Genomic DNA, 288358 nt, shown 5'->3' with positions numbered 1-288358 from the left:
CATGGTGGTTTGAATACTTTCAATAGCAGAAGAAAGCACATGTGTCAATTTACTTCATATGTTTTTGTGGACTTCTGTGAAAAATTTCACTGAGATTGGAGAAAATCTGCATTCATTAGAGCATTTTGAATGTTACAAAATGTTGAAAATTGGAAAATCGAGAAAACCGAGTATCAAAGTACAGCATATATTATATGATATATACTATCGACATCTTTCCTTCCTATACAAGTCTACCACACACATTATTCTCCGACATAAAAGCGCGAAATATGAATTGAATGAAAAGTAAAATTGGTTAGAATGAAGAATAAAGTCTGTCAGAATCTATAGATTTTATATATTTTGTGAAGCTTTCAGATACTGGTACTTTTTGTGTGAACTAATGAAATGGTGAAGGCCAGGTCTGACCTGTGCGCATTACATCAGCTCGTAGAATTCTTCTTTCATTTTCTAGTTGGGAACATTTTAATAAACTTATTATGTGGTTGATTGACTCTTCTTCTTGTAGTCTTCAAGGGCACGTTGGAGCTGGACTAATCTTGAATCTTGGAGGTACGACCTGGTCAAACCTTGACCTGTCACGATACAAGTAAATTCGGCTCCGACATGTAACTTTAATCTTATTCTGTTTGGAATAATGATTGGTTATTGCTCCTTTTGTTGAGTCAGTCCACTGTTCTTACCATTTTATTAAGCTTATTCTTTCTCTTCTGTTAGTATTGTATCTCTCGGTATTTCATAATAAACTATTTCCCCTTCATCTTCTGTGGCGGCTTGTTTAGCAAGATGGTCAAGCATTTCATTTTCCTGTATTTCGACATACTGTGTATGTGTATGACGTGTGTATACGTACGTATGTATGTATGTATGTATGTATGTATGTATGTATGTATGTATGTATATATGTATGTAGGTATGTATGTATGTGTGTACGTATATATGTATGTATGTATGTATGTATGTATGTACGTACAGACCGATTATTTAGTCCTGACAGCTCAGCGACGCGAAAGAGGGGAAATAATAGGAGGAGTGGGTAGAGTTACGGAGTAGAGATAAGGGCGAGCGGTCGGAAATAATAACCCAAACACCCCTTGGCGTAACTAAATGGACTCGCCTGTCCCAGGCGCACATCTCCGGCGACTCTCAGGACTAAATAATCGTACTGTATGTATGTATGTATGTATGTATGTATGTATGTATGTATGTATGTATGTATGTATGTATGTATGTATGTATGTATGTATGTACGTATGTACGTATGTATGGTCAACAGTCCGAATACTGGTTGGAATTTCGTGACACTAAGTAATAAGACATCACTCTTAAGGCAACTAAGCCATGAGATCAAGAATAGGTTGGTCAGTTACGTTTACCCTCCATTACACACATCTATCGAAGTACCACATTTCACTAATCAGACGTGAGATGTATGCAACAATATTGTTCTCTCTCTGACACATATAATCAAGTCAGATATACTGTTTGGTGACAGATGTATCTCAGTCAAAACCTCAATCAGAGGTATTCTATAACCTCCTGAGTCCTGAGAGTATAGTATACTACACCATATTTCATACATGATTATGATATAAGATGCATGTGCAGAGACCCGAAGTATAGTATAATATACCTGCAGGTTTGTCCTAACTGTAACCTGCAGAATTTCTTCAGCATTTTTCCTCATTTCAGTGACTTTCTTTTAAGTGTAGAATATTATATTGAACTTCAAAATAATACAAGAAATGTCTCAGAACTCAGAAGGATATTATATTATATAATCTAAAAGTTTTGTCTGCGGAAGTTTTTATTTGTTACAACCGGATCACTAACAAGAGACACCTACTTCCCAACAATTCACGACAGACTCAAAGGTCATCACTTCAAACCTACTTTCGTAACAACGCAGCTTCTTTCTGGACATAGGAAATTTGGAACTTACTTCGACAGATTCAACATTCCAGCAGACATCGAATCTACTTGTTTCTGCCGTGAAGACCTTCACAGTGTGAAACACCTTCTGTTTGACTACCCCATTATTGAAGTAAAGATATTTCAACTAAAGACACATCTCCTGGACTGTAACACCGAGTACAGGACTCCACTATGTGAAGTGATCAAAAAACCGTGTTGCTACAGAGAATTTATAGATTTGTTAAACTTTATCTTTAAAAGACTATAGAGCTATCTTTCACCATTATCTGTGTACATAAAATATGTAGTAGATATGCGTAGTGTACCGTATAACCAACTAAAGCCCTAGCATACCGCTTGGTAAATTAGGGTTCTTTTCAGTGGCGGATCGTGAACTTGTGGATTGAGAGAGCTGCATTAGATTTTGGTACATACAAATTTCACTTCTTGATACCATTACTAATAAGTATAGGACAAAAATAAATGCACTATATATCGAAAACCAAAACTTTCTGACTTAGTTGGGAGATGTCTGTGACATCATTTGGTAATCGCTAAAAAAAAAACTAATACCATCGATTTCAGTCTGAATTTCAGTTCTGCAGACACTCAACTTGCAATCTACCAGATCATTCTGAATTGTCTTAGAATAACCTTAAACAGTGACATATTCCAAATGATTTTTGAGAGGCTCGTTTAGATTACTCGCGAACTGTAGCAACCCACGAAATACACCAGGGTTCTTCGAATCGTTTTTTCATCATGTCCCCTAAGGAGAAGTTCATATTGGCCACAAAATTTGATACAATCAATATTTTTTTTTAATAATTTCACGATTTTTTCTCACTTCTTGATTATGTTTGAGAATTTTTGTTCTGTTCGTTTCACTTAATTGCATAGTAATATTAGTTTTGCCTAACATAGCCAATGAAACATATTTCAGGTAAGACTGCGAAGATTCGTGCATTTTGCTTTTTAGGGGCAAATGTCCTAAATGTGTCACACCACTCCTACTGCATGCAGCATCACCACCGAAGAGGAGGCAAGGAAAACAAAATACAGATTTTTTTTTTTTTGTATACATCCACGTAATCACAAATGCTTAGCGTAAATTTCATTGTTATACTTCCTTACATATTGCACTATTTCGGCTGGATGCAGCTTGAGTAAGATTTAAGTCGGGTAACGGACGACCCTGTAATTTCACTTCATTACATCAATCTTCTTCGCAAGGGAAAGTTGAGAAAAATAAAATAAATATTCTGTAATTCACACACACTCATGCTAGCAAATTTGCACTGGTTAAGTTACGGTACTAAGACGTCACACCAAAGCAACACTCAGATATAATGATGGTCAACAATTTTCTAAAACTGGAAAAGAAGTCTCTTTCGTATTTTACGTCCTATATCAAAAGGATTCTACTCGTGCAATCATTTTGAATTAAGGCAAATATTAGGTTCTGCTGGAGGCTGGTTATATACGTAATAATAAGGCAAAAGAGAATATTAATTTCATTATATTAACTCGATAAGATTCTACAATAATAAGTATGTGAAAAGAAAATAAAAATTTTGTCATTAAGTTTCAAGGGAACAGAGAATCCATTTGACGCAGCATTACAATAGTGGTGTGGGATGGGAGGAAAGGTCTTCCCTTGTAGCCTGGCTCTGCAAGACACTGCAGCGAAATATGGGTTTTAAACAGCGGCAGTTTCCCTCTGCTTCCCTTCACCTCTCTACCCCCTGACCCTCAAGACACACTCTCTTACGAGCTGTCCCACCCTGCAGATCCCAGGACGACTTTGAATGCAGTGTCAATTCCAATACAGTCGACGCGCAAAAAGATTATGCATAAGATAATAGTGCATATTCCCGGCCAGATGAAATATAAAGCAATTTACCAATAAAAGCTGTAACAATTCCTCTACAAATTAAAACAAATATTATTTTTATTTTCCTGTCAAAGCAGGGAGTGCTGCAGCTCCGCAACTCTTATGGACGAGCCGCCCCTGGTTCTTTTGCATGGATATTTAATAATACATAAATAATTAATTTTTCCGTGAGGTAGAATTTTGAAAATTACTGTAACATTTCACTTATCACTTTATATCATTCAAGAAACAACTTTTTGAAAAGCGCTGTCAAACCGATTTTGAATAAATCGCCATTGTTATTTTTCCAAATAAATATTTATCATTTTTATTTACTAAAATAATTATATTTCATGTTCCACATTCGCGATTAAATTAACTCTTAGATAATGACTGAATGTGAACAAAATCTGTCTTTGTCTAACACGGATTCCACGTGGACTTTATAGGATTTGCACCCAGGTGTGGAAAGACGACACTCGAGTCGTTTGTTTCAATGAAGCCAGTCAAGCATAAAAGGGGAAAACCTGACGTATACATACGCCTTTATTGTCTGCCACAGTGATTCATAATGAATACACATATAAATATACAATTCATTTCATAGAGATAATAAAGCTGTCAATATTACAGCCGCCACAAGAAAACGGAAGTCGATACAACTCACAGATTATAAAATAAATGCACATAAATCAATTAATGCTATAACAGAGATATGTACAATAAATCACGCTCCTTAACAAGCCGCAATTACAAGAATACTACAGTTCTATTGTGTTATTAAAGTGTACACTAGACAAATATGAAGGTGTAATTTAGTAATGTGAAATTATTTTTTTACAACTTGCAGTACTGTAGTCGCTAAAAGTTGGTAGGCGGTACGACGTAAACGGTATTGCATGAGCATTACAGTACGGTAACAGAATTCCTGTTTCTAAAACATCAACTTCAGATGAGAAAAAAATCGCGTGTTTTTAATTGAGTCTAGTAGTATTTTTTTCAATATATAATTTTTGCAATAGGCCTACAGATCAATATGAATTCTGGTAATGATCTGATGATATTAATAAAGTGAGGCACATCCTACCGTTAACTCAGCGCTACAACGCTGACTTATGATTCTGCGAGGTCGAGTTCGATCCCCGGCGTAGACTACGGTGATACCTATGATGCATAAAATAAAAGGATGAGATTTTTTCTAGGATTCTTCTCTCAATATAAATTTCATTCCATCAGCAATCTTCAATTCATCCCGCTCTTCCCACTAATTCATGTCATTTTCATGTCATCAATATAGGTCTGCAGTATGTGGTTTCGGGGTAAAGTGTACCAGCTTCGATAACGTCGAATGGAGATGACCAGACTACTACTACTTCTGTATAAAACGCTCACGATTGTACACTGATAGAATTTATACATTATCTACCAAAAAGTAATTGGGCACTGTTTTTGCCCTTTTAGAACCTCGTGGTACCACCTCTTGTTGCTATAACAGCAGCCACCCTGTCAGGCATGTTCTCCACTAGTTTGTATAGGATATCTACTGGAATGCGTCGCCATTCCTCCTGCAATATGGCTCTCAGTTGGACAATGGAAGTTGGCCGCATTTCCCGAAACCTCAATCGCCGGTCCAATACGTCTCAAAGGGCTCAATGTGATTGATATCAGGACTCTGTGCAGGCCAGTCCAACCGGTGAACATTATTGTCTGCATACCATTGCATAGTAGCCGCCGAAACATGGCATCTAGCACGTAAAATCCTGGGTGCCCAATTACTTTTTGGTAGATAGTGTAGTACCCAGCGATCGTTATGCATGTTGATTTTCAGTTGAGGACGGTGATTTTTCTATTCTTATCTTTAGTGTTACGTTTATTTTCATGCTTAGACCTACTACTCTACATATGCAGGGTTCTAGGACCGTCAAAATAAATTTCATAAATATTAATTTAAAAGAGCATTCAATAACACAAAGTATTCATATTGTCATACGTAACATTCCATAGAAATTCCAAGGTATATAAAAATTAATGCATGATGTAATTTTAAAAATACGTCTTTATCCTATGCTCTGTGCTTTAACGATTTTCTTAAACACCGGCATAACACTACTTGATTTACTTTCAATAACTTTTGTATATAATATGTTAAGGCAAAACTAAAACTTTCCATACTTTTTCTACACTTTTATACCCACACTTGTGTTCCAAACGTTTACATAGAGAGGGGTGACTAGAATGTGTAGTGAATTCTGTTTCTCACTACTTCCCACTCTCATTCAGTCTCAAACATTCACAATCCCTCTGTCTCTCCATCTTTCTTTTCTCGCTCTCTTTTTTGTTCTTTCGCCCCTTCTCTCTTCCTCGATCACTGTCTTTTTTCCTTAGTCTGTTATTAAACGACCCTTATCAACTACGAAGTTATTTAGCGTCGATGAAATTTTTATTTATTTTTTTTATTTTATTTACTCTGGTGGAGTTAAGGCCACCAGGCTTTCTCTTCCACGCCACCAGAAATGCAATACAATTACAGTACGATTATTTAGTCCTGACAGTCGCCGGCGATCTGCTCCTGGGTCAGGCGAGTCCATTTAGTTACGCCAAGGGATGTTTGGGTTATTCACTCGCTTGCCTTCGAAGCGATCGGATGTCATGCGTGCGGTAGAGCGGTAAGCTGTACCTCATTCCTTTACCGACCGCTCGCCCTTATCTCTACTCCGGAACTCTCCCCACTCTTATTACTTCCCCTCTTTCGCGTCGATGAGTTGTCAGGACTAAATAATCGGTCTGTACAAGAAATTGATGAAAGCGAGATGATATTTGGAGCAATGAGGCTGAGGACTTACCAGGGATAACCTGACATTCGTCCTATAGTTGGAGAAAACCTCGAAAAAGCCAAACCAAATAATCACCCCAAGCGAGAAGCGAACCCACGCCCGACAACAGCCTGAATCAGCAAACAAACACGCTACGATTGATCTTTCTTTCTTTCTCTTCCTTTCCTCCTTCCTTCTTTTCTCTTTCTCCCTTCTTTTCTCCCTTCGTTTATTTCTTCCTTCCTCGCCTCCTTCATTCCTTGCTTTCTTCCCTCCTTTCTTTCTTTCCCTACCTATCTCCCTCTATCTCTATCTTGCTCTCTTTCTGTTTTAGAACCAAAAAGTAATATTACTTTTTAATCTTGCATAGTTTCAACAGTACTCGTACATTTAACGACATGAGTTTCTTAAAATATATTTACCAACATTGAACACTCTACTGGAACTATTATTTTATTACTCGCAGCTCGAGCAGTAATTCCTGAAATTTCATTATCGAAATATAATGAACTGGTAAAACTAGCGCAATAAATGTTAAGCACGAATTAGTGCTGTAAAATTAAGTCTCACTAGTTTCACGTTCAAGTCGCTGTGATTGATCTTCTGACCTCCTGTACTTGTGAGACAATCCGACACAATTCTACAGCCCACATTGTTTTTCACTAAGAATCATCAAACATCTGCAATTGTACTAAATTCAAGAATACTAAATTTAAAAAATAAGAAGATTTATTGAAAAATTATCTCTCCCTGACCACACCTCCGAGAACCCTCGTAACCACAATTCCTGCTCTTTAAGTTAGCAGCATTAAATTGAGATTTATTTACGTACTTATATAATACATCCTTTTTCATACAATTTGAGTTAGCTTACAAAAGATAGCGAATGACCTGTTTGCCGCCCATTAAAGCACTTCCCACTCCACCTGCCGTAATGGCCAAAGAAGTATCCGACTTGGAGCAGTTCCACCTTCTACTCCTCCGTGTGATCATCTCACGTACAGGGAGATAGCTTACAGAATGGACCGTAATTCCCGCCAGCTTTATTTCCGTCTTTCAGATGTACAGTACCAGGTGTTTCTAGGAGAAATATGAAGCATTTCTAAGCATGACATCAGCGTTGTTCTTTACATCTACAGAAGAGCGGAGGCCGGAAGATCTCGGTTACCACATCTGGGAGCAGTTCTAACTACGAAACAACGTAGCTGGATAATTCTAATATATTATTTTATTTAATTCCTCCTTTTGCTTTTAAATACTCAGTTACTCAAAGATTATTATTATTATTATTATTATTATTATTATTATTATTATTATTATTATTATTATTATTATTATTATTATCACCATCATCATCATTTAACAACTTGTTCAATTTCAAAGTTTATTTACAGATTTGTGAGATTTTTTTAAGTAAATGTGTCTCAGTGAAACATACAGCAGAGTCCGTATAGGCCAGTTTCTATCTGATACTTTTCCAATTCACTGCGGGCTAAAGCAAGGAGATGCACTACCACCTTTACTTTTTAACGCTCTAGAACATGTCATTAGGAAAGTTCAGGATAACAGACAGGGTTTGGAATTGAACGGGTTACATCAGCTTCTTGTCTATGCGGATGATGTGAATATGTTAGGAGAAAATCCACAAACGATTAGGGAAAACACGGAAATTTTACTTGAAGCAAATAAAGCGATAAGTTTGGAAGTAAATCCCGAAAAGACAAAGTATATGTTTATGTCTTGTAACCAGAATATTGTACGAAATGGAAACATAAAAAATGGAAATTTATCCTTCGAAGAAGTGGAAAAATTCAAATATCTTGGAGCAACAGTAACAAATATAAATGACAGTCGGGAGGAAATTAAACGCAGAATAAATATGGGAAATGTCTTATTATTCGGTTGAAAAACTTTTGTCATCTAGTCTGCTGTCAAAAAATCTGAAAGTTAGAATTTACGCGTATAAAACAGTTATATTACCGGTTGTTCTGTAACGTTGTGAAACTTGGACTCTCGCTTTGAGAGAGGAACATAGGTTAACTGTGTTTGAGAATAAGGTTCTTAGGAAAATATTTGGGGCTAAAAGGGATGAAGTTACAGAAGAATGGAGAAAGTTACATAACGCAGAACTGCATGCATTGTATTCTTCACCTGATGTAATTAGGAACATTAAATTCAGACGTTTGAGATGGGCAGGGTATGTAGCACGTATGGGCGAATTCAGAAATGCATATAGAGTGTTAGTTGGGAGACTGGAGGGAAAAAGACCTTTGGGGATGCCGAGATTTAGATGGGAAGATAATATTAAAATGGATTTGAGGGAGGTGGGATATGATGATAGAGACTGGATTAATCTTGCACAAGATAGGGACCGATGGCGGGCTTATGTGAGGGCGGCTTAAAGTAAGTGAGTAAGGTTAATTTACGACGCTTTATCAACATCTTAGGTTATTTAGCGTCTGAATGAGATGAAGGTGATAATGCCGGTGAAATGAGTCCGGGGTCCAGCATCGAAAGTTACCCAGCATTTGCTCATATTGGGTTGAGGGAAAACCCCGAGAAAAACCTCAACCAGGTAACTTTCCCCGACCGGGAACCGAATTCTGGCCACCTGGTTTCGCGGCCAGACGCGCTAACGTTACTCCACAGGTGTGTACAAAAAATGTAAAGTATGCAAAGTACAATATGCCATTTTAAGAGTGTTTACCGCCAATCTTAGTGCATAACAGGCAGATTTCAATTTAAAGATAATATATTCTACTTCCATGTTTTTGCCCCATAAAATGCCACACTCCGCACAAAGCACTTCACTAATCTTTACTTTAGTTCTTTTTCCAGAGGTTCACAGAAGATGAAGAATGGAGCCTGTGAAATGGACAGACAGAATAAGAAATGAAGCTGTGTTGGAGAGAGTGGGTGAAGAAAGATTGATGCTGAAACCGATCAGGAAGAGAAAAAGGATTGGTTGAGTCACTGGCTGAGAGGAAATTGCCTACTGAAGGATGCACTGCAAGGAATGGTGAACGGGAGAAGAGTTCGGGCCAGAAGATATCAGATTATAGTCAACATTAAGATATATGGACCATATGAGGAGAAAAAAAGGAAAGCAGAAAATAGGGAAGTTTGGAGAATGCTGGGTTTGCAGTGCATGATCTACTTGTGGGTAAAACATTATGAATTGATATATTTTGTACGTATATTTTGTAATTAAATTAATTATCCAATTCCAAATTAAGAAACTTTTTACTTATTCATTCCTTCCTTTTACTCTAATGTTGAAAGAAAACTGAGCACTATTTTTTTTTTGTTAAGTTTATTTATACACACTTTAACATCTGTGGTCATATCGCATGTTAGGATCTGTGGATATACAGTAGGCCGTTGTTATTATTGTCGAGTTCCCGTTTTTATTGTGTGTTGTAGATGGCTTGTGTTAATGTAACTGATTTTAGATTTTTATTAACGTTTATGATATTGGTGATTGACTTGGTGATGAATCATGGTATGTAAATTTCCAATCTGGAATTTGCCTTTATGACTGAGGGAAAACGTGAAAAACCCCATTCAGATTGTTCGGCCACGGGGTTTGAACCCTGGACCTCCCGAATACTAGTCTCAAACGCTACCGGTGTGAGCCAACTCGCTCGGTAAGAGCACTATTATGTGTACTAAATTTGATTACACTCGTTTCATCAATATTCAGTGATAATTTATTTATGCTCGACCATGCCGAAATGTAGTAATTATACACCTGGTAGCAATCCTTTAATGCATGTCATTAAAGTACACCTATTCATTAAAGTTCAGGTTTTCGATTATTCTCGGATATGCCATCGAAAGACAACTAAGGAAACGTCACGGATGCTGGAAATCCAATACTGTCGCAGAAGGTTATGTTCTGTTACTATAATAATTAGCGTTAATTGTAAATAATATTCAAATAAATTCAATTTGTCATCTCGTTTTTCAATGTCGAATTCAATTTCAAGGTTATATCAAGATTAATTTTTATCTTACTCTCTAGATTATGTCAAGGTCGTCGACATTAGTTTCCCGGAAAAAAGCAATACTTTCGCGTCTGCGCACATCTCACAATTTATGAGGTAGGCTATTGCACTCACTCACATAACAATAACATGAATACTTATGAATAATTTCAAGTTAGAAATATGGTCGAACATAAAAAGTCGTATGAAACTTGCCTATAATGGTAATTAAGACGCTCGAACATCCTCGCGTCTTAATTACTACCATTATAGGCACGTTGCATAATGTACTATTGTATTAAATCAATATTATAGGTCTATGGAATAAATAGTTGAAATAAAATCGTATTAAAAGTATGACAAATTACAATTTCTTGTAAATAAGTCTTCACTCTATTTATGGACATTACACAAGTAGAAATTTATAAGCGAACAAGATCCGGAAATGCAGGAAACAGTCCACCTTTGCTGTGAACTCGCTGTATACCAATGCGATGTGGTGTGTTCTTTATTCTGCATTTCTACCTGTCATGAGGCAGTTTGACCTTTGGCATGTTCTGGGTCATTGCGCGCATCCCTCAAGAAGCACGCAACTTAACCAGAGGTCAGCTATATATTTTTTCTTTCTCTTTTATTTCCCCTCAAAATGCTTTGGCGCTTTATACGCAAAAACACCTCCCGAGAGAGTCAATAGCCTATATCCACACTATAATGCATCGAACCATAACTTTATGTCTATTATATGAACGGCCTTTATCACGTATCACACGGCATTTCACGACTGCCCTCCAGGGCGCATAGACGTAATAACCAAGTTAGAGCTTTTTTCCTTGTTATGACGCCTTTATGCGTGCCGACACTTGGAAGCGCAATGCTTATTTTGGGGTGAGAAACCCGATTATTATAACAAGGTCATGGGCTACACCTTCTTCATCTTCTCTGCTTTTAGAGGCTGCAATTTACACCTGCAGAGCATCGCTGAAACTAAAACTAACAGTTGGAGGCAGAGTTTACCATTCCCTCTCTCGTATTCATACACCTGTCACTACTTTGTTCGTGAGAAATTAGATAGATACAAAGTAGGTGGGCGTATTCAGACGTTTCAAAGATTTCCGCCCCTAAAATTGAGTATAATTAAATAATATGAATGGTAACTTACGTCATAAATCTACATGTTGCAGAAATATGCATTTCACTAAAATCTAAAATATGTAACAACAGCATCATAATCATCGTTGCCACCAACATCACCACACTTCAAAAACAACTTTTCCTATCTTGTATTGGCTCTTGTACAATATTGATATGGGATGGATTTTGGGTTGAAGGTAGGACAAACCCACTCGCTCGCAGGTAACTATATAACCTCCAAATTTTTACGTGAACTGGCCTGCAAATTTTGTCTGGAGCCCTCCATCGAGAACAGGATTCTTTTACGGTCCGTGAATTTACATGGGACTGCCGCCTTCACTTTCCAAGGTAAGAATTTTTATAGTCGACAAAATCCCATCGCCTTCGGCAAGGTTTGAACCCTCGAAGCCCGAATCGAAAGAGAGGCACAGTAGGTACTAAGCCCAAAGAGAATGATCTCTCTTGTATACAATTATACATACACAAACAGAGGAATTATTCTCTGACCGTCTGGTAAGCGTGGTACAAGGCAGAGCTTAAAACAACACAAAACAAGGACTATGAAAAAGAGACATATTCAGTTTCTAACAGAAAGATATGATATCCACTTTCCTAACTGAATCGGACTGTAGTCCTCTGTAGAAGTGCTACAACTTGAACCACATTGTAGGACATTATATCTAACTTATCAACTGAATTAAACATTTTACAAATACGTAATTGAGAGCTTTAAGGTGTTAGGTACAGCTTACAGCAATGAAATTTTTGGAAATATTCAACATTTTTTTCCTCCATTACTGTATCTTGTACAATAATGAAAATTGGTATGTAAAAACACTGTCCTTCTGTTATATGACAAAAATATTTTTACGATTTTAAAAAAATTACTGAGATATATATATATATATATATATATATATATATATATTTTTTTTTTTTTTTTTTTTTTTTTTTTTTTTTTCAGAATTCAAAATGTTGTCAGTCCACTGTGCAGTGATGAAGCTTTTTCCTCATAACTCTAAAACTTGCTAACTTTTTCATGTTCTCTCTCTTTTATTTTATTGCTGAAACTCATGTTTACAATATAATGATGTTTCAACTACATTCCTTAATAAATAATATTTTTTTTTATTTTGTGTAATAGAAAATACTGATATTTGACCATTTCTTTCAAATGAATTTATTTTTTGTCAAACAATCTATCAAAGGTAGAGAAGTGATCTTGCATCATACTGTAGATATGACGTGCATAAATACACACAAAAAATTTCATCACAGAATGTTGGATAGTTTGAGTTAAGTGGGAAACGCATCATCATTGCACAGTGAACTAAATTTAAAAAAAAAAAATGTAAATAATTTTTTTAAATCGTAAAAATATTTTTTCCATATAGCAGAAGGGTAGTGTTTTACACATACTAATTTTCATTATTATACAAGATACAGTAATGGAGGGAAAAAAATGTTGAATATTTCCAAAATTTTATTGTTGTAAGCTGTACCTAATCCCTTACAGAAAATAGTCGATGTGAAGGTAAAGTTGCGAAACAATTCCTGTAGTCCTACATATTTTTAATTTCTAAGTTTTCGTCTAAAGTTTTCGAATGGATGTATAATTTTGCAAACAATTTGTCCAGCATCATGAAATTTAGGAAAATATTGCCGATACCATTTCATTGGTCTCTTTACCGTCGTAAGACACACATGGAAAGAAAATTTTCAGATTTGACTTCCAGGCAATCGTCATTCTCCATTATATTTCAAATAATGAATCGCCTATTTAATTATAGTAACAATTATTATATGACTACTACATGTACAACTAATGACTCTTACAAACTGAACATGAACCAAAACTGTCCTACAATTCAGGAGAAATCGCTGTACATAGATCGCATTGTAGAACTACGCTTTCCCTATGAGCGCTGCTGAAAACGTCTATTTCCGTAAAAATCTCGAAGTCAACTTCCAGCATCACAATAATTTCTCTTTATAAGTCTTATAATAAGGAAATAAATTAGTACTAGCAAGAAAACTGTTCATGAGCTTATATCGAAATTTCCCCTTAACTGCATAGACCTATTATTAGATTCCCATATCAGACAGACAAATACAAAAAATTGCTGTCCATACTAAGTGTTAAGGTTCCAAAATTAAAGCTGAAAATGAAAGATTATCGAAAAACTGAGTAGCCCCTAACTTAATAGATAGAGCTTAATCAGCTCGCACAGCACTTTGAATGCACGAGCATGTCTCGCATGTCACGAAACTGAAAGGGTATTGACTAAGATGACAACTCAACTACTCTCTCCAAATACGCACTGTTGCAAGACCGTGTAACATTCAAAGTAAGTTTTCACACCCTTAGTTAGAAATAAGCAGCTAATTTCGACATATGACGTCTATATTCGACCAATTAATAAAAAGTGACAGAATTTGGTGGAATATTTTGTTACGCTGTCGTCATTCGACTTCGGTCGCCTTGGAAATGCTTACGTCATATATGATAAAGCCATTCCTATATGCAAGGGAATGCCTACTTGGAAGAAATTATTATAATCCAAGTGGGTTGCAAAATTACAACAACAAAAATGTTATTCAGCTGTACTTTCAAATGGGCGCGAAGCAAACGCGTGCACAATCCATGAGTAACTATAGAAAGCGTAAAAGAGATAGAATAACGTGAAAATGAAGTTGTATAGACAAGACGAGTTGCAAAAACTAGTAACGGAGACAATTATACAGACGTCAAAAAAGTACACTTCTAAAGGTAAAACATAAACGAGTACGGTACCAAAAGCAATAAATATCTTATAAAATTGTGCAGGTAAAGTAAATTACAACGCAAAGGCTTACAAACTATAAGCGATAATAGTGCGTATACATGAAATATAACTCAACATAGAAACAATAGTGAAGTACGAGAAAATATTATAGGCGTAAGAAACAGAGCATGTTATAATACAGCTTTTGATTATTTTCTTACACAATTTATTTGCAATAAATTTGGTTTTGTGTGCAACGTATGTGGCAGGTTAAGATATGAACAGGATTAAGGCCCACATTAAGTCTGTACATAACATTGTTAAGGAATGAATTTGTAGACAAACTTAAATCTTACAGCAAATTGTATTTTTTTATCCCAATCCCTGTATAAGAATAAAGAAATGTATATAGTATTTATGGACCTAGAAAAGGCGTTTGACAGAGCGGATTGGAATAAACTGGTGGGAATCTTGAAGAAAATTAGTGTGGATTGGAAAGAGAGGACGCTGTTCAGTAATCTTTATACGAAATAACGAGTCAAATTCAGGATAGGAGAATAAATGTTTGGAGGAAGTGAGATAGAGAGAAGAGTACGACAAGAATGTTCTTTATCATCTACCCTGTTCAACATCTACTTGGAGGATTTAGTAGAGAACTGCTTTCAGAACATGGGAGGGGTGATAGTAGGAGAAAAAAGAATAAAGTTCATAAGATTTGCTGTTGATACGACGATACTAAGGGATATGCTAGTGGAGCTAAATGACAGCTGTGAGCAGTACGCGATGAAGATAAATGCAAACAAGACGAAGACCATGGTTGCTGCAAGAAAAGTAAAGAAGGTAAACGTGCGAATACTAAATGAGGCAGTAGGACAAGTGGACAGTTTAAAATACTGGGGGTGTACTACAAGCAGTAACACGAAATGCTGCCAGGAGGATAGCAATGGCAAAGGGAGCTTTTAATAGGAAAAGGAGCATCTTCTGCGGACCTCTGGAAAAAGAACTAAAGAGAAAACTAGTGAAGTGCTTTATGTGGAGTGTGGAATTGTATGGAGCAGAAACATAAACATTTCGACAAAGTGAAGAGAAGCAGTTGGAAACATTTGAACTGTGGATATGGAGAAAGATGAAGCGTGTGAAACGGACAGACAGAATAAGAAATGAAGCTGTGTTGGAAAGAGTGAGTGAAGAAAGAATGATGTTAAAACAGATCAGGAAGAGAAAAAGGAATTGGTTGGGTCACTGGATGAGAAGAAACTGCATACTGAAGGATGCACGAGAAGGAATGGTGAACGGGAGAAGAGTTCGGGGCAGAAGAAGGTATCAGATGACAGACGACATTAAGATATAGGCCTATAGATCATATGAGACCAAGACGAAGACAGAAACAGGAAATATTGTAGAATGCTGGATTTGCAGTGAGAGACCTGCCCTTGGGCAGAACACTATGTACGTATATAGGCCTATATGTAATTTCTGTACAGACATTACACGCAATTGTACGCATTTTCTCAAATCTCTCGTATATTTGTGTAAACTTATCCGCTGTGAAGATTTGTGTGCGCGGTTTCGATATGAGTTAATTAACTGTTCCCTTGCCAGTCGCTTTCGAAGGTAATATTCAGCAGGAACTTGGTTATTTCCACATCATCTCTCTCTAGTGCCGGGTTAAATAAAGTATGGGAGGTCCACCTCTTCCTGAGTGCCTCAATGTCGTGAATGCGAGACTGCTCATCTTATTACCTAACAAAACTTCCACTTACAGAATCCTACAGTAGAATAACACAGAACAACTGCCTAGCAGTTTAGCAGGCACGGCCCTATATTTTCGATTCTTCTTTTCCAACATATACTTTATTCTTTGCAGTGAGTTCCTGAGGCCTGTTGAATTGAATGGTTAATTTTAATAGCTAAATGGCCCAAAATCACGCAATGTAAACTATTGTTTAGCCACAAACATCATTCTATTCAAATGTGGGTGTATGCCTTGAGAAATAAACTGGCACAAAGGCATTAAATCCACAACACATACACACACCTCCTCTAATGTTACAGAAAGAAAGAAACATGCGGATATCGACGAAAGCATAACGCCCTCTTTGCGTGTATAATCGATTTCTCCAAGTTCAGCATTTACATTGCAACAAGTGGATTTTACCATAGGTTACTCAAGATGAAATGCTTCTTCGACCACCATAAGCGTGTTAAATCGATGATCGCGCTGGTCGGAACGTGATTGCAATCGACTGCAATCATCTCGATTTGTTCCGACACGTAATGGCCGGGTGTGGATTGGACTGCCCTTTGCAGAAGGTGAGTTACTGGAACATCACAGTAGCTCATGCACTCTCTCTTATTGCTTGCTCTGTTTAACAGAGCTATATCAACTGCGTATGTCAGTATTACATTCTGGGTTCTGTTTTATTTCTTTCTTTGAGTATCTGTACATTACAGATAGAGTATTGTGATATATGTACTAAAATAGATTTATAAATTCTGTATCAGTGGTTCTCATTACACAACCCGCGAGCTGCATGAGGCTCTCAAAGACGTTTATTGCGGCTTTGAACTAATATTACTATTACTATTCTTTTTCTGAAGATTATTTTTTAATTTCCGTAATAATGTGCAACTGGAGAAAACTTCGGATACCATGCGTTTTTATTTATTCACTTATTTATTTATTTATTTATTTATTTATTTATTTATTTATTCACTTATTTATGTATTTATTCACTTATTTATTTATGTATTTATTCGCTTATTTATTCGCATATTTATTTATTTTTTCACTTATTTATTTATTCACTTATTTATTTATTCACTTATTTATTTATTTATACACTTATTTATTTATTTATTTATTCACTTATTTATTCATTTATTTATTTATTCACTTATTTATTTATTCACTTATTTATTTATTTATTTATTTATTCACTTATTTATTTATTCACTTATTTATTTATTTATTTATTTATTCACTTATTTATTTATTCACTTATTTATTTATTCATTTATTTATTTACTCACTTAATTATTTACTTATTTATTTACTAACTTATTTATTTATTTACTCGTTTATTTATTTATTTACTCATTTATTCATTTTTTTATTTATTCATTTTTTTAATTATTCATTTATTTATTTATTTATTTATTTATTTATTTATTTATTTATTTATTTATTTATTTATTCTAGTAAAGGCCATGAGGCCTTCTTTTCCACACTAACAGAAGTGAAATTACATTCAAACAATAGCAATAACGAAAGTAGTAAAATTAATGGCAAGACTTAAATATAAAATCGTTATAATGCATATTAAGGAGCTTACATATAATGACATATTGACTAAACATGATACATAATTAAGTAATTACAATTTACATCCTAATTCTACTTTAAAATAGGCCTAAATGACAATTTATACAAACACCTATAAAAATCAGCTAACACTCACGAATCAATTCCATGTAAAAGTAAGTAATTCGTAATTTTCAATTTAAATTGATTAACTGTTCGGCAATCCCTGACATGACGAGGTTCCACAGGCGACAAACTGACACTGTGACATTACTGACAATGAAGATGTTTAACGACACGTATTTGTTTTCTTTAAAAAAATGTAGTGTGACGTCTCATGTGCTTATTGTTTGTTGTTTAGTCAACTGTCCGAAGACAGGTCTGAACCTTACAAGTGATACCAATAAGGCACCACTTATGAGGCAACTAGGCCAGGAGATAATGGGATAGGGTGGCCAGTTCCTTTCCCTCTCCATTGCATACATCGCCAACTAGCTACATATTACACTAGTCAGATTTCATATGCATACAAACAATATTGTTCTTCCTCTGACACATATCAAGTGAGATGTACTGCCTGATAATAGATGTACTGTATATATCAGCCAGAATCTCAATCAGAGGGTGATGTGCTTATTATGTTTTGATATAATAATAGATTACAAACGCTTCTATCTTAATAGATATTACAATAGACGGTTAGCACGTCTAGCTGCGAAACCAGGTGGCTCTGGTTCGATTCCCAGTAGGGGCAAGTACCTGGTTGAGGTTTTTTCCAGGGTTTTCCCTCAACCCAATATGAGCAAATGCTGGTTAACTTTCGGTGTTGGACTCCGGACTCATTTCACCGGCATCATCACCTTCATCTCATTCGGACGCTAAATAACCTAAGCTGTTCATAAAGCGTCGTAAAATAACATAATAAAATAAAATAAAAAAATATTACAATAACGCGCATTCAAATTTTGATAACAAGTATTCAAAACATTCTCAATCAAGAATAGAAGAAACTGAAAATGTTAAAATGTCCGTAATATCTCAATATAAAGTAATTTAATCTACTGTACATAAAAAAAAAACTAATTGACAACAGAAGCAAGGAGCTAGATAGCTGAAATTAATCCATTCACAGATGCGGCTCACATGTGTTTGTGGATCTAATACTAAAGAATAAAATTATATAAATTATTTAAAATTGCTTCTGAAATGGTAACTCAAGACCTTATCACCTCTGCTTCCTCACGATGTGAATCCATTTGTTACGTGAAGGACATGTGAGCCGGAATTTGTTACCCACATGATGTAATCGTAGGTGAAGATAAATTACAGATTAATTCTGACACAGTAAAGCCCCCTGAAACGGCTATTTGCACTCAACTGTCACTTAATAAACATGATAACATTTCTGCTAATTCTATGAACTTTGTTACAAAAAATGTATAAATATGAACTAGACTACGAAAGGATATTTTTCTACATACAGTAAATTAAGAGTATTCTCATTTTTTGCTTAAAATCTGAATACATTAATATGCGGTACAGACACATCACGATAGAGTTAATTATGCTATTAAAATACCTGTTTCCACATTAATGTTTGCTCACCATCATTTATCGGCCACCTGTATTAACGGCCATTTCTCATGAGAATGTCTGGTGGCCGCTTAATACAGGTTTCACTGCACTGCAATATTATATCAGAGTAAAATACATACAACTCCTACCATGTACACATTTAAAATCTGATTTCCACTGAAGTCAGTGTTTCTCTCGGAAACAGGTGGTAAATCTCTATCATTTATATGAAGATATTTTGCAGCCAGCTGTAAGCAACTTGAGAACTGTGGTCCATAAAGGGGTCACTAACCACTCGATGTTTTCTTCGTGATGGGATTTATCGTGTGACGTCATCGCGGGCATTATTCTTCCGACACACTGCAGATTCACTGATAGAGTGAGATTCGTAGCCGACGCGCACAGATTCAAATAATTTGCTGGTCGAGATAAAATTGAAGGCATACCAGAGGACGAATCGGCATTTCCGAGTTTCCCACAGACGTTCTTCTAAAGTGGATCACTTCGGCAATGTCAGTCGTAGCCGCTAGACTTCGTTAGTTCTCTCGAGCCAGCAGTAACATCTTAAAAAAGGAACCGCGGATCGACTACGGACAGGTCTTGTCAGATTGATGGTGGACAAAACGGCAAGGGCAGGTCTTCTGCGTCGACTTCCCCACTCACTGCTTCTCCAATATCATGAATCAATTAACGGATACTTAACAAGTAATTGCACAAATGAATAAATAAGTGAAGGAATATATTTATGAATGAATGGATTGATGTATCAGTAAATATGTGAATAAGAGAATTGAAGAGGTCAGAAGCAAAGGGTTATAAATGCACTTAAGTTATTTTTTTAGAAAATGTGATTGAAAGTACTTTAGCTTTCGTAAATTCCGTGAATTTTTTTATTTCAATTTTAGTGCGTAAAAGATATATTCCTCTGCTACTAAACTTTTAGGGCCATATTCATAGACATTCTTAGCGCGGGCTTCCGGTGGATTATCAGCGAACTAACGTTTTTCGTATTCATAAACCAGTGTTAGCGATATGATATGATATGATATGATATGATATGATATGATATGATATGATGTGATGTGATGTGATGTGATGTGATGTGATGTGATGTGATGTGATGTGATGTGATGTGATGTGATATGATATATGATATGATATGATATGATATGATATGATATGATATGATATGATATATGATATGATATGATATGATATGATATGATATGATATGATATGATATGATATGATATGATATATGATATGATATGATATGATATGATATGATATGATATGATATGATGTGATATGATGTGATATGATGTGATATGATGTGATATGTGATATGATATGTGATATGAGATATGATATGATATGATATGATATGATATGATATGATATGATATGATATGATATATGATATGATATGATATGATATGATATGATATGATATGATATGATATATGATATGATATATGATATGATATGATATATGATATATGATATATGATATATGATATATGATATGATATATGATATGATATGATATGATATATGATATGATATGATATGATATGATATGATATGATATATGATATGATATGATATGATATGATATGATATGATATGATATGATATGATATGATATGATATGATATGATATGATATGATATGATATGATATGATATGATATGATATGATATGATATGATATGATATGATATGATATGATATGATATGATATGATATGATATGATTTGATATGATATGATATGATATGATATGATATGATATGATATGATATGATATGATATGATATGATATGATATGATATGATATATGATATATGATATGATATGATATGATATGATATGATATGATATGATATGATATGATATGATATGATATGATATATGATATGATATGATATATTTTATTGGGTTATTTTACGACGCTGTATCAACTTGATATGATATGATATGGTATGATATGATATATGATATGATATGATATGATATGATATGATATGATATGATATGATATGATATGATATGATATGATATGATATGATATGATATGACATGATATATGATATGACATGATATGATATGATATGATATGATATGATATGATATGATATATGATATGATATGATATGATATGATATGATATGATATGATATGATGTGATATGATGTGATATGATGTGATATGATGTGATATGTGATATGATATGTGATATGAGATATGATATGATATGATATGATATGATATGATATGATATGATATGATATGATATATGATATGATATGATATGATATGATATGATATGATATGATATGATATGATATATGATATGATATATGATATGATATGATATATGATATATGATATATGATATATGATATGATATGATATGATATATGATATGATATGATATGATATGATATGATATGATATGATATGATATATGATATGATATGATATGATATGATATGATATGATATGATATGATATGATATGATATGATATGATATGATATGATATGATATGATATGATATGATATGATATGATATGATATGATATGATATGATATGATATGATATGATATGATTTGATATGATATGATATGATATGATATGATATGATATGATATGATATGATATGATATGATATGATATGATATGATATATGATATATGATATGATATGATATGATATGATATGATATGATATGATATGATATGATATGATATGATATGATATGATATGATATGATATGATATGATATATGATATGATATGATATATTTTATTGGGTTATTTTACGACGCTGTATCAACTTGATATGATATGATATGGTATGATATGATATATGATATGATATGATATGATATGATATGATATGATATGATATGATATGATATGATATGATATGATATGATATGATATGACATGATATATGATATGACATGATATGATATATGATATGACATGATATATGATATGATATGATATGATATGATATGATATGATATGATATGATATGATATGATATGATATGATATGATATATTTGATATGACTCCTGTACAAGTAATCAGTCGATAGTTTAGCACGCTCGTAGTGCGGGCTAGCGAAATATCTATGAATAGCACACTTAGATGCTTTAGCTTGTCCTGGATTCACTTAACTTATATTCTTAGAAATATCACTTGTATCCATTTGCTTCTGACCCACTCAATTGAGAACGTGGGTTTTGTGACTACTCCATGAATTACAGATTCTTTTTCACCACCATCATCTACAATTACATGCTTTAATTATTCCTTGTCCCCTCTTTTAAGAAATAATACATTCGACTTGAGTTAAAATTACAATTACTGCCTTGCAGAGGTCGAATTCACATCTGCACAGAGCCGTAAAGAAATATCTTGCTCACTTTCGAATCCTTGCCCCATAACAATAAAATTATTCGTAATTTTTAATGTAAGCGCAGTCAAGGCTTTATAAGTTTAAGTTAAATTTTAACTAAGCATATGGAGCTCATTTCATAAAGATGGAGCTATGCGATCACTGTAGACCTCGGATTTTTATGTCCATAAAAACCAACTTTTAGGCACCTAAAATAGGCTTCAAAATTATCCAAATAGACACTAAAATACAGCTTTAGACGCCTAAAAATATAATTTCAGGCCGCTAAAAATACGATTTTATGCAACTACAATAGCTTTACTAAAGTAATTAATAAGTGAATATTATTAAGCATTACGGTATACAGTGACGAAAACTGTAAAAAAAAAGTGTAGTTAGGGACATTATTATTTTTGTTATAAATTATAAATAATTATTAACGACTTCATCGACCTCACTGATATTTGGCTGCTGATATGATTCATAAGTATTAATACCACAATTAAATTAATTTACCAATGAATTTACAATTAAAAATTATTCATAACTGCCATTTCAGTATATAAAAAGATTTTTCTCTAAATTTTCTGCTGTGAAGCTTTGCCTCTTCTTAGACAGAACCATTTTATGAGCGGAAAAATATATTTCCAATGATATCGAAGCAATTGGTGCATATTTAAACCTAGCAGCATTTACCATGTTGATTTCTTTAGTTAGAAGGACATCCTCCCCATTCATCACCTTCCTACTGTATGCTTAAGTGCTCAACAAAACCAGTCACTTTCCAGTCACTCCTACAACCAAATTATTAAAGAAGTCTTTGAACCAAACCCACCCTATAATATTCAAAACTTTCTCTTTTATTGCTACACGAAAAAATTAAAAACACATTAACAAAACAGAAATAGACATTTTTAAACTTTGAAACCTTAAAATAGGGTACACTGGACAAAAAGACATTTTAGGCACCGTAAAACAGTTTCCAAATGTTCATATTTTAAACAAAACGTGAAGTTATTTAATTAGTTTAGTTTATCCCTATAAAAAGAAATAGTCATTTAGCCTAAAATCCGAGGTTTAGACCAGTGGTCGTCAGCACTAGCTGAAAAGGTAACGGGTAAGAAGTATATCGCAATATGCACCGTCGTGCAGAAGGGAGAAAGGGGAAGCATACCCGCCAGCAGCCACGGATGCACGCCAGTGCAATGTCTTATCCGTGGGTAAGAGACGCTGGCCCGAGGGTGCACTGTGTTGATGACCACTGGTGTAGACAGATCAGTGAACAGGGAAAATAAGTTAAAATGTCTATTTTATTGTAGTCAGAAAAGTTGACTAGAAATTGTCGTATTTTATGAAAAAAATGTTTGTAGTATAATGGCATATCGTTTATTGGATGAAAGTATCGCACAAAATGATAATTTATCGTACGACGTGTCAATCCTGGTTCACATGGCAACAAACAAAAGAGATAATTCTGAGAGCTCAAGATTATTACCCGACCATTCTGTTTGTGGAACGGCAGTTGCTTATACTAATACACAGCGCGCCGCTGTTACGTCACCTGTTCAGTATGGTCTCTCTCTTATTCTAGTCATAAACTGTGCCTTTCTCTTCCCAACAGAGTAACAACATAAGATCGCAGCGCCGTTTTTTACGTTCCACATACAAAATGGTCACCTAGTACGTGTGTTTACTGTACGTCATTTTATATTATCGTTAATCAATGATTTATCTAATTTTATGCTCGACCATGCCGAAATGTAGTAATTATACACCTGGTAGCAGTCCTTCAATGCATCTCATTAAAGTACACCTATTCATTAAAGTTCAGGTTTTCGATTATTCTCGGATATGCAATCGAAAGACAACGAGGGAAACGTCACGGAGGCTGGAAATCCAATACTGTCGCAGAAGGTTATGTTCTGTTACTATAATAATTAGCGTTAATTGTAAATAATATTCAAATAAATTCAATTTGTCATCTCGTTTTTCAATTCTAAATCAATTTCCAGGTTATACCAAAATTAGTTCATGTTACATTACATCAAGGTCAATGACATTATTGTTCCTCGGAAAAAATCAATATTTTCGCGTCTGCGCACATCTAACAATTTAAGAGCTATGAACAAGGTCACTTACGATCTTCTGTCAGATATAAATAAAAAGTCGTATGAAACTTGCCTATAACGGTAATTAAGACGCTCGTATGAAAATTATGAAACTCGCTTGCGCTCGTTTCATAAACAAACATACTCGCGTCTTAATTACTATCATTATAGGCTCGTTGCATAATGTACTATTACAATCAAGTTTACATAATGTTTCAGACGTTTCGGAACTGTCTACTACCTTGAAGAATGGAATCTTAGTTAATTCGTAGCATCGGTGAAATAAATTGTTTGATATTCGGTTAGAACTCCAATTATAGTGAACACCTGAAATCTTAATATTAATTTATTAATCTGAAATCGTGTAACGTCTGAAGAGATAAAATCGTTAATTTACCAAACTTGACGATGGAAAGAGTCTAGCCAAATATATGTTGAAAAAATAGTAGCAGTGGGTGTGTCCAGTCAACTCTGACGTGAATGGTGGTGACACACCATTAATTACTGTGGTCGTTTTCAATAAAACCAACACCCGCTAGCTCCGGTGTGATTGGAGTTCCATCATACTGACGGCCAACTAACTAACGTCTTTCATTTTGTTTCTTGTTGGACGTGGCTCCTGCTAATAAAATAGGCGGTTGTCTTCTCAATTAAGCTCTCTTAACGCTCAACACTCTTACATAAATTCGTAATGAGCACTACAGGCCTCCACCTTTAATACATCACTAAGCAACGAAGAGGCAGGACATAGTGGAAAATACCTGTAACACAGTTGTCAAAGATGGGCGAGGCACAACTTTAAAAGGTAATTTGAGTATATTTACGAGTAACAATAATAATGACTATACACAAAAGAGAACAGCACATACAGACTTTATCTTCTGCCTAAAGTGGATTCTTTTAATGAAAAAAATTATATAATTTCACAATATTTTTCTCCTTCCTGATTAAAACTCATATACGACCAGTCTACTAACCGAAAAAAAAAATAAAATAAAAATCAGCTTTAGCCTTTACACATAGTAGAACTAAAATTTCTTAATCTGTGATAATCTTCATAAATATTCATGCAATCAGAGACGATAAATCAGGATTAAATTTAGCACTTTTACCTCAATACTCTTCAGAATTTCAAAATGAAACAATTGGTTTATAATAGCTAAAATAATATATTATTACGATGTACCGGAATACATATGATATTTCCGTGCAGGAATTCTGCGTTATCATAAGATGAAGGATGAGTGGAGCGGAGAAAAATTCTCTCCTGCACCGGGACTCGAACCCGGGTTTTCAGCTCTATGTGCTGACTCCTTGTCCACTAAACCACACCGGATTCCAGTTCCGATGCTGGACTGAATCCCTCTCAATTCAAGTTCCTTCTCTCAGTTTCCCTTTTGTGGCCAACCCTCAGTCACTGTGTCATAGATGTGTGACAGTGGCACAATGACCAACACACTATGTGCAGAGGTGTACTCATTACGAGTGACTAAGTGGCCGGGATCCGACGGAGGGTTGGCCACAAAAAAGAAACAAAGCTGGAACTTAAACTGAAAGGGATTCAGTCCTGCATCGGAACTGGAGTCCGATCTTTCTTAGTGGATAAAGCGTCAGTACGTAGAGCTGAAAACCAAGGTTCGAGTCCCGGTGCCGGATAGAATTTTTCTCCGCTCCAGCCATCCATCATCATAAAATAATATAGCTATAAAAAGTGAAATGCATAAAGCCAAATTGACTGTTTATACATTGCTTTTCAAATATAGGCCTATGACGAGTACTTTTATTTGACTAAAGTATATATGTTGAAATATGATTTAATTCTAAAAGACTAACATCAGTTGGATCAGGCATTGCATTCGATTGTTGGCGATGTATGAACATTCGCTAAGTCGTTGACAATTTGTAACTAAACTGCATAAGAGAGAGCCTGCATTCTCGAATTCGTACCAGTCTACTCTTTTTCGTTTCTGGCTCAATTTTCGGCGGTGTTTTGCACTTTTTCTTTCACCCCAAGCTCTCGTTCATCCAGCCACTGATTTCGGTATATTTTCTAGCAAAAAGCTTCTCAGCAATGCAATTTCACCCATTTCTACTGTAAAATGTCACAACACTGCACAGAAGACGCACTGGCTGACGTCAGCTCCAATCCCACTAATGTATGCATTAATTTCTGTAAATTAACATACCAACGTACACAATCCCACAGCAAAACACGCAGCGTTCAACTTGCACCATTCCTAAAGAAGTTTCACTTCAATAGAATATCAGAAGAGTCGAAAATTCAATAAAATTGATGTAACATCGCCGCATACGAAATCACAACGATTTTATTGTCCTATAAACAATTCTAGACGGTTGTGTAGTTATCATTCTAGCAGTTAAATCGGAGGTTCGCATGTTCGAAACCGGACGAGAGTGATGGATTTGAAAGGAAATAATAGGTATTTAGTATGGCTTTCTCCGCAAGATAACTAAAACCAGGAGACCCGTTTCATATATTTGCGGCATATTAAGGGGACACTCAACTTAAAAATTGCAGAAAAAGTGTCATAGAAATGAAAAATTAAATTTCTACGCTAATTTACGTGACAGAACTAAATCAATAAGCAGAATTCATCCCCTATTCATTGAGAAGTCACAGTCAATTGCACAAAGCCAAAAAATAAAAAATGATAATTAAAAGTGATATTTCAATTAATAATTGATTAAAAATTGAAATATTTTTTATTTTGAAAAGTATTGGATCAAATGAGCTGAGATTTTGCATGTTACTTTCCATATGTATATTAAACTTTTTCTCTAAATTTGAAAAAGATTGGTAAAATAGGAAAAAAGTTCCAAAATATAGTTGAGTGTCCCCTTAAGTAATTCTATCCCTTTTAGAGATCTTCAGGTAGAATTTGTCGGTCATTTCTAACCCACATTAAATTTCGATACTAATTAGAGCTTATTTAACTTTAATTGTTACTTAAGTCTTTAGAAGAAATATTTTTCATCTGTCAGAAGATTTTAACTCCAATAAAACTGTCAACTTGTCGCAAGAGGGCAACATGCTGACAGGGAGTGGTTTCCGAAACAACAAACTGTAGGACGTCCCTTCGGTTATAAAGTCCCCTGCATGCCAACGATTACACACGAACACCTCTGTAGCTGGACAACCCTGAGTGCTGGCTGGACTTCACTACCTACTGGACTACTCTCGTTGTTAGTTTATTAATTTTTATGGATTTAAAGTTCCCCAGTTTAAACCCGGTCGACGATGGCTAGATTTTAAGAGCCGGTAAATTCCGCCTCGGTAGTTTAGCTGGCAGAGCTGTGGCTTACGATGGGAGCGGGTCTGGGTTCAAATTCCGGCGATGGCGAAGTCATATTTAGGTGGATAAACTCAAGGTTCTTGCGGGATGGCTATGAAGGAAATGGATTTTCATGCTCATATTACATCCTAAATTTCACATAGCGACCAACATATTTTCTACAATGTTTTTGAAATCTAGATGTTTCCTATTCCCCAAGAAATTGTCTACCACATTCTTAAAGCCAGTCGTTCTTCATCGGTCATTAAATTTTCAAAGTATTCATATTTCATCAAACTTCTTATGTTGGGCCCCACAAATATTCCTTCTTTAAGTTTGGCCTCAGAGAGAAACGAAAATTTAGAAATTATATACTGTATTTAAAACAATCATCATCTCTATGCAATATTTTCACAAACTGATGAAGTCGCCATCGTTAGACCAATTTGAAGTAGGCTAACCTGATAACGTTTACACACATAAATCCCACTTCAAAATTATTATCATATGACTGTAATGCTTCTGTGTACTTCTAGACAACTCGAAAAGTATCGATTGCAGTATAAGATTACTAGCGAAATTTAAATATAGCGCAAGGAATTATGTAAAAACTGTGGGTGTTTGACGAAAACGGATTTCACTTTTGCAGAGAGCATGAAAAAGTAATTCAAAATTACCCTTCGCCATGTAAAGCGCCAAAACATGGCAACCCTGTGTTATTAATGTTGATTACAACTACAACTAATTAATTTCATAATTTCAACTGCCTATAGCACTTAAGCATCTTTACTTTTTTACTTCGCTCTAGAATATGCCATTAGGAAAGTTCAGGATAACAGACAGGGTTTGGAATTGAACGGGTTACATCACCTTCTTGTCTATGCGGATGACGTGAATATGTTAGGAGAAAATCTATAAACTACTAGGGAAAACGCAGAAATTCTAGTTGAAGCAAGTAAAGAGCTGGGTTTGAAAGTAAACCCCGAAAAGACGAAGTATATGGTTATGTCTCGTGACCAGAATATTGTACGAAATGGAAATATAAAAATTGGGGATTTATCCTTCGAAGAGGTGGAAAAATTCTTGGAGCAACAGTAACAAATATAAATGACACTCGGGAGGAAATTAAACGCAGAATAAATGTGGGAAATGCCTGTTATTAATTTGTTGAGAAGCTTTTGTCATCTAGTCTGCTATCAAAAAATCTGAAAGTTAGAATTTATAAAACAGTTATATTACCGGTTGTTCTGTATGGTTGTAAACTTGGAATCTCACTTTGAGAGAGGAACAGAGATTAAGGGTGTTTGAGAATAAGGTTCTTAGGAAAATATCTGGGGCTAAGAGGGATGAAGTTACAGGAGAATGAAGAAAGTTACACAACGGAGAACTTCACACATTGTATTCTTCACCCGACATCCTTAGGAATATCAAATCCAGACGTTTGAGATGGGCAGGGCATGTAACACGTATGGGCGAATCCAGAAATGCATATAGAATGTTAGTTTGGAGACCGGAGGGAAATAGACCTTTGGGGAAGCCGAGACGTAGATGGGAAGATATTAAAATGGATTTGAGGGAAGTGGGATATGATGATAGAGACTGAATTAATCTTGCACAGGATAGGGACCAATGGCGGGATTATGTGAGGGCGGCAATGAACCTTCGGGTTCCTTAAAAGCCACTTGTAAGTAAGTATAGCACTTAAGGAGTCCTTCGAGATTTTACCGACTTTTTTATTTTTTCTGGCATGTAAAAGCTCAGTTTATTTTCAGCTGACTGCACAACCTATTCTAATTTCATCAAAAATTGAGATTGATTGTTCTAATATTAAGCCACAGATTTATAGATTAGTAGATGAAATAGGAGTGCATCGAGAAAACTTGTTCTGTACACAACTTTATTTAGCAAAAATCCACCTGAACTCGCCAGAAAGTGAACACGTGTCCTTAAAGGTGCGCCCATCATGACGACTCTGGATCGCAACCGCTCGCTTTTATCTCAAGCAATGCATCTAAAGAACGGAGCTATTTTATTCTTGACCTGGCCACAAAATTACCTCCGAGAAGGTTATATCACAGTGAAACAAAAGGGTTAAACGGCCGTACACGCTACAGAGGTGAGGGTCAGCAGGGCGCAACGATCTGTAAAGTGCAGTAAAACGATAAGGAGGAAGCAGCCACGCATTGAAAATTTCAGGTGTCTCCTGCAGTGGACGCACAGTAGCCAAGTCTGCTGTCTCTCCCCATTGTTTCGAGTGGGCCGCAATGAAACGTAGGAGACGCCTTGCTGGTCGGAAGCTAACGCTACTGCATTCAGGGCGTAGACAGTGTTGGGAAGGTGGCTGGAGTCTTAATGGCAGATGGAAACAAGATTTGATATTACCATTGTGTCCGCTTCACTGGGCTCTCTTCTCTTTGTCTCTATATAAATGGCTTTTTGTTTGAGCTCTGTATATGGGATAATTGCGCTTTCCGGTCAGTAACCCATATAGTCCGGGGTTACTTAACTTTATGCAAGCTCTCCCTCATGACGAAATCCACGAATTATGTTACATGCCTCAATTAAGTCTATCGGTGACGTATTTATTCTCCAATTACTAGGTTTAAGTAATCCTTTCGAATTTTTTCTTATGTTTTTATCAATCTACAGGGTGTTGCACAAAGTTTCACCAGCAATAAGGGTCTTATTCTGAGGTAATTTTTAGTATACAATTTCTTGTGATTACGGGTCCAATTTCGAATAATTACGCAATCGTTTCTCGTTAGAAATTCGTCACTCTGAACCAGACTTCCATAAGTCTTATCAAATGTTGGTTGCGAATGAAAGGAATACGAGTCTTTGTTATAGTTGTAATTACTCCCACATACATAATTAGGGCCCAAAGCTTGATACCTTACGAACGTACTAAATACACAGTTACCAACATGAAAGTTTAAAAGTACCGTCAACGGGGGTAATATTAGCCCATTAAAGGTAACTTTGGCCGAACAAAGAATATATATTTTAATTGTTATTTTTTAGTTGGTTATTTAACGACGCTGTATCAACTACGAGGTTATATAGCGTCGATGAGATTGGTGATAGCGAGATGATATTTGGCGAGATGAGGCCGAGTATTCGCCATAGATTACCTGGCATTCACCTTACGGTTGGGGAAAACCTCAGAAAAAAACCCAACCAGGTAATCAGCCCAAGCGGGGATCGAACCCGCGCCCGAGCGCAACTTCAGATAGGCAGGCAAGCGCCTTAACCGATTGCGCCATTCTGGTGGCTTTTAATTGTTATATCTTCACAAAATGTGGTATATATAGTAGCCTCAACTGTACTGTATAGATGGCAGCTCCTGCCAGTATTTTGTGAGAGATATAACAATTCAAATATGCAATTTCTGTTCGGCCAAAGTTATCCTTAATGGGCTAATGTTACGGTATGTCAAATGTGGAATAATAAATCAACAAAACTGCGTTTCTCGGAAAAGTATAAATGCTATTTTTATTGCTTAGAAACTGAAGCAACAGTACTATTCACCGCCTAAAATAAGTGATAATTTACGATTCATAACCAACATTTACTGACGTCTTGACTTTGCAAATCTCATTCGTTGCTTCTCACTACGGTTTCGTATCATCACCCATGTTATTGAGATGTATATAAATGACTAACAGTACCACTGAGAGAGAGGGGGGGAGGAAGGGGGGAGGAGGAGAGAGAGCGTGAAAAACAGAAAGTTATTAACATTTTTCTTATTTTAAAAATATGTACAACTCCCTGTCATTTCATATTTGCTCTGCAAGCCTGATTCGGATCCTCGCAGGATGAGGGTGAAGGTGGTTGTCGAGTCCAGACGGGGATCGAACCTGAGTTGCCATGTGAAAAACAGAGAGAGACTAATTACTCGATCACGAGCAGTTAGAAAGTTATTTTGTATAATGAAAGATTTTACTTTGAGAAATGCTCGAATTTTTTTAATTTGTTTGCATCAAAATTTCTGTTTTAGTTAGTATTTGGAGAACATTAACCAGTCTGTCAATTTAAAACAATGGTGAGTTCCCGATTCGGTGGAAAGAATGGCGAATCTTTCACCCAATCTTACACGTGGCTTTCGAATGTTGGCTGGTTTCGTAATCAACACCGAGATTCATACATGCCATTTTCCCTTCAGTTAATTACTTTTGTTTGTCCATGTAATGGTGAACTGCATTTAGATCGTTAATATAAAGCAAAAAATATAGCTGCTGCTTAATGTCTTATACTGATGTTAACAAACTGAAAATATGCATTTATAATAAATTCGAAAATATGCAGTTATACACTACTTAAGGGAGTAGACGAATGACATTTTGATCATTTTCAACAAAAAAATCGCATTTTCTCTTTCCTTTGTGAAAAATTAATCAAGAAGCTCTTATTTATATGTTGAGCAAATTCAGTGCTCTGAGGCATTCGGAATCATAAAAATTACGACAATTGCTGCACCCTTGAATTTAAATTACATGTAGACATTAAAAGCTGATTTCTTACACTTCTTTTCCTTTTTAAAGTATAAAGGCTGTCGTAATGTTGAAGCTAAAAACATGAAGTTTTTTCATGTTCAATATACTTTGGTTTACATAACAGAGTAGCATTTTTTATAAACTCAATACTTTCGAAATTAAAAAATAAAACAATTAGAGCACACTAAAAAATTAAAATTTGAAGTTGCATATAGGCTACTTTTAATTTTTTTCTCTCTATTTGTAGAGGTAAATTTAAAATTCTGGATACTTAGTTCTCTTCTAATCATATCATAGGTGTTCTAAAAAAAAAGTCATGCAAGAGGAACCATCACCACACGTTTCCTTTCTTTTTCTAGTTATTTTGAAATGCCAACTATCTTCGCTTTTGAAGACGCTATTGAATTCTAGAAGATATCGATTTGCATTCTACACTATCTTTATTCCACTTTCTAAGCTACTTTTCCAAATACCATTTCTTTAATTTATTTATTTCTTACAACTATTACAATGCTACCCAGATATTGTTATTCTTTAATTCACAGTTTATTTTTGTTATACAGTACATTGACTAATTTTATTTCATTATTCTTTGTCGGAAGGCAACCTCAAAAGTTGGAGAATTCTGTTAAACAAAAATACACACTCTAAGCGTTTCTTCTGATATTTTGTATTTCTTATTCCCTAGTAAGGCCTATATACAATAATTACTTATTTTCTTAAGATCCAGATTATATCACATTAATTATTGAAAATTGCGCCGATATTTACATGGGCATTTTTATACTCAAAAATGGACTATAGAATAAGCTTCTTATATGGTGATCAATATTCGTGAATCATCCTGTATATTTAAGATTTAACTTGCAGATAGGGAAGGGCGTGTCTGTCGAACAAAAATTAATGGGCCAGTTCTTAATAAGTTTACAGAGAAATGCGTGCAAAAATTTGCTACCTTTTTACCCAATGAGATGGAACCAAATAGAAGCAAGATTTTTCTTTTTTACGTTCCGGTATTCTGTCTCTTGCACTTCTGCGCTAGGAGCTGTCAAAAGAATTATCGCTTTCAGTGTGATCTAGTTATTACATCTTTCGTAATTGCAACGAAATGCGGAAGATCTAAAAAAATCAAAACAATGAATCAATCCATAATAAAACAACGTGTAACCCAGCTACACCTAGCAAGTAACTTGAAATATTTGTGTAAACAAGATTTTCATTTGAAAATAATGAGAAATTCTTCCTGAACGAAGAAGTTTCTTGCCTAGCTACAAACGGATCAGTGAAGCGTGTTGACATTATTGCATTTAATGCTGATGGTCATGGGATTATTATTGACCCAACAATCTTGTTCGAGTTGGAATGTCTTCAAGCTCGCGAAGTCTACGAAGAAAAGCAGAACATCTGTAAGCGTACAATACACTATTTTAAATCTAAATACAACGTGAACCATATTGTGTTTGGCTTGCTAATAGGTTCTCGAGGAGCTATTTCAAAATTCTTCGAGGATTTTACAAAGACGTTCGGCTTAGGGATAATTTTGCTGTAGATGTTGTCAAAAAATCTTTTCAAATTTTAATAAATCATTTTTTTTTTAATTATCTTTTGTTTCTTTGCATATTTATATTACTGTATCACTAGCTTTGTTATTATTTTTCTGCTCCAAAATTAATTGTGAGTATACTGAGTCTTAGGGCTACCTTCAATGGAAGGCAGTTTGGCAATAAATTAAATTTTTCTAATACAGAAATTTTGAGCCCTTTTAACCAAGACCCACTGAATATGGTGCTAATGTTATCAAAGATAGCCGTAAGTTTCTTAAGAAGGCCTACACATTTTATGGTTAAGAGATAAGTGTTGACAGTGGATCTTAAAGTGCAATTGTTAAACTTCTTATTGTGTAAATCATAAAGAGCTGATAAAAAAAAACAAAGTCGGTGAAGGATAGAATTCGAATTTCTTTGACAGTCAAGTTGACGGCTAAAACTCAGTTCTGATGATTATGTAACATGGTAACACAAGTAATTTAAATGTGAAACTCCAGCTATAAGCCTGTACGAAGCCGTTTCTCAACCTTGCTTTGGTGTTGACTGTGACTAGAGAGGTTGAGTGACAGTGAAACTTGTATAACCACACACCTCTCTTCATATTTATTTAAAAACGGTTCCTAAAAATCTCCCATTTCAAATTTTATAATCTTCATGTAATTAGAATAAATGGTAGGTAGCATTATTATCTATGTGAAATTGAAAAGATTTCGTATTACTTTTGTCGACACATGTTACTAGTTTAAGAAAACTAACTTCTTATGAACTGTTGTTATTCTCGTCGAAAATAGGCTATGTCACATTTTCAAAATATATCTGTGTAGATTTTTTTCTCAATTTATCCTTGCATTAGTTTTAACCTTCTCCCAAAGCGAGGCGGTATATCCTCAGTCCATTCGCGGCGTACGATTGAAAATCGCCAGTCTAATTTGTGAATTAGCCTATATTTTAGTCTGTCCTTTATTTATATCAATTCAGTTAACTGAAATTCCAGTTACGTACCAAAAGAAACTGTTACTCTTGTTGTCTAGTGGTTGTCACACTAACCGACAGATCTGACGTCGGTAAAGCTGTGGTTCCCGTCTCGTATATTTATGGCACTTCAGCGAATTCTTTCCCTCATACGTGATTGCGAGGAAAATTTGTCGTCCAAGAGCCACATATCTTGTCCCTGTAGAAGGGAGGTAAATCTCCACATCTCTATTGGGAATCGAACCGAAGTCCGCTAGATATCAAGTCAGCAACGCTATCAATTAAGTCACAATGAAGGACATAATAAAATCAATATTATGTTCAGTTTTCAATAAATCTGTAGCAAAATACATGCAAACATTTTCTAATTTTACTCATTGGGATGGAAACGGAAGGGAAAATAAAGTTATTTTTTGTTTATCTCGGCTTATGTTAAGATATTATGCTTTTTGTTTTTTGCAATTTTACGATAGTATCTGTAGAAGAATTATTACTTGCAATATGATCTAGCGGTTAGATCTCTCATAACCGTAACACAATGCGGAAGATCTGAAGATCAAATCAAGCCAACGTGATACAACAGGAAATGCAAGTGAACTTTACAAATAGCGTAAAGAAATGGTGTAAACAAGTTTTCACACAATAATGTTACGAATACTCCTCGAGGACTTAACCCCTATGTAATTCCAATTAAAGTTCCTCCGTATGTGTATAATTATGTATGTATGTATGTATGTATGTATGTATGTATGTATGTATGTATGTATGTACAGTGGACTCTCGTAAGTTCGACTGAACAGAATTGAAAGTTCAGTCCAATAAGGGTAGCGGGTGTGGCAGGTGAAATGAATACAAATTCTTATTGGTTATCCATCAACGAATACAGTACTGTACTTGCATTTCCTGCCCGCCCCGAGACTTGTATATGCGCTTCTAGTACCACAGTGAGTTTCGATAGTTCCGTCTCACAGACGGCACAATTCTCAAATAGAAAAAGAAGAGTTAATTAATTTAAAATCAGTGATTAAATATGGATGTCATAATCAATAAAATGTTCTGTTTTCCTTTAACAAAAGTATCACTACAAGACACAGAACCAATTCCCATTCAAATAGCAAACCCATTTCTTAGTGCCCGTATAGGGGCGTGTCTAATTCTCCTACGTAAGCAGTCGAACTATAGGCTGTCGAACTTGTTTTCTGTCGAACGTAAGAGCTCCCACTGTATGTAGAATCTTTCAAACCCTTTCGGAGCGACACTTAACTTACATTCTGAGTTTTCTAAATTCGACATCAGATAAATGGCGGGATTTCCGTGACATATGGTCAACATGGCGCAGAATATTCCCCTAAGACAATACAGCACTTCACGTTTTTTTTACTTGATTATTTAACGACGCTGTATCAACTACGAGGTTATTTAGCGTCAATGAGATTGGTGATAGCGAGATGATATTTGGCGAAATGAGACAGAGGATTCGCCATAGATTATCCCACATTTTTCTTACAGTTGGGGAAAACCTCGGAAAAACCCAACCAGGTAATCAGCCTAAGCGGGAATCCAACCCGCTCCCGAGCGCCACTCCGGATCGGTAGGCAAGCGCCTTAGCCGACTGAGCTACGTCGGTGGCTAGTACTTTATGTTAACAATGGACAAACATTCATGTCTCAGTTGTCTTCGAATTATAGATCATGGCGAAACGCAACGCTGAAACTAAGCACTGCCTATATCGCGGTCAGGAACCCGAAAATATATTAATTCATCACAACACCTACAGAGACATTTTAAGATACGGAACTCTTTGCAAGTTGACCATGTACGGGAAACGAACATAGAGCTCTATCAATCGCAAAGCATGGTGTTATAGGTCTTGTCAAAAAAGAATAAAAGGTTAGAAGATATTTATTAACACATGAAAGCGGTATTCACGTATTTCATTAGCAATTGCTTGCGTAATTGGAACATAGTTAAATCGTTATTTACTTCAAGGAGTTCTTGCGAGTTTACGAGTGAAACTTCTCTTCTAATATTGTCCTTCAGTTTTTCTATAATTTAGAAGTTGTATTTACACTTTTTAGTACAACACATGGCGAAGAGATCTAGAAAGACATTTCCAGTTTTATCTGCTGTATTTTTTTCATAATGCACTTCTATTAGAACACGGTTTACAGTTTTCATTTTATTGAAGAAATAGATCCGCTACTTTTTCATGTATGATTTCATAGGTATCATGGTCCTTTCGGGAACTGCGATAACAGATAATATGTTGCAAAAATTACCCTACTTTCTCCAGTGTCTCAACTTCTGCACATAGTCTATTCTGAAACAATCATTTTAATGTGTAGCCTTACTCTCGGCATTATGACACAATTTTCGCACTGCAGTGACAAAAAATTTATTTATTTATTTATTTATTTATTTATTTATTTATTTATTTATTTATTTATTTATTTATTTATTTATTTATTTATTTATTTATTTATTTATTTATTTATTTATTTATTTATTTATTTATTTATTTATTTATTTATTTATTTATTTATTTATTTATTTATTTATTTATTTATTTATTTATTTATTTATTTATTTGTTTATTTGTTTGTTTGTTTGTTTGTTTGTTTGTTTGTTTGTTTGTTTGTTTGTTTGTTTGTTTGTTTGCTTGCTTGCTTGCTTGCTTGCTTGCTTGCTTGCTTGCTTGCTTGCTTGCTTGCTTACTTATTTATTTATTTAATTTATTTATTTATTTATTTATTCATTCAAACATTTTTCTATTTGCGAAAATAGCCAATTAATCGTGATATTAATATTAGAATATATTAAAGGCTAGACCTTCCTTCAGTGTTCGATTCGTCCATAACAAATTTGTTTACAATCAGAGATGATACCTCAACAGTGAGAGCGTCTTTCTCTATCAATTATATGTTGTCTTGATTTTGAGGGTTTATAACATTCGTAAAGGCAAGTAGAAATAATTCTGCATGTAACAATTAATTTTTCAAAATACCTGTCTCATTTTATTTCCATTTTCATCTTACGTGGGAAACAATATTTTTAAAAAATCTTTAAACTCGATTTCGAACAACTTGCTATTGTGTGTTTTTGTTTTCAAATAGAAAACTCTTCATTTAAAAAAATCATTATATTTTCATATAAACTGACTCATAGATACTGAACGTGGAAGAACTTCTTCACTTTTTTGTTATTAGTAATGATGAAAGTTTTCATTTCTGTAACAATCTCGAAATCTATATTTTTCAGAATCACAATATTTTCTTTTTCATACTTCGCATAATGAGAAAGTAACGAAAGGTCAAGTTTTTTTAAGTTACAATTTGACCTGAATTCCTTAGGCCTGTGACTAAGAAGCGGCCTCTTTTGTTCTGTAATGTTATTGTGAGGTACAGATTCGTCTTCGAAAGTGACTATAAAAGTTAGTGAAAATCGCATTCCATAAATTATAACACAAAGACCTCACTGACATTAATTATTGGATATTAAAATGTCACCACATGTAGTCAAACGCAACGCAAGTTATGCAATACTTGGAAACTTTATTACACTTCACTACCAACAGTTTATATCATAAATAAAACGGTCATTGTACACTCCACTTTCTTCTTCATCATCATCATCATCATCATCATCATCAATCAATCAATCAATCAAATTGAACCAAGACCTTTCCTGAGTTCATATAGAAATTATGGCAGTCCTACGTCTATATTTGTTCCATGGGCATATTTAGCCCATACATTAACGAGCTGCTATACAAGTATCCATTCTTAAAAAGGGAATGTCACGAGCGAGAAGCAAGATATTTTACTGATGCTCGTACTAAGTGGTAAGGTTTGAAGAATACATTCCAACACATCTAGGTTATCGGCGTAGAAGTGCAACCATTTATCCGAAACAATTACATTTTATAAGAGTGTTGTCGTTAGGTTTCTTGGATTAATCAGTTGGCCTCCTAGAGATTAAGGGAACTTATGTTAATAAGAGAATCTTAACATTCAGTGATAGTCAGCCAGCACTTAACGCTATCAACTAATTTCGCATTACATCAAAGCTACTAAGGAAACGTGTAAAATTACTTCTTGAACTGGCATATCGGAATGCTGTTGAATCATTTAGATTTCAGGACACAGAGAAGTTTAAGGAAATGTAAATGCTGAACGAGTTCCGCGCCGTGGCGTCGTGGTCTAAGGCATCCTGCCTAGGACTCGCGTTACGGAATGCGCGATGTTTCAAGTCCTCATGGGGAAGAAATTTTCTCATGAAATTTCGGCGAGTATATGGGACCGGTGCCCACCCAGCATCGTGATGCACTTGGAGAACTACGATAGGTAGCTAAATCCGGTTGCGAATGCCAGCTATAACGGCTGGGGGGATCATCGTGGTAACCACACGATACCTCCATTCTGGTTGGATGATCATCTACCTCAGCTTCGACATGTGGGCGTGAGGCCAGCAGCCGGCTGGTCGGTCTAAGCTCTTCACGGGCTGTAGCGCCACGGATAAAAAAAATGCTGAACGATTAACTAAATTAGGAGCTTCCAAACCATTTTTAGACCATAACCATTTTAGAACTAATCAGAAAACCACGAAAGGGGCAGTTCATGTACTATGTATCAAAATTAAGACAATTGAAGCTTGGGAATTCATTGATGGCTTGAACTATCAGAACATCATGATTCCAAGCCCTCTGAACAAACTGACGTCTGATTTGCTTAGTCTACCAAGAAATCAGTTGAAGATCAAGCGGGAAAAACACTCCATGTCCACTTTCGGTGCAAAAGTCTGATGTTGCCACCTAGTGGCTTAGCATGAACACTATCACGTACCTAAAGCAGGAAACAGAAGAACGATCCGAGTAGTACGATAGTTTAAAGTTGGCCGACAATCGGAAGAATGCTTCATGTCCACGTAATCATGGGGTTATCTCAACACCACATACAAACGACATGAAATGTTCTTCCCTCTTGACAGTGTAGGCTGCTTTAACTATTTTGAGGATCACGTAAGAGTAATTCCTAAAAGACTAATTTGGCCGTCTCTTCAGTGTTGCCAACTAATACTAGATATCACCAAAAGAGGATAAAATCACACAATGCCATGTACTATAATAATAATAATAATAATAATAATAATAATAATAATAATAATAATAATAATAATAATAATAATAGTAATAATAATAATAAGTAATAATAATATAGTATTAACAATAACCATGTCTTGCTTATTTACAACATCTCACCTTTATGTTGGGCAGGTGTTTTCTAAAAGATTCAATAATTTGTGAAAGAGTATATTTTTCTTCTGGACCTTTCACACATTATGTTAGTAGTTAGTAAATTAGTGTATGATCTAATATTAAATTATATTTTGTCTGACAACATGAAATTCATTGCTTTGATTGAACAGTTTACGATTCACGAGACCTAACCTAAAAATGTATTTTGTTTAATCACGTGAAATGATTAGTATGAATTCCGAAAATGAATGCCACTTTGAAATGTAGCCTATGCTTTAGAATATTTACTCCATTATTGTAATAAAAGTCTAAACACGAAAGAAATTAATTAAAATGTGAAATAGTATTTGTGCGAGATCGTGCGTATTTGCTTGGTTTCCGCACAAAACCAATCCGCGGAAAGTCTAATATTCTACATTCAGTATTCCCAACCGAACGCACATAACAATTTCCCTCTTCTTACAGCTTAAGTGACATATTGATTTTACTGCTTTAGGCTTTTAACATATTATTTTTAGAGACATTCAATATAGTAATAATTATAAATTGGAAACTTACCACTGCAATTTCACCTAAATTGCACTGTTAATTATTGTTTTTAAATATTTGCAAAAATTAAGTAAACTCTACAACTCCACTAAAGTTACTGCATTCGTGATGCAAGTAACATTAAGGAAGCAATGAAAAAATCAACAAGATTCCACACTCATCATAAACTGGGGGGGGGGGGGAAGACAGACGTATATCACGGCCTGCTGGAGTATAGTAAACACAGAAAATATTTTAAAGCAACAATGTTGAAGATAGATATTTTTGTTTTCCAAAATTGCCGTCATTGAACAGAAACGAAGATGGAGATTTCATTGCAACTAATTAGAAATTCCTCTTTCAGGTATGTAATAAACGATCTTCGCACAAAATAATGTACGATACACGAGCGGTATGTTTTCTTTCAATTCTCGGAAATTAAAAAAGCTCAACTACGTTTCGCTTTTTCAAACTTTTCCTCGAACATGAAAACTTCAACATACCGCTCTTGTAACGCATATTACTATTCTATCGATTACCCAAGGACATGTATCACACGAAATATGTTATATTTATTTACACTTAGTCTACCTACTCTAATCTTGAAATTGTAACCACTACACAAAGCAACACATACGATAACTATTATGTATTAATATTAATACTGATATAAATTAATTATTAGCATGTTCAAATTTCACTAGCTTCTAGTAATGGCCTCAGAAATCTAGAACAATTTGAATTTTCAGAATTTAAACTACCGACTTGTGTCACTGCTGCCAACATAACAGTTATAAAATCACTACCAGTTGTACCGAAATTCGAAACGAAGTTGGCAAAAGAAAATTCAACCTGCAAACTACAAAATCACCATAATCCACTAGCTTATGTAGTAATGGGGGGAAAATGATTAGGTTTCGTCCTAAGGATATCCGCCCTAAGCTGACCCGGACTAAGCTGCTATTTCCGGAATATTTGAATAAGCTAGGAATCTGTAGATAAGAATCAGTCTGCAGAAAATATGAAAGAAAGAAACGGCTCATTAATTTTTATGCAAGATTCTCACACTACTCTTTGCTCTATTCTCCTAGATACGACCAGGGAAAAATCCCATGACGTCTCTGTTAGGCCTGATAAGAAAAGCAGAAATATTTTATGGAATTTATAAAATTGGAATTTCCATAATATACCAGTGCAGGCAGACATCCACGCAAGATCAGACATAGTAGATTAACTCCAAAGAAAAAAAAGGAGAGAAAGAAAAATTCACTAGTTGCAGACTTTGATCCAACAGCAGAACCATAGATATTGAATATGAACAAAATCTGCACAATAGTTTAAGAGAAATCGTTATATACAGATGATATGTTGAGAAAAATAAAAAGTACAGATCCGTAAGAACTTTGTAAATCAATGTATGCAGTGTTACAAAACTTTCTCTATAAATCTCGTGTAGTGTGTAAATAAGAACGCAAATGTTATATTAATTATAATCGTATATTTCCTGCATTCAGACTCACGATCAGGATTCAGAAACAGAATAATATAATTTTCAAATACTCAACTAAAGCCCGGGAAATCGTTTTATGAAATTTTAAACAGTTATACAGTCAACAATTGTGAACCTATAATATCACTTCATTCAAATGTATAGTAAAAGAAATGGGCATACCTTTAATCGAATTTTCAGGTCAGATATCAGAGCTCAAGTCCCGATATACTCAGCAATATGTTTCTAAATTTTCGAGCCACATGCAACGATGAAGATGGTTGCGATCAAGTGATCAAGAGTCAAATTACTCGTTATTTTGCGAAAAAAAAAAAATAACAAAAGGAAATTTAAAAACTTGAACTACATATTTTTATTGTGCCAGCATTTATATGTGAAGAGTCCACTGCAAGAATGATGGTTGTCATTTGGAATACATTTTGCAGGAGAAGGAATTGAAAGTTTGAAATGCTTAGCGCTCAAAGCTTAACTGTGATTTTCCGATCATTACTGGACAATGACTATCAGTGTTAATGTCATATAACTTTGTATGTAACTTACATTCTATAATAAGTCTTAAGCTATGCATTGACAGTGTTGGTTCATTTTCGACAAGAAAGTGACATCCATCATTCTTGCAGTGGACTTTTTATATGATTGTAATCCGTGAAAAAGGATACATGAAACAATGAGGATATGATATAAGGAAGTCTCGACTCCGTCAAGCTCACTGAAGCAATAAGTTTTACAAAGAAAACAACCCTTCACTGTCAAAATTTCATCATGACCTAGGACGCAGAAAGAGTTGGCCAGTGGGACGACCTTGATTACAAAAAGAAACAAGTCCACCAAGTCTCCCTCCCACGCATTCAATTACAGAACGCAATTGTATGGGAGCACACCTTCATTTTAATATGATAGATAGTTTGTCAAGTTGACTTGAATTGAACCCAGAGACTTTCGCATCACTCATCTAACCATCTTCATACATGCAATTGACCTCGGCTGACCTGACAGGTGTGGTCTATGTAATGACGGAAGAGAAGACGGGGGAAAGGGAGAAGACGTCGATGGGGGGACGACGACTATGGTTAATGGGAGGCGGAACGGAATGGGCACAAATCAGGTGAATGATCCTCTCCGCCCAATCCGTCGCAATGCATCCATCACCCGGCGCGGAACCTTGTAATTTATAAACAATCCTACACTCCGCGGCCATCATTTCCTGCCTGATTAAAGTCTATCTGTAGATTTTTATTGTTATTATTATTATTATTTTTGTCCGGTACAAGACAGACCGATACTCGTGGGTGGACTGTAACTCCGGGCCATGTAATTAGAACAGGTGAATTCAAATTGAAATGCGAAGCATGGAAAGAATTCAAACTGAAGCCGTCGCACCAATAAACCTGACGGATTTTTATATATGCGCTCGTAAAACAAGGAACGTCTGATGTTCCTTTAGGAAACGAAATGTTATGCTGTAACTAAGACACACAGTCAAATGCATTATTTTTGCAACAATGATATACTGTGGGCAGCAGTTTTATTGCTGATGATATCAGACACCTCCAAGAGAAGGTAATTTTAGTCATTTATCCATTCATTTACACGTTTACTTATTATTACAATGTATTATTTATTTGCTTACATAATTACTTATTTATCATATAATTAGATTTATTTATTTATTTATTTATTTATTTATTTATTTATTTACTTACTTAGTTACTTATTTACTTATTTATTCGTTCATTCATTCATTCTATTTATTTATTTATTTACTTAGTTACTTATTTACTTATTTATTCGTTCATTCATTCATTCTATGTATTTATTTATTTATTTATTTATTTATTTATTTATTTATTTATTTATTTATTTATTTATTTATTTATTTATTTATTTATTTATTTATTTATTTACTTAGTTACTTATTTACTTATTTATTCGTTCTTTCATTCATTCTATTTATTTATTTATTTATTTATTTATTCATTCATTCATTCATTCATTCATTCAGTCATTCATTTATTTATTTATTTATTTATTTATTTATTTATTTATTTATTTATTTGCCTACTTTTCCTCTAATCTGTGGTATTTTATACTTAGAGAATACTAGAGAAGATATAATGAAAATTAAGTATAAATTTTACAGTAATTTATAGATTATAAGTCTTTACCAAGAGCAAATTAAATCTATACATTGAAAAGATCGAATTCGCAGCAATGCATGTTGGCATATTTAATGCATCTGAAGACTACTGAAAGAAATTTTGAATTTCTGTTATAGAAACGTTTGTGAGCTCTCATATCTTTTGTTGGAATACGTAAGCTAATATTATATAAGGAGGAGTCACAGGATATATCACCTTTGAGAACCCTACGAAAGAACAGCTAATCGAGTTCATGGCGTGTAGCATAGAGTCTTCGACAATTAAAGTACATAGTACAAAGTACGTATTCGCATTTTCTCTCATAAACACCGGTATAGGCCTACCCGGAATTAATGGGCAGAAATCTGAATGAACATAAGGATACAAATTTTCTTTGTGTATGTTCTAATTTAGCCGAATCAGTAGTTGTAATTGAGTTCCAAATTATAGATGCATATTCGAGTTTCGATCGCACCAACGCATAGTAGAGCATAAAAAGAGAATCAGGCGTGAAAAAAAAGACTCAAATTAGATGTTATAAATTGATGAAAGTACCGGTATTAACATATGAAGAGTCCACTGCAAGAATGATGGATGTCACTTTCTTGTCGAAAATGAACCAAGACTGTCAGTGCATAGCTTAAGACTTATAGAATGTACATACAGAGTTATATGGCATTAACACTGATAGTCATTGTCCAGTAATGATCGGAAAATCACAGTTAATCTTTGAGCGCTAAGCATTTCAAACTTTCAATTGCTTCTCCTGCAAAATGTATTCCAAATGACATCCATCATTCTTGCAGTGGCTGGCCTTCTATGCCCAAGGTTACGGGTTCGATCCCGGGCCAGGTCGATGGCATTTAAGTGTGCTTAAATGCGACAGGCTCATGTCAGTAGATTTACTGGCATGTAAAAGAACTCCTGCGGGACAAAATTCCGGCACATCCGGCGACGCTGATATAACCTCTGCAGTTGCGAGCGTCGTTAAATAAAACATAACATTTCTTGCAGTGGAATCTTCATATGGTTCTGAAAACTGAGCAATTAATAGGACAGACGGGAATAAAATAAGGACAACAGAGATGAAATTGATGGTGTTCGGGTAAAGGGAGTTAAATCACTTTTTGTGCAAATGGAGTTTTGTTCCCCAGGTGAATACACAAGTTAAATTCTACAAGTGGATGTGTAAAAAACAAAAAGAATATTAGCACTTTATGGTTTTTATTTATGTAGAAAATTATTTGCAATAAGGGTCCGAAGTTTAATTTTCACTTATCTCAAAACTCATTTTTATGACTTATCTCCCTTTACCCTAACACCATCAAAATTCTTACGCTCGGTAGCAGGTATAGGCTAACTCTCCTAGATAAACGACGTAGTTAAAATATCATGACAGAACTGAATGTATATAATCTCATAGATGTGATAAACCAAATGAAACAAAATTGGTACGTATAACCACACCCAAAGTATTCAAGAGGAAAGAATCCCGAATATGATAAATGCAACCCGCAAAGACGAAGATATATTCACCGCCCATTGACAAGATGACATGATTCCTCTCTTGATATGGAAACAAGCGATAATGAAAGACGACGACGACGATGACGATGACGATGACGATGACGATGACGATGACGATGACGATGACGATGACGTGAGCTCATGAAAAAAACTTCGTAAATGTTATTGTCATTTATTAATTTGCATGTTAGTAATGTCCCGCTTGTATTAACCTCCTATAGTTACGCATGTATTATGTACGCGTCTGTGTTGCGTCCATGTTTAAAAACTAAGCAACATTATTTTTTAAAATATACTGCAACTCACCAAGCATTATCATAAACTCCTCCAAGAGGCTGATGTAATGTATTATGCGAACTCCCCTTGTGTAAGAATTCGACTCGTTCACATTGTCACTTTATCACAGCTCGCTATACATGTATAGCGGACTGTACATTTTATCTCGTGGCTAACGAGAAAGACAGGCTTCGGCACGAATCGGAGTCACGTGGTTATCATGGTCTAGTCTTGGCCATCTTGATAATCGTCTAATGTAAATACATGTTCAAAGTTCTAAAAAAACAAAAGAATGTCTATATTAAACTCATATTAAAAGTGCATTTATATATAAACTTGTTCAGTCTATGTTTATTGTATATTGTTTATTGTTAATAAAATAACATTGACAGAAATACAATCTTAGTTCTTCCCTGAAGGAGTAAAAAGCTCGTGCTCAGGGAGATATCTAAACACAAAGATAATCACAAAGATAATTTTTTGATACAAACTGGGTCAAGAAAAAAAATTTACAGGAATAAATTAAATTTAAAAATACAATTTCAATTTTAACAATTTAAGTCACAAATACATATACATATTAAACCAATATATATTCTTTAAAAATTAAATTCATAACGCTATTTTTGAAATTCCTGATACTAAAATTTTCCAAATTTGGGTATTTATCAATTATTTTATTCTATATAACCTTGGACCAAAGTAGGTACCATGGTTCAATGTTGGCCATATTATTATGACTAAAAATGTGACGTCGTGCCATAGCCTGTCTTTCTTGTTAGCCATGATTTTATCTTAAGTTATATGACGTAAGCATTTCCATGGCAACCGGGATAGATTTCCGTTCTACAAAATCCTTTCAGTTTTTTCTTGAAAAAAAAAAGTAATAAATAGGTAATAAACATGTAATAAACATTTAAAAATGAAAAATACAGTTCTGCCAAAACAACAAACAAAAACAAAATTAGTCAATATCACATTTCAGCGTGTTTCATAATTTGTGCGTACCATCGAGTCCGGAGGCCAACCAGCAATAAACATAACGCCTTTAAGAAAAGTTGCAACCATACTTTTAAACCACTGCTGAAGAAGATAATTTCATCTCGTTCTGCCAGCAACATGTGGCGACGTTGACTTCTTCCATCAGGGATCTACCTGACTCTAGCGTCAATTTATAAAAGCCGCGTCATTTTGTTTATTAAACCTTCGAGTTAATTTCATGTTGTATCAGCAGGAGGAGGAAAATATACCAAGATTTAGTGGAAAGAGATTTTTCATTTGCCAGTAATAGAATAACACAATAATCAGAAGAAACAAATTAGATTCATTATCAAACTCTGTGGCGCCTAAGTAGAATAGAATGTTGTGTAATGAAATTAGGGCTTTACATAATTATTATCCAGTTCATCAGTAACTAGAGCGGTGTCAACAGCTAATTGCGTTTACTTGTAACTGACAAGTCGGCAACGATAAATATATTAAGAAAACGATCTAGCTTTCAGTTCTCCTTGTGACTCAGATGCTGACGTAAAAATACAGTGGGAACGGGTTCGATTCTCCGCAAGGAACTGTAAACATCTTTCCCATATGGGATAGCGTATATGTTCCTTGTCTTTGGTTTGTAATATGTTATCTCAAGCGCTGTTGTTTCATCATACTAATTACTTACCGGAGAATCTTTTTTCTAGGAAACCAGTAAAACCTCTCCAATTCGAATCCCAGCAGTCTGAAATTTCGGTTAATCCGGACGGAGAAAAAAAGAGAATCTTTACGAAAATTTTAGCCAAACTCACCAGATTCCGATAATTGTTTCAAAGTTAATGAAAACGTTAAAATCAATGCTGCTGTTTAAATGACAATAGTTCTGATGATGGCTATGTCTATTATCCATAGGTGCTAGATATTGATATTTTTTTTTATTTTGTTGTTGGGCACATTCGGCTAGTCGCACCACAATTTCTACTACTCAATATCCCTAATTGTTTATTGAGATTGATTATGTCGGGAGACCAGAGCGATATGTGATAATTTCTATCTCAATACAAATTACATGATCCTTCATGCACTAGACAACATTGTCTCTACCAATCTATATGTCCTGTTCATGCCAGCGTTTTCTGGGTCGACCATATCTCTTCTATCTACTGGTTTGTAACTTTATAAATAGAATGACGGCCTGAATGGTTTCTTTGAAAATGTTATCCACTTTGTTCTATTTTCTATAATTCTATCATTCAGGTCGCGTATTACAAAGAAATAGCAGAAATATCAAAAAAGGTTAACCGATTTTTGATAAGAGATCAGCAGTTGAGTTAATATTTCAAAGCAAAATAAATGAATGAATTTTATGCAATAAACGAATTTTTCCTTATAAATAGCAGCAAAATTCAGATATCGCATTCTTGATTTTTTTTCCGAGTTAAATTAGCATGCCATCAACAGTTTTGTGCAAATATCTCTTTTTTTTTCTTTTTCTCAAATTGTCGGTTGGTCTATTATTGCGTGACTCCGTCCAATTATTCCGTGGTGTCTTCACTTCTTTTATGGCCAGGTTTCTTACATCCAGTTCTCCCTCTTAAAAACTTAATTTCCTTTATCTGAATCCCATTTTTATCTCTCTCTGTCATTGTCTATGTTCCAATTCTACATTAATTTTGGCACTGACATTACTTTATAAAATTTTAGTATTGTATTTTCTCTTGCTTTATTGAGATTTCCTTATTATTCCATATAAATAACTAAATATTTGTTTCTTGCTTGATCAATTTTCACTTTATATGAAATGTTACATCCTAAATATTTAAATGTATGAACTTGCTCAACAATATTATTTGCTATTACAAGTATTCTTGACCTAATATTTTATTTGCCTTTGAATGCCACAACTTCAATTTTATTTGGACTTAACATGTTATATTCTGTTGTAATTTTATGTATCGATTTCTACAAATTGGAAATAATTTGATCGTCAGCAAAGTGTCATTATGAAATGTTTAAATTAAAATCAGTAACATGGAACCCTAGATCATATATACACAGATTGCTCTGCGTTATAGGCTTTGACGGTAACAACTTTTGTCAGGTTTACTATGCTGCCATCTAGTTACTACATAAGGAGTCACGTCATAACTCCCATTTTAATTACATTAGCGACTGTACTGCCATCTCGTGTTCGTTTACGGCTGGTGGCGATCCTGGCGGTTATTCTCTTCAAAGTGCAACCAATTTTAACATAGGAATGAGCAATCTATATGTGATCTGGAATGGAATCGTTCACACTGTAGGCCTACCTACACAATTCCAAGTCTCTTACAAACAGATAAGATCTAGTAACATGTCAACATGTCCCTTTTCTTTCTCTGTCTCTCTTTTGCTCAATGACAATTTCTGCGTTTGTCGTTAGGGATGTTTTCTTGCAAGACGTGTTTGATTTTATCCTTAATTTTTGTTACACGATCCTGCACACTTTATCATTATTATTATTATTATTATTATTATTATTATTATTATTATTATTATTATTATCATCATCATCATCATCAATCATCATCGTCATCATTACCACCACCACCACCACCACCACCATCACCATCACCACCACCTATTTTAATAAATGTCAGTTCATCATGTTCCAGAAACATTGAATGACGTCAAATAAAATTATATTGCATCTGCTCTCAAGACTCTGAACCCTTGTCTAGGTGATCATACAAGCTTTCATCTCTGTGACAGGCGGCAGGATTCCTTACATGGACGGTGAGGCCATCGCAACACAGGAAGCAGGTATACATCCCCGCCTGTGGCGGTATTCGAATCCATGACCCCCAGAGTGAACTCGCCTACGACCACCCGCGCCTCTGAGAGTGTGGCCACCGGGCTAGGCCGGCCAACATCTCTATTAATCATACATATAATAAGGGGATTAATAATTTTTCAGGTGTTTGAACAGGATTTTCTGTCACAAGGACATGCTATGCTATCACTGTAACTTTTACCGACCCAGTTGTTCTCTTCGTCGTCACGACAGCTTATTGGCTTCAACATAAACAAAGCGTGATATTAAACACTTTTTATCTAGAAACTTGCAGACAGACACAAGTTTGTCATTAATGGGGACATAAAAGTAGCATGCTGATAAAATCGACGCTAGACGGGTTACGGTCCGGCGCCCAGCGTGCAGCTAACAATCTGTCTGCCCCATAACTTGCCTTCTTTAAGGATGTAAAAATGATGCGAGTACTAACAATGAGGAAACTAATTCAAATATATGTTTTTAATTTATTATTATTGTTATTATTATTATTATTTTATTATTATTATTATTATTATTATTATTATTATTATTATTATTATTATTATTATTATTATTATTATATCAGCCAATAATTGCATACAAATATTAGTAGGACGTGTTTAATATCAGATATTGAAATTTCAATATGCATACATACAGAGTGATTCACGAGGATTTACCGTCCTTTACGGAACTTATTTCCGAAGACTTCTGAGCAAAAAATGTCATATAAACATTTGTCCCTGTCTCAATATTTTCAGAGTTACACTAATTTTAAATTGTTTGCAAAATACCATTATTGCTTAGTTTTAAGGGTAAAAGAATATTACAGACAAAGAATGAACTATTCATAAGTATCATTTCTTTAATTAGTTAGTATTCTGAAGCTAGAAATGTGTTGTGAATTCCATAGTTGCTTCGTACAGAATTTTTTTTTCAATTTTTAACTACAAAATTACATTTTCTTACGCGTTTGCTACAACAATTGTTACAAAACACGCCAATCTTGTAAATTCTCCAAGACTGTACATTACGATGCATAATTAAACTATAGAATCAAATTCCTAAAGTAGTATGATTTGTAAAAATTTTTGTGATAAGTGCGTAAGAATGATGTCATTTTTAGTTAAAAATTGAAAAACAAAATCTTACGAAGCAACTAACAACACATTTTATATATTACAATATATATATTATAATCTGATGACTGAAACACAACCCATTTGGAACTCTGAATAATATACCAATAATTGCAAATCCGCTTCGAAAGTATCTGAAATATGTTCTGGGAAACACAGAGTTAAAAGAACTGAAAAAACAGCCCTCCTAGAATCGTACACTGCATTATACAGGATGGAAGTGAAATAACCCCGCGGATTTTCAGTGCGAATAGCTCATGTGGTGTATAATAAAAAATTATAATAGTATATTGGTGGAAAGCCCATAATTTTCTAAAAAAAAAATGTTTCTTCCCAAATGTTTAACACCCTCTTATTCGGTAACTATTGCGAGTAGGATCATGATTTTTGTTCAAATCGATAGAAAATCTAATAAATAATAATTTATCCTCCTGGCGTATTTCACTTTCTTACACGGTTTTCGTATAAATTTAATTTAAAACCCACTAATCTGAAGCCAGAAAGGGAGATGGCAAGTAGTTCGTTAAGGCAGACAGACCTGAGTTCGTTGATCTCTTACATCTGAATTACGAGAAGAAAGAGTAGTGTGTTAGCAGCGATGTTGTCAGAATGCTGAAACTCCCAACACAATTTTCTAATTAACCGTGCATTTAATCTCAAAACGTAATATAGGTTTTCTATTCATTTGAGTGTACCTTATCGCCCCTTTCAATCTGCAGGATTATTTCAGTTCAATCCTGTAATGCTAAAAAAAAGTCCAATAAAAAAACATAATATTATTTATTTATGTTTTCGTAAGCATAATTAGGCCTAGGGTGTATATATATATATATATATATATATATATATATATATATATTTAGAACATAAAATGTTTATGATGCTTAACTTTCTGTAGCTAGAATAAATAATGATAATAATAATAATAATAATAATAATAATAATAATGATAATGATAATAATAATAATACAAAAAATTGTTGTAATGACAACTGCCACAACATTACAAGAAAAATTTTAAGGCTTCAAAATATTACATATATCTTCCAAATTCTAACCATCTTGTAAATAGTTCTAGGTGCCTTAAGAGGTTAGGTATAGCTTACAGCAGTAAAATTTTGAAAATATTCAACATTTTTTCTTCCATTACTGTATCTTGTACAATAATGAAAATTAGTACGTGTAAAATACTATCTTTCTGCTATAAGAAAAAATATTTTTACGATTTAAAAAAGTATTTACATTTTTTTAATTCATTTTACTGTGCAGCGATGAAGCATTTCCCACATTAACTAAAAAATTATTCAACATTCTGTGATGAAATTTTTGTGTGTACTTATGCATTTCATATCTACAATATGATGCAAGATCATTTCTCTACCTTTTATAGATTGTCTGATAAAAAATAAATTCTTTAAAAAAATTGTCAAATATCAGTATTTTCTTCTAACACAAAATAAAAAAAATATTAGTTATTAAGGAATATAGTTGAATGAGCAAGATATTGTAAACATGAGTTTCAGCAATAAAATAAAAGAGAGCAAACATGAGTTATGTGGAAAACGCTTCATCACTGCACAGTGAACTACCACCATTAAGAATTTTGAAAAAAAAAAATATATATATATATAAATAATTTTTTAATCATAAAATATTTTTTTCATATAGCAGGGGGGCAGTGTTTTACACATACCAATTTCCATTATTGTACAAGATACAGTAATGGAGGAAAAAAATGTTGAATATTTTCAAAAATGTTACTGCTATAAGCTGTACCTAACCCCTTAAGGCAACTTGTACATTTTAGCAATTCTGACAATAACGAGGATGAAGCTCAGTAGTGGAGCCGTGATATTTTTAATTACAGAAGCGGAATTCAGAACTTATTTACAGCGAAAACCCCTCTTTCCTATCCCATTTCACTGAAAATGGTACTATAGTAGATTATTACCAGTCGAGGCAAATATTTGTAATAGTTTATCATGATACTGATTAGTAAAAATTAATTTCCCATCGACATGCCTCCTAGATGAGAAATGAAGTAATCCCAGTTCTAATTTAGAAAAGATATATCAAATTAAAAATTTAAGATTGTTAGCTTATGCACAGCAGTAAGAGAAACTTGAAAACATTTCTTAGAAAAAGGTCGAGCTACGTGTAATAGTAATTAAATCAAGTAATAAGTTGTGTTGATAGTGCTTGAAATAAATTTCAGTTGCAGCTTTTGAACTGCAGAGGGGTCTGAAGGGTGAATATGGATCATCTGTGTATGCCCTAAAGTAACCACCGAGACCCCTCTGCTGGCGTCTTCCCTAACAAAAAGGGGTACATAAGTCTGTGTTTTTTAGTTGGTTATTTAACGGCACTGTATCAACTAATGGGTTATTTAGCGTCGATGGGATTGGTGATAGCCAAATTGTATTTGGCGAGATGAGGCCGAGGATTCGCCATAGATTATTTGACATCCGCCTTACGGTTGAGAAAACCTCGGAAAAAACACAACCAGGTAATCAGCTCAAGCACCCGAGTGCAACTTCGGATCGGCAGGCAAGTGCCTCAGCAGACCGACCTACGCCGGTGGCTCAAAAGTCTGTTCTTTGAAAATGGATAATTGCGACAAAAAATAATTAATGAGAAAGTAAATCCTGCACGAAAGAAAGCCTTAGACATATGTGCTGTACACTGAAGTGAGTATGACATGTGAAATACGGAAACCAGGCAGAGTCTGAACTGTTTTGAATAAATCCGTAATGTTCGGAATGTTCCATAATTGCTGACCTCGAGACGGAATCGAGAATAAGATCGAGTTATCGAGACACGACCGTGCATTTAATTTGAGGCTATCTCGCTCCATTCATTCGGTCCTGCGACCCAGAGCGAGCATAAAGCACCAGACGGTTTATAAAAACTTCACCTGCATTCCTCCACTCTCTTGTATTCTGTATATTCAATGCGCACTGTGTATTTAATGTTTTTTTTCTGTTCTTTTAATCCTTGGGAACCATATCAAGATATTCACATATAAAAAACTTCACATTCCATCATCGTCAACACCACTTAGCTGAACAAATGTAGCTAGCGTGTTAAAGGTTCTGAAAAATAAATATGAATACAAATAATACGTATTTTTCAGAGTTAATCGCTCTAAATAATTAGCACTGCTAAATACCTGCATTAGATGGGGGAAAGTAGATGTACTGTACAAATCAGCCAGAACCTCAATCAGAGGTAAGTTGAACTTACACAGTTTTAAATGAAAATTGTTAATACAAAAATATTATAAAAATAATTCCGTGCACCTAATTCAACTGTGGAAACGAAATTACATTACTCATTTTAACCATATTTCGTACGATGGATGACATGATGGGCCCAGAAGTGTATGCATCATATATTTGCATACTTTTTCCTAGAGGATATAAACTATATGCTTACATATTTCTATATGAATTATCAATTTTCGACTTTATTAAGCATGGTTTTATGTTGCATAAAAGAGTATATTTTCGTAATTTTTATAAATGCATAATATTTTCAATATTTAATACCTATACGGCATATTTATTAGATTTACAAGATCCTTTCCCTCGCAAACATAAAAACCAGGGAGTTTCGTGGGAGATAGAATGTGTGAATGACCATGATGTAATACGAACTGGCTGGATCCGGCCTTATATTATGCTCAGCATCTACAAGCAGTTAAAGAGTTGGTTAATTTGTTCCACTCTAGTGATACTGCATCTATGAGGTAGCTCAAAATATACTGGCAAACAAATGAGTAGGAAGGGAATCTTATATTTAAGAAACTTATAGCTGTTTATTATTCTGGTTTACCAAAGATAATCACGTCACAGGACACTGTTGGCACTCGCTTACATGTGTCACTAGCCGCTTTTTTTAAAACTAAATCTAATCTGAGTTCTGTTCTTGACAGTGTAGGGCAAAAAGTTAAGGAAAAGTGACCAACATTATTTTTTTTAAAATCCTGGATTCCAACAGTTAAGCGATATTCGAGACCCGGTACCCAATTGAAAACCTCAGCCACCAATTGGTCATGGACTGCAAGTCTTCGCTAATTTTTGACAACGGAATCACATTTGCTTCAAATTCTAAGGAATAATGTAAGTTCAAACTCATTAGCATCCATACTGTTACAGGGAACGTAATTTTTCTTCATTCATTAGTGCATATTTATTGGCTATTTTGCACTTTTTAAGGGAGTATTTTCATACATGCTTAGTAGCTTTAGGGCAGCGTTGTCAGACAGAGCCTAAACGGAGCGGAGCGCTCCACTATAACTCGTTGCGTGCTCCGGTGCTTCAGCAGATATAAGCAAGTTCACGCTCCGACTGGACGTCTCCAGCTCCACAACCTGTTTCGGAGCTTACAACTCTGACACTACTGCTTTAGGGTATGAAGTTCCAAGCCCTGCTTATATTGTACCGGTATACTATTTTTTTTTATTATTTATTGTAGCCTATTTTGTTTTATTTTGTCCTTACTCTGCACAGAAGCCGCGTCCATAATCTTCAGCCTTCACTCTCCTCAGCCTTCTCTATCGGATCAAAAAGTTAACTATTTTCTTCAATTCTTCTATTACCATTACCACTATCAATCTACAAGAGATACAATCCAGCTTCACTCTCAAATTATTCAACTTCCTCTTCTTCTTTTATTAAAAAATTAACTACATATAATAACTAAGAGCACTATGTTATTACATTATTTGTCGATTTCTTTTAGCCTCCTCTCTGAAGTGGAATTGAGGTGGCCAAGTATGCAACTTAATCCGACGAGGTGGGCGCCGACAACAACAACGTGGACCCAAAGATGGGAAAGAGGAATATCGGCAGACCGCGCGCGGGTGCGCAGACCTCTTCAGGAAGGAGGCAGAAGGATAGTGGACCGGAGCGGCTGAATGTAGGACATCCTGGAAAGAAATGGAACAAAGTTGGACAAGTTAAAATGTTAAGGATAGGAACAATAAGGAGAGGACTTACAGACTTAGTTAAAGTAAAAGTGAATAGGCTTAATCCTTGCAAGCAGTAGCTTCCCTGGCAAGTAACAAAGAAAGCTAGCCCTGACATGAAGGAGACCCTTGGGGTCCAATGGGATTCTATGGACGCATCTTTATTTTATCTTTATCTATACTCTGCAGATCGTCTTCGTTAACTATCCTGGATATTTCGTTACTCTATTTTCACTTATTATTTGTACGTTTTTGCAATAAATTATTAGGCAATTTATAAAAGTGCTGCATCTTAAATTTCTCTGCCTAGCGTTATTTTTATATGATATTTTTCACTTTTAGTTGGTTATTTAACGATACTGTATCAACTACTAGAATATTTTAGCGTACATTGAATTAGTGATAGCGAGATGGTATTTGACGAAATTAGGCAGAAGATTCGCCATATATTACCTAACATTCGCCTTACTCTCAGGAAAAACCTCGGAAAAAACCAAATTAGGTAATCAGCCCAAGTTGGAAACGAACTCACGCCCGAGCGTAACTCCGAATCAGCAAACGTGTATCGTCATTATCAGATTCATAACCATATTACTTATAAGATTATCCGTTCTATCTTCAGTATTTTACGCCTCATTTTATCTTGTTCTCGGCGGTCCTGTCTCCCTTTATATAATAACTAGCCGTACCCGTGCGCTCCGCTGCACCCGTTAGAAATAAATATAAAGTAATTACATAATTAAAATAGGACATTTGATCCAGGGAATAGTCATGTTTGATAGAAGGATAAATCGTTTAATATGTTACTTAATTAAAATTATATTTAAATAATTGAAATGGAATCATTTTGGTCCAGAGAGCACTCATTTGGTGCAATGACAATTCCTTTAACATGTTTCTTAATTTTTATTACATGCATCCATAGTTCAATAAACATTGACATCATTTATATTTAATGTGTATACTTTATTTTACTTGTTATATGTTTCCATAGAATTATGGTAATAACTTAATTTTAACTCTTGTTTTCTACGTATTCAGTAAATGGCGCTTGGCCCATTATGGTTCTGAACCCTTCAAATATTATATTATATTATATTATATTATATTATATTATATTATATTATATTATATTATATTATATTATATTATATTATATTATATTATATTATATTATATTATATTATATTATATTATATAAAAAGTGTGTTGATAACGGATATACCCCGATAAGTAAGTTTTCAATTTGTTATGGGGGCTCTTGAATCTCAGGAAGAACAAATTTTATTTTACCACAGGGCAACATAATCTGCTTGGCTCATTACCAAAATTTTTGCATTGCATTTAATGCATATATATTTTATGTATTTTAACTCGATTCAATTGAGCATAGTTAAAATTTGGATTATAAAATAATGAAATGCTAAGCTATCATATTATTACTGCATACTAAATCAATACACTCTCGTTGTTCGTTAATTCTCTGAGATAAACATTATTTTAAGAAATACAGGAAACGAATACACAGAATAGCCTATCAAGTGTTCTGTGCATAAGAAGCTATTTTAATCTTACCTGTCCTCAATTCACTCAGAAGTTACTGTAATAACATTATAGCATTATGTCCATACAGAGAAACTACACTTTCCAATGGTGAAATAATAATTAATTATACAAATCGGTTAATTTAGCTTCCGATATTGCTTCATACAAACATAGAAACATTTTCTGTAGGCTATGATTCATAGCTTTCGATTGTTGTTGACCAAGGCCCCTTATAGACGAAGTCATTTATTTATTTCATTACACGGCCTTAGATGGCAGTTATTTTAATTTTAAAACTCATTTATCTCATTAAATATCAGTCATATCAAAATTTTTCAAAGAATAAAACTTATCGGAAATGATTTTTAAAGAAATGTTTGTTATGTAACATTTTTCACAAAAATCAATAATAAGCGAGATATTTCGATTTATTTAATTCAGGCCCCCTTATAACCCCCCTTTTAAATAATGTATTTTGAATGCCATATAGCCTACAATCTAAGTTACAACGAACTTAATTTATATTCCAATTTTCATCAAAATCCGTTCAGCCATTATCGCGTGAAAAGGTAACAAACATACAGACAGACAGACATACAAACAAAAATTTCAAAAAAGCGATTTTCGGTTTCAGTGTGGTTAATTATATATGTTAGGACCAATTATTTTTGTAAAATCGAAAATTACCAGAAAAATTTCGGCTACAGATTTATTATTAGTATAGATATACGAAAGCGGCGCGGTGTCAAGAACTTCTTCCTATTCCTCATCACAGAACTTTTTATACTCATTCTCCTACACTAAACAAATATCTCGTCTCTGGAATTCTTTATCTAACGACATCAGGGATTGCCGGACATTATCAAATTCAAAATTAAATTGGAACTTTTTGTTTTATTTCATGATTTTTAAATATTGGTAAATATGTTTATTTGCGTTTCTTCTCTAGAGTTAAAATGACAAGTTTTTTTGTTTATGTCCATTAGTATCTGAACTTCTTAATTAACTAGGATACATTTATGATACTTAATCTTAAGTTTAGCTTCACCCACTTAAAATCTGTGTGACTGTAGCCTGTATACTTTTTCTTGTGGTTTTATTTTATGTCCAAAGTTTGATTTTTTTCTGTTACTGTATAAGTAGAACTTATTTCTGGTGGTGTAGAAGAGTAGACCTGATACTTTAGAATAAATAAATAAATAATAGGATAAATACATAATTATTTATTTACTTATCTTTTATTTTTATTTACCTACTTATTCATTTAATTATATATTTATTTAATTGTATACTTATTTTATTTACAAGTTTATAATGAAACGTGGGCATTTTCAATTGCCTGTATTATTGTCCATATGAGTCTGTGCAATGAACATTACGACTTGGGAATAATTTTAATGTTTAACTCTCAACCCATATTCCTATTTCTCATTTAATTCATCTTTATGTATCAATTGATTATCTGTATATAATTATATTTTTTGCTCCTTTCATTTTTTTAGTCTTTGGTATCCGTGTCTCACATATGTTTTTTAATGTAATTAAGGTTTTTCATTCGGATTCACCATAAAAAATTGATTAGATACCACCACTAATCTTACATTCATATACACAATTAAGTGAAAAAATATTATAAATTAAGCGCACGTAACAAGCCATGATCACCTAACTTTAACAACATTTCAGTTCAGGTTGCAAACTCTTCACTTTTATATAGTGACTTCAATGGTTATTATATTTTTAGGCTTTCAAATTGCATGAATTGACCAGCGTATACCTATTATCTCAATATTTATCTTATTTCTTACAAGAAATTTGTCTTTAATTCCAACAAACAAAAGACCCGTTATAAACATTTTTTTTTATATAATCTGGTAGACTCTGCGGGAGAAACTGACTGTAAGAAAGAACGTCACCTGAGCTTGCGTCCAATTTCTCCATGGAGCCAGTTAATAACAAGCAAGACCCCTAGCCTCTTGTCTCCAATTGTAGGTAGCGTCTGCGTACTATATCTTTCTTTACTACATCATGAGACATTAATAAACAGAAAGAAAAAATGTTTTAAAAATTCCAACATGTCTCTCAAGGAAATGTAACCAGAGATTGAGGTAAGAAGATAGCGTTGACAAATGACTGAAGACACATCGAGAATTGAATATAAGGTGGAAAGGGGGACGGAAATGTAATAAGCTCTCTGGGATCGCATCAGAGATTGTAGTAAAACCTCGGGGGTCAATCTCAGGAGCGATTCTCCCATGAATCGTTCGCGGACTGAAAGGCTGAACACAACTGACGACATCTTGTCTAGATCCTTTAAAGAGTTGCTTTATACAGCATAATATCCTGGCTAAAGAATTTCGGGTGGTCGCGAGAATATAAAGGAAGAATGCTTGGTGTGAGAGGGCGCAAGGTGAAGGGATCAAGACTCAGTATTCTTCTTTTTTTTAAACGCGAGTTGAAAATCGAATATTTTGTTTGCTTAATAAAAGACATACAGAAGCGACCAAGTTATTAGAATCACATGTATTTTTTATATCAAATAATGCACTAAAATAATAATAATTATTATTGTTATTATTATTATTATTATTATTATTATTATTATTATTATTATTATTATTATTATCCTAAACATGCATATGTATATGTGTATATATATATATATATATATATATATATATATATATATAAAACGCAAAGATTTGTACAGAACCCAACTTACAGAAAAACTTTACTACGAGTTCGCGCAGTCGTGAAAAGCACAAATATAAAATTAGGCCGAGGCCTGTGGACTGTGGACTGTGGACAAGGACTGTGGAATCGATAAATATTAGTATGTACGCGTTACATTATCATCATGGTGAAAGGTATACAAGACCACAAAGGTCTCAAGTCAAAATGCTTTCATTAATACATTGCTCTTGAAAATTGTAGAGAGATTTAATTTAACAATTTATGTCCTAAAAATCCGAATTTAATTTTATTTCTTCCATTTTTATTATTTATAACCCGAAAAAAGAGTCTGGAAAATAATTTGTTGAATTTGCAGTAAAATATGTATATAGTATTAATCGATAAGTATTTTGGCATTGTATAATATAGAGCCAGTCAAACCTAGGTTACCGTCATTCTTACAATGTCATAAAGTTGCTTTTTGACGTGCACCGCGTTGGGTTTCTCCAGTTACTCGCTTTCTCGAGTCCCAATGGAGGATACAAAACGTGAGTTTACCTTGTTAATCGTTAGTAAGTTGTCTGGACTGTACTGAGAGGGAAGTATTTACAGCAATAGTTACACAGCACAATAAAGCATCTTCCTCATTGAAAAGTATTCGCTGAAGAATGAGATATAGGAGTTGTGTTTACACTTTCGACAACTTTTTTTTTATCGAGAACGAAACCTGTTTCTCGACATTTATTCCTCTTCAACAATAGTGTTGTCAGCCAGTGTGGGTTTGCGAAGCGCCTAGTTTGAGGATTAGAGCAATACAATACTGGGTGTTCAGTTCAAAGTGTGTCATGGCTCGCTGTATGCCATCATGTGGCTAGTCGATGAGCCTAGAGAATTCAATCTTCCTACACTTCCGCAGAGGTGTATTACCTATCTGCCAGAGAAGTTGCCTAACAAGTACGGCGTTCATTCTGAAGAGTACTTACCGGTGACGCCGGTAGTGGCAGGAGTGTGAACTGTTTCGAAACATGTACTGAGGTGAGTTTTTTTTCTTACTGTTGAGATATGGGGAGAGGGTTAAGACGATTACTTACGTATTTGTTGACATTAATTTCGAAGGTCAACATGGACAGGGAGCATTTGATTTGTGTTGTGGAATGTTGTCGTACGCAAACGATGATGACAAATACCCTGCGTACGACTTGGCCTCGCAAAACAGTTCGAAAGAGGTTATGGTAGCACACAGACCGTACAGACCGCCGTCTGTTGCTACGACGTTCAAGTTATACCGTACACGTTCTCAAGTTCAGATTGAACGCCTTGATTAATAGGCAACTTCTCTGACATAAAAGCTGAGACTCGCTTCAAATCGCTGACTCATCAACAGTGACGTCATGACACACTTTGAAATGAACACCCAGTAGATAATTTAGATCGCAGAGTCCCCCTTCCGAAATTCAGTTCAAATGCTACCTTTGCACAGTCCCTCCTATTGGTAGTGGTGCATACATAAATGTTCTGCCCATGGAGAGGTCTTTCACTGTAAACCCAGCATTCTTCAATTTTTCCTATTTTCTGCCTTCCTCTTAGTCTCCGCATATGATCCACATATCTTAATGTCGTCTATCATCTGATATCTTTTTCTGCCCCGAACTCTTCTCCCGTAGTGGTGGTGAGAAGAAGAAATTACTTTTTTACATCGAAAGTTTCTAAGTCTGAACAAATACAGGTAATACCAAGTACGACAAAAATTATGTTGTATGATATTAACGTGTCTAATAACTTGGCCACTTCTGTAGCTCTTCGAGACGACATTTTCTAAGCAAGATCTTCCATCATTATATGTCAAATAATAGTTTTCAGTGATTTATCCCATACCATTCAACAGGGAGATGATTCCTCGGGTTATGGAGAACAGGTCAGAGCCGACAAGCCACAAACTCGATGACCCCAAGGCCAGTACCCGCGTGTCAGGATGACTGATGCTGAGGTGTGTCATCAAGATGATAACTTCTGATGCGAGACGCGACACCGTGGTTAAATGAAATTTATTAGGTAGTCACGTTTAGTGTTGAATTGAAGATATTTTGTTAAAAATATATCCTACTGTCTCCGTTAAACTATATATTTATTTTGTAAAACATCTGATTAAATGATTAGCCAAGGTCGACTGAATATTCGTGAAAAGAGGAGTCTACATAAATATATTTTAATACAAACTTAAATATTTTTCCTTTTTATTAAGCCAAACCATCACTTCTTAGTATTCAATAAAAACCTAAGTTTCATTTCTACCTCGGGGGCAAGTCTCAAGTCACGGGAGTCATTTCCGCACATGTCATGTTCACCAATGAACAGCATTCACAAAAATCTTGTTGTTGCTATTTTCTAATGCCAGGCGTTTGACAATAAAGTCATTTGGCCTTTTGCACTCCAATATTTTTCAAAGATATTATCATGGTCAGCCACTGAAACACAAATTTTGAGGTGTGCCGAATCCATTTCTTGGTTTGAGTTGCACAATGGGCAGTTAGGGGACTGATATATTCCAATTCTATGCAGGTGTTTGGCCAAACAGTCATGGCCTGTTGCCAATCTAAATGCAGCTACAGACGATTTTCGTGGTAAATCAGGAATTAACTGTGGATTATGACGCAGAGAGTTCCATTTTTTCCCTTGAAATTGTGTTATCAAATTTTGCTTGTTGAAGTGTAAGTATGCAGATTTAATTAATCTTTTCACAGAGTAATACATAGATTTAGTAACAGGTCTGTAAGTAGCAGTGCTTCCCTTCTTTGCTAAATCATCCGCATTCTCGTTTCCCAGGATTCCACAATGGGATGGTATCCATTGGAATACAATTCTTTTATTGAGTGTTATTAATTGGCAGAGCATTTTAGTTCATAAAAATGTTGATGTAATTCAAATTAAAAACATAACTAATATCAACCTTCCATCTATCTCCCGGCTCATATTTACAATTAACTAAACTGCTAGACTGTCGATATCTCATGCTGAACACTCAGATTGAAATACCAAATCAAAAACCCAAAGAACCTACAGTTCACTTAATAACCATTCCCTGGTGTTAGGTTTCCATCCCTCAATCTATAAGTAATTGAAACCCGCCAGAAGACGGGCTTCCGTTTCTCAGATCTCCAATTCATGTAGAACTGCAACCACTGAATATGCCACGAAGACAGCAGGAGCATGAGCCGACACCAAACAACGCACAAAGTAAGATGCAGTATTTTCTGACTGGAGATGAATTTGGGAAGGAGAATTGTGGATAGGTCGATGGAATGATGACAGGCGGAAAACCCCGAGAAAAATCCTCACAAGCTTGACTTTATCCACCACAAGTACGCTGGAGTCAGGGATTGAGCTCGGGCTTGCTCGAATAATGTTTCAACGACTGGCCTGGAGCCATCAAAGCAGCCTTGCGCGAGTCTATAGAATTGCTCCCATAATTTCCTCCACAAACGTATAGGAATAAAAAGTTTTTTGTAACAGCTTCACATTATAAAAATAAACAGAATTGATTATTCAAGAAGAATCCATGCCGATCCTATTCATGTGGTAATGATGATGAGAATATCGACCGACATGATGTAGTCCCTTTTTTGAATGAAGTTGTCATAAGTGTAACTGTGCATGGTAAATTATCGCATTGCGCATTCCAAAATCTTTAATCTTCCATCGTGTTAGTTTTTAATATTGTATATAAAAATTATGTATACTGGTAATCGAATACAGGCAGTAAAATGGTCAAGTAGCTAGCATCGCCTGAACCACGTCCAATTACAAAGTTTTTATTTGGTCATTCAGCCTTCCACTCACAGAATTTAACGTATGCTATAGCGTTACATTGTCCCACGCCGTGGCGTCGTGGTCCAACGTATTTTGGCTAGGACTCGCATTACCAAATGCGCGCTAGTTCGAGTCCTCATGGGGGAAGAAATTTTGTCATGAAATTTCGGCCAGTGTATGGGACCGGTGCTCTCACAGCATCGTGATGCACTTGGGGAGCTACGATAGATAGCGAAATCAGTTTACGAAAGCCAGCTATAATTGGCTGGGGGATCATCGTGCTAACCACACAATATCTCCATTCTGGTTGGATGATCGTCCACTTCTGCTTTGGCATGTGGACGTAAGGCCAGCGATCGGCTGGTCGGTCTGGGCCCTTAAGGATTATTATTATTATTATTATTATTATTATTATTATTATTATTATTATTATTATTATTATTATGTTGTATTTGTTTTCGTATGCCTCAAAACAGAGAAGTGAAGAGCACTGTTGTTTCCAATACAGATCTATTTTGATTAAAGCATCTATTTCTCTTCTAATCAAAAGTCGTATCTGTTCCAAAAATAACAAATATATAATGCATGTTCCATTTATTCCAGTATTCACAATGGAAAGAAAGAGAATAGTAAACACACTTCCAACATGTCCAATGGAATCGAGCAAATTTTGTGAATATTGGCGACAGTAAGTTTCAAAGAAAGATTCAGCTTTTTAAACGTTTTACTTGAAGAGATGGACAGCTGCACAACTTTTGTAGAGCCATCTATTGAGTTACGACGCAAGCACGCAGTTCATACAGTGCTGGCAGGTTGGATAGCAATTGCAGTGCTATCTATTGAGACAATGCGGATGTAACTTGCAACTCTATCACTCTTTGAGTATATCAGGGAAGTATAAATTCCTGAAGATCTGAAGTTACCTTTGAATAACAGAATAGGGAAATACGTCAAGGATTTCTATTACAATGTATGAGAGTGTTAATGTTTTTATTCAAGGATTAGGACTAAATTATATTCACATAGAGGTAAACTCAAAGCAAAAAACATATAGTCCGTCCGAATTATTACGTCACAGGGTCGTGGAAAAGGGGTAAATCACGTGACAGTTACTTACTTACCCGAGCCCTTTTCTTTAAAATATATTAAACAGTTATATGTTTTCAGAACACGGAGGAGTGATAGTAGAAGGAAGAAGAATAAAGTGTATAAGATATGATGATATAGCGTTGTTAGCAGAAGAGGAGATGATACTAAGGGATATGCTACTGGAGCTAAATGACAGCTGTGAGCAGTATGGAATGAAGATAAATGCCAACAAGACGAAGACCAAGGTCATAGGAAGAAAAGTAAAGAAGGTAAACTTGCGAATTCTAAATGAGGCAGTAGAGCAAGTGGACAGCTTCAAATACTTGGGGTGTATTATAAGCAGTAACATGAGCTGCTGCCAAGAAGTCAAAAGAAGAATAGCAATGGCAAAGGAAGCTTTTAGTAGAAAAAGGAGCATCTTCTGCGGACCTCTGGAGAAAGAACCAAGGAAGAGACTAGTGAAATGCTTCGTGTGAAATGTGGCATTATATGGGGCAAAAACATGGACATTATGACGAAGTGAAGAGAAGCGACTAGAAGCATTTGAAATGTGGATATGGAGGAGAATGGAACGTGTGAAGTGGACAGACAGAATAAGAAACATAGCTGTGTTGGAAAGAATGAAGAAAGAATGATGCTGGAACTGATCAGAAAGAGGAAAAAGAATTGGCTGGGTCACTGGTTGAGAAGAAACCGCCTTTTGAAGGATGTACTGGAAGGAATGGTGAACGGGAGAAAAGTTCGGGGCAGAAGAAGATATCAGATGATAGACGACATTAAGATATATGGATCATATGAGAAGACAAAGAGGAAGGCAGAAAATAGAAAAGAATGGAGAATTCTGGTTTTGCAGTGAAAGACCTGCACTTAGGCAGAATACTGTGAATGAATGAATATAAAATTACTTAGACTTCCAAATCCGTACAGCAAATATTTTCAGGAAAGAGTCTAACAGCCCTACCACTATCCTTTACAGAGAACCAGCAGAAACGGTTGGGGGGAAACCGGGATACGACATAACCACTCGGACGGACAGTAGGTTACATTCACGAAATAATTTAATGTAATTATGTGTTGAACCTGAAAACGAGGTAGCAACTCAGATATTCAATACGCAGTATGTACCAGCTAAAACAAACACATAATTCATGCTTTCAAAATTGATCAATATTGTGCAGAAATTAAAAAAAAAGACTCGTGAAATAAAAATGTATGAAAAATCACACAATATACTGTACCTAAAAACAGAAAAACTCAAGTTCATTGAAAGCCGAATTACGCATTTGAGATATAAAGAGATGCACACAGTAAAACGTGAAAACACAAAATTACACAGAAATTCACGGACCAATGGGAAAATACGTACGCCTAACTATTTAACTTGTAACAGAGTTTCGCCCATTTAAATAACCTTGAGAACATTTGTGATGTTGAACTGAATTTCGAAAGGAAATCACTACGACCCAACATTGCGATCTTGCAAGATTTCTTGCGCTAAACCTCGAACTAGGCGCATTCTCAAACCCACGTCGGCTGACTACACTAAGGTCGCTATATGCTCAGGTTTCGAGCAAGCAAACCCACTCGTCCCTAGGTCAGCTCCCTCTGTGCGTCATCTGACGGCGTTAGAGGAATCTATGCAATGGTGACGGAATGGTGTAGATACCTAATATGTAGATATGGGAGAACTCCGACAAAAGTGTCACTATGGGCAATCTGAAGGTCTGGCCACTTGGCCACCGTGGGGGACATTTGTGATGTTAGTCTATACGTCTACAGGGACGACGCCAGGATTTTTAATCTGGGGGGAGGCAGAGGTGGGGTGGGGGGGCTAAGTTAAAATATTGTGAAGTGTTAATGTTGTAATAGTGCAACTATTCTTGTTTGGAAAATGTCCATGCATTTAAATATGTGCCTAATTAATAATTTTTATAAATTAACATATAGGCTATTATATAGAGGGATTACAACTTATCATATTTATTAATTTTATGTCAGCAATGAAAAAATTATAACTTCAATGCAGACCATTCCATGATAGGCCTATGAATCCCCATCTCATTCTGGAACTGTTGCACACATTTAGCCACATGCTGGCGTAAGATGTCATGCATCAGCAGAAAACAATCACCAATAAATGGAGCAGAATATGCTTCCGACGGATTTGCTGCACGTACCGATGTGCTGTAAAGTTCCCATTCTTAATTAAGACCAGCTTTGTCTTTGCCGTCAAACTTATTCCAGCCCACACCATCACAAAACCACCATGGAAAGCGACCATGGGCGAAAATGTGCAGGGGGAATGTGAAGGAGGTCTTGTGATAGTTATAATTGAGTAGATTATTATTATTATTATTATTATTATTATTATTATTATTATTATTATTATTATTATTATTATTATTATGTTACACTAATATGAATATTTTAGTTAGAAGCGTTCGTTGTTTCTAGTCTGTTCACAATAGAACAACGCAAATCCCGGTGATGCCATACTCGAAATATCATCGCATAAAACAACACAGTCGAATGAAGGAGCGTCGTGAAAGTTGCAGTTGAAGTGGTAAACAAACTTATGTGACCAATAAAGAGCAATATTATTGCATTGATCGACTCATCTTCATTCTTTCTTAAGCATCCCATATGATTCATTAGATGCATACTTATTTTACACAGTCATATGCACTTAAAATCAATTAAAGTAAACATATTTAGTCAACTATGCAAACCGTTTATGAACTGATGAGCTGTATGTAAGCTATAACAAAATCGGAGGTCATTCATATGCGATTTCTTTGATATCCCTGTTACAGATCATACTTTTGTACATATTGGTCGATAATCGCTTACGCACCTTCTCGGTCAACCAAGTACTGTAGTTAGTAAAAAATACAGTGTTAAAAAAACGTTTTCCTTATTTGAGAGAAGCTAGTATGCACCAAAACAAGAAAAAAAGTCTAATAAAGATGGGTGCTAAAAGTCATACCTTAAGAGCTATGAGCACTTGTTCAACATCGCTATAGGAGATGCTCAATTTGTTGTCCATGCATAGTATTGCATCCTGTATATATGTATGTATATATGTATATATATGTATATATATGAATATATATATGAGAGGTCCGTAATTAGCTACTAACCTATCTCCTCATCAAACCTTAACTAACCTTGCCACTGACAGTGGAATCCTATTTTGTCACTAACCTATTTTCTTATAAAATCCTACCTTTCCCTGTCCTTGACAGTGCAGTCAATTGATGACAAATGGAGCAGGAAATCAGTAAAAGCGCAAAATAAAACTGTAACAATGGAATTAATAAGAATAATACAATAAAACTAAAACTAACCTAACGAAACAAACAAATGTATGCAAGCCAAAACTTATAGAAACTTAAACCAACCTGAGAAACTCAAACCTAACCTAAACAAATTCAACCTAACCTAACCTAAACAAATTCAACCTAACCTAAAAAAGAACAAATCTAATTTAAATACATAAAAATAATCCGAACGTCCAAAATTAACCTAAAGAAACTAAAATTAGACGAAGAAATCCAAATCTAATCCAACATAATGTAGGTAGGCTAACCCAACTAAAACTAGTCTAAGAAAACCAAGCATAATATAAATACTTACTGGCTTTTAAGGAACCCGGAGGTTCATTGCCGCCCTCACATAAGCCCGCCATTGGTCCCTATCCTGAGCAAGATTAATCCAGTCCCTACCATCATATCTCACCTCCCTCAAATCCATTTTAATATTATCTTCCCATCTACGTCTCGGCCTTCCCAAAGGTCTTTTCCCCTCTGGCCTCCCAACTAACACTCTATATGCATTTCTGGATTCGCCCATACGTGTTACATGCCCAGCCCATCTCAAACGTCTGGATTTAATGTTCCTAATTACGTCAGGTGAAGGATAAAATGCGTGCAGCTCTGAGTTGTGTAACTTTCTCCATTCTCCTGTAACTTCATCCCTCTTAGCCCGAAATATTTTCCTAAGCACCTTATTCTCAAACATCCTTAACCTATGTTCCTCTCTCAAAGTGAGAGTCCAAGTTTCACAACCATAAAGAACAACCGGTAATATAACCGTTTTATAAATTCTTTCAGATTTTTTGACAGCAGACTAGACGACAAAAGCTTCTCAACCGAATAATAACAGGCATTTCCCATATTTATTCTGCGTTTAATTTCCTCCCGAGTGTCATTTACATTTGTTACTGTTGCTCCAAGATATTTGAATTTTTCCAAGCATAATATAGAGAGCAAAAAATGATATAAACGAAATAAAACTACCGGTAAGTAAACCAAAACTAGTCTCACTCTGAGAGAGGAACATAGGTTAAGGGTGTTTGAGAATAAGGTGCTTATGAAAATATTTGGGGCTAAGCGGGATGAATCTACAGGAGAATGGAGAAAGTTACACAACACAGAACTGCACGCATTGTATTCTTCACCTAACATAATTAGGAACTTAAAATCCAGACGTTTGAGATGGGCAGGGCATGTAGCACGTATGGGCAAATCCAGAAATGCATATAGAGTGTTAGTTGGGAGACCGGAGGGAAAAAGACCTTTAGGGAGGCCGAGACGTAGATGGGAGGATGATATTAAAATGGATTTGAGGGAGGTGGGGTGTGATGATAGAGACTGGATTAATCTTGCACAGGATAGGGACCGATGGCGGGCTTATGTGAGGGCGGCAATGAACCTTCGGGTTCCTTAAAAGCCATTTGTAAGTAAGTAAGTAAGTAAACCAAAACTAGACTAAACAAACCGATAACAACCTAAACAATAACTCCCATATGTTAATATCACTATAGAATTCTATACCCTTGGAAATGATAAAATTATCAACCTTCACACGAACTGCAGATACGTTAAGTCCAAGAAATGGAGTAAAGATAGTCATAATTACGATAATTTTAGATTTTACTTTGTTTTACTCGGAATTCATAAATAAATGAAAAGATGAAACTAGTGCATAGCTAGTTCTGGTGATTTCGGAAGTGAAAATCCGCCATTACACAACGATAAAACGTCACGTCCCTTGGCTTACGAAGGGAGCGTAATAATGAGTTCAATAACATCCCTACAACTGACGCAAACGTAACGTTCAGTATCGGGGGCGAAAATCCGCTGTCAGCTTATCATGGATCAGTACTAACAACATCACAATAAGCCTTTTAGGCCTTTAAGGCTCCTTAAAGAAGTCTAAACTAACAAAATCACAAAACAAAAAATCACCAGCTTTCGCACAGTGCTTGAAAATCCTATACTGATGTGTATCTGTAAGGCATAACAAAACTCTAACCTAACCTGTCACAGATTCGTATATGCAAGACATAGCGTGAGTGTACACTTGCGTGAAACTTTCGTAATGCCACAAAAGTTTTGTTGGTATGACTGAGGAAAGAGCTCAAAACACTTTAAGGTGAACAAGCGGAGTACGTCAGTACGAAGGGAACTAACTCAGCGCTAGTTAGGCAATAAGAAGGTAAACTATATACACTTACTACCCGGAAAATGGTACCTTTTTAAAATAGCATTACCAAAGAAAGGTGGACAGCAATAAAGAGCTCATCCTTAGACAATGGTAAGTACATATAAGGCATACCAAAAGCCTAACCTAACCTGTCACAGATTCCCGCACCTCTCAGCCGGCGTCCACTTTTACAGCAACTTTCAACCCTTATTTTCGATTTGAAATTGGCGTCGGCATTTTTTATGATACATATGACTCGACTAGAAGTCCCAAGGATGCAAATACATTTGTACCTTAATGTGGTAATCCTGTCCTATAGTCAAATAGACCCTGTAAACCAACCTATGACACTCCTTCATACATTGGCATAATGTAGGTTAATGGATCAAGAAGATGATGGTTAACGGAAGAAGGGTCATCAATTGATATTAAAAACTAATCTCACTCAACAGTCTGAGAATACAGAATGAAGTTTTCTACGTACCAACATTCCTCAGCACTGCTTTCTGCCTGCTGCCATTCCCGTACAAAAACGTTTGTTCCGACGCCATCACTGTAATTCACATTCTACAATGCAGCCATTGCTCCATGATTCCATAATTTATAAGTTATGTGAAACACTATGCACTTCATCACCAAACCTAACTTCTCAAACGAATACAATAAATCAACTGTGCAAATATTACAGAACGATAAAATATAATTACATAATATAAATTATTTTCAGCTTTCTCAATCCATTTCGATTCAAACCACACCAAAAAAACATTCACAAACCATCAACTACAGAATAAAAATAGGTTAATCGGAAAGATATCACTCTCACCACTATAAGGGGGTCACAAATTGTGTCACGACCCTTTGCTCAATTCTCATACAGCATCGATGATTTGTTATTCTTCTGTTTTTATTTTTACTTTACGTCCATTTCTGTTCTATTTTGGACTTCAAGCTATATCATGGCGTTCCCATGACTACGCGATATTGACATGATACTAGTTTGTAAGAAGACAAGATACATCACACAATGGAAAAACTCCAGTGCTTTAGATAGGATTCGAACTCACGCTCACATGCAAAATAAAAATATATGTCAATCGTATCGTATACAATGGTCAGCCAAAATGAGTAAAAATATATGTAATAAGATAAGTAGCATTCGTGAACACCACCTGTGTCCCTCATGGGGAAATACAAGTACATGCCAGAATGCCACCATTGGCTTTTCACAATAACAAACATAAAGGCACCGGTGACCCGTATATTTAAGAGTAAAACATGTAAATGAGAAATCATGGATACACATAATAAAATTGTCATGACCATCTGTTTGCCACAAAGCTAGGCTTAACATTAGATAATACCGAACTTATAAGTATTTTCGAAACTTCAACGGCTTTGAACGTCCGTAATGTTCATTTTTAATTTATCCGTACTAAAATCTGAATTCTCGAACACAACTCTAGCTTAAAGCATCAAAATCAAATTTCAATTTTTAACACAGACCTATAATAGCAAGTATTGATACTAATAATTCGTATAATTTTAAACATTGTGCCTTTAATTTTTAATAACTAATAAAAAAGTTTAATGATAATTTTGTATTTATTACTTTGGCGGCACTAACTGTAGTCAGATGGGGAGAGACAGCAGCGACATCTATGACTAACTTTGTCACAGTCTATGGTCTCCAAACAGTTATCCCCTCATCTAACCCACTCTAACCTTGTTATATTCCTTGGCCTCATGTCACTTAACATTCCCTCATCTAACCCTGTCCAACCGTTACACTTCGTTTTCTTACACCGCAACTAACGAAGCCAATATCCAAGTATAGAATGCATGTAAGAGGTTACTTGGATTGTCTTGAAATAGATCATTCCTCTAGCAATGTGTATGACCCGCCTATCCGATCCAAATAATACAGTTCTTTTTATTGAATAACTATAAGCAAACTAGGACAAGCATCCATTATGATTGGTTGGGAAGTCATCGGTCTGTCTCCGTGAAGTGCAGGCGTGTTCACTGTCATCGTTTATCATCCACAACTCATTCATGTTTTTTTTAAAATAGTTAGTCACCGGTCGGTGCGGTACTTCGGTGCTATTTATTCAGTACATAAGAGAATACAATTTTACATTAGAGAATTTAGCTGGCTACATGGGATCATTGAATTGAACCCGAGGCCAAGAAAGAGAACGAAGAAGAAGAAAAATTGGTTGCTTGAGACGTACTCTATTAGAAAGGTCTCTAGCAGAAGTCGTAGAAGCAACATTGCTAACGTTTGAGAAGTTGTTGCATTGTTAATAAAGGGAAATCTCTTCTCCTATCACTTAGCTATACTCTCATCTAACCCAAGCTAATCTTGTTACAGTCCTCGCCTCCTGTTCTTTTGGTCCAGGGAAAATACTTGTCTTTATTTACACGAATCTTCATTATACTTTTGATACAGAGAAAATATTCGTTTTTATTTACTGTGTGTATGGTAAATATCACCAGCTCTGCAGTACTCCCTTCACATTTGATACGCTAACAGACAACTTCTTCGTGCATCGCAGCTTTCATGGTCGTAGAGTACAAAAAAACGAAGAATAATGACCTTGTCACATTCATCAGTCTCATGTCATTTACCTATCCCCTCCTCTAACCTTGTCACAATCTCCTGTCACTTAGTTATCTCCTCCTCTAACCTTGTCACAGACCTCGGTCTCCTGTCACTTAGTTATCCCCTCACCTAGCCCACTCTAACCTTATCACAGCCCTCGGCTGCCTGCCACTTAGTTATCCCTCATCTAACCCACTCTAACCTTGTCAGTCCTCGGTCTCCTCTCACTCAGTTATCCCCTCACGTAACCACTATAACCTTGTCACAGTCCTCTGTCTCATGTCACTTAACTATCTCCTCATCTAAACTAACTTAATCTTCAACTCGTAAAACGGAAAAACACGCCGGAGGAGAGTAAAATGCATTGCAACACATACCAACGATCAGACACTACCACTAATGTGCCCTTGAAGTAAATTATTATAGGGATATTTTCGGAAAATTTTAACTAAATACAAATCCTTTCGTTGTCTACTTATTTGTTCCTATAATTATTAATTTATTCATTCACTGATTTATTTATTCATTAATTCATTCATTCATCGTTTATTTATTTATTCATGGATTTATTCAGTAATTTATTTATTTACTTATTTATTCATTCACTCATTTATTTATTTATTCATGAATTTATTTATTCATAGATTTATTTACTCGTGGATTTATTCTTTCACGCGTGGATTTATTCACTCATTTATTTATTAACTCATTTATTCATCGATTTATTTATTTACTCATTTATTCATCGATTTATTTATTTACTCATTTATTCATCGATTTATTTATTTACTCATTTATTCATCGATTTATTTATTCATTAATTTCTTCGATTTATTTAAAATTACTCATTCATTCATCGATTTATTTATTCATCGATTTATTCATCTATTTATTTATTTATTTATTCACTCATTTGTTTATTAATGTTATTAATTTATTTATTCATTCATGGATTGATTGATTGATTCATTCATTCATTCATTCATTCATTCACGTTCGCCGTCTTGGCTATATGCTTCCCATCCAAGCTGTCCGTGATTCAATTACCAGCTTTGACAATGGCAAAGATTTTCTACCCTCCACGGGACTGGATGTTTATCCCTTGTCACGTGTTGACCTGTGTTGTCTCAAGTAGCCCTGTCCCGTGCTGACCACACGATCAGGTAAGCCCTTAATGTGTGCCTGCCTTTACACCGTACTTGTTTGTAATTCGGTACAAAAAGAGGAGTTAAAACATGACGGAATAGAAAATTTATTTGCACTCTAAGATGCTGTTGCTTTCTATGCTCCGTCTATCATTCAATATGTAACTCTGAGTGCCTAAACGTACCAGTAGCAAAGCAAAATGATTTTGAATTAGTACTTACATGCTGTATTAAGAATTCTATAGTAAAGCAATAACCCACTACATTTCCATAATATACAGTAGATTTTATTCTATGTTTTATTGTAGCTGACAGATGAAAACAAAGTCCTCGAATTGGAAAATTTATGTTTACTTAAGCCCCGAACTTCAAAAGGAATTTTTGCCCAATATCTACAACTGATGGAGATTTCAATACTAATATAAGTTAATCTGCAGCCATAATATACAAGAAACAAAAACTTACATTCTTGCTACAAGCAATATTAATATGTACAGCTATGAAAATATGACAATATAATATTTATCACTACTACATAACACTACATTTTGTATCTACTTACAAATATTTTATGACTGAAGTATGTTTCAGAAATCAGATCAGTAACAAAATACTACAATGGTAGAAACAGACGGGAAATAAAGCTTAAAAGTATATAGTGGAAATAACTTTATTTCATACTATTGTATTGAAGGTATTAAAACTTATATTAAAAGTACCTTATTTATTTAATATCTGTAGCTCATAAGCTTATTACTTTTGTACACACCTGGCAGTGAAATCACATCAAATTCTTACTTATACAAAAATACATTATAAATTTCTGCTCAGTGATTGAAATGCAATATAGTGAATAAGAAGATACCCATCTGACCCCTACGTGAGAATATCACAAATAATGTTTTGTTGTCCATCACTTTCTTGCCATGCATGTGCTTCAGTTCGCTGTAGCATGGAGCACTGATGCTATGAATATTCATTCTCTCGCTGCAAATAGCTGATTTCTGAAGATTTGAAGAACAAAATTAAAAATCTGTAAAAAAAAAAAATAAAAAGAATAGTTATCAAGGAATGAAACATAATAAGCTGTAAATCGCTGGTAAATTGTACCAGGAATCTTCTTATTCAGGAACATGATTATTTTAGCTGCTTAAATGTAGATGTGTATGTACTGTATGTATGTATGTATAACGGTTATTTGAGTATCTATTACTTATTTACTCATTACCAAACATAGGCCTATAGTAGTTTAGTGAATCCATGACACATTTTTCCAGGAGCCTTCCCTTTTAGGGATATTATTCTTTTAAATATCGTAGATATATGACTGATTTGCCAATACATAACACGAGAAATGGCTCGTAAATTTTTCACGCAGCATCCTCATATAAACATGTGTCCTAATCTCAATATTTTCTGAGTTACACTAATTTGAAGTTGTTAGTAAAATACCTTTTTTTCTTTAGTTTTAAGGGTAGAATAATATTACAAATAGATAATGAAAAATTCAGAAGTATCATTTCTTTAATTGCCTAGTGTTCTGAAGCTAAAAATGTGTTGTGAATTGCTTTGTACAGATTTTGTTTTTCAATTTTTAACTAAAAATTACATCATTCTTACGCACTTACCGCAACAATAGTTACAAATCATACGAGTTTAGGAATTTGATTCTTTACAGTTTAATTATGTATCCTAATATACACTCTTAAAGAATTTACAAAAGTGGCGTGATTTGTAACAATTTTTGTGATAAATGCATAAGAAAAATGTAATTTTGTAATTAAAAATGGAAAAAAAAAAACTGTACGAAGCAACTATGGAATTCGCAACACATTTCAGATTCAGAATACTAGCTAATTAAAGAAATGATACTTCTGAATAGTTCATTCTTTATCTGTAATATTCTTTTACTCTTAGAACTAAAGAATAATGGTATTTTACAAAGAACTTCAAATTAGTGTAACTCTGAAAATATTGAGATTAGGACACATGTTTACATTATATTTTTTGCTCAGAATGTCTTCGGAAATAAGTTTCGTAAGTGGCGGTAAATCCTAGTGAATCACCCTGTATGTGTAACTAGTTTGTACAGCTACAACACGGAAAATGGCTGCTAAATGTTCCCAAGAGCCTTTTTATTTAGGTACATTGTTCTTCTAGCTGTCCTAGATGTATGACTGGTTTGTAAATATATGACAGTAGAAATGGCTAGTAAATTTTGCCAGGAACATTGTTATTTGGGGATAAGCTACAACATTGGGAATGGCTGAAAATTTTTGACAGAATCTTATTTCGTATTTTTTTTTCTGTTTATTTCTATTATTGTATTTGTATTCCTGGTGTTGTGGAAGAGAAGGCCTGGTGGCCTTAACTACATCAAAACAAACAAACAAACAAATAAATAAATAAATATATTGGTTTGTAGCTAATAGAGGAGCTGAAATGGTAGATGATGTGGTTACATTGTTTCTACATATTGTTTTAGTCTATTTCTATATTGTTGTGTAATCTCAATAAAGCAATTTAGTTATTTAGGGGCATGATTTTAACTGTCGTAAATGTGTGACTAGTTTGTAAAGCTACGACACGGGAAACGGCTGATAAATTTTTCCAGGAGTCTTCTGATTAAGGGACATTATTAATTTTAACTGCCGTAAATGTGCCACTGATTTGTAAAGATGTGATACGGGAAATGGCTGAATAATTTTGCCAGGAGTCTTCTTATTTAGGAACATGATTTTAACTATCGAAATTTTAGGAATGCTTTGTAAAACTACGACACGGAAAATAGATGGTAAATTTGCCAGAAGGAACACAGTTATTTTAGTTGTTGCAAAATTTATTTGTAAATATCTGACATGTTGTGTCCTTGCAACAGATGAAATTTCGTAAGAGAATTTCTTTGCCCAAGAGAAGTGGAACCAGCGTCCATTCCGTACGACTAGCCCAAGATATGATGCCTTAGGTCACGTAGCTACGGATCGGGGCCAAACCTGGTAATTGCTAACGAACATTTGTGAACTAAATGTAACAATAATGATTACAGTAGATTTGCTATGTTAATTGTTTCAGAAATTATATGAAAGAAGCTTCAGTTATGATTTCAATATATTCGCGTGGAGTGAGGAGAGGACAAAAAGGTGGACTAGCAATAACATTAGGTAGGCACTAGCCCATCGGAGCTCCCCTCCTAATGCTGCCCTGTGAGTAACAAGAAAGTGAACTGAGGAATGATTATACTGTATAAGGCATCAATCTGAAATTTGGAAGAAAAAAATACATGATTATATAAATTGCAGGTGGGATCATGTAGTGCATATGGCTCAAACGAAATTTCGACTAAGACTCTTACAATACCAATCAGTAGAAAGAAGTAGTATTGCAAAAAATCACTGGACGCAACATATTAATATAATAAAGAATCTAATAAAGAACGGAGTGTTCGGTATAATGCTTTAATGAAAAGGAAGAAGTATTGCTCACCACAAGGTTTTATTTGGCACTTTTTCCTTCGAACCAGGCGTCTTGGACAAGGTCGACCTCCATTTTGAGGCGTCACCTGTAAATTAAAAAATCATCATAATGAAACTTATCACCTAAGAAAAACGAAATAGAAAGTACAGATACTATCTAGTTTGTAAAGTCGGTTTTGGAGCAAAATTTTAGTTGGAATGTGTTATGACAAGAAATTAATCCAATCTTCAAAGTAGAGGCCATTTTTTTTTCTCTTGTACGGAAGAGAGACCCGTAGGCTTACACTGTAGCTCGAGTCTTATTGTGCTTACCACCCTAATCTGTGAATGATTGGATAGCCGAACGGCCGCACTCTTGTACAAGTACAGCACGTCGCACCGTGAACTTAACCCTGGCTATGGTATGGATGATGATATGTGAATTAATGATGGCGAAATGAGTCCGAGGTCCAACACCGAAAGTTACCATTAGATTCTATAATCTTGAGCCACATTTCAGTTAGGTTTGTTATCCCGCGACGATACCAGTTTCTGGTTTTTTATGCAAAAAAAATTCAGTGGCCCATTTCAATAGCTTCCAAGTTTTGGAAATGTTTTCAATGCTGGAAGATGGTAATCTGAAGGCGCAAGGTCAGAGCTGTATGCCGGGTGTGGTAGCACTTCGATTCCTCTCAATTCCTGATTTTTTCCATGGTTGTTCGAGCGATGTGGGGTCTCAAATTGTCCTGCTGCGAGAGAATTCTATTTCGATTAACTAATGCCGGGTACCTCTCTCCCAAAACTTCATGAACTCGTTCTAACTGTTGAATATAAAGATCCGCATCGACTGTACACCCATTCGGAACAAACTCCCAGTGAGTAAGCTTTCTCCAAATTTATCTCTTCTCGCGGGTTCTAGTTAGGCTTAAATGCTCCGACGTGATTTTATGAAGGAAAACGTTGCAAATTGCTCCATGTCGATTGTACAGGCTTTTACCATCTATACCGAGCAGGCATCATCAAAGGTGCGTACACACGTAGCGAATGAACGAACGACAAACGAAATGCATTCGCTGATTGAAATCGGAACGTGTGGACGACAACGCAGCAAAGGTAAACAGATCGTTTGGTTTGCCTTCGGTAGTGATCCGTCGCTTGTCGATACATCAAAGGAAATTGGTATTCGTTGTGGACGGGATTTCTTACTTGTTTGCAGTTCGTAGCAGAATGCAGCGGTTAGTTTAATTTCACCAATAGGATGTCGAAACTGGAGCGGGCTGAAGAAGCTGGTATCAAACTTATTGATGTATATAGTGACCAGGAAATTTTATGGCCCTATTTTTCACTGTAATATTTCGAAGTCTGTTTCTGAAATGGACAACAATTGTGAAACTGTTCCGATTCAATTCGACATGAGCAAGTCAGTACCTCTATATCGATTGCGACTGCCTATAATAACAACGGTTACACTTGCTATAATTATATCTTCGTCTGCCATTACTGCGAATAATCAGCAAACGCGAATGTTCTCTGACCATTTGCTGACGATTTGTACGTTGTTCCGATCAGCGAACGAACAATGATGTTTTGCTTCATCATTCGTTCGTTGTTCGTTTGCTACGTCTGTACGCACCTCAACTGGATGTGGTCGGCTTGATGTAACTTACATCTTACTCGTATTGAATAGTAAAATTAATATAAAAGGAAAAATATCCGTCATTTATTATAATTTGTCTATGATATTAATTTAGCTGGAATAAATACTGCAATATTGTATTCTGGTAAAATATTATCCATGAAAATCCGCCGCTGGTTGCTAAGATTTCTTTTACCTTAATCATGCGGAAACGCTCCTTGATGCCCACACCACATGGAACGCTGCATTCAGTCCACACACTCCAGTCACTCACTACGCAGTCCACTGGAGGCGGTCCTGCTGGCTCGTCTATGTCCTGCGGTGCCAGCAGATTTCCTGACTGTTGCGCCACCAGAGGAGCTGACTGCTGCAGAAACTGGTCTGTAACAGAGTGCAGTGTTGAGTTCAGAGAATTTTCTTCGGGAGGAAAACAGACGGAATTGACCATGGGTTATGAAGCAAAATCACCAGTCAACCGGCAACCGGCAACGACCGAAGTGGGCGGTGGATACTCTACATTGACCTTATCTTAAAGTTTTTAAGAACCAATGGAAAAAGTTCAGAAAACAATTTAAAAAATTTCTCCATACTTACACCTGCTCAATTTATTGATGAATCGTTTATGCTTGTAAATTAAATTGACTTGCTTACAATGCATTTTATATTTTTGTACAAGTTTTTACTTGTTTCATTATATCAAAGCTATAATGCTCATGTAAGATCTATTAAATACAATAAATTAAATGTAAATAAAAATGAAAAATCGCTCAATTACAGAGGGGAAACTCATACCAAGTTACAAACAAATCATAAGTTCTTTAACATTGCTCATCCTTACCTCTAACTACTCCACAGGCATCATTGCATTCCTTAGCTGTGAGGAAATTATTACGGTTACCACGGCAACCACCATAAGCAAAGGGAACACACATTCCCTTTCTGGCATCAAAATACCAGCGTTCAAAATAACCTCGACATGGACCCGTTTCCTGCTCCATCATGCATACCTCTGGAATAAAAAAGAATTTGATCGTTTTAACGTAATTCATTCTACTGTTGATGACTTTAACATATATCTATAATATTCAATGTTATTATTCAAATGGCATGAACATAACAAAATTGTCATACATTAATTATATTTCTAGCTTCCCAGTATCTACTGGTTAGTGTCTTTTTTGTTAAAGCAGAAGCAATACTCAATGTTCTTCTCTTACAGTTTAATACTAGATGTTGTAGTATTAAATTGTTTACTTTAATTTAAATATATTTTTTTATATGACTGGTTGGATCACTGGCTGAGAAGAAACTGCCTACTGAAGGATGCACTGGAAGGAATGGTGAACGGTAGAAGAGTTCGGGGCAGAAGAAGATATCAGATATTAGACGATATTAAGATATAAGGATCATGTACGGAGACTAAGAGGAAGGCAGAAAATAGGAAAGATTGGAGAATGCTGGGTTTGCAGCGAAAGACCAGCCCATGGGCACAACATTTATGTATATATAGTGTATTGTTGAAGTAATGCAGATAATTATATTAGTAAAAGGTAAAGGTATCCCCTTTACATGCCATGAAGGCACTTAAAAGGCATGAAGGTAGAGCCCTATGCTCTCTAGACCTCGGCACTAGAATGAGGTGGTGTGGTCGGCACCACGCTCCGATCGCCTTTTACCCCCGTAAAAAGACTCGGTACTTAATTTTATAGTAGGCTGAGTAAACCTCGGTGCCGTTCTGGAAGTTTAGCAACGAGAAAATCTCGTCACCACCAGGATCGAACCCCGGACTTTCCAGTCTGTAGCCAGCTGAGCTACCCTGCCGCCAATTATATTAGTAGTACTCGTTAATTTCATATAACCAAAATAAATAATAAAACTACCTTTTCTTCAGTCAGTTATTTAATGACGCTGTATCAACTACTGTGTTATTTAGTGTCAATGAAAATATGATAGCGAGATGATATTAGGAGAGGAGAGGAGAGGAGAGGAGAGGAGAGGAGAGGAGAGGAGAGGAGAGGAGAGGAGAGGAGAGGAGAGGAGAGGAGAGGAGAGGAGAGGAGAGGAGAGGAGAGGCTGCAACATAATAAAGAGAATAAAAATACAAAATATGTGCATACGTTTAGCAACGGACATGTCGAAAGTGCACTCTTCCTGGATTACGCAGTGTCTCTGTTGAACCAGCTCAATACGGCCGCTGCACTTTTCCTGCAGCTCGGGTGCAACCAGCAGCAGACGTGTGCGCAGCTTCACACCCTTCCCACAGGATGCACTGCAAGGACTCCAGTCACTCCAGTCTGTTGCGGGACACATGGGGTCCGGCTGTAGTGTATCAAGATAAAACAATATGTAATCTTCATCTTACGATGTTGGATGACGTATTTACGTCCGTTGATGTGACATATTAATGAGCGCCTGACCGGAGTACAGGAAGTCGCAGGTTCGAATCCCGCTCGAGGTTGTGAAATTTTTCTTTCATACCATGGCATGATTGTGACTATATAAGTATTTAAATTCAATAAAACAATATGTAACACTAAATATTAGACATCACTCGTCAATTATCATGAAAGTAAAGGTCTTCAGTATGAGGTTAAATCAAATACGGGTACATTCCACTTGCTGATTAATGCTATAGATATCTCACGGGTTTGTTATATGCATTTTGTTTCAAAACTACTAATCTTGAAACATACAGCTATTTAACCGAACATTTTATTATGATCTGATTTACATTCACACTTCATGGTGTTATTAACTACTTCTCAAACTATTTTTGTCGTATAAAAATAAGAATTTATTGCTATGATGTCATCGAATAAAACAATGTACCAGACATCCTTAACAAATTGAAAATAAAAACTGTTTTTATGAGGCCAGAATCGGTGTGAATTATTTTGAGTATAATATAATAACAAAACAGATTATTATTATTATTATTATTATTATTATTATTATTATTATTATTATTATTATTATTATTATTATTATTATTATTATTATTATTATTTTATTTTATTTTATTTTATTTTATTTTGTTCTTTTTCGTTTATTGTATCTTGTTTGTTCCACTGTATTATGAATTCATTGTATGTGCCTACAAGTGTATAATAATTGTGTTGTTGGAACCTAGCTCTGTTGTAGCGCATATTTATAATTTTTTCCCTTATCCGTTTAACTTTCTCCTTTCTGGGTCTTACAAGCCAATTCACGTAGCGGAGAGATAATTCCTTGGATTACAAAGGAGGCATTGGCAATCTAGGGACTCCCTCTGGTGAGGGTTCAGCTCGAAGCAGGAAAAATAAAATAAATTATAATTATCATCGTCACTGTTATTAACACATTTTTCTGTAGAAAGGATTAGGCTTCCTGGATCACTTCAGAGATTCAAATTTGGTCTGACCACCGCTTCTTTGGCCTTCTTATTCCTCTCCACATCTTGATTTATGAAAAGAACGTTCTTTTTGGAAAGACTTGCATAATTAGTTTTCCAGGTTGATTTAACCTACACTGTTTTACATAATTTATTATGCACTTTACCCAGTCCTTGGGTAGCTATTAGAGATGGGTAAAAAAAGCTGGAACAGTTTATTTGAAACTGTTTCACAATTGAAACTGTTTCGTATCGAAACAGTTCCGTAATATAACCTGTTCCAACTGTTCCAAAGAGTGTTACACTGCTCCAGTGATATCAACGTTCCACATGGTTCCAAGAGATAAACAGTTCAGTTTCTAAACAGTTTTCCTCTTCTTTGCTGTTTGCAAAGGCCACATGTAGCACTATCATTGACCTCCAATCGAAAGTAGATAATATAATATCCATGTTCCACACGGCCTTCGTGCAACAGTAGCCTATGTAGGATCGCGCAATTTAATTGTACGAATCAAATTCCCTAATAAATCTCCTAATTATTAGCTGTCCATTGATGGAGAATATGTTCAGGGTGCCGTGACATAGTGTTAATTATTAATATACCGCGAAAAATATCATCGGCTAATGTCATCGTTATTAAACTCTCCTAGGGTTATATGCGTTATTTTTACTAAAATCGATTTATTTTGAATTGTAGTTATTTACTGTACCCTTAATAGTAACCTACGACAACTATCTTTCGTTGTCATAATACACTGAACAGGTGATTTAAAGACGATTCAAGGGCCTTGAAACATGTTCCCGAAGCAGATGAGAGGTTCAAACAGTTGGAACAGTTGGCACTGATGTTGTAAACATATTCTTATGAAACTGTTATCTTTGAAACTGTTATTTTGGAACAGCTTCGTTCATGAAACAGTTACAGTCGAAACTGTTTCTTAAAAAGAACAGTTTATCCCATCTCTAGTAGCTGTAGTCTCGCATATGACTAAAAGCAGCAACTTTATTATTATTATTATTATTATTATTATTATTATTATTATTATTAGCTTTGTCATATTATCATATTATTATTATTTTCCTTGTATTATTATTATTATTATTATTATTATTATTATTATTTTCCTTGCCATATTATCATATTATTATTATTATTATTATTATTATTATTATTATTATTATCATCATTATTTTCCTTGTCATATTATTATTATTATTATTATTATTATTATTATTATTTTCCTTGCCATATTATCATATTATTATTATTATTATTATTATTATTATTATTATTTTCCTTGCCATATTATCATATTATTATTATTATTATTATTATTATTATTATTATTTTCCTTGCCATATTATCATATTATTATTATTATTATTATTATTATCATTATTATTATTTTCCTTGCCATATTATCATATTATTATTATTATTATTATTATTATTATTATTATCATCATTATTATTTTCCTTGTCATATTATTATTATTATTATTATTATTATTATTAATTTCCTTGCCATATTATCATATTATTATTATTATTATTATTATTATTATTTTCCTTGCCATATTATCATATTATTATTATTATTATTATTATTATTATTATTATTATTTTCCTTGCCATATTATCATATTATTATTATTATTATTATTATTATTATTATTATTATTATTATTATTATTATTTTCCTTGCCATATTATCATATTATTATTATTATTATTATTATTATTATTATTATTATTTTCCTTGCCATATTATCATATTATTATTATTATTATTATTATTATTATTATTATTATTATTTTCCTTGCCATATTATCATATTATTATTATTATTATTATTATTATTATTATTATTATTATTATTTTCCTTGCCATATTATCATATTATTATTATTATTATTATTTTCCTTGCCATATTATCATATTATTATTATTATTATTATTATTATTATTATTATTATTATTTTCCTTGCCATATTATCATATTATTATTATTATTATTATTATTATTATTATTTTCCTTGCCATATTATCATATTATTATTATTATTATTATTATTATTATTATTATTATTATTATTATTATTATTATTATTATTATTTTCCTTGCCATATTATCATATTATTATTATTATTATTATTATTATTTTCCTTGCCATATTATCATATTATTATTATTATTATTATTATTATTATTATTATTTTCCTTGCCATATTATCATATTATTATTATTATTATTATTATTATTATTTTCCTTGCCATATTATCATATTATTATTATTATTATTATTATTATTATTATTATTATTATTATTATTTTCCTTGCCATATTATCATATTATTATTATTATTATTATTATTATTATTATTATTATTATTTTCCTTGCCATATTATCATATTATTATTATTATTATTATTATTATTATTATTATTATTATTTTCCTTGCCATATTATCATATTATTATTATTATTATTATTATTATTATTATTATTATTATTATTATTTTCCTTGCCATATTATCATATTATTATTATTATTATTATTATTATTTTCCTTGCCATATTATCATATTATTATTATTATTATTATTATTATTATTATTATTATTATTATTATATTTATGAAACATCATGCATTAAATTCTCATGTGTACTTACAATATCCTGCCTGTCCTCGTTCGTGCACTGTGGCTGCATACATTTCTCACGTTCAATCATTGATACATGTGGACATTTTTTGCGACCAAATCTGTCCACAAATCGTCTGCTACGACTAATGGTGCCCACTCCACAGGTTACAGAGCACTCTGACCACGGGCCCCAAGGAGTTGTGTTACAAATGCCTTCATTCTCTTCCAACGGTTGATCGTCTTCTGCTGCCACTGCAGGACTGCCCCTGTATAAAATTTAACATTAATTCTGCACGATCAAAAAACGTATATACATTTATTCGAGTTCATTCGGAATAAGATTAAATGAATTTGAGGAAATTTATAGTTACCGACTACTTTATAAGGGGCTCGAACCTAACATGTAAAGCCATGTTTATAACTGGGAAGCTCTATATAGAAATTTATCAGTTGATTCTAACATTAAAATTAAATAGTAACTGGTATCCTATTTTAATAATACATCAAAACAACGAAAAACCAACTAATGCTAAAAATGTTAATTCATTCATCCATCTATCCATCCAACCATCCACCCATCCATCCATTCATAGTGTTCTGACCAAGGGCAGGTCTTTCACTGCAAACCCAGCATTCTCCAGTCTTTCCTATTTTCTGCCTTCCTCTTAGTCTCCACATATGATTCATATATCTTAATGTCGTCTATCATCTGATATCTTCTTCTGCTCCGAACTCTTCTCCCGTTCATCATTCCTTTCAGTGCTAATATGAAATGTTATTGTGGCCTATTAATACGTAGGCCTACTAAATTTAGTTGAACTCAGTTCAAAAATACAGAAATTAACAAGGAAAAAGTCGCAAAAAAAAAGTACGAATGGATATCATAGTACGCAGATCTATTTATAATTTGAGAACAGCTACAGGGCTCATCGATGCGATAGGTTATCGAAACTGAAGTCACCTCCATTCGCACGAGCTGAGTCACCATTAATCCGAAGATCGCTTGATGGCACAGTAGTGTTCATCATTCTAACACAGTGGTTCTTTACAGCATTAGGCAGAGAGTTTTTGGAAAACAAGGGGTCTGTAAACATGTTAAAAAGTGTATCCATATGTTTTTGTCGTTAATATCCGGATTCTCTCAATCTCAAATTATAAATGAATTTCTCTGCATAATGCTCGGCTTTTTTAAAAGCAGCCTAAAAAACATCAAGTGCCACAAACAACAAAACTCTGTTATACTCACTGGCATTCTGGTATGTCAGCAACACACATCTCCTTGGATACCAGCTGACGATCACAGCCCAGCATCAGAGCCTTATCCTGGTTCCTGTAGAAGCGCTGGCGCATTCTCAGACCTTTGCCACACGTCACAGAGCACTCACTCCAATCGGAATAGTCAGTTACAGCACACTCCGCTATAGACGCAGAATAATAGAGTTGCTATTAAGGATCCAGATTGACACTAAAAAATTCCATTCTTTGACAGTTGAAGGACTTGGTGCAAGATGAAGGTAACTCCAAAAATTTATAAAATTTCATTTCTTCTGTCTATATATAGGGAAAAAATAGTGGCATGTTTGGTATAAGAACGAGGTAGATCAGCCGGAAATTGAGTGTGTCGCAAGATATTGAAACTTATCCCGCTTATGTGTTTGGCGCAAGTGGGAGGCATTTAATTTATAGTCTCTCCTGAGAAATGTGGTAAAATGAAGTACCCTCCTCTTGCACCAGACCATTCACTTATGCATTAACTGACAATTCTACATTCATTTTATTATGCATGTGAGTACCGATTATTCTTCTTCTTCCACCATCAAGGATTTGAAAGACTTTTTTCCTGTTCCGTTCTCAAGATATCATCTTTTTACCGTTTTAGTCCTACCAATTTATTTGTATTGTTTAAGCTGACTATTACACTCTTACTACGTCATACTACTTTTGACCAATAAAACGGTACGAAAGGGCGTATTTCAACCAATCATGGCTGCTTATCGCACAATTTTATCGCGTCCCTAGCATTTGTTTAATTTTATCGCGTCCCTAGCATTGGTTTCTTTGTTTGCCAACATTTGAAACTGCGCTGGTCTGGACGTCAAAAAAAAAATATATAGGCCTATATATATAATTACAAACCACTCCAGTCGATGCACAGCAGTTTCAAATATGACTCGCATTGGCATTCAAGAACAAGAATTAATCAAAATCACTGATCATACCTATGCATCTTCTGAAATCCGATTTACAAATAAATGAAGAGCACCATTCGGAAATCCTCAATAAGTTGAATACACCATGTAGGCCTAAATCAACGAGTTCCACTTCTATTACGCACACGTCCAATATAACATCAATTGAACCACCAACCACATTCAAATTTTAAAATTGTACATTCAATAATTATTCCTTTTAAAATTATTCATTCGGAAATCCTGAATAAGTTGAATACACCATGTAGGTCTAAATCAACGAGTTCCACTTCTATTATGCACACGTCCAATATAACATCAATTGAACCACCGACCACATTCAAATTTGAAAATTGTACATTCAATAATTATTCCTTTTAAAATTATTCATGTTTATTTTTTATGTCATCGTCGTTAATTAAAACTTTTCTAATATTTGTGTATATTAGTTAGGTTATGTTATAGCTTCTGCTATATGATATTATGGATAGTCACGTATCAGAGATTGTTTAATATTAAGATTTATTGAAAATCATCTATCAAGTGACGTTGATTACTGGGATTCGGATAATTGAAGTGGAATGCAACTGTCTTAATAAAAATGAAACTGAATCAACAAAGCCTTCTTGACTAGTAACAGGCCACAGAGTTCAATGATGATTCCATAGTGGGCACATACTGATACCGGTAACAAGAAAACATCATCATAAAACACTACTGCCATCTAGCGTAATGTTGAGATGGTACAATAATACATTTGAAGATAGTTGTATTTTCGTAAGCCAATTAATATTTTATTGTACACTTTGTTACTTCTAATCTTTATATAGCCTACTTTCTTCTAATCGTGTAATAGTCAATTAAATCCCACTCGAGTTTTAATCATAGGATGCGTTAAAAGCTGCATCGTTAAATAATCACTAATTTAAAAACATATAATATACTACTTCAATAAAATAATGCTACAACAAAAGTAAATACAGTAGAACCCCGATTATTCGTCACCCTATTAACCGATTGTTGGATTATCCGTCTGTCTTTCTCTCGCGGTTTTTTTTTTCTTTTGCTGCATAAATATTAATATACATTGTATTAGCACGTTATTTTTCTAGAGTGTTATTACAAGACTTTATTACACAGTATGGTCTACTGTTAGAGTTGTTGTATTGTATAACTTCTGTATAAAAATTCTTCTCAAAATAAATCTTGTTGTGCTAAGTATCGGAAAAAAAAATGTAGGCCTAAAAATTGAGTGGTTTGGGTAAAGAGAAACTGTGACTCATCTCTCATTAGAATATGAAATTGGAGTGTATAAAGTATGTAAATCTACTACACGAGACCTCCATTATTCCTATCTTTCCACGACAGACCCCTTCCCTTAAAAATCCGTCATTTACAACCAGACTTACCTAAATTAGTAGACTTCTGATCCACTTTCTAGCGTGTTAAATTCAAGACCATGGAGGAATTTACAAAAAATTTTCATGGTACGGATTATCCGATTTTTTCGATTAACCGTTCAGCCCACCCCTTTCATTACGACGGATAATAGAGGTTCTACTGTATATTCAAATAACTAAGCTGTAATGTAACCTTGTAATCTCCAGGAAGAACCGTGAAGTAAGTGACAAGTTGAATTCTTTTAAGTAATTTTGTGGAACTATACGTCGAAAACCGAGTAGGAAAGTTCGAAAAGATACATTACTGAAGTGTTATAAAGTGATGGCTTTGTTGTTGTTAAGTCAATTGTCCGCAGACAAGTCTGAACCTCAAAGTGATACTAAGAAGACACCACTTATGAGGCAACTAGGCCAGGAGATAATGGGGTAGGATGGTCAGTTCCTTTCCCCCTTCAACGCATACATCGCCGACTAGCTATATATTACACTATTCAGATTTCAGATGCGTACAAACAAATGTTCTTCCTCTGACACATATCAAGCGAGATGTACTGCCTGATAATAGATGTACATATCAGCCAGAATTTCAATCAGAGGGAAGTGATAGCTTTAAAAGCATTATTATATGGATGTGAAAGCTTTATTATAAGAAAGGAAGACGAGAGAAGGACTAAGGCACACAAATGAGGCTTCTGAATTTTGTAGCTGAAAGAGGGTAGAGTCTATCATGATAAATGGAGGGAGCGTGTACAGCTTATGCCAGAAACATCAATTACAAGAACAATTCATTCATTCATAGTGTTCTGCCCAAATGCAGGCCTTTCACTGCAAATCCAGCATTTTCCAGTCTTCCCTCATTTCTGCCTTTATCTTAGTCTTTGCATACGATCCATATATCTTAATGATGCATGTCATCTGATATCTTTTTCTACCCCGAACTTTTTTCTCCGTTCACCATTCTTTCCAGTGCACCCTCAGTAGATAATTTCATTTTAGCCAGTGATTCAAAGTTTTTTTGGGAAAGATAAATACGGTAGCTTTCCGTTGATTTCCGCACACCACTCTCTTTCCCATCTTAAAAAAATCAATGCGACTCCAGATTGGAGGTGAGGAAAGTGAATTTGCTAATTAGGCCCTTCGGACTTCACCGAAATTCACCACAAAGGTTTAATATCCAAATAACCCACAAAAAGTTCTGATGCAGTTCTAATTGAATTGGAACAGTCCGTATGGCCCACACCGTAATAAATGATTATTATGATGATGATCATATAAAAAGTGAAAGGAAGATAAAAAAGAGATAATCGAACAATGATTTACAACATAAATGACTTCATTAATAAATAAGGAAATATATGGAATTACAAATTATTACCTATGTTATATATTGGACAAAAAAACCTGACAATTGTCCACGAATACCAACCTAAATGACAAAAAATATCTGAATATCGTAATATACCGGTAACATACGATTATTATCCTTTCTAATAATGGATATGGAACAGGTATGTCTATATCTAATCGTCGTCAGCAGCAGCAGCACACCACAACAACCACCATTACCATCTTTAAGAACCAATTTCTATCGTAGACTATAAGAACTATTAGGCCTATAAATAATTAAATAAAGGTTATAAAATTCTAAAAGTGACCTCATTCAAGTGGTGATGATGAAATGTCTTCCGTTACTATTCACCACTATAATAGAATTTTTTCTAAATTGTGTAAGCTGCTAATCTTGCGTGGAGGCCTGTCTACGCTGGCATATTACGCTAATCCCCCCTCCCAAGTTAGATGCATTTATCACTCGACCGTGCTACTGCCCGCTTTGTATCCAGAGGTCATAGGAAACTTCATGTATCCCCTGGACCAGCTCTTCCGCACATTGCCGACCGGTGATCGGAGAAATGCTGACGAAATGATTATGTGATGCAGAAATGTTCACGGAATGACATCGATGACTATACTGTGGAAACGAGTTAATGCCGAGAAGAACCGCAATGCGACTTTGAACCTGTATTAATGAGGCGAAGTCGAATTGTCCACTCGGCAACCTTGCTTGAAAGTGTACGACAAAACTCACGTCTGCTTGTATCCTCTGTATTCTCTGCAACCTGCACAGCTTCTTCCAAAATCCTGTCCAGGCTCTGTTCATCACAGCTTTTTGGAATTACAGATTCCCTGGTCAAATAGAGTTTCCCCAACGGTAGCATTGGTTTGCCAGAAGGATCGTAAAATGGTGCTCGTGGATCTTCTGGATACAGAGTAGTTATACGATGGATCTTCTCCTGCGGGACTGTTGGGCTATTTGGAGACTGTTGGAAGAAGAATGCATAATCAATAAACAATTGTATCCTTTTCCTCAATTAGCATTAAATTAACTTCAGCAATAAATCACTGAAAAAGCAATAAAATAAAGGAAGAATCAGTAAATTTATCTTTTCAGTTGCATTATTTATTATTATTATTATTATTATTATTATTATTATTATTATTATTATTATTATTATTATTATTATTATTATTATTATTATTACTCGTAAGACACATTCAACGTTTTGGAGCTATTTAACGCTCCTTCAACAGGGAAAGCAAGAAAAGTGGAACATATTTGAGGATCCGTTATTAAGAACTGTTTCTCCAATCCTAGAGCTCTTGGTAGCGGATCCAACACACAAAATCTGCTTTCCTTGTCTCTCCTGAGTAACTCGTAAGCATTAGACGTGTTTACATCCAAAATCCAAAGACTTCTCATCGCGCTGTTCACTTTGAAGGCTATTATAGCTACAATTTTCTTGAAGATTGCTTCTACTCTTTATGCAGTAACAATAGGCCTATTTCCGTTGCTGATATAAGTGCAATGACATCTGACAAGCAAATATTCTCATGGGGGCAGATAAAAGAATTTTTTTTCCACTATGTTAATGATGTTAAAACAAGTGCTTATGCAAATTTTGGCCACTCGAGCGCAATTACGAGGGCCCCCTAGAAAGTAAGTTTCCCTGGTGCCGTTTACAGAAAGAAAATACAAATTCATGTAAAAAATTATTGGAAAAGATATAGGGAGGGGAAGGCCAATCCCCGGCATCCCCCTCTGTCAATTCTCACCCAGCCACTAGTGTCAGAACTAAGAGACAAGCAAAATCGCTCAACTCACTCAAACTAATTAAGGCGTTTTCTGGAACAAAAACTTAACCACAAAGTCTTGAATTTGAGTTATAGAGCATCAGACATTTTAGATCTCGCACAACACCATTGCTTGGAATGACATTCAAATATTCCTAGATAGTGTCATGTTTGTTGTAGAGAAATAATATTTTGTGAGAAGGAAGGTGTGTTATTAAGAATTCAATATGTGGTCTAAACGGAAAGTACGTTAATTAATAAATTATAATTTAAGATGCATTAAAATTATTGTGATTTGTTCCTTCCCTCTCCTCTTATATGATGGATTCTAGAATAACATTAGCTTCTCAAAGCTAAATATACGTGACTATTTACAAAAAAGGTACGTAACTTAAAACTACGTTAAACATTTACCATGTAAGTTATTCCACTGTCGGTGCCAGCATCCCATGGGTAAAGATCAATAATTTTCTGCTCTGACCACGTACAGTCCTTATTGCAGAGATTCAGTCCCGACACACCAACAATCCAGTCCGGGGTGGGTCCTATGACATCAAAGCAGTTTCTTCTCACAGGTCACACTTAACAGAATGAAGCTAATCAGCTATCAGCTTGGCATTTAAATGCTTAAGCTCAATTAATAAAACTAGTAATATTGTGATGGAAACGATACATTATATTTCTAGATGAATTGTTCATTGGCTTTGAGATTCAGAGCCATATTTAGCAAAAATATATCAACGCTAAATTCATGTAAGTTACTTGCAAATTAATAAATTGTGACTGAATAGAACTTTCTTACCTAACATGGAAACAACAGACACTAATGGATGTCGCTGGTCTACTCTGAAGGTTGATGTAGTGTTAGTGTTTACACGTGGGTACCACAAACCGGCCGCTTTGATGAGTGTGCGGAGGTGCTTGCTCTGCGGGAACGTACAGATTCATTATAATTATATAGGTCTAAGTATCAATTAGTGATTCAGAAATTCTAAAAACAATAAAAAGGGTGATTAAACAATTCAGACAACAGAAATTGAAGTCCTTAGAATCAAATTAAAACAATATAAAACAAACTGAATACCTGTTAATTAAAAAATTAGTAAACAAAGGGAAAAGTATTCATTCGAATAATTTCAAGGGAAAAATTGTTCCGGGGGCGGGTATCGATCCCGGGACCTCTGGTCCAGAGGTCCCAGGATCGATACCCGGCCCCGGAACAATTTTTCCCTTGAAATTATTCAAATCTGCTTTACAGTGAGCTTCACCTGAAAGACTAGATTTGCAAGTATTCATTCATTCATTCATTCATTTAATTTTATTCTGGCGAAGTTAAGGCCATCAGGCCTTCTCTTCCATTTAGCCAGAAACAAAAGAAGCTAATACAATTTTCAGTAATATAAGTTAATGTTTACAGACTAACATTTAAAGAATACTAAAAAAATTGATATAGTGATACAAGCACAAGTTGAGTAAAATAATCCAAACATACTAAATAATAATTACAAAATAATATAAGGCTTAGAAGTTACATTCAATGAATATGCACCAATATTACAAATTACAAGAATTACAAATTCAAACGTAAATTATAATTATACATCACTGAGGAAAATTACACATACACATATACACACACAAAAAGGAAAATTAAACATGAATGGGAAAGAAAGAGAGCATTTTCAGAAAAATGAGTAAAATATGTACTTAGGATTACAATGAAGATTTATAAGTAGTAACGCGCTAATCGAATGGTAAGAGAAAATTTCTTGAATATAAATTTTAACTTGCAAACCAATCAGTAAATTAAAAATGGGTGGTCTAGTATTCTATATTTCCCTAAGATAACGGAACAGGCTATGCCCTAAATCATAATGGTCAAGTTTGTCTACAACATAAAATAAGGGAAGAGAGAAAGTGAATTAGCGGAAATATGACGGGACGAACAATTAGAAGGAAGAAGATACGGGTGGAAGGTCATAAGAAGAAGAAAGACACGATAAAGAAGTATCAGTGATTGAGTGACGTTTAGGACCAGATTTTTTTTTTTTCAAATTAATGTAGGCTTATACCTGAGAGTACTGAGCAAAGCAATACAGAACTAATATTATTATTATATTTTTTCATATTTTGAAACTTCAAACTGGGCTGCACTTAAAAGTAATTTTCTGTTTTTTTTTTTTTTTTCCTTAATTAGTAGAATATACAAGAACCGACTCTTAACTATATATTTTGATCACACTATTTTTAAATATGTAAAATAACTATAAAAATAATTACAAGATATTTGATCGTCTTGTTCAAAATGTTGTCATAGATCTGGAGTTACCTGTGCTCTAAGTTCTTGCTCCATTCCTCGAACAGAACCCCATTCTGCCACTTGACGAAGACCATCAGAAGCCAGCTGTCCTTCGCCCCAGAAGGAAAAATTACGTTCGTGTGAAGCTCCAATCACATCGCTGAAGTGAGTCAGCCACAGTGAAAATGGGAAGTCTTTTGGATGTGTTACATTTGACCATATCCCCTCAAATATCAGCTGCAAAACAAAATTAACCACACATCTTACCAGTGCTAATAGATTAAAGTCAGTATAACACAATGTTTGAATAAGTTACATAGTAATAAATACACAACACTTTTATTTTCCAGAAGGAATAGGATTTAGAACACTAGTTAGATATCCACTAAGTTTTTCAATCGATGATTCACTTCTACCGAGCCGAGTAGCTTAAATGGTGAAAGATTAGCCTCTTATTCGGGAGGTCCTGGGTTCAAATACTAGGACCAGCCAATCTTATTGGGGCTTTTAGTAGTTCCCTTGATGTCCAATAATTAGAAATCTACTACCCGTTTCAGCTGAGCTTATCGTTCAGGGTGAGGTCGCCACTGCCGATGTTTACATGATAACTTCGGTGACTGGGGGACGCGAGACGAGTTGCAGGGTTAAAGAATCCTGTTTGACTTAATACAATCGATTGTATTGTTGCTTCAAATAATATCGCCTTCGTCTAAAGCAACCTTAACACACATCGGTCTATCCACTATCTGTAACATTGCGACGCAAACTATAAAGACAAAGTAAGAAAGAGTATCTACAACGAATTCGAATAAACTCACAACAAAGAATAACTCGTACGGCCAGAAAAAAAAAATTAAAATTTGGAGTTTTTTACTGAAATGGTAAACAACAGAAATAATAGGAAAGTCAGTTAAGCCTCACCACAATAGCATAAACAATAACAACCTACCCTCTCGGCGAAAAAAGTGAGAAATGCATTACAAGTCTACCTCAATGAAAGCTTTTGTAATCTATAAATGTGAAGTTTAACATACCAGTAACTGAAATGATCAATATTTCCATTTACAATAGTATTCAACATTAAAATTGATTTCATAATTTACTGTCGCTACAACATTTCTCCCAGGAGTAAGTTTTGCAGTTAAAAACTCCTTAATAAAAACTCCTGTGTAGCTTTCATATATTTCCTTATTTGCTACAACCTCTACTTCTTTCAGATTTATGCTGAAGCATTGTGTTCATTAACATTTCGCATTTTAAATATTTTTGTAAACAGAAAACTGCAATATGAAAACTATGAATTTTACGCTCATTTGCTAAATCTGGTTCAGATAAGTAATGTGATACACAAAATTATACATATTCCAGTAACATAATAAGCATTGTACACTTTCAGCAAAATATTCTATGATTCTGGACTCACACCTGGTATTTTGCCTCATCGCATGCACAGCATTCGCCTCCGTCATCCTTTTTTCCCTTCTCAGTCTCCACAAGTTCACACAGTTGTCGGCTCAGGGCACCATCATCTGCGTACCAGTTTTCAGCATCTTCCAGTACCATTGCTCTATCCAAAATAAAAAAATAACAACAATCCACTTCACTCGATGACGTATTATTATAGTCTAGTATATACAGTCACGAAGCTTAAGTTGTGAGGGTGCTAGGAACAATAGACTGTGCCGGTACTATTTCGCATTGTCTGTAATGAGGCGATATTAGCGATCCTAGTGGTTAGCAACTATCTATGGATGCATATTTACTACGTATTGAGCTTCGTGACTGAATATACTAGACTGTGGTATTATTCTATTGACATGTGTCAATATATTGAAATACTGTTTTGTTAAACATCGAAAGACTACAATGCTGTCTCCTGTACAAGTTACCTGAACATGATGCATCCAGATCCTTTTTTAGGAGCTATCCACATAACTTGAATTTCTGTCTTAGGTAGGTCATCAGCTTCTGAGATAGTGTTGATACAGTGGTCATTAAATGTGGTAAGAGAGTCTCCGAACAACTGGAAGCTGCCAACACGTTGCGGGGAGGCATCTGTTCCCGTCACTGTCCCATGGTGTGGATCTAACGGCTCTACACCCAGCATAAACCGAGTGAACTGTTGCAGATGCCCATGAGTACGTGAACCCACAATGGACACTAGGCATAAACAAAATCAACGAAATGAATAACAACTGAAAACTCTCGATTACCTCGCCAGAGCTAATTAACATTCTGACCATACGTACTGTTTTGAACAGGACAGTACCGTTATTTTTCTATGTCCCGGCCGTCCCGTCGTTTTAGTAAAAATGTTACATTTTTCCCGTTTTTATCAAAATCTTTTGTAATTAAAATATGCTTGAATATTGTTCAATCATAACCTCAGATCAATATTTCTTTATCTAATTGAAGAATCTCAGATAATTATTGTGGTCAACATAAAGTACATCTGTCGACAAACAGAGCCACATGAGCTTATATTGTATACAACTTACAAATGGCTTTTAAGGAACCCGAAGGTTCATTGCCGCCCTCACATAAGCCCGCCAGCGGTCTCTATCCTGTGCAAGATTAATCCAGTCTCTATCATCATACCCCACCTCCCTCAAATCCATTTTAATATTATCCTCCCATCTACGTCTCGGCCTCCCTAAAGGTCTTTTTTCCCTCCAGTCTCCCAACTAACACTCTATATGCATTTCTGGATTCGCCCATACGTGCTACATGCCCTGCCCATCTCAAACGTCTGAATTTAATGTTCCTAATTATGTCAGGTGAATTGTATAGAAAAATAAACGTTAACAGCGTTTCAAGTGCATTATCTTAATGTTCTCTATGTGTTTATAATTCCCTTAACTTCAATAAAAAGACTTAGATATGAAAATTGAAACATGAGCGACGGGAGTGTTCCAATCTTAGGAATTTTGGAATTATTGCCATTTCCGCAAGTTTGTTACACGTTAATTTTTCTACGAAAATCACAGAATTAAACAGATCACGGAAAAAATGTATATACATGTCAAAATGACAATCTTCACATTTCATTTCGAAATGCGTATTGTAATATACGTTTCCAAAAGGCGGTGATCTCATGGTAACAATAGTCTAATCTTGATGTAAACAACAGTTCTAGTTCAGTAGCAATTTTAATTCTGTAATTATAGTGCGAATAATTTACGTCAAATTTCGGTATGTTGACTAAGCTGGATACAAAGTTTCATCTGAACTACTTCCTCGAAAGTCAAGCGCAAAGTACTGAAAAGAGCGAAAATGTTCTTCTGTGTATGTATTTATTAAAAAACGTGCGGAAAGTGAGTGCGGAAAATTTATTTCCACGCAAGGATACGAGGCTGCCTCACCCATGAGCCAATACTAAACTTTTTTTATACTATCAAAAGCGCCTCGCAGTGATTAACTCGCTTCATGTAGACTGTTCGTTAGTAAAGACGCCACCAAGCAACCCGATGTTACTGCCTCAATTTGCCAGCCTGTGTGGCGCAAGCGGTAAAGGCACAGAATGTATCTATCGTTTGGTCCGAAGAATCGTAGTTCCGAATCCCGCGTCGGACTTAGATGTTATGTTTGTGTTAGTATCGATGGAAAGGTAAAACAAAAAAAAAAACAAAAACAAAAAAAAAAAGGAAAAGAAAGAAAAACTTTAGGAAAATAGCCTGTGGCAGGTAAAGTTATAAACAAAAAAAAACTGCCGCGCACTAACCAATGGCTCACGCTGCTTTGCGTTCTTGCCTCACTACCAAAACAACAAAATCGCGAGGCAAACAACAAGCGAGGCTGCCGCTAGAGACGGCCGCTCATGGTAGCCTCGCTTCGTGGATGTGTGACTTAAGGATAACACAAACATCCAGACCATACATACCAAGGAACAATTCCTATCCAAAGTAAAATCCCTTTGCAGATTTGGAAATAGAACCCGAAACCTTCTGGTTAGGAACCAGCATTACTAATCACTAGATCAAGAGGCTAGCCATGCTTCACCTACGTACACACGGAGGACACGCACATGCATACTCGTACATAATACGTACACGCGCAGGACAAGCACACACAATACCCTTAGGCACAATTTGCACATAAACATTACTTAATGACATCAGAATAAGTTTATTTTACGACAGTTGTTCTCTTCCACTTGCACAGCGTTAGACTCACATGTGTATACTGCTCCAGGCACGTAGCGCTCTGGTTCCCCGCTCACTTGTATATGGAACCCATTGTCACCGGGGCTCCGTAAGGCTGTGGAGTGCTCCTCACGGGGCTCCCTTACACATCCCTGCGATATGCTCAGAAGGCACACTGCCAACACCACCAGTTGCAGCATCTACGATAAAGAGAAAGTTCAAATCAGCCATATTACACATGTAAATTCAACATTTTTTTTTTCATACTAAACAGACTGTTAAGGGTCGACAAGATGTTGATATGACACACAGCATGAGTAAATAGAAGAATGAGACAGTCAAAGGAAACCAAAGCACTCTGCCAACACTACACTAGCTTCGCCCACCGCAACATTCACAAAACATTCAACGTCGGCCCCAAAATTGTTTTCCTTCCGATTTGCATTTTAAAATCTGCTTCAGCCTTTAGCACATTGATATTATCTCGGCATAGTTTCTCCGTTTCTATGTTTGCTGAAGAAAGTGATAACTAGTGTCACTTTACGTTATTTTAATATCTCTTATTGACGTGTAAGGCTATATTCGATCTATACTAATAGAAAAAAATGAAAGGATTTTGTGGAAAGCAAATTCGATATCGGTTACCATGGAAATGCTTACGTCACATCCGACAAACTAAACAATGTAAACGAGTACATTCCTATACACAAGGGTAGTCTATATATTTATTATATAATCTATTTGGAAGAATTTATTATACATGATAATTTATAATTCACGGAGAGTATTACAATATTTTTAAAAAACAATGTTATTTGATTATGCTTCGAAATGAACGCGAGTGTACAATACTTGCGTAACTACAGAAAATTAATACAAGTTTGGCATTACTCACATAGAGAAGAAGAATAATAATTAATAACGATAACATTCACGGAATAAACTCACGTGCTTACATACAGCATGCCGGTTAATTGTTAATTATCGTCTGTGGCTCAACAATTCTTTATCCAGATTGTCCCATTTATCTTGACCACCCAAAATAACTTCGTACACAAGCACCAAATGAAAAATTGTTTCATACAAAAGCTGTACAGCTGAATGGGGGGAAATAAAACTAATGGGGAGGCAATCCTGTAGCATCATTTATTAATGACATAAGAGTACTAACATTGTCTCTTAAATGGCACTAAGTAGGCCTATTTATTATTCAGTATTTCAATTAAACTCGTCAAGACCTGTTCAAAAACGTATCACAGCAGGCCATTCTAATAAACAGAACGTTACTTGGTACGTCGACTGCATGGTTCTTGTGCATAGTACATACAAAGGGAGTAATCTAAGTTGGTGAAAACAATACGTAGTAGGTCTACATTGCAGATACCTAGGGTCGCGTAATCCATTCCACGTAGCTTTGGTTTACAGTGAACACATGAAACCAAATGTAGCACAGACCACACACTCAGTCATCAGTGTTCAGCGGAATAAAACCAATGGGTTACGCGACCCTGAGTATCATCTACAATATACTACGTACTGTTTACACCAACTTGAAGTCAGATCACTTCATATTATGCACAGGAACCATGCCGTCAAGGCACCAATAACTTTCCGTTCTGTTTATCAGAATGACCCACTGTGATACATTTTTGGAAAGGTCTTGACGAGCTTAATTGAAATATTGAATAATAAATGCATAGTGTAATTTAAACAAATAATGTTAATACACGTAGCTCATTAGTAAATAAAGCTACAAGGTTGCCTCTCCATCAGAATTATTTCCCCTTTCAGTTGCACACCTTTTATATGAAACAATTTTTCATTTGGTGCTTGCGTACAAAGTTATTTTGGGTGGTCAAGATAAATGGGACACCTGTATCTTAATAGTATTTCCGTTTTAATACATTATTATTATTATTATTAATATTATTATTATTAATATTATTATTATTATTATTATTATTATTATTATTTTTTTTTACTCGAGGATCGACTGTTATTCACAGCTTATTTTTAATTTCGTTCATTACACACATTCAAGTCTTACAGCAAATTATGTTTATTTATCCTAATTTCATTAACCTAATTTCTGTAGTATATACATCACACGCAATCATACGAACTTCGTCAAATCCCATGTCACTTTTTTCGTTTTCAAAACTGTGTAGCCTGCCGATCTCCACACGAATCTCATTCTTCCAGCTATCAGTCTCTATTCAGCTTGATTTCTGATTGACCAGGCTTCGTTCTCATGCAACAAAATTGGTTTTGTCTTGTGCTCTTCTGTACTAATGAACGTTTGAAATATATTGCGATACAAATGTAGCAAGGGCATTAGTACAGGATCGAGGAAAAGTTTGGAAAAACAATACGGAGTCGAGTTTTTTTCTATTTCCGAGATTCTGCTATTGTTACATGTGTATTACATATAATTTTTTGGACGATAGTAATTTAAATTATTTGAAATCTTAAAAATAAATTTCTTCCATAAATAAAAATTACTGTTATAAGAAAGAAACCTTTACGTTAGCAGATGAGAAAATGATAGCCTACTGAGGGATATGCTAATGGAGCAAAATGACGAATGGGATGAAAATAAATGCAAACAAGAATAAGATCATGGTCATCAGAAGAAAAATACAGAAAGTAAACGAATTAGAAATGAAGCAGTGGAACAAGTAGACAGCTTTAGGTGTACTTGGAGTGTACCTACTATTAGCTGTAACATGAGCTGCTGCCAGGAAGTCAAAAGGTGGATATATGGCAAAGGAAGCGTTTAATAGGAAAAGTAGCATCTTCTACGGACCTTTGGAAAAAGAATTAAGGAAGATACTCCACACAAAGCACTTCACTGGTCTCTTCTCATTTAGAATTCGCAAGTTTACCTTGTTTACTTTTCTTCCTATGACCATGGTCTGCGTCTTGTTGGCAGTTATCCTTATTTCATATTGTTCATAGCTGTCATTTAGCTTCAGTAGCATATTCCTTAGTATCATCTCTTCTTCTGCTAACAATGCCATATCATCAGCAAATCTTATGCACTTTATTCTTCTTCCTCATTCTATCACTCCTCCCATGTTCTGAAAACAGTTCTTTACTAAATCCTCCAAGTAGATGAACAGGGTAGGAGATAAAGGGCATCCTTGACGTACCCTCTCCCTATTTCGCTTCCTCCTGCCATTTCTTCTCCTATCTTGACTTTGATTCGTTTCATATAAAGATTACTCAACAGCCTTCTCTCTATCCAATCTACACTTATTTTCTTTATGATCCCCATGAGTTTATTCCAATCCACTCCGTCAAACGTCTTTTATAAGTCCACAAATACTACAATATTATAATTTATTCTTCTTTAGGTATTTTTCGCCGATTGATTGTAGCAGTCCAATTGCATCTCTCGTACCTTTTCCCTTCCTGAAGCCAAACTACTCTTCTTCCGTTCTTCCATTTTAGAATATAAACGTAGATTCGTTATTCGCAGAAAAATCTTCCAACGAATAAAAAATTAAAAAATGTAAATAGTACGGCAATAGAAATAGAAGAAAAATAATTAATGAGGAATGACAAGAAAGGTTTAATTGTCACAAGCAATTTCTCTCAAACCAAATATTTCTATGTCCACTCAACAAACTTAAAAAATAATAAAAAAAAAGAACCTATCAATGTTCCCCCATCTTACAGTAAGTAATGCACGCTGGTTAGCCTATCTGGGAACTCGATTTACATTTTAACACTTTATTTAATGTATTACAGAAAATTTTGTATTTATTACATTTTTACATTTATGACATACTTACACATGTTATGCATATTTTACGCGTCGTGTGAAAATTAATTTTTTTACATGCAACTTCCCAACCCTGGTTCAAATCTAAAATTTATGCTTTGTGTACAGAAGAGAACAAACATTCATAATTGCTTAAAATTTAGATTTTTACCCCCCCCCCCTCAATGAAACATCTCCCTCAACAACGCCTTCAACTGTACAGATTGTTAAGCGTCGAGGTTTAACTTGGACGGTAAATGGCAAACAATTCTTTCCTGGAGCCATCTACCGGAGACTGTTGTTTATGTGCCGTAAATCTACAACACGGGAGCCAAGGCTTATTTCCCTCCCGAAGGAAGTCATGTTAATGATTTTATAGCTCTTTAAAATCCATCATCCTCGGCCGGGTTTGAACCCGTAAGCCGTGGATTGAACGGCCAGCATGACAGCCACTAAACCACTGAGAAGTACAGTATTTCTTGGAAACTTCTTATTTTGTGTAGTGAGAGCGGTGGCTCACTATTTGAACGAGGTCCAGCACCTTAAACGGACAGACGGACAGTCTGCTGTCTGTCAGTGTGTGTCCGGGAAGCAAGAAATCGTTGTTTTTGTCCCCCTACTCGTTCTCATGGAGTAGGCGAAAGGAAGCGACACTTGTGCTCCCAGGAACATCTGTTTGCTCCAGCTCAGAGCGTTATCGTTTATTTCCGACGGTCAAATTACATTTCCTTGTTCATTCAATGCCAGGTATCTAATTGCACTAATTAAATAACTACTACAGCTGATTGCTACTAATTGCTTATGACAAGTCGCTGCATTACAGGAAGAATGGAGGCTGCAAATTTGCTAGCAGGGAGAGAAGGGTAATTAAAATATCCGACCAAGTCAATTAATAAACGTAGGCCTTCCTATTGGTTAGGTAGGTAGCGTGACCATGGTCAGTGCAATAGATAAGGCGCAGCTTCAACTAGGGTTGCAAGCCCTCCTGTATTTCCCGGGATCTCTCGTATTTACTCCAAATTTTTAAGTCTCCCGGCTCCCGTATTATTCTTCTCTTCGAGCATTTTTCTTTCTTATTTTTGCATAATGTAAAAATTTGTGTTTAAACATTTGATTTTGCAGTGAATGATGAATTCTGTTGTTCAAGAAATACATTAAAATATACAGTCTATAGAAAATAATGCTTGCCAGAAATGGGTTTTAGTGCTCACCCGTCTAAAATGAAACCATGTGAATGTTATAAATTTGAAAAAAAAAAAAAAAAAAAAAACTGGCTTGTTTTGTTCTAAGCATACCAAGTAGTAATGCTCATACAAAGAGGGTGTTTCATCTCATGAACAATAATTGGACAAATGTTCGAAACATGAACACGACATATTTAATCAAATCAGAGCTGAAAACTGCAGTCGACTTCAACTATTACGCGAAACAAAATCTGTCTCAAAATACTCTTAATTTAAACCTTGCTGCCAAAGTATAGAATAAAGTAGTTGTTTTTTAGTAACTGGACCGAATAATTTGTCTTTTTATATGTGAAATTTTTGTCGATTCCTTAGTCTCCCATATTTTCTTCAAAAAAAGTTGTCAACCCTAGCTTCAACGCCACAGTCGTAATCTACCCATTATAGTGCATAGAGTTCATATCGATGAGACATGGATCATGACTAAGCACTTCAGCTCAAATAAGTTTTTTGTGCGAGATCGTGCGTATTCGCTTGTTTTCCGCACAGAACCAATACGCGGTAAGTGTGAAATACCACATTCAGTATTCCCAACATAACACACATAACAATTTCCCTCTTCTTACCGCTTAAGCGCGACATTCATTTTACTGCTTTAGGCTTTTAACATATTATTTTTAGAGACGTTTAACATAGTAATAATTATAAATTGGAAACTTACCACTGCAATTTCACCTAAATTGCAATGTTAATTATTGTTTTTAAATATTTGCAAAAATTAAGTAAAGTCTACTACTCCACGAAACTTATTGCATTCCTGATACAAGTAACATTAAGGAAGCCGTGAAAAAATCAACAAGATTCCAGATGCGGATGTTATTACTGCAATATGTTATATAAATAATATTGTTAAAATACTAAAATGGAAAATAAATCATTACATAACCTTACCGTTTGTTTTAAGTTCGCATTTATAGACTGGGGGGGGGGGGGGGAGACAGACGTATATCACGGCCTGCTGGAGTATAGTAAACACAGAAAACATTTTATAGCAACAATGTTGAAGAAAGATATTTTGGTTTTCCGAAGTTGCCGTCATTAAACAGAAACCAACATCGAGATTTCATTGCAACTAATTAGAAACTCGTCTTTCAGGTATGTAATAAACGATCTTCGCACAAAATAATGTACGATACACGAGTGGTATGTTTGTTTTCATGTTCTCGGAAATTAAAAAAGCTCAACTACGTTTCGCTTTTCCAATCTTTTCCTCGACCATGAAAACGTCAACATATCGCTCTTGTAACGTATATTACTATTGTGCACTCGATATGGAATGAGTTGCGTGCCGATTATTTGTAATTCACAATTAGAGTTGCCAAATTGTACGTTTCCCTGTATTCTTACTTTTTTTTACCTTAGAATACGTCTTCCGTAATTTGAAAGTTATCTACGTTTTCCCGCGTCATTATTTTCAACCTGGAGTCTACTAAATCTTTATGCAGAAATTTATTTTTATAATGTTATGAAGTTTAAGTAATCAGGTGTAAGAAATAGGAGTTCTGTGACTTGATAAAAGCTGAACTACAGGTAATTTCTCAACTTCAATCAGTCGTGCAAAAAATTTACCTTGGGGAATAAAAATAGTACAAAGTTACTGCAGGCTGTCAAATCATCTGCTAAATATGAGAGATGTCAGCAATGCTTCGTGTTTTCGTATGCATGAATGATTTCATTACATTCATACGACAAATATGTATAGTCCTAATTTACAGCTTTTGTAAATGTATTTTATAGTGTTAACTGCCTAAAATATAGTTAAGAATGGTAATGATTTTACACATTAAACAAGTAAATAATAATAATCAATTAAAATTATGTTACTAAACTCCAGGAAAGTTCCATACATCTTCCTTATTTTTTTGTGAAAATCTTCCTTTTGTTTTTTTTTTTTTTTTCTTAAACAAATCTGGCAACCTGTCACAATTTATTGTAACTAAATCAGTGATGTGTAGGTTCTAGGCTTACTATAAACTTAGTGTTCACATTGAAGAATTGCGAACTTTGGCTTAGCTCTTCGAAGGCTTATAACGAGTAGGCATGCGTCGGCTCACTATGCGCCCTATTGGCCTATAATCAGTGATGTCAAAGCAAGCGCATTTTTCTGACCTTGACGTCGTGCGCGGGCAGCAAGCGCTAAGTATGGAAAGAGGAAGGGTTGTGTATATGAATAAGCAACCTGTTGGATTAAGAAAACAGTAGTGCACAAACTTCAAACGGATCGTGAAATTTTATTTCGTTATTTTTATATGGCTTCTTTCTGTTTAATATTATCTATATTGTCTGTAAAACAAAAGTACTAACACTGATTTCTTAATATTGCACTTGTGTTTTAAATCTTAATAACATAATAGAGAGTTAAGAAGGAATATTCACTTAAATTCCATAGTAGTATAATATTATACTGTATTAAGTGGATGAAACACATCATTCATAAAAAAAAAGTGATATTCCAAAGAAAGAGCTTGAGTATGACATGATAAGTTGGAATTTATATTGATGGTATCTTTAGCCTTACAAAAGTAATCAATAAACTAATCAAAACAATATTACACTACAAAGCAAAGTTACCTAGGTACTGTATATGTTTTAAGTGTAACTAATATTACATAACAAAACTCTTATCGCATTATGCTTTTAAGGTGATATTTGTGAGCAACTTCCTATTATCAGAATATTAAATTATTTTCTCGAAATCTGCTGAAGCTATAGAGCTGACATTTTTACAACACATGGGCACGTATCTTTTGCTTATGATGTAATAGTAATTGCTTTGTTAATTCATTTCCTTACAAGCAATTTCCATGCGAATATTTTCAAAATTTTCAATACACTATCTTCAGTAATACGTATATACGGTATATTATATTTATGAAAACATTCTGTAAGGCTACTAAATAAATAGGCTTATACCTGAAAATTTCACTTTTCTATACGAAAAGTTGAGAAAATATTTCTTTTGAATAAAAAAATCAAATTTGTGAAAAATGAGCATTAAAATTAAAACTTACATTCTTATAATGCACTTATACTCTTCAGGCAAATCTAAAAATTAACATGTATACAGTTTTAATAAGTTCTCTTCCCTTTATCTACTGAATCAGTGCTGGCCATCCCCGAATATAGCTCGACCAAGCGACATATACTACCTCTTTCGTCTGTCTCTTTCCTTTCCGCTGTAAAGCGCTCAGGCTCTCCTGGGCTCCTAAAGCCCGCGCTTGCTCCTGTGGGCATCAATTGACTTGCCTGGCCTATATCAATATATAGGCTACGATGATTGTCCAAGTCCGACAGGTGGCTTGAGTGGCATTCGTGAATCCGATCTTAATAGGTGGGCCATCCTGCCTCAGTCTGATAAAGCCAGATTCCATCAGCGGACGAGTATTGATGAGCCCCAGGGGCCCGGAACCCAAGCCCTTCCTGTACCAGCATCAGGAACCCGTACTACTCGCAAGGCTTCGCCCCAGCCTATTTTTAACTCTTGCAGATGACAAATGAAATAAGAGGGAGGTGGAGATGTTGCAGAGGGTTTTTCTCGGGGTACTCACATTTCCCTCTATAATTCCACCAACACTCTCCACCTCCCCCCCCCCATTTGATCTATCATTCGCAATAGTAAAAATAGACTGGGATGAAGTCTGAGGGAGCAGTACGGGTTTCAGATGTTGATACAGAAAGGACTCTCAAGTTACTCGTGTGCGGACGGGACCTGGCTCTATGAGAAGCTGATGCAGGATGGCCCACCTGAGAGCGTCAGCTAATCAGGAAGGACTTGGGGCTTATGAGGCTATACTGTATTTTATTTCATGGAGTGCAGTTTCATAGAAAGGATTTTGCCGACAGACCTTCTACTGTCCCCTACTAATTAGTCGTCATAATTAAATGTCTTCCTTACAGTGACGGAAATCTTGTCTTCTCCTGTCAGTAACCAATTACAATCCTCGTTCAGAAGAATTGACAGGCTCCCGTCAAATCCACGTGGAGGCAGAGTTGCCGCATCTTTCCCGAATTCCAAGAATCCCGTCAGTCTCACTGTCTCATTTCGAGGGTCACCAGGATTGTGGCAACTGTGCAATGTTAGGACTAGGGGACAGGATGGAATTGTCAGAGGTGTTTGTGTAGGAAGTCATAAATCTGTAAGTGGGTGTTCAAAGGAGCCACCGAACTGCACTCCTTGAAATAAAATGGAGTATACTCTTCCGCTGTGGGACATGGCTCTATCAGGGACTGAGGCAGAATGGCCCACCTGTCAGCGTGGGATTAACGAATGCCAATCAAGCCACCTGTCGGACTTGGGGATAATCATCGCATATAGGGGCGCACAATGGACCAAACCCATCTCGGGTCCAGCCCAAGCCAAACAATCTAAGAAAATCTACTTCATAGACACTGTCCAGCACAAATCTCAAAGAGTCTGATAGGGCTCGATCTCTGATCTTTACTGACAAGTCTTTAGCTAATTAACTGCTTTATCCCAATATAGGCATATAATAATCATCACTTAACTTCTGTTCATTTATTTTTTATTTGAGCAGGTTATTTTACGACGCTTTATCAACAGCTTAGGTTATTTAGCGTCTGAATGAGATGGTGATAATGCCGGTGAAATGAGTCCGGGGTCCAACACCGAAAGTTATCCAGCATTTGCTCATACTGGGTTGAGGGAAAACCCCGGAAAAACCTCAACCAGGTAACTTGCCCCGACCGGGAATCGAACTCGGGCCACCTGGTTTCGCGGCTAGACGCGCTAACAGTTACTCCACAGGTGTGGACACTTCTGTTTATTATCTATTGGTTCAAGCTACGATTCATGCTAACAATACATCAGGAAATGTCCATATTTGTAAATGTCAAATGTTGCTACATAATAGCGGCTATGTTAAACGTCGCTTAGTTATTTAAATGGACTATGGGCCATTCATACGCGCAATTCAAGTTGTGTCATCGCCTGATTTGCGACCGTCATCCGCATGTGTTGCCCCCACACAGTAACAAGATATAGGTCATCGCTCACTTATAATCTTGGAAACCACAGTTTTATCTTGTTTATAAGCATAAATGTCTCATTCTGCTACATCTCGTCTGCTTCCTAGATAGACAGAAACGTCGCAGAGAAGTCTTGAAGTGAGTGAATTTGTCATATTACTATCTACAGTACTAGAAAAATTTATAAATTTTAATCTAAATATAAGCCATCATATTTTCTGCCGGTTAATAAGTATTTACGTACTGTGTGAATTAGGCATACATCTAACATACTGTCCAAAAATTCAATTTGAATTGTTTTAGATGTCAAGTTCATTTCAACATAACAAATTTTTATTAATAAATTGTATCGAAACTCGCAATATGTACAGTACTTACTTACTGGCTTTTAAGGAACCCAGAGGTTCACTGCCGCCCTCACATAAGCCCGCCATTGGTCCCTATCCTGAGCAAGATTAATCCAATCTCTACCATCATATCCCACCTCCCTCAAATCCAGTTTAATATTATCTTCCCACCTACGTCTCGGCCTCCCCAAAGGCCTTTTTCCCTCCGGCCTCCCAACTAACACTCTATATGCATTTCTGGATTCGCCCATACGTGCTACATGTTCTGCCCATCTCAAACGTCTGGATTTTATGTTCCTAATTATGTCAGGTGGAGAATACAATGCGTGCAGCTCTGCGTTGTATAACTTTCTCCATTTTCCTGTAACTTCATCCCTCTTAGCCCCAAATATTTTCCTAAGAACCTTATTCCCAAACACCCTTAATCTCTGTTCCTCTCTCAAAGTGAGAGTCCAAGTTTCACAACCATACAGAACAACCGGTAATATAACTGTTTTATAAATTCTAACTTTCAGATTTTTTGACAGAAGACTAGATGACAAAAGCTTCTCAACCGAATAATAACACGCATTTCCCATATTTATTCTACGTTTAATTTCCTCCCGACTGTCATTTATATTTGTTACTGTTGCTCCAAGATATTTGAATTTTTCCACCTCTTCGAAAGATAAATGTCCAATTTTTATAGTTCCATTTCGTACAATATTCTGGTCACGAGACATAGGCCCTAATCATATACTTAGTCTTTTCGGGATTTACTTCCAACCCTATCGCTTTACTTGCTTCAACTAGAATTTCTGCGTTTTCCCTAATCGTTTGTGGATTTTCTCCTAGCAAATTCACGTCATCCGCATAGACAAGGAGCTGATGTAACAGTATGTATGTACAGTAGTGGCAAAAAAACCGGACCGACCCTTGTAGCTGATTTCAAAGCCTTGTTCACTCCAGAGCGTCGGTGCATATTCCTTGGACCCGAAACCACTTGTGCAGTTGAACAACAGCCATGCAGCTGGTTACTGTTTTCTTCCGGTTTTATTGCCACTACTGACAAAATGTTCAGACGCGACGCGACGCAGCGATATTATAGGTATATTAGTCTTATTCATATTTATTATCATCACACGGCTTTCAGGTAGTGGTTTCCCTCACATTTCTGCATACGGTCCACCACTACACTTGATTACATTCAATCAAATACCCTAATAAATTTCTCCTATCATCTGTATCTCCCCATATCTTCCATTACATAAAGTTAAATCATATTTCAGTCTATTTTCTTCTTTTATCCTTTCTGATATACAGTATTTTCAACTCTTTACCTTCTTTATCTTCCCCCAATCCCATTCCCGAATACTAGCTATGCAGTACTGTCTACCTTACTCTTGTTTACATACATTCTCGACTACAATCTACTAATCCATCTCTACTAACATTGTCATCTTTCATTAGGCCTACTATTATCCCTAATTTTCTGTTTATCTTAGAACCTTCCTTAAGATACGAATTGTGCTATATGCCCAATGGTCGAGGTCTAATTTGAGCAAAACTCCCATCCTTCTAGAATGTATTTACAGATTACTGAAAATAAATAGCAACAGTTGTCATGTTACAGCATCTTTGTTTTATGTCTTGCCAAATGTATCACTTCTGCCCGGAGAAGACAGTACACTAATTTTTTAAGAAAAAACTAAAGGACATAATACATTATCTTTCATCGTATAAAGGACATAAACTAAACAGAGAAGATAAGCAGAGAATAAATAATGTATAATGTGATATTGACGACTATAGCATTAGTCTTCGATCTTTCATCCCTGGCATTGACCTTTCACATGTATTTCCCCTGGAGATGGGAAGATCCAGTATTTAAAGCCAGAAACTGGACTCCTTATTGATCTGCGAAACATTGTTATCATAGTACCACCATCCCACCACCACATCTGGTGAAAACTCCGTCCTTCACTCACGATTCTCCTAACAACCTATAAGTTACACGGTACTGGACGAAATCTAAGTCATAAATCTGCGCCTTGGACTTGTTTATCACAGAGCTATGAGATATGTTTTCACATCTTCATTCTCACACTCTGTCACTGTCATCAGATGAATCTGATGCCACGCCACGGCCGATGATGCTCCTCTGTCAGCGTGTTTACCCTACGTCTCTTACTTCATATGCTGAGATAAGCATCTGAATCCCACATTCTGCGTTTTAAGACTTACGCGAAATTAATAGATATCATCTGAAGTTCGGAAACAATAGAGGAGTATACCGATACTTAAAATATACTATGGGTTTGTTTTAGTTCATTTTAATGGTTCTCGTACCTTTGCATCGTAAGACGTTACTTCATTTACAGTTTACCATGAATTCTCCAAACTTTCCCAAAACAAAATAAGTACTTTAACTTGAAAACAACAACATTATCATTATCATCATCATCATATTACTGTAATATTTCTTTCCCACCCCTTTCAAAAATTGAAGTCTGGAACCTTTAACGATCTCAAGTAAGAATTTTTAAGCCATCTCTTTAATTTACAACCCTAAAAAAATCCTATTTTTTGTATATAAAATGTAGCACAGCATTACTCTAGAGATTCTTATGGAACCCATTCCATGCAGATGATTTTCATTTAATTCATGATGGGAAATGTAACTCTTAAAGCCCGATTATATAAACATCGCTAACTGAAGTTCACTTTTCATCGAAGATAAGGATTTAAACTACATTCTATCTCTATTTATGTTGTATAACATTGATCTTGCATTATGTGAATTTGATTTAATGCTGATCTAAGATAAAAATATGAAAAACAGCCCGAAATGTGAGCGAAAATCGCATTTAAAGCGGTGGTTTAGAATGTTCGATATTCATTTGTCTTCGTGGTAAAACACAACCAAAGAATAATTGTGAAAGAACACAAGAAGATCTGAATACGTGCAGCAAATTTTAAGAATTAAGAGAAAGAAAATATTGACTTGAATTGTCCCCAAAAATATAAATCAGTTACAAGAACAAATTGCTGCATAGGCCTACTATAGGATTTTTTTTTTAATTATAAAAGCCTTCGAGGAATTGCAGGGTAGGACATCTGGAGCCGTTTCAGATAGGGAATGCATGCCCTTCGAAGTCTCCTTTCAGAGCTACCTCATTGTAAAAGTGCTAACCCCTGCAGGTAGGCAAGTTGCTTGAAATTATAGATCCAATGCTTATTGGCCTGAAGGAGGAACGAGCAATGATAATGCCTTAAATATGCACTGCCAACACCGACTACAACTCAGGCTAAAGTTTGACACTAACATAGTGGAATTATGACTAGATAGGAGAATGGCACAGTAGTAAAATGTGTACATCAGAACAAATAATGTAATGATAGCTCTGAACATGAAACGCTGTATGTACAGTGTTTGTTGTGTGTTCTAAAGCCAGTATTTCGAATTTTAAACGTATATACTTGTCTCAGTTCGTAATAAATGAAATGTAGACAACACATCGTGGTGCGCTCTTCTCTTGTCTCCGCTACAATACTTATTGATCTGAGAGAGGAAAAATGATGGTGCGTTCAAAGTGCACTGTTAACACAGACTGCAACAGCTCAGGGTAAGAGACAACACGGACGTCTTCACCCTACTGCTGACGCATGGGGAGCGGTATTGTCTACTGCAACAATCCAAATGTACAAATTCTCGCCTACAGTATTGCTTGCTTGTTGTTTCCAGCTCGGACACAGTTACCAGGAATCAAAATATCTTTCATTTCAAGCAAATTGCCTATCTGCAGGGATAAGCACTTATATAATGACGTAGCTCTGAGGGCATGCATTCTCTATCTCAAACGGCTCCAAATGTCCTGTCCTATAACCCCACGAAGGTTTTTTACAATCTTTTTGAGACACTCTGTATAATTTCACAAATTTATTCTTAATTCTAAGAAACTGGAAAAGTCTGAAGTTATGTAGCGATTAATTAAACACAAAGAAATATATAAAATCTTTGAAATAGCATAACCTAAAACCCAACACAATACGTTTCTATACAATTATGCGTATTATTGTACCTGAAATATTATTACAGTCTTTCTCTTCAAGCAATTAAAACAAATTTCATTCACCATTTTACACACAGGAACAGTAATTATTTTTCTTAGTTTTTATAAAAAAAAGTTACTTAGTTGCTGCTAATTCAAGTTCATCGTGAATCGAAAAAATCTATAGTTAAATTTGATTTTAGTCCAGGACGAAATGATCTTGGATTAGTGTCTATAGGCCTACCATCAGAAATCAAAGTTCAGCTTAACTAAAAGTTAATTTTATTACCTGATTTTAGTTTATATTTATTCAACTTATTCTACATGATTAAATGATATCTTCACTTCAAGATCCACTTCATGACGTTAACTGCTATCATTTCAAAATATACTGAAAACTTTCATCACTTACCCTAATTTTACAACACCCATCTGTTTGCATGTTAAAGTAGTGACATTTGCAAGCAAGACGCATAGCAGACGTTCGCAAATGACACACATCGCAGTCCTTTCGATTACAAAATAGATGTGAACCTTACAGAGCGCCTGCTTTATCTCTTTGTCACTAAGCATCACTTTACGGTCGCAGTGCTACTCGACAATTGTACATTCCTGTAGAGGTGTCGCCAACTTGTAACTGCTGCTTATTTGTTTCGGTTATATCGCTTGTGCGCATATCAATCACTCTGACGCCTGGATAATACTGCCATCTAGTGGTGATAGTTTCGGGCACCTCATTAAAAACGTAGGTCGCTACTTCGATTTGTAACTTCCTGACTCACCTGTGTAGCTACTTCTATTTTCTCGTAAAAATAAGGCCCAAATCTTATGATAAAAATATAGACAAACCATTAAAAGAAAATTAATTTTTTAGGAATAATTCGTAATATTTTTGTGGAACTCAATATTTTATTTTAGCTTATCATAATATACAATAATGTTCACTGTTCTTTAAATATCACAAGTTGTCCTTCATAAGGCGACCCTGTCGTGATATTTATCAGAAGAAAGCTTTATCTGCGTACATCCGTGCAATAATTTAGGGCGACTTCCTTTCAGGAGAGATCGACCTCCGAGAAATTCTTCCTCGCTAAAGGGACCGCCCTCTCCAGTATGACTTCATTTCCTCTGTCAACCAGTCATTTCGTTTATAAATAGGCCTAATTATTAATAACGAAACAATAACTGTCACTATCGTCAGCAATACAGCTTATGATAAACAAGCTTGATAGAAACTCGCTGGCATGAGATACTATTTAGAAAAAAATATTTTCGAACTGCGTGAGAAACAATCCATTTCAGCACGTAAGCACAGCTAGCACAAATTTATTTAACTGCATAGTATAATAAAAATGAAGAGAGGCCAGCGATGTTCAAGAATTCAGAGCGAAGAATAATCCGGGAAAAAATAAACGTGTTACACACTTCTGTTTGCATAAATTTAATAACAGATGAGTTTACTTTTTTGGAATCATGCATAATATTAACATTACGTAAATAATACAATAATAACAGAATAGCTCACTTTGTTGAAAACCTAAACTATTAATATAAAGTATAACAATATTCTTCAAGCTATTCACGACTCTACTCTGCCACTATGCGTTTATGTGAACATACTGTGTATCGTCTGTAGCGAGCGGGAGTAGAGCGAGGCGCGGGTGAGATCTAGGCCTATACTCCTCGCTGTACTCAACTTAAATCTACCGTTTTGGTACGAATTTCCTATCTATGGTCGTCACATAGTGGAAAGGAAAAGACGACCGTCTTGACGGTAAATAGTTATATACTATATAAAGTCTTTGTGTACAGCTAGAAGCGTGTCATGACTGGGTGTCTAGTAGAACGAATCTATCCACCTCTCCCGCATTTCATCTAATTATCTGCTGTAGTTAAAAAAAGGCTGGAGTGAATTCTTGGGGTTAATACGGCTTTCCAATGCTGATATAGGAAGGGATTGGGGCTTCGGGCCCTGGGGCATATCAGGCACTCGTCTGAGGATGGGGTCTGGCTCTTTCAAAACTACAACAGAATAGCCTATCTGTCAGCATCGGATTCACCAGCGCCTCCCAGGCCAGGACACTATGATCCAGGGCAAGCCTAAGTGCAAAAAATCCGCCCCGGATCCGACCCTCAAAAACCCAAGCCCAATAATTAAATAATTGATTAAATGGCGATCTTACTCGTGTTAATTATGTAAGCATGTGTGGCTTACAGCTGTTTCGGCGTTACTTGACACCATCCTCAGAGCCTACTAGATCTCGGCGCTATCTCAACTTCGCTGCCTATTGTGTGGGTGCGTTCGTGTGATGAGTTGTGTCAAATAGTGTGTGTGTTCTGAAATTGATCTGTGTGTTGAGAATTTGATTAGGGGGTGTTTTAGTGTGTCTGTATATTTCATATTGTTCTAGTGTGTTGAGTGTTTGGTTTTTGGGTTGTATGTGTAGGATTTCCATGTCTGTATTTATGTTATTGTATGTGTGGTTAGCATTAGTTATGTGTTCGGCATATGTAGATGTATTGTGTCCTCTGGTTATTGCTTTAATGTGTTCTTTGTATCGAGTTTGGAATGATCTGCCTGTCTGTCCAATGTAGAAACTGTCGCAACTATTGCATGCGAGTTTGTATACGCTGTGTGGTTGTATATTTGTTTGTGTTGTTTTGTAGTGTGTTTTCTGTTCTGTATGCTATGTTGTATTTATGTTTTCTGAATGAGGATGCGATCTTGTGTGTGTTTTTGTTTTCGTATGTTAGTGTGATGTATTTCTTGTGTTCTTGTGTTTTGTGTGTTTTTGTGTTTGTTGAGTTTTTGTTTCGTCTTCCTTATGATGTTGTCTATTAGGTTTGGGTTGTAACCATTTTCTTGTGCTATGTATTTGATTTTGTTCACTTCTTCATTGTAGTGTTGTTGGCTCATGGGTATGTTGAGTAATCTGTGTACCATTGTCCTGAATGCAGCATGTTTTTGTTGTGTGGGGTGATTAGATGTGTTGTGTATGTGTGTGGTGGTGGTTGGTTTTCTGTATATTTTGAAGGTGTGTTTGTTGTCAACTTTTGCTATGGTGATGTCTAGGAAATTTATATACCATTAACGGGAAATATGATGAAACAAAAACACATAAAATAAAATAAATATCACTATAATATAAAAAAAATGTAGTGAATATGTGGAAACATGCAATACAACACTTATCATAACAGTGTTAGTTTGGCAACTAATCATAAGATAATTTTCTAACTTGGATTTGAAAGATTTCAAAATTCGGCAGTCCTTGACTTGAGGCGGCAGTGACGAGAAGCAGCAACAGTGAAGGATAAGGAATACAGAAATGATGTGTGGAATGGAATTTGTAGCGTGTCATCGCGTTGTGATCGAGTATTAATAGTATGATAGCGAGAGAGAGTATGGAAACGGGCGAATAAATAAGATAAATAAATTTATTCAGGCCTTTCGAATCAATACATCTTTGTTTGCAGTGGAAGTGAGAACCAATTCTATAATTCTTATTTTCTTACACAGTAAATTATTTAACTACAGGGTCTATAAGTCTTTTGACTATACGAATAGTACGTCAAGAAACTCAAGGGAATGCCATTCGCAGTGCGATAAACAGTTGTTGAGAGAACTAGCAAAACATATGAAACCAATTTTCATCTTAAATCATTCGAATGTAATATATTTCGCCTTAAGGTGCCGCCACTTCATAAACGGAGTTAACACTGCCATAACAATATAGTTCAGGAAGATTCAAGATACTATTCACGTACAGAAACCAACCAGTCTTAGCTAACGTCTTGGAAGTTACGACGACGAATGATATTCACTCCGTGCCGGCATCAAAACTTCCACACAAAAAGAGCCAATCGCTGCACTAATTTATATGGCTAAATATGAATATGACGATGCAAAGTAATTTGAAAAAAGGTGACCATGATATGTATGAAGATAGTATAGCGGAATACATCTCGAGGCATTGAGGAAAACCACGACAAAAATAAGTAAGGATGGTGGGATTCCAAGACAATTACAGACTTTTACAGACTTCCCGAATACGAAAGCAGCACGGCATGTTGGTTGGTTCGGTCTGCCGGTTTTATCAAGTAATGACTATAATGGGAGTTTTGTTCTCAGAGTTCATAGAACTGGATGGTGATTCATTCCAAGCTTGGGGTTTCGTATTCAAGGAATATGATATGTAGTTTTTCTTTTCTTTTTCATGGAAATAGGAATTTTGTGAGTAATTAGTTTGCTATGTTATTTTCACGTCATAATACTGTGTTATAGCCTTCGGCGTAGCTCAGTCGGTTGAGGCGCTTGCCTGCCGGTCCGGAGTTGCACTCAGGCGTGGATTAGATTCCCGCTTAGGCTGACTGCCTGGTTTGGTTTTTTCAGAGGTTTTCCCCAACCGTAAGGCGAATGTCAGGTAATGTAAGGCGAATCCTCGGCCTCATCTCGCCAAATACCATCTCACTACCACGAGTCTCATCGACGCTAAATAACCTAGTAGTTGGTACAGTGTCGTTAAATAACCAACTAAAAATATTATTGTTACTGAATAGGTCTTGAATTTTTCAATTTGTAAGAAAGTTTTTGTTAATTAATCACGGGCTAAACAAAATGGAATATCAAGTAGAAAAAACGAACATTTCCTATATATCCATTTGTTAGAGCAAGTAAAGTAGTCTGTTCACCGCTATGGAGTAACAGCATGTCTGACTGTGAAACGAGCAGGCCGGATTCAAATCCTAGTTGGGACAAGTTACCTGATTGGATTTCTTCCGAGGTTTTTCCTCAACTAATTGAAACAGAATTGCTGGATGACTTTCGGTGTTGGGCCTCGGACTCATATCGCCATAATTTCTTCACATGTCATTATGTATCATTATAACCATAACCTTGGTTAAGTTCACGGTGCAGCGTGTTAATTCGTACATGTACAAGTGTTCGGTCGTTCGACGACAAATATCATTCACAAAACAGGATTGCCGGAGCAGTAAACATAAGCCTCAGGGTGAGGTGCAAAGCCTTCGGGGCTCTCCATCAAAAGAAAAAGAAAGAAAGTTAGTCTGCCATTCCCAAAAATCCACCTGAAATCCTCATCAGGAGTGAAATCCTGGTGAGTTCCTGTTCCTCTTTGTAGATTTTAGATTTCACAAAAGATGCGAAATAAATTAATGAAGTGTATAAACAATTCAATGTTCTTTAATATTTAAGTATAAAAATATAGGGATGTCATTTGAAATTTCTAAAGGGGAAGGCTGGGGGTGAGGGTGAAATCTAAAACGCAATTAAGCGTGGTTTCAGACCTCCCCCTCAATATCTAAATTGACGTGTTTTTTGTTTAAATTGAATTCAATTTAAATAATTAGTTATTTAGACTGGGAAGTTTTGAAATGAAAGCCCTGTATGTTAGAAGTTGATGATATACCATTAAAAAATAATTAGTCACATATTTTATGGACACAATCTGAATTACTGTTGGGTATATAATATTACTGATGCAACGTTAGCAATAACGTTATACGGTTCTGTTAGCATTCAAATACCAACCATGCTAAATCAGTTGTAGTTATTCAAGTAAAATGAACAAGTCGGTGGCAACTGAAGCTTGTTATGGAAAGCTGGACCAAGGTGCAATTAACTTCATCATATCCTCATACGCCGTTCCCGAATGAAAGAAGCAACGGAAGAATATAAGACAGTATTTGAAGAATCTAAAATTGGCCTTTTTTGCTACCCTTCATGAAGCAAAGACTCCAGAACATGAATCTTCCGAGACAGCTGAAAACCTCATCAGCAATATTTCTGGAAACCCATTACCTCATCAGCCAGCCCAAGTAAACGAAGAGAGGAAAGACAAAACGGTGTGATTTCTACCCACTGTATAAAGACTGAAAATCGAACACGTTTTGCATCATATGCAAGAAGTAGTCTACATTAAGTTCAGAGCATTTAGTAGTGTTTAAATGTGTGTTGACTGTGAACATAATTGACACAATAGACGGTACATTTTCGAATGACAATGATATCTGAACGTGATGAATATTAATTACATGTTAGTTCCGAAATAATATTTGTTCAGAATTTGAATTATGTTTAAAACTGAAATAATAGGTAACAAACTATGCATTTAGGTAGAATTAATTGTACGTCCTTAAATAATTTTCTTTGATCCGTTCAGTTGGCAAAAGGTTCAATTTAAATAATAATAATAATAATAATAATAATAATAATAATAATAATAATAATAATAATAATAATATATTTAACCATTTTGTTATGTTAAAGCATGGGGTCAAGGTGACCCCACCTGTATGTTTAAGGAAGAAAAAAGTACTTACAGTATATATTGTATGGTTAAGTGCAGTAAATCAACGACACGGGCCACCCAGCTTCACTTTCCTTTTAGAGAAAATCATGTTGAGGATTTCAACACCCGGGTTTGAACGCGTGAACGTCGGATATAACGGCTAGCATGGTTACCACTATATCACCGAAATCTATAGTAACGTTTAACATTTAATGATAGCATTTAATATACTATAAACATTTTCTTGGCTAGTAATGTTCTACACTCGTAACAATTTCAATGGTATGATAACAAGGAAGGAGGGTTATAAATCCGAATGCACCCTCTCCTAATTAAAAATGCTGACACCGACACTGTTCGATAGATTTGCACAGATAAGTCTTACTTCCTGACCATGCGGCCTGCTACATTTCTGACAAACAGATGAGACAGAAAACAAGTTCTTGGCAAAAATCTTTACTCACCTCGAAATGAATACGTACTCAAACTTTACTACTCGCGAAATTTTTAGCAGTCATACGCTATCATTATACCACAATGTTGTAATTATACTGTATATATTTTATAGTCTATTTAGTAATATTATTGTAACTGATGCTAATATTGTGTAATTCAACTTGTCCAATATTACGTACCTTTATCAGTAGACACAAGAAAATTATTATTATTATTATTATTATTATTATTATTATTATTATTATTATAGGCCTACTAGACATAGTAATATAATAATCATGCATTACTACTCCCTCCACAATCGTACACAATCCAGTGAAACACCAATAACCAACAGAATGAGTGTCCATTTTCTTAGACCTCCACCACTCATGAGAAGGGGATAGAAAACTGGTAATAAACCATCTTTCCGAGTAATTCTTAAAGCGTTAACTTACCTCAACTTTTAGGAGATGCGGAATAACCTCTTGAGATCGACCGGCTGTCAGTTTGCCTTAGCGCTAACTGAGAACAGCGAGATACATAGACTGGCCTGCGGGTGGATGGTTCAACACGAGCACAGACAGATAGCTCTGTCCCTGTTCGACGCGCAAGCCGGCCGGGTCGTAAACAGTCCGGCACTAGTCTACTCTGTGTACAATAAAACCATGCTGCCACAGCCTCATTTATCCCGTCTTTTTAACATCATCTTAAACAAACTTACTTGTAGAGTTACATTCTAACAATCCATGCACAAAATTTGCCCCGTAAATTAATCCTAAATATTGAACAGGACAAGGAACAATGGCGCTTGGGTGTCTGTTGTTACAGTATCGACAATACATACATAGACAGAGTGGGAATTGGATATTTTCTCTTGGGATGACATTAAAATGTTAATTGCCGATAAAAAAAATACTGTCCATAATAATTTATTTGCAGTGTTGGCTGACTCGTAATGTCGCGTTTAACTTATATTTAAGGAGAAATGAGAATAGTTGATATCTACTGGATTAATAACATATAAAGTACGAAAACTATAAATTATGCAGCTGAAAGGGGTAAATGCTGTCCTTGCAGAGAAAAATTCTCCGAGGGGAGGGAGGACGATCCCCGACATCTCCCTTGTCAATTCGCATCTGTACCGGTACATGGATACATACAGTAGAGCCTGGGTTATGTGTAGTTCTGGTTTGAACGTAATTATACACAGGTTCTGACAAAATTACAATTACATGCAAATGAATTCTGATTTGCACGTAATTCGCTTTTGCAAATAGTATCCATTTTTTTAAATCGATTTTGATTTGTTCGCTTTGATACTAATTTCATTTTAACTTCACATGATTTATATGAAGCTTTCAACACATTAATAATTTGCCATAATCCTCAAGGTCAGCAACGGGATACGGGGGAACATAGGCCTTATTATAAGCAATGTCAGTGATCTCAAAGTTATGGGACTCGTACCGATAAGACTTACACAGCCCAAGCGAATACAGAGCCATTCTTTCTCACGGGAACATATTCCAAACATTTGAAAACAGTTGCAGTTCACTCTAGCAACCATGTGAGACAGTAAGAGAAAGAGCTACTCATTAAAAGACAAAATTAATTTATACAAGTAGTTGAGTCAAATCCAAACAATAAAAAAACTGAAATTGCAAGAGGTTTGTAATAAACATGTAGTTTATAGTCAACTGTCCGAAGACAGGTTTGAACCTCATAACTGACACCAGTAACGCACCACTCGAGGCAACTAAGACAGGAGATAATGGAGTAGGGTGGTCAGTTCCTTTTCCCCTTCACTGCATACTAGAGGTCTGCACAGGCCGAATGTACTGGGAGGTATATTAGGGTACACTGTCTAACAATGATAAAAAAATGCAAAGTTTGGCTACACTTCTCTTGGCTTTTCGAGGGCGGGACCTGGGACACATCCTTACACTTTGGCCTTATACTGGTCCACTGTGCGATGATTGCTTAATTCTGTCAGCTGGCCTGGGTGGTATTCATCAATCTGATGTTGAGAGGTAGACCATCCTTCCACAGCCTTGACAACCAGGTCCCTTCCTGATAAGCTCCCAGGACCCAGAGCCTCAAGCCCTTCCATTAGCATTCGAAACCCGTACTGCCCCAAGACTTCGCTCCAGCCTATTTTTAACTATTGCAGAAGATAGATTAAATGAGGGGAAGGTGGAAAGTGTTACTGAAATGATACGGGGAAATGGGTGTGCCCCGAGATAAATCCTTCGCAACATGTTTGTACAACACAAATTTCATCACGACATGGACGGGGATCGAATCCGGGCCGACTGGACGGAAAACTAGCGTGACCGCGCTAGCTTGAGCAACACGCTGCAAATGCAATGTTAAATTTATGACCCCAAGGTTTACAAACTAATTTGCTGTATACACAGTTGATTCAAAACACAGTTTGCACTGCTACTCGACTCTTGGCCTCTCTGATAACCTCAGAAAGGTCAAATGCTGTATCTTTTGATACGCGATTCTGAAAGGCCATCTCAAGCCTACAAGATCCTACTGCTGTTGTATTAAGAGAAACAATAAACTTTGATCAAACAACAAACATTTATTACATTTATAAAGATAATTACATGATACCATTTATGTTTGATGCATACTTATTGCATTGCTGCTATGTGTAAAGATGTTTCTAAAAGATAATGTACTGTATTGCAGAATTCAAAATTTTGTATTCTTTACGTTGTGTCTGTGATCCTTTCTCAGACTTAAAAAACGAACTTGAAAATTGTAACTTTACATATATTGATTTATTCAGAACATCATCTGCCTCCCCAATGAGGATGACTCCCTAGGATCCAAATGATTATACACGGACAAATAAAAGTTAATTGAACACAAAAATGTATAATCATAATACAAATTTACTTAAAAGAACAAAATATTAATTTTTATTAACATAAAGGTCTAAATGCAAAATTTAAAGAGAGAGAAAAAAAAAACCAGTAAGTCCATCCACAGAAGTTAATGTTATGCGTCTGGTGGGATAAAGTACTACGAATTGCTTCCCAGGAATGTAACATAACTGCTGACATATTTTATTACCAAGAACTAAGATGTCTTGCAGCTGCAACTGAAGAAAACCAACTGGGAAGACTGCTTCAAGTGTTATTGCAGTAAAATAATGCATGCCCGCACTTCACTAACAATAGATAATGTAGAACAGGGGCGGACGCAGGATTTTTTTTTCGGGGAGGGATTTGAGGAGATAGTAAAAATGGAATAATGAGAAATAAGTTTATATACTCACAATTTTTTTCGGAGTCACAAACATTTACAAGTTGGCCTGAGTAGCGTAGTCGGTAGAGCCTTCTGTGCTCGAAGTTGCGAGTTCTATCCCAGCACAGTTCGATGGTATTTAAGTGTGCTTAAATGTGACAGGCCTCATATCGGTAAATTTATTGGCATATAAAAGAAGTCCCGCGGGAAAAAATTCTGGCACACCAGTGATGCTGATATAACCTCGGCAATTGCGAGCGTTGTTAAATAAACCACAATTTTTAAATTTTAATATTTACAATGACTGCAATACAAAAACAATAACAGAATGACATTTACAGGAGAAGGCGACGAGGCTTCTTAAGACATTTCATCCAGTACTTCATGAGCTTTTACTTCTACATTTTTATGTATATACATCAAGGCCAGTCCATTTAATCTGTCTGCTCCCATCGTGCTCCTCAAGTAAGTCTTCAAATACCGCAAAGTTGAGAACGACCGTTACAGGCAACATGCAGAAAAGTTTCAGAGCCTTGTGAGTGCAGGTAAAAATAATTTCATTGCACCTGTTCAAAGATGATATAAAATCAGTAAGCATTAGGTGAAGATTTTTCCGATCAAGGAAATTTCTTCTCCACATCTTCAATTCATTGAAGAAAGACTCTGGTGATGCATCAACATCATCGGGCCAATGATTTACTATAGCCTCAACAGCAGTTTCTAAATCTTCATCTGATGCTCGCACTGTGTTTTTAGGCAGCAAAGGATTCCCTTATGATTTAAAAACCTGTCCTTGAGCTGACTAACGAAATAGTCTAAGAAGGAAAGGAGAATTGAAAACCTAAAATAATCTTCAGGACTCTCTGTCTTGAAGTTAGAATGCTGTGTTTGTCTCCCTGCAGTTCTTGGAATTTCCAGCGTAATTCCAGTAAGTTCAGCAACACTTTTTGCCTCTAGGTTCACTGGCTGAAAATTTAAACGAAAATCTTCCAGTTCTCTTTCTAGATTCTCACATAGTTCAATGCATGTCTTAAGGTCCATCTGTTCTGACTGTAGTAGACTTTCTAAACCATGTGACAGGCTAAAAACATGGCTAGCTACAATCATAGACACCAAAAATGTTGGTTTCTCTATGGCTTATATTACGATATACCTAAGTACATATGATAATATTTCAGTGCAGAAATTCTGCGTCATCATATGATGATGGAAGAGTTGAACAGAGAAAAATTCTCTCCGGCGCCGGGATTTGAACCTGGGTTTTCAGCTCTACGTGCTGACGCTTTATCCACTAAGCCACACTGGATCCCCCTCCCGATGTCGGATCGAATCCTCTCAGTTTAAGTTCCACTTCTTGGGTTCCCTCTAGTGGCCTACCCTCATGCACTGCGTCATAGAGATGTATGACAGTGGCACAATGTCCACACATGTGCAGAGTGCATATCATGATATACGAAAAATTATCACTTTGTGATTTAAGATGGTGCTTATTCCGCGGATCCTGGCCACTTAGTCACTCATAACGAGTTATATTATTAGTCCTCTTGCGTTGGATCTCTTGTAGTGTCAGAGAAAAGTGCTACTCTCCAGTGGGCAGTGGATCAGAGTTGCGAAGCAGAGACAAGAAAAATCCTAGATATAGGGATTTCTTTCAATGCAAAGATACATTTATTTAACATTTCAGCAAAGAGAATTTACGTGGAAAACCCTCTAATTCTTATGTACAGCTGTCAAAAGAAAAAGTGGCCGCTCTCCTGGAACAAAGTTCCCTTCGGGTATCTTCGCTATAATTCGGAGACAGGCGATGTTATATGTTGTTGGACCACGTTGCCTGATATCTACAGTTATAATTGAAGTATTCATTCTGTGATTCGATAGGGTAATGGTAGCGTTCAGGCCTCTTATTCATGAGGTCCTGCGTTCGACTACAACCTCGTGCTTTTTATGTTCTTTTTTGTTATGTTTGAGAGAGACAAACTATACATAATGGCTCCTTTCTCTTTTACGATTATTTTAGTAATTAACATCAGGTTCATTAATATATTATGCCATGACTTTATCATTATGATATTGTGGCTGCAAATGGAAAGAAAAAAGATTTTATTCTCAATAAAAATATCTTTCGTGGCATAAACAAAACAAATTTACTGGCGTCGGCCTTAAAACATTCAAACAATTAAGCGTTCTAAAAACAAAACAAAAAGTCACAATTCAATATTTCCTCTTATCTCGATCATCTTGCAGTCGAGTGGGCATGGAATCGACTAGTCTTTGCAAATAGCGACTGTTCTTAGACACGATATTCCACGCATTCTGAACATACCCACATACATAAGTGTTCTGTCCATGGGCAGGTCTTTCATTGCAAACCCAGCAATCTTCAATCTTTCCTATTTTCTGCCTTCCTCTTAGTCTCCGCATATGATCCACATATCCTAATGTCTTCTATTATTCTTTTCAACCAGAGACCCAACCAATTCCTTTTTCTCTTTCTAATCAGTTTCAGCATCATTCTTTCTTCACTCACTTTTTCAAACACAATTTTATTTCTTATTCTGTCTGTCCACTTCACACGCACCGTTCTTCACTACATCCACATTTCAAATGCTTCAATTCGTTTCTCTTCATTTCGTCGTAATGTCCATGTTCCTTCCCCATACAATGCCACACTCCACACAAAGCACTTCACTAGTCTCTTCCTTAGTTCTTTTTCCAGAGGTCCGCAGAATATCCTTCTTCTTCTATTAAAAGCTTCCTTTGTTTGTTTGCAGTTTTTCTTGGGAAGGATAGGCCTAAATGCGGTAACATCCCGTTGCTTTCCGCACACCACTATCTCTTTCGCATCTTATTAAATTCCAGGGGACCCAAGCATGGAGATGAGGAGAGTGGATTTGACTAATTGGGCTCTCCGGACTTCACCGAAAGTCACGGCAAGGGTTAAATATTAATTCTATCAGGATGTTTGACCCGATCAGAGACCGGGAAATCTCAATTAGCCTTTGCCCCCCGCATCCTGGACTAGCTTCTACGAATCATCAGAAAATCTTAGAGTGTGATTGGGCCAATTTTTCCGAAAATGTTTCCACACTTTTGCCCTCGTAGCTCAGCGGACGAACGTCGGAATTTAGATGTCAATGTCTCAGGTTCAATTCCTCGTTACTCCTTTTCATTTTATTGTGGTTCAAGATAGTATAATGTAATAATACAAAAAGAAAAACTAATACCAGTATTATGCAACTGGATTTTTCCAAACCTAATATTAAATTTATGTTATTTATATCGCTAAAGAACGATTACAATATAAATAACTAGAATATTATTTATACAGTATCACTAAAGAACGATAACAGAATATAAATGATAAATATCGGTTTGTTTAATTAATATAAGATATTATATAATACTTATTTAATTATCTAAATAAAATAACCTATTTTACAAAGAAGGATGGTTATTTGTGTTATAATAATTACTTACATAAAATACAGATTATTTATATTGCGAAAGAAGAATAACAATATAAATAACTTGAATATTATTTTATAATGCTAATGAAGGAAAACAGAATATAAATGATAACTTGAATATTATCTATATCGCTAAAGAACGATAACAATATAAAAAACGTGAATATTATTCATATCGGAATTTCACAGATTTATTACAGATATATTTAAGAAATTGTAGAAGAATAGTAATTAGTAACAGTGTCCTATTTATTCTTCTTGGAGTCAAATGTGTAACTTTTAAAAGTGTGGTTACTATGTTGAAGTGTATGTGTTGTAACGGATGCTTGATTTGTTATGTATGTGAGTCAGTTATGTGATGTTTGATGTCGTCGCAATGTCGTAATTATAGTTTGATTGTGTTTGTATGACTATTGTGTATTAATTTATGATGTATGGTACGGAAGGCTGCGTATTTGTGTTATAGAAGTGTTACATATGTGTGTTGTTAATGTTTTTGTATGTTTCAAATTGATACCTGATATTTGTTTTGCAATCGCAATGCCTAATTTACGGTTTGTTTATGTTTTGTTTACATCGCGTAAGCTAATTTAATTTTCTTTTCTATTTTTCTTTATGCTTATCTTTTTTGTGTATGAAATTATAGCCCTAACATACATATGTAAAATAGGGCTAACCACCATTGGAGATACAATAATAAAAATTGTTATTCATATCGTTATAAAACGATAACATAATACAAATGATGACTTGAATTTTATTCATATCTCTAAAGAATGATAACAAAATATAAATAACGTGATATCCATAAAGAACGATAACTGAATATAAATGATAATTTGAATAGCATTTACATCGCTAAAGAACGATTAAAAAATAAAATGAAAACTTGAAGAAGGCCCGAACCCACAACCTTTGAATCACTAAACAAGCACTCTACCGCTGGCCTACGAGGCGCAGACATGGAACACTTTCATAGTTCGGGAACTGCTTGTACAAGCACATGCATCGTGTAACATCGCCGCGACCCGAAGTGGACTTTGAAAATATTCGCTGTTCACGAGTGCGGCCACTTTTTTTTTTTGACAGCTGTACATTCACGAATTAAAGTCAATATTATTTCTGTTTCTTGTTTCGTATTTTTCTCAAATTTCAGGAGGGGATATATCCCCTTAATCCCCCCCCCCTTGCGTCCGCCCCTGATGTAGAAGAATATATTACTGATTAATTTCTATCTTCTATTCATCTCAAAAACTTGTGTTACAGCGAAAAAACACTACGAACATTTGCATCTACCCAATATGTTGATTTTATCCATAAAATAAAATTGCGTTGTATCAAACAACGAAAAATAAAATTGTATTCATAACACAGGACTAACAAAAATTATCAACAAAATAAATTGTTACCAAAGTACTCATAACCACAATGCTTCTGTATAAAACAAATGAAATACTACATAAAAAATATGCTTTCAGATGATTAAAAAAACCTATACGGTATAATTTTAAAAAAGTTCTCAATGACGACGTAACTCACACAATAACCGCAAAAACGTGTCGTTTTTTTCCCTGCTTACCATTTGTTTACATGTTTCTTAAGGTGAAAATACAGCACCTATTCTGGTTGGTATACAAACAAAACAAATCACAGTGCTGTTATAATTATCGCACTAGTGTGGTAAGTAGGGACAAATGGAGCTTTTATTTAGAAAAATCTTTTAGACTTTTCCAGTATTAACTTAGCAGAACCGATCCTCTATGCTTCAATCTCTTCATCCACTAAATCCTCAACTAATTTTTGTCATAATCATTAAGGGTGGTATTCATAGACATTTCGCAGCACATGCTACGAGCGTACTAAGCTAGCCCCGGCTATCCACTGGTTACTAGTACAGAATTCAAATCATATCCTATTGCTAACACTGATTTATGAATACGAAAAACGCTAATCCACCGAAAGCCCGCACTAAAAATGTCTATGAATACGGCCCTAAATGATTACAAAACTTCTAATTAAACTCATATATTGGTCAAATTAATACAAATTTTATTACCAATATTACTAGATTGTTTGTTTACACTGAAACAAAATAACCTACATACTGCCTTGGCAATGACGTTCAAAACTTACTCATAGGAGAAATTTTTTCTTATGAAACAAATTTACGCAATATTCAATATTAAAAACAAATTTATTTAAATAACAGTCGTCCAAAAAATAATATGCAATACATATGCATAAAGTGCATAACAGAATCCCGGGGGGGAACCAAGTTTCGCCTCATTTTTCGAAACTGTCTCCTCGAACTATTGTTATAATGCACTTACTACACTTGTATCGCACAATATGTTGTTTTCTAATGCCAGGTGTTTGACAATAAAGTCATTTGATCTCTTGCACTCCAATATTTTTCAAAGATATTGTCATGGTCAGCCACCGAAGCACAGATTTTGAGGTGTTCCGAATCTATTTCTTGATTTGAATTGCATAATGGGCAGTTAGGGGACTGATATATTCCAATTCTATGCAGATGCTTGGTCAAACAGTCATGGCCTGTAAAAAGGTAAAGGTATCCCCGTAACATGCCATGAAGGCACTTGGGGGGGACATGGAGGTAGAGCCCCATGCTTTCCATGACCTTGGCACCACACTCTGACCGCCTTTTACCCCCGGGAAAGACCCGGTACTCAATTTTATAGGAGACTGAGTGAACCTCGGGGCCATTCTGTTGCCGATCTAAATGCTGCTACAGACGATTTGCATGGTAAATCGGGAATTAACTGTGGATTATGATACAGAGTGTTCCATTTTTTCTCTTGAGATTGTGTTATCAGATTTTGTTGTTGGAGTCCAAGTATGTAGATTTAACAAATTAAATGGCAAGTTGTAGCTGATTTAAGTGAACACCATATTTTAACGTATCACAATATACAGTACTACTTAATTTCATGACACCTGTTTCAAGATTATATCTAATAGCAGTGCTTTTCTTCTGGAGAAAAAGGTGGTGAAACTCTGAGTAGAATATATTACAGCAGACGGGGAGATAATTATTGTTCAGTACATGGGAATTTTGTCATTTTTAACCTCCTTTTCGTCCAACTTTAAGACTTAAGCAGAATTCAAAGAAAAATAATGTTAACATAATTAACACATTTTTTGGTTCCATGATGAAAATACAATAAAAATGTGTTGGAATGGTGTTCTGGCATGTTCTGCCAGAAAAAAAAGCACTGTTTAACAGTATGTTGACAGGTGAAGTAAAGGAACATACATTCAGATCTCTGTTATTTGGAGTCACAAAGACAATGACTGTAGGGGAGAGATGAAATAAAACATGTTATAAAAAATAAAAAAAAATCGTTTACTGTATTCAGAGTACATATGTCATTAAATGGCTCAAAATCTGAATTAACAATTATTAGTAATAGAATTACAATTATTCATTTGTAGGTAACTACAAAAATAGAACAATGCAAAAGGAACCTGAGTAGGTAATAAAACTTACTATACTCAATATAATCATACAAAACACAATACAGACACTGAAAATAGTGATAAACTATTATAAAAATTAATAAAAGTAATATATTTAACTCTAATATGTATTTATTTTATATAAGCTATCTAACAACTTGACCTAACAAAAAGTGGAATAATTACTTCTCAACTTCAATCAGTTGTTAGGCCTGACCTGGACCAAAAAATAAACTTTTAATTGGAAAATAGTTTGTTTTCCTCAAACAAAATAAAGATAAACACAATTATGTGAGAAAAAATAAAGTTCTCTTAAAGCTTCAATTTAAGGTAATCAGATCGTAAACTAATCTGACCAGCATCAACTCAGTATATGTCTACTCGTACTTGCTAATAATGCCTCCACTTTTTGCCTCTTAGATTTCATGCAGCTTTCCTCAACAGTTTTCTAGGATGTTCCTATGCTGGGACCTTGTGTCAATTCAGGTGAACACTCTATATAAATGGTCATTAATATTCTTCACAGTGACACAATGTCATCTGTATAGTTCACTAAATCTAAATTCTTCAGTCAGGAACTTGTTAGTTTCTTCAGTATGTAGTCAAAAACTTATTCTCTCCTTTCAGAAAAACCACTTCGTTATTGCTATCTCCACATAATCTGCGTCCCTGAACTTGAAAATAACTATATATCCGAAAGTGGGGAAGATACAGCTGAATTTTCTACCGTTAACCATTGTAACATTACTGAAGGTCAAGCTTAATAATAACTCATGAGTTGGGAAGTAATTATTCCACTTTTTGTGTAAAACTCCACTTTAAAGTTATCCAGGCCACGGGCGGGGGAGAACTCACTGGGATGAGGCTCGAATCCGCTCCCTTCCTCATGACTAGAACAGATTTCTAGTTCCGTATCTATTTTGTTTGCTATATCCTAGACATATATTATCAAGACATCTCTGCATTTCATGTACACAGGATCCCCGTTAAAATTCTATAGGACCTAAATCGCCTAAATGAACCATAAACTCCCATAAATGCCTGAAGACAAATACACGAAAAGCGTCTTGGTATTTCGCGTATATCTAAAATAAAAATATTGGTACTAAAATGTAAAAATGTCCAAAAACACTATAAAAATGCTTTTTAAAATGTAACAAAATTATCTTAGAGACAAACACTGATCTGGCAAGTTTGTTCCATATTGAACTTCGAAGCGGAGGAAAGAAAATTTTACCTAATTTCCTGGAACAAAGTTCATTTGGCAAAGTCCAACCTAGCATAAAAGGAGTGGTAGGTTGTTCAGATTAGGCAAGTGCTTACAAATTAGTCAATGCACCTGAAATGGAATGCGAAATGGAACTGAATCAGCAATCAGTCTCTTTCTCTAATAGAATTTGAATCTTCAGTTCAGTAGCACTCATTTTCAGCACCAGTTCAGAAACAAAATTTGGGCCATAAACTCACCTAAAATGGAATATTTACTAAAATTAAAATTATGAATTGTTAATTTTATATAAACTCCCAAAAATCCTACATTGGATTTTATAAAGTCCTAAATCTCTCCTTTTTAGCACCTAGAAATCTGTTACCTGTTCATGACAGAGCTACTGCAACAAAACAAAAGGCCATGCTTCTGGTTGCCAAGTCAATCACCTTACAAACGTTATCATGTGAATCACACTATGAAACGACCTCAAAAAGTTGGCCCATTACTTTTTTCTGATACTGTACATACAGCTCCAATTCTAAACAGAATTTAAAAGCTTCGGAATTCACACATCCCTCAATAAAATACGAAGACATAAAAATATTTCTCCAAACATGTCACTTACATGTACAGCTCAAGAAGCAACAAAAAATTGTACATTTATGAAACATACTATTTAAATCACAGTCATGAATTAAAACCACATACTGTTCCATTCATACAATAATGTCCAGGTACTATGTAGGAGATACATACTATACTAGCAAGGTACCCTAGGTAAAGCCATTTTTGGCTGGTAGCACATTTCGTGCATATACTGTCTGTAGTTCACGAGAAAGTGCTTATGGAAGGTTTTTTTAAAGTCTATTTAGTGCATTTATTTGTAATCACTAGGAAACATAGGCTAATTTTAAGAAAGCAGTTACTATACGAGAACAAGTCCAATAAACTTAAACGGTTGTCTTATTTACATCTAAATACTTTACACCTTCAATTTTCAGTTGTGGAAAAATGTCCTCCAGCATTAAAAAGAAAGTTGAAACGTTTCACTTTCTGCAACATTATGCACTTTAAGCATACGAAGTTTGTTCATGCAATACAGAGCACCAATCCCACGATATGTGACTTGTGAACAGTTGCTTATGTCCAGATATTCCAGAGTTGATTGATATTCGCCCTGATTTAGTCTAAACACCAGTAATCAATTTCATTGCTGTTTGCGAAACTCAACCACTGCGACCTTGTTAGATTAGTCATGTTGCGAAAACCTTCATAATACAGTTTCATTTGAGATGCGTCAATTGCTTCTATGAGGTAAGAAGGATCATAGTTGTTTGGGAAATTATAATTATCTCTTTCATGCTTTATCCATTCAGAGAAGCCTACGAACTTCACTACTGCACCACGATGCACTAGGAAGTGTGCAGCAGCCAGATCACTACCAAGTGTCTCATGGCGCTCCGGTATGTATCTCATAACAAAAATTTCTTTTTCTTTCTGCAATCGCTCCCACCAATGACGTAGTGCTTTTGGCCTCAGATCTATTTTACTTTGTAATATTCTGACCATATCAAGACTAATGCCCTTTTCTGGTGTGAACATTTGGAAAGTGCTATACCATTCGCCCTCTTTCTGGGCCCATGGCTTTCTCAAAGATTTTGTTTCTGCTTTTGATTCCGTGCAATGTGTGTTGTGTTGTAATCCAGTGATAAATGAAAATACCGGTCTATGCATCCACAAACGTACAAACTGGTGCCTCATTTTCTGAATATAATCATCCCTGCTGTAGTCAATGTTGACTGTTCACATGGGAAATGTGAAATATCAAAGAGAGATAGGGTGCTCTAAAGAACTCTCTATAGTTGAGGCTGGTGGTACAGAATTTTTATTGCTAGTGATTCAGTAGAGCTGTAAATTGCAGCATATTATTATGTTATTGTTGAAAATATCAAACAGTTATAATTCAGTAATTACTACTGAGTGTGAATTCTGCGAATATAGTATGCTTTTTTAAGTGTGATTTTAACTACAGCTTAGACAGTAAAAGACGAGTGAGAAATTATGGGCAAGACAGGCTATGCGGTGTCAAAACAAAACTCAAAGAACAAGCATTTCCTATGGCATAGCCACAGAGAAGACAGTAAAATATGCGAGTATTTCAAATACTGCAATAAAAAATACCAGGAATGAAATTAAATACATCAAAATGGTTCATAGTCTTCAATATGAAACATCAGAGAACATCAATATAGGCCATCCAATATAAATGTTACAAGTATTAGAGGGAAGCTGAATATGGTGAACAGTACAAGAATTTTATACAGCTCACTGATGAAGTAGCAATGTGTATGATACTACTCTCCGTTATTAAAATAAGTATTTTCTCCATAGGAAGTTCATTCAGTATGAAAAATGTTAGAACAAAAGCTGTGTGACAAGCAATCTAACTTTTAAGAAATATTGAAAAGTGAAATGAATATGTGTAAAGAGAAATTTTGCAAACAATATCAACGCGTATTTATAATTCTTAATATATGCTGATTGACAATTACACTTGAAGCTGTCCACTTTATTTGCTTACTTTTTATTTCACTTTTGATCCAATTCATGCACTTTTAATCTTAGAATAACAATTTATCTCTGAGGGAGTATTATGCACCTGAATGAAACATGCCCATTTAGAACATATACTGTAGTAGTAAGACACATTCACCCTTAAACCTCTCGCACTTGCTTCAATGTACATTCCTTCCAAGAACTTTCTCGTGAACAGCAACATAAAATATAAACTATTAAACAAATTCTATTATCTCAATTCTCTTACATTTGGCACAATCTCGAACTTCAAAGTAAGCGCATATACTCGTTCCTGTAACAACAAAAAAATTATGTAGATTAAAAACGAAATACAGTAAAACTTCATGTACACATTATGAGGATATGGGAAAAGAAACCATATGTGAGAAGAACGTGTAACTGAAATGACGTTTAATAACATCTGAGATAGCATTTGAAGATTATACAGGAAGAATGAGTTAAGTCAATTAAGTGAAATTTCGCAAGAGAAATCTAGAACTTCTTAGTTAAGCCATCTTTAAGTCTTACAGTACTCAAATTTATAACTGAAGAATGTAAGATTACTTAGAGAAAATCTTAGCTGCTTAGAGCCAAAGCTGGCTGATAAAAATATTTCTTATCCACAGCTGCTTCATGTAGTGATGGCCCTCACATTTCTGCATACAGGGACACAGCAACATTAATTATGTTTACATTAGTTTTGTTAAAAAAAAAAACGCGCGCACACGCACACGCACACACACATTATATATATATAATCTTCCCTTATAGTTCCCCCCTTTAGCGCTATTCCAATCTAGGATTTTTTGTTGCATATTTTCCTTACTTTTTCCTTCCTATTTGCTTAGTTATACTCTTACCTAGAGGTGTTTGTTTTTCGCAATCTGCGATAAAACCAAAACAGTTTCTATTGCACTCATCAAAAGTCTGTTGATACATTATTCTACATGGTCATCATAAGACTCATTTTCAAATGGTGGAATGACGCGGATTTTTAAGATAAAGCAAATTTTACCTCATTTTGCTAAATAACACCAATTTTGCATTATATGCATTTTTTAAATAAATCCATTTACGAATTAATTAGCAGGACAAATGAAATAGATAATACAACGTGAAGCGAATTTCATTCATTCTGAAACAGAAATACACCAAATCACCCTGTAACACATGCTACTGACCACTCTGATGCTCTCTGTGTATTAGTAACATGTGCAAATCACTATTCCTGACTTTCTATGGAGATGTGGAGAAGAATTTCTGGTAGCAGGTGTATCTGGTGTGATAACAAAGAAAAATACTAAACCCAGAGTTTCGAAAGTGGATACAGCGAATTAATTTGAACAAGAAGGCTTTATTGTGTCGGGTTCAGTTGTGGTGTGCAAACATTGCGAGATACTTAACATCTTCAACAACATCTGGGGAACTGAACATTACTCTGAAGATTGCAAAATAGCAATTATTATTCCTCTTGTAAAACCCAATAAAGAGAGAACTCAATACAGCTCCTACAGGCTGATATCCTTAACATCATGCCTTTCAAAATTATTAGAACAAATAGCCTAGTCAATAGAAGATTAACATGGATTCTGGAATCTGAAAATTTACTTAATGATTATCAATTCGGTTTTAGACTATCAAAGAATACAAAAGATGCAGTTTTATATTTCACAGAAAGTGCAGTCTGGATTCAAAAATAAACAAACGACAATCGCTGCAATGTTCAACACGAACTGCTGTTTATGCACCATGGTTTGTCCAAAATTCACAACTACATACATAACTGGGATTATACACTATACAAGAATTCGTCTGTAGTTAGGCAAAAACATTCTTCTCACACCTTAACAATGTCTCAGGAGCAGCTTGCTCCTCTCTCGGGAGAAGATCCATTCAACCCACAAGAATCAAGAGCAGTCTTCCACGGAACATTCTACTAGACCCTTCAGATTCATCCACTTCATCTGATGAAGAGCATACAATTTTATAAATTCATTAAATATAATGTTTTCAAACATTCTTTTTTCTGTCACAGAGGGACCTAACTTCTTTCTTGTTATTTACTTTTTGTTAGATTATTTCCTTTTTCTTGTAGATCATATAGCGCTACAGAGCTGAACAATCAATCAAATCTATAATAATAATCCGTGGTGCTACAGCCCATGAAGGGCCAAGACCGAACAGCCGGCTGCTGGCCTCACGGCCAAGGACAAACAAAATCTATACATATACCATATAAACGAAAAATTTACAACCAAAATAAATTAACATGGGAAGTGTAAGAATTTTGCCAGGAGTTCAGAAAAAGTGAATATATGTGAAAACATATAAAAGAAGTTTTAACTTGTATTGGTTAAACTCTCCCCTCACTAGAATCTCCATTTTCATCCTGCTTCCATACTTTTCTCATTAGAGGTTGCTATTATATCCACTCTTACTTCCCTCCATTACCTTCAGCCTTAATTTGGTCTAATTCTTACCAACATTATTTTTCTCTCATGACCAGATCCCTATTTGTGTACAGTTCACTAGAACATTTTCTATGTGGAATAAATACGAAAAATTTGTTATATTTACATTTGCTCCTATTTTTTTTTAAGGATGGCTGCCTCTTTTTCAATGGGTTCCCACATTTCATTAATATTATTTTCCTCTCATGAGCTGTCACCCTATTTGTATACAGTTCAGCAGATTTTATATGTGGAATGAATATGGAAACTTTGTTATACTTACAACATTTGCTCATATTTCTTAAGAATGGCTGCTTCTTTTTCATTGGGTTCTCGCTTTTCCAGTTTTATTTTGTTCTGAATTCGCGATTGTGTGTATAAAAGAACATCCAAATATTCAGTCTCTCCACAGATCTGCAACATCACCATCAAGATCATATATGGAAATGTTCTTTACAATGAATCTGTATACGATATATAAATATAAAACATATAGACACACATATACGAGCCATTCCTTAAGTCTCTCCCGAAATTACACCAACACTGGAATTCCAATTTACGCAGCATGTATTCGTTACTACTATAATTCAGCCATGGGTGTAATCAATACCTAGATGGAAGACATAGCACGGGAAAATAGACACAACCCCAACACATAATAGACAGCATCATAAGATAAAATACAAAGAAACATAACACAAATGCAAGAACACAATAAATAAATCACATTAACATATGAAAATAAAAACACATACAAATTGCATCATCTTTCAAAAATTAAAATACAACATAGAACACACTACAAAAACAACTCAACACACAGACAAGAGAGACAAATACAATCCAACACGTGTATACAAACTATCATGCAATAGCTGCAATGACTTCTGCATTGGACAGACTGGAAGATCATATCAAACATGTTACAATGATAGGATTCCAAATTCTTTTATGTAGGAGTGATTCTAACAAGTTTTAAATCTTCAGAAGAGTTGTTCCCAACGTAGCTGACGAAGTTAAAGAACGCAGTATTAGCAAACTGAATAACTTAAAAAAAAAAAAAAAGACAAATCAATGTGTTAAAGTGTCCTTATATACAGAAAGTGTAGTGAAAAGATCTTTATTTTATGAAGAGAGAACAGATCCCATTAAACTTACTACAAGCATTTGGCACTGTGTTTATTATTGTGGTTATTTACTTGTAATAGTCTCTACTTTCATACTTGCATACTCTCATCAATAAAAAATACTGCAGAAATCTAACCCTGCCACCTATGGGATCAATTTGCACTTTCCATAACCACAAACTTTTCTATAAATTTAATCTCTGAGAACCTTGAGTAGTGAAAATAAATAAATACATGCATAAAACAGCACGAATTTCTTTAAAGAAAAAATATTATTTCGGCCTTGCTTTATACTATGGGTTTATCCCTAGTTTAAGCCAGCCAAACCAGGGACAAGCAACTATGATTCAAACACATGCCATGATCCTTCTTAAAAACTATTTCAATATTCCTTAAGTCTAATGTGAATTGCTGAGTTAAGGAGATATTTCTAGTCTAAATATCGTAAAAACATAGATTTTGAAATTTAGTATTACCTGACTATATTCACTGTCACACTGTGTTTTTGTTTTCTTCCGGTTTGATTCAGTTTGTGTAGTCTCGAACACTAGAGGATTCTGCTTTCTTTCCGAATCTGCCTCCTCTTTCCTTTTATCTCTTTTAGGACAACTACAGATCCTAACATTCAACTTTTCACGACCAACTACAGTTCCACTACAAACAAAACAAACACGTTCCTGTATTTTATTCCATCTTTCAACAGCCATCATTTAATTACATGAATCAGTTTGACAAATTAAGTAACCAAAGTTTTCAATAAATCTAAGTCTAAAGACAAACAAGATCAAAGAATTATACAAAACAATTAAACAAATTTAAATTAAAATTTTATCAAAAATGTACTTTTTTTTTTCCTGCAAACAGTTCCAGCACATTGTGGAATGTATGAAAATGAGGTTTACACACATTGGCAAAAGTACAAGGGTGGATCGGAAAATAACGCACAATAATTTTTTTCTGTGTTGGTATTGCAGCTGGGATGTTGACATTTCACAAAAGTTTGAAGTTTTTACTACAGACACAATTTGTTTTGCATGTGCAGCTCCTTGTTACTTACATGTGTAAGTAAAGCAAGTTGTTGTGACTGGACTAAGCTTTCTATTCAATTCAATGCTTCCCAATCCATATACTAAGAGTAAAAATTCCCCAGATATCAGTATAAAACAGACAAAACATAGTAAAATGTGTACATAAGTACCTCTCCTTTTCCAAGGTGAATATTATTTCAGTAGGACGTCTCTTCATACCCGATACACAGGAATTCTTGCACATAAACCTGAAGGATACAACTACCCATTCAGTTCCTGCCTGAGGGCAATCTAAACCCACCTTCACACTCACTCTGCCACTAGCTTCATCTTGTTCATATATGGCATTCGAATTATCAGAAAGCACAACAGACATATTCATTTCCTTATCAGGACCTGAAATAACAAATAATGTCACGTGAACAAAAAAGTTATGAAAATAATGCATACTTTCTAAAGGGAATAAATAGCTTTATATCAGAATCCACTGATTTCGATACTCAACATAATTCGTACACATATTATGAAATTTCAGCAATAAATAGTGTAACAAAAACAATTTACTTATAAATCATACCTCTGGCTATGACATTACATACACCATCTTCAAGTGACAAAATTATTTTTATAGGCTTTAATTTTTGTTAACCAAAACCAAGATGTGCAAAATTACCTGTATTAATGCGATGATCGAAACAACGAAGCACAGGCTCCTGGAATGACTCTGCACCACTATATACTGGCAGAGCTCGTACAAAGAATCCATATGGATCAGGTTCACATTTGAAACCAAAATGTATAACAGTGTCTATATTTATAAACAATTTATTCATGTCCTCAGAGTACTGCAAATAAAGAAAAAATAAATAAACACTCCTAATTACAGATTTAAAGTAAGTAACTGTCACTGTCTGAGAACCTCAAGCAAATTACTGTTATTTTTCGAGAAAAAAAAAATGTGTGTACAGTGAGGGACATAACTGTTGAGCGGGCAAAAATGTTTCAAGATCTATAACATGGTTCATAAGAGACTATAGTTTTAATTCTTTCTTAGTAATATTTAAACAGAAAAGCGAAATGAATATCTCATCAACATATGACCGAAAGCTTTCTGCTCGAAACATGTGCAGTGTGACATTCTTTGACTTAGAAAAAAACTCGAGTTGCTCAACTATTATGTCTCTTATTGTGCATATGTTCCAAGCAAAACGCTTCTAAACATTTAATATGAACAATTTGTGTTCAACAATTTAGGAGAAAGAAAGAACTTTTCAATATCAGTAGCACTGAAAATATGTATTTGTGTCGAAAATTCAAAACATACAGTACCATTTTTACAACCTTAACAAAAAAAAAAAAGTATCTTATTTATTCGCAAATAAGACCCCATAGCATATAAGACCCTCCACTCTAATTTTTTTGAAGAATGAAAATATATACATATATTTTGCCTTGTACATTGCTGAAATATTACAGTTACTCTACAGGCAGCAAGTTATAAAATTTTACACTATAAAAAGCTGCATTTCTTAGATATGCTGAAAGGCTGAATGCTAGCCAGTAAAGGTAAGAGAGTGAAAAAAAATATATATATACTGTATATTTTGCCTTGTACATTGCTGAAATATTACAGTTACTCCATAAGCAGCAAGTTATAAAATTTTACGCTATAAAAAGCTGCATTTCTTAGCTATGCTGAAAGGCTGAATGCTAGCCAGTAAATGTAAAAGAGTGAAAAAATATATATACAGTAGAATCCCGATTATCCGTCACCCTATTAACCGATTGACGGATTATCCGACTGTCTATTTCTCGCTCTTCTTTTTCTTCAGAAATAAATAATTTATATGAAGTACTGTTTTGTACATCATATTAGTAGGTTCTACATATGTTTCGTTAGAGAGTGTTATTACACAGCATTGTCTACTGTTCGAATTGTCGTTCTATAATATAACTTGTATATAAAATGTCTTCCACGGGTGTTATATATAACAGAAAACGTGTTGTGCTAAGTATCGATAAAAATGGAAATAATTGAATGGTTTGAGAAAGAGAAACTGTAGCTCATCTCGCATCGGAATACGAGATTGAAGTTACAACTGCGCGATTTAATAAAAAAAAAAGCAAAGATAAAGTGTAAAAAGTATGTAAATCTACAACATGAGACCTCCTTTATTCCTATCTTTCCTGAGACAGTCATTACAAAGGGCTTCTTTGCCCCTTAAAAACCCGTCATTGACAACCAGACTTAAATTAGCGAACTTCTGATCCACTATCTAGCGAGTTAAACACAAGACCAAGGAGGAAATTACGAAATCTTTCATGGTACGGATTATCCGATTTTTTCGATCAACCGTTTAGTCCATCCCCTTCATTACCACGGATAATAGAGGTTCTACTGTACTGTATATTTTGCCTTGTATATTGCCGAAATATTACAGTTATTCCGTAGGCAGCAAGTTATACAATTTTACACTATAAAAAGCTGCATTTCTTTGATCTGGTGGAAGGCTAAATGCTGGCTAGTAATAACTCACCTTGCCCCATTCCTCTAGCCAGTGAATCTCCTTCTACCTTTTGCTGCTGGTGTATGTTATGGTCTATACTTGTTTTCTAGAATGATTACGAATTGTTTTGCAATATAGTATCAAGGATCTTGTAGGTTTATTGATTATGTGTGTGTGTGAGTGTATCTAATGCTTTGGATTTAACAATGAAGTCATCATCCTTCTTGCTTCCCAATATTTTGATGGAAGGTCCACATTATTTGATTATTTTATTATCATATTATTATATGATTATTTTATGTTTTGATTCTCTACTAACTTTTTTTAGATATGCACATATAGGACCCATCCTCAATTTTTTCGGCATTAAAAATCGAGGGGGGGGAGCGATCATATATGCAGCTATATGGTAACTCCACAGCTCATACAATGTATCAACAAATATTACACAAAATATGTATGAAATATACAAGACTGTGGGAGGGAAACAGTGAAGAAGTAGCTGGAAAACCATCTTTCTCACAGTACTCCATTTCTCCATTCACTGAAATGAATATAGCTGTTATCATATGCCCCTGTGTCTGTTTGAGGCTGGCATGACATCCTTGTATCCAATAGATACAATAACAAATCTTTGTTCAAGGATTCTGCATTGTCATAGACTTGTAAATAATTCAATGTTATGTGTCAGCTTCGTCATCAGAAAAGACTTTTCTTTCTTGTTTTTCTTGATAATGTAGCTCACACAAAGTTCTGTAATGTTTAATGTTCCTATATCTATGTCGTGGTGCAAAAAATAATAATAAAAAAAAACCTCGCACCATGTTGGCCACTGCGAAATTTTTAAATTACACTTAATAACAAAGGAATACCTACCTCCCAATTTCTTCCAGAGAAACTGTTATCCACCTTGAATTGAAAGTTATGTGGCCCAGGGTAGACTTCTGTGGATGGCATGGCACAAGTCGGGGATGCCTGTTACGAGAAAAGGTAAATTAGTAATTTGCAGGAACTACGGATTTTGGTTTAGCTAGAAGTATGTGAAAATTTAAAATGCAAACAGAAAAATCCAAAAATATAATTACATACATAATTAATTTTTCAAAAAATATCTCAGTAACAGGTTTTGAAAACAAAATCCTACTTATCTCCACGACAAAGCTGAAACCTCACATCTTTATTGAAGACGATTACATAAATTCTGTTATTACATCCGTAAATGCCAAATCACATTTTACTGTATAACTAGAGACAAATGTCAATTGTAATATCACAAGATTCTTTTTTTATTTTATTTTTTTTTGGGGGGGGGGGGTATTTTACGATGCTGTATCAACATCTCAGGTTATTTAGCGTCTGAATGAAATGAAGGTGATGTCGGTGAAATGAGTCCGGGGTCCAGCACCGAAAGTTACCCAGCATTTGCTCGTATTGGATCGAGGGAAAACCCCAGAAAAAACCTCAACCAGGTAACTTGTCCCGACTGGGAATCGAACCCAGGCCACCTGGTTTTGCGGCCAGGCGCACTGACCGTTACTCCACAGGTGTGGACAATATCACAAGATGAGATTTTTAAATCAGTCTGCTGAATCATTTACAAAGAAACACGGCAATTTAAAAGCTTACTTTAGAATTATATGGGAATTAAATTAATTATATAAAATACGTGCATGCAAGGAATTATATAAAATAAAAATTGAGAGTACTAAAGTAATTTTGATTCATATATGCATATCTTCATATCTAACCTTTAGTCGCTTTTCTGCTGCTCTTGCTCGCCTCTCAGCTCTTCTAATTTCTCGCAAGGAATTTTCACTTATTTTTACCCCCATTGTACAACGTCCTATTATAGTACCACTGAAAATGAATAAACAATATTAATCAGAACAGGCATGGATAAAAAGCATACATATGAGTTTCAAAATGACTGATTTGGTAGCCAACATAATAATATTATTAGTATTACCTTACACTGTCCTTTGAGAGGAGGAGGAGGGATAGGGAGAGGAGGAGGAAGAGGTGGTGGCGGAAGTAGTAGTAATGATAAAGTTGGAGAATGTGGTGATGATAATGGTGGAAGTATCAGTAGTGGTCGGTAACAAAGTAGGTGATTCTGGTGATGTTAAAGGTAGTAGCAGAGGCGATGATAACATTAGTCTATACAAAACTAGAAAGGTATTGACACTTGTCTCTTACACCTAGGAAGGAAACGATGTTGTGAAGTTGTGCGGTAGTGCAGTGCAACTCTTTGCGCCGCCTGTCTGCCGTGTTGGAACTAAGCAGCTGACACGAACTCATAAATTTGTATCATATAGTAATCTTTGACCAGCTGAATATAATAATAATAATAATAATAATAATAATAATAATAATAATAATAATAATAATAATAAGCAACGTATAAATGAATGAATGTGAATCTGGTACATAGTGTGTAAGCGATAAGTTCTCTCCATTAACAACTTACGACCATTGATTTCTTTTATATTTGAAACCTAAATTCCTTACAACAATGTGCAAAGAAAAAACACTGCAGTGAAAAATATCCGCATCTTGAAACGAAGTTTGCAGCTATTTTAACGTAGGATGCTCCTTCTGTCTGTAATATAAATATACATGCCACCGGACTATATCCTCCTGAAAGGCATCTAAATTTGTCACCCTCTTTTCCACTTTCATTTTTTTCCAGGAGTTTCAAGTCGAGAAGGTGCATCCTCTTGCTCATTGAACTTAAATTTCTCTTTTCCTATTTTAACGATGGTGTTCTTTCCTATTTTGAGAGCTTCTGCAGTACTACTGTATTTATCACCTGTTGTACAGGAATAAGAGACCCGCCATTGTCTCTTTCTGTCTCAAAATAGTCCCACACATTACAAACAATTTCTTTCGTCTGACTTGTAAGAGAAGCACCTTTTCTGTTACTTCTAGACCTCTTGCTGTCCTTTCGTTTTGTGCCGCTAACTGCAGGAGTGATGTCTCGCGACAATGTATAAGTGAAACACACGGATACTATAAATCGCATTATAAATACACTCACAACTTATTGAATTTAGAACTAAACTTAAACTAATTCTACCTTCATCAACAAAATATATGCGAAAACAATAGCCACGACAGAAAACAATACTTGCTGTAACACAATAACAAAGATTTAACACTTCTGAGCAAAGCAACTGATTACCACGTGCTCGCTGCGAAATAGTCGGCAATGTCGGCCTGTCTCCATGAACTCTGATTGGCTAGTTAAGCGAACTGTCAATATTTTTCTAGTTTTGTATAGACTGTAATAGATAATACTGTCATTGTGGGAATGCCAGTAATGATGGCACTAGGATTGTACATCTTACATGTTAGATAACATTTGGGCAGATATGTCCAATCAATCCTATAGAATCAAGATAAAACAGAAACTGAAAGCAGTCTTTCATATTTCACCATGGAAAAAAAAGGAATTTCAATAAAAATGACTGCCTACCACACGCTTAGTTTAGCATCCAAATATTGTAACTCCATAAATGTGTCTATTGCATTAAAAATTATAACATGTTCTGATTTCAAATAAGAAAAACAATATTACAGAGATCTAAAAATCCTGTATTGGCATGCAAGGAAAATGCATTGAAAATCAAGAGCTTTCCATTGGAAACCAACTTCTAAGATAGACCCAGTTATTGTTAACAAAATATGAAACTCCCGTCAAATTCTTTCTAACTATGCATGCTATTCTGAGACTATATCAAAATTAAATTTTGGTTATAGAGCAATGCTGGAATGAGAATGAAAGGAAACTGAAGTATCCACAGCTTTCTCCACTATAAATCTCAGAGGATGTCAAAGACCAAACCCCTATCTCTTTCATATCCACTAGTCTATATTTCTACATATTGGGGAAGGGAAGAGAAACAAAAGAAAATAGACGAATACATACCACTCATCTTCAAGTGTGAAGATGACTTCAATAGGACGGGAATTCATACCTCCTATGCAGGAAGTCATACACATGAATTTAAAACCCACTCTCTTATCAGTCTGGACATGATCCAATGCAAGACGTACACTGAACCTCTCACTCTTCTCATCATGCTCGTACAATGCTTGTGGGTGTTTTATTTGCACTACATGTTCAATAGTCTTTTTATCCACTTCTGCAATGAAAAATGAGTGTCATAACCACATTCTTTGCCTGGAAGCTCATGTGAACCAATTACTATACTTAGGCAAATTGAGATAACACGATAAACAGAACCTCTTGTGAGTAGTGTGCAAACCAACAAGCGAAGCAGTAAGAATAAGAAAACAGAAGTGAAATACTGGTAGGCTCTGTACTTCAAATCTTAAAAAAAAAAAAAAAAATGTCGAATGTCATTCTGAGCTCCTGGCTCGTGAGTAAAACAAAGATGCAAGATATGTCGAGAATATTAGCTCCTATTGTTTAAAAGCCAAGCATTTTAAAAACTATATCACAGATCCAATTTCCGGACATTCGTGTTGATTTATAAAATTCCTTTCAGACAGTAATTTAACCTTTAAAAATGAGGACGTACGGTAATCTTACATACAATATTATATTTATAAAGAGTACATATAAGTAAAGCACACTACCTTCTTCATCATAACCAATCATCATGCGATGTGACAGACAGCGATTTACTGGTCGTTCGAAATGCTGCTCTTCACTGTAGACTGGCAAAGCTCTCAGATACAGACCACTTACAAGAGGATCACACGTGAAGGTTATATTGACAACAGTGTTCATGTCTGTGAAGAGCTTGTTCAACACGTATGAGAACTGTACATTGTCAAAAACAAAGAATAACTGTCATTAAAATGGAAGTATCGCAATAAAACTATAAAATATCAGAATACAACAAAAAAGATTCTAGGAAATGGACACAAAGTGAAGATTGGAGAAAGAATAATGGAAGAAACAAAAGAGTGGATATTGAAAGAAACAGACATAAGATGACTAGAATACTGATAGTGCGGAAAGTGAACTAGGCAGGAAGAAGAAAATAAGATGTTCTGGAAACCATGATAAAAATTGCGTTATTTTGACACTTTCACATTATATTACATCAGGTAGACCACTGAGTTGAAAATGCTAAAGATCTCATAAAAAAAAAAACGAATCCTTTTACAAAGAAATGTTTGATGAAATAAAGTTAAATGATTTTAAAGAGGAAAGCAAACTGCATTATTTGTACGTTTTGAAGGTCATTTAAAGGCCAATCTATATTTTAAATGGAAGCCTATAGTTTTTATTTTTTAATATCACTCCTCACACAAAAATAAATTATGCTTGTATAAACCATTTCAATTTAGCACATAGTTTTACAGGTAATGAGTGTTAGAGAAGGCTGTATGACTTTAACTCCAGCAGGTTAAATAAACCATTATTATTATTATTATTATTATTATTATTATTATTATTATTATTATATTTGAAAAGTTGTTGTTTTATAATGCCAGGCGTTTGACAATAAAGTCATTTAACCTCTTGAACTCCAGTATTTTTCAAAGATATTGTCATGGTCAGCCAATAAAGCACAGATTTTGAGGTGTTCCGAATCCATTTCTTGATTTGAGTTGCACAATGGGCAGTTAGGGGACTGATATATTCCAATTCTATGCAGGTGCTTAGCCAAACAGTCATGGTCTGTTGCCAATCTAAATGCAGCTACAGACTATTTTCTTGGTAAATCGGGAATTAACTGTGGATTATGATGTAGAGAATTCCATTTTTTCCCTTGGGATTGTGTTATCAAATTTTGTTTGTTGAAGTCTAAGTATGTAGATTTAATAAATCTTTCCACAGAGTAATACGTAGATTTAGTAACAGGTCTGTAAGTAGCAGTGCTGCCCTTCTTTGCTAAAGCATCCGCATTCTCGTTCCCAGGATTCCACAATGGGATGGTATCCATTGGAATACAATTCTTTTATTGAGTGTTATTGAGAGAGCATTTTAGTTATTTCTGCTGTTTGAGATGAAGGTGTCTCGAGACTATTGATAGAATAGCTGCTTTGTAGTCTGACGATATAACTGCATTGTTTAATTTATTGATGTGGCATAGAAGATTCCTGAAATTTCACTTATTGCAATGATTTCTCCATCAAAACTTTTGTTCCATATCCAAGAGATCTATAAAGTGAGGAGAGAGCACGTAACACCTGCACCTGGTTCCCTGAAGATCAAGGATCCGTCTGTGTATAAATGAAGCCAGTTTTGTGGAAGGTATGGTACCTAATATTGTTTCTACATGTAAGTGTGTGAATATTATAAATACTACTTGCTCGTGACAGATTTTACACCAACACTTCCAAAAGTTGGCCAATAAGACATTTCATATTGAATTTCAGACTGATATCCATTAATTATAAATTGCTTTTCATATGACGGAATAATTTCTTTAACTTCTGCAATGAATTCCTTTGCTTTTGACGCAATTTGAAATTCATTTCCGATACTTTCTTGTGAAGTTCAAAAGCCAACTGCTGCTTGCTTTGAAATTAGTGAACCCAATATCTCACGAAATTTGAGAAGCAAATCACTGCAAATTACTACCGGTACTGTGTACATTCTCTGTTATGAGCATCTGTGAATCTAGCAAATACCAAAGTACCTAATCGCTTGGAAACATCTTCTCTTGACATTATGTAAATATTTTTATGAACTGCCCGTTCATACTGCTTGTAAGATATACGGAATTATCTTGTTTTCTTGCTATGGGTTGGATGCTTCTTCATGTAATTTATTATTTGTTCCACTTTTCTGAGAGAATGGACTCTCCCTTTCTTCTCTTTTCTGGCGACAGGAACAGTGCTTCCAAATTGCATGTACCAGGTTCTCCCATATAGTCACAATTGTTTGAATCTCTGTACACATTTCCTTTACTGTCACTCCATCTTCTTCAGCTGACGCCACTAGTTCCCCATCGTTACAATCAAGGGTGTACAGAGACTCGCAATCATCATCTATTTCATTCCTTAAAAAAAAAATTATTATTTGGTCAACAACATATTTTTTAGATTGAGAAATCTTCTGTGTTACCTTCTATTTATATGAAAAACTGGACAGCTGCTGAAGATTGGCACCACGAGTTACTACCCTTCTGTATGACTTGTATTGGCCATTTGTAGCTGATATTCTACATATGAGTTCTTTATCATACAAGGATTACTGTAATCAGACACATTTCTCGAGAACACGACCCCCAAGTGGGAATGTTCTCTTGTTAGTATTCTTTCCATATAAAAATTCATCACCCTCAGTTTGAGTCCAGAGGCAAGAAAACAAAATATTATTTTCATCAAACACTAAATGTATATATGCCCAAAATATCAGTCACTTCCATAAATATTCTATTATTAAATAGAATGATAAGTATTAAATTTTAATACTTACCATCCAGTCACCTTCTGATTCATCTGTATTTATATGAAAACGGAATTTGTATGGACCTGCGTATTCTTCTTTTGATGGCATTGCCCACTGAGGTGATGGCTGCACCTGGAAAGGAAATCCCTTTTTTTTAGTCTATGATATAACGAAGTTTTATAAACTGCTACGTTATTTAGCATCAATTAAATTAGTGAGAGCAAGATGATCAGGTGAAATGTGGCAAAGTATTCGCCATGGAATTACCTGACATTTGCCTTACAATTTGGAAAACGGAAAAAAATCCAACCAGACAGTCTGTTCAAGTGGGAATCAAGCCCATACCTGAGCACAGCTTACAATTAACAGGCAAAAGCACCTACTGCCTGTAATTCTGTGGTTCCAAGGCAAAAGGTGATATGCCAATTTTTGGCGAAAATGAGATTTTGCGATATGTTGTGCATTCTTAAGGTATCTTTACTGTGACAGAAGATGACCTGCATATGTCTATTATTTTTCTCTCTAACCCGTTGTTATGAAACATAATTCCTACGATTTTCACAGTCTTCAAACTTTAAATGCTCAGCTCCTGAAAAACTGCAAGAAATGACATATCACATTTTACTTTGGAGTCACAGAATTGACTGTATGTTTCCACTTATGAACAAGCTGCAGAAACTTGTTCACCTCTATTTATGTTTACAGTTTCTGAGATTTGTTGTGCTAAATTTCCATTTGCCAAAGGCTTATGCAATGGTAAGAATGGACTCTGACAATGAGAGATATTTATGTTAGGTCTGTGTTAGTTTGTGTAGTAAGTCAAAAAGAAGAGACATCACTGGTGTTTTATGTTCAATTTCGCCCCATATATTATGAACTGTCTCTCCATTATACATATATTCCTTCACACTCCACTTCACAGAGTCCCCCAGAAAATTCAAAAGAATAATCATAGGCGTCTTTCCTATTTTCTGTCTTTATATTGTTTTTGTCACATCCCTTGTACATCTATAGGCTTTCCTTTAAGAAATTTAAATTCTCGATTGTAAACATATTAACAGAATGGTTAATAAAATATAACAGTAGAAGTATACCATAGAAATTGTACTCGAAGAACTAAACGAGGGAGGTGGGGGAAACCAACCTTTAACTTTGAAAAAATAAATAGATTAAAACTTGTCCAAAGTTGAATCAAAGGAACTGAAAATCCTTTCCGGATTGGCCAAGTTTTCGCAATGTAGAAAACTACTTTAATCTTAAATGAATTGTATTAATAATCTACAGTATATTATATAAGTAGTTTTTGATAAATATTACTTTCCATTTCCGCATTGGGCAGATTCCACATTATACGAAATAAATAACACTATAATACCTATTCTAATCACTGGGGTAAGTTTCTGCCATATTCACATTCTGCCCTGTACCAAAATGACTTGCTAAATAAATTCACTAATTCTACTTACGTAACCAACTTCGTCAATGAACCAACTCAAAATTCTGAACAAAGGAAAAATACAGAAAAAACATGAAACCGTTTCCATGTCTGAGGAAGGGGAACAGATGAGATAGTACAGAGCTAATTGTAAAATAAAACCAACAACACAGTGTCCACCACAAATCACACAGCAGCTGCCAGTGACTGACTCCCATTCCTTTGATGAGAAACTGTTATCTGAGTGACTCTTATAGCTGGACAACAGAACAGATTAATGTTCTCCTGATAGACTATCAGTCTACTGACTGGCTAAATCTCTTCTTTACAACATGAGACACACTTTCTTTTCATACAATATAAAGCAATTAAAATAATCACTATATTAAGTGCATTGAAATCTTGAACTATTGTTCCCAGAAGTATCATTTTCCCAGATCCATAATTCAATTTCTAAGATTCCAGAATATGTTTTTAAGCCACGAAAATAAATCCCACATCAATCATTTCTCAGTTTATAATTTTGCCGCATATATTGATCAGAATTTCTAAACCTAAAGAACGTTAATCCTCAACACAGATTTTAAGAGTAACACCACAGATGCATCATCAGGTAGCAACAATAAAGAAAATGATTTTTTCAGCAGGACTATGTTTTCTGTTTACTCCTTACAATAATGAAGTGAAGAACACAACAATTAATCTCTCACCGCAACTGCAATCTGTTGTTCATCTTGTAACAATTGAACATTTAAAATACCATCTTCTTTAAAATCACCACCATTTATAAAGGGCTCTTCCTTCTCGACAGTCTCTATCAGTGCTCCATATACCTCAGTTCTAAAACAAAGAGAGTAATTTCTGAATTAGTACAAATGTATTATTTCTTTGTGCAATATATCCTACATTTTATATTACAATTGCCAAGAAATGGATTCGGAACACCTCAAAATCTGTTCTTCAGTGGCTGGCCATGATAATATCTTTGAAAAATATTGGAGTGCAAGAGGTCAAATGACTTTATTGTCAAACGCCTGGCATTAGAAAACAACAAACAACAACAACATATTACAATTGCACCGAGTTACGCAATAAGAGACCAACTGACAAAAACCTGTTTTCGAGAAAATGACCATTGAAGTAAATCTGGTTATTTATTAAACATTTTATACAAGAAGTAGTGTTGTTATTGTTGTTGTTTTCTAATGCCAGGCGTTTGACAAAGTCATTTGACCTCTTGCACTCCAATATTTTTCAAAGATATTATCATGACCAGCCAATGAAGCGCAGATTTTGAGGTGTTTCGAATCCATTTCTTGGTTTGAGTTGCACAATGGGCAGTTAGGGGACTGATATATTCCAATTCTATGCAGGTGTTTAGCCAAACAATCATGGCCTGTTGCCAATCTAAATGCAGCTACAGACGATTTTCGTGGTAAATCGGGAATTAACTGTGGATTTTGATGCAGAGAGTTCCATTTTTTCCCTTGGGATTGTGTTATCAAATTTTGTTTGTTGAAGTCTAAGTATGTAGATTTAATAAATCTCTTCACAGAGTAATATGTAGATTTAGTAACAGGTCTGTAAGTAGCAGTGCTGCCCTTCTTTGCTAAAGCATCCGCATTCTCGTTTCCCAGGATTCCACAATGGGATGGTATCCATTGGAATACAATTCTTTTATTGAGTGATATTAATTGAGAGAGCATTTTAGTTATTTCTGCTGTTTGAGATGAAGGTGTGTGTTTAGAGACGAGTGATAGAATAGCTGCTTTGGAGTCTGACAATATAACTGCATTCCTAAATTTATTGATGTGGCATAGAAGATTCCTGAGATTTCACTTATTGCAATGATTTCACCATCAAAACTTGCTGTTTCATATCCAAGTGACAAGAAGTATTGTAATGCTACAGGATGGTGACCATACAGAGTAATAAATGAAAAGAGCTTTAAAAATTTCTGGTTCACTGAATGAAAATTACAAAAATAAGAACTTTATAATAAATGTGTAACAAACTTACATGTGTTTCAGCTCTGATGGGAGTATATCACTCTCCTCGCTATCTCGCAGTTCAGTATCACTCACTGGGGATCCTAACAAAACATATAAGATTCAATTATTCGAAACAAATCCCAAAAAAAAACTAGACATAACTAAAATATGTTTTTATATGTGACACTAGCACACAATTAGTTCTGGTATCTCGGAAGTGAAAATCCGCCATTACATTACCTTATTACAGGCCAGTACTGACACAAAACAAAAACTCACCAGCCTTTGCCCAGTGTATATGCAAGGCAAAACAAAAGCCTAACCGTACCTGTCACAGATTCATATATGTAAAACACAACAAAATCCTAAACTAACCTAACTTGAAACGAGAACTACCTCAGCGCTAGTTTAGCCCTAACTTGTCAAGGATTCGTATGTGCAAGGCATATCGTTGGTGTACACTAGCGTGAAACTTTCGTAATGTCACCAAAATTATGTTTGTATGACTGAGAAGAGAGCTCTAAACACTTGAAGATGTATAAGCAGAGTATGAGGAACTAATTCTGTATTAGTTTAGCCCCCTTTATATATGAACCTAGGGTTACGAAGTCATCAGTAGGGTTCTAAAGAGAATAAGGTAACTTAATTTAATGTTTTCGAGCTTACTAGAATTTAAAAGAACTGATGCTATTCAACAAAGTTGTTTTTGATTATTCATTATACTACTTGAGGGCCTATGCGTTACACGATATAACTTACGCAATCTAAAACTGAACTTTGAATACCTTAACACATCAGCTCAGTTTTTTTAAGTTCTACGAGGCGCATCCAGAAAGTAAATTTCCCTATTTTTTTAAAAAAAGAACACACACTTTCAGGAAAACATTTATTGGCAACAGGTACAGCAATGTTTCAGCTATTTTTCAACATAGCCACCATCAGAATTGAGACATTTGTCATATCGTGGGATCAACTTTTGTATCCCTCTGTCGTAGAACTCTGCCGCCTGTGAATGGAACCAGCATGTGACAGACATCTTCAGCTCTTCGTCATTGCCAAAATGCTCACCGGAGGATAGGAATTTCTTGAGGTGCAAGAACACGTGAAAATCGCTGGGAGCAAGATCAGAACTGTAGGGTGGATGATCAAACACCTCCCAGCCAAATTCCGTCAAAACAGCTGCTGTGCGCCGTGCTGTATGTGGACGAGCATTGTCATGGAGGAGTGCAACACCTGCAGTAAGCCTCTTGTTTTGAATGGCACGTCGCAATTTTCGCAGTGTTTCACAGTAACGGTCAGCGTTCACTGTTTCACCTCTTGGAAGGAAGTCAATGAGCAGAATGCCCTTCCTGTCCCAGAACACAGTGCACATCACTTTCCGTTCCGACAGTGTCTGTTTAAATTTCGTCCTGACCGGAGATCCACTATGCTACCAATGCATTGACTGCTGCTTGGTTTCCGGGGTGAAGTGCGAAATCCAAGTCTCATAGCCCGTGACGATCCTGTCGAGGAACTCGTCGCCGTCATCGTCATACCGTTGCAGAAATGTCAGTGCTGCTCCTAAACGTTGCATTTTGTGTTCGGGTGTCAGGTTTTTCGGCACTCACCTGGCATACACTTTTTTGAACAGCAGGTGCTTAGTGACAATCTCATGCAACAAGGATCGCGATATCTGCGGAAAATGGCTGCTCAGCTCCGTAATCGTGAAGCGACGGTTCTCCATGATGCACTGCAGCACCAGCTCAACACGATTATCATTGATGAGGGACGGTCGCCCACTGCGCTCTTCATCATGGACACTTTGGCGACCTTCGGAAAACTGCCTACACCAGCGACGCACCATCTGCTTACTCATGATGTTCGGCCCATAGACCTGACAGAGCTGCCGATGAGTTTCAATTGGCGCAATGCTTTGTGCATTAAAGAACTTTATCACCGACCGAACCTCGCAGGCGGCGGGAGAAGGAATAAGAGCTTCCATTTCGGACCACTGCTGCCACGCTACTGGCACCAGGCGGGACCTGTCCGGCTGGCATATGATTGAAACGTCATAGATCTGTTACGCATGCGCAATTGACACGGCTAATTACGTTTACTTTCAAGGGGAAAAAATCGGGAGACTTACTTTCTGGATGCGCCTCGTAGTTCATCTGATATTTTGGAGGTAAGCGAAGCTTTAAGCATTAAAATTTAATATATTACGCCTAAATGTATAAAGAAAACTGTAATCTTAAAGAACGACGTAGAGGCTGATTCCCGTCGCCCACTCCCTATAATATGTGCATTCGACACCTCGTAAAGAGCTTAGCTGCACCAGTCTTTCAGATTTCCCCTTACTTTTTTTTTCTCTTTCATGGACACACGAGTAGGCCTGCACATTTTAGTGAAACAACCATAGTCATTCTGAAAAATATTATAGGTAACTGTGCCAGCTACAACATTTGGTAGAATCCAAGGAAGAGCCACTGTTTTCCCGATCAAGAATTTGGATGTAATAGGTCTGTATAACGTTAATAGCAATTACAATTTTCCCGGTTATTTATATGGGTAGTTTCCTAGTACCCGGTACCCGTTACATAGGTCGTTTTTACGTTTACACAGTGGCTCCTTTCTGAAAAGAATTTTAATAGTTTGTTACTAGATGTGATTCTAGTCAATTTGTAATATATTTTTGGTCCAGGGAAAATATACATCTTTCATGATTATACAACAATGACTGACTTAACAGCTTATGTAACGAGTACCGGGTGGAAACTTCCTTTATATGATATACTTTATACACTTACGAAGTATCAAATTCATTGTTAATATATATTGTCATTGAACACAAAGACACTTCAACATGGAATTTTTACGTGCCGATGGGTCACAATTCGCAATATATACAACTAGATAAATAAGACTGCACATAATCTGACTTACAAAATTTACAAACCTGACATAATCACTTCATAGAGAAGCTTCTCAAACCAACGCTTTAAAACAAAGACACTTCAACAACATGCCGGTTATGTCACATAATTCGCAATATTTACAACTAGATAAATAAATCTAACCCTGAAGACTGTACATATAATTTGTAAGAAGTAAAGCGCACGATTCTGCACATAACCTGACAGAATTACAAACCTGACATTATCACTTCTCCAGTAGCTTCCCAAACAAACACTTTCTTTCTCTTTCATAGCTCTACTTCACAACAACCAGTAAAAACTTCAAAAGAATAGGAAACAAAAGAAAAGAGCGGGAAAGTAGTGCAAAGAGATCACAAAAATTGAACGTCGCATACAAAGAGCGCACAAAGAGAGCTAAAAAACCAGTATCGCCAATCAAGTAGTTTTCCGCTAGATCTGGTATACTTCTGTGTTAGTATAGCAAGTAAAATGTATCAAATATGTATCATGGATGAATAATGTTTGTATTGTTAATGTAGAGATTCAGCCGGTTTGCTAACCCTCATAGTGATTAAATACTCTATTTTTAAATTGATAATATTCAAGGTAGCGGCTTCACAACTATTTTATAGCTGGTTTTTAAGAATCACGTTGGCAACACTAAGACAGACAAATATAGGTAATGATGGTCTAGTGGTCAGAGCTTCTGTCTATAGTTCATGAGATCCCGGGTTTGATTCCCGGCTATAGCACAGGAATTTTCCCTTAAAGGGGATTATTCCTGTGTTCGTCCATGGTCTAGAATTTAGGTTAAGTTGAGATTTAAGACATCTCCTAGCACCACATAATCATCCTATCATATCGTCAGGGGTAATGTAACTCTGGGTCCAGGCGCCCCAACCTCAGAAGTGGGTTACAACTAAGCCAATGCCAGGAGAGAAGACCAGAAATGTCGAGAATACATCCTGGTGGCATTGGTGTATATATATATATATATATATATATATATATATATATATATAGGTAATAAAAAATTGAAGATATGTATCTAATAATCTAATTGGACTTAGAAAAAGAATTCTAAAAAGCCTTATGTGTTAATTTTAGTTTCCAAAAACACAATACCACAATATAAAATTAATAAAAATCCTTAGAATTGTTAGGTTCTTACAATTTAACGAAAACATTCATACTCTACTATTTTTTTTTTTCTTTTTTCTCTTGTATGGAAGAGGGACTCTAAAGGCTTACACTGCAGCCTGAGGCTTATTGTGCTTACCACTCCTATGCTTGTGAATGATTGGTAGCCGAACAGCTGCGCTCTTGTACAAGTACAGCATGCCGCACCATGAACTTATTCAGAGCTTTGTATCGATGATGATGATGATGATATGTGAATTAATGAGTCCGAGGTCCAACGCCGAAAATTATCCAGCAATTTTGCTTCAATTGGTTGAGGGAAAATCCCGGAAAAACCACAACCAGATAATTTGTCCCAAGCAGGATTTGAACCTGGGCTCGCTCGTTTAATAGCCAGACGTGCTGACCATGCTGCTCCACAGCAGTGGACTACCCTACTATTAAGAAACTTACATCATCAAAACATAATAACAGGATAGTCCCATAGAGTTCAATGGATAGCCCTAATCGTAGAATAAAAAATTATATGTACGTAAATGTATACACCTTCCTTATCATGCTGCCTTGATAGCTCAGTTGGCATACGATGAGTGTACACCTGAATTCGAATTCCATTAATTATGAAGTCGTATTTGTAGTGGACAAAACTTTCTTCTTTTTTTTTTTCTGTGGAGGAGGGGGAGTTCACCCATTTCCCTTCATCTTCATCATTCTACCATCAGTCTTCAAAGAATTAAGGACCAACCATCAAATAATACGTACCTCTAATTGAGGGGCTTAGAACAAAAAGCAGGTAAGTGACATTATTAAAAAAAATGAGGTAAGTGTGTGTTGTGCACTGCCTGCTGGATCACATCCTATGGCTGCTTATACTGCCTGCCCAATCAATGGTTATGCGCGAACAACCACTAGGTGGCAGTTAATGACATTGCATATACTGATAATGTTAATAGCGGTGGGCACTGCCTGCCACCTAGCGGCAAAATAACTTTGATTGAGCAGGCAGTTTACGCACCTATAGGATGCGATCCAGCAGGCAGTGGTGTTGTGATAGCCCAAAAGGATGTTTCTCTGGGATAAAATCAGGTAAGAGATCACACTGTGCAGTGCTGCTATATGGGCATCATTTCACCAAACTAATGTATAATATTTCATTGCATGTAGAACTTTAACTGTAATTTCCTCAAAACTAGGTTTCCGTCACTTACCTGCTTTTTGTTCTAAGCCCCTCAATTGAGGTTCTGGTTGATATGTAGATACATCAGCCTAACAACCTAGATCACATATAGGAGATTGCTCAGCCAGCCTTTGACAGCACAGCATGGCGATCCTAGTGGTTGTTCTCTGCCACATGTTACCGTTTTTAACATGAAAATGGCCAGTCTGTTATAGCTCGTGTAAAGGGGGTTAAGTCAAATTGTAAGGTATGTAAATGTCTCTCCTTTGGTACTGAACAAAACCCCTTTGTCACAAAATACGAAGCACTGTAACTGCATCTTGGATGGAAGCATGATTTAACCCCTTTAACACAACACAGAAGTAATCGTGGAGGGTTCAAATCTTTACTTATCCCGCTTTAGCCAATTCATACTTAACCCCCTTTACACGAGCACCCGCGATATAGTATGTGATCAGGGCTATCAGGCAGAAGACATACATCTCAGAGGAAAATATAAATGTTATGTTTTATTTAACGACGCTCGCAACTGCAGAGGTTATATCAGTGTCGCCGGATGTGCCAGAATTTTGTCCCGCAGGAGTTCTTTTACATGCCAGTAAATCTACTGACATGAGCCTGTCGCATTTAAGCACACTTAAATGCCATCGACCTGGTCCGGGATCGAACCCACAACCTTGGGCATAGAAGGCCAGCGCTATACCAACTCGCCAACCAGGTCGACATCTCAGAGGAAGAACATTGTTTATATACATCTGAAATCTGATTAATGTAATATGTATCTAGTCAGCAATGAATGCAATGGAGGGAGAAAGGAACTGCACCCTACCCCATTATCTCCTGGCCTACTTGCTTCATAACTGATGTCTTGTTTGTGTCACTTGTGGGATCCAGACCTGTTTTCGGACAGTTGACTAAAAACCAACAAACATCAGCATAACTTGGAGTCTGACTATGGGGGAATGGAATAGAACCTAAAAATGTTCCATTCAGGGGTCTATTTCAGGCCTGACGGCTCCAGAGTACTATTTTTCGAGGCCAGGCAGCCCCAGGACACTCTTCTGATTTTCAAATTATCGTCAAAGTTTGCATTCATAAAAGGTCATATTTTATTCATATTTAAACAATTTCATAATGAGGTCTACTCAAACTTAACAACCTCCATATCTACATTCGAATCTTTGTATTTTCGTCTGACATTCTATAAGTATTCCTGCGGAAATGGTGGTAATGACAATGAAGACAGTAACGACATTGAAGACAACTACTACCGGTACTACCAAAATCCCAGAGCCAAGGCACTTTTTTGTTTAGAAATACACCACTGGTTTCATTCCATTAAATTAAATAAATGTTTCATGTAGGCTTATCACACATTCAACATTATGAACTAGAGGTACAACTACAAGCTAAGTTTCTGGTCCTAATGAAGTCAAATTCATCAATTTTTCTCTTTCCCCCCCATAAGTCAATCAAGCTTTCACTATTTCGGAGTTGTTGAAGTGTAACTACGATTGATTCAGTTAGTTATACAATAACTGTGGAATAGTTAACAAATTTCTCCTGAAAATTCAGTGATAAAGTATTATTATGCTCTATAGCTCCAAGATAATACTCATTATTCCAAACAAAATATAAATGAGAAATGGTCACACATCCTCAAAAGAGAGATTGCAGTTTGCATCAGGTCCACTAATAACATAATTATTTGATAATGTTTCTTAAGTTTCATTAGGGCACAAATATTGAAAAAAATGGAATTTATGGCTTCTAAATAACAGCTTCATCTTGCATCAGATAAGGACTTCATTCTCTAAAACATTTAAAAAAACAAAATGTCCTTTAGAAGAAGCGTCAGTGAAGTTCTGAATTTTATTTAATATCTCAAACATATCGCTCACAACCCATTACTGTACCTACTGCTTACATGTACAGACCCAAAAACAAAATTCAGAGGGCCAAATTTTGTTTCAGGGTCTATACAACATATAGGTTCAAAATATATTGTGCATAACGCTGCACAAACACAGCTACACTGTTTTCATCCCTTACTCTCTTTGCCCTAAACATGAAATGGACATAGAACATCTAAATCATTACGCAGCACCCCAGAATTTTCAAGATATCGCCTCCAAATATTGGGAAGCAAGGAAAAGAATAACTTCACAGTAACCCTTCAGTATTAGATATACATACATACATACATACTCTTTGCAATTCCCAAATAATGTTTGTATTTGCATTTATTTATTCCCTGTACAGTTTATTACAGATTATAAGTTCGTCAGTAGCCCTTTTCCACAGATATTTCTTCATTTTTAAAATGTGTATTAATATACAATAAAATATAAGCGCTAATTCTTATTTGATTTATTTTTTTAACTATTACCATAATGAAATAATAATCTAGAACTACACTTAGAAAAACGTGGTCTATCAGGTGCTTATACTGAATGCGTATGAAACTAGTAACAGTACCATACCGGTAATAATATTCCATATCTAGTATATTTTGTTTATTTTCTTTTTATGTTTCTTTTATTCATATAATTCCTATTTTGTTGGTCAGTCAAGCAGATTAGCTGTTTGTAACGACTCCAACGAGTAGGAACCCCTTCTCACGCCATTTTACATATACTGTATTTCTCTGAAAATAAGGGATACGTTATTTTCAATTCAGTCTTTTGAAGTTAAACTTGTTATAAATGGCTTATGTAAATTTAAACTAAAATATTGTATAGCCACGCCTGGAAAGTCTCTGGGGTGAGATAGAAATTAGTTTCAAACCGGTCATTGCTGATCATGTGCAATAGTAGAGATTGGAACAATTTTCAAATAGTTGTCAAACCATCACAACACAAGCTCACTGTAGAAACAAACCTACAGACTACTTAGTTCGCAGAGACTACTAGAATGCACCACAGACAATGTGTCAAATTCATAACTGTCAAAAAAACATCAGATATGAGTGTGTGCATGCACGTTAACACATACACACACATACATACCGGTATACATCATCATTTCCCATCTTTGATCTTGTGACCTGTCACAGTCTCAATCAGTCTTTGAACACACATACAATCTTCATGCTTCACTACTGTGGAAATATTATTCAGCTCACTGAATATAATACCATGCACTCATGCAGTCTCCTTACACTAATATTATGAATATTGAAGAATTGCAGTGTGAATGAGTGTTCATACAAGTGTATTTTGTAGTACTTTTATTGTTACAAAAATTAAACAACATTACTGTTTTTTTTTTAACAAGTACTGAGTACAGGAGAACTGTTGTATAAAATACTGACAAGTTTCTAAGATAAAACTTACTAACATGAACTACACTGTTAGACAAACACAAATGCTAAGTACTACTTACACAAAGTTAAACTGTAATACCACTATTAATAAATATATTAATTATAAAATCTTGTATTAAAACATAATCTAATCCGTGATGACATCATGAACTGATACTTTCCAACTGGAAAAAAGAAAAGGTTTCAATAAAAATAATAGTAACATTTAACATATTTAACAACTGTTGGAAAGAAAAATATTTGTGCACAATTTTGACTTCTTTTATATGAGAGTAAAATAAAATTGAACTAAACAGACGGTACTGAGAGAAAATAAAATATACATAATACAGTCAATTTTCTAAATGTCCTAATTAGTAATAAGAAGGATACTGTATAAGAACAGATAACTAAAAATAAAAATAAAGGAAATATTTAACTTGTGTGTACATAATGAATTGAATACTTACACGTAAGTAAACATAAGGTAAATGTATATTACTGTAACACATTTAATTCTTGAGCCCAATTTTTAAAATGTACTTACATCATTATGAATTTTTTCACGGTCTTCAAGAATCTTGGCGGCTGTTTGGGGAGAGGTATAATGAATTCTGATTGATGTTCCTGAAAAATTTAATAATTTTATTAATATCAAAATGTAAAATTATTTACATTATGAATACAATGGATACAACAGTCGCTTGACAAATGGAAAGAATGGTTATGTTTTTAAATAACAAAGACATGTATAATGCATTACTTTCTACGGGACTAAATATTTAATAATTATGTTTTCAATAAAACACAACACACCATCACAGTATTACATTATTCTCAGATCAACATGATCTAGCTTGATGTCTAAAGACTTGCCATTTCCAGTGCAACCAAAATATCTATATCAGTGTGTTATGTAGCTCGAGAGAGCAGTGTCAATAGAGAATATATTCACATAATATTGAAATTAGCACATTTCTTCTTTAAAAAATTGCATTATTTACACACAATGCAAGATAGTCTATAGATCTTGAGCATGTCCTGTTCTCTCTGGATGGATAGATGGATGGATGAATATAATGTTGTTCAAGATGCAAGATACTAATCCAAAGAGAAACCAAAATGATTGCGTAAATTCAACAATTCTGATGCTGCTATAATTAGATGTGGTAAAGCCTACTAGGTGACATGTTTGTGGGACTATACATTTTTTTATTGCAACATAAACCAGTACCAGTAGCACATTTGACGAATTGCTGATTAGTAATGTAGCAGAATCGCTTTATGATTTACGGTATCACTGAATAAACTGCCAACAATATGGTTTTAGCTACATTATACTGCAGTGGATCAACAGAAAGTCAATAACATGTTTGGTATGCAATGAATTCAATGAAGTGGACCTCGGTCATCAACCCACAGTTGCCAGACCTCACACTTACTGACTTTTTCTACAGTGATATGTGAAACAGCACATTTTTCAGACAGACGATTTGAAACTAAAGATCATTCAATTCCGTATGGCATATTATCTTCTTCAGACTTTGTGTAAGCTGTCTTACGTAGAAGGAAAGGGACACTCAATTAAAATATTAAATATTAGTACACAATTAATACTCAATTCACTCTTATTTGACATTACTTACCGGTACTGTAACGTGAGGAAGTTGTCATCAAATGTTGAACAAAAACATGCAGAATAAATATGATGAAAGATGTCACTCCAAACATCTGGAATGTTAGTGCACCTCCATATCTATCATATAAAACACCTCCCAGCAAACCACCAAGTGACAGACCTAGGCACAACATTATAAAGCAAGTATAACATGCCTTTGAAAGCGTAACTGGCATTTGAAAAATATATATCGAGGGCATCATGCCAAAAGGGCGTATCAACAAAACTACGACTTCATTTAAATATAGAATAATTTTTCCTATCCTTGCCTACATAACAAGATACTTTTTTTTTACTCTTCCTCATGTCCATTGTAATTTTCAAATTTTTGTTTTCAAACATAAATAGATTCCATTAAAATATTTGATGATGCTGCATTTGTTGATATGCTCTTCTGGTATGATGCCCTCGATATTGAAATTGGAAACAGTCCATATTAGCCTACATATTTATTATATGGTGGAGATTCGACCATCGTCGTTTCTGCTAAAATTAAATTCGATCATTTTCGAAATTCTACTAAACATAATTTTTACCAGATCAAGTACTGGTATATATTGCTCCTGAATACTAACATATACATAATCTCGAAACTCCAGTTACTGCCCAAGTGTTTGTTTCGTTCTGTAGAGCCACTGTCCTTGTAATGTAGGCATCTGGAAGCCTGTCAGCTATTAATTTCAATGTCATGATCGATAAAAATTATATTGATTGCGTTCCATCAAAATATTGGTAATGGCACAATTTGGTATTCATTGAATTTTACAGTATTTATTACGCTTTTCTGATGAAGTCCTATAAGAAATAAAATGGAGTTTGAATTGTTATGTAAAATATCAATGCGGTAGTGTTAAAGGACCATATTTCTTGCAATATGCAAGTTCGTTCAAATTTATAACCGCAAAGAAAAATGTTTAGTTTTGGCTACACATTATGTTATCAGAAATTTGGGAAACACGTTGAAGAACAGTATCAATAGCTAAAAGATCAGTATTAAGACAGGAGAAAGATGGACATGTTATTAACTAATTTTTTTGATATTTCAGAATATAATTTCCTGCCCCTGATATCCTATTATCTGGGTTTCGTGATCACATCTATGTAAGTGTGAAGATAGTTTTTATATGTACTGCATATTAATTTCATGAGATCTGACCGAAGGAAGAGTGCAGAATCAATTTTAAAGTGTCTTCTTGGACTATGTGCACTATGTTCTGGAAAAATCCACCTCCAAGGAGAAATTTTATTCTCATCTACAGTTTTAATAATGTGTATGTGTATATGTAATATACAGTGATAGTTATTTTTTATTTTATAAAACTTACATAGAATATTGTCTCACAATTTTAAAGAACATCTTATGTCTGGATCAAGTTTGTAGTTTTAAATCACATTAATTTTTAGAATTTTTAAGCACATGCTGGTAGTGTTTGATTGGTTGAATGTTACATTCAATTTCTAAAGCAACAATTTATTGATAAAGTTTTTGGGACTCAAAAACATAGTCTTAAAGCTACACGTTTAAGAACAGATATTTTTTGTGTGGATGAGTATTTATGTCTTCGTATAATTTTATTTTCATTGCAATTAATATAATCAATGCTTTAAAATGTGACATTCTTAAAATTAATGAAAGAGTAGGGCATACTATAGATGTACCTATAAAGTGTTATATTTTAATGTTCAAATTTGACTATAGCTTATGTTACATTCAGTACAAGATTAGATTAGCAATAAACATAAAAAAATCACTTACCAACACCTTCAAACATGGCTCCTACCACACCTTGCATTGTGGTTTCTGTTCCTGGAGGAGCAACTATACTAGCATATGATGCCATTGTGGTATAAAATATCCCAAATGTAGGTCCTTGCAATACCTCCAAAGGAAGACTCCACCATGGATTTGCTATCACAGAATAAAGTACAAAGCGAAGACCAAACATGAACAGTACCAGTGACATAGCATGTACATGTCCAATCTTCTTCAGGATGCGACCTGCGTGTTAAGTTTATACAAATCATTAATTTAAAGAAAAGGATACAACAACAATAAAACAATAATAATAATTTTTTATTAATATTAATGTGCTAGCCAACAGCCGTTAGCAAATAATAGGTTAACACAACAGATACAGTAAAAATACAGCAATAAAATTACGGTAATAGTATTGACAAATTATACACAAATAGGCCTATACAAAATTAAATCTATGCATTAAATTGATGAAATTAAAGATATTACTTAATGTTAATCGAAACAAAATTAAGAGAACAATAATAATGAAAAATTAAAGATTAACAATGACATTAATTTTACATATTTATGAGTTCAAAGAATAAGTCTATATATAAAAAAAATAAGTCTATACAATGAACAGATCGAATTCACCAGTGCATGTTTGCTTTTGAATGCATTTGGTGACTGAGGAAAGAGAGTTAGACTTTATTTCATAGAAAAGTTTGTGAGCTGTCATACATTTCGGAAGAATACAAAAACTAATGTTGCCTATAAACAACACAGGTTATTTCACCTTTAAGGATCTTGAATAAGAATAGATAATCGAGTACATGGTGACTGGAATATAAGCTTCGTCAATTAAAGTGTCGTAATCACAATTTTTCTCACAACTGTGCCCAGAGTCACTGGGCAGTTATCTGTATGAACATAAGGGTATATAAATTTTCTTTGGATATTTTCTAATTTAGCCAAATCTGTTATAATAGAATTCCAGACTACAAATAAATATTCGAGTTTCGATCGAACTAATTTATAGAAGAATATTAAAAGAGAATCAAGTGTAGAGAAAGAATAACTTATTGGCACTATTACTCCCAACATTGTGATTGCATGATTGTATAAATGTAATCTACATGCTTGTGAAAATGTAGTTTACTGTCAACGAATACCTCAAGGTCTTTAACACAATCTGTTCTGTTAATTAAATAATAATAATAACAATAAAAAAAAGGTAAAGGTATCCCCGTAACATGCCATGAAGGCACTTGGGGGGCATGGAGGTAGAGCCCCATGCTTTCCATGACCTCGGCACTAGAATGAGGTGGTGTGGTCGGCACCACGCTCTGACCGCCTTTCACCCCTGGGAAAGACCCGGTACTCAATTTTATAGGAGGCTGAATGAACCTCGGGGCCTTTCTGAAAGTTTGGCAACGAGAAAAAATCCTGTCACCACCTGGGATCGAACCCCGGACCTTCCAGCTGCTCTACCAACTGAGCTACCCGGCCGCCAATAATAATAATAATAATAATAATAATAATAATAATAATAATAATAATAATAGAAGAAGAAGAAGAAAGACGAAGAAGAAGAAGAAGAGATACAAGGTACCGTAATGATTAAGGCATTACACTACAAAGCAGAAGGTCGTGGGTTCGATTTTGTTGTTCTCCTTTTATTACTGTTTACCGTACTACTACCAAATTATCATCCATTGTTCCTCAATAGTCTCTCAAGTTAAAAAGAATTTTCATTACGATGAAGTTTCTGTAATGAGCTGTACTAGTTTAAGCTGGCATTATCTCACGGCTTCTCACAAAAGAACTGAGTTCGACCATCCCATTGTTCCTTAAGTGTTTCAGTAATTGAAAGTGAGATTAAATAAATAATTACCAATACTAACTACCAAATACTTCAAAGTGATGCAATAAAAGGAGCGGCAATTTTTAAGAATATGCCAAATTTAGCAGAATTAGTACTAAGTTTTGTTAATGCAGGACTTTCATTGTTTTCAACTTATGGTTTAGTTTCTTATTCATTATGAATTCACGAGCATTGGCAATAGACGAATAACAGACGATTTTACAATTTGAACTGAAGAAAGTAACTAACCGAGAAGTTTATATTCAAAATGATTTAGTTGGAAAACAATATCTACAGGAACTCGCCTTATCAATTTAACAATTGCCAAATGGACAAGTACTGGGTGTCAAGTTTTGTACCTCATGTTTCTGACAAGCATAACTTTTATTTTCTGAGTAGCATTCCGGCCCAACTAAACCACTGGAGTTATGGATGAACCAAGAATCAAGTTAGGACTCAATTGAGGTGTACAGGGAAAAAATTTGCTCTATGCTATTCAGAGCCCGAATTACCATAATAAACGAAAACACGTGGAGGCACTGTGAAACGTGTTTAGCAGTGTGTGTATTGAGAAGCAGTAGCACTCGAAAAGACATCTTGGTCCATATGTCTACGCAGTAACCATTTTCGACTCCACATTTTTCTTTTCTGAACTTGATGATCCTTCTCCTCAGATCTAACACCGACAAAATAGGAAAGGCTACTAAACGTCTCCTTCATACAGTTTTTATCACACCTTCCATGTTTCAAATTTATGAAATACGAATTTTCACGCCCCAGGGATGTAAAACAGTCATTCCATATGAACAATAATCATCACCAAAACAAACATGGGAGCCAGCAGCATAGTTGATCTGAACAGGGGTCAAGACATTGTGCCGTTTATATTTCGGCACAACTTTCTTTTCCTTTCTATTTCTTTTAGATTTTTCTATCTTCATATTTTTATCTGTTAGTTTTAATTATTCTAACTCTTCATAGATGGCTCGTAGTTTTTTTCTTTCTGATCTAGTTCTTCTTACTTCTCGTAGATGGCTTTTCTCTCAACTTTCTTTTTTTGCTCTGTTTATGTTCCTATAACCTATGATGAGTTGAGCCCGGGGGGTCCAGTCATTATTTGATCCGGGGAGAATTTATTATTTTATAATAGCGCTTGCTGATTGGTCAAGACGATGGCGTGATTTAGATTTGGTCTGTGAAGCTAGTTTCATCTCGAATGTAGCATTAGTCTAGTGGAGGGACTCGAGAAGGTCAGACACGTGACAGGGTACAAGCTCCTATGTAGGTCGGGGATCGAACTGGGTTCGATAAGTTTACCAGAAGTTGTATTGTACACCGTGTTGTGGGATCTTGTGAAGTATCGCAGAAGATATTAGTCCAGTGGAAGGACTCGCTAAGGTTTGAGGTGTACCGGCAAGTGAGAGTGTGGTGAAGAGTACGAGCTGCTATGTAGACCGGGGATCGAATTGGGTTCGATAAGTCTACCAGAAGCTGTATAGCACTCGGTGTGCGGGAACCTGCGAGTGAATTGTAGAAGGTATTCGGGTGGAAGCTAGCGGCGAGTTTTGGGATGCACTTATTAGTTTGAGCTGCTATCATTTTCCTGACTGATTTGCGTTCAGTCAACTCTGGTGAAATACTGGTCGGTATTTGTATTTCTGGTGGATCGTTTTTCTAGTTGTGATATACCTGAAAGCCTACCTCTACATACTATCAGTTCAGTGAGTTGCTTTTGGCTTATGTTTAATCTAGTTATTGCAGTAGAATGAATTTAAACGGTATGGAATCCACGACGAAGGCACCCATTGTTGTGTGACGTTTGAGGGGTGACCAATCTGTATGTAACTGCTATGTGTGTGCTGAGTGATGGTTATGTCAAGGTTGTTTGACAAGATGGATGCCAGCGTGGGGAAGCAATTACCTATGTAAGGTAATTAGCTGGATTTGGTCTACGCCACACTGTTAGCAGGATAGGTTATGTGCTACGAATTTATTTGCTTGTTCTAATAAATAGTTGTGTTTTATATATTGAGTGTGATCACTTGACTACCTCGACACGCAGATTACCATCCTGATCATAACGATTCATGGCAGGGTTAGTTTATTATTTAATTGTCTTGTTTTCCAACTAACAAGTTGAGACGATTAGATAAATAGATAAAAGAGAGAGGCCGAGTGCGGCGCAACATTGTAGATTTAAATCCATTTATCTACTATGATTTACAAAGATTCTTCAATAATATTAAGTATGGGCATAGTAAATACAAATGTTAAATTTGATTCTGAAAATTAATATGTAAAATGCAAATGAATATATGAAATTAACCAAATAAAATAATATTATCTTATTTTTCATTTAATGATGAGAAGTGTTTGTATGTTTCTATCTGAGGTATCTGGTAACCCTGGGCATGTAAATAATGATTTATAGACATATTAACAATAATAATGACAGGCTGCCACTTACCTGCAAGGAAAAAGAATGGAATTTCACCAACAAAACAACGAATGCCCATTGCAAGGCCTTCAAGTGTCTTGATCCAATGTTGCATTTCACAGTCTTTCACAGACACCAAGTCCTCCAAGTGCCTGTGTACATTAACACAATATTTATCATTATATTTCGTAAATAATGTTCACATTTATGGTAAAATGTTTTACATAATACAAACACGTATTTCAATTGGAAAATAATCTACATTCATGTTCCCTTGATGTGATTGTACATGCTCGTATGAGGGTGTATGTTTGTGTGTGAAAATAATGCATACTTTTACTGATAACTGATCTCTTAAGGATCAAATTTAATAAGAAAACTGCATTTGTGTCAGGGTAATAGCTACTGGAAAGAAAAATAATCGTAATTATTTTAGTACAGTACTCGTTGTTTACGTAAATTTGATGACCATATTCTTTTCCGTTTCTATAATCAAATGGACTGATAACATCTTATGGCATATAACGAGCATTTTCACTAAAACATTTTCTTGTTACTAATTTCAGATTGACTTTCATTACATATTTCAGCAGCAGAGACTAATCGCTGGCCTGATGTTAATCCTATTATAATTATAATTCATTGTAAATGTGTGTCATGTATGGATCTCCTTTGCGTCCTTCTGGCATCATCATGGTGGAGAGAGGAGAAAAATGGAATGGCAGATAAGAGGACCAAAGCTTTACGGAGATGGGTGATGTGATGTGATGTATTGTAATGATAAAGGAAGGGAAGATTATGGAATAACACGTTTAATTAAAAACAAGGAAATTGTAAGGGAAACAGGAGTGCCATAGTGGAAATTTGTAATTTTGAAACTCGTTCTTGGACTTCGATATGGGAGCATTAAAACACGATAGTGAGATAGGGGCTGAGAACACAGTGAGACATAGTTACGGGAGTATCTGAGTAGGAAAACATTGAGCTTTCCTTGAAGATATGTGGTGGCAGGAGAACGAGAGATGAAACCTGGGTTCGAGGTTAGTTCTTTAGAGATCAAATGAGCCTGGCTCATGACTTTTTGACAGTGAAAATAAATTCCTCGTCATCAGGGAATCAAACAAGCCTAGCTCGTGACTCTCCAATACAAGGAATGGGTAACCTCCACTATCAATGGATTAACAAGCATAGCTCGCGACTTACTGACTACACAGGGTTTGGAAAGAAGAACTGAGATTGAGCAAGCTGCTATGAATGGGAAGAATCGAAGTCAGGAATGTTATAGGGGTGAATGGTAGACAGTTGCAGCTATAACATCATGAGTCGATGTGCATGAGCTCAGAGTGTGGACACTACTGGCTGGCTCTTCCAGAATAAAACAATGAGAGAGGGAAAGGAGAATTATCAATTGAAAGGTACATGATGATAATCGCGTCCTTACAAGGACTCTTCGAACCCATTTCAACTTTTGAGTTCCTAGCCTAAAGGCCGTTGTTTTCACATAAGAATGTTGCAGGGGAAGAGTCAAACCTCTTCGAGCTCTGCTTATAAAATTTATGCTCTAAGATGATGCACTGGGGTGATGCATCAAGCAAGAGAAAGATCTTTTCACTCTCTTCTGAGAGCGTCCCTAAGCATGCTTCATGCGAGAACACGGGGTTTGAGGTTTCCACTGTTATGTGCTGCCTTCTGGCCATGGCAGGAAACATGTGAAGTTCAGACAGGTAATAAAAGCCTCCCCCTTCTCAAGTACAGGACATGGGAGTGAATATTGTCTAACAGCTTTTACCTGCCCCACTTACAGTCTAACAAGGGAAAATACCCAAAAGTCTGCTTCCATAACTAAAACAACTTACCAAAAAAGAAACTGCCAAAGAAATCCAGTTTCTATGCCAACAAACACGCACCACAATAAGAATATAATGATATGCGGTTCAGACAGAAGCTTCCCTACATTTTTCATGATTCTGGTTGCCAAAATTTGTTCGGTGCACTGAAAAAAAAAATTGAAGTAGTAAATTATGATATTTGCCACATTTCTGTATTTAATGATTATGATAATAATATCAATATATATATATATATATATATATATATATATATATATATATTATTAATCCACATGAATTTTGACCATTCTTTTGAATACCAGTAGTCATGCATATTCAAACCTCATTTTAAGAGTATACATTGCGTTCTTTCATACACGTGATTTCATTTCACTGTATTTAGATTTTATTTTTGTATAATATATTTTGACCCTTATGAAATTAAGTATCAGTAATGACTAACTTTTAGTCTTTTTCTAGTAAACCTAGAAAGAAATACGCCAAATATTGAAACATAAACAATGCGCATGGCAGAACAAACTATAAGATGCAACAAATTTATAGTCAAGACTCAAGACTGGTGTGACCTTCAGTAAGACGTGTGTATACTTGGAATAAATAAAACTTCGAACTTTTGAAATGTTTTCAGATTTTTATGGCGTTATTGTGGTGCGAGAATTTTGGAATTTTATATATTGTATTATAATTGCAGAAACAACCAATGTTTTGAAGATAAGTATTGATTTCATTATCAGAAGACAAGAAGGAACCTCTTTGTTGAATTTGTTACCAAGAGCTATTGTCTAAGATTGGACTGGTAATGGGTCCAACATACGTTTTCAGTCCTTTAAATATAATAACAAATAGGAATAATTCAATACCACAAAATGGGATATTACTTCAGAATGCTATGCCTTTATTCTTCATAAAATAATGCAATGACTGAGATATTAACTAACCTTAAGTTTAAAAGACACAACTACAGCCAACAACATCAGCACCAACATGAGGTAAAACATAACAGTGTAGTCCTTTTCTGTTTGACCCTTACTGAACTTATCCACCAAAACTCCTGCCACAAAGGCGAAAATTCCCCAACCAACAGCACCCCAAAGTCGTTGTCGGCCAAACTCTTGTGGAGAACTTCCTATAAAAATGGAAATGCATATAGTAATGGTATGGGGGCATTCGGATGCGTAAATATTATTCAGAGTGGACAAAACCAACAATTTATATGAAGTCAGTTCATGATTTACGAAAATATATTTTTTTAACCTTGGAAATTTAGAAACCTATTATTGGAGAAAAATTCATTACAGCACCAGGAATCAAACCTAGGACCTCTCAATTTTGCGCGTTGAGCGCTCTTTCCATCTGAGCTATGTCGAGACTCGAATCACGATGCTGGCCGAAATCTCCTCCTTTGTATCAACAATGGACTACTACCTACATTTTAGACATATAAGTAATATATGCAGGAGCACATATTTAAATAACTTTATGGCCATTTTCGACAACAGTTTTTGAATCACCAGGTTCGATTCCCGGTGCTGGAACGAATTTTTCTCCAATAATAGATATCTACATGTTGACTACATAATCACTGATTATTCAAAGAGGACGGTGAGGCCTCATATACGAATATATACTTAGCAATTTTGTTAAATAATGAACGGTTTCTCAAACAACAATATGTATAATTCCTTAGTATGGCTTCCTTTAGAAGGAAAATAAAATTGCTGCTTCCAAATCTGGGATTTACAATGAATAGAAGAACCCTTTTCCTGAATGAAAGGATTACAGACAAAATTGATTAGTCGGCCATTTTTAAATTGCGTAAAATTTTGAGCTGTGCCAAGTCATCATCCTTGCCCATGATCTTAACATTAGTATGCATGAATTCTCCTTCCAGTTGCCTCGCTTCAGAAATAATTTCAGCACTTCTGATGAGCAGAACTTAAGATGAAATGTCCCCCTTTTACCGTTAATGGAAAATAATTACTAATCTAACACACACTGGTACCAATAATGCTTCTGTGAATATATATGGTAAAAGTGAAATAACCTTGCAGATTGAAAGGGACGATAGGATACACTGAAATGAATAGAAAATCTATATTACGTTTGGTGATTAAATGCACGGTTAATTACAAAATTAAGTTTGAAGTTTCAGTAGTCTGGTAGCATTGCCACTAACACACTCTATTCATGATACAGAAGTAAGAGATCAACAAATTCAGTGTGTATCGGTAGGTGAGCTGCTTTCTGCTGCGACGTTGTAACTTGTTCGCATCGTGCAGTGGTTTCAAATTAGAGGTTTTTTAAATTAAATTTACACGAAAACCGTCCATGCTATTGAAATACGCCAGAAAGATAAATTATTCTTTATCAGATTTCCTATTGATATGGGTAAAAATCACGATCATACTCGCAATAGTTCCGAATAAGAGTGTGTTAAAAATTTGGGAAAAAACATTTTTTTGTCTGAAAAAACTATAAAGTTTCCACCAATACGATATTATAGCTTTTCGTTACATACAACATAAGCTATTTGCCCTGAAAATCTGCAAGACTATTTTACTTCCACTATGTAAATAAACCTTATGAGTTTGATCAAGGGAAGACTAAATTGCAGATTCTACAAGAAGGAGAAACAGCCTATCACATTATTTCCTCCTGCAAGGCTTGGTTAGCAGAAGATACATCTTTGGGAAATTAGGTTTAGCACCAGAGAAAGTGGCTTCTCTAACAGGACTGTATTTCTTAGTCAAGGATACAAGCTTGATGAGCTAGTACCGAATAACTCAGACAAGCATGCATCCAGAACATGGTGGATGAGCCTGTGTTCAGAAAAAACAATTGACTTCGAAGGTCGACATTTCACTTACTTCTTTTCTTTTACTTTAAATACTTACAGAAGTGTTCTGTTTTGGAAGGGTAGCAGCATTAAGATAATGAATAAAATAAACATTATGCTAGATTCTACATTACACCGCAGCCAGATAGCTCACTTCGTAGAGCAACTGGCTACAGACTTGAAGGTCCTCGGTTCAATCTGGGTGGTGATGGGATTTTTATCATTGTCAAAACTTTCAGAATGGCCTTGAGGTTTACTCAGCCTCCTATCAAATTCCCGAGGATAAAAGATGGATGGAGCATGGTGCCAGCCACACCACCCATTCTAGTGCTGAGGTCAAGAAAGCAAAGTGCTCTACTTACAGTCCCCAAGTGCTTTCATGACTTATATGGGAGCTGTCTTTACTTACATTACATTATTGGCATACAAAAGAGAATGTTTCGATTGAACACAGGTTTCATGCATATTCTAAATTATTATCTTCCACTTATAAAACAGATTTTAATAGCTGAATTATTATTACCTAACAACTGGAAACAAATGGCATCTGACATCGTAGAAGCAACAGCTTTGCTAATGAAAGCTGCAATCATGAGAACCAAGAACAGCCAGAACTGGTACAAGTTTGCTACATGTGTGCCAGCTGCGATGGGTGAAGAAATCAGTCTATTCAATTCAGAACTATCACACTGAATACTGCAATGTATCATGGTGAGGTTGGTACACACTGGAACATGCACATCCCCAGCAAACAGCACTTCATGTACACGAAGATACAGACAAGAACCTTCCTGCATAGTGTGTTGCATAGGAATCTCTGTCTCGAACTGCAGACTTGTGGAGCTGGTTGTATTGCAGTATTTCTGGCTTTGCCAATAGGAACACAAGTTTTGCATCTGGTTGTATGAAGCATGACACGTTGCCTACAAAAATAATGTGTTTCTTTATAATATTAAAGACCTATTTCTTGTTTGATAAATAATTTAAGGTAGAATGAAACTATTTTTGCAATCCTCGAGCTATTCTTAACTCACATAATTATCATTTTATTAAAATGGATTTGAGGGAGGTGGGATATGGTTGCAGAGACTGGATTAATCTTGCTCAAGATAGGGCGGGCTTATGTGAGTGCGGCAATGAACCTCCAAGTTCCTTAAAAGCCATAAGCAAGCAAGCAAAATATAATATTTATAACAGGAATCACTTTTACGTAATGCTTCCTGAATAACACAAAATGATTTTCTAAACTATTGTCCATCAGAGTGTTTATGTCGCATTCAAGTTCCCCCCCCCCCCACCTGTTTCTGCTGGCCCCTCTGTAAAGACTTGTGGCTGGCCAATTTTAGGCATTCCTAAGCATTTGCTGTTCTGAATTGGACGTCTACGTAATATTATACAAGTGGATAAAATAATTTAAAGAAAAGAGTCCGTTAAGTAAGTGTCACATGATTTCCCCATTTCAATGACCCTGCAACATAACCATTCAGATGGACAATAGGCATAATTCCCAATACCAGAACAAAAAGGCACTTTACATTAGATAATGGTACCAGAAGTTAGAATTTTTTGACTCTTAAAATTAAATAAATTAATTGATATTGTGAATTTTCTGTCAGGAGTTCAGTAAAGTTCCTGAACATTTAAGTAGGTACAGGATAAATACATGATGTAATGTACAAACGTAAATAAAAATGTCTAATAAACTATTAAATTATTTAATTAATATAAATGAGAAAGGAGAAAATATAGCAAAAGAAAATGCTAAATAAAACAGACGTAAGTCTCTGCATTATCTTTCAGTCACTAAAATTAATAGTACCTAAACAGAACACTTAAACATGAAATGAGGAAACAAAATCAGGTCTTTCTAATATTTCCATAAAAACTTGCCACAACGGCTTTCAGCACTTATGTTTGGTAGCACTTATGTACAGTAAAAAAAAAAAAAAAAAAAAAAAAAAATTCTAAACATCAAAATGCTCTTTTCGTATTGAGCTTGAATAACTCTAAACATCCAGTGACGTATAAAGACTAAAATAAATTATAATTGACTCCACAAAATACTTGCTGTTTTAATGAGCTTCACATAATTTTTAATATTACAGTGAAATATAAAATAAATATTTAACCTAAATAATTATGATATATGATAAGTTGCTTAAATTGATCTTCAGTGTTGAATGAAGAAGAAAAACTCAGCAGTACTTACTTTGCAAAAAACGGTACTATTTCCTGCTTCGGCCATGAATTTAGAAGCAGTACAGCTATCTACATCGCTGCCACATGTCTTGAAGTACGTGAGGTCACCACAAGTTAACGTGACTGGATTCTCAGCAGGTATTTCTGGGATAAACTGAATTACAAAGTATGCCAAAAACATGACTGTCTGGCAAGCCAGAAACAGAGTTTTCTGTAGTTGAAAATAATCAGCCATCATACCAAATATTGGCTTTGCTAACATTCCTGTGATTGGTAAAATTGTGTAGATAGTGCCCACAACCATGCTGGAGAAGCCAAGTTGACGGGCATAAAGTGGTAGGAACGAGACAACACCAGCCAGACCTGTTTAATTGTAGAAAACGAACTTCAGTCTCAATACTCTTTCATTTTCATAAATCTTATTTAGTTATTTCTCTAAGATGCAGAACATGTCATAAATGTAAAAGGAATGTCAAATGATATCCATATCAGAGACTTTCCTGTGTTAAATTTCAACGTACCTCGTTTACATGTTTCGATCTAATTATGGGTCATCTTCAGAACTGGTCATTGTTGGTCTTGGCGCCACTTGTTCTGTTTCCTGTGAGGGTGTGTTCCTGTGGTATAGTGTAGAGTCAAAGAGTGTGTGTGTTTTGAAGTTGAGTTGTGTGTTGAGAATTTCGTTGGGGTGTGTTTTTGTGTGTCTGTATATTTCATATTGTTCTAGTGTGTTTAGTTTCTGGCTTTTTGGTTGGATGTGTAGTATTTCCATGTCTGTGTTGATGTCTCTGTGGGTGTGGTTAGCATTTGTGATATGTTCTGCATATGTGGAGATGTTTTGTAATTTTGTTATGGCTGTGATGTGTTCTTTGTAACATGTTTGAAACGATCTGCCTGTCTGTCCTATATAGAATTTGTTACAGGTGTTACATTTGAGTTTGTATACGCCTGTGTGGTTGTATTTGTTTGTTTGTGTTGTTTGTATGTTGAGATGTTTTTGTAGAAAAACATGTAAACGAGGTACGCTGAAATTTAACACAGGAAAGTCTTACCATACATATTCCGAAGTGATACAGTGTTAAAAGTTGTGTAATCAAGATGTATATATCCATATGTTTCGAGTTTGAATCAACATTAGCAAGCAGACAAAAATCGACCAGACAGTTATTAACAATATTACATACAGGAGGGAATAGCCTCAACAATCAAAAGACTACAACTAACACTGAAAGACAAAGGTAGGTTCCAAAGTAGTGGACTCACTGCCTGTGGGATCCTCTGGATAGTCTCTGACGAACTAAGTGGGCTATATTTCTCAGTACTAGCTACATATACAGAGTTGGGGTGAATAACAACAAGTTAAGCATCCTGCCATAAAAAACTGTAGCCTAAAGTTAAAGAAAATAAGGGAAATGAGAGAAATATTCTGACCCACCAATCTTTTTGCAATTGTTACACTGAATCAATAATACATAGGTGAAATTGGTAGGAGCGAGATGAGTCCTAGGATTCGCCATGGAATTACTTGACATTTGCTTTACAGCCAGGAAAAATTCCGAAAAAAAAAATTCAACTGCATAATGTGTTCAAATGGGATTTGAATCCACGCCTGATCATACTCTCAGACCACGAGTGCCTGTAACTACCCTGAGACTATGCCAATGCTTCCTTTAATCTTGACTACTCAGAGTATCAATCCAGCAAATGCTGAGAACCAAACTCTAGTCCATGGAATGATTAGTCCGAGAGTTACTGAGTTATAAATACCGGTAGGCCTGCTCTTTATTTACAAAGAAGAATGATAGCTTAGTTCAGTTGGCAATAGGGTTGCCAGATTTTAAAAAATATCAGAGAGGGACATTTTACTGCAGTTGATATACAAGTGACGTAATAATAATGTATTAATATAGTGTAGCTTATGTATGTGTAGGAAAATTAAAGCATTACTTTTTAATATCTTAATGAATATTTATGATTGCATTTGTTACAATTTACAGTACCGTGTCATTTAATGTGACAATTTTAATAAAAAAAATGCATTTTTGTCAAGTAACATCTAGATTAGCATATAAATATCAAAATACAAACTTACAGCAGTAGGAGAATACTCTCTTAAATAATATGAATACCTCTCAAGTTCGAACAAGGTGTATGGTGCATTTGTTTTGTGTTGTGTGCAAATTTAATTTCTGCTTAGGAATGGGCAATGTCTAAAAAGTGGAACATTCTACTTCCCACAATGGGTATGAGCTTGACACGGGAAAATTTCCTGAAAATTTGGAATGCCCCACCATATCAGGGCATCTGCAACCCTAGTTAGCAATTTTCGACTAAAGCAATCAGAATTTGATCCCTTGTAGATGTGTAAATTTTACAGTGAACAAAGAAACTGCAAGAACTGATTCCCTTCAAGTGCTTCGGTTTTTCCTCCCAGTCTCTTTCAATGAATTATAAAATGTTATCATATTATCACTTTATTGACTTCAGAAAGTTATTGCTAACTATAAGGCTTGTTAATAGAAAAATATCCTTATAATCACTAGGGCTGGTGGTTTCTGACTCTGAACTTAGAAGTTGACTGTTAAACTTACTACTGATAACAAGGGGAAGAGAACATAAAAGAGTACTGTACCGAAACAGACAGAGTATAGTAAACAATGTCAGGCAATGCGACCATATGGACTATGAGCCAATAAGAATCTAATTTCACCTCATTCCCTAACCAATTAACCAGACTCTGCTTGTGGGTGTTGTTAGAACAACAAACTGGATATATCTAACTTAAAACCAATATTTTGGGTCGGAAATCACCAGTCCTAAATGTTGTGAAGTTCAATTGGATACAGTATTATTCTGCAAAGAGAAATCACAGCACAGGCAAAATGTCTAAATTATAAATATAAATTATAAAGACTACAAAAAAGAAAAAAACAAACAAACAAATAAAAAATAACCCACACAATATTGGGACTGAGCGAAATCTAGTTTGTTTATATATATATAAATTACAACATATCAGTTTCTTAAAGATGTAACTTACCTGCATTGAATAAAAAGTACTGGGCCTTCATTGGAAGGAGTTTCTTGTTGATGTTCATCTTGTGGCTACTTCACTGACAAATCTGCAATTTGATGCATGTGTGTATATGAAGAAAAGTTATCTTTCTAAATCTGATAAATTAGAAGTACTTGCATTCTACAACTAAAAATGTAATTGTTTTACAAAATAAATAAAAAGTCACGATTCACCCATGAAGAGGACATTGTAAGACATCACAATCAAATCGAGTATTTAGGAATAAAGATAAATCATGTTGGAGATTATGAAGAAGAAATAACGAAGGTAAATTTTAGATATCAGTATTAATTGGAGTTCTGGTAGGACAAGAATATTCAAAAGAAAATAAAAATCACGATCTACAATAGCATTATGAAGAGTGAATTTAAATTTTATATATCTTCTCACCATTCGTGAGCTGCCACAAGGGACAAAGAGTACTTAACCATAGAAATGTTTACAAGTTCATGAAAAACCATTAATTTTGTTTTAACAATGAAATTCTTACAAGTACATAGCTGCAAATAATTTTTTTTGAGATTAGTGGAAATATACCTATTTTTAGAAAGGTAAGTGTTACAAAAGAGTAAAGAATGCTACTGAACTTAGTTTGATTTCGAATATAGGTGATTCTTCAGGACAGCAATTGATCCTTTCAATTCAGCTACGGTTACAATCGGAATAATAGATGTAGGTATTCCAAGCCTCTTAAACACATCTTTCATGAAGAGAGTAGCGGTACCTCTTGCTCCAACCAGAAGTCCGATTACTTCAAGCTCTTTTAGCTGGTATTTTTTGAGGCAATAGGGAATGGTAGGATTGTAGATATTCTTTTTTTCATTATCCACTTCTGTTGGCTGTTCCTCATCCATTTCGAAATGCACAGTGGGATCAATTATGTATCCAGATCTTGTAGATTCCTTGAAAGCTATTATATCTATGCGCCGTGTACTTCCAATGACGTAGAGACCATGTACTTCTTCAAAGGTGTTGTAATCGGCATCTTTAAGGGCAGTGGCTATAATTGATCGTACTTGGTGGTGTCTAGCGTTTCGCAGAGCTTTGCCGTGCGAACAGGATCCCAGGACGGGTGCAAGAGTTTCAACCTCGTTGTGGCAATGCCTACAACAGTTGTCTTGAGATCTTCCCAGCACAGCATGTACTGCAGCAACATTTCCAACCATTTTAATGCCATTCGCTGTTGGAGAGTCCTTCGTGTTTACAAATCCATTTGTTGGCACCAGGATATTGTTTAAATAAAACTACGCCTTTCCCTTTCTGTGGATGACGACACCAAATATCAAATTCTCTGTTCCTCAGAAGGTTACGAATCTTTGTAACATTTAAGAAATGTTCATTCTTATGAAATAAGGCATCTTCTGGAACAATGTTCAGAGATTGGGCACATCTAATGCTCTCCTTACGAACCTGACGTGTTTGTATGATGTATGGGTTTTGAGATTTGTGTAAACATCGAAGGGCATTAATTTGTTGTAGTAGTGCTTCCTATTTTGTTCGAAAAATTCCTAGTCCTTTGTACTTCCTGGGACTATAAATCATTGCATCAGGAATGTCTGTAGGCAGATTCAGTACCTCTTTCAGTGCACTTTTTATTAATTTGTCGGCGTCATCCAAGAACTTTTTTGGTATAAGTTCAGAAGGGATGGTTTGAAGCAGAAGTTTGAAAGAACAAAATTAAAATTACTTGCTACAGAAATGGATTTTTGCATAGAGTAGCTCGTATATACAAAAGAGATAAAATTAGAAATAAAATCATCAGACAAGAATTGAATATAGATAGCACAATTTTGGACTACATTAGAATGAAACAGTTATATAGTCACACAAAACGGATGATAGAGCAACAATTACAGAGAAGCACATTGGAATGGATATCTCAAGAAAAGCGTAATAAAGGAAGACCAAAAACAAACATGTGATTAACAATGTAATAACCAATAACCAATATATTTACGCTTCTCTTTTGAACATATTACTCTAGTTATGGAAAAGATTAGTAGATGAATGAGTATTCAATCTTTCCATCTCCAAAACAAACAACGAAAATATGTGTTTCTATTATTAAACACTTATCTCACAATAGTCTTTGTTGTGTATGCTAAATGTATAATCCCAGTTTTGTTGTAATTGAACATTCTGTATTGAATAAAGATTAAAACAAACTTAAATATTTTTACACAATGATCTTCATGACAAACAATATTCTTAGTGTTGTCATGTTAATTTAATTTTACTTCATTGATTATTGCATCTAAGTAGCAAAAATTAAAAGTGTTATTCATAGACATTTCACTAGCCGACACTACGAGCATGCTAAACTAGCCCCAGCTATTGACTGGTTACTTGTACAGGATTCACATATCATATCGCTAACACTGGTTTATGAATACGAAAAATGATCATCCACCAGAAGCTTGCACTAAGAATGTGTATAAATACGGCTCTAAGATTCTTAAGTTTCATTCAAATGTCTTATATTCTCATTCAGAAAATTATGTTTGTGTAATATGCTTTTTTCATTTTAAATAGGAAATAGAAATCTATTATCATAACTAGCAACAACAATAACTGTAAAATATCAGCAATGAGGAAATATGTGCATCCAATGTCTACCCACTTCACTTGCGTTGATTCGGATTCTGTATATTGCGGATAGATGGCAGGACTGAGACCCATTTTCAAGTTGCACACTACTTCGACTGGCCATGCTATGCATGATGTGTATCTGTGAAGAGTTATGTCACGTACTAAGGTGAGTGTATGTGTAAGTGTAGCATAGGGAATGAGTAAAGATGATGATGGTGATTAGGAAGGAAGAAGGGGAAACCCAGTGCTGGCACGTAGCCTACTCCTGTCGAATAGCACATCCCTTTCCGACAGACAAATCACTATCAACAGTGACATAAGTCTTCTCTTCATATGCACAGCAGAAAGATCTAGGCATACTGGTGCACAATCTAGTAATTAGAAGTTGTGCACCGCCACCTCTCCTAGCTCCAAGGTAGAAATTTTTCACGAAAATCTATAACCCCACCGGGAATCGAACCCGGACCAGCTAGTCTGAAGACAGACACGCTACCATACAGCTAACTCGGCGGACACAATGAAGAAATATAAAATTCAGAAAAAATAAAATGATATTAATTTTATTACCAATATGGTGTTGTAACCAAAATGTAACTAAACAATACTTCGTTTTAATTGAAATTTGATTACATAATTCTAAGTGCTTAAAATATATGTGAGATATTATGAGTTCTTAATGGAACAAAAGGTAGATTATATGTAGACATTAACTTGATAACAGTTATCTTTGATGCCATATAAAAACGAGATTTAAAAAGTGTGAAGAATTAGTGCACCAAATTCATAATCAGATAAAAGAGCTGCAAGGTTCATGGAGACACTTATCACAGTGGTACTTCTATAAGTCTTCATAATTTTGTTCATTCAGCAATTGATTACACAACCGATGTCAAGAGATAAATTTTCAATAAAAATAAGAGTACCTATAATATTTTCGTTCAATACTGCAGTATGTTATTAAATCTGAACTGTAGATTCTTTTGTTAAGGACAAAGCAGTCAGGCTAGAGATGGTTAGTATTTTGTGAGGACTGGAAATCTTATTTAATTAAATTTATTTTAAAATCTCTTTGAAAGGACTAATACCTGTAAGAAGTAAAACAGTTATACAAGATCAATATATTGACCAAGTTATAGATTTTAACTCTGTAGAGAGATTATTACATTTCTAACATGAAAAATGGTATGGAGAAGTCACACATTTTTATCGTCTATGGGATACAATACCTATTAAAAGAAAAAAAAAAACTTAAAAATAAAGCTAGAAGAAACACTCAATCTTATAAAGTAACGGCTCTTTCATCAATATTTTACAGCAGTGAAAACTGAATTGTAAGAAAAAAAGCAAATGATAACCGAGCAACAGGGATGAGAATTTTAAGGAAAGTAGATGGTGACTCCACAAGATAGAAATAAAGAGAACAGAAGAAGAAATGAAAATATCAATGGGCCTCTGACACGAAAAGAAAATGAAAATTATTAACAGAATGAAAAGCAAAGACTAAGAAACCTAAACTTACATCTAAAAATATTCGAAAAGTTCCACAAAGAGACAGAAAGAGAGACAGCGAGAGAGAGCGCGAGAAGATATACTAAATTTCGGAAAGCTACATATGCATTGTCGTTAGTGTGGTGGTGGTATTATTATCATTATTATTATTATTATTATTATTATCATTATTATTATTTAATTCAGAGTCCAACAATCCTCGATTTTAGGTGTTAATATAAATTTCAATATTATTATTTAATTCAGAGTCCAACAATCCTCGATTTTAGGTGTTAATATAAATTTCAAAACCGAAAATATTTTTACCAGCTAAGATTTACTACCGTTATTCTTTAAATTATTCTTATATAAATTGCAAAAATTTGTTTCGAAAGTCATATTTGATTTCGGCCTACATTCGGTCTTCAGCAATAATTTGATTTATTTCGAATTTTCTAAGATAAATTTCACATTCTCTCTGTCACCTACCTACAACCAAGACTCAAGACACGTTCAACACTCTTATCATTCAGAGCACAGATTCAACAACTGTCATTATCTGAACATAAAAGTCAACGTACAAATAATCATGTGAAACTTGGCTTTGTCATGGATGACTGATATAGCTTAAATGTACATTGAAGGGAAAAAAAAGACCTAAGATAAATCTAATATCTCATATTGTTTGCTCAATGTTGAAGAGAACAATAGGATTAAGTAACATTAAGCCACTGATATCCCCTGTGGGATGAAGAGTTTATACACTATTATGTAGCACTTTTAATTCAACATATGGTAACAGTGAGACATGACAAATGAAATAGTGTCATTTGCTACACAGTAATGTAATTTATAAGTTAGAAAAAAGACAAGAACTTCAAAAGAAATAAGATATTTGACTCAAAAATTATCACTACATATGCAGAAGAATTCACGTACTGGTAAGTAACGAATGTGAAAAACTCGTAAGCATAATGTGAGCATAAATTATATATAGTTCAGATTACACCGAATTGCACAGATATATTTTCGGAGTGAATTAATTCATAACTATTAATATATAATCTGCAATGAAATAAAAATCAGTTTAGCTCATCTCAATCTTTCGATTAAGTATTCTTTATAAACGACATTTCAGATCGAAGTGGTAGAACGTTATCACTTTGTGCAACTGGCCTATGGCATCTGCTAGACTCACTGTCTGAGCCACACAGTTACATATTATCATAGCTTGTGAGAACATTCTGGAGTTCATGACATCAATGTTAATGTGTACTATATAAAGGAAATTGCAGTTTATTTGTACGTGTGCTGCGAGACTGAAATAACTGCATCATCAACATGCTTCAGTCCTGCTGTGGTAACAGACCAAAATGAGGCTAAATCTCAGATAAGATAGACTAATATGCAAATCTCGCCACAAGAAATGCTAGTCCTAAAACACTTTTAATCTACCAATAGATATTACAAAAATTTAAAAAGTTCTTATTGTGCCTTCAATCAAAATGTATTAGATCTAAAGGCAAATAAAAGCAAAATAAAAGTTTGGGTTACATTCATGTATTCATAATATTGGTTTTCAATATGCTGAGATTAGATCATTTAATCTGGCAGTGTCAAATTCCATTTTTTAGCTGGAAACATCTGGAAGAGGGAATTCATTACCAACAATGATAAGATAGGCTAGAATTGCAACTAGTAGAATTGGATTCTAAGTTGGACTAGAAATGGCTACTAAATTTTGCTGAGCAAATTTCTTCTACGACTATAAAATTTGTATTGCTCATTCTGAATAACATGATGTGTGGCTTGTGAAGGAAGGTATGGTAATTAAGCAGAAAGATGGGTTTGGTAAGGGAATGTGGCTCTGGCGCTGGGGATCGAACCCAGGTCCTTAGTTCTACGTACCAAGCACTCTCACCATTGAGCTACGCCTAAGTCCAATCCACAGCACCAGATTGAACTCCCCTTCTCCAGTGTTTTTCCCTTTGTGGCCTGACTCCAAGTTGGGCATGTATATATTGACATTTTATTAAGTCAACTGCCATTATACAAGGAGCACACTCAGTTGAGTGACTTGGTGGCCGGGATTCCACAGTAATGTGCACAGTAATCTGTATAGAAATATGCACTGTTGCTAGAAGAATTTACTAAAGATTATTATTTTTTGGTCCTACAGAATATATCTGTTATTGTAACAATTAATATTAGAGGAGATCCAGTGCTGTGGATTGGACTTTGGCATAGCTCAATGGTGAGAGAGCTTTGTACATAGAACCAAGGACCCAGGTTCGATCCCTGGCACCAGAGCGAATTTTTCTCCTCTAATATTAATTGTTACCATAACATATATTCTGTAGGACCAAAAAAATAATAATCTTTAGTTAAAAAAAAAAAAAAAAAAAAAAAAAAAACCGCTGATTAGTGCACCAATTTGAAATAATAGTGATTTCATCCCGTTTCCTACGAAATTTAATATATACAGACGTGGACAAATTATTAACAAAATGGACGATTTTTATGATAATTCTATTTACAAAATTTGACTTTTCAATTTAGACTACAGTTGAAAATTTTGCGTATTTCTATCATTACAATAGATAGAAATATGCAAAATGTCAAATGTAGGCTATTCTAAATTGAAGAGTCAAATTTTGTAAAATATATATAATGAAATCTTCAATTTTGCTAATCATTTGTAAATATTCAAAAATGTCAACTGCAGTCTAAAGTGAAGGGTCAAATTTGGTAAAAATATATAATAAAAAAATCTTCAGTTGAGCTAATAAATAATTTGGAAATATACAAAATGTCACCTGTAGTTCAAATTGAAGAGTCGAATTTTGTAAAAATATACAAAAAAAATCTTCACTTTTGTTAATAATTTGTAAATATGCAAAAATATCAATTGTAGTCTAAATTGAAGAGTGTAATTTTGCAAAAATATACATACAAATCTTCGATTTTTCTAATAATTTGGAAATACGCAAAGATGTCAACTGTAGTCTAAACTGAAGAATTATACTTTGTAAAAATATATAATAAAAATCTCCAATTTTGCTAATAATTTGTCCACGTCTGTAGTCTTTAGCTTTTCCAGTAATGTCTTACTTTCCTTTATGAAACAATCTGTTAATACTGTTCAAAGTGAGGATTCAGAAGCAGGGAGTTATTTATGGGAATCTTACGAATTGTCACCCACTCAAAAAATGAGAAGAATAGCATTAACAAAGATTTCAATCTTCAGTAGGTGAGTAAAGATATCACCTTTCGATGTCATAAAGGTGAATGGGGGGGGGGGGGGGCAAAGAGATAGAGCTTCAGATTTTTATGATCTTGGCACTAAAATGAGGTGGTGTGGTCAGTAGCATCCTCTGACTGCCTTTTTACTCCAGGAAAGATCCAGTACTCAATTTGACAGGAGGGTGGACCGTTTTGGAAGTTGGACGAGAAGAATCCCACCACCATATGGGACCATCTAGTATGTAACCAGTTGCTTTGTTAATTGAACTACCAATCTTCAGGTAAATGAGCTGTAATAATTTTTTGTGACTGCTGTATGCATCAATTTGTGCCTTTGTCTACATATGAAATTTGAGCAAAGTGATTAAGTTTTGATATGTACTACAGTGTGATATTTGACATAAATTATTTAAACCTATTGTGAATCCAAATTTCAAGGCAAATCCTTATGTTGCTTGTGTGTATGAGTCTTTGTGGTATGTGGGTGTTATTGAAAAAGTTAATTATGAAAAAGGTGATGCTACAATAAAATTATTCATGCATCCACATGGGCTCTCTCCATCATTTTATTAACCTGGCAATGATAGTTGTGAAGTTCCATTTTCAAACATTTTGTTTCAAATTAATGTCAGCAAAGCCACAGGAAGGATTATATTTTAAACCAAGATTCTTACAAGAAAACTGAAGCCAAACTGTCTTAGTTGTAAAAAGTTACATTTTGTTCACATTTTGAGAAATGTTGTGACTTACACTTCTATATTTCTCTGCCAAAAAGTAAGTTATTTCCCCATTATAATTTTTTGTCTACAGATATAGCACTGTATTCTCATTACTGTACATAATTTTCAGCATTATCTAAGGTGTGGCACTTTGGAAAAAAAAATTAATTTCCAATAAACGCAAAAAAAAAAAAAAATCCTACAAAGGTAAAAGCATCATAGTAATTTAATGTTCAATTTTTATAATCTCCAATATAAATCTCTGTTACAGAGCAAGTTTCATAAAATTTCAATGATTACATTGGAAACTGTGGCATTATTTGTAATTTTTTCAACTGTGAACATGTGACTGCATTCATAACAATATTACTATTTTCTGCTTCAACGACTTCACAGATTTCAATACAATTTTAAAGGAAGTCATTCGATGAGGTATGTAACACATACGCAAAGTCTCAGCAAAATTGGAAACTGTGGGTGACATGATCTGGATGAATTGACATAGAATGACCCATGGGTGAATCTAGAAATGCATATTGAGTGTTAGTTGGAAGACCTGAGGGGAAAAAAACTGGGGAGGTCAAGGCGTAGATGGGAGGATAATATTAAAATAGATTTGAGGGAAGTGGGATATGATGGTAGGGACTGGATTAATCTTGCTCAGGATAGGGACCGATGGCGGGCTTATGCGAGGGCAGCAATGAACTTCAGGGTTCCTTAAAAGCCATTTGTAAGTAAGCACTCACTGTCATATTATTGTTATGTAAGGCTATTATGTTCAATTAGAGTCCAGCTGGGTGAAGAGAAGGTCTGCTGCCATTAGCTCAGCCAAATTAAATGAATAAATTATTATTATTATTATTATTATTATTATTATTATTATTAAAGCTATTTCTGTTATGGTATAACAAATTTTGAAACATTTGTCATTATCAGTCTGTGAAGTGTACTATACAATACAAGATCTTCAGATTTATACTTCTCTTCCAATGAAAGTCATGCTAATAACATCGTCATTAATAATCCACTGTCCCTAAATTGTAGAATGAAGACTTGCAGAGATGATTCTTTAACAAGAGTTAAAAATGGTCTGTATATTTATTTTGCCTATTTTACATCTATCACACAGGAGGAAGTCAAGCTAAGAATTTTTATGGTCCTTTGTCTGGTTTTGGACCAATAATTCCTGAACATACTGACAAGCATGGTTTCCACTTGGCCACCAACGACAATTGTATTGGTAACACCATACATGGTGACCACTGATATAGGTGTCACACTATACATGCATTTGCTTGCTGATCCAGAGTTGTACTTAGCTAATTACCTAGTTGCGACTTTTCCAAAGTTTTCTCCAACTGCAAGGCGAATGTCAGGTAATCTCATGAAAATCTCCAGCCTCATTCAAAATATCATCTTGCTATCAATTCCACTGATGCTAAATAACCTAGTACTTGATAGAACATCGTTAAATAACCCACATAAAACACCGTACATGATAATTTTCAGAAATTCCATACTATTATATGAGAAGGATCAATGGAGGTAAAGGAAGGTAGCATTCTGGTCAACAAATGAATACCTGTGGACAAAAAGGTTGTAACACGCATTTTTTGTAAAAATGTAATTTTTCCATTCAGAATGATTACGTGCACCATGGAAAGTGTGCCTATTGAGTTAATATTGGCAAACCTGATATTTTGCTAGTCACATTAGTTGTGCAGGAGCAGAAAGATTGTAATCAGTCTGTAGCTAAAAGGTTGTAACTTACAATGTAAACAACTATTACAACCTTTTTGCAAAAGAAAACACGTAGTTTTAGTTATTTTAGAAGAAGCAGCTTTTTTTTTCAGATCGATATATTGATATTATGCAATGGAGAGTAAAAAACAGAAATATTTTCAAATAAAATTCTAGCAGGATTTGAATTTTTTCTCTCTTGTAAAATTTAGAATTTGCATGTTACAGATCTTATATTTTATCTCTACCTCTGTGCAACGTCACATTTGTAGTGGGGAGGTATGAAAAAGTTGTAATGTTTTTTTTTTTTAATTTGCTGACATTCACAGCTCAGAAAAGCCACTTGAAATATAACAGTCTCTGACTGGCAGAGATATAATGAAACATCTGTATACCTTTTTTTTCTCAGTTTATGTGTTTCTTTATGGCATGTCTAACGTCACTCTGATGATTTTCATGCGATTACAATCATCTAGAGCAGTGGTCGTCAGCACTGGCTGAAATGGGTAAAGGGTAAGAGGAGCCATCCTATCATGCAGCAGGAAGAAGTAGACAGCATACCCGCTAGCAGCTACGAATGCGCCATAGTGCAGTGTGTTCTCGTGGGTAAGAGACGCTAGCCCCAGGGTGCTCTGTGCTGATGATCGCTGATCTAGAGATTTACCATATTTAATCTTTTCTTGGAGGTTTTATAAACATCTGGAAATAATTTTGTATCATTTAAAGTGACAGATTAATTTGGTTCAAAATGTTCTCGGATTTAGGGATCTCGTAACTATGTGCCAGTACGTTCCAAAAAAAAGTACAGGAAGTTTTATGAAAACTTGAGAAAAGAGATTAGGTAATTTTTGATACATTGAAAAGTATAAAATAACAAAAGATATCATTCAATGTTAGTGTTCAGAAGTAATTAATTTTGGTAATTATTATAGTAATATTGGTACCTTGGGAATACTATGCAGAAAGAAAAACTCCATAAAACAGTCAAAAGATTGTTACTTACAATGTAAACAACTATTACAACATTTTTGCATGGAAAATCAAATCGTTTTGTTCATTTTAGAAAATGAAGTACTTTTTCAGGTTCCCCTCCCCCCCACTTCAACATATTGTTATACATGTACCGGTAACATAGAATGCAATAATAGTACTATTATGAAACGAGCCTATAATGATAGTAATTAAGACGCAAGTATGTTTGTTTATGAAATGAGCGCGAGTTTCATAATTTTCATACGAGCGTCTTAATTACCATTATAGGCAAGTTTCATACGACTTTTTATGCTCGACCATATTTCTAACTTGAAATTATTCAGAAATATTCATTTTATTTGTATCTGACAGAAGATCGGAAGTGACCTTGTTCATAGCTCGAAATTGTGAGATGTGCGCAGACGCGAAAGTATTGATTTTTTCCGAAGAACAATAATGTCATTGACCTTGATGTAATGCAGAGAATGTATAACCTGGAAATTGATTTAGAATTTAAAAACGAGATGACAAATTGAATTTATTTGAATATTATTTACAATTAACGCTAAATATTATATTAACAGAACATAACCTTCTGCAACAGTATTGGATTTCCAGCCTCCGTGACGTTTCCCTCGTCTTTCGATTGCATATCCGAGAATCGAAAACCTGAACTTTAATTAATAGGTGTACTTTAATGACATGCATTAAAGGACTGCTACCAGGTGTATAATTACTACATTTCGGCATGGTCGAGCATAAAAATATATAGAACATTTTAAGATAAAATTGCCTCTTCTATAAAATTTAGAATTTGTATGTTAAAGCCTTTTTTGCCACAGGTATTCAAATAGTGTCAACTTAATTTTTATGTATAACCAAATTTATATCAGAAAATAATGTACATTAAGTAGAAGAAAAACAACTTTGCACCAGCTTTATATTGTATTAATACTGTAAGTCACCGTGATAAATCAGCACTGCACTCTAACGAACACAAGCAGTGAGGCAATAGCCTAATTCGTGTCTGGTGTTCTAGTGTCAAGAGCTACAAAATGCGAGACCTTGATGTGAGCACTTCAGCTATATTACATACACACAGATTTACCACAGTACCCAAGTTACACGAATTAACTGCAAGTACGATTCTAATGCACACAAGAAGCTGCTATTATTTTCAGGACGGCGTGAGTTCCTGCATGTCATCCATCATGTTGAGTGCTTCGTTAGGAGCAGCATAATGTGCTGAGGTACCAAAATCTGAAACAAAATTATTCAGTCCAGATTAAACTAGTCAATATAACATGCAGTGTATTCTACTTGCGACTCCTTTCTGTTCTTTTGGTAAGCTGGAATTCTAAGGTAATAAAGATCAAATGTTTTCCATATACTGTAAACATGAAGCAAGTGAGAGCAGGAGTATTATCTTTGAGGAAGACAGTTTAATAACAATATAAAGATTTTATACTAAGTGGCTCATTACTGGATTTTGTAACCACATATATTTTCCTTATGAAATGAATAAATAATTCAAGAGAATATGTAAGGTGTGTGTGTGTGTGTATGTATGTGTGTTTGCACGCGCGTGCGTGTGCGTGTATAAATAACTTGAAGGGGTATAAAATCATCCTATGAACCCTTAAATAAGTGAATGAATATTTAAAAAAAACAGACATTAATTTCTCAATTGCCTGAATTGAAACATGAAATTAGAAGTAGAGAGCAGAGAGTACATTGTGAATATATTTATTGTATGCATGTACATAGCTTACCTATGTATAGTGGGGAACATAATAGTTAAACAAGCGAAAATGTTTGCAGATCTGTAGCATGGTTTATAAGAAGCCACAGTTTCAATTCCACCTCAGCACAGACAGGTAATATTTAAACAGAAAAGCAAAGCAAATATCTTATAGTATGAGCCAAAGCTTTTCGTTCGAAGCATGTGCAGTGTGGCATTCTTTTACTTAGTCCTCAAGTTTACATATACAAGCATCACCACCACCTTCTTCGTGACAAGTTTTAGACTCCAAGGCCTGTTACAGTCTTACATAAAATTCCCAAGCCAGCGTTTTGCAGTTCAACCCACATCTTCGGCCTCCTGATGTGTAGTTATGAATAGTTTTTGGGATTCTACTTGAGCTTATTCTTGCAAGATAATGTTTCCAGTTTATTTGACACTGATATACTCCAGAACTGACTTGGTTTTGAGTTCTTGCAAAACATCAGTGTTCCTTTTTAGATCCCTTTTAGTATAATGACTCACACTTCTAGGAATGAACTGCATTTCACAAGCTGTTACTCTGCTCTCAAAAGATTTCTTCAATGTCCATCCTTCATTGTCATAGCTTAATTAAGTCGTGCTAAGGAGTTGGCCAAGCATATTCTAGTATGCTTTTATATGAAGGATGGCTTCATAATTTCTGTTATTAATAATAATGCCTATAGTTCTGGTGTATGTTAATTTTTGCTGGGATGTCCATTTCTTCAATAGCAAGATTGATTTTAGTCAAAGGAACAAAAATGGTTTCTTCTCTATAGTATATTATTATTGAGACAAATTTTACTTTGTATTGGTTCTTTTCTACAAAATGTCATAATTTTTGTCCTATTTGTCGATATTTCCATGTTATATTTTGCCCTTACTGTATGTAATTTATAAATGGATCTTTGCAGATCATTTTTCAAAGTTCTAAAAGGGCTACATCAGTGGTAAAGAGGATTGAAGCCAGTTTCAGATATCTATTGATTGGTATGTACACATGTTGAGTTTGCTTCCAATCTTTTATTATTCTGTTCATGTAGATAATAAATAGGACTGGTGATAGTCCACAACTCTGTCTCGCTCAATATTGATCCCCTCCCCGCCCGCGTGCGTGCGTGCAGTTTATGTATTGTAAACAATATATACTTAATCTTCAGAATTTAACAATAAAGCCATTACCCTTCTTCCTTCCCAAAATTTAACACCTCTGTTGAAGATTCCTTAAAATTTAAAATTTGATATCTGAGGAGGTGTTTCATATCCATCTTCTATTCATCTGGACGCAAAGAAATTTATTGAAGACGATAATAATGATAACAATAATAATAATGACAATAATAATGTCTATTTCAACCACTACGTATTACAATTACAGAAAAGATTAAAAAAATTCTGTTATGTACGTATTCATGTTTCTGTAAGCGTATGGTTAAAACAATTCAAACAAACATCATTACAGCAACTTTTTCTGTATAATTTTGCTCTCAGAGCTTGTTCATTCATGTAAGCGCAAGTTTTTGCTCAAAATATAACACTTCTCATTTTACTTCAAGTTTTCCTGTTTAATTCTCTAACACAGTGAGCAATGTAAGGAGTTGCGAAGTTATGTGGAAAAAACCTGTAACTCTAATATAAATGTTCTTTATAAAACACCTTCAAATGAAGTTAAATTATGTATAGGCTACTGATGATAAAATATCCACTTAGAAGTTACATAAACTGATATCAAGAAGGAATAAAGAAATTAAAATCACAGGATCTGACATGTTTACAGGAATAGAGAAAAAAATTAGCAAGTCATACGAGAAAAGAAAGAGTTAGACAAACCCATAACAATGGTTCAAAGGCAAAAGATCGTTAAATGTGCAACCTGCTCAGCAATGAATCAATAAATGTAAATTTTAAGGATGACAGATAAAATTACCCCCCCGCCCCTTCATGGATATTAAATTATTATCTGAAATTTCAGTGGATTTTCGTACAGTCTTGTTTAGTGTTTTGTAATCACAGTCTAAGGTAAGTCTTTAACGCGTAAATTCCCGGAGGAGGAGGAGGAGGAGGAGGAGGAGGAGGAGGAGGAGGAGGAGGAGGAGGAGGAGGAGAAAAAGAAGAAGGAAGAGCGTCATAGAATTAGAATTCCAGCTCAAGTAACTTTTCCTAATTATCTTAGACTTTCTTCAAATGTCAATAATAGTATTGACCTGGTGACTCTTATTGTCTTGCAAGAAGTTATTGAAAACCTGCAATTAATGAAGTACTTGCAGGTAACCAATTTTGAAATATCAGTTGTAGAAATTGAGACAATTTAAGTTTAACCCCATATACGTAATTTCACCAATGAGCAATATAATGATTAAAGTAAATAAAATTTGTTGCTGTTGCTACCTTTATCAAAGGTATTTGTATTTAAATATCAATCACTATTTAATAATTCTGATAACTGAGTTCAAAAACATTTTTACACAATTTCAAAAAATGATCGGAAACTAAATTTTAAATACTGCAACAAAAGTTCATATGAAATATTAATAACAAAGAGTTTTTTTTAATATGAAACTACTACTATGAATATTTATGAACTGTAAATTTGTATAGTTAGCAAAGAAATGATTAAACATCGTGAATTTTGTAAGTAATGCTTAGTTCCCATTGAAATGTACGAAGCTGGCTTAGCTCTATACATAATATGAACATAGTACTAACATCGCAAATCCAACATATTACCCCTATGCCTCGGTGTAGCTCTCGTGTGTTTAAGTTTAATTCTTGGCATGCAATTACAAATTTTTATCTCCCTCCCATGATCGTCCTCTGTTGTATAGTGGTTACCATGCTTGCCACTGGATCTGAAGTTCGTGTGGATTCCTCACTTCCCTCAGGAGGTAAGTGAAGCGCAGATACTCTTAGATTTATGGTATGTAAGAGAACCTGTTCCCGAATGAAAGGATTTAAGGCAAAAATATATTGGTAATTTCTCGTCCACTTCACAATTTCACTCTAGAGGTAGGAGAATGAGCCCATATGCATGGTCTATTATTATTATTATTATTATTATTATTATTATATTATTATTATTATTACTATTATTTCAATGCAGCTGGTACTTGATTCACATCATTGGACGTGAGAAACTCATTCAGTTATACAAAACAGAAAATGGCTGTAAACTTAAAGAACTATTTTTGGTTCTAAACTAAACAGAGAACAAATAAACCACAATGAGAATAAAAATTAGAGAGGAGAGTCAATCTTAGAGGTTTTGCAAATAAAAAATGCAGGAAATATTCTTAAGAGTCCATTTTTCTGTGGATAAAAGTTTGAAAAATAATTTGTACACATATTAATGATTGTAGAGCAATGAAGAAAAGAGTGAAATGTGTGTATCGACAAAGTGACTATACTTGTAAAAATAATATCCCTTGCAACAGTTCTAAAAGACCTCACTTAAGTTTAATCAAACTGAAAGTAGACTGATGGGGGGGGGGAAAAAAAAAGCAAATTATATGCATTACAGTATTATAAAAATTAATTATACATAAATAGAATTTTAAAATCCAGCAGTACTAATAAAATGTGATGAATTACTTTTCATTCTTACTAAACATTTTTTAATTGAAGACTTACCTTACAGACAAAAGATGCAAAGATGTGAAATTATTCATTTGAGAAGCATGCATACACATGCCTACACACATATACAAACATAAATTGCAACTATGTTGGACAGATTATAGATTTTTGGACGGACAGTTTAATTTTTATATTATGTGTCCAAGTGTAACTTACAGATGGCATACGATTTTGATGCATAAATGGTCTGAGTTTACATCTTATTACCTCCAACCTCCGAAAAATGTTTTCTCAAATATAAATTACAAAATATCTACAGTACATAAAATATTACTACTATTTCTATTACCGATAATACTGATTCTTCATTTTCCTTTATATTACGATATGTTAATAATGTATATTAATTCTATTTAAAAGAAGGAATAATGAACAATTTTGAGGGACTTTTTTTTTTTTCCGTTTTTGTTACTTTTCTTTTAATTTTAACTACTACACAACCTTGAATTACTGTTTACAAGAGTTTCCTTAATTCATTTGTACTTCCTGAGCAAGATTAATTCAGTCTCTACCATCACATACCAACGCCCTCAAATCCATTTTTATATTATCCTCCCCTCCACATCTCGGTCTCCCCAAAGGTCTTTTTCCCTCCTACCTCCCAACTAACAGTCTATATGCATTTCTCGCCCATATGTGCTACATGCCCTGTCCCATTTCAAACATCTGGATTTAATATTCCTAATTATGTCAGATGAAGAATACAATGTGTGCAGTTCTACATTGTGTAACTTTCGCCATTCTCCTGTAACTTCATCCCTCTTAGCCCCAAATGTTTTCCTAAGAACCTTTTTCTCGAACACCCTTAGCCTCTATTCCTCTCTAAAAGTGAGAGTCCAAGTTTCACAACCATACTGGTAATATAACAAACTTTCAAGTTTTTTGAGAGCAGACTAAGACAAAGCTTCTCAACCGAATAATAACAGGCAGGCATTTCTCATATTTATTCTGTGTTTAATTTCCTTCCGAGTGTCATTTATATTTGTTACTGTTGCTCCAAGATATTTGAACTTGTCCACACCTGTGGAGTAACAGTCAGCGCGTCTGGCCGCGAAACCAGGTGGCCCGGGTTCGAATCCCGGTTGGGGCAAGTTATCTGGTTGAGGTTTTTTCCGGGGTTTTCCCTCAACCCAATACGAGCAAATGCTGGGTAACTTTCGATGTTGGACCCCGGACTCATTTCACCGGCATTATCACCTTCATATCATTCAGACGCTAAATAACCTAGATGTTGATACAGCGTCGTAAAATAACCCAATAAAATAAAAAAAAAATATTTGAACTTTTCCACCTTTTCAAAGGATAAATTTCCAATTGTTATATTTTCATTTCGTACTATATTCTGGTCACGAGACATAATCATATAGTTTGTCTTTTCGAGATTTACTTTCAAACCTATCTCTTTACTTGCTTCAAGTGAAATTCCTGTGTTTTCCCTAATCGCTTGTGGATTTTCTCCTAACATATTTATGTCATCCACACAGACAAGCAGCTGATGTAACCTGTTCAATTCCAAATCCTCTCTATTATCCTGGACTGCCCTAATGGCATATTCTAGAGCAAAGTTAAAAAGTAAAGGTGATAATGCATCTTCTTGCTTTAGTCTGCAGTGAATTGGAAAAGCATCAGATAGAAATTGGCCTATACAAACTCTGCTGTAAGTTTCACCAAGACACATTTTAATTAATCAAATCAGTTTCTTCGGAATACCAAATTCAATAAGAATATTATATAAAACTTCTTTCTTAACCGAGTCATATGCATTTTTTAAATCTATGGATAACTGATGTACTGTACCCTTATACTTTCATTTTTACTCCAATATCTGTTGAATACAAAAAATCTGATCAATAGTCGATCTATTACACCTAAAACCACACTGATGATCCCTAATAATTTCACCTACATATGGAATCAATCTTCTCAAAAGAATATTGGACAAAATTTTGTACGACATCAACAAAAGTGATATTCCTCGAAAGTTACTACAATTAATCTTTTCCCCCTTCTTAAAGATAGGTACAATAATTTATTATAGACTCCTTCCATTGTTCTGGTAAAATTTCCTCCCTGTACAACCTTAAACTCACAAAATATTATTTAAAACAAAAATACGCTATTTTTGATGAAGATTTTAGCTTTAAGGCGAAATTATAAATAAGAGAAAAGTATTGTAGAAATTTTCGACTCACTTTTCTAAACTTCCAGACATACATAACATTGAACAGTATCGTTTCTAAACACTACTGTAATATTTACTATTGAAATGCGAGTCTAAAAAATATTTGTAACAGTTATTGTAATAATTGTAGAGTAATACATTTATTTACATGAAACATTTTGTCTGTACATTCATTGAAGTATAAGGAATATTTAGTACTGAGAAAGAAAAAAAAATGCATATTATTTTATAAAACAGTTTAAATTTTCTGAGATGTATAAAATAAGCTCAAAAGTAGCTCAAATGCCCATGAGGGTTGTAACTCTCACATGCTTGACCTGAGTCATGTATTAAGACGAAAAATTGATCGCAAGGGAAAGGAAGCAACATTGAAAGATAGGAAGATTATAACCTGAGCAATAGGAGAGAAAGCCGAACCTAATTTAGAGTAATTATCATTGTGTGCAATTTTTTCAAAAGGACTTCGAATAATCTTATGTTGTTTTTTGAGCAAAAATTATTACATTTCATGTTCATTCTTACCATACAACTTGCCTCGCGGGCATTGAGTATGGACATACAGCACGCCATATATCCTTCTTTTATTATTACAGATGCATTATTATTATTATTATTATTATTATTATTATTATTATTATTATTATTATACCAATACGGTATTAGCTTAAAACATCCAAATTACTCACCTATTAAAAATTTAACTGACATTTTGTTCATTACGAAACTACAATTTTTAAACCACAACTTCACAATCAGAAGTGGGAGGAATAACTTTCATAACATCAAGAATATTTTATGCAATCAATAATGTAACAATTATTGTTGACAAAAAAAAAAAGTTTGGTATTAGGCAAATATAGCTATCACATGGAATGAAACATTCAACTAACAACAATGAACAAATCGTGTAAAAATATGTACAACCAGGACATCAGGTTACATAATGACAATCCATTACAGGGCAGGTGAGTTACAAAGGGATATGTACTGTTGTCACGCCAGGAGAAGTCACCTGAAGTACTTAGACGGGGCGGAGGGGAAACAGTCGCGCATGCGCACCGCGCTGTTCCTGCAATATTCCTGTTTCACAAACATCTACACGTGTCTATGAGTCTTTGCGACTTTGTGAAAATAATAGTGGGGTTTTTATTGTAGTGTTTTATTAGTTTCAACAAGACAATTGTTTTCAGTATACCGCAAATCTTTGTATTGCTTTAGTTATCCTTTGCTTTTCGTGTTAATAGTGTTGATAATAATATAGTTAATAGAATTTATGTTATTGTATACTGTTATTTAGGTTTTTTGTTTATTGTAAATATGTCGACAAAGAGGAAACAAGGACTGACAATCTATAGCAAAGAAAGGAATATTATTAGAAGTGCAAAATAATTCTGTGATGAAGAAAAAGAACAACAGTGCCTTTGCATTCCTCTTACGAAACCTACAGGAAAGGTAGAAAAGTATTCTAATCTATCCACAAGAACAATACAGCGTATAAGGAATGAAATGAAAGACTGTACAGAAGAAAGTGCGTTGTCGAAACCTGAGGGAGAAAAAAAAAACGGAAACGTCCAGACTACCGAAACGCAAATGTAGACGACTTGGACGGGAGATTGACAAAAAAGATATAATTGAGAATTTTTATTTTAAAAAGAAAGAGGGCCACCAGCATAGCACAGGAAGCAGCGCGTTTGCCTGCTGATCTGCAGTTGCGCTCGGGAGTAAGTTCGATTCCCGCTTGCGCTGACTACCTGGTTGGGTTTTTTCCGAGGTTTTCCCAAGCAGAAGGCGAATGTCAGATAATCTATGGCGAATCCTTGGTTTCATTTCGGCAAATACCATCTCGCCATCATCAATTCAATCGACACTGAAGAAGCTAGTAGTTATTACAGTGTCGTTAAATAACAAGTAAAAAAAAAAAATAGTACCAAGCTGCAACAAACTTCTACCCTTTTACAAGAGAAAATTGATTTGAAATGAAAGACAACATTAAGACGAATACTGAAGAAAAAGGATTTCCAGTGGAAGAAGTGTGCAGCAAAAAAAAAAAATTGAGGAAAACACTGTAAATTAGAATACGTGATGATATCTACAGCAAATAAGAAAGCTTAGGAAAGTGGAAAAACCGATTTTGTATCTGAACGAGATGCAGATAAATAGGCCTACCAATTTAACGTTTCCCAAGTGCTGGCACGATAAAAATTTTACAGGAGTTTTGACTACCATAAATGTGTCCAGAACACTCACTGCTGTCCATCAGGATGGGGGCGGTGGGGCTAATTGCGTTGTTGAGAGATTCGAATTAATATACACGGCTGGAACATAAACAGACGATTATCATGGACAGATCATATTCCAGTAATTTTGAAAAATGTGATAATGATAGTCATAGCAACAACACTGAAGATGCGGAATCTTTTATGTCCGACTCCGTTCCCTTGTAGCCAAGTAAGTGGACTGAAGTTTTCAGGTCAGAGTGTAGAGTAAAGTTCCCCCGTCCCGCCTATCTGCTCCCAGCGCCAACTCGTAGCGCGAAGACAGTAAACTAACTTCTGATTGCAAGGGTCACAGAACTGACACTAAAAACATGAACACATCCTATGCGTGGAATATACTTACTAGGTTCCACTGTACTGCAAGGTGCTTGAAAGTAGGGATAAAACCAGTTTTACTCAACATTGTTGGATATGAGTCAAACTAACCACCCATTAATCTTAGTCAGAATAGATATCAAAAACAACAAATTCAGTATATATACCATGCTAAACAAAATTTAATATACGGTATGTTCATAGTATCAGAATGAATATATGAGTGAATGTCATTTTCATGATGTTAGGATGAGTTTTGAAAGTCATGCTGAAGCATTTCAGACTATCGAAGCAATGAATGAAAAGCATAAAATTAAAATAAGAAGTTACAAATAGCTATTTTATATAAAGTTATGACATTAAGCAAGAAGTATAAAAATCATAAAAATCATATTATATCCACAACAGTAAATTGTCTATCATGTTTATATTTGCAGCCATTAATACTAAAACCTGAGAAACACTTGTTCATAAGGCTCAATAATAAGTACTTCCATCACATGCACAAGCCTACCATATATTCATCTGACTGAATAAATATATGCCAAAATCACCAAAAGTAATGCAAGCCTTATTCTAAAATAATTGTGTATCTAAATTAACATCATTCAAAAGCAAATTATACAGCAATTTCTTCCTGCCACAAAAGCAGTATAGAAGCATACTAATAGTTTTCTTTGAAACTTAACAGTATAACAACCTAAACATGGAATGTATCTCCAAATCAGTATGTGAGACATTACTAGTTTCCTATTTGCGAGTTATATTTTACATATGAATGTTCAAATTTTCTTTATTGATATATTAAGAAATATTAGTCCATTGATACACACAAAGAACAATGTTAATTTTTGTCTCCGTGCCCTCCCCTGGTCACATTTGGTTGTATTATTTGATATCTTTCATTCACAAAAGTTTGATAAGCATTTTAAAGAGTACAATAAATACTCCGCAGAATACTTAAGTACAAAAAATCTGAACCTGGTATACATTGAATGTGAGTCATATATGTTGCACTAGGTGCAAGTTACAAAAAATTCGTAATCTTTCAAATAAAATTAGCAATGTTTATCATATTTTATTCTAACAGCTCAATTTCAGAAGTGTATTGAGCTTCTTGGCATAAATCCAGACTTCATTTCTATTACAAAATTACAGCAGTATTTTAAGCTAGAAAGTAAGTATCTTATTAGGCATGTTCCATGTATTCATGTATGCTTCTCTAAAAGTCCATTTTTAACAATATCTTTGACTAAAATTCTGAATCAAGACATCAAAAAATTTATCAATACCTTTTCAATACCCACTTTAAAATTCGTATATTAAGGTACTACATAGAATCAAAATATATTCAAAATGTTGAAATGTTTCATTTAACAAAGCAATGAATTTTTAAAATCAGTCATACATATTAGATCAACCAAATAATTGCAAAAGAATTATTTTTTCTTCTTGCAGAGTAACAATTATGCCTTAATTGAAACTAAATCTAAATAATTAATTTGAATTTGTTCACTTAGTGCCACAACCGAAGAATGCAATACAGTATTGTTTGCAGCTTAAATCCTTACCTCTTGCTTTTTCACTATAATGTGATTTCCTGCCTAACAGAAGCTGCACCAGTGCGTGAATTATAAAGAGAGCCAGTGAGGCTGTTCCATATATTCGGAATGTTTTAGCTCCTCCAAACTTATCATACAGTATGCCTCCAAGAAGACTTCCCAGTGACACACCTGAAAAAGTAATGACCATTATGTTATTCTGTTTGTTCTATAATGAGGAGGCAATAATATAAAAATATTCATCATCAAATACGTTATTTGTTACTAATTGATAATTGCAATTTACACAGTTATAATTCTTTCCTTTATTTACATTTACAATATTTGAAAGTAAGAGTTTTGTGGTATGACAACTGGTAAGCTATGTAGTACTAAATGATACAAAAATGTTGACATTAGCAGGACTTACATTAATGAAGACAGAACGAATGTAAAATAAAATTTTGTTGAGGTACAAAGTTAAATAATTTAGCTTACAGAAGATAATCAAAACTATCACTGTTCTACAATACTCACCAACACCTTCAAAAACTGCTCCTACTGTTCCTTGAACAGTAGCCTCTGTTCCAGGCGGAGCCACTATACTGGCATATGATGCCATTGTTGCATAAAATAATCCAAATGTGAATCCCTGGAACAGTTCTACTGGCAGGCACCACCAGGGATCCTTGAGCACTGAGTAGATTATAAAGCGCAAACCAAATGCAAATAGGATCAATGACATAGTATGAACATGGCCTATTTTACGAAGTATGCGACCTGGAAAAATAATATATCTTATTATTACAAGTTCTTTTCGAAAGAAGCCAAATAAACTCTCCAACAGCTATGCCCTAAGAATGTAAAATTTTCAAACTTCATGTCATACTTCATTTCCTCAAAGCTACGTCAGAAAAACTGAAGACAATTATATGCCAAAGTATTACAACATATAAGTATGAAGAGAGTTTTAAAGGAACACTAACCTGACAGAAAAAGGAACGGAAGTTCCCCACCAAAACACTGTACTCCCATTACAAGACCTTCAATAGTTTTCATCCAATGCACCATGTCACAGCCTTCTGCAGTTGCCATATCTTCTAAGTGCCTGCAAACAAAAGCACTTCAGACTTACAATGTCTTCCTTCACGAGGAATTAAGTTATGTAAATATATTAAATGCCCATATATATGGTTAGGTAATTATAAGTAAATAGCAACAGGACGTAATTGGCACAACTCAATCTCACACTTAAATAGATAGAATTTGCGAAGTAACTGTATTTCTTGTACTGGCTGCAGCTGAATGTTCCAGTTGATAAATTCTGCAATATATAAAACGAAGTAGAAAATTTTGAAAATCGTTACTTGCTTACCTTAGAACTGTCAACAGCTTATTATATTCATATTAGAGAGTACAGCTTTACATGCAGATTATGCTATTGTGTACTTTACTGTTCAATATATTCTGTTAATACACTGCAACTTGTAAAAAAAAACACTGCACTGCTATCATGCATTATTATGAAGAGTAATTTGGTCTTAGAAAAAGGAAAGGTAGAAAAGACGAAGGAAGAAGGAAAGAAAGGAAGAAAGAAAAAGTAAGAAAAATTACTGCAGAAGAAAAACTGAAAGAAAGGAATGGTACAAAAAAGGAAAAAATAAAAATAAAAAAATGAAGAAAAAAATTAATGAATGGTAAAGTGGAAAAAAAAGAGGTGAAAGAAATAAAAAATGAAGAAAAAAATTAATGAACGGTAAAGTGGAAAAAAAGAGGTGAAAGAAACAAACAATGAAAGAAGTAGAATTATTTTGTGTTATCCGGCAAATTTCATATACGAGGTCAGACTTGGAATAAATAATAAATTATTCTGAGATTAAAGAAATATTGCCTACTAGAAACTTCTCAGCCTCATATATGTGTGCGACTTATTATTTTTATTGTGAGTTTCTATCCACGGTGAACACTGGATATTTAGTATTATTTAGGCAGTGAAAGGGCAGCACAACTACTGAATTTGACGTACATGCTTATGAAATCGATAGGTTCTGAGCAGACTAATTTATTGTGCATGTGTAACTTGCCAATCTCCTTGTAAGTTGTCATCCACAGTGAAACACTACCTCTGGGTAATGAAAGTGTCATTTATACTGTGAAAGGTACAATATAGTCTCTGCTGAACTAAATGATCTATGTCTCTAAGCACTAGTGACATCTAAGGACACTCTTAAAGAATTATGGCACATAACGATAAGTTAAGAGCACTGTCATTGGAAAAAAAAAAAGTTTCTGAGCTAAAAAATTCATCATGTATGTGTACAAGACTGGTGAGAAGTTTTCAGCACACATATAGCCACAGAAGAATAAAGTTAGACCTACATATTTTGGCATAAACAAGATTTACATTTTGATGTTATGATTTAACTGAAATGCAGAATATAAAAAGTGTTATCGTATTTGAAAGATATGAAATTAAATTTTACTGTAAAATTTTACCAGAAAAGGAAATTCCATTGTAGGCCCGTACACAGTCCAACAGCAATGCACCATAACATGAACACAACAATTCGAACCTCAGTCAGCAACTTTCCCACATCTCTGACTATACTTGTGGAAAGCTTTGTCTGGCTGTGCTGCACAAAAGAACAAACAGAAGTTCGCCATGAGAATCAGTTATTCTTAATGTGAGAATAAAAAACTAAAATCCCTAATGTGACACAAAATAAAACTTCCATCTTAAAGAATTGTAAATTAATCATGATTCCACAGGACAGATGTTCAATATCATCAACAATATTCTTAAAGTTAATGACTCTTAGACACATTTCATAGATTAAGATGGTTTTACAATCATTGTATCACTGTTAGATTAATGTACACTACGATGCCATGAATAATTGTATTCCATTGGCTAATAAAATATCTATCTATCCCGAGATTTTGAATCAGCACTTCCTCATTATACAATAAGCATATGCAAGATCACTGTGTAAGACAATATTCCTAAACAAATTCAAGGGACATTCATACCCCTATGGTAAATATCTACTTTGACAGTAATCAAATTTGATTCCACTATTTGTAGCTAGAAACACTAACATCTGAGCTAAAGCATAGAACTGAGTAAAGACTTTTAAGTACATACAATATTTTTACCTCACAGGTTTGAAGAAATAGGTTTCACCATTATTTAGAACTCTGAAGAATTACACACATTAGTTTCATATTATGTTACACAAGACATTTCACATAGTAAACAGTGATTATGCAATGAATAAAATTTCCCTCAAAATACATACCGGAATTAAATGTTAGCAGTATTTAACATTCAAATTAATACTAGTGACAGATGCTGACTATGCATCTGATCAATGTTGATATCCACAAAATGTTATGGTATATTATTGTGATTCAACCATGTTTTCAGTAAATTACCAGGATTAAAGTTGTCATAAACAATTTCGTGTACCATACTGTTTACGATTTATTTCAAATTAAAGACTTTTTTCATTAATCCCAATACGTTCATATACTGGTAACATATATAAACAAAGTTAAAAGATTATTCTTCAAAAAGTATTAAACAATTAGTACCTATTATAATGTTTATATGCATCATCACCAACATTTGGACACCAATTCTATGGTTCCAAGGCAAAATGTGATGTCATTTCTTGTAGTTTTCACGAGCAAGCATTTAAAGTTTTAACGATTGTATAAAATGATAGTAATCATGTTTAATAACAATGGGTTAGAGAGAAAAATAATAGAGATATAAATAAGATACCATCAGAATGCACAATTACCGCAAAATATCATTTTCGCCAAAAACTGACATATCACCTTTTGCCTCGGAACCACAGAATTGTCAGAGAACATAATATATAAACATGTATTTAGTTTTTTTTTCTGCATTCTGTCACACATCTCAAAATTTAATTTCATTGCCCTGAGTCAGGTGTAGTGTACTTTAAAAACTATTAATCTTTCGCTGTCATATGATAGTTTTTGTCTAGACATAATTTAATAGAATTGTTTAGTTCTATTATGTAAATACAACCTCGTAACACCATTTATATAAATAGATATTTCCGTTTCCCTAATTCATCTATATTATCAAAATTTGAAACATTTTATTTTGGTATTTTATTGTATTACCTACATGTTTAATGATTCTCTATTACTATTTTAGATCTTACACTGTATTGAAACAGAATATGACTTTTTTCAATTCTAGATAACATGATTTTTGTAGCTCCTTTGAATAATGCGTACAGTACAGCTCTGATTATCATTATTAACTGATTCCACATAACTTCAATGGTTACTGAAACAATGATACTCAAAACAATAAACTCATGTTACAATGACAATATGTTCCAAAAATACAACCTAGCCACATATAAACATCTTTCTTTTAGGTTGTAACTTTAATAAAATTATGTGCTGCATAAATACCACCCCTTAATACTGTAAGATTGATTTAATTTAATAAAAAATTATTAAATCCATTACAGTTCTTATAGAAAAGTTTCATATGTGCCGTAAAATGCAAATAAGCGCGAAATCATATGTTCTAATGGGCTGCCATCTTGTATGTTTACATATTGTTCCACTGAAATTAACAGCTAATACTCTCTTCAGTGACTACATAAGAAAAACAATGAAGAATGGCACAATTACATACTGAAACATAACCCACCTAACCAAACAAAAAATTTAAATTAAAGTGACTGCAAACAATAAAATGTGCAGTAGACATGATTGAAAACAGTCACATATATTAATACATGTATAGCCACTCCACTTGTAACAGATGCACGTGTGTTGTAATGTTACATATACACAGGACCTCAAAGAAAGTCTGTCGTAAGCTGAAGAGGGTTCATCAATGTCTCGAAAAAAATTTAAGTCCGTGAAGTAAATGGTGACTGAGTTTTATTTCAGTTGACAGCTTGGGTCCTGAAGAGCTTGAATCATTTTGTATCTTGAAATACCTATCAAGACTTCAATGTTTCATAATATCCTTCTTTGCACATGCACAAAAGTGGATGCTCAAGATTATGTGAACATTAGACATGCAAGAGGAATAAACAAGTATGTGTTCTGTGAAAACTATGATTAGTAGAATTTTATTTTGATGTTAAAATAATTTTATCTGCATTAAACAGCAAATGATGGTTGGCAGAAATGAGAACAGTCAAAGATGGTAACTGAAGCTCCACTATATACCAATTTCTGTACATTGTACCCCGAACTGGAAATATTCAGTTAATAAATTTAAATATCAGAATAAAATTATTTCCATTACAACAATTTTAAACTGTTTCAAGTCAATGTACAAAACAATCCTAATATTGTTCCCAAAATAATCTTCACTGTTCTTATTTCAGGGTGAACTTTGTATTGAGGCATTTATTATCAGACAATGTTAAGATTTACTTTATCTTTCATAATGCCACTAAGTTTGTGTATATTGTGTAAAAATTAGGTTAACTGTACCTCCGTGGTAAGAATGTGTAAAGTGGAGTGCTTCAATGAGGTACAATGATGCAATTGAAGATTTGCAGTCTGTTCCGTGATATGTGGATACCTAAGGGGCAAGAAGGTCACAAAGTGACTTTTTGGTATGAAAAGTTGTGTAGTGTATGATTTGTAAGACATTAAAAATATTATTAACAGAATAAGATGGGACAAAAAACTAATTTTAGAAGAACCCAAGGATATAGTAAACCTACCATTTAGTTCGTAAAAACTATTCACACAGAAAAGTACTGAACTGAGCAAAAATATCAGATTTTGATATTTTGTTATTAAAATATTTCTGAGTAATACCGTAGCAGCTTACTGATTCACTTCCTTTGCTATCACTCCATTTCTCCACTTCCTATCACCTTTAAAGAAATAAATGGGTAATGTCCTATTGCAACTGAAATGTGTTGAAGAACTGCATAATCAACAGCAAATACAACAATTAGTTGTCCATGAGAGATAGACACCAAGTTGAAGTTCGAACTTATATTAACTATGTAATATTAGAAACAGAACCTTTTTTTGATACTGGAGTTTAACATATAAGGTAATATATATTATTTTAATGTACCGAAGTACATATGATATTTCCATGCAAATATTCTGCGTCATCATACGATGAAAGAGTAATGGAACGGAGAAAAATTCTCTCCGGCGCCGGGATTTGAACCCAGGTTTTCAGCTCTACATGCTGATGCTTTATCCACTAAGCCACACCGGATACCCACCCCGGTGCCGGAAAGAATCATCTCAGTTTAAGTTCCAACTCTTGGGTTCCCTCTAGTGGCCGCCCTCTGCACTACATCATAGATGTCTATGAACGCAGGACTGAAGTCCACACATGTGCTGAGGTGCACTCGTTATGAGTGACTAGTTGGCTGGGATATATCTGTGGTGTTCGGGTAAAGGGGTATAAGTCATTTTTTTGTCCAGCTGGAATTTTGTTCCTCAGATGAACACACAAGTTAAATTATACAAGTGGGTGTGCAAAAATCAAAGAATACTAGCAGTTGATGTGTTTTATTTGTGTAGAAAATTATTTGTAATAAAGGATCCAAGTTTAATTTTCATTTATCTCCGAACTCATTTTTATGACTTATCTCCCTTTACCCAAACACCACAGATATGATATGCGTAAATCACTTCGTGATTTAAGGCAGCGCTTATTCCGTCGGATCCCGGCCAACTAGTCACTCATAACGAGTGCACCTCAGCACATGTGTGGACTTCAGTCCTACGTTCATAGATATCTATGACGTAGTGCAGAGGGTGGCCACTAGAGGGAACCCAAGAGTTGAAACTTAAACTGAGATGATTCTGTCTGGCGCCGGGGTGGGTATCCGGTGTGGCTTAGTGAATAAAGCATCAGCATGTAGAGCTGAAAACCCGGATTCAAATTCCAGCGCCAGAGAGAATTTTTCTCCGTTCCATTACTCTTTCATCATATAAGGTAATGTTACAACGAAATCAGTAGACTTTAAACGATTTTTGTAATGAACTGAAGGTAACAAAATACATTCAAATAAAAAATAAATAAATAAAATGAATAAATACAAAATTTCTTTATGTCTCGTAAAATAAAATCTATACCGAATACTCTATGGATCTCAAATTTTGAACACACCAATCAGAACATTCATGAGGTAATTATAATATGAAAGGTGTTCTATGAAACAAAATATTCTCGAATTATACAACAAATAACATAATCTTAACATCAATTTCTTATAAGACATTTACCGGTATGACTTAATGTTACACATAACATCTAAAAGATTAATGTGATTCTGAATTCTATGTACCTGAACCGAATCTCAAGGTGTATAATAAAGGTCATGTGTTCTTTATTTTGAAAGTCTAAGATTTCATTTCAGCATCTGAATACCTTATAAAAAATAATAATGGAAAGTAAATGCACACATTATTATGCATATATATAGTTTTGTATCTTCTATGTGTGTAAAACAGATATTTAAAATGCAAGTATTCATATATTTTCTTCTGTAAGCTTGAGAATGTACCACTAAATCATATTTATCAATTTATCACACTTCTAACTCAGCATTGGTGTCTGGCCAAGTAATCACACCAAATTGGAAATTTAATTTCACCATTCTGTGTAAAAAGAATCTACCAACGGCTGGAGATCACATACTGATCTATGAAGCTCCATCTAAGGTTACGAACATTATCCAACTCTACAACCCAGTAGATGAAAGAAAGCTTCATTTCCACATAGGTGAACATTAAACACCATACTAACCAACATTCATCTATAACAAGACAGGAATTTCTGAAACATTTGGGGGACACAGGAGAAGAGAGTGAGTCATTTACTGACCTTTATCTTAGAAGACACGAAAACATCAAGTAACAGCATGACCAGCATCATATAAAAGACTATAGTGTAGTCCTCTTGAGACTTTCCTTTGCTCATTTCATCTACAAGAACTCCTGCTATTACAGCAAATATTCCCCACCCTACAGCACCCCAAAGTCGTTGATGACCATAACGGGAAGGCTGGTCTCCTGGAAGAAAAATGATAGATGAGAATATACTTTAAATATTTTCGTTTACCTGTGAAATAAAGAATGTATTTCTTTATCACACCAAAGTGACACTACATCATACTTCAGTACTCACTTATTATATCTGTTTACTCAAAGAAGACAAGTACAGTCTACAAACAAAGTAGGCCTATGTGGTAATTGGAGAGCAATCAAAATACAGTGAAACTTCTAAATTGTGGACATCTCCCAGGAATTAAATATCCGATAATGAAGAGTGTACGCTATTGGTAAAATAACATAAAATGTACACCACACTGTTCACGACAATATTTGTTTCACAAACATCTACTATAGGTGTCTTTGAGAGTATTTGCGACTTCGTGGCTGGTCTACACTACACCCACGATCTGTTGGGATGTCACAAGGGAACTGGAGCTTCCCGGAGAAAATCCGTGTTACCTGAACCACGGGCCTGCCCAACACAAGTTATAGATTGGGGGTACACTGGGGATCGAACCCAGGTTCACAGGATTATAAGTCCAGCACTCTAGCCGCAAGATCACTGTGGCGGCTGGATGCTATAGTATTGTAAAACTGGATAAATTTATGTACATTACATGTGGCAAAATAACAACTTAGATGATTATACAATACCAAGCTTTAAAGGTAACATGTTAAAGATTATTTATATTCTATACTCATATAGTTCAAATATAATTCAATAAAAATACCTTGGTTTATTATTTACACCTATCTTTCATCATCAATACATATTTTCTATACGTTTTTTGATACTGGCTTTGGAATTAAATTGTTTACAGACTATTCACTTTTTAAATATTAGTAACTTAAATGTACACTTACCCAACATTTCGAAACAGATAGCATCACCTATGCTGACTACAACAGCCATGCTAATCCAGCTGAGGACCATAAGAAGAAAGAAAAGCCAAAACTGGTAGAAATCTGCCACATTAGAATCTGTCACAGAAGGCTTCCTAAGTACCTGTACATAACATTAACAATAAAATGCAAAATCAATTAATGCACAGAGAATGTATTAAAAGAAAACAATGATGATAATGATGGAGAATTGTTAACATGTCACAGGGAAATTGGAGTGCCCGGAGAAATCCCCTGTGTTGTCTGGCAGGGGCGAATGCTAGTCACGAAAGTTAGGCTTGCTCTTTTATTCATAGGGGAAATGGAAGGATATAATAATTCATAATTAATAAAAATAATCAGACCCACATAAATAATTTATTTTATAATTATGAAATTATTATGAGTCATGAATCATATTCGCTTATCAGATGTAGAAGTTCGATATAATATAACAAACATGGCCAACAAAACAGTTTATTTAGTTTTTTCGACCCTGCCAACCAATGCATATTGTTGTATTGAGCTGCACTGAACGAGCGCACATATTCTCTATAATGTCTGTCTTCTCTTGAATAGTTCTTTGGGAAAATGGATTTAATAATAAGGTTTCAATAACACACAATTCCGAACTCATTGCAATACTTCAAATTAAAGTTTAAGAATTAATAATACATGCAGCAGCTAACACATGCATTCCGCTCATACAATTACATTGCACTCTCAAATCACAGCACATTCCCGCTGTCAATACTGGTCTGTGTAACGTTAAATAGTCATTGGTGTAGCTCTCGGACCAGAGCTTCAAACAACACATAACAGAAGCATGTGCTCCTAGGATGGACTAAGGAGGAAGGCACTTGCGTGTGCATCATATTCTCGCTGTTTCTATGTCTTTCCTGTAGTTCTGGGAAACGAGCAAGCATCGCGATACTTGTGGTGTGCAACCTGTGAATGGTATTACGCCTATACAATATTCCAAAAATCAAAATAAATTTTAATGTACGTAATCCCATTTTGAGAAATACACATTCTACGAAAATATTGGGCTTGCACAGCAAGCATAGCATGTCCTGAGAAATCGCCCCTGTTCTCTGGCCAACACAAATTATAAATATAGAGTGGAGCGAGATTTGAACCTGGACCCCCTGACTTATAAGTCCAGCTTCCTAGCACTGAGCCACTGTGACGGACTTTTTAATATACGTATCTTTTTTATTTCCATAATCTCGAGCTATCTAAGTTAAACTTGTGAAAACATCTTAGCTGTTTCTCCCTGATAACAAAATTATTAAAATGGACTTAGATGAAACGGCATACAGGAACTGTTCGAAAAATATAACATTTCCGACTTATTCGATTTTACTAGGATACAGAGCATGGAAAGACAAGTTGGGGACTGTACTTACGGTAACTTATTTTACACAAAAAGTGGACTTAATCGGTTTTATTAGTAATAGGACGCAGTAACATGCTCAATTCTTCCTCTGTGTCAATGCTGTACTTTGTACTCTAGTCTGCATTCACTTAAAAATAGTCCCTGTTTTATCAGTTCAAAAACTGAAAACCAGTATACAGGCTATGGATTATGTGGGTTGTAGGGCATATGCCCACAACAGCAAGTTTTGATAAATGATTTCATCTTTGTAGCTGCCATATGAGAAATAACAATGGCAACAGTTAGTGGGAAATAAAAACTCACGAAAGGATGTCTTTCGTTGGCAAGTATCGAAGGAAAGGATACAGAATTCGTAACAAATCCTCTGTATTTACCAAACATTCCTAAGTACTCAAATTCATCTCTAACTTATTATGCTACTTTCTTTTCTTGTGCTTGTGAAGTCACATATGAATAACTACATGAAACAATTATGTTAAAATCTATATTACTCAAAATAATTCGTAACATATACAATATATTTATTCTCAAAAATGTTGGTTACCTCAGTAATAGCATGATCATTACATTGAATGCTGCATTGAGAAGTAGTCAGGTTCTTGCAGTAAGGTATGTGCTCTGAGTGATCCACAAATACTTCTTTAATCCTGAAGTGTAGACAGGGATCAAACTGCAATCAAGTAATCAATATATCTGTAAATAATAATTTTTAAGGTTATACCTACCTACCTTAGTTATCACTCATTCGAAAATATTTTATATTTAGATAAATAATTATAGGCCTACAAAGTGAAATATGCTGCAGGCTGCATCATTTTTCCAGAATGTTACAGTACATTTGCAGAGTTTCGTCATTTGTTTTTTATCAAAAAGAAAACAGCAAAATGTACTTTAAATTCATTCTTACACAAGATGATTGATTACCATGTAATTTTCGACATAAGTGATGGCTGCACAGGACTGATTACAGAACACGCACTTTACAAAAGAACACCTGTATGAGTATCTTCAAAGAATATATAATCTACACGTTCCATACAAAAAGTAGAAAAAACAAACTCTAGCATCATCCACGAATTTGAATAACTCATATCAAATATAACGTTTCGGAATACATAAATTTCCAAAGAAATATTTTGTACAAAAAAAAACTGCGAAACCTGATTCACAGAAGTAACAAAAATGTCAGATAATAATCATCAACCAAAGAATGTGTCTTAACAGTTTTACAATATGTACTACAAGCATGCACGTGTCCATAACTCCTCCTTCAACTTTAAGTGAATGGAAAGAAAACCTCACTTATGCAACCATTACCTGAAATGCATTGGTTAAGGTTACCATGGTGCCAAACTTTCATCAACACTATAACAGTTTGCATAAAGTATATTTACCAATGCACTCTACATCACTAATTTTGCAAGTGCTCTGTACAGCAATTTATATGAAGTCAGCCTACTACTTTTTAATTTATATTAAGACAGCCTACTACTACTTTTTTCATTTATATTAAGACAGTCTACTACTTTTTAATTTATATTAAGACAACCTACTACTTTTTAATTTATCTTATCTAATGCAATCAAATCTAGTAAATAAGCATACACACATGACAAATGTATCTTTGATGTAGATATAGACTTTTATAATAATTATCTTCTTGTAAAGTTCGTAAGTGAATGACATTAAGAATTAAAAAATATGTCCTTTCCTAATATCACATAATATGAAAATAAAAATTTGAAAAAGTGAAAGTTACGATTACCCTCAATGTAGATTTCAAGGGTACAGTTGCGCCAAAAGTCAAATAATTACTTCCAGTTAAGTTGCAATAAACATCAGCTTTCCACAATTCACACACCTCCTTTGTCAGCCATGGATCTGCTACACATGACAACTGTAACACAACAGACGAAATTCGTGCATGCACTACACAAAACGAGATAAACTTGAACACTTATCACTTTGTGCCAAATTATGTAAAAAAAAAACTACACAGAAGCTCTCTTAAGAGAGTTGGCCTGGTGGGCTCAGTTGGTATAGCGCTGGCCTTCTATGCCTGAGGTAACATTCTATGTCGATCCCGGGTCAGGACGATGGCATTTAAGTGTGCTTAAATGTGACAGGCTCATGCCAGTAGATTTACAGGCATGTAAAAGAACTCCTGCGGGACAAAAATCCGGCACACCGGCAATGCTGATATAACCTCGGCAGTTGCGAGCATCGTTAAATAAAACATAACACTCTCTTAAAAGTCAATTAAGAAGAATATTATATTTAGAGATGTCAATATCAATTATTCTACAAAAATAATGAACGAGAACAGAAATTCAAAATGAAAATTTATGAACAACTCTAAAATTATTTCAGTTACCACGAAAATTGCCTGTTCATACTTTTGGAACTGTCTGGCTAGTCTCACCTTCATAAACATGGTTTACTATTACCATCTCCACGATGTTTGTATATTCTGAAGAGGAAAATATGAACATGGACCATAACAGATCTTGTCAAGCCTTGTAGATACATCCAGATATTGTTATTAAATATTGGAAAGCAAGAAGGATAATAACTTTGTTGTTTAGTCCTGACCATTAAACACAAATACACATAACACACTTTTACATATGTGCCATTGCAAAATGAGATAATCTTGACAATTTTGAAATACTGTTACAAATAAAAAAATACATATTTTTATCCCCATGTAGGGAGAGCCTGTAACCCCTAGAGGGTGCGTTCCCAGGTGGCTGATTGGGAAATGGATGGTAAGAGGGAAAAGAAATACCACCTGTGGACCAACAGGTAATTGTATATGCTGACCTAAGTAAGCCATAAATCACTTTCCGAGTATCAAAAATGATGAAAAGTGTACTTTCTTGAAAATGTGATAGTACATTTCTTGCAGAGCCACAGTATTTTTTTCTTTGTATAAAGAAAAAATAAAAAAGTAAAATTATTTCCTTCATTCATAACTCAAACAAGGCTCTTTTATTATGTTGCAAGTATTTAGTAGTATTTCTATTGTAGAGCAAACTGAAAACTCTCTGAAGCTACTGTTTTTCCAGAGTTTAAGACGCACTTTTTTCCTTGGGAAATAGGTCTAAGAAAACAGTGTGCATCTTATATGCTAATACCGAGTTTGTAAATGGGAAGCTGTAAAAACTGAGACAATGGTTACGGTAAATCATTTAAGTGTGGCATTAGTAATGCACTTGATACAGAGGACAACTTCTTGTATGAGCACAGATTCTGATTTAGAAGTTTCAAGAGACTCTTCTTTTAGCTCTGTAAATGAATTTCTGAATTTTGATGAAGATTAAAAGGTATTTTTTCCTAGTTATAGTAGGTATTTGATGAAAGTAGAGCTATGTATTATTTTATATTTGAAATACTGTAAACTCGTTATAATATTCAGTGATTAAGTTTTTCCTAAAAATGAGGTGTGTCTTATACATCACAATACACGGTAATTAAAAAAAAATTGAAACCACAGTTCATGTCATTAATATAGTGGTCTAAACATTTTAATTTTCTGGTCAATTTACTCTATTTTACAGACCATTTTCCAAGAAGTCTATTAAGGCTGGTATTCATAGTCGACACTTTATATCACCACTTTGCAAAGTGACACTTTTGACGAAAGTGGCTCTTTCATATTAGCGGTATTCATAGGCGATTGAAGAAGTGCACTTCACAAAGTGTCACTTTACACCAGCAAAGTGTAGAGTTTCAATTTGGTTGGTAACAGAAGTCCCACAATGCCTTTCAAAACAAGTGAACAAACAATAACAAATTAATTACGTATAACCTACAAATTACAATGCTTGTGATTCGAATTGGGAGCCCAATTGATTGCGCGAGAAAGAAAATATATATTTAAATAGTTTTATTTCAGTTTCTAGTTTTTGTTGCTGATAGTTTAGATTATTTCAGTCAGTTCAGATATATAACATTTTAATGAATAGTTAGTGATACTGCTGGTGAAATTAGGTTAGGTTTTGTACAGTACATAACTGATCCATTAATTGATAATTATAGACGAGATGTCGCTGAGTCAATGATTCAATTGAATGAACGACTCCTGTTGCTAGGTAACTCGCTCAGAATTAAATAGTTCACATAGTTCACTTAAAACAACGATTCCTGTTGCTTGGTGACGCTCAGAATTAAATAGTTCACTTTAGTGAACGATTCTTTGGTGACTGTTGTAATCGAAGATGGTTTGCTTATTGTTTATTACATACACATGATGTAAAAAGCGGGGTATCGGGGCTGCAAGCCCCGATGATGATCCGATGTGTAGCACATGATGGAAAAAGCGGGGTATCCCCTGATGATGATCCGACGTGTAGCACATGATGAAAAAAGCGGGGTGTCGGGCACTGAAACGTGCCTTTGCGAAAGCATGGTGATGCGCATTTGACAAACGCAGTGTACGTAACTTACTTGCTAATAATACCATTTCATATAAATGAGTGATTCGTTAGTGATCGCTGTATAGTTCACTAGGTATACCATTCACTGTTAACTGAAGACTTCCTACAATTATTGTTCGTATTATAATATGTAACACTATCACTATAGTTAGCTAAGTTTTTCTTTTAATAACTGAACACTTCTCACAATCATTGTTCTCATTTTAATATGTAGGTAGGTAACTCGCTCAGAATTAAAATATTCAATAGTTCATATAAATGAACGATTCCTTGGTGATCGCTGTATAGTTCACTAGGTATACCATTCACTGTTAACTGAAGACTTCCTACAATTATTGTTCGTATTATAATACGTAACACTGTATAGTTCGCCAAGTTTTTCTTTCAATAATTGAACACTTCCTAAAAAAAAGCATTGTTCGTATGACACTATCACTCATTGCTGAGGAATGTAGTCTTTAGGTTTTAATCCTTCTATTCCGTACCCTGGCTATGTGTCGTGGATATGCTGTAGAAACTGCGGAAACATTTCACTGGGTGTAGTCATTCCTTTCAGTTTCTGTTGTTCACGATATAGGAACTCAAATACGTATAAATGATCATTTTCAATTTCCCTGCCTTCTCTTTTTAAAACCGATTTCAACGTTTTCCACATTCGTTCCACTTTTTGGGTGTGCACAGAACGATCATCTTCACGTACAAATTCTATCGAGTGATTCACAATTTCATGGATATATCCTTCATCTTTCAAATCACTGAAAGACTTCCAACCATCCGTCATAATTTTAGTATGTGGTTTGATGAATGACTTAATTATGGGTATCAAGGTATTTTTATCTCTTTTTTCCACTTTCAATACAAACGATTCTTTCGTCTCTCTATCGATACCTCCAAAAACCCATACGCTATTTTTCTCGATTTTGAGAAGTCTGCCCCTTTTATATTTTCTGGTGTAGACATGTGTTTCATCTAATTCCACGATGTGTCCTCCTCCTATGGGTTTGGTATTTTGTATAATTATAACATAACATATTTCTCTGCAGAAACAGAAATAATCTAGTGCAGTACTGAAGTGAACTTCTGCCTCTAATGCAGCTATCTGAAGAGTTGTTTGAAGCAACCACATATAAATAAGAACTAAGCTTTGACGTATAGTTATTTTTGTGTTTTCGAACCACGTGTTGTGGGTTATAGACGTTTCCTGTTTACACTTTTTACACTTCAAACAGAATTAATAGTTTGAATATTTTACCCTTCTCTGCCAATTCACATTATCACTTGATTTGCAACTCACACATTTCTTTGCACTTTTGTCGGGTATTAGTTTATACGACATGGCGAAATCAATCTCTTCTTCTTCACTGCTCAAATTACTGAAAAGTTTTCTCAAATTATAATTATTTTTACTTTCCATGGCTCATGCAATAAATTATTATTACTGTCGTTACGTCATAGTACCCATCTTAAAAATGGCGCTTCAACTAACAATTATTGTTTATCAGGTTGCTTTGGAAATGTGACGTCATAGATAATGTTCGTCAATATTGTCCTCTTTATGCATATTTTTCCTTGTTTATCTTTGCTATAAACAAGTAAATTATTGTTTTTTAAACGTCAAGAATAATTTAGATTACGTAAATTTGCTTTATCTGTTTTATTTGTTTTCTTTAATCCTACCCTGCTTTATCTGTTTTATTTATTTTCTTTAATCCTACCCTAAACATAAGAGACCTATTTTAAACTTTATTTCACAACGTAGCTGTTTAGCCGAGCGTGTTAAGGCGAGGTATTATGGTGCCAGAGGTCCCAGGAACGAATCCCATCCAAACCGACAAGGTAAGTAAAATTGGATTTGTATGATATAGTAGTATAGTTTGAGATATGTAGAATTACATGACCGTGACAAAATACATGTAGTAGTAAAATAAAAATAGAGACATGACAGGAGTGAAGTGGTACAATAAGAGGTAGGGACATCTAGGAGAGAGAAGTTTAAGAGAAAACAGAAGAAAGGGAGACATGCAGGAAAAAGCCTTAAAATTTTTTCAAATTCAATTCAAAAGAACTAATTCAATTGAATCATTGGCTCAGCGACATCTCGTCTATAATTATCCATTAATTTATATAGTTAGATTAGGTTCTGTACATATCTTTTTCATTGATTTATGTCGCTAAGTTAGATTTTGTATGTATCCGTTCCACTGATTTATATAGTTTGGTTAGATTTTGTAGCCTACATATCTTCTATTAGTTTATATAGTTAGGTTAAGTTGGACTGAGTAGGTTAAGTTTTGTGTATGTAATCATTAAATTTATATCGTTAGGTTAGGTTTTATATGTATCTGCTTCATTGATATACAGTGAAACCTCAATTCATCGTTTTGTTCTGGACTTCTGAAAAAAAAAAAACGGTGGAAACGAGAAAACAATTGATACGGGAACCTGTCTAAAATGAATATAAGCAGTCAAATTTACTTATAGTACACACGTGTGTTCATATACTAAAGAATGTGTGGTACATGAATGATTTTTTTATTAACTCACTTCATTTCTTGTTAAAAAAGTCACTAATTTTCATTTGCTTACTTGCATCTTTACTTTCTAAGCTAAACAGTAGCTTCTCAATATTAATAATGTTCACTTGGTCTCTGGCGGCGATCTCGTGAGCATGTATGAACGCTCTCATGGTCTCGAACGCACTTAGTGCTTCTTGAAAACTCGGCACTGGTTTGAGATCAACTTCATCATTATCATCACTGTCGAATTGTCCCTCCTCCATGGAATTTCCACTCGCCACTTCCTCACACATTTCTTCCACAGACAGCACATCACATGTCGCGAGTTCTTGGTCCACAGACACATAAGCGTCGAAATCAACGCCAGCGGTTCCTGTCTCCAGCTAAGTCCAGTCTTCGTCTTCATCATTTCTGTTGACTTCCGACATGTCTGACTCTTCATTTCTGTCCCCGTAACCACATTTTACGAAACAGTTCTGAATTGTGAACCGAGTCACTTGTTGCCATGCCGAAACAATAAAGTGAATGGCCTGTAGTATGTCTATCTTCATTTTTACTTCTTTCCTTTCATCCATCAAACATAAAGCCCTCTGCACTAGCTGCTTCCTATACGCCTGCTTGAAGTTCTTTATAACTCCTAAATCAAGTGGCTGTACAACACTGGTGCATTTTGGGGGATAAAACATCACCTTCACATTCTTCAAAGAGGATGTGTCTGGAGAATGTGCAGCACAATTATCAATAAAAAGGAGGATTTTCCTGCCTTTTGCACCAAAGAATTTATCAAGAGCGTGAAGAATGTCTCTGAAAATCTCCGATGTCATCCATGCTTTGGAATTAGCATAGTATTTCACAGGTAGTTTCTTCACGTTTTTGAAACACCGTGGTTTTGCAGACTTGCCAGTAACAATGGGAACTTGTTTGTCTGAGCCATCGGTGTTTGTGCACAGCAGTACAGTCAGTCGCTCCTTCGCACTTTTGCCTCCGTGACAGGATTCTCCTTTAAGTGCCAGCGTACGGTCTGGAAGACAGTTGAAGAAGAGGCCTGTTTCATCTGCATTATAGATGTCCCGAGGCTCGTACTCTTCCAGCAGCTCCGGGAGTCTTTGGAACCAGAGATCCGTGGCGCTGGTATCCACAGCAGCACTTTCCCCAGCCAGTTTCTTAAACACCAAGCCATGGCATTGTTTGAAACAAGAGATCCAGCCATTCAATGCAGATTGTTTCAGCTATTTTCAGAGATTTCTCCTTCAAGATGGTCCCATCAATGGGAATGCCTGATGCTCGTGCCTGTTGATACCAGGAAAAGAGGACATTTTCGAGCTCGCTGTAAGTTGGCTCTTTGCCTGTCTTCCTCTTTTTGGCTGCTGTTCCACACTTATCAGCCTGCTGTCTGATTTCTATTTTCTTTGCCATTATGCAATTTAGAGTTGAAGGTGGCAGGCCAAGATGCTTAGCAATGTCAATCCTCTTCTCTGTTGGATTTTTCTCCACCTCTTCTATGATATGAAGTCGTTCTTCTGAAGTCCGAACTTTTTTACACGGAAATGCCATATCTGAGAAAATCAGATTAGAAACTGCCAAGTTAAAAATACGAACTGTCGAGAATCGAACACGTGTGATAGACTGCGTACACAACTTGGTGGAAGCGTGGACTGGGATGTTTTACAATAGAAAACGATCGATAGGACACATGAACCCTTCTACATTGTCTTGTCAGGCAAGCTGTGAGGAAGGTCGGTGGGTAAGCAGGCCAATAACCATAAAACTTCACAATTGGAGCTTGCAGCACAACATTCTGAAGACATCAACTGCTACAAACATTTGTAAGCTTGTTGCTATTTCTTAAAACTGATCAATCCTGGATTTACACACTTCAGGGCTAAAAAATCTGGCCAATAGATGCGGGAAAACGATAAATCGAGGAACGATAGATGCGGGCTTTATAGTCATAGTTTAAATAGAATATGTTCAGGGACCAACGAATTTGAATGATGGATCCGGGAAAATGATACATCCAGGAACAATAAATCGAGGTTCCACTGTATCGTGTTATTTCCGTTATTTTCATTTTTGTCTTTTTCATGAATAGTGAATAGAAGTAAAAAAGAATTAAATAAACATATTACTACTGCTATTATTATTATTATTATTACTACTACTATTTTCTCTCTCTCGTTTCCATTATTGCCTGCTCTTCAGGAATATTTTGAATGCCAAATGTTTCTACAATGCAAAACAAACTAGGCCTAATAGTATAAGATCTCTTTTCATGGTGAGGTTATGACTGCACATGAACTAGAGACAGTAAATGTATTGCTTACCGGCGTGAAAATATATATTACTCGTATCAAAACAGTAATGATTATATCAACATCAAGATAAATCTTATCTCAAAATACAGGTAGTCAACAAAAATCAAAATCATTTTAAACCCAATATAATTACGGAATCTGCTTAGAAGGCAGGCACGTGAGGTCTCCCATTGCTAATTTAAGATAGTTATGCCTACATTAAATTGAAGTTAGTTTAATATTATTTAAGTTAAAAAATTATTTTCAGTAATAAAAAATAGGTTATATAGGCATATCTACCTACATATCACTTTATCGAATTGAGGTTATAAATATACTACAGAAATACCTGAACTATAATATTATACATATTAATGTATGGTACATACATATCTGTAGCATAGAATTTTAATGCAGTCAATAACTGTATTATTGGAGGCACTGGCAAACGTCTATTATTCGTTTTTGTCAACCAGTCATCGAAAATATAAGCAATCTCAATAAGTTTCTTTATCAAATCGGAACCGTTTTTTTAAGTTCTATATCATTATAAAATTCCATGGGATTGTCTTTAGGCCTATCTCTAATTTGTACATTGTCCACTAATTGTGCCATCTCTTCCGCACGTTCTAATAATTCGACAACTTCCAAGATGTCCGCCATTTTTCTACAAAGTGTCACTTTCGGCTCAAAGTGTGGTCGGAACTACACTTTCATCCAAAGTGTTCCTTTGCACCAAAGTGTCGACTGTGCAACGGAAAAGTGATACTTTGCGTCTTCCAAAGGACACTTTAATCGAAAGTGTCGACTATGAATACCAGCCTAAGATATATGAACAAAGAGTGAGCAACACATTCTCCCAAGAACCACGAATGATGAAAGAAATTTTTATGTAAAGTAATTAAAAAGAAAAAAACTAGTTAGAGGATGATCACTTACTGACCTCGCACAATACAGTGTCATTGCCTGATGATTCAGCTATCACTCGTGCTTCTGCACACTTATCCATATCATCACTACACGTCTTGAAGAAGACAGTGCCATCACAGTCCAAAGTCACTTGGTTGAGGTTCTCCATTTGAATTTCTGGTATAAACTGAATGCCAAAGAAGGTGATGGCTGTCAAGATCTGAAAAGCCAAGAACAGTGTCTTCTGGAGCTGGAAGTGATCAGCAACTGCTCCAAATATTGGTTTTGCAAGCATCCCTGTGATTGGCAGTACTGTGTAGATTGTGCCTACAACTACACTGGAAAACCCCAGCTGGCGGGCATAAATAGGCAGGAATGGTACAACTGGTGCCGTGCCTGCAACAGAAAAAGAGGCGAGTGTAATAAAATCGACTAATTTCCTGCAAAAATTTTGTCCACTAATGTAACACAAATCAAAGGTGACATTAGGGCCTTCAATGGGTGATTAATGTCTGTGGATACTGCATATACTGGGTGTTCATTTCAAAGTGTGTCATGACGTCACTGTTGTGGGTCAGCGATTTGAAGCAAGTTTCAGCTTTTATGTCAGAGAAGTTGCCTATTAATCAAGGCGTTCAATCTGAACTTGAGAACGTGTATGGTATGACTTGAACGTCGTAGCAACAGATGGTGGTCTGTACAGTCTGTGTGCTACCATAACCTCTTTCGAATTGTGTTTTGCTTGGGCAAGTCGTACGCAGAGTATTTCTTATCATCGGTTGCGTACAGCAACATTCCACAACACAAATAAAATGTTCCGTGTCCGTGTTGACAGTCGAAGTTAATGTCAACAAATACTGTACGTAAGTAATCGTCTTAACCCTCTCCCCATATCCTGACAGTAAGAAAAAAAACTCACCCCAGTATGTGTTTCCAAACAGTTCACATTCCTGCCACTACTGGAGTTACCGTACGTATCGGTAAGTACTCTTCAGAATGAATGCCATACTTGCTAGGCAACTTCTCTGGCACATAGGTAATACGCCTCTGCAGAAGTGTAGGAAGATTGAATTGTCTAGGCTCATCGGCTAGCCACATGACGTCATACAGCGAGCCATGAGACATTTTGAACTGAACACGCAGTATAGTGTGTATTTGGAGTAGTTCAGGTTACAATACTTACCTGCATTCCATAAGAAATATTGGCCCTTTACTGGAAGAAGGTCTCTGTTAACTTCCATGTTCACCATTTTTGAAATATATGTAACTATGTAGTAATCAGTCTTAAAAATTACTTTAAGCTGCAATTCATATTAAAACTGGACTAGAACCTGCAAAGAAAATTAGCATTAATATCTACATGACAAAATTTCAGGCACTGATAAAGATACTGAATGGCAATTAATGTGAAAATAATTACAAGTACAAATTGTATTCCCTTATAACTCACAACTTAAAGTATGCTGTATATATTACAATAAGATATTTCTTTTAAACATAAAAATATTCAGCACTAATACTCCATTCTATATGATATATATCACCATCACCATTTCTACTAATCTTTATTCACTTTTCAATACAATTGAATTCAATTGTCACTGTAATTTTACTCTGTCCTTTTTGCGGACTTATATAGCCTACTGGTAGAAAATTTCATGGAAATGCCAACCAAATCAATGAAAAAAAATATTACAGAATTGAAGATCAAACAATATCGAAATATGTCTAGGAGACTCTGAACTTACTAAAAATAACAAAGTTGGTCAGAGCTGTAAAACTATGTATGGAAATGTATTTTACAGAATTTTTACTTTAAACCTCATTACCCAATTTTGACTTACACCACTTCTGCTCTGAACGGCTCATATATTGTTAGTGTCACACAAATACTAAAACAAATTCATTACTGCCTTATAGTATGCCAAACTCATCAGCAGAGAGAACCAATTGTATCGAAGCAGAATGAGTGAGGAAAAGAAAGAACAAGCCCGAATATTAGACAAATAAAGACAGAAAGCAGCTCGAAAAAATCTTCCAAAATCTAGAAAAAAAAAAAAAAAAACAGATAAAAAAAAATACAAAATTGAAATCGAATGAGACACAGAAGGTTAGGAAAGAAACTACAAGTCTCACAAAAGATTCTTGAAACTGTAAATCAAGATGGCAGTGTTCCTTATAAATCTCGCCAAAACTGTCTAAAATTGTAAATCATGTAAAAGAAAAACTTCCAAAGAGTCTACACAAAAAAAACTACTGTGATTCAAAATTTAGCAGAGATATACATAACTTAAAAAAAAAGTAATATTTGCAGAAAGAATTGGAAATGACATCAAAATTTGGTATGCAGTTTCTATCAAAGAGATTATTTATCTCGTCAGTTACCCAATATGAAAGATTTTGTCCCTGTTTATTATGGCACTCTAAAAACTAAAGTAAGTAAAAGATTCATTCAAATGTCTCTGCAAGAAGTGCACAATATGTTCTTGAAAGAAAACAACAACGTGGAAATAGGCCCATAGCAAGTTTTGCGCACTACAATCAGTACATAGCTATTCTACCTGCAAGTCAAATTCCTGCTAACTGTATATGCCAAAAGCATGCAAACTTTGAGTTTTTGCTACAAGCAGTGTTTCAGCACTGTACAGATGTACCAAAGAAGTCAGAGTGTTTTGTTCAAAGATTATGTGCAGTTTATCAAATAAGAATTACATTCTTCAAATATGTTCAGAATGTACTGATAAATGTAATGCACTAGTCTCGATTTTGAATCAACAAAAATTATCTGAAGAAACTGGTTTCAGGAAAAGCTGGAAAGTGGAAAAGTTCAGAAGGTTCAATCAATTGGAACAGTTAGTATGCTGTCTGATGAAATAAAAGCAATATAGAAAATTTGTTGCTACACCTCTACCTTAAGGACAGACGAATTATTTCAATACTCAACGAGAAAATATTCCTGAAAATGTGACCTGATTCAAGTCAACTTTAGTGAAAATTACACTATAGAACATAAAAATTAAGTGCAAGCTGCACAGTGGAGTTCAGATCAAAATGCGTTTTACACTGCTGTTGCCTGGAGTTCATTTACAAAAGAATCTTTTGCAAATGTTACCAATTACCTTCATCATGATAAATATGCAACATGTTTGGGATTTGTGAACTCCTGATTGTAACAAGGCTTCATTCTGTCCAGAATGGATTGTCAGTCACTCAATTTCCTAACAGATGAAGCATAATTTCATTTAAGCAGGGGTGTTCATCTTGGGTTGCGCAAAAAAAAAAAAACAATGCTCGGCACGAAATTCTATTGCACAATCAAAAAGAGGGGTGTGATGTGTAGTTAATGTTCATTTATTTTATTATGAGGCAAGGAATTTGTCAGTACTACAAATGACGTACAAATGTCTTTTTTTTTTCGCATGCTTACTAATAAACAAAAAGAGAGAGGAGAGAGAGGGGGAGAGGGAGGGGAAGGGGGAGAGAAAGGGTGAGTGAGTGAGAAACATTATAGCCCTAATCATATGTAACAGATTGATCAGTCTAATCCACTTTCAAGACAACCTTTATCAATTTCACTATGCTGCCTGCTGTCATCTAGCGATCTCAAAAGAAGTCACAATATAACCCTCATGGAATTACATGGAGTAATAGCTTACAGCAGTACTTCCAAGTAGTGGTTGTTACGAAAAAATTCATTTTCGACAGTGGAGATCCTAGAGGTTGTTCTCTTTTATATGTTGCCATTTTATAACATGGGAAAGACCAATCTCATATAGGTATATGTGATCATGGATTATGAGTAAACTTGAAACAAAAACTGTACTACTGTTATAATCGGCACACTTTAAATAGTTAGAAACTGAGATAAACAAAAATGATCTGCAAAATATTAGACAGTTTTCCCGAATTTCCTTTATTGATGTCAGAATCCAAGAAAAGCACGACTCCTTGAAGATGTGCCTGGAGATGAAAGCAAGTGCCACATAGGAGAAATGCCATTTTATCCTACAATGTATTTTTTTTTTTCTAGATTATCATGGTGCTAGCCTAAAGATAATTCTCGTTTAATCGCAACATACTACATAGGCTAATTACTATTTGATCACGAATATTGTCATATTCCAGTTAAGTTTTTTAAGTTTACTTGTTAATTTTATTCTACAAAGGCTCTGCAGAATTATGTTCCCATGAAAGAAAGATTTATGACTTTCTGACGAATAGGAAATAAGTAAATTAATTTCACTGTATTCATAGGCGAATAAAATTATTGAAAGATATTTTAAAGTTTTGCCTTCGACTGTAAAATATTATAGACCTATAACCAATGATACAACTAAACTTAACATAGGCCTACTAAAACTTTGTGTTGTACTAGTAGACTACATTGTAAACCTCTTCTGTATATATTTCAACTAGACTATGACTATAAATTAAGACTTTATAGTATTATTAAGTTTTTTGACTTGTTCCATATTCTAGCTGTGAAGCAATGTATGCATACCATGGAATGTTAATAAATACAATACAATATAACAAATATAAAAAGGGCTGGATTGCTTTTACTACAAATTTCTCAACAGTATTTCATACGTAAGCACAAAGAGTTTAACTTACCGCAGAATGTAATTCCCAGCTGCTTACATTCAAATATTAAAATCTCAAATACGCTAAGTACATTGAAGGTCTCTGGCTTTAGTTAGTTGAGCATTTAAGCTTTCTTCTGCAGCTTGTATGTTTTTTTTTTTTTTTAAACTTGAGCAGATTTCATCTACAAACTGAAGAAATAAAAACAATACGTTTAAAACTTTCAATTACTATAGAATTAAAGACAACATTAAACATCTTAAGTTACTTAATATTCCAGAATTCAACATCAAACTCGTGAACAACGCTTTTACAGCAAAGTTCTTGAAACATGTTGCGAGACTGGATAAAATTACCGGTATTTTATTTTGTAAGTGTTGCCAGTGCAGACAACTCTCACTGAATGAGTACAAGTTATCAGGGCAAGGTATGAAGTTTTTCAGTCAGTGACAACAGAAATTGGTGATGATTTGAATTGAATAGAACTTCAAAATATTTTATGAATTTGAATTATTTGCATTGTATAATACCTAATATTTTTATTTTACTTTATTCTACTCATTGCTGAACCCGCTGAATGATTTGTATTGTTTGGGCTACAAAAATATAATTTTTTTACTAGTACTCTTAGTAGAATATACTACACATACTACCTACCATGAATCTTACAAATGTGATCATATAAATGAGCATTCATAAAATTGGTAAAATACTGATTAAATTGCATATTATACCAGTAGGCCAACAAAATAAAGCTAGACTATTTATTTTATTACAGTATTTCACTTCTAGCAGATGCGGTAATGTGACAATTTACCACTTTTCATTACCACAAATACCACATCTATATAGGCCTACCTCGTCTTTAAACAGTCCACAAATAATGCATTAACACATCGGTAAATTAGATTATGGAGAACTTAATAAACTTGTTCCTCACGTACTTTGTACCCTTTCTTACGCCACAAATTAAACTTACATCGCTGCAACCTCATAATCCACACTTCCATATCAGCTGTTCCCAACGCTGAGCCACCACAGTCATGCATATATAGTCACGAAGCTTCAGTTGTGAGGGTGCTAGGAACAATAGACTGTGCCGGTACAATTTCGCATTGTCTGTAATGAGGCGATATTAGCGATCCTAGTGGTTAGCGACTATCTAAGGATGCATATTCACTACGTATTGAACTTCGTGACTGTATATACTAGACTGTGGCTGAGCCGCAGAACGATTTCGTATTCAGGAATACAAGTACAAGTTTCAGTAAAAAGATGGCGCTACTAGCAACCTAAAATCCATATATATATATATATAATTTGAACTGGTAATGGAAATTACGGGAAAACGGCTGAACGGTTTTTAATAAATGACCCCTCATTTTCAAGCTTGGAACCCAAAGTTTTTCAGAAAAATAGTAGTTTCCAGTGAAATGTCAATTTTCCTACATCATTTTCCTTTTTTCCAAAATCCATCTTTCGTCAGTTTTGAGAACTAATTAATTGCATTCACGGCCGACTTGATATACGCTTCCTTAAGCGAAGCGAGCATCAAGTCGGCCGTGTTGCATTTCAGAATAAAACAAAAAACACACTACAATAAACAAATGGCTATTACACGAAGGCCATGACCTACAGGATTGCTGACAGAGTTCAGACGGCTCAGTTTCTTTCCCATCATAATGCCAATATGTCGATCTTCATTTGTGCAATTTTTTGATAACATATAAAAAATAATTTGTGCGAGATCGTGCGTATTTGGTTAGATTCCGCACGAAACCAATCCGCGGAAACAACGAGTTAGTTTCTATCTCGTTGCGCGGAAAGTCTAAAATTCCACATTCAGTATTCCCAACCTAACACACACAACAATTTCCCTCTTCTTACCGCTTAAGTGACATCACAGTCTAATAGATACAGTCACGCAACTCATACGTATAAAATATGCCAACATTTGACAGCTGGCGCGACAGTAGCACTCTAGCGGCAGGCAAGTTAAAAGTGTGCACACGACATATGATAACACATCAGAAAACGGGTTTTGCGTAATTTATTTTATATTTTTATGCTATACAATAAGTGTATATGGCTCTTATTAATTCTACTTTAGAATCCTGGAAGAATTTCACACGCAGTTAATCTACAAGTTTCAGAAGCTGGGAATAAACGTAATTCTTTCTGCTCCTTACAACTGAATCATGGCCCTGATCACGTATCATGGTTTGAAATAATATAATTGTTCGTGCGTGGTCGGTTAATTCAATTCATTTCTAAATATATTTATGAATCATTGGAACTTTGTATTTCCTGTGAGAAGAGTAAAAATTAGTAGCTTCAAAATTGTAGGGCATATCTCGTAGGATACATCGCGCGGTGAACTCCTCTCCCTATTGGCCTATTTCCTGAGAAATTAACGATTTTGCATACCACAAATCGGGGTAAACTCGGCCGCTGAGGTAAACTTCAAAATAAAGAAAAGGGGAGGATTTAAACATTAATATGAAGTTCATTATTTTTCCATTTCTTAAGAACCGGTATTTCCTTTATTATTTTGAGTCACAAATAGTACTGATGTTGTGGTTTAAATTTTTATGGCAAGTTTGCCGCATTTTACATTACATTTCCAATTTTTATACATAATGCCTAATTTTAACTTATCCTACCTGTATAATACGTAATTTGCATGCACTTACTGTTAATATGACGTAGGGAAGAACAAATAAATGAACACACAATTTTGTTGAAAAAATTGTTAACTTCAATTAACTCAGAAAATGTAGGGCCTAATTTTATTTTCAGAGCAGATGTGGTGTAAGTCAAAAATGGGTAATGAGGGGTTAAAGTAAACATTCTCTAAAATACAGCGCAAAGTGACAGTTAATATTGAATGTATTTAAACTATTAATAGTCAGTGAATAGCATGAAGGATATATTAATTGCTAATTTGCGCTGTATTTTACATAATTTTTACTTTAAACCTCATTACCTGATTTTGACTTACATCACTTCTGCACTGAACGGCTCAAATAATCACTGGGAATATAAAATCAACACCAATAACAGTCATCCAAATTATTACAGAAAAGATTGCTTTTTATATTAAATTTAAAAAGGCTCTTTTATTTCTTGAGAACTTAATACGTCTGCCGCTTGAATCTACACCAACACATCAGAAATTTATCGACACAGTCTGGATTTATTCAAGAAGTGAATATTTTGCAAAAGGATTACTATACTCCATGAATTCTTGCAAAATTAACACCATGATACCTACTTGAATGATATATAACATTCAACTTTTGAAAAATATAAAGAAAAAAACGCGAATACAAAAATTATGGAATTACTTGCATTAAAAACTGTAGATATATTATCCAAAATCGGAATGGTTACACATTTACACATATGATCTCTGCAAAAAAATAATATACTGTAACAGGTATTTACTTTGTTTTTATTTAAACTGTCCTTCCTGACATACAAATAGGTAACTGATAAGTAATAAATGTTGTACAGAACACAATACGTAGGCTACCTACAACGTGGATTATTGGTTATGACTGAGTTATGATTTTCTCTTGGTCTTTAGGGAATATGAACGCCAAATTCGGAGATTTAAACTTGTTGTTACTGCAATTTTCGTCATTGCACATATTGCCTTTATTCCGACGCATGATTAAAACGTTATTATAAATCTCGCATCCCTTTAAAGCACGTGCTGGCTGTATCAACCCTATGACCAGTGCCTTGCCTGCCGCTTGGGCGCTAGTGTCGCGAATGTTGGCAAAAAAAGTGTTGAAGTTGCGCGACTGTATATATTAGACTGTGGTGACATATTGATTTTACTGCTTTAGGCTTTTAACATATTATTTTTAGAGACGTTCAATATATTAATAATTATAAATTAGAAACCACTGCAATTTCACCTAAATTGCACTGTTAATTATTGTTTTAAAATATTTGCACAAATTAAGTAAACTCTACAACTCCACTAAAGTTACTGCATTCGTGATGCAAGTAACATTAAGGAAGCCGTCAAAAAATCAACAAGATTCCAGACTCATCATAGACTGGGGGGAAGAAAAGACAGACGTATATCACGGCCTGCTGGAGTATAGTAAACACAGAAAACATTTTAAAGCAACAATGTTGAAGATAGATACTTTTGTTTTGCAAATTTGCCGTCATTGAACAGAAACCAAGATGGAGATTCCATTGCAACTAATTAGAAATTCCTCTTTCAGGTATGTAATAAACGATCTTCGCACAAAATAATGTACGATATACGTTTCGCTTTTTCAAACTTTTCCTCGGACATGAAAACTTCAACATACCGCTCTTGTAACGCAAATTACTATTACAGGTCTGATTCTCTGGTCTGTAGTTTTCCGAGTACAGCTATGTATTGGATATTAAGAACTACAAAACTTAAGAATGTTTGATGACATTATTACCATTAAAAATTGAATATTATTATAGTTAATGCAACACATAATGATATATGAAAGCGAAACCTTTTGGGGCTTTATGTAAGTAGACGCAGAGAAAGAATATTTTATTTTAGATCTTCATTTCTATAATTTACTGAGTAACGGCTATAGGCCTATATAAACTTACGTTACTGAAAATTATAAAACTTACGTAAGGTAACATTATTGTTATTAAAAATGAAATACTTTTACAATTATTAATCAAGTGGTGTGGGTCCTTGTCATATATGTAATGGCAGTGTGATATAGATATTTATTTGTCTGATTCTCTAACTTTCCTTGGTAGTAATTGAGTCATGCTTCCTATTTTAGCTGCGTCTTTAAACTACATCAAAATTAATTTCATATTTCTTTGGTTTAATCGATTAGATTTGTGATCGCTGCCAAGCATATTTGTTGTAGGGAAAATAGCAGACCATTTCACTTCTTGCTACCGTGATGAGTAAATTTATTTCCCGCAACCAGCAACAAATGAAACACTGAAACTGCTAACGATTTACGATGGACAATTTTATTTAGGGCGCATATAAGATTCTACAACACTGACATATCATTCGCCTCATTTTCCACATCTCAGCAATAAATTCCTCACAACAGCCTACATATATCACAGAAAATATATGAAATAACATTCATTGTTACACAAATTAATCCAGCAGTATTTGATAGATCAGTATTGTCTGGAAGAAGCACAAAAAATTACAACTCATAAGAAAAGACTAAAAGGTATTACGTATTGATAAAATAAGAGGCCTACAAGATTTTGTAGTCTCTTGATCACCTCAGAAAGATCTCCTAGTGGGAAAAAGTGATTCTGCCCTCTACATTTCAGGGTAGCTCACGAAACATGCAGCAGCTATACCAAGATGCTAAGTCTTTTGTTCAAAGCATGACAAACCTTACATTTTCTTAACTTTCACATACAATCCGCAATGACTCGAAATAGCTACTGCATTACTCCCACATGAAAACCCACTGATCATCCTGACATTGTTACTAGCGATTTCGCATTGAAACTCAAGAACTGAAGACGGATAGGTTCAAGGAAAAGTAACTTATTTGGCAAAAAAAAAAACAACAAAAAAACATTCAGAGGGAACACGTTTCATTATTATGGAGGCAAATAACTATCAAAATGTCTGGTATTCTTCATTGAAAATAAATCTGAACAATTTTTATTTCAACTTTTTATGGACTTAGTTTGCAGCAATTGCTGCACAAGCCACTAGTACTATATATATTATGAAATACCTTCTTTTACTGAAAGTTACAGAAAGATACATAAAATAAAAGTTTAGTTGGGGGCAGATATTAATATTATTAAATATTAATTACCCTAAACTGCAAGACGAAACAAGAATATTAGAGTAATTAGCGAAAATGATGTAATAGACATAAGGTGCATACACCACAAACAACAAAATACACGGTTCAATTTTCCATGCGTTTACGCATGCATTCTGGAGAGAACATTGAAAGAATCAAGTTGAAAACGAACATTCATTTTAGATGCATACAGATTTTGTGTCTACACGGTGCGCAGTGTTGAACGTCATCTTCGCAATATATGTATAATATATTAATACATATTAAATATCAATCCAATACTTTGGCGTACTTGATTCACAAAATTGTGGTTTAGGCATTCGTATTTGCGATAATCATCAATAAAGTGAATCGTACTTATCGCTATTTTTCAGCTGAAAAGGTCCACCATCACCAAACAAAAGAATTTTCAGTGTATTCACTGCTGCTTATAACAATCAGTTGCTCTCTACATGCTACTGTTGAACGAAATGCGCACAAGATACCCACCGGTGATGGGTAGTTTTCAATTGCCGCATGCGCTCTCATTTTTGGTGGAAAAAAGCATGCACAATTGAATGCGTTCGTTTCGCTCATTGTTGCATGCATTGCTTGAATGCTTAAAGTTGAAAGAAAAGTTGAATAGTGTAAATGCACATATACTATGCAGTACCAACCAACGAACTAAAAAAAAAAAAAAAAAAAAAAAAAGAGTTTGTAGATTGGACAGGTTGGCTAGTACAGCGCTCTGGGTGGTGCCTCGACGAAATACAACAGCCACTCTAAAAGCGCCCTTCGTTGTATAATTTCGACTGTTTTCCATGTGTTTTATGAGGAGATCAGGGGCGGTTATTCAGGTGAAGTAGGTGAAGTACTACTTCACCTATTTCTGTAAAACGTAATTTTATCTCGTATTAATTATTAATTCTAGTTATTACCGGTACTGTATTTCTAAAATAAAATAAGTTTTTTCAGTCGTTCTGAACAGTGTTTAGTTGTATAAATAGTACCTGTAACCGTCCGCTGAATAGAATAATGTCAACTGTTACAAGCGCCGAGCAGTGTCTATTAGAACTTACAATACTGTAGAGGTGAAATTATTTGGGCTCCCATTCTCAAACAGCACTTGGTTTCCATGGTAACGTGACGTCACGCACTAAAGAAAGATTGTATGAGTGAAGTGCATTTCTGAGTCTTTCAGTTACGGAGAACTGTCAGACTTGTAGGTGGAGTGACCAGTTTGCAGATCTAACGGTTCTAATAATAGAGAAGGGTTGAAGATGGTCTCCAAGGCCGGGGGCTATTGTTCAAGGACTGTGAAATTTTACAGTATGTACTACCTGACTCGAGAATAGTATTCTCATTCTCTGTGTCTTAGCAGCCACCCCTGCAGTGATAACTTAGCTGCTCTATGTTATTTTATCAGGAATACACCACACATAAATTAGCAAAGTTTAAAAGTCGTTTTCCGCGGCGTGTATGATTTCTTCTCATGAGCTCGCCAGTTTTGTTCAAGCTCTTGTATTTGAAAGTTTAACGCGCGCGTAAATGTACACATGTAGTTTAATACTGTGTACGTATATATTAACTTATTTAATGTATTTAGAGTATATTAGTGATAAATGAATATTGTGTATTAATCCTACATGTAAGTATATATTATATGTTTAATCACTATAGCTATTATACAAATACGAGTACTTAGGTACCAGTACACAGAAAATGTTGATAAATGACTATGAAATATTTATCCCGAAAATGACACAGTTTGTAATTTATTAGAAATGTCGTTTCGTAGACTTAAATATGAGGATAAAAATATGTTTTAAATTTTTGACGATCTACAGTTCCATTTGTTCTTTGTTTTAAAAAGTGCTAAGAGAATAGAAAAGTTGTATAAAATAACTTTAAAAATTCTTCCGATGGAAGAAGCTTTTCTGTTTGAAAATATTGAAAATTTCACTCGGAATGCTACATCACAGGAGGGACTTTCATCGTTAACCCTCAGTTAAACTCAGACATTTTATGAAGACATCATCGACAGGTTTGCTGCTTTAAAAGATAGGATTGACTTTGTATGCAAGAAATTGAATGAGTCCTGAAATAAATTAGTTTTCCTGTTTGCATGTGTTCTAGAACTATTAAAATTGCATGCAGTTTACGAATAGTAGGCCTACTCATTATATTGGTAAAACTGTTCCTGCATTTGTGTATGCGAACAGCACTTCACCTATTTTCTTGACGGCGAGCCGCTATTGGAGGAGATGACAGTCAGAAAAAGGAAACAAATATATATATATATATATATATATATATATATATATATATATATATGCTTCCTGTGTGTGCTGCATATAACTGCAGTAGCAGAAGAAAAAAGACAAAGGATGGATGTATCACATTTCAGCTAAATTTTTATGAAGTTAAGGTATAGTTTTGATAAATGGCAGCATTTTGTTGCATGCATAAATTTTTAAGAAAGCCCAGCATACCCTACAGTATGTACAGTTATTTTTATTTATTTATTTATTTTTTTTTTTTGCAGGTTCACTTTGAAAAATAAGGAACTGATGAAATAGTAGGTAATAAATATAAAACCAGACAAATGATATCCCACTGAGCATAGCTTCTTGTGTTCACAACACTTCGAAAATAAGTATATTACTGAACAATTACGATAGAAGACGCTGCTGCCCAAAGCATTACCTACAACTTTCAATTTCCTGCTCATCTTCATTGAAAACGATACACTTGATTAGACCTTTGCCTTATGCTTTTCAGGGCTTTATTAATAAAAAAATTGTGTAATGTCCTTTATTTCTGCTGATTAGAGAAGAAGACAGTGAGCTAGAGCTTAAAAAATATGCCTATTTCGAACACAAACGATAAACAAAATAAATGGTTCACAAATAATGGACTTAAATTAAATACGGATAAAACCACTATAATTCCATTTGATAATACGATATTAAAATATTATTTCAACATTGGCATCCAAACTTTTGCAAAACTCTCGGATAGACCATATTGTTGTTGACAGTATTTTGACTAGAAGGACAGAAAAGAGCGTAATTGAAGACTTCCCCGGAAAAAGTGTGTAGCATCAGATTATTGAAATATGTTATGTAGGTGAAAAAAGTAATTTTAAAGCATTTATTTATAACAAATTATTTCGTTCTATGGTGAAATAAACTTGAATCCTTATTTTTAAGCCAAATGGTTGTAATAGTAAATATAGGCCTAATGAAATATCCCCTGAAATTATTTTCCTTTCTCCTGGAACATGAGTTACAGTTTTGTTGGTTACAATCTCATTCCGGGGAGGTCTTCCATTATACACTATTTCACTAAAAGAAGAGAAAGAAAAAACTAAAAGTGTGTTGCCAGCGTAAATTTGTAAGAAAGCCCAACATACCCTACAGTATGTACCTACAGGTTTTTTTTTTAATACGGAACTGATGAAACAGTAGGTAATAAATATGAAACCAGACCAATGGTATCACACTGAGCATAGCTTTTTGTGTTCACGACACTTCGACGATAAATATATAGTGAATAACTACGATAGAAGACGACTGGTGACCAGCGCAATATCTACATTTTTTTAATTTCCTGCTCATCTTCAGAAAAAAAAAACAAGACACTAGACCATCTTGTATCCTTTTGAGTGTTTTCTTAATGAATAAAATTGTGTAATATCCATTTTTGCACGATCGTGTTTTTGTTGTATTCACAGCTATTGCTGTTAGGCCTTGAAAGTTAGAATTTCCACACAGAAATTTGTTGGTAGGGAAGCCATTCTTCGCAATATAAAACTATATTGAAAAGACTCATAAGAGTACACTTATTGTTACTTAGTTACCATTACAGTGCAGTTGTGCGAAGACTTTGCAATAATATTGTTGATTAATTGCCAATTTCTTTACTGTATTAATATTTATGACTAGCCGTACCCGTGCGCTCCGCTGCTCCTGTTAGAAATAAATATAAAGTAATTACATAATTAAAATAGGACGTTTGATCCAGGGAACATTCGTGTTTGATAGAAGGATAAATCGTTTAATATGTTACTTAATTTAAATTGTATTTAAATAATTAAAATGCGATCATTTTGGTCCAGAACCACTCAGAAGTTACTGCAATAACATTATAGCATTATGTCCATCTAGAGAAACTACACTTTCCAATGGTGAAATAATAATTAATTATACAAATCGGTTAATTTAGCTTTCAATATTACTTTATACAAACACAGAAACATTCTCTGTGGGTTATGTTTCACAGCTTTCGATTATTGTTGTCCAAGGCCCCTTATAGACGTAGTCATTTTTTTTTCATTTCATTTCATTGTATTTTAATTTAAAACTCATTTATCGCATTAAATATCAGTCCTATCAAAATTTTTCAAAGAATAAAACTTATCGAAAATAATTTTTAAATAAACTTTTGTTATGCAACATATTTCACAAAAATCAATAATAAGCGAGCTATTTCGATTTATTTAATTCAGGCCCCCTTATAACCCTCCCCCTTTTAAATAACGTATTTTGAATGTCATATAGCCTAAAATCTAAGTTACAGCGGACTTAATTTATATTCCAATTTTCATATAAATCGGTTCAGCCATTATCGCGTGAAAAGGTAACAAACATCCAGACAAACAGACAGACAGACATACAAACAAAAATTTCAAAAAAGCGATTTTCGGTTCCAGGGTGGTTAATTATATATGTTAGGACCAATTATTTTTGGAAAATCGAAAATTACCAGAAAAATTTCGGCTACAGATTTATTATTAATATAGATATTACATATTATATTATATTATATTATATATTATATTATATTATATTATATTATATTATATTATATTATATTATATTATATTATATTATATTATATTACATTACAGTATATTATATTATATCAGAAGTTACTGTAATAACATTATAGCATTAATTAATTATACAAATCGGTTAATTTAGCTTCCAATATTACTTCATACAAACACAGAAACATTCTCTATAGGCTATCTTTTATAGCTTTCGATTGTTGCTGTCCAAGGCCCCTTATATACGAAGTCATTTGTTTTTTATTTCATTATACGGCCTTAGATGGCAGTTATTTTAATTTTAAAACACATTTATCTCATTAAATATCAGTCCTATCAAAATTATTCAAGGAATAAAACTTATCGCAAATTATTTTTAAAGAAACTTTTGTTATGTAACATTTTTCACAAAAATCAATAATAAGCGAGATATTTCGATTTATCTCATTCAGGCCCCTTATAACCCCCCCCCTTTAAAATAATGTATTTTGAATGCCATATAGCCTATAATCTAAGTTACAACGAACTTAATTTATATTACAATTTTCATCGAAATCCGTTCAGCCATTATCGCGTAAAAAGGTAACAAACATATAGACAGACAGACAGACATACAAACAAAAATTTCAAAAAAGCGATTTTCGGTTTCAGGGTGGTTAATTATATATGTTAGGACCAATTATTTTTGGAAAATCGAAAATTACCAGAAAAATTTCGGCTACAGATTTATTATTAGTATAGATTTACCTTGCTTGACTAGTTTCGAAGTCTTATGGTTCATTGTCCAAAGAAGCCAAGCGAGCGCGCACCGTCACCCGATTCGGGCCTTGGGCGTAGCTAATGTAATTTAACGAAATTATTCTTTTACAGTAGCGCTTCTTTATGCTACACCGAAATTCAAATTGATACAATTTCTTCAGAGAGAGGGGGAAGAATCAGTTGCTATTTTTATTTGTTTGTTTTCCGTGGGAAAGTCTACCAAATATCGACATAATAGCCACCGGCGTGGCTCAGTCGGTTAAGCCGCTTACCTGCCGGTCTGAAGTTGCGTTCGGGCGCGGGTTCGATCCCCACTTGGGCTGATTACCTGGTTGGACTTTTTCCGAGGTTTTCCCCAAACGTAATGTGAATGCAAGGTAATCTATGGCGAATCCTCGGCCTTATCTCGCCAAATATCATCTCGCTATCACCAATCTCATCGACGCTAAATAACCTAGTAGTTGATACAGCGTCGTTAAATAACCAACTAAAAAAATCTATATAATATACTTATCCCCTGTTAAATATTAATATAAAATTTGGTGCATGCTTAGTTACTTTTTTATGAATTATACAGTTGTAAAGTTTTTTGCTATTCGGTTTCACAAGGAATGACCCCGATGCGAGGTTTGTGAGTAATTGACGTGTAGTATGTAGGCCTACTTAAAAATCTCAGTCTTAAAATCGGATATGTCCCATAAAATGTTCTTCATACAGGGTTCTTCATACCGGTGTTTCCGAATTGGCTCCCAATTAAAATGTCATCCGAATTGGCTCCCAAATATTTTCGGATATTACCTGCAAAGATAAGCAATTCGCGTCCGAATAGGCTGGCACAAGTTGATGATCTTTATGATTATGTGTTAGAGACTTCTCCGTCCTCGAGTTTCCAGCCTAAAATTTGGGCTGAATTTTCAGATTCTATTTTCCGTACGACTAACTGCTGTGAGTCTTTCCATTCAAAGTTGAATTCAAAGTTCTGTTCTATTCCAATATTTTTAATTTTATTGGTGTTTTAATTAGTATTAAAAATAACATATATATCAAACTGAACAGCAAGAAGAAATATAGAAGTAAATCACAACTTGAGAAAGAAAACGTTCTTAAAACTATTACGAAAGAATGCAGACGATATATTACACGAATGCAGCTTTTAAAAAAGTGAGCTATAAGTTTCTACCACAAATTTAAAACAAACGAAGCTATTGGTTTAAGTACTGATTTACTGTAACAACATATTTAACCAGATTTACAGACCGATTATTTGGTCCTGACAGCTCAGCGACGCGAAAGAGGGGAAGTAATAGGAGTAGTGGGGAGAGTTCCGGAGTAGAGATAAGGGCGAGCGGTCGGTAAAGGAATGCTATACAGCTTAACTGTACTGGAAAAACAACGCTATACCGCATACGTGACATCCGATCGCTCTGACTTCAGGCGACAGACTAACCTGAATATCCCTCGGCGTAAATTAATGGACTCGCCTGACCCAGGCGCACATTATCGGAGACTGTCAGGACTAAATAATTGTACTGTACGTAATGAAGACAGTCCTAAGTCTGTTAACTGGGAAGGAAAATGCTGATGCACTTTAGTCTCTTAGGAGTAAATTCGGATGTAACCGGGAGCCAATTAGAATTTTAGAATTTTATAATCTTAGGAGCCAATCCGGAAAATGGGAGCCAATTCGGATGCACCGCTTCATACAGGGTGTTTCAAAAAATACGGGGCATAATTTCAGGTATGTATTTCCCACATGTAGACAATCAAAATAGTTCATTACAACATGTGTCCGGAAATGCTTTATTTCCGAGTTATGGCCTTCACAACATTGAAATTCACCGGAACGTTTTTCTTTCCGCAGGTCGTTGCCGTCAAAGGAGACATTAAGAGGGCAATCTGACAGTTCATTCCGAGGCGAAGGTTACATTCAGTGTTGTGTAGGCGTACTTGGATCGAAGGTTCCCTGATCGATGGATAGGTAGAGGTGGCCCAATTGCTTGGCCTCCACGCTCACCTGATCTGAACCCTCTCGATTTCTACTTGTGGGGCCATTTAAAATCATTGGTTTATTCGTCTCCGGTGCCTGATTTGGAATCCCTTCGGAATCGAATTGTGGCATGTTCTGAGGACATACGCAATACTCCTGGAGTTTGGGATCGTGTTCGCAGGTCAATGAGACATCAATGTGAGGTCTGTATTCAAGCAGAAGGTGGACATTTTGAACATCTTCTGTAATGACAACGACTTGCGGAAAGAAAAACGTTCCGGTGAATTTCAATGTTGTGAAGGCCATAACTCGGAAATGAAGCATTTCCGGACACGTGTTGTAATGAACTATTTTGATTATCTACATGTGGGAAATACATACCTGAAATTATGCCCCGTATTTTTTAAACATTCTATATAACGTACTGTGCATCAGTATACTTCGCACGAAAACATGACGACCTTCCCTCATCCCCTTCACCAGTTAACTGCAGGCACGCGCAAGGGATAAACCCTTAGCCGAGTTGCCAATTCTTGAAGTCATTGTGATTTGCGAACGTTTTTCAAACTGTGTTCCGTGAAACCGCGATTTTCAGCGAGACTATATTATCTTTGTAAATATACCTTAATTTGTAATTACTAAAACTAAATTGGTGTAAAAATGAACAAACTTATTTTAAAAACACTTTATATTTATATTTTCACTAACATGTTTTGCCTAAATAAACAAAAAAATGCAGACTTCTATAATAAATGTTAAATTCTCATGTTATTGAAGTTCCAGAATTTTATACTTAATTAAGAATGTTGCCCCGGTAAAAATTTTCTGAAACTGTGATCATTGAATAGTTATAGAATTTATAGTACAAAAGGGTAAAGTTAGCTTTTATCAACTTCGCCTTGGGTGATAATTTCCACGAACGCATAAAATCTGTTTACTCTAGTGTGCTATACAATATTTTATTCATTACTGGTATGTAAATTTAATTTTAAATTGTAGGGCTTTTCTTTGTACTGTGTTGTTGGCGAAGAAGTTCATATATATTCATTTTACTATTGCTAATATGTTGGTTGTCATGTAGAGTGATTTAAAAACATTTAATTCACTGCTGTAAGTTAGAAAACTTTTAAGCATTGCTGTGAGTAATGTCATTATTTACGTTTTTAAGGACGGTGTTGCTGTTGGGCGTTGGCGATATCTCTTTCGCGTACTGTTCACATACTGTTCGGCGAAGTAAATCACGTATAAAATCGTCTATCTTACCGAATTCTGTTTTAATTTGTTTATTTTCTCTTTAGTTGGTGAACCGCAGTTCTTAATTTCTATGCCCATATATCCAACTCCGCCAGTTGCGTCCGATGTTAAGTGGTTAAGATTTATACTTATTAAACTGCCTGAACTTTCGATTACTTTATGGATAGAATTTCTAACGTTAGACACAATTTTAACACTTTGTTTTCTTAGCTACGCTCCTCTGCAAATAAGATATTCTGTTTTCTACGGTGTTATTTGTTGTTCTTGTCGTGATGGTTCTGGATCTTCAGGTGTATCAGGAGGCCTGGCTGCGGATCATCTGCTCCTACACTCATTAATCATGGCCGGAATAAATTAGACATATTGAAGCGCACAACGGTATAAAACAACACGTCGACAAAGACACTGAGAATGGGTGAAACCCAACAGGTAGAGGCAATGACTACTAGATTTGGCAATGCTGGGATCTATTGTATTTCTGCCACGCGGCTAGGGGTTGAGTAGAGGATGGGGGTTTATGAGGGATTACCAATTCCAAGAAGAGAGGCCGTCATGTTTCCGAGCCAAGTATACCAGCTTTATTTGTAATAAAAAAAAAAAACTAGATAGATAATTTTCATAATATGACATATATTTTGGTTTGTTATCCTTTATCAGGTTATCGCTCATAACTTATCAGTTTACTATCTTGATACTTAGTGGGCCGACACTTTAAATTGTCACAATGTTTTCTTAATTTAGGCTATTTCTGCCGCTTCAAAAGTATTAGAAGGATTTCCTTGTTAGGTTCACACATATTTGTTGGCTAGCGATAAGATAAACCTAATTGTATATGGACCTATTATTTGAAGGGTACACGGGAAAAACGATCAAGGTCCATCAAAAATCGAAATTGAGTTAATAATGCTATCTTATAGTGGAAAAGAAGTACTATCATGTGGTCTAGCTAGTAATAAGAAATCATCGTTCTTGACATTCCACTACGTCAATTTCTATTAAATACACACATAACAAAGTATTAAGTGCTTAAACTTTAAAATTCGTTTTTCTCGAAACTTTCTAAAATGGACCTTGATCGTTATTCCCGTGTACCCTTCATTTGTGTATGAGAAGCCAGTTTCACAAGCTAGCTCATTGTGTATTCTATCACTGCTGAAAGTTAGGAAGAGGCAATAATCACGATATACAGTACTGTAGAATACGAAGCAACAAAGACTGTGGTGAAAGAAATCAAATTCTAATTATGACGTTGACGGAAAATTTTAAATAAGAATATTATATTTTTCTTCATTTTTGCAAACGCCTACCTTTCCATCCTATCGTAATCTGGGAAACGCTGAATGTAGACCGTTCCATTAAAAGAGCACCAAGAAATCGTTTTGACTGAATGGAGTTCTAGGACATGATTGTCAGTTGCAGATTATCTGAAAATTTATCCTGGTCACTGAATTGGTGGAAGTGGTCCTGTTGCTAAGATGACACATTCACCAGATACAATTTCTTATTTTTTAAAGAGAAAATGTTAAAAAAACCTGCACACTAGGTTGCTCTGAAAACAGCAGAGTACATACTAGGAAGAATTATAGATGCTTTCGATATTATTCGAGGCATTCCACGTTTTTTAAATAATTCACCGATCATTACAGCGGCGCTACAATCTCTACACTGAAGTCGGTAGTTCACAATTTGAGCAGTTTCTATGAATAGAATCCAAGGGCCAGTAAATAAATTTGATGATAAATTATGTATTTTCAGATTTTCAAAACAAATAAGACATTAGGGAATATGTATTCCCTTTCTAAAAATATTCGTGTTAAGTCCATTAATAATTCCTGAAACTTTCTCGGTGTTTTTATGAATCAATATTTATTTCGGAGTATGTATTATATGACTTTCTCGTGTTAAATTCTATCGTAACTGTGGGGGTGTGTTTGTGTAGTGTAATGTGGAGTCAAAGAGTGTGTGTGTTCTGAAATTGAGTTGTGTGTTGAGAATTTCATTAGGGTGTGTTCTTGTGTGTCTGTATATTTCATATTGTTCTAGTGTGTTTAGTTTCTGGCTTTTTGGTGGATGTGTAGAATTTCCATGTCTGTGTTTATGTCTCTGTAGGTGTGGTTAGAATTTGTGATGTGTTCTGCATATGTGGAATTATTTTGTGATTTTGTTATGGCTGTGATGTGTTCTTTGTACAAAGACGTTATATAGTATACTAGACTCACACAGAGCGCTGGCGTGCTGTCCAAAATTGAAACCAGTCTGCGCATGTTTACGCCGCCATGTTACTGGTAGAAACAGAGCGCTAAACACGATAGTGTCATACTTGTCTTTGTTTTGTCTCGGGTGTTTTAGTGAACAGTGTGAAAGTAATGTAAACTGATGTAATAATAGTATGAATTTTGGTTTTGTAGATATTATTATAGTTGATATGAAGTTATGTGCTTTGTAAATAATGAAAAATGGCGATTTCCTGTACGGTGTATAAGTGCAATAACACGTGCCCTTATATAAATCTCTTAGTTTTTTATTCTCTTACTACTTGTTTCTACCTCATTCAGTTTTTCCTTCAAGTAATCTCTTTTTTTTTGTTCCTAAGTGTAGGCTACGACTTGCGTCCCGTCTTTAATTGAAATAATTATGTCTATTCGCCTGGACTGGATTCTGTAAGAATTTTCAATTTGCCTGTTTTTTTCTTCCTACTACAATGCAACAATCTACATCAAACCACGGTTTCTTTTTCTTAGTTTCATAATAACCTATGCTCTGCTCAGCTGCAATTTTGATATTATCTGTGATAGTGGCGGACATATAAAATAAAATTACGTGAAGTTATATTTAAACATAATGTAAAGTAACTGAATCACTTACATAAGCGTAAAGTTGTAGGGAGTAGTACCATGAACCTGCTGCTACTACGACGAGACACTGTTGAATACGCTGACTTGAATAGGAGTGTTGCGCACAAATTACCAACTTACAATAAATGTCCGATGAAATTGTCATAAAGCTCGTATACAAGAACTTCGGAAATTCATCATTCCAGGACGTTCGCTGCGATGCTAGGAGAAAGTTTTGTTTTAAACACATTACGTATGTTCATACCTTACAGTCCTAACAACATTATTCTTATTTGTCGTGTTTGCATCAGTTTCCTGTCATAGATAACAGCTCAACAAATAAAATGAAAAGTGACAATAAATTTTCGTACTGTTCACATAATAAATCATGCAAATCATTGCCAGACTGCTTCCTCAACGTAATAGAATCTACCTCGCGGACGCAATTCAGTAGCAGAGGCCTTGAAACTCTCTTGATGTTGACGTTGTAAGGCTCGTGCACTTCCATTGAGACTCGCTTTTAAAGGAAATACTGGTGTAAGCAGAATTTTGTCAAGAGGGGGGGGGGTCGTTATTAAAATTGTTTACATTATCGGTATTTTACATTTTGTAAAGTAAATCCATGGCGCTACAGCCCATGAAGGGCCAAGACCGACCAGCCGGCTGCTGGCCTCACGTCCACAAGCCGAATCAGAGGTGAACGATCATCCAACCAGAATGGAGGTATCGTGTGGTTAGCAAGATGATCCTCCCAGCCGTTATAGCTGGTTTGCGAAACCTACCTATCGTAGCTCTCCAAGTGCATCACGATGCTGGATGGGCACCGGTCTCATACAGTGGCCGAAATTTCATGAGAAAATTTCTTCCCCCACGAGGATTCGAACCACTGCGCATTCCGTAACGCGAATCCTAGGCGGCATGCCTTACACCACAACGCCAAGGCGCGGGACTTCAAATTTTGTACATTACTACTACTACTATTATTATTATTATTATTATTATTATTATTATTATTATTATTATGTTGCGGTATATTTATTAATATTATTATATATTTATATAAAACATATTAACTCTCAAATGAACAAAACGTTAAACGAACGTTTCACAATAAAGTCAGAACTCTAACGAACAAGTGAATACCGCTCTTACAATGAGTTTAAAATCGAAAATGCACAATATTTAACATCTGCACTGCATAACTGTCAAAACAACTTCTCAGAATGTTTCACAAGTTAAATTTCATATTGTGTATTCATTTTATTACAAGCTCGGTACTAGGTAGTAGGTCTGTCTATAATAAAAATTGCATTGTTATAATACGAACGTGTCGCAGCACCAAGCATAAGAATTATTTTGAAGAAGGGATAAGAGGACTAACTTATGCCTTATTTCGATGTAGATTTTGTTACTCTGATAGTGTAAAATTAGATAAAGGAATTTATTATGGAAAAAATTACGCATTACGCATTCAATTAGGTCCTTCCATATTTTATATGATCAGGATGCGATATGAATAGGACGATTTCCATTTACAAAAAACATCTTTCGACTGGTCGTACACTGCTTTTACCAGACAGAAATTTATGGATATGAATATAATTTGCAACATACCGTATTTATATCAATTTTAAATCTTATTTCTAGAGTCCCGATTTTTAAGTAAATTACATGTTTTTTTCTTAATATGTATCTGTCTGGAAACTCAAAATGTTGGCGAATTAGACTACTAAAACCATTAGGCCTATATATAATTTTAATACTACATATTTTTACATATTTCGCACAACAATAGGCCTACACATTTTAAGGTAATTACATATCTTTACATAAAATTTATATCTATGTCAAATGTAAAAATAATTATCAATATTTCAGCATAAAATAAAACGATACCACAGTAGTACAGTGCGTCTAGAACTCTAGAGAGCCCACACCTGTGGAGTAACGGTCAGCGCGTCTGGCCGCGAAACCAGGTGGCCCGGGTTCGAATCCCGTTCGGGGCAAGGTACCTGGTTGAGGTTTTTCCGGGGTTTTTCCTCAACTCAATACGAGCAAATGCTGGGTAACTTTCGGTGCTGGACCCCCGGACTCATTTCACCGGCATTATCACCTTCATTTCATTCAGACGCTAAATAACCTAGGTGTTGAAAAAGCGTCGTAAAATAACCCCAAAAAAACTCTAGCGAGACCGCGTCGACCTTGGACGGGGCGAGAGTTATTTTGGTTATTTTACGACGCTTCATCAACTGCTATGGTTATTAGTGTCTGAGTGAGATGAAGGTGATAGCGCTAGCGAGATGAGTCCATTGTTCAGCGCCGAAAGCTACCCAGCATTTATTTGCTCTTAATGGGTTGAGGGAAAACCACGGAAAAACCCTCAACCAGGATTTGAAGCTGGGTCCGCTAGTTTCACGGTCACGTGGTAACCGTTACTCCACAGCGGTGGACTTCCGAACATTTTACTGATGATTATGATAGGGATGAATTTACCTCCGAAGAAAAGGTTGAAACACACAAGTATGGATTATGGAATTCAATGCATCTTAATTGCAATTTAATCTTATGAATGAGTTACGCGTTTCTTATTTGGGTGTGAATTATTCTGTCATGGTCTTCTTCTGATATGGGATCTTCTACACCAAAAACCAACAGAACAATTTTACAGTGTGATTCTGAAGAGGATGGATTAATCGATTTCACATTAATTATCTTTTGGTGATTTGACAGAACCATCAGACAATTTGAATTTAAATATTAAGCTATTAAAATATAAATTATTCATCAGATTTCACAAACGAAATTCCTTAACAGAAGGAAAAAAAAAAAAAAAAACATAAATATGTTAGTAAAAATTGCTGTACATAAATATTCGCATGTTCCAACTGAAGTTGTACAAGCTTTTATTTTACAAATAACATAGGCTATATCCTGAGTTGCGCTCGGGCGTGGGTTCGATTCCCGCTTGAGCTGATTACCTGGTTGGGTTTTTTTCCGAGGTTTCCCTCAACCGTTAGGCGAATCTTAGGTAATCTAAGGCAAATCCTCGGCCTCATCGCGCCAAACACGATATCGCTATCACCAATTCCATCGACGCTAAATAACCTAGTAGTTGACATAGCGTCCTTAAAACCAAGTAAAAAAAAGGGAAACAAGGACAACTTGAAGAAACACAAACTGGAGAAAAGGAGAAGCGATGAAGAATGTAAAGTTGCCAAAAAAGAAAGAGAAAAATGTTTACTTGGATGTTCATTGTTTTCGGTTTTTCTTTGGAATGAGATTAAAAACCAGATGGTTTGTGAGTTATATGTAACGAATATGTTGCATTACGTTTTATAACATTGTAAATTGTTTTTTTGTGTTGTGTAGAACTGTAAAATAGTATTAATTTTGGTTAGCAGTCAATAATGGTGCGTGAAGTATAAATGGAAATTTGTTTCCATATTCCTTAACTGTACGTTATTTTGTTATTCATTAAAAATTAATTATTAATTATGGTTACAACAGCATTATTCATTTATTAAAGTTGGGCCTAATTGTAAATTATTTTGTGTTTTATAAAGTAAATGTAATTTATTATGTAATATGATAGCCTAATCAATGTATAATGATACTTCTGAGTTGTAAATATTGTTTTGTGTTCTGTAGAATAGCATACGTAATTAATTATGGTTATGCTTAAATACTTTCTCTAAAAATTAAGTAAATGCATTTCTTGCATTGTAGGTAATAGTCTATAGTGAATTAATCCAAATGCATATCAAATATAGTATTTTCCTTACTATTTAATAATAATAATAATAATAATAATAATAATAATAATGGCATGCTGTCAAGAAGTCAAAAGAAAAATAGCAATGGCCAAGGAAGCTTTTAATAGAAAAAGGAGCATCTTCTGCGAACCTCTGGAGAAAGAACTAAGGAAGAGATAGTGAAGTGTTTTGTGTGGAGTGTAGCATTGTATGAGTCAGAAATATGGCCATTACGACGAAGTGAAGAGAAGGGAATAGAAGCATTTGAAATGTGGATATGGATAAGGATGATGCGTGTGAAAAGGACAACAGACATAATAAGAAATGAAGCTGTGTTGGAAAGAGTGAAGTAAGAATGAAACTGATCAGGAAGAGGAAAAGGAATTGGCTGGGACACTGGCTGAGAAGAAACAGTCTTTTGAAGGATGCACTGGGAGGAATGGTGAACGGGAGAAGAGTTCGGGGCAGAAGAAGATATCAAATTATAGACGACATTAAGATATATGGATCCTCTGCAGAGACTAAGAGGAAAGCAGAAAATATGGAAGACCGGAGAATGCTGGGTTTGCAGTGAAAGACCTGCCCTTGATTGAGTGAAATTATTGTAAAAAGTTTTACCGGAAAACTACTGGTAGGTTTGCGGCATACCCAACGAATTTCACGGCACAGTAGTATGCCTAAAGCAATAACGTCCTTGGAAAAGGGTAGGCATATTTTTAAATGTGGCATTGAAAGTGTTTGAAGAAACAATCTTCTGCCTAAATTCCGTCTCTGGTGGTGTAGAGGAAAAATTTAAGGATAAAACTTACATATAAAAAATTCTGGATATGAACAATAATTAATTAGAGATATTTTAAACGGACAATCCTCCATTAATCCCAGTGAATTAACTTATCTTTGCGACATTGAGAGCTTTTCAAGATACAAATCCATCTTTAGAGACAATAGACACTATCTCAACCCATCGCTTCTTTTGGACAGCGATTCATATCTTCAACTTCTCAACAACAAAACATGTAAGTTTAATCTCATCTTCTATAGCATTCAATAAGTAGCCTAATGGCAACATAGTTACTGTTTCACAATAAATTCATTTAGATTATTTTTGGCATTACATACTTCATTTTCACTTGCCATGTCAACAATATGTTGCCAAATTATTGGAAGATTGCGCACTCCATCTGCAGCAAAATTTCTAGAGATATATCTCAATGATCGATCTAAAGCTCTTGTGATATCAACTTTTGATTGAAAGCGAATGTCTGCAGGGGTTCTTTCATCTCTGAAAACAGTCATAATCGCATGGGCTCATGCCTGGTATATTTGGTGGGTGTTGCAGTAATTCCTAATTCCATCTGCTTAACAAACTGCGCACTGTGTCAGCTACATGACAGCGAGCATTATCAAGGTGCATACACATATAGCGAGCGAACAACGAACGACAAACGAATGCATTCGCTGATTGAAATCGGAACGTGTGTACGTAGCAGGAAAGGCAAACCGATCGTTTGGTTTGCCTCCGGAAGTGATCCGTGCTTGTCGGTACATCAAAGGGAGTTGGTATTCGTTGTGGATGGGATTTGCCACTTGTTTGTAATTCGTAACAGAACACAGCGCTTAGTTCAATTTCACCAACAGGATGTCGAAACTGGAGTGGACGGAAGACGCTGTTATAAAATCTTATTAATGCATATAGGGAGCAGGAAACTTTATGGAATTCCAAGCATCCTACTTACCACAATAAAGTAAGAAAACATTATGTTTGGGAAGCTATTGGAAAGACGTTCAGCTGCAAGGTAGGCGAGTCAAATACGTGCAAAATTTGAAAATTATTTTTGTTTATTTATTTTCAATGGATACATATTTGTTGTTTATTGTAGGGAGCAGAAGTCAAAACGAAAATTGAGTCCCTACTGACATCATTTCGGTGGGGAAGACAGAAGTCCACAAAAAGATCTGGAATGGGGAGTGAGAAGTGGAACTTGGTTCGCGTATAAACATATGTCGTTCCTTTTGGACAAATTCACGCCCAGAAAAAACAAAGTTCCAAACTTGTGCACACAAAATAAATTATTGGCACTGAAAAGTGCCTTTTCGTAAGCATAATGCGCATTCGACAAATCTCTCTTTTTAATATTTTAAGATAATTATTGTCAGTGAGGTATCCGTATATTGAAACTTTCCCCCGTCTTGCAGTCGTACCTTAATAAAATCTTCTAGTTCTTCAATTATAGCTGTACATACTTCTGAAACAATCCTGGTAATCAGCTGTTTCGACACTTTCAATAATACGTTAAACTTGTATACGTATTTCCTGTAGCGAGATATCGAAGTGTTAATGCTAGCCTTTCCTGAATAGGTATTGCTTCTCGCCAGCCTGTGTCTTTCTTGGAAATTTTTGGCTCTATTTTGCACAGTAATATTTCGAAGTCCGTGTCTGAAATGCGACATAAGTTGTGAAACTGTCCCGATTCCATTCGACGTAAATCATGAAGTAAGTCAGTGCCTCTATAGGCCTATAGATTGCGACTTTCGTAGAGTGGCGTCTGCCACCATGGCCTTTTGGTTTTTAATTTTCTTTTTGTTAAACTGCCTACAATAACAAGGCTGCACTTGCTATAATTATATTTTCGTCTGCCATTATTGCGGATAATCAGCGAACGTGAATGCTTTCTCACCATTTGCTGATGATTTGTACGTTGCTCCAAACAGCGAACGAACAACGAAGTTTCGCTACATCATTCGTTCGTTGTTCTTTCGCTAAGTGTGTACGCACCTTAAAACAATGGGTCTCTGGAATGTTCGAACATGAAAGAGACAACCAAAATATTAAAAACTTCATCTTATTTGATACGGAAAACTAACCACATGATCTGTATTAAAATCCTTAAGGGCCGTATTCATAGACATTCTTAGCGCGGGCTTTCGGTGGATGATCAGCGAACTAACGTTTTTCGTATTCATAAACCAGTGTTAGCTATATGATATGATATGAATCCTGTTTAGCACGCTCGTAGCGCGGGCTAGCGAAATGTCTATGAATAGCACCCTAAGCGGTTAAAATATGAGTGAAGGACAGCCACTGTTTATAACAAGGTGGAACAAACACGACAGGCCTCCTCCTGCAGAGCGAACATCGGCGAATATCGAACTTCGCCATATTCGACAAGCTTGAGCTGAACATAGCGCCTGTAATGCACGACGCTTGTATCTGCTTAAATGCTAGACATTGTTTACGACGCAATGCTGGGCGCAAATGATGTTCCAAGTAATAAGAATAGTAAACTACATTGACGTTTGTACGAGGAGGTACAGTATGCACCAAAATAATATCTTCATAATCAAAACACACAATTATCATTAGTTTCAAAGGATCCTGCAATGCGCGGCATCTTTTTGGGGATGGTGATTCTATATGTCGCCATTCGATTGTCGTTTGAGCTCAGGTGTATACGAATGTGCCCATGTCTCATCGATAGTGATAATGCCACGAAGAAAGGCTTAACCCAGTGGTCATCAACTGATTTGCATTGTGCATATCCCTAGCTCGCTCGCTTGCCCCGAACGACCGAGTGTGCGGTAACGGAGCAGAGGTGCAGTGACGGTGTCTCTGTATTTTAATGAGTAAGACATTGGACATGATTTGAATAAATGAACATTAACTTTATTATTGCATTGGAATATTTAACTTATGCAAACGGAATGAAGTATTAGATAGCGGCAGCACAATTGTTACATATTACAGGCACAATTACAATTAAATACTTAATATGGTATTCAAATTAATAAAAACCTTGTATGTAATTCTAAATTAAATACTGATTGTCACTACATACATAAAATTAACCAAACCATGAATATAAAGAATATTGTATATTGCTGCTATGTGTGTAACACGAATAGAAGTTTATTTAGCAATGTGAGCGATTTTCCGGGAATTTTTTTGTTTTCTTTTCACCCACCAACTTCTCAACACTGTTTGAGTGGTGCAGTCTCAGTGCACATTTTAAATTGTGATCTGGCAGTTCATTTTTATGTCGAGATTTGTTAATTTTCATTAGAGAAAAAACTGCTCGTTAATGTATGATGATCCAAATAAGCACAAGATTCGAACAGCATGTCTGTGCAATTGTGGAAGTCGGACATGTGAAAGATTATTATAAGTTTTTCTTGGTTGCAAATTTCTTCTTCAATTCGCGAATACATTGTAGAGCCAAGAGTTCCAATTGCAATTCAGTTGAAACAAGGTCAACCTTCATGGAATATGGAGTCGCGAATATTTCAAAATTACATTCAAGACTTTCCAAATCCTGGAATCTTGAGTGCAATTCCTGATTTAGTTCTTCTAGTATTTGCTCATATTCTTGCAAGTCTGCGGTCGTTGTGTGAACCGTCCTCAGTTTTGAAAAGTGCTCGAGGTTCTTATCCTTTAACTGATAACTTTATCTCAAACTGATAATGTAAATTTAAAGACCTTGATTCTGCCATACATTTGGATGACTATATTTGACCTTAACCTTAACCTTGAGGTTCAAAATATTCAAATGCCCTTTTAAATGTGTTAGAAATGCTAAGCCACAAGTTCATTTAACATTATTCTCAGTTCCGGAATAGGTTAATTCAGTTGTTCATGAATAAAGCTATCTCTTCTCGTAGTTATAGAAACCGATCCAGCAACGTGCCACGGCACCTGGCATGTTTGCAGTTTATGAAACTGTTGAGCCGCCACCATCACTCACTCAGAAGACCTCGACGTGCACTGCACTGCTACTCGCTCCTGCAATGCACTTGCCCCGGAACTCTGCTCGCGCACCAATATACGCAGTTGACGACCACTGGGCCCTTAACCTTCTTGTCCATATCGCTCCAGATGCAGTCTTATTATCTCCATCCGCTGCCACTTTCCAATTTCAGTTAGACTGTGCGGAACCCAGCATGCACAAACTTTCCTCATTTTCAGCTTCTTTACTAGAATTTTGTGGACAGACGATGCTGCAATACCAAGTTCTATGGAAATCTCCACACGTTCAGCGTCTGTCTTTTTCCAATAAAGCCCTTACACTCCTACAGCCCTAATATGAAAATCGTCTGTTGCAACGATGGGGCTACCAGAGCGCGTTGTCTGTGTTCACAGTGCTCCCTACCTTGAAATGCTTCCACCCATCTTGCAATAGTCCGGTATGGTAGGATTCTCTCCCACAAGCTTCTTGTAATGCCATAAAGCCTGCGTGTTCTCAAGAAACCGCACATTTACTTAAGAACGATGTTGCATTTGAATTGCTTGTGTTACGAACATTAATACAGGCGCTTTGACATCCCTGGCCTACTGATCTCTTCTAATTTGCATTATTATGATTGCGTGTATCTCATGAGTCACTACAAACCAAAAAGGGAGAAGTGTTTGAAAACCAAATAGGCCTAAATAATTGAAGTTTGCATTATGAATGAAACCTTACATCCAAATCCTTTTACGATCGTTTGCTCATACGGGAGTAAATTCTTTAATTTATACAGAATGTATCTAAATTGGTGTCAAATATTTCGGGGACGTGTTCCTAACATCAAAACAATTAAAAAAGTTAATAAGAACATGGGTCTGAAAACCATTCGTTAGGGAGTTATTAAAGGATTTGTCCCTTCATTGACCGCTGATTGTTTGATGGTTTTTTGTTTGTTTGTATTTTGTAGAGCAAAGAAATCTGAAGAAAATGTATTCTGTGAGTGAACAGAACGAAATGATTTGCATCATTTAATTGAAGATGTGCTTCTGGACGTCATCCAACGAATGTGTTTTAACATGATGCTGCTCCAGCTCATTTCAGTCTGATAGTTCGTAATTTTTTTAATGATCGATTTCCCCAAAGTTGTATTGGTCGAAGGGGATCCATTGCATGGCCTGCTCGATCGCCTGATTTGAATTCAATGGATTTCTTAGTCTGGAGACATTTAAAGTCCCTGGTTCATGCGACTCCCGTACTTAATGTTGATATTCTGAGAGCGTATCCAAATGGATTTCACGAAATACGAAACACACCATGAATTTTCAACAGAGTACGCCAGAGCATGTAACGCAGGTTTAGGGGATACATCGAATCAGGAGGAAGCCACTTCGAGCAATTTTTGTAACATTAAATTTTGTCTTGTAACTCTGAAATAAATTATTTTGAGACCAATGTTCATACGAACCTTTTGTAATGTTTTTGTATTATGAACACATCCCCGAAATATTTGACAGCAATTTAGATACACCCTGTATAGGCCTAGCTATCTGTTTTACTTAAATAATTTACATGTTTATTCTTGTTTTATTGTATGTATAATAGTTTTTCTTTAATGTATCTTTGTTTCTATTATATTTAATATTTATTTTTGTGGTATTTCTGACTGTAATAATTGTAATTTTAGTAACTGTTTAAAAATATCTTCAATATTTTCAATTAGAAAAAATCTGAACTTTCACTAACGAATCAATCTTCTGTTCAACAGCGATACATCGTTACAGGGCAGGTCTCTGGCAGCGGAGGCACCATAAGCGAATTCCATAATGAGTTTGTAACTAGCCTAGTTAATTTCTTCTAAAATATCTTACATTATAGCTAAGGTAGGACATAAATAAAGATAGTTTGAAACACTAGAATTATTTATTCAGACCAAAAAGACTTGTACAGTTCGGCACGTAATTAAAGTCTTCTTCTGCTACACCGTCTTCCCTCTACAGTCTTTTTTAGATAATGAGTTTTCTGCTTCCACGTCAGCGACACCTTCCACGAAATTGAAGTCTCCTTCTGCTACACAGTCTTCCATCTACAGCCTTTTTATAGGTAATGAGTTTTCTGCTTCCACGTCAGCGACACCTTCCACGAAATTGAAGTCTCCTTCTGCAACACAGTCTTCCCTCTACAGCCTTTTTTATAGATAATGAGTTTTCTGCTTCCACGTCAGCGACACCTTCCACGAAATTGAAGTCTCCTTCTGCAACACAGTCTTCCCTCTACAGCCTTTTTTTATAGATAATGAGTTTTCTGCTTCCACGTCAGCGACACCTTCCGCTCCTTGCCTTCAATTTCTCTTTTGCTTCAACTACGGCAATGGTTGCGGTGGCGTCTGCTTCGAGATCGTTTCTGGCAGTCTGTAAATAGGGAATCTGGATTTTCCGAGACGTTCTGTATACAGTAGGCCTATATCTTGCTGTGGTGGTGGTGGTGGTGGTGGTGGTGGTGGTGGTGGTGGCGTCTGCTTCGAGATCTTTTCTGGCAGCACTGCAAATAGGAAATTTGGTATTTAGGAGACGTTCTGTACACAATATACAGTATCTTCCTTTGGTGGTGGCGGCGGTGGTGGTGGTAGCGTCTGTCTGCTTCGAGATCAATTCTGACAGCAATGCTTCGAGATTTTTTCTGGCAGCACTGCAAATAAGTAATGAAACATTCTGTACACAGTACCTACAGTATATCTTCCTTCAGTGATGACAGTGGTGACGGTGACTGCGTTGGCGGTGACGTCTATCGGAAATTGCAGAGCAGTGAAACAAGAGGCAGCGCGTATCGGTGCATCCATCCATCTTTTTACACTAGAGTGAATAGTGGCTCCGAAACTGAATATTTAAATCCTTTCGACGGACCGACGAGGAAACACAGACATCAATGATTTAAAAAGTCTCACAGTAGTTCGATTCCCTTGACGTTGGCCTACCTATACTCCCAAATTTCGTATATTTATTCCTGAAGTAACGAATGAAAGACACTAGACCACTTTCATAGAGAGGATGATGGTTCATTCTCATACTCTACATACAGTTTAGCCAAAATAAATTTGACTATTTCGGTCTAGATTTCAGTAAAATATTTTCTTCGTTTGTTGCTCGGCGACACCTACAGTACACATGACGTCATTGACGTTGTTGAGTTGCTGCCAGGTAATCACAGAGAATTGCTTTTGGCTTTTTCTTCGAATGTAAGGTTTGAATATAAATTTTATTGAGCATGCAAATATTTAGTATTCTGGCTACAAAAAAAAAAAAGTTTACAATCAGGCGTCCTGGAGTCTGAACAATAGACATTTCGAAATCATGGAACTACTGGGGTTTCAGGACAGTCATTCGGTTTTCGTGTGCGATAGATATTCTTACGTTTGGTGAGTAAAAAGACGTAGTAGGTATTTAAGGGGAGTAGCAGGAATTTCCCCCCTGTTGGAAAGTTATACGTCTCTCATAAATTTATAGTGCCAGGAATGACTTCTATCCTCCCTCACAGAATATAATTGTTATAATACGAGTATACTTTATAAAATACAATATAAAGTAATCAAAAAGATAATATTGATGTATTATCATCACTGACAATCCGACAACAATCAATAACTTAGGAATTACACGTCTTATCTTAAGCCTGCTCATGGATATAATTATTATTATGATCAAGATACAAGACAAGCAACTCAGACCAAGCGTTGAGCCGTATCGAATGAGCATGATAATAATAATAATAATAATAATAATAATAATAATAATAATAATAATAATAATAATAATAATAATAATAATAATAATTTTATATATGGTATTCTCTATCTAGGATTCTATCCCCCCTCACTTGAAATCTTAATTCGCACCCTGCGTACAGTACATCTATTATCAGGCAGTACACCTCACTTGATATCAGAGGAAGAACTGAAGTGTCCAGAGGAAAAACACGTTTAGTCTAAATTTAGTAATATTGTTATACCGTATTTTAATTTTGAATCTGGCAATTAAAGTTGAGATCTTTACGATCCCCTAACCATACAGAGAAAAAGCTCTTGGTTCCACATTGTAAGCATAAGTTATTAAAGAAAGACTTACACGGGAAGAAATCGTCAGTTCTGCAAGTCTGTAAGCGCTCTCCTGAAAAATTTGCAAATATGTTATATACAACTGAAGTCTGATTAGTATCATATGTAGCTAGTCGGCGATGTATGCAATGGAGGGGGAAAGGAACTAGCCACCCTACCTCATTATCTCCTGGCTTAGTTGCCTCTTAAGTAGGCCTGAAGAAAAGTATTGGTATCAGAGTAGTAAATAATTTCTGTATACATTGTTTACAAAATGTATCCCGTTGTCGGGTGTATCTACTGTCTGTAAGGAGCAGAGAGAGTGAACATTCGAAACTCCTCAACAGCAGACCTACTTAAGTGACGTGAGGTTGTATCAGAATGCCGAAACAAAAATCCAACAAAGAACAGATAATAGGAGGTCTGAATTCAGAACATGGGGAAAATGTGTTTGAATGATATTTTTTGTAAATGTAATGTGTTCCGAGTTAATTAATTTGAAAAACAAGTAATGTTGTAAATGTAAATATTCTATTATGAGTTCATTCATACGGAGCGGACTGTACAAGCAGCCGCTACAGTAACCAGTCGAGCGTGGATACAAACATTTTATAAACACAGAGCTTTACGTACGATGCAGCGTAGCCTATAACCAATACTTTTTTTCAGCCCTACTCATAAGTGATGCATTGTTAGTAACAATTGTCTTCGGACAGTTGACTAAATAACAACATCAAATATTTTTGACGGACACTTCTTGAAGGACGGCGATGTAAACCATATCAGATAATATCATGAGTGGAATTAACGCGCCATTGAGTTGACATGTTATCCATTATTTTGACTGCCGATACGGGCTATTTAGCTGAGCAAACAATATCGAATAAGATGAAGATAATGTTCTGTTTTACCGTATTACGGGCAGTGGCGGCTGATTGACTGAGGCAAGTGAGGCCGGGCCTCAGTCACTTGGCTTAACTGAAATCAAATTTTGCGGGCTTTGAGTTTGCGCTTAAAACGTTGTAGCTGAGGCACAATTAGTCTGGCCCAAGAGGAGTAGAATTTCTACTCCTCTTGGTCTGGCCTGGTCAGATTTCACTCGTCCCATCCATGGGCCGGCCTCAAGGGTAGAGTGGGGTGGGAATAGCAGTGGTGACTTGTCTTCCTAACTAGGCCATAAATAACAAAATTCCAGCTCTTTGGCAGGCAGAGACCCACTCGATTCTCTCCCCTTATGTCTCAGTTTATGACATATAGGCGAGGGTGTAGTACAGTAGTGAATGTGGGCCAATGTTGTTATGTATTTCGGGAAAATATAAACAGAAACAAATGAGAGAAGTAATGCTGGTGCAGTTAATTCATTGTTAGAGTGTCCTTTTTTGAGAAGAAATAATACTGAAAGAAAGGAAGTTTTAAATAAAGAGAGAGACTACCGAGATACCTGATCATTTTTCTCGCACATAATCTTAAAACGCGAGTTTCTATTGCATCCTGGTATGGGCAACATAAATGGTTATGTGGTAATGTGATGCAAAATAAACTTCTCTTGGCCTTGTTTGTTGCTGTCAAAGAAAAAAAATAAAAAGAAAAGAAAGAAAGGGGAATTCCAACACATATGGGTTGCTTCATCACACTGAAACAATCACTGAAACTCAGAGCATAACAGCTTATTTGGTGAGTGAAATTATTATTTTTCATTGATAATAATAAGAATAGAATAATAATTATAATAATAATAATAATACAGTGATAATGATATTAATAATATAACAATAATAATTAATATCATGAACAAACATTTCCTATCGGAGGCAATTAAACTAGTTACATCTGGCCTCACCGAGGATTTCGATCACCGGCCGCTACTGATTACGGGATCAGAGCATTGCCAAATAAGTTGCGTAACGGAAAAAAATAATAAGTTTCTACAAATACTCTAGATTTTAATACAGAGATATGACAATCATCATTACATTGCATTGTGTAACATTTTAAGTCGATAATCTTATCCATTATATATCGTGGCTTTTAAATAGTGGACATCTAATAAATTTTCGACAGTCAGACCATACAGAAGCCTGTTTAACAGACAGCAAAATGTATATTTTTGTGCTGATATTGGCGATAGCTGTAACAAGTTGTAGGGGAAGAGCCGTAGGTGAGGTGACGCTCATACAGTAATTTTATTAATTCTGGAAAAATACTTCTACAATAAAATTATTTGATGTCGCTTAAAATGAGAGGATAGTATGATTATAAGTAAACAGCAGTTAAGAAATAATTGTTTGTGGGTTATTCACGCGCCGGAGCTACAAGAAAAAAATAGTTTGTACATTTTTTAAGTCATCTTGTTGAACGTCAATTGCAAGAAAAATTTTCGAAGCTTTCAAAGCATCATTACCTCCATAAATAAAATCACAAAAGTGAAGTTACTTAAATTCTGTACAATACACGTAATATAGGACATTTCTGAGATGCTTGACGAAAAGGAGAAATAAAAACATATTAATAAATAATTGAAACGTAGTGATATTTTGATTCAAAGATGTACCGTATTTGAACTTTGCCTCCACTCCAATTAAGGTCATATAATATACCTATGTATACTTAAAAATAAAAACAAATTTAATTTTATTGATTACGGTCACTAAATCTCAAAATAAAAATTAACTGTTCCATTATTCCAGATGTCAGAGAAAAACAAAATGCATGGGAGCTGAGCGGCCATTTTGAAGGAGATATCATACTAACTGAAGAACAGAAGCTTGGACTTAGAAACGGCCTCATCAACACAAACTATCGTTGGCCTAATAGAATAGTGCCATACTTCATAGATCCAGTGTTCAGTAAGTAGAAATCTTTCCTTCGTCTCTCTTTTCTTTTCTGTCTTCCGCTTCATTATATTTTAAGTATTAGCACAACCTAGTATATACAGTCACGAAGCTCAATACATAGTAAATATGCATCCATAGATAGTTGCTAACCACTAGGATCGCTAATATCGCCTCATTACAAACAATGCGAAATAGTACCAGCATAGTCAATTGTTCCTAGCACCCTCACAACCCAATCTTCGTGACTGTGGTATTATCCCAATGCTATTCCAATTGGGTCTCTCTACTTTTCATACGAGTACATTTTCCTGCAGTTGTATAAAAAACATCCCCCTCCATTCGTACAGTACTTATCTCAGCACGAATTTCTTCACCTCCTACTGTATTACTAGAAAGGACTTTGTGAATATATAATATAGTCTACTTCAAATATAGTAATAACTATTATTGAATTGTATTAAATAGTTTATTTTTGTAAAGCTGCAATTTTTCATACATTAGCCTACATACCTACTATTTTCTCTGCAGTGTAGAAAGGTAAGTATTGCATATTCATGATAAAGATATTCGAATTTTTAGTGATATTTTTAATTAAAAATTTCCAACGATGGTGTGTTATTTCATACTTATCGTTGTTGTTGTTGTCATGCCATATAAGTTGATTCTACAACACGATAAATGGTTATTTATTTAAATTTAAACTACGATCATCGTTCAAAAATAGTATCCTATATGCTATTTGTTTGTTAAATGCATAAATCTCGAAAATAGAAAAAAAAACTTGACCGCGTCTCGTCTTTTCCAAACTTTTCCTCTATTTTGTTATACCACTACTCCACACGTAACGTAATATTTATGTAACCAAATACAGGGTGATTCAAAAGTCTCTTGACAGTTTATGGAAAATGGCATGCAATTGCAAAAGTCCTATACTTCTGAAACATACTATACCAAAAACTACATTTAGTGCATTTCAATGTGGTTGTCCTCTAAGTCTAGGGAGCGCCTCCATGTTTCTTCCGTAGACCGGAACATTTTGTTCGGCATAGCGGGCGTGATCCCGTCTGCTGCTGCAGTTATTCGCTGTCGTAATTCCTATAGGGTGTCGACCCGTAATCCAGACACCTTAGACTTAATGAACTCCCAGGCGAAAAAGTCTAAGGACATCAGGTCTGGAGAGTGGGACGACCAAATTCTCGGTGAGCCACGACCTGTCCACCTGTTGGGAAAGTGTTCATTGAGGTATTCTCTTACAATTAAGGCAAAATGGGGTGGTGCGCCATCTTGCTGGAAAACAACGGTGTCTGTTATTCCATCCTGTTCCAGCTGGGGTACCGAGAAGTGTTGTAGCATGTCAAGGTAGGTATTCCCTGTAATTGTTCGCTCAGCGAACATAAACGGCCCTTCATCACTGAACAGCACATTGTTCATCAGGTTTTCATTCTCGACTGCATCTAACAAGTCGAAAAACATTGCGTTTAGAACTGTAAAATCCTCAGGTTCAAGCTTGTGCATTATCTGGATGTGATATGGCGTATATCGTAAGGTACGCCGTACAGTGCTTTGTGAAACATCAAGCTCCCTCCTCAGTCTCCTGGTAGAAGCGGTGGGAATCCGTGTGATGGCATTCTGTATGGCTTGCACTGTTATGTGGTGTTGTAGCGGTCTCCCCGAACGCTCCTCATTCGCAACACTGCCAGTTCGTTGGAATTTGTTTACCAGATCTCTGATAGCTTGCCTGCTAGGCTCTGGTTTTCTGAATCTTCTCTCGAAATCTTGCTGGACCTATTCTTAGGTCATTCCACATAGTCGAGCTGAAACGGCTGCTATTCTTTCTTGTATGGTGAGCATTCTTTCCAATTATATATAAAAGAAATCCCTGCATTAGCGATATCAGGAAAATGTCAAGAGACTTTTGAATCACCCTGTACAAACTTATGTAGGCCTATCTAAATTCCACGGCATAAGAATAAAGTTACTAACTTGTTTTCCAATATTCAGTTATAATTATATAGGCCTATCTAAGAATTATAAATACACATATTAGCCAGTCGATGCAAAACAGAGAAAACTGATAAATCGTACGATACGTATTGTAGAGTAATATTTCTTCGTTCTCCTTCTCTAAAATCAAAGCAATTCTTTGGAAGTCTTTCATTTTTCATTTGTTGTAGGCCTACATAGTCAAGTCGCTAATGTCAATATTCCTCTTGTTTTTCACTTATTTGCAAACAACTATGTTTTGCTTAATATTATTTCTGATTGTACTGCTCTTCTAATATCCCGTCTCGCAATCCGGGCGTTATAAACCCCGTTTCTGTTGCCTGTATTCTGCTCTCATCTCTATTTTTCATAGTTCAGGGCTCACTTCTACACAGAAACCTGGAGTAGCCATCATCTTAAAAATCTAAAAACGTCGTCTCTTGTATAATTTTATTCTTCTGTTAGCTTTCAATGACTCTACAAAGATGCTTCAATTTATGTAACATAGTGGCTGCTTCGTCTAGATAGAATATTCTACACGTGTTTGCTTTAGGGGCTATTTCCTTACTGCTAAGAGGCATTTATTCTCGCAGACGTTGAATGAGTTTTCCTGAGTTATCAATAAGATAATACTGGAAAAAACAAGTTAAATGGATTTATTCGGTCTCCATAGAAAACAATATTTCTTGTTGTGTCTAACAGTAAATACGAGCGAGAATTCATTTTGTGCTGACTGAATGGTTTAAATGGATATTTCTGGAGTCACTGCACACAAGCGACTATTTACTGTCCAAATTTCACGAGAGAATACATGCTCCTTGCGGGGTAAGAGGAGAGGGTCAACTAGTAACTCTCCTCCTCTGAAGAAGCAGGTGGATGGGGATGGTGTCATTGGCCGGCCGGTTCCATGTTGGGAAGTTGGTTGTAAGAGAAGGGAAAAAACTCGCATTCCTTGCTCGGATCTTCTCGTGAAGTGCGGACTTGTATTTATATTCGTACTCACTAGATCTATTCGACAAGTATAAAGATGGTTTGCGGAATATGTTTTATATGCCAAAGCAGTCCTATAGTGCATAATTTTATAGGAAAAATGAGAGAGACTAGAATTGTGCAAGACAAAAAGCGTGTACAACAGAATGAATCTAGTAGGTTGTGATCGGAAACGAGAACGATAAAGTTAAAACTTGGCCAAGTCTCCGTTCCCGTTCGGGCTCCAGCAAGCTTCTCGTTAATTGTGAACGCTCATATTTAAATACTTTATTTTAAACAATTTTCCGTTCTCATTCTCTTTGTCGTTTCCGTTCCCGATTTATTGTGAGCCAGCCTTAAGTACGCGTACATAATTTTGTGTTACAAATCTAGTATAAAATTGTAATTAAATAATTAGTGATTAACTTTGTAACTTCTTTACTGTGTTAATATGAAGAATTTTACCTGACTGACTAGAGTTGACGGAAATTCGGAAGGCGGTAGTCTGCTAGCGTTTGCGTCGAGAGAGACAAATAGAGAGAGCAAGGCAGCGTACAACATTGCCACATCGTACTTCACAATACAAATAGCACAGGAGAGAATTTAAATTCTCAAAAGACAATAATGACCTTAGCCATTGACTACAGTAAGAATGACACCAAACAAGCCTTCTTTCCTTCACTAACAATATTCTTTGCACGTTTCTCAATCCCAGACCACATGCTTCTGCAGTCGTTTCTTGCTCATTGGCAACGTTGTAGCCAGCATCAAGATGGCCGGCAGCGTTCTGCTCGTCAACGTTTTTAAAATAATTATACACCTTAAACACTATTTTCCGCGCCTGCCTGTGCAATACTTGTCTCTTTACAGTCTCTTCTTTCATTTATTTATCTTACACACACGCAGTAAATGTTAGTTTTGCTTATTTAATGTATTGAAACACTCACACGTAAACAAACGAACTCAGGAAGTACTTGTTATAGACTGATTCCGATTGGTTCTACTATACAAGCTTGTGACGTCACATACCAGAAACCCTACGGCACATGTAGCAGACGACCGCCTTCCGAAATGCCGTCTAGTATAGTTTCGAAGTGATATTCTTCATTGTCAGAAGCATAAATATAATTATATGGCATATTCTTTCGCTTCTGTAATCCCATGAAGCTTAGACTTTTTTAGACATCTTTCATATAAAATATACCTTAAATATAATTGAGGAACGTTTTTATTAATGCAGCTGAAGAACAGAAAGCTCAAATTCTCAAGGCCGTGGATCAGTACCACGCTCAGACCTGCATACGCTTACGTGAATACAACCCGGACACAGATGTTGATTATGTCCACATCAGAGGCGGCTCTGGATGCTCATCAAGCGTAGGCCGCATCGGAGGGGTGAGTACCAGTTGGTGCCTCAACGCTATAGAGACACTAGATTTCTAATTCTGGGGAGTCCAAGCAGTGGACAAAGAAAGTGTTTTTGCGGCAGGTTATCGCGTATCTCTTGCCTCGACTCCATTAATTATTTCTCTATTACTCATCACCAGCATCATTACCAACATAATTATCATCTTGGTGTAACGCAAATTCATTTTTCATAGATCATCACGAGCAATGTCGTAAAAAAATAGTAACCTACATCTGCATTTTCCACCACATCTCTTAGAATCTGCATATTTCGCACTAGAATCTCGGACTTCTGGTGAAAAACAATCTACCAAACTGACTATGGTAATTATTCAATACTTTCCGTTAATTATCTATTTTTAGACAGCCACTCCTAAAAGTTGATCTTTCAATGCTAGACAAGCATGTTCAAAACTGACTGTTATATGATAGCGTGTGAGAAGTATTATAACAATGACTTTCAACTGATTTCGCCGATTGTCAATTATTTCCCACCAGATGTCACACAGCAGCAATCGCAATCGATCAATAAAGCGACGCAAACAATGCCAGGTCTGCTTTAAAAATTACTCTCTTCGGTTAATAAATGTGCACAGACTATAATTTCAACAACTACTCGTACTTTACTGATAACTACATAAATCAATAAAAGAATTAAATATAATTATAAAAAATAGGGTGCATCCGGGTTCGACCCGGAGATCTCTGTTCTGCAGCCAAGTGCTCTAACATTGAGGTATACCTTTACCCGATTTCACTGTGATAAAGTTAAACTATTGCAATGAGGGAGAATACAGCAATGGAGAAGCACGTGTAGTGTACGACACAATGTTAAAATCGTTTTATTTTATTCGCAGCATTGCTACACTTGACCTGCGCCCTCGTTTCGCACACATCTCCGATCACAAGAGATATTTTTAACACTTGTATCGTAAATAACTATTCTCATATAACGCTTGCAAGTCCATAATAAACATTGACAAACGAATTTGCATTTTGGGCAGAGGCAATACTTAACCCTTGGAGCGGGGTGTTTCCAAGTGGGTACCATCGAGCACGAACTACTCCACACAATGGGCTTCTACCACATGCAGAGCGCCACCGATAGGGACAACTACGTAGAGATCATATGGGATAACATCGAAGCAGGTATTTATGTTTGCAATCTATTAGTACAATAACCAAATAAAATTGTTGTATTTGCGTACTGTTGTTTTTAGCCAGCAGTCCTAAGAATGGTTGGAACCTCATGTCAGAAGTGACTCCAATAAGGCATCATTCATATTTAACTAAAATCATAAACAGACACGTCCCTTTCATCAGTGGAGGATTGCTTAAGAAACATGTTGACCTACAACAGTGTTAATACTTCTACTCTTCTTCCTTTCTTTGTCATGTTTTACCTCGCCCTTTCCTGTCGACTTACAATCCAATTCGGTATATAGGCTATATTATTTGACGGACACTAGACAGACATACATTGCAGGTCTCCCTGGTCGTGTGGTCAGGACTATGCAGGGTCACCACTGAAACATCATAGGACGTCACATGACAATGGACAAACACTCAAGCTCGTGAACGTACGAAAGACAAATCTCTTCAATTGCCCATGCCGAAAATCGAATCACGGACCACTTGGAGAAGGAAGAATTTAACATAAGAGAAACTAAAGATGTGGCTTATGGTAATGTGTAACGAATGGCAAGGCGTGTTACATGAATATCGTAAAATTTAAGTGATTGTTTCATTAAATTCCGTTTTCACACAAATGGGTACTTACTTTATAATCACCCTGTATATTATGACTTTTCTTTCCTGTCTATTGTACCATTTCTAGATTTACAATGTTTTTCATGTTTTAATTGCCTTTTTTGCCTGCCTATTGTGCCTTTTCTAGATGTAGTGTCTTTTTTCATGTTTTAATTGCCATTTTTGCCTGCCTATTGTGCCTTTTTAGATTTACAGTGTCTTTTTTCATGTTTTAATTGTTTTTTTGGCTATCTATTGTGCCTTTTCTAGATTTACAAATTTTTATGCTCTAATTGCCTTTTTTTGCCTGCCTATTGTGCTTTTTGTACAGGGACATCATTTTATTTTTACTAACATTTTTAATATTAACCTGGCTATAACTTTAGAGAACCGGAAACATCGTTTGCTACTCCCTTCCACGACTATAGTTGGATGATACTGACGTAAAACACAAACAAATCACTTTACTAGGTATAGGAGGGAAGAAAAGTAGTTCATCCATTTGCGTAAACTAGGAAATATCGCGATTTTGAGTTCGATAATTTTCATTAGGTTTCTGTTTAATCAAAATGCTGTACTGTATTAAGAATAAGTGTTTTTACTCACGAACTGAGTTATCCATGCGAACGTATTCATTATGCAGTGTATATTATATGCCTACAGCACATTAGCGTATAATATAGAGAATGAAGTTAAATTGAAAAATAATCATATTATGGAAATGGTGGCCGTTCATTTCGATACAGGCTTCAGTTCTTTTATGCATATTATCGCACTATAGACTATTGCATCTAATTCCAATTGCCAGTTTCGTCCTTCGTACTAGTAACTCATGTTGAAATAATTCTGTACCTACTCTATAAAAGAGTACCTTACGTATTGTAAATTCAATCTCCACTTCTGCCCGACCCGCACAGATAAAATTACTCAGACATGCTATCTACTGTCCGTCCAAGTGGTTATGCCGCAGGATTGTAAAAAGGGGGGAAATCACGTGACAGTTAATTACTTAACGAGACCCTTTTATTTAAGTTATTTTAAACAGTTGTATAATATTACGTAAACGTCCAATTCCTAGCAGAAATTAATGTTTTCAGAAAAGAGCTAAGACAGCCCAGCTTTTACAGAGGGGCGAGCAGAAGCAGGTGGGGGGAAATCGGGATGCGACGTAGGCAAACGGACAGTACCTGTGCGAAAATATGATTCAATATTGAAAGCTCTATCGTCACTGGAAAACGCGAACATATTTCTGGAACGTACTATGCTCACTAACTCAGTGCTGTTTACTATATGCAGCCTTAATTATGTGTGGAGGACAGTTCGAACTTCATTAGTAGAAGGGGTGGGAGTGAAGTACATTCAAAAACTCAGGTACAATAAAAAATTGAAGTAAAAATAAAATGATGTCCCTGTAGATTTACAATGTTTTTTTTTTTTTTTTTTTTTTTTTTTTTTCCAGGTTTCAATTGCCTTTTTTACCTGCCTATTGTGCCTTTTCTAGATTTACAGTGTTCCTTTCTCATATTTAAATTGACGTTTTTGCCTACCTACTGTGTCTTTTTTCATGCTTTAATTGCCTTTTCTAGATTTACAATGTTTTTCCAGGTTTTAATTGCCTTTTTTGCCTGCCTATTATGTCTTTTCTAGATTTACCGTACAATGTTTTTTCATGTTCTAATTGTCTTTTTTGCCTGCCTATTGTGCCTTTTCTATATGTACAATGTTTTTTTTTTTTCACGATTTAATTGTCTTTCTTGCCTATATATTTTAAATGCGAAAAATATCAACACATCCGGTCTCTGCTAATAACACACGACATAATTGGTTTCTACATTTTTTGCAGGAAAGGAACACAATTTTAATAAGTATGACGCAAGTACTATCACCAGCTTTGGAGTAGAATATGATTATGGCAGTATAATGCATTACAGCGCTTATGCCTTTTCCAAGAACGGAGAACCAACGATTGTGCCTCTTGTAAGTTTCTTAATTCATACTATACAATACACCACTTCAAAATTCAGTTGAAAATGTCAAACTATTTGAATCAATTGTAATGCACAAAAATGCGGCACACTCAAGTTGTGGTTCACATAATGGCAATCGTCCTGCGTTTGGTTACTTTGAATACAAGTTAGGTGTCCTCGATCATACTATTTTTAATAGTTTCACTCTACGGTCTCACGTCGCATGCTCCGGTACTGTGTGTTTACACCTAAGAATTCGAATTTCTTCCTACGACTGCTTTTGTCAACATTATGTATTAGTCGTAGTGACAAAAAAACAATAGAAATCTTAAACAATTTTGAATTCAATAAATAATTCAGGCACCACATAATAATTTTTAGTTGCCATGGCTACATGCTGCCAGGAATTTGTTTACCCCTGATTTTTACAATAAGTAGTATGCATTAAGATATTTTAGATTTGATTAATGGTTGGAATTGACAAATGAAAAAACATAAATGTTAACACAAACTTAAAATATAACAAATTATGAATGCGTGCTTCACGAGTCTCTACACATTACGATGAATGACTGTAAACGTTTTAAGTGTCACAAATGAAACACTTCTCCTTTCTGATAAAATACATTTTCTTCTTTCCTAATAAAGTGCTGACTACCAAATGATTCTATTAGACCATTGATTTCCAAGCGTTCAGCTTTGTTTTGTTTTCGTACATTCACTGAACAGCAGACCTGAATGTGTAGTAGGGTCGTACGTATTCCACCGATCTATACTCCATGCATACCTACACTGCTGCGGCTCACTTGGTTACCTAAAGCCTCCAAACGCAGGACTCTAGTAATATCGCAATCATTAATACTGAATCGTACATCAGAGAGAAAATGGTGACAAAAATGTCAGATCCACACACCTCAAGTGGGCTGACAAGGCGCCAGAAACCTAACTTTGAGTGTATACAAACTCTGTGACTTCAATTGTGGTTTTCTGTTATTATGTAATTTGGCGCGCTCAGCTAAAGATCCCGGGATCGATACCCGACCCCGGAACAATTTTTTCCCTTATAATTATTCACGTCTGCTTCACAGGGAGCTATACCTAAAAGCCAGATTTGCATAATACATACGTCACTGTAGATATGTTAACAGAAAACCACAATTCAAGTCACACAGAGTTTGTGTGCACTCAAAGTTGAGTTTCTGGCGTCTTGTCAGCCCACGTGAGGTGTGTGGATATAAAGGAAAAAATTGAGACGGTGTCGGGTGCAGTTCCTGGGTAGCTCAGTCGGTAGAGCGTTAGCGCGCTCAGCCAAAGGTCCCGGGATCGATACCCGGCTCCGGAACAATTTTTCCCTTGAAATTATTCAAGATTAGGCAGTAGATTGTTTTCTTCGAATGGGGATTATGTACTTTGTTATTTTATTTGTGCCAAACACAAACTAGAAGGTGAAAGCGAAGATTCAGTGAAGAATACTAACACCAAAAAGCATCGTAAACGTGTAATATTGTTAGAGCGGCAAGCAAAGGAAGAAATTGCACACTTCAAATTCAAGTAGGCAGTCAGAGTTTCTTCTCGACGTATGCGAAGTTATGGTGGGGTCCAACATTCCATTTCATAAATTAGATAACTCTTTTTTCCAGCAGTTCATAGAAAAATACATACAAAATGCTTCTTTCAGAGTGAACACTACGCAAAAGGTACCTGAAAGTTTGTTATGCTGACGAAAAGAAATCAGAACATTAAACTTGTTTACTGTTCTTTATTTATAGTACATATCTTATGTAGGGACTACTGTTTATTTCACTCAATCTGACATGATATCAAAGTATTTAGGCAGTGACCATATTTTCGTTAGACTAGACAGTAGTGTCGAAGCGCGCGTTTGTTCATACTGAACTCCTATCGCTAAGTACGTGTACATGCATGACAGGAGGTCGGAACTTTCAAGTGTGCTGATAATAGAGTGCATGATGTAAATACTGTATGAATAACAAGAGACTTAGGCAATGGTATTCTTTGTGTATAGATAATATGGTATTAACAGTTCTCTAAGAGAGTTATACAGTGGGCCTACACCCAATCGCTTAATAGACCTAATAGTAAGTACAGTATAAAGCGATAAATAAAGTAAACTATTATTTTTAAGGATGAAAATGCACAAATCGGGCAGATAGATGGATTCAGCGCTCGGGACCTCGAGAAGCTGGCCAAGATGTACGACTGTTAGCTGGAACACGAAGTTCAAGAGAATGCGCCACCAGTAAATATCTCTTCATGGTTTTGACAAAACAGAATATGTACGAATTATGTAATGGTTTTAATTGATAATAAAGTGTTTTGTCATTTAGTAATTAAAATCAAATAGCCAACTCACTACGTCTCCACTTTCCTTATGCACTGCAGTGAAATAAACCACATTTTTGTTTATCATTATCGTTATTATTAGCAGTAGGCGTAGTATCTTATTCGGCTAAGTTTTCATCATGTACGTAAAATTAAAACAAGGGAACCCACAGCTTTATTTCCCTCCTTAAGAACTTTGTCACTCTTCAAAATCCATTGTTCTTTGTCCGTTACATCTCCGAGAACTACGAGTATTTGAGCCGTTCAGAGCAAAAGTGGTGTAAGTCAAAATTGGGTAATGAGGTTTAAAGTAAAAATTCTGTAAAATATAGCGCAAAGTCCTTCGTGCTATCCACTGGCTACTAATAGTTTAAATAAATTGAATATTAATTGCTACTTTGCGCTGTATTTTACAGAATGTTTACTTTAACCCTCATTATCCATTCTTGACTTACACCACTTCTGCTCTGAACGGCTCATTTATTGTTATCAATAGGCTATCACCTCTGCCAACAGACTATCCAGTATTCAGCACCTAACATCGCATGGAAAATCCCTAGCACTGCAATGGATTCCAGGTCATTGTCAGAACATTGGAAATGAAAGGGCAGACCAACTAGCCAAGAAAGGTGCCTCTCTATTTAGCCTACTTCTACAAAAGCTTTACCATATCAATCCGAAAAATGGCTAGTCAAACACACAATCAGACATACTACAAATCAGGATAGGACAGAATTAAATAGAAACACTGGAAAACCGCCCTCAATAACATTCCAGATAGGCCGAGGAAAACAGTAGTATCAACATTCCGCCTCAGCACGGACATGACTGCCTTTGGAAACATCTCTACTGCTTTGGAATAGTGCCATCACCAGGCTTAGGATCCGGGGCACACTAGCAACCAATGTACAGTTACCCTTAAAAAGAATGAGACGATTCTTGGTTGTCGGAAGTTAAAGTTCTACAGCGCGGTTCACTCGATATCGACGTATAACGATAAGTAACATGACAAATAGAACAAGAATTGTTACAAGGACCACAACAAGGACAGGGATCAGAATAAGGATCACGAAGAAGCCAGCCATTTAAAGCCACGATTTCACAACATAGCTCGGGTAACAAAATATCATTGCTTCTCTGTACCGAATGGCAAATGCCTGCTATCGGATCTACATTCTGGACTGCTGCTGTCAATGTCTTGTCTCTGTAGCTCATATAGTAGCGTGTCGGTTCCACTGTATAAACGAAACGTTTCGTGTTCGATCCCAGATGAAACTCTTTTTTTTTATTGAGGTGTAATTAATTTGTTCAGAGTTCCTCGACTGTATAATTTGTCGAAAAATATGGAATAATTTATGCCCAATTTTTTGGTCTACAAGTGGGCTGAACCTCGTCGAAAAATAAATAAATCTTACTTGGAAGTTAAAAGTATTCTTCCTGAAACAAAAATCATAAAAAAACAAAAAGAGACCCGTTAACTTAAAATCTTGTCCGCATACCATCATACATTTCTCCAATCGAAATCCACTCGATTGGTAGCGAAGGCAAGATGGTTGACAGCTTGTGCTTCCCCCAATATTTCCATTTGCGCAGCCCTCCGGCTCCTAATACCGCGGTTCCTCAACCTGCTGATCACAATCTGTGAAGAACCGGGAAAGTTAGATGCTGCTCTTATTTCGTTAGCAGTCCGAAAGGGTCCAGTCGAACTGTCTCGAATAAGAAAGCATCCTCTTCCAATGAAGAAATCCGCAGACGCCCATGGAATAGGGCGATTTTCGACCTCCCCTGAATTTTGTAACGATGAACCCCCTCGCTGCTGTACTTCCAGGAACACCGACCAAACGGCCAGCAGATCTAGCCCCATATCCAGCCTCAACTATAGCTATAACTCGCTGTCTCATGTCACGTCGGTTCGCCATTACGATGAGAAATGAGGGATGACGATAATACTTTGGTGTAGACAATGACTATTTAGCGTGATATATAATTATTGAAATAATGGGCATCTTGCACAGTAAGAGTTAATAAGTCAACCCTAAATTAAATATTTAAATAACAGGATATAACAGGAAGTCCAATTATTGTTGCGAAACTAATCAAATTAAATCTAATTACGTTAAGTAAACAAATCCCAAGTTATGACACCACATTGCTACAGCTAAATTCTAGGTTATTAACATAATTCATTTTAATTGTTAGTTTTTAATATATATGCATTTACATTGTATGTGTGTATGTATAAATGCATTCATTAGATTAACGTTTACAATATTATAACTTGTAATTTTGTATTGTCTGTGATCATTAACACAATCTGAGGAATTTGTAAAACTCTATTTCAACGTTATTTAGCTATTTCAAAGTTATTTAGACAAAAAAAATCGTTGTATAGACTAGGAATCGAACTCGCACTCTTCTACACGAGACGCAGAAGTCTTAGCGTCTGAGCTATTGAAACGACACGAAAGCTTTCCTTTCTGTGTGGAGTGTCGATCTAGTCATGAAGGTCCATTGTCGATTTAACTACACGATTTATGTATATATTTATCTTTTATTTACGTAATATTATCATATTTTTTTGCAGTTTTTGAAGTGAATTTAGGAACGATGCTCATAACAAACCAAATAGCCTGAATTTAAGTACCGGTAACTCAATATTCGTTATCTTGTGTATCAGTGCTCTGGTCTCCGATCATGCGCAGTGTCTTACATCTGAGACTTAGGAATATTCAATCGTCTCATCCTTTTCTAGGGAAACTGTACGTACAACTTGATTATAGAGTTCCTTGAACATAGTAGACAGACATACTGTGCAGTGGCGGCTCATACATATTTAATGCCTAGTGCCAAAATCAGTGGTAGATCCAGGATACCCTAAGGGGGAGGGTAACTCTTTTTCCGACTATTTCCTCCCTGGATTCGCCTATGGTCTAAACCAAAGACAAGAAATAAGCAATAATAATAATAATAATAATAATAATAATAATAATAATAATAATAATAATAATAATAATAATAATAATAATAATAATTAGAGACGAGAATTCCATGCAAATGCATGTTGTTATAGGAACATAGGACATAGCTCAAACTTAGTACTTATCCATTTCATTACTTTCCGGTTCCAAATATGTGTACTTTTCCCGTGCATATTTGCATGTTTTCGACTTTTTAGGGATAAAAACATGCATAATGCATATTTAGGTAATTTTTAGCTTAGTAATGCATATAATATACATTACATTCAGTTTAAATGCATGTTTTAATGGTTTTGTGTGGACACCTCAGTTTCTCGATTTTATGTCCCATATTTTAGCTTCAGGAATCAGGATTGAAGAATAAAAAGAAAAAAACTAAATAACAGAAAAATTAAATAAAATGTTAAGATTTTCACAATAAGGTGTTAGAGGACCTTTCCCTGGACGGAAGTCCACTTTTACAACACTTTACCGACGACCCTCTATACACTGCGTGTCATAAATGAATTTATTACGTTGGATATTTTGAGAATAGTAAGTAGGAGGAAATATAGAGGGTTCAAGGAAATTGCCGACAAATAATTTAGGTCAAAAGCATCCTCTTTCACGGAGGTTGTAAATTCTCTTCCTTTTCTAGTACTAGTAGCAATTTAGATTCTTCTAAAATTGGCATCATCGTTAAACTGTGTTTGCTGTGTGTGAATATCGTAAGTTGTTAATGTGCTTGTTTATTCTGTTTGCGCGTGTTAATGTGGTTCTAATACGTTTCCAATTTAAAGATTTCAAAAGTGTACTCTTTGCACAGTGGATTACTGTAAAGGAAAAGATTTTATTAGGTCAGATGACGATGTATTTTGCGACTGTTGGAGTAAAGAGTTAAGCAATGCTGTTCTGTTTCCGAACATTTTGTATGACAATTGTTCTTTGTAAAAATAATTACAAAACTTGTTTAAAATAATTATGAAATTACGATGTCCGTTTTTAAATCGTATCTAGATAACCGTAAGGTCTATTATAATTTCAGATGAAATGTACTAAAGAATTTCAAGTCGACCAGCATGTCGCATCTGTTTCACATATTGTAAGAATGGAACAAAAGAAAGAATCTGCAGAGAATTTCATAGATCGCTCAGTTATGCCCGTGGGAAAATGGCTGTAGCGGCGAAAAACAAATTGGACAGGGTCATAAATGCTAACCCGGACTGCGAATTCTTTTGTTCTGTGAAGAAGGTTATTTGTGGCGAAAACTTTAATGAAGAATTTGACCTGACACTGTCACAAATATGTTCATTCAAGTTTAAACCCGTAACTTCTTGCAATATAGAGAGGTCATTCTCTGCCTACAAAAACATATTGACTGACAAGTGCAGGAACCTCACAGAATCCAAATTTAAAAATGTTGTTAGGTTTTTAACTGTGCAAAAAAGTGAAGTGAAATAAGACATTTGAAACAAAAATAAAAGTGCATATTTTAATGTATTTTTCGCTTGATCATGCATATTTCATTGTTTGATAGTGCATGAATGCATGCATATTTTGGGATTTTATAGTGCATGAAATTCTCGTCTCTAATAATAATAATAACAATAATAATAATAATAATAATAATAATAATAATAATAATAATAATAATAATAATAATAATAATAATAATAATAATAATAATAATAATAATAATCACTCACCAACATTTATACAACTGGAGCACTTAAGTACTTTTATTGACCAGATTAATATGAGCGATAGATGAAACCCATTCGCCGATTCTTCTGACTTGAAAATAAATCCATCATTTTTTTGTTGAAGTTGTCTATTTTGCAAACAAAACTCCTCAGATTCATCGTGCCCTCTTAGTGCTAAATCTAGTGCCCCACAAAATCGTATGTAATTTATTATTAAATTTAACACATATCTGTTTTTATCAACTTGTTCATTGTGTTTTGCAATCGCGAGTCTCTAGTGTGAATTTAACTGATTTTCAATGTTCGCTTTACCCAGCATAGACAAACTGAAGACGTTATTCATATTAACCTTTGACTTATGATGTGTTTTTATTTTACCCCATAAATGTACTAAATCTGTCACACCTACTTTTGACCAGCTAAGTTCACCTCCGAACAGAACACATGGGAAACAGAAGAACGCATTTTTCACATCACATCCACACAACCAGTTGTTTTTTAAATAAATATCTGGGTTGAATTTGCGAGATCTGTTAACTTTAGCACTTTGCTACTTTTGATGAATATTTAAGTGCGGTATAGGTCTGCCTAATTCTTTAACACGAAGTTTGTTTTCATATGTTAATGTTGAAAACGGAGATTTCAATAAAGCGCCAACCGAGTTCATTTTTTCACAGTACACAACACGATAACACGACCACTATTACGATGACAACCTCACGACTTAACACGTTCAAACTACAATTGGTACTGTTGTAGAAATAATAAAGTGAAAACTTTCTCAAGCCAAGTTTTCAAGAAACCGGGAGAGATTTTATTATCTTATTGTTGCAGTCTTTGCTCTAAGAAACTTGTTTCGACAAAGTGGAAGGACAGACAGAGCGAGAGGTAGTAAGGGATCGGCGTAGAAAATGGGGATGTATACAGTTTTACAAGCATTGCAAAAGCCAGCGGCAAATTGTGCCTGGCACATTTTAGCTCATGCTTTAGATGCAGAAAAGGACAAGCGAACATGAAGATTGCGCTCGCATCCCATTATATTCCTTATGGGATGTAGTGCCTGGCACAGATCCATCCTCCAAACACTGGTTACAACGTGTTTCGCTGCAAGGATCATATTGACGGTAGAGATTGTATAAGCGTAACTTGTTTCTCTCAGGTTTTGAGCGGAAAATAAGAATTCTCCTTTTCCTTCTGTATTCTGATAGTGCCATGGCACAACGGCACTACCTCTAAAGCCGCCCCTGATACTGTGAATGTAAACAACGACGTCAATGTGCTGCGTTATATTCTACTGTTAATAGTACAATCTAGTGATGGTGGAAAATGAAGTAGGATACATACTTACAAGTTTTCATGTCCCTTGGCGACGTTGAAGGCGTTAGCGTTACAATGAACAACCATATACATACTTGCAACTAGTTCGAAAAAACTGTTCACTGAATTGAAAATACACTATGTTGGCCTGAGTTCGTTTCGTAGGGAGAGACGAAAGAATACTGTACCTCTGATCACGAACCGGATTGTGCACTAACGCACAGGTAAACAAAACCCAACGCGCCACTTCACTCCATCTGTACTCCGCTTAACTGTAACTTCACTTCATTCTTAAGTTGTCTCGGATCCTAAGCCTAGCCACTACCACCCTGCCTGTTGTGCAATTCCCGGGCCGACATGAACAGACACCATCTTCAGACATGCCGAGCCCTGCAAAGACCTACAGAAGAACAGACGTAAGAGTTAAAATGGTGAGCCTTATGGGACAACGATTTTGTTATTCAATGTATTCTTCATTACTTACTTACTAGCTTTTAAGGAACCCGGAGGTTCATTGTCGCCCTCACAAAAGCCAGCCATTGGTCCCTATTCTGAGCAAGATTAATCCAGTCTCTATCATCATATCCTACCTCCCTCAAATACATTTTAATATTACCTTCCTATCTACGTCTCGGCCTCCCCAAAGGTCTTTTTCCCTCCGGTCTCCCAACTAACACTCTATATGCATTTCTGGATTCGCCCATATGTGCTACATGCCCTGCCCATCTCAAACGTCTGGATTTAATGTTCCTAATTATGTCAGGTGAAGAATAAATAAATATCACTAATTTAACAATAATCATACGAATTAGTAGTAATAATGAGGGGCTACCAAACAGGTTTTTTGTGGCTATTTTTCGATCGCATGACGTAAGTCGCTGGTTTTAAATTGGACGTAATTAATAATGAGATAAAATAGTTATTTAGGGAGCTAAGTAGTGTTTATTAGTCGTGAACGATCGATAGCGAGAGTTGCAATTAAGTAGTCCAAGAAACTCTACTGAACTCACGAATTGCATATAATGTTTTTTCCACTCTCACATTTTACATGATAAAAGCATATTTCTTCATTTTACATGATTTAATATCAGATCTGTTGAAAGGGTCGTCGAGTTTTGAGTATTCTTTTATTTGTTGCTATGTTACTGTCGAACGAAACATATTTTCACTTACTTCCCTAGAGAAGCAATGCAGCTTGTGTCCCGTCGTCAATAGCAACCAACACTTATTTACTTATGACTTTTAAGGAACGTAAAATCACGATAAAATCCATTTATTTCCCTAAAAACAAGTTAATAAGAGTATACGGCAGTGGGAGTGGAAAAAATAGCTACGTTAATCTCTGGTATGCACCGAAAATTACCGTGTGCAAAAAATGTTCCAAAGTGCACTGAAAATTCGAATATTAAATAATCTTTATCAGAGATTTCTTCTTTAAGACCCTTCGTCCACCGCGACAACTAACGCAATGCAATAAATCACGGGTGACTGATCACTTACGATAGTTGTCCGTTTTTCGTTCACACAAGAAACCGAATTTAGATCAGGTGCAAGAAAAAATTCGCAAAACTTGGAAATATACGGTGTATGTTTTTCTACAAGTGAGCGCTGCGACAAATGAAACGCAACTGATCGTCTGGCGATGAACCTGTTTGGTTCCTTACAATTATTTATCGCGTTACTCTTAAGTCGTCGCCTCGATGAAAGAAAAAAAAATCGAAGTATAATTTAAATGGAAAAGTTGCCCGACTGATTAATTGCTTGGTCGTAGTAATATTTACTTTACGTAGACGACCAGTCATATGATTTTGTGAGTTTCGATGGACGAACGGCCAAGTGTCGGAACGATCGTTTGCGTTCTGTTTGCTGTCAGACTGTGCCTGCCGTAACATCATTTTGGCGACTCGGCAGCAAGCAGAATGATTCCCTCTGCCAGTACTGTAATGCTTTTAATTGAATTCATTATAAAAATTGATTATCTGTAAATGTTATTTCATTGTCCAACCTTCACATTTATACCTAAAAATTCATTTGCACTATTGGTTTTAATATAGTTTTTCATTTTCTTGACAATTCTCTACGCCAGAAAATACGTTCAATGATCTAATCGTCCTTCTTTCAAAATCGATACAATTCTGAACGCCCTTTTCACGCAAACCACATTTATCAAGCTATTTAATTGGGTTTAAAAAAGGGCTCGTCAGCTACCATGGCTATTTGCACACCTATCTAAAATTAAAAAAAAAAGAAAATAAAACAAAACAAAACACAAATAACTTGAAGTGATCAACACTTCGAACTATCACACAACTTATTTTCAAATCTTCGCAATTTCAGCGTTATGGAAATATTTTAATGGAACCTATTTATGTTTGAAAATAAACGTTTAAGGATTAAAATGGACATGAGGAAGAATCAAAGAAAGTGTTATGTTATGTAGACAAGGATAGGCAAAATTATTCTATATTTAAAAAACTCTAATGTAAAGTTGCAGTTTTGTTGATACGCCCTTCTGGCATAATGCCCTCGATATATTTAGTTTTATTTAAATTAATCTTCAGTCCTCCCAATGTAAATGAATCAGCAAGTTTACGTAACAAGTATTGAATATCGGCTCGATCTTCTGCAATTATAATTTGACCATCAGCAAATAATAGATTGTGTATCATTCGATTAGTAATGGTGAAATCCATTTTCTGACTTGTGTTATAAAAAAGATCTTCGTACATATATTATAAAAAATAACATAATATTCGAAAAAATATAAAATTGCGATGAACTCGAAATTAATAAGTAATGACGAGCTTCAATTTCTTTCTCACAAAAGACACAGTAACAAACGAAATTTTAAATGTTTTCAAAACTATTTTAATCATCATTCATTGTATTATATCTCTAATAAATAACTTCTAAAGACAAATAAGACTTGAAGGTAGTTACGTAACTATAGCTCTTCGAAGATCACTACGAAGAAAGATGTTTGCCTTTTCTGCCTTTTAATTTTTCTTAAAACATCGATTTCGAGATATTCACGGAAACTCATGTTTTAGCATCAGTAACATTTTCGGTATGCTGCGGTTTCTCCTAAATTTAAATTCAATCATTGTATTAGAAGAATTAATGGGTCTTTACTTCAGAAAGTAACACAAAATGGAGATTTCCTCGAAAACGACTACAGAGATTAAGCTTCCAGTTTAGAAAATCTTCAAACATGAGTTTAAGGCCAACTTACTGTATATAGACCGTTATAGTGTTTTTACTTTGCTAGAACCCGCTCACGGAAGCTCAGTAGGCCCTACAAAAGCGGCATTAAACAGAGCAGCCCGTTAAGAGTCTAGAACACGTAAGATAAACCGTAGAACGGACAGTTTTCTACAATTTTAAATTATTAAAGTGCTTACCTTTTCAAATACGGTGTTGAAAGTGGTCCTCATTTGCTGCGACGTAGACATTGTGGCGTCTAAACATATTCTGATGCACACGCTGCAGCTCTGCTTCCAAATTGTGGCTATTTCTTAGGCCTATATTTAATCTTAATACTACATATTTTTACATATTTCGCAGAACAGTAGGCCTACACATCTTAAGGTAACTACATATCTTTACATATAATTAATATCTATGTCAAATGTAAAAATGATTATCAATATTTCAGCATAAAATAAACCGATACCACAGTAGTACAGTGCGTCTAGAGAGATAGAGTGAACCGCGTCGGCCTTGGACTGGGCGAGAGTTATTTTGGTTATTTTACGACGCTTCATCAACTGCTATGGTTATTAGTGTCTGAGTGAGATGAAGGTGATAGCGCTAGTGAGATGAGTCCATTGTTCAGCGCCGAAAGTTACCCAGCATTTATTTGCTCTTAATGGGTTGAGGGAAAACCACGGGAAAACCCTCAACCAGGATTTGAAGCTGGGTCCGCTAGTTTCATGGTCACGTGGTAACCGTTACTCCACAGCGGTGGACTTCCGAACATTTTACTGATGAAGATTATGAAAGGGATGAATTTACCTCCGAAGAAAAGATAGAAACACACAAGCATGGATTATGGAATTCAATGCATCTTAATTGCAATTTAATCTTATGAATGAGTTACGCGTTTCTTATTTTGGTGTCAATTATTCTGTCATGGTCTTCTTCTGATATGGGATCTTCTACACCAAAAACCAACAGAACAATTTTACAGTGTGATTCTGAAGAGGATGGATTAATCGATTTCACATTAATTATCTTTTGGTGATTTGACAGAACCATCAGACAATTTGAATTTAAATATTAACCTATTAAAATATAAATTATTCATCAGATTTCACAAACGAAATTCCTTAACAAAAGGGGGAAAAAAAAAACATAAATAGGTTAGTAAAAATTGCTGTACATAAATATTCGCATGTTCCAACTGAAGTTGTACAAGCTTTTATTTTACAAATAACATATCCTGAGTTGCGCTCGGGCGTGGGTTCGATTCCCGCTTGGGCTGATTACCTGGTTGGTTTTTTTCCGAGGTTTCTCTCAACCGTTAGGCGAATCTTAGGTAATCTAAGGCAAATTCTCGGCCTCATCGCGCCAAACACGATATCGCTATCACCAATTCCATCGACGCTAAATAACCTAGTAGTTGACATAGCGTCCTTAAAACCAAGTAAAAAAAAGGGAAACAAGGACAACTTGAAGAAACACAAACTGGAGAAAAGGAGAAGCGATGAAGAATGTAAAGTTGCCAAAAAAGAAAGAGAAAAATGTTTACTTGGATGTTCATTGTTTTCGGTTTTTCTTTGGAATGAGATTAAAAACCAGATGGTTTGTGAGTTATATGTAACGAATATGTTGCATTACGTTTTATAACATTGTAAATTGTTTTTTTGTGTTGTGTAGAACTGTAAAATAGTATTAATTTTGGTTAGCAGTCAATAATGGTGCGTGAAGCATAAATGGAAATTTGTTTCCATATTCCTTAACTGTACGTTATTTTGTTATTCATTAAAAATTAATTATTAATTATGGTTACAACAGCATTATTCATTTATTAAAGTTGGGCCTAATTGTAAATTATTTTGTGTTTTATAAAGTAAATGTAATTTATTATGTAATATGATAGCCTAATCAATGTATAATGATACTTCTGAGTTGTAAATATTGTTTTGTGTTCTGTAGAATAGCATACGTAATTAATTATGGTTATGCTTAAATACTTTCTCTAAAAATTAAGTAAATGCATTTCTTGCATTGTAGGTAATAGTCTATAGTGAATTAATCCAAATGCATATCAAATATAGTATTTTCCTTACTATTTAATAATAATAATAATAATAATAATAATAATAATAATAATAATAATAATAATAATAATGGCATGCTGTCAAGAAGTCAAAAGAAAAATAGCAATGGCCAAGGAAGCTTTTAATAGAAAAAGGAGCATCTTCTGCGAACCTCTGGAGAAAGAACTAAGGAAGAGATAGTGAAGTGTTTTGTGTGGAGTGTAGCATTGTATGAGTCAGAAATATGGCCATTACGACGAAGTGAAGAGAAGGGAATAGAAGCATTTGAAATGTGGATATGGATAAGGATGATGCGTGTGAAAAGGACAACAGACATAATAAGAAATGAAGCTGTGTTGGAAAGAGTGAAGTAAGAATGAAACTGATCAGGAAGAGGAAAATGAATTGGCTGGGACACTGGCTGAGAAGAAACAGTCTTTTGAAGGATGCACTGGGAGGAATGGTGAACGGGAGAAGAGTTCGGGGCAGAAGAAGATATCAAATTATAGACGACATTAAGATATATGGATCCTCTGCAGAGACTAAGAGGAAAGCAGAAAATATGGAAGACCGGAGAATGCTGGATTTGCAGTGAAAGACCTGCCCTTGATTGAGTGAAATTATTGTAAAAAGTTTTACTGGAAAACTACTGGTAGGTTTGCGGCATACCCAGCGAATTTCACGGCACAGTAGTATGCCTAAAGCAATAACGTCCTTGGAAAAGGGTAGGCATATCTTTAAATGTGGCATTGCTAGCGTTTGAAGAAACAATCTTCTGCCTAAATTCCGTCTCTGGTGGTGTAGAGGAAAAGCTTAAGGATAAAACTTACATATAAAAAAATTCTGGATATGAACAATAATTAGAGATATTTTAAACGGACAATCCTCCATTAATCCCAGTGAATTAACTTATCTTTTACTGTGGAACGGTCAGAAGCATTTTGTTAAATCAATACGATCTAGGGACAAGTTAGCTAAGCAAGTTAAACGAGACCCACAAAACAATGTTTTATTAAATTACTACAGAAAATATAGAAATATTCTCACTAATGTAATAAGAAATCAGAGAATCAAATATTATTCTGAAAAATTTAACAAAAATAAAAATAATCCAAAGCAATTTTGGAAGACCATAAAAGAAGCTACTGACACCCAATGTAATAAAAATAGTATATTAAAGACAATTATAAGTCGAAATGGAATAACAATTGAAAATAAGGAAACTATCGCAAATGAATTTAACGATCATTTTACTAATGTAAGTCATGACATCGTATCTAATATAAAAAAGAAAGTATTTGGTACTCATCACTATAAGCTTTATAATAAAAGTATATCATCTATGTTTATGTTTCCTGTAAACGAATGTGAAATCATTAATATTGTAAACAGTTTAAAAAATAATGTGGCTCCTGGTATTGATGGTATTACAACAACTACCCTGAAACTTATTATCGAAGCTATTTCTAAACCACTTGCCTTTATATTTAATTTGTGCATATCTCAAGGTGTATTTCCCTCAGCCCTAAAACATGCTGTGGTGATACCAATTCACAAGTCTGGTGACAAAAATAATCTTAATAATTACAGACCCATTTCACTATTACCCAGTCTCTCTAAGGTATTTGAAAAATGTATAAAAACACGGTTAATAACATTTTTAGAAAAAAATAAACTACTAAATGATAATCAATTTGGTTTCAGAAAAAATTTGTGCACTGATGATGCTATTATGGCAGTTACCTCAAAAATAATTCAACAATTAGATGTAGGAAATAAATGTCTAGGAATTTTTCTAGACTTACAAAAAGCTTTCGATACGGTCAATCACAGTATACTTTTGAATAAAATGGATAGATTAGGAATTAATGGAATTGCTTTAAAATTATTTAAATCTTACTTAAGTAACAGAACTCAAGCAACTAAAATAAATGATCACCTTAGTAAATCACATAACATTGATATAGGTGTACCTCAGGGGACGATTTTAGGTCCTGTTTTGTTTTTAATATATATCAACGATTTACTTAAAATTGACATTGAGAAATATTCTGATACTCTGTATTCTTATTCTGATGATACTGTGGTTATATTTAGCGGTTCGAGTTGGAATGAAACTTATCAAAATTCTAACAGTGGTATTAATATTATTAAAGAATGGCTGGATGCTCACTTACTTTCTTTGAACGTTTCTAAAACAAAATTAATACCATTTTCATTAACATCACATGGCCTTGAGCAACTAGAAATAAATAATAATATAAGTATAACTATACATGATTGTAACCTACCTACTTGCTCATGTAACGCTTTGAGTATATCCTCACAAGTTAAATATTTAGGCATTATTATTGACCAACATTTAAAATGGGACAAGCATATCTCCTTTCTGTGTAACAGATTGCGTAAAACAATCCACAAATTTTCCATTCTACGCTCTTATTTAACTGTTTATGTTCTGCGTACTGTGTACTTAGCTCTGTTTCAATCAATAATTCAGTATTGTATTTTAGGTTGGGGAGGAATGGCAAAATCGACTCTCCGTCCTTTAAATCTGCTCCAAAAAAGAATGATCAAAATTTGTCTATATAAACCTTTTGATTACCCAACAAAATTAATTTTTCAGGAATTTGGCGTATCAAATTTAGAACAAATTTATAAACAAAAATTGCTGATTTACTTCCATAAAAACCACAATAAATTTAAATTTGATTCTCATGAATACCAGACGAGACAAAACTACAGTTTCTTTCTAAATACTCCCAAATGCCACACAACTGCTGGATTAAAACACAGCAGAAATTTTGGACCCAAAATATATAATACATTAATTAGAGCTTACCCTGTGCTAAGTACACTTAACACACATAGATTTAAGAAACAAATCAGATTAATTATTTAATTGTTTAAGCTAATTGAGTTAAAAGTTGTTACTCTAATATTCATGTACTTCTGTATTTTCTATTTGTATATAGACCCTGTTATTACATGCTGTATATATTTTACCATTTATTAATGTGATTGTGCTTAATGAACTCTCGTAATTTTGTGATATATTTTGTATAACTGATCTGAACTGCGCCCGAGCACGAGCTTCTGCTCTTTCGGGCTGCAATGCCTAATGTAGCTCAAGTGTATAGTATTAATAAATATTATTATTATTATTATTATTATTATTATTATTATTATTATTATTATTATTATTATTATTTAAGTATGCCCCAGTAACGTCTTGCGACATTGAGAGCTTTTCAAGATACAAATCTATCTTTAGAGACAATAGACACTATCTCAACCCATCGCTTCTTTTGGACAGCGATTCATATCTTCAACTTCTCAACAACAAAACATGTAAGTTTAATCTCATCTTCTAAAGCATTCAAAAAGTAGCCTAATGGCAACATAGTTACTGTTTCACAATAAATTCATTTAGATTATTTTTGGCATTACATACTTCATTTTCACTTGCCATTTCAACTATATGTTGCCAAATTATTGGAAGATTGCGCACTCCATCTGCAGCAAAATTTCTGGCGATATATCTCAATGATCGATCTAAAGCTCTTCTGATGTCAACTTTTGATTGAAAGCGTATGTCTGCAGGGGTTCTTTCATCTTTGAAAACAAGTCATAATCGCATGGGCTCATGTCTGGTGAATTTGGTGGGTGTTGCAGTAATTCCTAATTCCATCTGGTTAACAAACTGCGCACTATGTCAGCTACATGACAGCGAGCATTATCAAAACAATGGGTCTCTGCAATGTTCGAACATGAAAGAGACAATCAAAATATTAAAAACTTCATTTTATTTGATATGAAAAACTATCCACATAATCTGTATTAAAGTCCTTAAGAGGTTAAAATATGAGTGAAGGACAGCCACTGTTTTATAACAAGGTGGAACAAACACGAGAGGCCTCCTCCTGCAGAGCAAACATCGGCGAATATCGAACTTCGCCATATTCCACAAACTTGAGCTGAACATAGCGCCTGTAATGCACGACGCTTGTATCTGCTTAAATGCTAGACATTGTTTACGACGCAATGCTGGGCGCAAATGATGTTCCAAGTAATAAGAATAGTAAACTACATTGACGTTTGTACGAGGAGGTACAGTATGCACCAAAATATCATCTTCATAATCAAAACACACAATTATCATTCGTTTCAAAGGATCCTGCAATGCGCGGCATCTTTTTGGGGATGGTGATTCCATATGTCGCCATTCGATTGTCGTTTGAGCTCAGGTGTATACGAATGTGCCCATGTCTCATCGATAGTGATAATGCCACGAAGAAAGGCTTAACCCAGTGGTCATCAACTGATTTGCACTGTGCATCTCCCTAGCTCGCTCGCTTGCTCCGAACAACCGAGTGTGCGGTAACGGAGCAGAGGTGCAGTGACGGTGTCTCTGTATTTTAATGAGTAAGACATTGGACATGATTTGAATAAATGAACATTAACTTTATTATTGCATTGGAATATTTAACTTATGCAAACGGAATGAAGTATTAGATAGCGGCAGCACAATTGTTACATATTACAGGCACAATTACAATTAAATACTTAATACGGTATTCAAATTAATAAAAACCTTGTGTGTAATTCTAAATTAAACACTGATTGTCACTACATACATAAATAGGCATTAACCAAACCATGAACATAATGAATATTGTATATTGCTGCTATGTGTGTAACACGAATAGAAGTTTATTCAATAATGTGAGCGATTTTCCGGGAATTTTTTTATCTTCTTTTCACCCACCAACTTCTCAACACTGTTTGAGTGGTGCACAGTCTCAGTTTACATTTTAAATTGTGTTCTGGCAGTTAAGTGTTATGTCGAGATTTGTTAATTTTCATCAGAGAAAAAAAAACTGCTTCCTAATGTATGATGATCCAAATAAGCACAAGATTCGAATAGCATGTCTGTGCAATTGTGGAAATCGGACATGTGAAAGATTATTATACACGTCACACGAACTTTTCTTGGCTGCAAATTTCTTCAATTCGCGATTACATTGTACAGCCAAGAGTTCCAATTGCAATTCAGTTGAAGCACGGTCAACCTTCATGGAATATGGAGTCGCGAGTATTTCAAAATTACATTCAAGACTTTCCAAATCCTGGAATCTTGAGTGCAATTCCTGATTCAGTTCTCCTAGTATTTGATCATATTCTTGCAAGTCGTTACAGAAGTTAGTTTTGAGAAGTGCTCGAGGTTCTTATCCTTTAACTGACGTTCTCAAAGTGATAATGTAAGTTTTAAGACCTTGATTGTCATACATTTGGGTGACTATTTGACCTTAACCTTGAAGAGAGAGGTTCAAAACACTCAAATGCCCTTTCAAATCTGTTAGAAATGCTAAGTCACAAGTTCATTTAACATTATTCTCAGTTCCGGAATAGGTTTGTTCAGTTGTTCCATGAATAAAGCTATCTCTTCTCGTAGTTAAGAAACCGATCCAGCAACGTGCCACGGCACCTGACATGTTTGCAGTTTCTGAAACCGTCGAGCCGCCACCATCACTCAGAAGACCTCACTGCACTGCTGCTGCAATGCACTTGCCCCGGAACTCTGCTCGTCCACCAATACATGGCAGTTGACGACCACTGGGTCCTTAACCTTCTTGTCCATATCGCTCCAGAAGCAGTCTTATTGTCTCCATCCGCTGCCACTTTCCAATTTCAGTTAGAATGTGCGGAACCCAGCGTGCACAAACTTTCCTCATTTTCAGCTTCTTTACTAGAATTTTGTGGACAGACAATGCTGCAATACCAAGTTCTATGGAAATCTCCACACATGTTCAGCGTCTGTCTTTTTCCAATAAAGCCCTTACACTCCTACAGCCCTAATATGAAAATCGTCTGTTGCAACGATGGGGCTACCAGTGCGCGTTGTCTGTGTCCACAGTGCTCCTACCTTGAAATGCTTCCATCCATCTTGCAATAGTCCGGTATGGTAGGATTCTCTCCTACAAGCTTCTTGTAATGCCATAAAGCCTGCGTGTTCTCAAGAACCCGCACAACACTTACTTAAGAACGATGTTGCATTTGAATTGCTTGTGTTACGAACATTAATACAGGCGCTTTGACATCCCTGGCCTACTGATCTCTTCTAATTTGCATTATTATGATTGCGTGTATCTCATGAGTCACTACAAACCAAAAAGGGAGAAGTGTTTTAAACCAAATAGGCCTAAATAATTGAAGTTTGCATTATGAATGAAATCTTACATCCAAATCCTTATCGATCGTTTGCTCATACGGGAGTAAATTCTTTAATTTATAGAGGCCTAGCTTTACTTAAAAAATTGACATGTTTATTCTTGTTTTATTGTATGTATAATAGTTTTTCTTTAATGTATCTTTGTTTCTGTTATATTTAATATGTATTTTTGTGGTATTTCTGACTGTAATAATTGTAATTTTAGTAACTGTTTAAAAATATATTCAATATTTTCAATTAGAAAAACTCTGAACTTTCACTAACGAATCAATCTTCTGTCCAACAGCGATACATCATTGCAGGGCAGGTCTCTGGCAGCGGAGGCACCGTAAGCGAATTCCATAATGAGTTTGTAATTAGCCTAGTTAATTTCTTCTAAAATATCTTACATTATAGCTAAGATAGGACATAAATAAAGATAGTTTGAAATACTAGAATTATTTATTCAGACCAAAAAGGCTTGTGCAATTCGGCACGTAATTAAAGTCTTCTTATGCTATACCGTCTTCCTTCTACAGCCTTTTTATAGGTAATGAGGCTTCTGCTTCCACGTCAGCGACACCTTCCGCGAAATTGAAGTATTCTTCTGCTACACAGTCTTCCCTCTACAGCCTTTTTTTAGATAATGAGTTTTCTGCTTCTACGTCAGCGACACCTTCCGCTCTTTGCCTTTAAGTTCTCTTTTGCTTCAACTACGGCAATGGTTGCGGTGGCGTCTGCTTCGAGATCGTTTCTGGCAGTCTGTAAATAGGGAATCTGGATTTTCCGAGACGTTCTGTATACAGTAGGCCTATATCTTGCTGTGGTGGTGATGGTGGTGGTGGTGGTGGTGGTGGTGGTGGTGGTGGTGGTGGTGGTGGTGGTGGTGGTGGCGGCGTCTGCTTCGAGATCTTTTCTGGCAGCACTGCAAATAGGAAATTTGGTATGTAGGAGACGTTCTGTACACAGTATACAGTATCTTCCTTCGGTGGTGTCGGCGGTGGTGGTGGTAGCGTCTGTCTGCTTCGAGATCATTTCTGACAGCAATGCTTCGAGATTTTTTCTGGCAGCACTGCAAATAGGTAATGAAACATTCTGTACACAGTACCTACAGTATATCTTCCTTCAGTGATGACAGTGGTGACGGTGACTGCGTTGGCGGTGACGTCTACCGGAAATTGCAGAGCAATGAAACAAGAGGCAGCGCGTATAGGTTCAACCATCCATCTTTTTACAGTAGAGTGAACAGTGGCTCCGAAACTGAATATTTAAATACTTTCGCCGGACCGACGAGAAAACACAGACATCAGTGATTTAAAAACGCTCACAGTAGTTCGATTCCATTGACATAGGCCTACCTATACTCCTAAATTTCGTATATTTATTCCTGAAGTGACGAATGAAAGACACTAGACCACTTTCATAGAGAGAATGATGGTTCATTCTCATACTCTACATACAGTTTAGCCAAAATAAATTTGACTATTTCGGTCTAGATTTCAGTAAATTATTTTCTTCGCTTGTTGCTTGCCGACACCTACAGTACACATGACGTCACTGACATTGTTGAGTTGCTGCCAGGTAATTACAGAGAATTGATTTTGGCTTTTTCTCCGAAATATAAGGTTTGAATATAAATTTTATTAAGGATGCAAATATTAAATATTCTGGCTACAAAAAAAAAGTTTACAATCAGGCGGCCTGCTGTCTGAATAATAGACATTTCGAAATCATGGAACTACTGGGGTTTCAGGACAGTCTTTCGGTTTTCGTGTGCGATAGATATTCTTACGTTTGGTGAGTAAAAAGACGTAGTAGGTATTTAAGGGGAATAGGAGGAATTTCCCCTCTGTTGGAAAGTTATCCCTCTCTCATAAATTTATAGTGCCAGGAATGACTTCTATCCTCCCTCACAGAATATAATTGTTTTAATACTAGTATACTTTAT

The 288358-nt window shown here is 35.1% G+C and overlaps 6 protein-coding genes across 13 annotated transcripts; 1 reads left to right on the top strand and 5 right to left on the bottom strand.

Moving 5' to 3' along the window:
- Nucleotides 1-75326: 75326 nt before the first annotated feature.
- On the bottom strand, nucleotides 75327-120682 carry fat-spondin (extracellular matrix protein f-spondin). The gene is made up of 15 exons (XM_069835746.1): nucleotides 120515-120682; nucleotides 98971-99139; nucleotides 96687-96957; nucleotides 96223-96364; nucleotides 94828-95034; nucleotides 93301-93424; nucleotides 92913-93043; nucleotides 91456-91687; nucleotides 87027-87198; nucleotides 85809-86046; nucleotides 81878-82079; nucleotides 80599-80769; nucleotides 79957-80141; nucleotides 78156-78231; nucleotides 75327-75705 (listed from the first exon to the last, which is right to left on the bottom strand). The coding sequence occupies exons 2-15, from the start codon at nucleotides 99137-99139 to the stop codon at nucleotides 75698-75700; spliced, it is 2328 nt and encodes a 775-aa protein (XP_069691847.1). The 5' UTR covers nucleotides 120515-120682; the 3' UTR covers nucleotides 75327-75697.
- An 11600-nt stretch (nucleotides 120683-132282) lies between these two features.
- Nucleotides 132283-134237, bottom strand: LOC138706437 (distal membrane-arm assembly complex protein 2). The gene is given in 3 exon segments (XM_069835745.1): nucleotides 132283-132507; nucleotides 132510-132656; nucleotides 132659-134237. Coding segments are annotated over 3 exon segments (807 nt in total). The 5' UTR covers nucleotides 133239-134237; the 3' UTR covers nucleotides 132283-132427.
- LOC138706436 (uncharacterized) lies at nucleotides 134179-155239 on the bottom strand. Of its 3 annotated transcripts, none has more exons than XM_069835743.1 (13): nucleotides 155100-155239; nucleotides 151999-152071; nucleotides 150690-150819; nucleotides 148572-148676; nucleotides 145772-145958; nucleotides 145098-145314; nucleotides 142918-143026; nucleotides 142046-142144; nucleotides 139336-139507; nucleotides 138833-139058; nucleotides 138111-138288; nucleotides 136788-136918; nucleotides 134179-134346 (listed from the first exon to the last, which is right to left on the bottom strand). In XM_069835743.1, the coding sequence occupies exons 1-13, from the start codon at nucleotides 155104-155106 to the stop codon at nucleotides 134322-134324; spliced, it is 1659 nt and encodes a 552-aa protein (XP_069691844.1). In that variant the 5' UTR covers nucleotides 155107-155239; the 3' UTR covers nucleotides 134179-134321. The 3 variants fall into 3 exon arrangements, 2 of the variants coding, with proteins under 2 accessions (XP_069691844.1, XP_069691845.1); XM_069835744.1 differs by lacking the exon at nucleotides 155100-155239 and adding an exon at nucleotides 154906-155016; XR_011333996.1 differs by lacking the exon at nucleotides 138111-138288 and having other exon boundaries at nucleotides 134207-134346.
- A 4186-nt stretch (nucleotides 155240-159425) lies between these two features.
- Nucleotides 159426-189633, bottom strand: LOC138706435 (major facilitator superfamily domain-containing protein 6-like). 2 transcript variants are annotated; one of them, XM_069835742.1, is made up of 11 exons: nucleotides 187530-189633; nucleotides 178128-178209; nucleotides 175098-175450; nucleotides 173412-173811; nucleotides 170991-171178; nucleotides 170059-170195; nucleotides 168233-168354; nucleotides 163920-164162; nucleotides 162132-162284; nucleotides 161033-161112; nucleotides 159426-160670 (listed from the first exon to the last, which is right to left on the bottom strand). In XM_069835742.1, the coding sequence occupies exons 2-11, from the start codon at nucleotides 178183-178185 to the stop codon at nucleotides 160650-160652; spliced, it is 1755 nt and encodes a 584-aa protein (XP_069691843.1). In that variant the 5' UTR covers nucleotides 178186-178209; nucleotides 187530-189633; the 3' UTR covers nucleotides 159426-160649. The 2 variants fall into 2 exon arrangements, with proteins under 2 accessions (XP_069691843.1, XP_069691841.1); XM_069835740.1 differs by lacking the exon at nucleotides 187530-189633 and adding an exon at nucleotides 182730-182839.
- Nucleotides 189634-189770: 137 nt separating this feature from the next.
- Nucleotides 189771-226850, bottom strand: LOC138706433 (major facilitator superfamily domain-containing protein 6-like). Of its 5 annotated transcripts, none has more exons than XM_069835736.1 (14): nucleotides 226669-226850; nucleotides 225720-225880; nucleotides 222289-222436; nucleotides 221140-221501; nucleotides 212713-212844; nucleotides 211492-211617; nucleotides 209531-209672; nucleotides 208497-208684; nucleotides 203120-203256; nucleotides 201610-201731; nucleotides 201161-201403; nucleotides 200654-200815; nucleotides 199111-199134; nucleotides 189771-190174 (listed from the first exon to the last, which is right to left on the bottom strand). In XM_069835736.1, the coding sequence occupies exons 3-14, from the start codon at nucleotides 222353-222355 to the stop codon at nucleotides 190092-190094; spliced, it is 1788 nt and encodes a 595-aa protein (XP_069691837.1). In that variant the 5' UTR covers nucleotides 222356-222436; nucleotides 225720-225880; nucleotides 226669-226850; the 3' UTR covers nucleotides 189771-190091. The 5 variants fall into 5 exon arrangements, with proteins under 5 accessions (XP_069691837.1, XP_069691836.1, XP_069691838.1 ...); XM_069835735.1 differs by having other exon boundaries at nucleotides 226548-226734; XM_069835737.1 differs by having other exon boundaries at nucleotides 226634-226711.
- Nucleotides 226851-257709: 30859 nt separating this feature from the next.
- LOC138706432 (zinc metalloproteinase nas-13-like) lies at nucleotides 257710-268965 on the top strand. Its single transcript, XM_069835734.1, has 6 exons — nucleotides 257710-257867; nucleotides 258397-258555; nucleotides 262736-262890; nucleotides 263907-264051; nucleotides 266495-266628; nucleotides 268765-268965. Exons 1-6 carry the CDS (start codon nucleotides 257807-257809, stop codon nucleotides 268843-268845), a joined length of 735 nt encoding a protein of 244 aa, XP_069691835.1. The 5' UTR covers nucleotides 257710-257806; the 3' UTR covers nucleotides 268846-268965.
- The last annotated feature ends 19393 nt before the right edge of the window (nucleotides 268966-288358 follow it).

Source organism: Periplaneta americana, chromosome 9 (assembly GCF_040183065.1).
Source record: "Periplaneta americana isolate PAMFEO1 chromosome 9, P.americana_PAMFEO1_priV1, whole genome shotgun sequence".
NCBI classification, from domain to species: Eukaryota; Metazoa; Arthropoda; class Insecta; order Blattodea; family Blattidae; genus Periplaneta; species Periplaneta americana.
This window is presented reverse-complemented; position numbering and strand designations above follow the sequence as displayed.

What these genes read in the sequence shown, in the direction of transcription:
- LOC138706432 (XM_069835734.1), top strand. Translation starts at nt 257,807, where the DNA reads ATGTATATTTTTGTGCTGATATTGGCGATAGCTGTAACAAGTTGTAGG. An exon ending in TTGTAGGGGAAGAGCCGTAG is followed by an intron (nt 257,868 to 258,396) that starts GTGAGGTGACGC and finishes CCATTATTCCAG; the next exon opens with ATGTCAGAGAAAAACAAAAT. An exon ending in GCGTAGGCCGCATCGGAGGG is followed by an intron (nt 262,891 to 263,906) that starts GTGAGTACCAGT and finishes CATTTTGGGCAG; the next exon opens with AGGCAATACTTAACCCTTGG.
- fat-spondin (XM_069835746.1), bottom strand. Translation starts at nt 99,139, where the DNA reads ATGCTGCAACTGGTGGTGTTGGCAGTGTGCCTTCTGAGCATATCGCAG. An exon ending in GCTGACATACCAGAATGCCA is followed by an intron (nt 86,047 to 87,026) that starts GTGAGTATAACA and finishes AATTTTATACAG; the next exon opens with GGGCAGTCCTGCAGTGGCAG. An exon ending in TGCCTGTGGAGTAGTTAGAG is followed by an intron (nt 80,142 to 80,598) that starts GTAAGGATGAGC and finishes ACTCTGTTACAG; the next exon opens with ACCAGTTTCTGCAGCAGTCA.
- LOC138706436 (XM_069835743.1), bottom strand. An exon ending in TTCACACTTGAAGATGAGTG is followed by an intron (nt 143,027 to 145,097) that starts GTATGTATTCGT and finishes ATTCATTTTCAG; the next exon opens with TGGTACTATAATAGGACGTT. An exon ending in CGATCATCGCATTAATACAG is followed by an intron (nt 139,059 to 139,335) that starts GTAATTTTGCAC and finishes TTGTTATTTCAG; the next exon opens with GTCCTGATAAGGAAATGAAT.
- LOC138706433 (XM_069835736.1), bottom strand. Translation starts at nt 222,355, where the DNA reads ATGGTGAACATGGAAGTTAACAGAGACCTTCTTCCAGTAAAGGGCCAA. An exon ending in TATCTGTTTCGAAATGTTGG is followed by an intron (nt 208,685 to 209,530) that starts GTAAGTGTACAT and finishes TTTTTCTTCCAG; the next exon opens with GAGACCAGCCTTCCCGTTAT. An exon ending in CAATGGAATTTCCTTTTCTG is followed by an intron (nt 201,732 to 203,119) that starts GTAAAATTTTAC and finishes TTTTGTTTGCAG; the next exon opens with GCACTTAGAAGATATGGCAA.
- LOC138706435 (XM_069835742.1), bottom strand. Translation starts at nt 178,185, where the DNA reads ATGAACATCAACAAGAAACTCCTTCCAATGAAGGCCCAGTACTTTTTA. An exon ending in ATAGTACCGTTTTTTGCAAA is followed by an intron (nt 173,812 to 175,097) that starts GTAAGTACTGCT and finishes TTATTTTTGTAG; the next exon opens with GCAACGTGTCATGCTTCATA. An exon ending in CTTTGGCAGTTTCTTTTTTG is followed by an intron (nt 168,355 to 170,058) that starts GTAAGTTGTTTT and finishes TAATGTACACAG; the next exon opens with GCACTTGGAGGACTTGGTGT.